At 47.7% G+C, this 249,890-nt stretch overlaps 4 protein-coding genes and 2 long non-coding RNA genes across 23 annotated transcripts in view; 3 read left to right on the forward strand and 3 right to left on the reverse strand.

The window, feature by feature from the left end:
* The window catches only part of AGAP1 (ArfGAP with GTPase domain, ankyrin repeat and PH domain 1), a 315,433-nt gene extending 235,243 nt beyond the window's left edge, over positions 1 to 80,190 (forward strand). For 10 of the 16 annotated variants that reach the window (XM_048310096.1, XM_048310097.1, XM_048310098.1 and 7 more), the window contains 6 exons: positions 23,741 to 23,818; positions 32,266 to 32,420; positions 34,338 to 34,428; positions 39,808 to 40,030; positions 71,563 to 71,818; positions 72,289 to 80,190. In XM_048310096.1, coding sequence (XP_048166053.1) covers positions 23,741 to 23,818; positions 32,266 to 32,420; positions 34,338 to 34,428; positions 39,808 to 40,030; positions 71,563 to 71,818; positions 72,289 to 72,492 — 1,007 coding nt within the window. In that variant the 3' untranslated portion in view covers positions 72,493 to 80,190. The remainder of the gene's footprint in view (positions 1 to 23,740; positions 23,819 to 32,265; positions 32,421 to 34,337; positions 34,429 to 39,807; positions 40,031 to 71,562; positions 71,819 to 72,288) is intronic. The other 6 variants (XM_048310099.1, XM_048310101.1, XM_048310102.1 and 3 more) reach the window with 1 other exon arrangement.
* Positions 80,191 to 92,872: 12,682 nt separating this feature from the next.
* Positions 92,873 to 94,456, reverse strand: GBX2 (gastrulation brain homeobox 2). Its single transcript, XM_048310336.1, has 2 exons — positions 93,899 to 94,456; positions 92,873 to 93,540 (listed from the first exon to the last, which is right to left on the reverse strand). The coding sequence occupies exons 1-2, from the start codon at positions 94,407 to 94,409 to the stop codon at positions 93,017 to 93,019; spliced, it is 1,035 nt and encodes a 344-aa protein (XP_048166293.1). The 5' UTR covers positions 94,410 to 94,456; the 3' UTR covers positions 92,873 to 93,016.
* A 7,879-nt stretch (positions 94,457 to 102,335) lies between these two features.
* On the reverse strand, positions 102,336 to 112,453 carry ASB18 (ankyrin repeat and SOCS box containing 18). The gene is made up of 5 exons (XM_048310207.1): positions 112,101 to 112,453; positions 110,957 to 111,224; positions 104,216 to 104,714; positions 103,528 to 103,641; positions 102,336 to 102,657 (listed from the first exon to the last, which is right to left on the reverse strand). The coding sequence occupies exons 1-5, from the start codon at positions 112,399 to 112,401 to the stop codon at positions 102,472 to 102,474; spliced, it is 1,368 nt and encodes a 455-aa protein (XP_048166164.1). The 5' UTR covers positions 112,402 to 112,453; the 3' UTR covers positions 102,336 to 102,471.
* Positions 112,454 to 117,716: 5,263 nt separating this feature from the next.
* On the forward strand, positions 117,717 to 184,633 carry LOC125328561. Its single transcript, XR_007204775.1, has 3 exons — positions 117,717 to 118,170; positions 168,769 to 168,848; positions 184,090 to 184,633. It is a non-coding gene; the product is annotated as an uncharacterized LOC125328561 (long non-coding RNA).
* On the reverse strand, positions 123,276 to 225,579 carry IQCA1 (IQ motif containing with AAA domain 1). Of its 3 annotated transcripts, XM_048309442.1 has the most exons (19): positions 225,078 to 225,483; positions 214,117 to 214,441; positions 209,784 to 209,897; positions 207,686 to 207,871; positions 206,922 to 206,993; positions 194,944 to 195,128; positions 172,880 to 172,964; positions 166,743 to 166,856; positions 162,931 to 163,006; positions 157,509 to 157,615; positions 157,199 to 157,294; positions 150,830 to 150,891; positions 147,808 to 147,890; positions 145,300 to 145,407; positions 142,183 to 142,382; positions 133,576 to 133,662; positions 131,117 to 131,294; positions 128,166 to 128,404; positions 123,276 to 123,993 (listed from the first exon to the last, which is right to left on the reverse strand). In XM_048309442.1, exons 1-19 carry the CDS (start codon positions 225,086 to 225,088, stop codon positions 123,892 to 123,894), a joined length of 2,430 nt encoding a protein of 809 aa, XP_048165399.1. In that variant the 5' UTR covers positions 225,089 to 225,483; the 3' UTR covers positions 123,276 to 123,891. The 3 variants fall into 3 exon arrangements, with proteins under 3 accessions (XP_048165399.1, XP_048165400.1, XP_048165398.1); XM_048309441.1 differs by lacking the exon at positions 209,784 to 209,897 and having other exon boundaries at positions 123,283 to 123,993; positions 225,078 to 225,578; XM_048309443.1 differs by lacking the exons at positions 128,166 to 128,404; positions 131,117 to 131,294 and having other exon boundaries at positions 123,281 to 123,993; positions 225,078 to 225,579.
* Positions 188,268 to 207,857, forward strand: LOC125328559. The gene is made up of 7 exons (XR_007204773.1): positions 188,268 to 189,231; positions 191,348 to 191,457; positions 193,876 to 195,385; positions 196,438 to 197,506; positions 205,524 to 205,627; positions 207,318 to 207,441; positions 207,767 to 207,857. It is a non-coding gene; the product is annotated as an uncharacterized LOC125328559 (long non-coding RNA).
* Positions 225,580 to 249,890: the final 24,311 nt, after the last annotated feature.

Raw genomic sequence — 249,890 nt, forward strand, 5'->3', positions numbered from 1 at the left:
CGTTTCAAGTGTCAGCTTTCAAACGGGAATTCTGGGTTCCTTCATTTCCGTCTGCACCAAAGCTGAGGTGTTCAATGAGGTTTAAATCTGGTCTTCAGCAAACTCGAGCATTTTCACTGCACTTTGCAGGGCTTTTTTTCCCTCCTTGAACGTGCCTGCTTTGATCATTGACCTCTGCCCAAGTACTCAGATATCACGATGATGGACACTGAGCTCAGGGTGATTCACCAATTCCAAGGACTGATGCTCATCCCTTTTATGCCCTTCCATAAAGGTCATGCTGATTCTTCTCTCTCCACACTATCTGCACATGCACAGCCCTCTCTTTCTGGGATGGGTCCTTTCATCTCCCTTGGTTGATCTTTCTGCAGCTTTTCTGAGACAATGCTCACGGCAACAAAAATACTAAAGCACCTGTGTTGCACTTGGACAGAAATTAAAATTCAATTCCTATTTCGGAAAATCAGATTCTTGTGAATTCTCTTTTTTTTTTTTTTCCCCAGAGCAGTGAAACCCAGGGAGAAGTTTTTTAGTTCTCTGTGCAGAACTTGTCACTGAAAAAAATCCCTCGGTGTTTTTGAGGGTAGCAGCAGGAATGCTTACATTAGGCAAGGTGCCAGCAACCAGCAGGTTTTTTTCCCACCATGCTGCCTGAAGTTGCTCGGAGCAGGATTAGACAGAGCTGTGTTTCAAAGAGGAATGGCTGCTTGGAGCCTCATCTGTTTGGGTCCCCTTGTGCTGCTGCACTTATAGGAACAGCCAGGGATGATAGGAAGGCTTTTCAGCTGCAAAACAAGCAGGAAAATTAAAAGGCTTTCTTGGAAATGCTCTTCACAGAAAGATCTTTCCCAGTGTTTATTTTTCTTACTCTTGTTGGTTTTAAAGCCTCATGGCTATGCCAGCTTGAGCCTGCCTCCCCTCCATCCATCACTGGGATTTTAGGAAAGCCCCAGGCTGCCTTTCAGCACTGGAATCATCCCAGCTCTCCAAGTTTTACATTTACAGGAGATCCAGCCAGTGGGGCCAGCACTGCTGTCTGCTATAGGGCCAGCCCAGCCACATCCCAGTGGGATGGGAAAATCCACTCCTTCCCTCAGGGAGACCACGGGATCATGGAATGGTTTGGGTTGGAAGGGACATTAAAGCCCATCCATTCCACCCCTGCCATGGGCAGGGGCACCTCCCACTGTCCCCAGGCTGCTCCAAGCCCCATCCAATCTGGCCTTGGACACTTGCAGGGATGCAGGGGCAGCCCCAGCTTCTCTGGGCACCCTGAGCCAGGGCCTGCCCACCCTCACAGGGAAGAGAATTTATCTCCCTTCTCAGCATCCTGGGGCAAAACCCCCCCAGCTCTGCATTCCGCTGGGAAATGGCGCTTGAGGAGCAGGAAATGTGAGCAGCAACTTGGTAGACTTTTCCAAACTCTCAGAAATCCATGTTCTTCTTCATCATTTGTTTCTAAAGAAGTTTTGAAGGACAAAGGAGGACCTTTTATGTTTCTTCTCAGAACTGCTTTCTTAACACAAAGGTATTTGTTCTCTGCCCCTTGTGCAGTAATTGCTTTTCCTGGTGCTTTGCTGCTCTGTGCAGTCTGGACCCAACTCCAGGTTTACACTTCCTGGCTTTTAGCTAAAGGAGAAACCCCAGTTTACTGAGAAATCCTATTTTTTTTTGGCTTTTCCTGGGGTAAACTGGTAAAGGTATTTAAAAGACTCTTGTTTTTTAAAGCACACGTGTTTTGTGTCACTGAGCGTTGAAAATGAGCCCTAGTTAAGTGGGAAATTAAAATAGATTTGTCGGTTTTCTGTGGATGGAAGAACAAGGTTTAGTGAGGCTTTTCAGTTGTTCTTTCAGCAATAAGCAAAACCATCACTGCTTTCATCTGGTTTCTCCCTGTTGTCCCTTTCAGCCACCCCACAACCAGGAGGACGACGTGAGCTAGGGAAATGCAAGTTCTCTGTAGAACACCTGAAATTTTGCTCTTTTAAATGAATAGCTCAGAAGCAATACGGAGGGTCACTGAAATGCATGGAAACACCTGTGTGCATTTTGCCTGCAGCCTCCCACCCTAAGCTTTCCTGAGCACACTGGTGGTGATCCATTTACCTGCTGGCATCATCCCCTGAAGTGATCTAAACATTCTTGGCTCCACATCGTGGTGTCCTCCACCCAATTTTAACATGCATTTCCTTGGGTGCAGAGTTTAGGAAACGTGGTGGCCACACCAAACTAATGAAATTCCATTTCTCTAAAATGTCATTTGGGATTTTTGGAAATTAGTGGAAACACCTCAAGGAGCAAAATCAGGAGCAGATTCTTCCTTTGACAGATGGACTTGATATTGTTAATGCTAATATTTATTTATAATACACTGGATTAAGCACCATGATGAAGGAGGGTGTTTTTACCTGCTGCTCTTAGAGATATATATATATATTTTTTTTTTTTTTTGGCTTTTTTTTTTTTTTTTTTTTTTTTGGCTTTTTATGGTCTGGAAGAAACCTTCTGACACTGTCAGAGGACAGCATGTTCACAAACCTTTCCAGCACAAAGAGCCACAGCGTTTTTGCTGCCTTTTCTCTGCAAGGAAGATGTGAAATGTAATATCTTGACCTGCAGCTGCAGCAAGGGCAGAACCACTCACCTACTAAAGAGTTTGTAACCTTTGGAATCGAATCCATTGGATGTCGAGGTCCTTGGATGGATTGTGTTGCTTGAAGTAATGACCAGACCTAAGCTGGCACCAAAACTTCTTCAAGTAAAAGCTGTTTGCAGTCCATTAGAGGATAATTAAGTGTACAGCAAACAGGTGTTGCCCATGTAGGAATCCCACAGAAGTTATTGCTGATGATCTTGCCATCCTAATTGTTTTAGCTGATCCCTTTAAATCAGCTCTCAATAATTCCAGCCTGCTGTGTAGTGGTATTGGGGTACAGCAGCAACACAAAGTGTGGAGATAAATCAGAAGGGGAAAACAGTAATTCCTTAATAATTTCCTACTCTTTTTTTTTTTCTTTTTTTTTCAGTTATACTCTCCTTACAATGATAAGGGATATCTTAAGCTTTTCCCCTCTAAAAAAATAAATACATAAATATAAAATTCAAAATCCCAAATGCAGACCCAAGTCATACAGAAGAGGAGTATGTTCCCATCCTGTCGGGTACTATTTCTGTGCCTCTTGTGATGGAGGGTTTAGTGAGAGCAGGTTTTGTTTCTATTTCTGGTCTCTTTTAAGTGCCTGAAGTTTTAGAAAGTTCATCGTTTTAAAAAATACTCAGTGCTTAAAGAGAGAGGGATACAAAAGTGGCATTTTGACTACAATGCTGAATGAAGAAACGAAGCATTTATTTGGAACTGGAGGGGTTGGCAGGATAAGCAGATTACTAGGAAGGTTGGGAGGTTTCAAATAGGTTTGTAATTCATTTAGGGCTGCTGCTGAATTCTCTTCGTCTCCAATTTGTTGGCCGTCGTGTCGTTTGTGTGGTCCTCCTGTACACGAAACATTTCAGGAATTGCAGCAAATACCATTTTGCTGAATTTCACTGGACACACGAAACCCAACTTCCTAAACCTGGAGTTTAATGAGTTTGCTTTCAGTGAGATTTTAGGAATGTGTTCAGTTAAGTATTTGCATCCTCATTTTGTAGCTTATCTCGGAAGAGTCGTGAGCCTTTCCTGATCCACTATTCTCTGCTCTAGCTGCCTTTTGGGAAACAATTTATTTAAATACCCCCCAAATAAAGCAGGTCTTAGGGTTTAGTAGGCATTAAAAATGAGCAGAATACATAGCTGTGTTCTTCCTGCCTGCAAGAGAACTTTAAAAAGAAAACCCAGCAGTGTGTGCCCATATTTGTTGTCCATAATGCCAGGTGCTTGTTTGAGCATCTGAGAGTTTATCCCCTATCCCTGTAAGAACACTCCCGGGCTCTAATTCCACTGCTTAGCTGTGACTTCATCCACAAGAAACTCAGTCCTGGCCAAGGGCTGTGCACCCAGGAAGCAGGAGGGCAGAAATTAATAAAACCAGCCCGAATCTTCAGAGCCTGACTTTCAACCGAGGCAGAAAGGTCACTTGTTGGGAATCCTCGAGCCTCGGCTGCCGCAGCCTCCCTGACATGAAAGGGTTGCTGCTGAAAGACACTTATGTTGATGCTGAGGAGTGAAAGACAAGGGAGGTGAAGCTCATCTATTGTTTTAACCTACTTCATTGCAGGCTAAACAAGTTGAAAGGTTCCTGCTTCCCTTCAGAAGCGCCGTCAGCCCGGGGTCGGGAGAGGCGGCCGGTTCCGCCTACCTGGTTGAAAGGAAAAGTGTCGCAGTGGTGGTCAGCAGGAAAAGGGGATTCTGGAAAGGTTGAGGCTTGGGATGAATTGGTGGTGGTTGCACACACTGGCATATCTGGAGAGTGAGAGAAAGACAGCACTTCTCTTTATTTTATTTTCTGCATTTCTCGAAAAATTAGTCCCACTTTGAGCGCTGCGACAGCAGAAGGGCTCGCTGTGTATCCAGTGCCACGCTGGGATTTGGCCTGATTTTTTGGGGGGAAGGAAGAAGTTTTAAGTAGCTTTCTAATTGAATGAAGACAAGTGGCACCTTAGCATTTCACTGGCTTTGGGTAATTAGTGTCCTCAGCAGTGTGCTGTGAGCTTGACACAGAGACCTCGGTTCTGAAAACAGCTCCTGATGTCCACGAGGTGATGGTTGCAAGGTAGCAAGAAGTGTTCATAAGCTGTTATTCCTGCTAGAGAAGTTGGTAGTTCTGGTCCTTAAATAAAAATGTCTATTCTACAAGTGCCTTCTAATTTTTCCAGAGTGTAGGGCAATTGCATTTCATTATGAACCTATATACCTAAATTAAAATATCATAAAATTAGGTGATTATGTATTATAAAGCTGCAGCCAGTGAAAAGGCTAAAATCAGGTAATTGTGCTCAGTATAACTTTGTCCTCCTGTTCACCACGTAACTGACCTCTTGAGGCAAAGTGTCACAAGTTCAATAACCAGGGTATTTTGGTGTAGAGGGAAGATCTGGTTTTTGAAGGATGCCTGTGCACTTGGACTCATCAATCAGCTTGTTGGAACTGAGCTACAGAACTGCAGTGGGAAGCAGCTTCCTTTAAAGAGTGGAAGTCCTAAGTAATTCCCTTCAGAAGCCCTGGTTGTGGAGGTTTGCCATGGATAGCTCAGGCCTGGAATTCAAGGGGGAATGTGTCAGGTGTGATCTACCCAGGGGTTATTAAATGTGATCTTGGCTGATGAGGACTCGTAATCAAGAGGTACACACAGAGCAGAATGTAGAAATAACAACTTGGTAATTCCTTTTTAGTTGTAAACCCCTACATTTTCGTCAATGATGGATTTAATAACAACCTGTAGATGAAGAAATACTTGTGCCCCTTATTGTTTTGATTCTTCGTCACGGTGTTTGTGACATCTTTTAAAAAACACGTCCAAAACTGAGGAGAGTGGAGATATACATGAGCAATATTACTAAATATATGGCTGAAAATGCATATATTGGCTGCAGACCGAAAGAGTGCGTTTAGGTCAGATGTTGGGATGGCATTCTTCCTTGTGAGGGTGGGCAGGCCCTGGCACAGGGTGCCCAGAGCAGCTGGGGCTGCCCCTGGATCCCTGGCAGTGCCCAAGGCCAGGCTGGACATTGGGGCTTGGAGCAGCCTGGGCCAGTGGGAGGTGTCCCTGCCCATGGCAGGGGGTGGCACTGGATGGGCTTTAAGTTCCCTTCCAACCCACGCCATTCTGGGATCCTGTGGAAATTGAGTCTTTTCATGCAATGATGATGTTCAAAGGGTGGGTTTGAGGAGGAGTCTCCCAGTGGAAGGTGTTTGAAAGGGAGCTAATCCGAGAGGATGGGGTTCTCCCTGGGGAAATCCAGGTGGGGAATGCTGTGGTACGGGGTTTAATCTGCTCTAGTGGAGGTTCTGGAGCTGATGGGAGGTGCTGGGCCTGGAGGAGGTGATGGAGGTGCTGTAGGTGGGAGTTGCTGGAGATGCGAGCAAGGTGGACTTCCCTTCCCCTTAAGCAGTTGTGCCACCACTGGAGCCTTCTCCAGCTGAAAACCACAACTGGAGCCATTCCAGGTCCCGTGCTCTGTGCTGTTGATGTCATCCCTGTGACAGTACTGCAGAGCCCTTTTTATTTCCAGCTCCTGGCCAGTCAGTCACTCCAAACCCATCTTGTTTTGTCAAGTTTTAAACCTTAAATCAGCCGAAGTCCCCGCTGCACATCCACGTGCCCTGTGTGAGGTTTCAGCGCTGAGCTTGCTGTTATGTTTATTTTATACCCTGTGCTTTAATCTCCTGTTTTCTGTCCCTCCACCTTTCTCTTTACAGACCAGTTACTTGTGATAGATGTTATGCATCGTATGTGGTGTGCAACTCCAGGAAGCAGTAGGTAAAAAGGGAAACTTGAACAGGCCTCATCATTGACGTTTTCCACCAATTCCCCCCCGACTCTGAAAAAGAGAAAAAAAAAAAAATTTAATAAAGGTTTCTTTTGTGAGCGTGAGCTGGAGAAAATTGGCCATTTGTCTGTGAGGTAATAGGCTTTGGGATAATATGAAAATCTATCAAATGATTAAATTCAATGACATTAAATCACAATTCATGAAAGGAGAACACTGCACAGTTTAATTCTATTTAATTTTTGAGGGGGGAAAAAAAAAAAGCCCTTTAAAAAAAAAAAAAATTTTTTTGTTTGAGTTTCTCTTAAGCTGATTTCTCTGTGCTCTTTCTTAAAAGTGCCTTTCTAGTTGCCACACAGTGATGTGATCATTATCTGTCACCTCGTCGCCTTGCTGCCTCAACACGCAGTAAAATACAAAAAAAAAAAAAAAAAAAAAAAAAGAGGGAGAGAGGGGGGGTGGGGGAAAAAAAAAAAAAAAAAAAAGAAGACCAGAGGAGCTTGTGAAGTATGACTTCCTATCCCAAGACTCATTGCCTGCGATTCGTAGCGCTTGACAGTAATGATCTTATTACAGTACTCTGGACCTTGAAGAGATTTCATGAGGAGAGCGGGAGGACGAGGCTCCGTGTAATCAAGTGGCGCTGAATATTCCACGCGGTTTTGATCACACACTGATTGGGCACAGTTTTAGCCCATCTTCCAGTCAATTATGCATGGCCCCTCGTGCTCCTGTGATAGTCAGAAACATTGATGGCTGTTGTCTGGGGGGTGGGGGGTGTGTGGGGGTAGGGGCTGGCAGCCAGCCAGGGGTTTGAAGTGCAGTCATTCCGGGAGAAGTGCTTTTTAGTTGGAATTGATTACCTTTCTTTAGGTTTTTGCTTAATGGCAAAACTGTATTGGAGAGGGCTTCAGGTGAAAAATGGCCGTATTAGCCATTTAGAGTAGCTGAACTCCTAGTCAATTTTTAGCTTTCCCCTGTTTCCATCTAATTTATATTTAATGATGTACCGTTTGATAATATTTAAGATATTTCATTTCCAGTTGCTGCTGAGCACACATGTTGAGCTCATGTTAAATGACAGCAGATCAGCATTCAGGTTTTAGGAATTAATCCAGTTTCACCTCCAGGCTGCCAGAGCATGTCTATTTTGGCACCTGTGCCAGGAAACATCGGATTTGTCTGCGAGAGGCACAAGGCTGACGTTCCCAAGCAGAGCCAGGGCTGTTTTTAGCCCGTAATGAGGATAAATCCATGTGCTTTAAAAGAGGCAAAGGGTTGGTAGCTGGGTCCTTCATTTAGATTGTCGTGTCTCAGAGGCTGATTAGGCTGCTGTTTATTTCTCCCCTATAAAAACGTCACATCTTCCTTCATCCAGACCCCTTCAAATGAAAATACAATCATTAAAGCCGTGCCTATCGAACTCCAGGCGCCAGAGAAGGAAATACTTAATTGTAGGTAATGCTTCTTGTTCAGTGCCACCACTCTGGTTTCTCACATTTGAATATCCTGCAATTCCTAATTTTGCAGTCCTGCAGGCTCCCAGGCTTTCCTGAAGGTGTTTCTGCCACTAAATGCCTCCCTCATGGTACTGCCCCTCTTCTACTGCTTCCTCTTCATTTGGATTGTGGGTGTTTTTTTCCCTAAAACTGAGCCCAAATTGACCAGTCCCACCCCTAAAAAAGCAGCTTTAAGGTTTTTTTTTTAATTTTTTGTCTTCTTTAAGTCAGTTCTCACCTTCCACATAGGAGCCAGACCAGAATTCAGAGCAAAAAAATGTCATCCTGGTGGGTTTTTGCTCTTCGAAACAGAGCTGTTGGGTTTTCTTCCAATGAATTGGGGTTCAGCTATTGTCTGACATTCCAGATCCTAGTTTTGGGGAGGTGTTGTATCTATTTTGTAGTAACATTATACTACTTCCAGGCAGCCCACAAGAGCTACGAGGATCTTTTTTCGCTTTCCTTTGGAAGAGAAACTCCTGTGGGTCTGTGTGTGCTGAGCTGTGTGTGCTCATCCCTGTGCCGGCAGCCAGGGTTGCTGGGTGCTCCTCAACCTTTGCCCACCCTGAGAGGGAAAGGTTTGAGTCTGGAGCCTCTTGGTGCATCTTTGGGAGCTTTTGAACCAAGCCTTTGGTGCCCAAGTCATAATAAACCTGAAGGGCAGCTCTAACTTTTCCATATTGGTCTCCATCAGGGAGGAAAGGTGAAGTTTTAAAGGGGAGAAATTCTCCCTCATTGGTTCTGTTGACTTTCTTCGAGTGTGGACTCTGTTGTTTGAGCCTGCTGCCTGTGGGAATACGTGCTTTTCCCAAAGGATTCCTCACCTGAGGGCTGGGAAGGGGCAGTCACGGAACAGATTCCGTAGTAACACCCCTGTTTAAAGCTCTGTGTGTGCGGGGACATCGCGAGCTCCGTGAGGCTCTGTGAATCACAGCAGAGCTCCCACTGGAGTGGGATGCCGGCATGTGGGAAACATCTGTGGGCTTTTTAAAAAACCAATGGTTTTTAGAGTCTGATTGTCACCTCTGGGGTCTGATTGTCTCCTGGGAGGCTGCAGGGTGCAGGGTTCATCCGAGGAGAGGTGCTGTGGCCTTGCTGGCCCCGCGTCCTCCTGGGGCCGTCCAGGCCGGCGCGGCATTGACGTGACTTTGGCTCCCGTCCCCGCTGCTCTCACTCCATCTCTGTAATGCAGGGAGGACGAGCTGCACTCTCTGGTGATGGATGACAAAGCGAGGCTGGAGTGTTTCTGCCTCTGCTTCATTTGACAAGGAATTGGCAGCTCCAAGACTGTTTCAGCTCCCTCTTATTTCTGCTTCCCCCGGCTCTTCCCTTTGGCACTTCGGTGGCTGCGTGCACAGTGTGCAGTGGTCCTGCAAGCTTTTTGAGGGAAAAATATCTTTTAAAAAAGGATATTTTACTATTTAAATTCCTCATTTGAAAATTGTTAGTGGTGGTGGCAGGTTTGTGACGATCATAAACACAGGGGCTTTGCAGCCAAGGCGATGCTTTTGTAGTGGCAAACAAAACACCAAAGGGATCCAGCCCTGTTTCCAGACAACTTGAAAGCTTTAACCAACATATTTATACATAAAAGGGCAGTTCATGGTTTACTTAACCTTAAAATTGGAAGCAATATTATTACTTTGGGCTCAGCATCAGCATTGTCACACACATAATCACTTTTTGGTTGGGTGGCCACCATTCAGAGCATGGCTTTGAATGGTCAGTCAGAAATCACTGCTTGCTTTTTTTTATTGTAAATAAACACAATTTTGTGGTGAGATCTGGTGTTTATCACACAGGAATGACCCAGCAATCTGAGCCTGCAAATGTGGATGTAGGGAAGGAAGTCTGGTAATACTTACCCAGTGACTAATGTACATTTTCATCCTAAAACTAAGCTCTCATCCATGGTAATAGTTCCCATTCGGAGATCTCTAAAGTATCACCGAGGATTCCTGAAAAATTATTTTCAGAAAGTCCCCACTTGCCAGGCAACATACCTGAGTTTCACAGAATACTTAAGAGGCCTCGGTGTTTAATTAAATTACAACAAACCTAATTGTAATAAATCATAGATTAATATGTGCTTAATGTTTTTAATAATAAGGTAAAATGTAAGTTAACGCTTGCCAGATTACCTAAGACTCTGGTGTGAGGATCCATAGTGATTATAAGGAGAATGTGAAAATTGATTAATTTTTAGTGATTTGTCAACTGCAATCTTTATCTCCCAGTCTCTCTGTGTACAATTAGACTCCAGTTTGTCCAGGCAAACTCATTAATAATTAGGTCACCGCTGCTTATGGTTAAACTTTGGATCCCAGGTGTGAAGTGAGAAGCTGAGCTTTGGTCTGTTAGTTCCCCATGGAGGAATGGGATGTACTGGAATGATGGGGAGGTTTTCCTGTGTGGAAGAGGAAATTGGACTTTGACTCATGGTGTGATCTTAGATTTTCTTTTTTCTTTTTTCTTTTCTTTTTTCTTTTCTCTTCTTTTCTTTTCTTTTCTTTTCTTTTCTTTTCTTTTCTTTTCTTTTCTTTTCTTTTCTTTTCTTTTTTCTTTTCTGTTTTAATGACGGACTAACAGAGCAGGTTTACGTAAAATCCCAGAGTCACAGAACATCAGGATCTGCTTCTACAAAATTCCATATACACAAGGTTTTAAGTGCAGTGATGTCATTTTTTACCAACTAAGGAGGACAAAATAAGCCCAGAGCTGTTATGATATGAAAAAATAACTGTGGAGGAGGCTGGAAATAGGTCTTTGCTTTTCTCTTGAGCATATTGATGATTACCTGCTGCCTTTAGTAATAAAAATATCAATAGAGCTCATCATTCTTTCTTTGAGTTGTGGATATTATTGAAAAGCTATTCCCAGGGGAACAGCTGACAGCACTTAGGAAATACTTGTAAATAATCCATTAATAATGAACTCCTGAATCGTGAATAACCTATCCATAATGAACCTTGCTGCTTCCCCACGTGCCTCTTTTCTTTTTTTTTTTTTTTTTTTTTTTTGGCCAGGAATATTTCTTTCAGTCTTTTTATTTCCTCCACAGCCTCTGAGTGGAGGAGATGTTCCTGTTACATATCATCAGGCCCCATAATTTGTCATAATGCTACTCAATGGCTCATCTAAAAAATGTGCAGGGACGCTGTCAGGGTTGTTAGGCACAAAGTTTAACCTGCAACACTTGTGAGAAAAAAAAAAGAAGAAAAGATTGACATAAACTGTCCCCCAGAGCCAGACTGAAACCCAAAATGGTTTTCTGAGCAGCAAAGGAGCCAGCACGTTGAATCTCTTTGAGTCTCTGCTTGTCAGAATTGTGCTGGGCTTTGGTCCTGCTTGGAGGAGGATGTTGAATATACAAGAAACATTCAGAGGATTCTTGTTCGTTCCAGTTATCCTTCTGGAGAGAAGTAGATCACGGAGACCCTGTGAAATACAAAGGGTTTTTGTCATTTCAAGGCAATGCCACATTCGTACATGTAGGAATTGTCACCTCCTAGCTCTTAGTCCCTACTGGGTGCTCATTTTTTTCTGGGTCTGTCCTAACACATCAACTCCAGTTTGATGGACTCCACAGTTTGATGGACAAATTCAAAATGAATTTTTTTTTTTATCATCTCCTTTTTTTTCCCTCCTAAAAAGCTTTGTGGAAAGAGGTGATGGAGATTTTTATCTGCAAGTAAAAGGTACTGCCAGACACCTCCATAATGGTAATTTTAGTCAGAAGTCCAGCCACTTTTGCAAGGGGGTGGGAGGGATGGACTAGGCTGAAATGAGAACTGTGAGAATGCTGAGAGATGAAGTAGAAGAAATTCCCTCCAAGTGCCTGTTTCTATCCCAGCTGTACATCTCTGGGGACAGGTTCCTTGATTTCCCCTCCATTTTTTGGGTGAATCTGCTTCCCTGTGCTGCACCAGTCAGTAAGGTGAGGTTCTCCTCTTTACCACTTACAGGAACCTGAGAGCATGACTCCATTACTCATCATTTCTTAGCACATTTTTTAGCTTATTCCCATTCCAAGCAGGAAAAGCTGACTGTATTTGGCACAGCATTTTTAAGGGGTTTGTATCCTCTCCGTGACATTACAGCTCACCTGAGGACAAAGTTCTGTTGCTCTGGGGGAGCCCAGGAGTGCAGTGTCTGGCTGGTAGCTCTGATTTTCTCACAAGCTTTTGATTGCACCTTGTTCTGCCTGTTTTTTCATGCTTAGTTTCTTTACCAAACCCGTTTGTTCTTGCCCACCAAGCAAGTCCAGGTACACCCATTAAAGGAGATAATCTGTACCAACCTTTTTTTTCATTTGATTGCACAGTGTTTTGGCAGTAGTTTTGTGTTGGTGTGTTGTGGGGGTTTTTTGCCATTTCTGTACCTGTGAGTTCGCTCCACGTGGAAAGGTCATATAATTTTGAAGGGATTTTGTAGCAGTGGGAATGTTGCAGAGAATTGGAAAAATCAAAAAAGGGTATTATGCTTGTAGCTGAAAAGAGGGAAGAGATCCTGAAGAATCTGTGTATTATTTACCATCATGTGGATCCAGTGTGAAATCCCAGGAAGGCTGATATGTGATATGGTTAGAAAGTGATTTCCATTGGCAAAGGAACAGAGTTGTCCAAGTCTCTCACAGGAGATTGTCAGGGGATAAAAAGCTGAGCAATTTTTAATGCCACATTATCACAAGTATCTTTCAAGAGCAAATACACTGAGTTAGACCTGAGACCACAAAAAGAAGTTGTGAGGGGGGATTTTTTTCCTTGCTTCCCGTGATATCAGTCATCTTCATACTCCATCTGCATTTCTCCTGCTACTGGGAGTGCAGCCTGTAGGATTTTTACCACTCCAAAGATCTTTTAGGCCTTCTGAAGAAAATTCTTCTTGCTGCTTCTGCTTTGTCAGGTCCTCCTATCCTCCTCTCCTCTGAATGTTCTCCTGTGTGCAAACTGAGCTCTTTCTGTGGCCAACCCAGAGATTCATCTGCTGGGGCTTTGTGTTCTCTATTCAGGTTTAGATCAGATATTGGGAAGGAATTGTTCCCTGGGAGGGTGGGCAGGCCCTGGCACAGGGTGCCCAGAGCAGCTGTGGCTGCCCCTGGATCCCTGGCAGTGCCCAAGGCCAGGCTGGACATTGGGGCTTGGAGCAACCTGGGCTAGTGGAAGGTGTCCCTGCCCATGGCAGGGGCTGGCATGATATTTACAGAAGTGAAAATGATTTTTTTGAATAAGAAAAATGGCAGATTTTGGGTGTAAAGCTGGAAGGTAACACAAGAGAATAATGCAGACTCGTGGAAGCTCAGCAGTCCGAGGGGTTTGCTGCTTTTAAAAGACTGGCTTGATAAAATGGGTTTGACTTCTGCAGGGAGCAGGATGCTGCTGGTACAACTAATGGGATAAAGCTGCTGTTGATGTGCTGCTTGTAAATTTAACACTCCGTTCATTTCTCAAGGGGGGGAAATCCTGGCTCATCCTGCCTCAGAAGCAGCCCTGTCCTTCTCTCCCAGCTGAGGGGAAGCTGGGATTTGCAGTGCACAGTGATATTACACTGCAACATAGCAGTCTGACAGCTGTGGATGATGCTGCAGTTCAGCTTTGGCCATCAGGAAAAATCCATAAAGGGTCTGGAGCTTTCTGAAATCATTGATGCCTCACGGGTACTGGTGATTTCATCTCCACGCTGGAGGAGCGGGGCCGGTCTCCCAAGCTGCGCCTTCCCACTTTTATCAGGATACTCCTCTTCCTAGCCATGCTCTCCCTGCCCCCCACCACCACCAAAAAATAAAATCCATGGGGCAAATTGATTTGGGGCTCAGCCTTGATGAAATGCCAGCATTCAGCCCCTCACACCGCTGTGGCTGCGTTGTTAGCGGGGCCTGATTATTTGGATGCTCCGGCAGGAGCTGCCACATCCGAGTTGGAGGTGTGTGGAGATTAACTGGTGCCTGTCCAACCATTTGTCATACAAATAACAGTGCCAGTAGAGTGAAATACTATAAATCATTTTTTTCCAGGATTGAAACCTTTTATCAGTTGTGTCACTTCCATTATTCAATAAGCGATTAGTAGCAGGCGTTGTGGTTGAGCCAGTTAGTAGTTAACAACTGGGAGCTGTGGCTTGTAAGGGAGCCTGTGACACCAGCAGCTGATGTAAATTCAGGATTTAGTATCTATCTTCACAGGCCAGATGCAGTTGTTACTCAGGCTTTTGCTGGAAGGTGAAAGGCAGCACGACTTTGGTGCGAGTCTCTTAATTCATGGCTTGGTCCCTCAGCCACGTGGTGTTTGTGTGGGCCCTGCCTAAAACACACCACGTTCAAAATATGCAAGTAGCAAATCTCTTTTGCAAATCCCATCCTCGTTTTCCTGCCTTCATTCCAGAGCTAACCACAGCAGCTCCCCAGGGATTTCCAGCAACCGCAGCTTTTGGAAAAAAAAAGTCAAATTACAAAAGTTGAATTACAGGGATGACAACCTTCGTGTAAGAGCAGCCACAACCCTGAGATGGTTGGATCTGTGCAAAGATCTGGCCAGATGTTGGGTAATAGCAAATCACAAGCATCTTCAACTTAATGATTTTTACATTTTTCACTGGTACTGTGCAAATTAACATCAAATCTGAGGAGCCCCACCCAACACAGCCATAGGTGATAGCAGCTTCCTGCGTGTGAAGCCCTTGGAAATGCAGTCTGCGGAGAGGAGACAAAATGTTGAATCTGAATTGGAAAGAATTTTTCTGTTCCCACTGGATGTCTTGGTACTTAATTTCTCCCAGGGAAGAGAGCTGGGATAAGAATCCCTCCCCAAAGAGATTGAGACCTGTGCAGTAACCACTGCTTGAGCAATGAGTTCGGGAAGATAAGTTGGCAAGTTTGTAAACTCCTTGTGAAAATTCCGTGCTGCTTTGTCCCATTGCTGGCTTTGAGGTGGCTGTTTAATTGTGCAGGCCCTGAGGAGTTCTAGAATGTAAATTAATAGATTTATCCTAAAATGGTTTGGCTTGGAAGGGACCTTAAAGCCCATCCAGTGCCACCCCTGCCATGGGCAGGGACACCTCCCACTGTCCCAGGCTGCTCCAAGCCCCAATGTCCAGCCTGGCCTTGGATACTTCCAGGGATCCAGGGGCAGCCCCAGCTGCTCTGGGCACCCTGAGCCAGGGCCTGCCCACCCTCCCAGGGAACAATTCCTTCCCAAAATCCCAGTTTCCGTCTGGCAGTTTCAAACCATTCCGTGTGTCCTGTGGTAGTTCCTGCTAGCACAGCTACATGCAGGTGTTGTGGGTGCACTCCTGGGTGGGAACTTCTACCAAACTCAGAGTTCCAGTGAATCCTCCATGCTCAGGTTGTCCTTGTCCTGTAGGACCCAACATCTGCAGGTCTGTGTTTTCCAGTTTAGCCAAGGGAAGGAACTGGCAGTCTCCTTCTCTGTCAGTGCAGGGTGATGCTGAAGCTCAGGCAAAAAGATGGTCATAAAGTTGTCTTTTCCAGCCTAAATAATTTTGTGGTGACCTTCCTGTCTTAGCATGAGCATTCAGGTTTGTAGGGAAATAATCATCACAGGTGGCTGAGTACTTTGTAGGGAAAGGCCTTGACACAATAAATCTCTCCAACCAGAATTTTTCCAGTGAGGAATCCCTACTCTTAACATGGGAAGTTGCACCACAAGCAGAGCAATATGCAGCACTACTAACACCTGACACTGGCAGGTTGGCTCCTGCTTATTTTCACAAGTGATGAAAATTCACAAAGAATTCATGTTTATGTACATATGTGTATATTTATATATACACACATATGGGGTTTGTATGTTGTTGTGTGCCTCAGTTTTTATTTACCTAGTGTGAACTTACCTTTTGCAGTAGGGTGGATGGTGTGGGTGAAATAGCTGAGCAAGATGGGAGATGATAAAGATGCCTTTTCCTGGTCTTAAAATCAGGAGTCAGACATGGTTAGAAGGGAGAAAAGGCTTTTACCTCTGTATTTATTATAAGGATCCTTAGCTGCACCACGCCCAGGTGGAATGGGCCAGAATGCGCCCCGCAATGCACACACACGATCGATCGAGTATAACATTATAGACCTTACTAATTAGCACATCTATCAAAGATTCCCCAATGAGAGGCTCAAGTGAGCCCCCTCCCCAAGGAACCTTCCCCCTGGATGGTCCTATCTTAGTTTACAAAATGTGTTCTGGAGAGGACCTTGGTGTCTGGGGTTTCTAAGATGTTTAGTCTCCTAGCTTAACAAAATAAGTCCAAGAATGTAGGCTAAAAACCACTAAGAATACAAAAAGCTATAAAAAGGTATATAAAAGGGGTATGAAAGAAAAGGCAAAAAATCATCATGGCATCAATAACATTAATTCTGATTTCTGTTTGGCAGTTTACATTTCAGAGTAAGCCAAAGCTGGAATATCAAAGTGACACTGATGCCTAACCTGGGCATTGGGAAAATGAAAATCTTCATCATCTGTATCTACAAGAAATCTCAAGGACATGGGAGCTTTAAGGATTACATAAATATTGATGCTCCCTGTGTCCTTGCTCGGTCTTGTTTCCTGTAAGATACCTTGGCAGAAACTCCCTGCATTCTTCCCCCAAATTCTCCTTCCTCTTCAGCCGCCCCACGCGATGCTTTTTTGCTGATCTCCTCCCCAAATGCAAGGAGTGGGGTTTAGTGGAGGTGCATTTTATGTTCTGTAATTGTTCTTGCAGGGAGGTTGGACGGGATGACCTCCAAAAGGCCCCTTCCAACCCGAGCTATTCCGTGACAACGGCAGCTTTGCCAGGAAGGTGGTTTTGATGTCCCATCAAGCAGGGTTTGTTGTCACAGGTGCCACTCCCACCAGGTGTAGTGTCCCTGGGTGTCCCCTTTGATCCTGGAGTCACCTTTGGCTGCAAGGTGCAGGGCTGGCAGGGGCAGCTCCCTCGCCGTGTCTGGTTTCCAGTGCTACCCCAGGTGCTGGTGTCACCTGAGCTCCCATGATCCTGATGACAAGCACGAGACTGATCCCAGCATCAAGATAATTGGATAGAAATGTGAATATCTTTGAAATTGCAGAGGGTCCAATGTCTTGGATCAGATGGAACAGGCTGCCCAGGGAAGTGGAGGAGTCACCGTCCCTGGAAGTGTTCAAAAAAGGAGTGTTTGTGGCACTTTGCTGTAGGGGCTTTGTGGCATTTGGTCAAATGTTGGACTTGATAATCTTGGGAGGTCTTTTCCAACCTTAATGGTTCTGTGATTCTGTGAAATCTAATTGTGTAGCCAAAAAAATACGGAATAAAAGGAATTCAGTACAACAGGAGAAGCATAATAGAAGTTCATATTTAGGGTTTGAGGCTCAGATGCAATGACACAAACTGCTCTGTTATAAACCAAAAATAAGCCAAGGTGTGCTGTACGCTCCTGGGTAGCTCTGGTAATTAATGCCTGATGATTCCAGGTTATTCCTGTCCTATTTCTGGTTGTAAAAGACATGAGAAAAGCCTTGGAATGGAGGTGGATGCTCTGCTTGCTCACTGCTTCACTCACCTGCAGTAAATGAATAAAGGTTTATTTTAACAGAAATATTAAAAGGCATTTAAAACAAATATGTAATTTTCAATGAGCACATTTTGGGGGAGGTGTTTCACATTTGGATTACTAGAGTGGGGCAGCTGGGGTTTACAGAAAACTGTCATGAAGCATTAAAAGTGAACAAAATCAATGATGGTCTTGACAAATCCCATTTTGTTTGGGAAATATTTTCGTTTCCTCTGCAGGAAAACCTCTTATGGTTATTTTGTGGGGTTTTTTTAGTCCAGATGTGGTACAAAAAGAGCGGTGGCAGGGTGGCAAACTGATTCCCTTAGTTCCATAATCGCTCAGATGGCCTGCTGAAGTCAACCAAAATTGGAGGAACTAACCTTAGGAATGGGTGGATGGAATGCTCCTGGCCAAGGGCTTGTTTTGCAGAGCTGGAGCTGGGGGTCTGCTGATCACAGCCGAGCCATTCCAGCCCCGTTAGATAGCAGGAGTCAGAGTCATTAAATAATTATACCTTTGATTAGCTGCTTTAACTGTTCGTTGCCTTTGAAATATGATAGTATAATTTAAAGCTTTTATTAAAAGACAATTTTTCTAGGTGGTTGAAAAGGATTTTGTGTGTGTGTGTGTGTGTGTGTGTGTGTAGAAAAGAGCCATAATTTTCTGCTTCAGATAATGAAAAACTGAGAAAAATGTTTCCAATTACCATTTCCTTTTTGTCGATTGGAATCTTGTACGTTTATCGCGTATTGGAAAGGCACTGAAATCGTTTAGTGGGTCCTTTCCCTGCTGCAGAAGTTCTGAGGGAGAAATATTGCAAGGGGAAAAGAAAAAAAAAAAAAGAACTAAAAACATTTTTAGCAATGTTTAATTAAAGTAACTTTTTTCGCCTGTCACGAGCAGAAGTATGAATGTGTTTTCATTTTTTCTCCCCTTCATCTGAAACGTTCAAAGCTGAAGAGAAGCCAAACGTAATTAACTATTAATATGATTTGACGTATTACTTTCAGAGTGTTTTGTGGGTTTAAAAGAGAGCATGGGAAAGGATTTCAGTGGCAGAGGAAAGGATTTTTGGTTGGGTTTGTTCTTTGTGCCAGAAATACAGTTTTAGTTGTGTTTGGGGAAATTTCTGTAACTCAGCACTTTTATTTAAATTTCCTTTACATCAGCTTGTTTTTTCTGAGTGTTCTGCAGTCCAAAAAGGGCATACTAAGGACTGTTTCCACATGAAATATCTTCTGTCTCCCATTTTTTTGGGATATGGATGTCCTGATAATCCCTCCTGCTCCAAACAGAACTGTTTGGAAACTTCAGAATCGCATTCAGGTGTTTAAAGATGGTTCATTGTGTGGTTTAATAAATAGAAAAGTAGTGGACATATTTATCATCCTTTCCTACGGCAGGGGTTGGAACCAGAAGGTCTTTAAGGTCCCTTCCGACCCAAACCATTTTATGAGTCTGTGTTTTGTAAAGATCCATGCACTTTGTGGTATTTTTTATTTTAAAATTTAGTGTTGGACAGATCTTGAAATACAATGTGTCCGGTTCATTTTACTTAGATAGATACAGATACAGATATAGATATTTTAGATATTCCTGGGGTTTGGTTTTTGGGTTTTTTAACCCTTTTGGAGGATTTTTTGTCATTGCTGCTTTCACATAGGGGTAAGACAACGTCAGGCCCCTTCACAGTGGCAGAGACAAATTTGCATGATCTGAGAATCTCCCGAGGTGCATCTTAATGAAATCTTTTCAATCTTCTGACCAAAGAGTGGGGTCTTGTTGGACAAGCTGCTGACCAGGAAAAAAGAAAACTTCCCCAGCCTGACCCCGATGTAACCACACGTGCTGCAGGAAAATTCAAGGCAGAGCAGGCGGAGGGTTGAAGTTTATCCTTAAATACTCAGCTTTGCCTTCCCTCCACATCTCATCAATGGTTTTCCTGGGTAGATGTCCCAGGTATTACCTGGAAAAGCTCCACTGTGCTGTGGGAGGAGGTTTTTCCTCAGCAGCTCCTCAGTGTTTAATTGCTGCACACCCAGAACAGAGCGGTGTTGCTGGGGTGCCCGGCCGCTGTTATTTATGTCACACGGGCGCTGGGAAGATGTTCTGGGAAGCACATGACACGCCAGCCCCAGCCCCCTTCCCCCAGCCTGGGTGCAGAGATCCTATTATTTCTGATAATTGATGCTGAGGGCTGTGGCGTGCCTCATTTAATCAGCGCTGCTCAGCACACTCCAGGGAGGTAATTCATGCACACTTCCACCTCCAACATGGCTGGCGAGGCTCGGACACACAACCGAGCGGCCACAGCATTTTTTAATCAGCTGTCTGAGCACTGTTTGTCTAATCAGCAAAGAACTCTGTCACAGCCAGACCAGAGGTGGCGTTAGCACATCTGGAATTTCTCGGTGCAGCGCTGGAGGGAGGTTTTCAGGGTGAGACTGTGGATGTGGACACTCTCCCAGGAATAAAAGCGTATTTCCGTTTATCACAACGTGAAAAGAACTGAATTGGAGCAGGTTGGAAAGGGTTAATGTGGTGGTTTGTTGAGCATAATATCCTGAGCATCCTTAGAGACCTTCCCAGGTACCAAACAGAGGTGTCCTCCGATCACACGTGGGTTTAAATCCTTTCCACAAACACCTCCTGCTTTTGGAAATGCTGGTACGTGATCATAGTGGTGGTGAACATATTTACTACAGAGCCTGACTAATCAGAACTAGGCAGGACAAGCAGATTCATTAAGAGAGAATAAATAGCAGCCCTGTTAAAGAAAGCAAACACAGAAATTCTGTCTGCGAGGGGCTGGTCACAGCTGTAAAGTTATTGCCTGAGCAAATACAAAGAGAGGTGGTAATTGGGAGTGATTAAGTTTAATTGATTCTCAGTTCCTCCAGATCTTAACAAAGGGCTGTCCTGGAGCCTCGCTTCCTCCTTGCTATACCAGCATACCTCTTCTCACTCTGAGATGTGCAGGTGTGAAAGCTTATTTTACACAAATGGGGATAGCTCAGCTGCCAGGGAGCCCTCAAAAGCACCAGCAAAGGGATGGTCTGTGTCCCCAGGTGCAGCTGCATGTCCTGCCAGGGCTGCAGCTGCTGCCAGCGCTCCCTTGTCGGGGACACAGACCCGACATGTCATCGTGGACACCAAAAAGCTGCAGATCAGGACCTTGGAAGCCGAAATCAGGGAGTGGAATTGCCTCTGGAAAAGCACAGTGAGCCCAGTCAGGGCTTACCAAGTCACAGGAAAGACCTTCATTCTTGACTCCCAGGCTCTGTGCTCTGCAGCAGCTGCTCTGCAGCATTTCTTCACCTCACCAGTGTCCTGTCCTGATTAATTTACGCAGTTGAAGGTTCTTCACAGGAGAAAAACCGCAGCTGTAAACACTTCTGAGCCTTGCAGATTTTGATGGCCTGTTTCAGGTTAGATGGCAGGGAAAATTTCTCCACTGAAGAGGTGGTCAGGCATCAGAACAGGCTGCCCAAGGCAGTGCTGGAGTCACCATTCCTGGAGCTGTTCGAAATCCGAGTAAATGTGGCACTTTCTGGTGTGGCTTAGTGGCCCTGGTGGTATTTTTTCAGGTGTTGGGCTTGATCTTGGTGGGGCAGCCACAGCTTCCCTGGATCCTCAATATATCCAGGACCAATCCTGTTTGCCCCTTCAGTAAAAGTTAAATTACATACTGGGAAACAGTTAACTTCATTCCAGATGTTTGAGAAGGTTTGTCTTATTTTTTTTCCTGGAATCCTTAGTTGGAGACACCTCTTGGTGGCATTTTTGGAAGAAAACACACTTGCAGAAATTGCTTCAAAATCAATCCGCCTTAAAGATCTTTGTTATTAGGGAGTTTTGCTGTTAGATAATGAAATATTTCTTACAGCATTTTATTGGGAACCAGTTGGGGTTGGTTTGATTAAGTGTATATATGATATGAAAAATAGATTAGATAATAGAGATATGGAGATATGGGTATAGTGATATAGATATAGATATCTCTGGAGCTGGTAACAAGAGCTTTTGTTGAGTTAACTTTGGGACCAGCAAGTGAAGCCAGCCCAGACAAACTGAATATCCTGGGAAATTAGTCAAAGACAAAGCAGGCAAATGATGACCTGCAGTGCCTGTTCCAGCCTGGTTGTAGGTAACAGCAGTGTGCAACTCCAGAGGCAGGCAGGGTGAGATGGCTCTGCTGGGCCCTGGCACATCAATCACCCTGCCAAGGCTTTGCTTGGCAGTGTCCAGACCCTTATTGAATCCTCAAAGGCAGGAGAGCACCTGGAGGAAGCTGGTGGGAGCCTAATGGATGCCAAAGGACACACGTGGATGTATCAGGACCTCGGCATCTCTGTGGAAAAAGTCCATTTGTTTAAAGGGAAGGGAGAGGCCTGACAGTTAACACATTAAAATGGATTATTTCATCAATAGGTTAATAGAAAAGCAGGCTGCAGGTTCACTCTTGCTCGCACAAACGTGCCATTAGGGTGTGAAAAATGGGAAAGGCACTGGGAAAGGGTCTCTGTGCACTGGAGACCATCTTCCCTTGCAGAGGGGTGCCAAACCTCGAGTTTGCCTATTTATATGTAAATGTTTCAGAGGAAAAACAAGTTTTCTGCCAGGCAATTGTGCCTCTCTAGTGCAGAGACTTCTTAACCAGGTCTTGAAATGAAAGGGTTTTTTTCAGCTTGAAGGATGCACCCAATGAAAATACTTTTAGATTTGATGATGTCACTCAGAATCCAGTCCTCCTTTTCAGCATGGAGCATTAAAGCCTGCAGATGGCTTTATTAAAATCATACCTAGCTTAACAGTCGGGGGGGGTTCAGGCAGGGCTCTTCCAGCTTTAATTCTTCGGCTGAAAATGGAGCTTTTTGTTAAAGCCTGCAGTGACTTCACGTCACTGTTCCTTTTGGCTGGAAGCAGCTGTTTGGTGTGAGTTCTGTGGGGCACTACAGAAGTTCCCTCATAAATATTGAAAGAAATCTTTGAAATTATTGTGTCCCGCTGCTGGCTGTGTTGTGGGGTGTTGATGTCGTCCTGAAGAGTGAGGGACGAGCTGTGATGGGAGGGAGAAGGCTCTGAGGTCCCTTAGAGGACTTCTAAGATTGACTCCAACCATCAACTCAGCACCACCACGTTCACCACTGAACCTTGTCCCACATCCACGTGCCATTTCCACGCTCCCAGACATGGTAATTCCCCCCGTTCCCTGTTGCTCCAGTCGCTGTCAGGTGTCCTGGTGTACTCGGATGTTTCATCAGCTGACAAAACCCAGCCTAAACAAAGTGTTTGAAAGATTCTAAAGAAGGTGAAGATGTGCTCTCCCCTAATGAGCCCGGGAACAGAGTGCTTTTGAGCCATATTTTCTGCTAATTGTGAAGCAGCACCTCAGAGGATCTCAAAGTTTGGGTCAGTTCTAACGAAATGAGGGTGTTGCTATTCTGTGTAAAGAACTGACTTTTTTTTTTCCCCCCCTTTCCAATAAACACTTTGATTTTGCAGTGGCGGGGGGGTGGAATTTTGGAGCAGCCTGGTCTGGTGGAAGGTGTCCTTGCCCATGGCAGGGGGTGGAGTAAGATGGGCTTTAAGGTCTCTTCCAACCCAAACCATTCTGGGATTTTACAATTCTACTTCCTCTGAGCTCAGTGCTACAAAGAACATCTGTTGGTACGAGGATTTAAGGTCGTTACATCATCACCTCAGTTTCTAAAGGTGGTGATGTAAAAAGGAAGTTTAAGGGTGAACTCCAGGCACCAAGTGTTCCCTGCAGGCTTCTGGAGGAAAAGAAGCTCTTGTCTGGCTGTCTTTTGTCATGAATTAAATCGCGTTTTACAGTAGCTGTTTCGTCCAGTCCTGTACCTTTTGCACAAATACTTCCTGCCTTTTTTTTTTTATTATTATTATTATATATGTATATTTTTTTTTTTACTTCTGCTGGTCTGTTTTCGTCTGTTCCAATAGCAGATCCATTTAATCTTGTCAAACCGTGTCATGTTGTGGTGACTGAAGGAAAAAAACCTCTGAACACGAGGTTTTCCACATCGGCCGTGGATTGCAGGGGCTCAGTGGTCCTGTGTGCATTTTCTGTGTGTAGCTCTTCACGTGTGAACAGGCTCGTGCTTGTATTTTACTTCACGTGCTTTTTGATGTTTCTTTTCTCCCCTTTTTCATTGAAAAAACAAAAAAACCAACAACCAATTTTTTTTTTTTCTTCCTCCCCCTTTCTTTTTTCTTTATTTTTATTCTCTTTTTTTTTTTTTTCTCTTCCCCTCCTGCTCTCTGGACGCAGCCAAACGCAAAGCTTGGAAACTAAACCGTGTTGGTAGCCTGCGAAATATTTACAGCAGCAGCAGCACCAACACCGAAGGTAACAAACCCACCCGTCCCAGATGAACACCTCCTCTCTCTCTCCCCCCCCTTTTTTTAACCCACTTCTCCAAAATTTCGCCCTCCTCGCCTCTCTCCCTTTCCCCCTGGAAATGAGATTTGCCCCAAGCATGCGTGTTTGTTTCCACCCCGTGTTTGCAGAGTCATTCCACTTGGTCTTTTCATCTTTCTGTTTGTGCCTTTTATTTTGCCATTCATGTTCCTTTCAGCTTACTTAAATTTTGACCTTTCCCTCTAGTCGTGGAGTGGTGATGTTTAAATTACTTCAGGAACCCATTTTCTCCTTTTATTTATTTTTTTTTTTTTTTTTAAGAGATACATATATATTTTCCCTTTCTCCATGTGGGCACTCAATGTAATATTTCCCAAGTTATTACGGTTTTTAAAAGTGTTAGTATCAGGTGTAATGATCTGTAGCCAAATACAATAGTGTGCCGTGACATTTAAGTAACAATCTTAATTTGTTTTGTGCAAGCCTTCTCCATAATGCTCTTTGCAGCTCTAATCCAGAGGCGAGACAGTGCCGGGTCATTTGCATGTGCTACTCTTGCTTGTAAATTCTGGATATTGTTGTATTTCTAAAGGTCACCTGGTGCCAAAGTTCACAAATTGACTTACATTGCCTTTTTTTCCCCCCCCCACCCACCCAAGACAGCCGTCATGCCTTTTGTATAACAGCACATGGAATTTTATGTATTTATTTCCCCCCCCCACCTCCCCTTTCCACCTTCATTTGAACAACACAATTATAAACTTTTTCTGTTGTTGTTTTTTAATATATATATATATATATATATTTTTATTATTATTGCTACAAATGTCAAAGGTCAGAATGACTCTGAAACCAAGCAAGGAGGAGGATGGGGGTGGGAAAAAAAGCCTCCACCACCTCCAGCAGCACGGAAGAGGGATGGTGTAAGGAATAGGGAATGCAAAATAGGTCACAACTCAGTAATCTCGCTACGAGGGAGGGGGATTTTTTTTTTTTTTTTCTCTTCACTTAAGTGCGAACCAAATGGGTCAAGTAATCGCGAGCGCATGCCCTAACACTAATTGACTTATTTTGGAATGATTATAACTGTAATATTTTTCTTAATGTCACTGTTTTCTGGGCTGTTGATTTTAGTGATTGCCAAGCAGTGGCATTAAATCTCTTGTAAATTTTAAATTGCATGCTATTTCTGTAAACAAGTCCCTCTGTTCACATCCTGATCATTAACCTTTGGTGATTTATATCACCGTCCTTTTTTTTGCACAATTACAGCCCAGGCTGCTGGCGGGGGCCTGGCTCTCCCTGCCAAACAAAGTGTGCACAGGAAACAAAAGTGGGGGTTTATTCCAGCTTGTTAATGCAGCTTTTTTTTTTTTTTTTGGAAGTGTAATTTTATTTCATTTCTCAGCCTCGGTGTAAAATTAATGCCTTTCAGAGCTGCTAAACCGGCTGGTTTGATCCTTTTGTTGTCTTTTCAAATATGAAGTGCAAAATACAAAATGACAGAGAGTGACTGTGAGATATTCATAAGTTTTGGGGTTGTCTTTTTTCCACAAAGACACTTTAGTAACTTTTTAATTTTCTATTTGCTGTTTATGCCTCCCAGCCCAATTTTTCCTCTGGTCAGGTATGTTTGTTGGTACAGGTTTAGTGCTCGAGAAGCTTGGGATTTTATACCTACGTGTTAAAAAATTGCAGCAGGGGAGCAAATATATGGAATTCCCTTGTGTTTCACAGATCAACATTTTTTCAGGGCATGTCAAATTTGAGGAATCTTTGATCTTTCTGCTCAAACTAAGTACTGAGGGCACCTTGGTATGGGAACACAGTCCTGCTGGCCGTGGCCCAAAAAGTTTTGAGACACAGCATCAAGATGAAATTCTAAAATCAGGCAAATATATTATTTTTTGGATGTTTTATCCCCCCCAAAGGTGGAAGGTTCAGTGCTCTCCATAGCTTTGAGCTGGTACCTTTGTGAGCCTTTGTGTGAGAGCTGCAGTGGTAAGGCACCCAAATGGGGAGTTAATGAGCATTGTAAGTATTAAAAACCACATGTTTAGATAATTATGCCTTCAAAAAAGAGAACGATGATGGGAAATGACGGTCCAGAATAACAAATGTGCTTTGGTCCTTGGCACGCGCTTGCTCAGTTGCGCTTACACCTCTTTACACACCACAAACATTTCCATCAGGTTCAGCCCCGCCTTGAAAAGCTCTCCAGTCATTTTTAACGCCCTCCCGTTGGTTTTAGGTGTTCTGTGCCTGCTCCCAGGCGGGCAGAGCTCAGCTGGAGCTGCAGGAAGGTGCAGCCCAGGTGCTGCAGTTGTGCTGTGGGTGGGTGATGGTCCCCAGGGTGGGGGGGACTCTGTGCTTGAGTGTCCCCATCAGAGGGGCTGCTCTGTCCTGGCTGTTTGACAGCAAAAATAATGTTATGGGTGGGATTTTCACCAGGTGTGGGATCCCAGCTGAAGGACTCAGCCTTCTGAGGGCTTTAGAGAATCACTGAGGTTGGAAAAACTCTCCCAGGCCATCGAGTCCAAGCTGTGACCGATGCCCACCTTGTCACACAGCCCAGAGCACCCAGTGCCACCTCCAGGCCTGCCTTGGACACCTCCAGGGATGGGGACTCCACTCCAATGCCTGAGCACCCTTTCCATGGAGAAATTCCTCCTGCTGTCCACCCTGAGCCTCCCCTGGGACAGCTTGAGGCCGTTTCCTTTTGTCCTGTCCCTGTTCCCTGGGAGCAGAGCCCGACCCCCACATTGCCACAAAATTGCAGAGTTGTCTCCTCCATCAGTTCTGTCTCATTACAAGAAACCTTGCTTTGATTCATTTTAGAGTTTGCCTAAACTCTTTCATTTTCGGATTTTGGGGGTTTTCCACAGGGAGCCACTGACAAATGAGGAAGTCCCACGTGCTCCCCCTATTGCAGGCAGCCAGGCTTTAAGCCATCCTTTGGTTCTTTAGGGGGAAAAATATGTAGTAGCAGTGAGATATGCTTAAAACAAACCCCACTCTGGTTTTAAGAGTCACTTGTACCTGTTGTCATAGCAGTGTTATTAAAACACACACTTCTTTCTCCTATACCAGCAGATTTAAGGCCTGGTCGGATGGGGCTTGGAGCAGCCTGGGATAGTGGAAGGTATCCCATGGCAGGGGGTGGGACTGGATGATCTTTAAGATCCCTTCCAACCCAAACCATTCTGTGATTCTATGATTTTGCAGCACAGCAGGATTATATTTAAGGAATTAAATGTCTGTGCTCTTCATGCTTAAAGATACTAAATCCTGATTTTTTTCCCCTCCTCATGGTTACACGTGAGATTTTAAACAGTGCTGGGCTGGATTTGCTGGGCACTGAGGGAAAACTTTATGGTTTGGATACTCAAGAAGCCCCAAGCTACCTCTGGTTTCAAGGTGATGCTGTTGCTGCCGTGGTGCTGTGCCCGTGCAGGAAGTTACACCCTGTCTGTCTAAACTGAATTTTTAAAAAATTTTTCAACTTGTGTTGTCTTGGCACCCAAATAAAACATCAAGTCCATGTGGCAGAGGGGTTCAGTGCCTTCAGCCTTCTACCACCACTCAGATAAATGGGATGTAAAACTTTTCCAGTGGAACACAGCCTTTACCAAGAGCTGTGGGCAAGCGATAGCAGAGCTCCGTTGTCCTGATAGGGTTGATTTTCAGAACTAATTAGATTTAGACACTGGGTTTGGAAAGGGGAGAGAAGTATTAGCATAGCCATGCCCAGTGGGACGTGGCACAAATATTTCCTTAATTGAGGCTGCTAATAAACATCCTCATCTGCCGAGTGACGGGGGTGGTTCACACCGAGCGGCGAAAGGTGACGAGACCTAACGTTGCGTGAGACGTAAATAACACGTTGTAAACAAATGGTGTGTTGTCAACATCTCCTGTCGCTTCCCAGGGCACCCCAGCAGCTCTCCCTTCTCCTCCTTTGGAAAGGATGAAGGGTTATGGTGCTTGAGCAGAAGAGATTTTCAGGAGAGGGAGGAGGAGGCGATGGAAAAGGAGCTTAAATAGGGCTCGGTGTTACTTGAGGCAGGCTTGGCTGGGATTCAGGCTGTAACCTCAGCTCTTGAAGGTGCTTCAGGAGTGTTTGAAACGTGCCCTCGAGGGTGTTTTTGGTACTGCACTTGACTTCTTGTTCCTGGGAAGTGTTTGCTGTGTGAGTGGCACCACCCACCAGGTGTGCATGATGAGTTACTGTTAATTAGCGGCAGCACCAGCATCCTCTGCTATCAGACAAATACAAATGCACAGCCTGGTTGTCTTGGGAGCCAGAAGATCCAGTCTTATTCCTGGTTCTGGTGAAATATTCATGAATGCCTGTGAGAAATGCCTTAATATTTATTTGTTTAAAAGCCATCTTTTAGGATGGGTGGGATTCCTGCATGGCAGGAAGGAGCCCTTGCCTCCCACTGACTTTCTGTGCTGAAAAGTTGGACCAGGTGATCCTTGAGGTCCCTTCCAACCTGATCTTTTAGGATTTTGTGACTTTGAACTGTGCCCATCACTGGTGCAAGGTGTCCCTGGTTATTTATGCAGTTCTTAATATTGGGAGTAAAATAGGTGAGGAGTGGAAATTGGGACCGAGCTGATTTGTGCACATTATTTCAAACCTCTCCTGAGGGATACCAGGGGGTGTGACTGCTTCTGGACATGTGCTTTCCCTACATTTCAGTGGACTGAACTGAGTTCTCTGGAACAAGTTATGGCCTAATTGTATCCTGTGGTAATTTTCGAGCTGGTTTTCTAAAGCTGGTCTCAGTCCCACATCACAAACACATTGGGTAGGGGAAGGCGGTGAGGCCATGCCTGAATGTTTGTTTTTTCTTCCCCAACCCATTGCTCCTCAGGGACACCTTCCACTGTCCCAGGTTGCTCCAAGCCCCAGTGTCCAGCCTGGCCTTGGACACTGCCAGGGATCCAGGGGCAGCCACAGCTGCCCTGGGCACCCTAAAATTCACTGATTCCATGCCCGCTTCCACTAAAAGAAAAAGTCTCTTGTGCTTTGCCTTCCATATCATCACAATCTCACAGTTTGGGCTCATTTCCCATCCCAGCCACCCCTTCCCTCTTCAAAAAAAAAAAAAAAGAAAAGAAAAAAGGCAAAACAACAACATTTTTAGACATCTCCTGTTGATAATAACTTCCAAATGGAAGTTGCTGGCAGCTGGTTCTTCACACTTTAACCCTTCCTCTGCTGCCTCTCCAGGAAATAATTGATGACTGATTGGCCCATTAACCTTTTTTTCTTAAAAAAAAAAAAGTTTGACAGCCTGGACTTGTGTAATGAGGAGGGATTCCTGGTGAAATCAGGCTGATGGCTGAGTTGCTTGCCCCTGAGGATGCAAAATTAGCCCCATGGGACCTCGTCTGCATAGAAACTGGACACAATTAGTGTAATATCCGGTGTTATTAATGTAGTTTGGAGTAATTGGGCAGGTTGATTTCGACAGGTTGATGGTGCTAAAATACTATTATAGTGGACCTTTCCATGAATAACTGTTAAACATGGAAAACTGTTTAATAAAATTTTGTGATTGGGCTCACAGGGATTTAAATAGCACAACCTATAATTTGACTGAAGAGTGAAAGTGAACAATTTCATCCTCCCTCCTGGATTTTCCTGTTCCCACTTGCTGTGCTTAAGGACGTTCAGGAATGGGTTTGTTCCTTGTCTTCTGAAGGAATTGCCCTGGGGGGTGACGTGGAGCAGGCACTGCTGCTTTGTTTCACAGCTGAGCTTGGGGCAAAAACAGTCTTGGTGTGTTTAAGCAGAAAAAATTAGGGAAGATGTCTTCAACCAGCACGGCTTTTTGGGGACTAAATCTGAAGCTTCAGTGGATATAGAATCATGGAATTATTGAAGTTGGAAAAGACCTCCAAGATCATCGAGCCCAGCAGTTAATCCAGCGCTGCCGCGTTCCCCACTAACCCACGTCCCCAAGTGCCACATCCACATGGCTTTGAATTCCCTCCAGGCATGGGCACTCCACCACTCCCTGGGCAGCCCCTTCCAAGGCCTGAGCACCCTTTCCATGAAGAAATTCCCCCTGGTATCCACCCTGTCCCTCCCCTGGCCCAGCCTGAGGCCGTTCCCTCTCCTCCTGTCCCTGTTCCCTGGCAGCAGAGCCCGATTTCCCCCCGGCTGCCCCCTCCTGTCAGGGACTTGTGCAGAGCCACAAGGTCCCCCCTGAGCCTCCTTTGCTCCAGGCTGAGCCCCTTTCCAGCTCCCTCAGCCACTCCTGGGGCTCCAGCCCCTTCCCCAGCTCCGTTTTCTTCTTTGGACCTCAAAATGTCCTTCCAGCCCAGCCTGAAAATGTGCTGCAGCTCTCCTGGGCTCATTTCTCCTGGCCAAACCAGCTCCGTGTGTGTGTGATCAGCATTATTAAAGAGGAGATCAGAGGGTTCAGTGGTGCTGCAGAGACCTCACCAGTGTTGTCCTACAGTGCACAGGGCTGAGTGTTACTTCATTTATTGTGGAGTAGTTCCTCTTAGATCTTCCTCATAAACCCCTGAAAGCTCTGCTTGATAAACGAGGCTTTTCCCATGATTTATTCATGGCATTTTGGGTAATGCCTCTACCTGTTTGTTTGGAACACAGTGTTGCTATAATGGAACAGTTGTAGCTGTGCAGTTGCATCATTCGTCTTTGACCCGAGGGAATGCCATGGAGCTGTGTCAGGGGAGTTTGGGTTGGGTATCAGGGAAAGGTTCTTCCCCCAGAGGCTGCTGGGCACTGCCCAGGCTCCCCAGGGAATGGGCACGGCCCCGAGGCTGCCAGAGCTCCAGGAGCGTTTGGGCAGCGCTGCCAGGGATGCCCAGGGTGGGATTGGTGGGGTGGCTGTGCAGGGCCAGGGGTTGGATCAGTGATTCCTGTGGGACCCCTTCCACCTCTGGATATTCCATGATTTCTTCTCCCACTTAGCCCATGCACTGTTTTTCAGTAAAACTGCTGCCTCAGCTGCCTTCCTGCACCTGAAAATAACCTTCAGCTCCGTGTTTATCCCCACCTCAAGGTGCCAAGTCACCTCCTGATATTTTTGAGGCATCCTTACAGCACTGGCCTTGCTGACATGGAGCTTCTCCAAGAAAACCCCTTGTTCCACAGCTTGGGAGCACAACTGCCAGTGGGCAGCAGTGCTGTCTTTAAATCTGGTGCTGGATTTATCCCTGGTCTCTGCATGTTTATGGATGATGAGGGAACACAGCAGTGTCATGGCTCTGAATATATAATAAGTCATTATGGGACAAAATGCTCTTTCTGAAGCTCATTATGGCTGATGTTCACCAGAATTTTGTGCTCTATTATTCTTTTTCTTTCATGCTCCGTGCCAGCCCTTCCCAATTGCACTTACTCTGTTTCAGCTTCCTTGATTTTTTTAATTTGGCATTGGTGTCCCATGTGTAGGTGGGCTGTGTGTCCATTTATTTCAGTTCTGCTGGTATTTCCATGTGCTGCTCCTCTGGCCTGAATACTTGTCCTTATCCTCCAGTAGCCCTCAGGATATTTCACTGACCCTCTCTCCTGGCTTCTCAGATCATTTTCTCATCTCCCATGTCGGACGTGGATGTTGAATAGGTTGAACTGATTTTAATCCTGTATTATAGCCCAGTAATTATTATTATTATTATTATTATCATTATCATCCCAGTATTCATGCTGCAGAGGAGAAAATGTACACATCTGCTTTAATATATCTGTGCTTGTAAAAACTGCTTGAAAGAAGAGGGTAAATTCTTACACTTTCTGTATTGTCAGCTCTTTATGGTCCATTCATCTTTTATTTTGTGGCACCCTTTGATTTTTACATTATGTAGCTTTTAGCTCCTCAGGTTTAAATCTAAATGATGCTTGCTGGCCATTTTATGTTTGATTAAGGTACAGACTCGATTCCAAACTCACAAACACAGGAACTGAGCATTTACCCAAACCAGTGCTTTGTCTGGATAGCATTTAGAGAGAAAAAGCAGTGGATCCTGGTTGTTTTCTGCTGCACTGTGCAGGGCAGGATCCAGCCTCAAACCTCATGTTCAGACCTGCATTTGCAGGATTTGCACAATCCCAGAATGGTTTGGGTTGGAAGGGACCTTCAAGATTGTCCAATTTCACCCCCTGCCATGGGCAGGAGCGCCTTCCACTGTCCCAGGTTGCTCCAAGCCCCGTCCAGCCTGGCCTTGGGCACTGCCAGGGATCCAGGGGCAGCCACAGCTTCTCTGGGCACCCTGTGCCAGGGCCTCAGCACCCTCACAGGGAAGAATTTTTCCCCAATATTTCATCTAAATCTGTCCTCCTTCAGCTTAAACCCATCATGTAGCAGAAGTTCTCATCAACCAAGGTTGTTTCAGCTACTTTTCACTATCTTTAATCTTTTCTTCCAATTGCTCTTTGTTTTTTTTCTTTCCAGAACAAGAAGAAAACTTCGAGTTTATCATTGTCTCTCTCACGGGCCAGACTTGGCACTTCGAAGCAACCACCTACGAAGAGAGGGACGCGTGGGTCCAAGCCATAGAGAGCCAGATCCTGGCCAGTTTACAGTCCTGTGAGAGCAGCAAGAACAAGGTATGGTGCACAGGGCAATACTGACAATTAGCCATGGGTTAGCTCATCATTAAGATGGCAGCAAATTCTGAATTTCAAGCCCGTACTCCTCGAGGTGTGTGTGTGTGTGTTACCCCCACAGCAGAGGAGGCTTGGAGCTTTCTGAGGGGAGCACATGGCCTAGGAGGAGCAGCTTTCCCCCCCTTGGAGTGCTTTCCTTTGATGACAGAAGGAATTTGCTCGCCCTTCCTATCAAAATAAGTGTTTAAAGTCTGAGATGCCTTCAGCCAATGCTTGTTTTTGGGAGAACTTCTGTGTCTTGAGTGCAGCTGTCTGTAAGCACTTCACAGGAGAGAGCAAGGTGCTCTGTGGTGCCTGAGGGAGAAGAACGGCCACTAGTTGTCCATAACTGTAGACCCCATAATATTACCCATCTAACAGTCGTCTTTCATGATTTTATATGGCAAGGAAGAGACTCCTAGTTTTAAATGAATGCCTGCTTTCGTTGCCCTGAGGTGCCAAGGTAGATCAAACACCACTAATTACCATCATCATACCACAATTTACTTCCCATTTGGTGTTAAAAAATGGGTTTATTTCCAAGATATATTCCTGAGGTGGAGGAAAATCCCAGTTTACATGTTTCTTGCTTTGCATGGGTTCACACATCCTGATGGGTGTGTGTTATCAGAGCACAGAAGGGGAAGTTTGTGCATGAGCACCCACATAAAAATATCAATGCAGAAGGATAAAGTGATGCCTTAAGAGGCCTCCTAGACACAGAGACTAGACAGGAGTAAGGGAATAAAAGTAGGTATTTATTTGAAAGGCCTTCAAAGGCACACCCTGGGGGCCAGAGGCTACTGCCGAGATGGACCCCAAGATGGACAACAGGTCACGAGTTCTTCACACTTTTGTAAGTTTGGTTCATTTGCATATCAGGGTTAATTCTCCAATTAAAGCTTCAGTTAATGATGTCATTTCCCCAAGCTTGCCCCCCCTTTAGAAGCTTTTGGTTTATACTTCTGGGCCTAGGACAGTCTGGGTGTCCTTGGAGAACAGGCCCAGGGAGGCTTTGTTATGTCTGCCTGGCTTGAGAGAGCAGAAATTACCAGGCTACAAGAAACTTCAGAGTCACACACCAGGCAGTGCAGGATTTGAAAAATAGAAAAGTTAAAACCGAAGGCATCATTTCCCCCCCTCTGACTCTTCCAGAGTGGCTGGGCAATGGCTCAGGGAGGTTTTTCACGCCAGGTTCCCAAAGCATGTTAGAAGAACTGGCTGGAACAGCAAAGGGCAGCTGGCTGGACAGGTGTCCCACGGAAGTTGCGTCTCCACGTGGATATCCACAAGTCCTGCTTAAATCCCTTCTCCATCCCTTGGTGCAGGCAACAGTTTGCTCCTCAGGGAACCCTCAAGGCAGTTTAGGGTAGAGCTGAAGTGCTGGTGCATCAGGAGAGTCTCCCCGAGCAGAGGTCATGGGCAGGTCACCATGGAGAGCATTTAAACGGGAGCCACCGGGTGAAACCTGACCTTTGCATGATAAAAAGGTTCCAGCCGCTTCTGCAAAGCGTCCCTTAGTCTTCATTAGCACAAGCACGCACGTCGATAAAAGAAACTGATCTTGCAAAATGATATTCTTATCTCATTTATCTCGAGAAGCAAACCTGCAGTGTGGCTGCTGCTTTTGGGGAGAGCAGGGCTCATCCTCAGGCTTGATTCCCCTCTGTTAGAATCCGGGCTGGAGACCCCACAAGTCTTGGAGATGCCAAAAGATCCCTGTTCCTTGAGAGGCAAATCAAGACTTGAGGTTCCTTGACCGTATTCATTTGACCTTGGTCTGAGCTTTGGGGTTTGCCGTTCATTCAGCTGCCAGTTGTGTCATTTAGGTTTTTTGGGTTCTTCCTCACTGCTCATTCGTGTCTTTAAATCCCCCAGTCCCGCCTGACGAGTCAGAACGAGGCCATGGCCCTGCAGTCCATCAGGAACATCAGAGGCAATTCCCACTGCGTGGACTGTGAGGCTCAGAGTAAGTACAGCCACCTGACTTCGGCTCTGACCTCTTCTCCTCGGCCAGGGCTTGGGGGAACACCCAGCTCTGGCCTCCCTGGTGTTACATCCCCTCTGTTGCTGGCACATTTCTGCTCCATTGAGGAGTTTGCTTAACCAAATCTTAATTTATGCTCAATATCTGCCACATCAATGCATCCTCATTTTTTCCCCTCGTTGTTTCACGTTGAATGTCAGCATTTCTGTGCTGAAGGAAAGAAGTTTGCTGTTTGACATCAGTTCCTTCCATTTCCCGCCTGTTTTGCGAGGTGAGGGCACACGTGCCATGGTAATGTTTTCAAAGAAGTAGAGCTTCATTGCTGGTTTTTCCTTTGGTGTTTTAGGCCTGCTTGGCAGAAGAAACCAAAGTCATTGCTCATTATATCTGGATGCTAGAAAACTGATTTTGGATTTTTTTTTTTCCTTCCCCTTTGTGTTTCTTTCCCTTTTTTTTTTTTATTTTTTTTTATATTTTTTAAAACATATACTTAGTGTTCAGAAGAGTGTTCTCGGGAATACTTTGAGCTGTGCTTCACCTCACTAACCCCGACTGAGGCCATTATTCTGGTGCTCTTTAGTTCCAGGGGTTTGCAACAAAGCCACAAAAAGGAAGTTCTCTTGCTCTAAAGCAATTAGTTGGAGGAGCTGAAGGACCGAGAACTTGTGCATTTTTATTTCTTTGATATTTGGAAGTCAGAACTTTCCTTGCGATTTTTGCACATGCTTAAAATGGAAAAAAATATTCACTTCTTTTTCTTCAGGTGTGATTTTTACTTTTGAAGATTGGCCGCTTAGGATTTTGACTCCTGGTCTAAGCCATTCTGACACCCTAGGGTAAAAAGAACATCTGTACACAAGTGCAGGTGTTTTTGCACCAACAGTTTGGTCTCTGTGTTCCTCTCCATGTCATTCAGCATGTGCTAAACACGGGAAGAGGTTGGTTTGGGTGGTATTTTAGCACCTGGAACCCAAAGCGAGTCTTATTTATTAGTGTGCTTTCATAGTGACCTGGCAGTCATTGAGATTTCCCCCAGAGCTTTGATGTGGCTCAGGAGAAAGGCAGGTGGGGTGGTGTGCTGTGTGTGAGGAGGAGGGGGTCTGGGAGTGACCTGCATGGATATTCAGCTCATTTGAAGTGCTCACTGCTGCCTCTGAGCAGCCCACGGTGGGAGTGGTGCCAAGTCCTGCTCCGCTCTGTCTGTGCAGCTGTGGGTGGCATTTTCCCAGCCTTGCTAACTAGATATATATATATATATTTATAAAATACACAAATATATATTATACTTTCATATATATGTATGTATTTATGGGAGGTTATATTCTATATCTATAAGGTGCAATCCCTTCAGTGCAGACCACTCCCACACCCACAGCATCCCTCTGATCCACCTCAGCTCTGCCCAGACTCCACGCTATCCCCAAGGCTCGTGTTTCTCTCCCCAGCCATGCATATATCCCAGGATTTATGCAGCCAGGCGAGATGTTTAATCAGGAAAACGGTTGTGCAAGAAAGCAGCACTTCTTTTTTGTTGGTTTTTTTGCTTTTTTGGGTTCCCCCCCCCCCCCCCCCCCCGATCTGGTTTTCAGCCAGATTGTTCATGGGTCAAGCTGGCCCCCCGTGCGTGGTGCCAGCAGCAGGGATGTGCCAGGAGCATGTTGCTGGGAGAGGGCAGAGTGGGACAGCCCACTTTGGCAACGCTCTGTCGCGTAGCTTTTGCAGGGGGATGATTTTGGAATTTCAGCTGGACTTGTTTGTGTTCTCCAGAGATGATTTATGCCCTCTCTGACTCCTCTCGCTGTTTGACCTTCCTGATTTTAAGGCCACCTTTGGATAAACCTGAGATATTTCCAAAGCAATGGATCTTAAAATGTAAACACACACACACGAGGCGAACCTCAGCCTGCTGCTTTTTCTGCAGGGCTTTGCTTTATTCCCTTGCCTCCCTTCCTGCCTTGCCTGGGCAGGTCCTTACCCCCAGAGCACTTAACATCACAAACCCCAGCACCTCGTAGAGCTCTCACGTCGTTTGCATCTCCAGAGAGGCAGATGTTTGGGAGCACAGGAGTACGAGATGTTGCCATCCCTCAGCTCTGTTCAAGGGCCATCAATCTTCCACTTCAGAAGTCTCGTTCTTCCTCTTTCTGGAGCTCTTTACCTTTTGAGCACTTGGTGCAGCACTTTGTTTCACGGGGGAATTCTGCCTTGTTGGATGTTAACCCAGCAGCTGTGGGCTGCCAGCATCCTGGCCTTTTGGCAGCCTCCAACTGAAGTTGTTCAGTATTCTCCTTTTAACATGCCCATCCCAGAGCAAGAGATGAGGCAAAGTGCTCCTTAGGAGCTGGAGTTTGTGCCCAAGATCTGATTTCATGTTTCAGAAGGAAACTGATGTTGCCTTTTCCCAAAGCAGCGGAGTCCCGGGGCTGATTTCGTCTGGAGAAGCCACCCAAGGTGATCCAATTGCGTAGGCAAACCCAGCTGAATTCCTGGATTTTGGCTCTACCAGAGGATAGATATGAGTCACCTCTTCCAAGATATCCAGAGACCATGGAAAAGCAGGTCTTTGCTGTTGCAGAAGAAAACAGGGAGGGTTTAAAAACATGGATTCTCATCATGAGTTTTCCAATCCAGGAGTCCGATCACTTAACCCTGGTGTATTTTGTATTTGAGAACCAAACACTGAGGTAATAATTTGGGCAGTCTTGTCCTACCCATCACAAAATTCAATTTTTCATGCAGAATAGAGTAAAAAACCTCTCAAAGAATAAGAGAGTTGCAAACTTTCCTCTCTCTTCTGCTGCAGCTTGAGATGCCTTCACCCCTGCCTCTTCTTTCCCTGGCTCTTCTGCTCCTCCTTCCAGCAGTTCCCTCTGCTCAGCCCAGGGATATCTTACACCTGCTGACCTCAGGAGGGTTTAGCCTTTCATCAGCCTCCTCAGATCCAAAGGGATGAAGGAGATAGTGGGGAGGGGTTATTCTCCTAAGAGAGTTCTCACCTCCAAATGGTGAAGCTGATTGAGGTGCAAGTCAGAGTGGAGAAGAGGTTTTCAGGGAAGGAGTGAGCCAGGCGTTTTTGAGAATATGGACAGCTGAAAAGTGTGATCTGGGTAGATTCAGTGGTGCTAAAAAAAGCTCATTTTTTGTTTGACCAGTTTTAAGTAAAGCACCTTTAGCTGCACTGAGTGGGCTTTTTCTTCCTTTTACCATCAAACCTTGATATCCATGCCTGCCACGTGCCTTGTGAGCGTCCTCCAATTCAGAATTACTCTCACCATCAGCAGGGAAAAGGGAGCTGGGTTTGTATCATCTCCTTAAAAGGAAAACAAAACCCAACCTTGAGTAGTTACAGCTTTCTAACCACATGTGGTATGAATTGGTGATAATAATTTTCATTTCTGTAACAAGTTCAGCCCTTGTCTTTCCTCATTTGCCACCTTCCCACTCAGCTGCGTGTTGTCAGATTGTTGAGATTGACAATAATACCTTGGTAAAAATTCCATGGAACTTCCTGGTTGCTGTTTTGGGGGACTCCTTCAGTGCTGGCAACTGGAAGGACCCTTCCAACCCAAACAATTCTGTGATGCTCTGAAGAGGGTGAATATTTAAAGAATTTATTCAGTGCCAGATGCACTACATGTAGACTTCAAGTAGAGAGGTGTTTGGGAGGGAGGTCATGTCTTTAACACCAGTTGTGTCAGAATAATTGGAATAATGTAAGTTGGTATTTCATTCTCTTGCTTCATTGTGAGTTCATGCCTCTTAGAACTCATTGCACTTTGGATTTTTGTGAGGATAACCCTGGCCTTTGCAGGTCAGGGGTTTCATTCCGAGACACAGTTTGCAAATTTCAAATTATTACTTGCTGTGTTTCAAGTTTATACCAACAAATTGCTGCTTGGGGGTGGGGGGGTTTAGTGTGTTTCAGATACACCACTGGCAAAACAACAGTGGAGGTTGTATAATAATAATAATAATAATAATCTGAAGAATTGTGGAATTAAAGGAGTTTGTTGTAGTTGTTGTACCAAAAGCTTGGAAAGCATGGCAGGAGTTTTGTCTCACCTTGTTTTTTGGAGGTCTGAAATGCTGTATATGTATAATGTAGGTGTTACATTAGTTGTGATATAAGAATATGTACGGACAGGAACTTCTAAACAACAGCTGTGGTTTTCTGCTCAAGTGGAATAAGATGGGGGATTTTTGTTCTGGGGGACATTTTTAGATTTCTAAGGATTGACTGAAAAATGTCAGTCAGTGCCTTCAGTGAAACGTGGGACTTCACCATTAATATTGTCAGCTTTCCTCTCCTATTTTTTGTCCAAACATGACATGGCAAAGAACTAGGAAATGTTTTGTTTCCACATATTTTGGCTGCCAAAAACAGCTTTTCAGCTGTGGGTTACGAGACGAGTCTTTGGATGAAATTTTCCGGAACAGAAGGAAACACTGGAAATTCATTTTCTGTCAACTCCAAATTTTATTTAGATAGGAGTAAGACTTGCCTGCCCTCTTAATTAATCCCCGTTTTCCTGCTTGGCATTTGGGGTAGTTCTTTGGGATGCACAGAGTAAGGCATGAAGAAAAGATCTGACAGCAGGGGGGGAGAAAAAAAGCCAACAACAATTCCTCTCATGTGTCTTCAGTTGCATTTGTTAAGGTGAATGTTTGTTGGAGAGAGGGCAGTCCATACAAATCGAGATTTAAATTACACAGGAAGAAGAGTTACACGTGGCAAAAGAGTTCTGAACCACGCTGGGAAATGGAATTTCCCATCTTGTGTCAGGTTTGCCCCAGTTCTTACCCGTTGTGGGGTTGTTTTGGGTGGGTGGAATCCTCCTGGCTTGTGCCCTGGAACTGGGGCTGTTCCAGGTGGGACAGTTCCATCTTGGTGTTTATCCCTCTGATTCTGGAGATGGAAGAAGAGTCAGATGTAAGAGCCACACGTAGCTGGTGGTGCAGGTGGCTGTTGAGGGAGTAGATGTAGTGAGCAGGAGATCATTGTTTCTGGTCTCTGTATTTTTTTCTCCCTTTCAAGCGGCTGCGAGCAGCTCTGGATTCCCAAGGAGGGGCCTTCTCCACTTCATCATCCTTTACCCATCTCTGTGGTTACATTTCCTTGGTTTCTCCTCTCCCCTCTGATTCATAGGGGTTTTTTGGCTGGAGGTGGGGTAATACACCTTCTGAGACACCACCTTTTATTTTTTTTTTACCCCTGAGGGTATCTCCACTGACCCCGGGAGACCTCCCAGCTGCGCTTTAGGACAAGACACCCCCGGAGCCAAAACCTTCAAGCACAATCACCAGCAGGAAAGTTCCCTTGGGTGTTGCCTTGTCCTAATTGCTGTGTCCCTTGTCCTGCAGACCCCGACTGGGCCAGCCTGAACCTGGGAGCCCTCATCTGCATCGAATGCTCAGGGATCCACCGCAACCTCGGCACGCACCTCTCCCGGGTGCGCTCGCTGGACCTGGACGATTGGCCCATAGAGCTCATCAAGGTGATGTCAGCCATCGGCAACGAGCTGGCCAACAGTGTGTGGGAGGAGAACAGCCAAGGCCACGTGAAGCCTTCCTCAGACTCCACCAGGTGCGTTTGCTCACTCTGTCTGTGACACTGCCGCTTTTAACTCCTCCCCCGCGCCGTGCCTTGTGGGAAAATCATTATTTATATCCTCCCTGCGTGCCCAGGAAGAACATGTGTCAAAGTGGGGGGTGGCAAAAGTTGAGTGACCTCGTTACGTTCTGGCTCTTGCGAAGGTTTCCTCCGCAGCTCTGCAGTTTTTCTGTTCAGTGGGAGATGGAAACCTCCCGCCTGCTTCTTCCTCCATCTAAATTATCCTGTCATGTGCTCCTTTGTCTCGGTGGGCCACAAAGTTCCTGCCTCTTGGACTAACAGTTTGTCATTAATAATGTTCCTTCAGAGGTTCAGGCTCGCTTGGGAATTGGTACCTGGCTGTCAGGTCTTTGGTTCTGCTCGGGGATGTTCAAAGTCCCGCTCGCCGTGGGCTTGATTACTTTTTGTGTGTGTGATTTATGTGAAACCATGAGCTGCTGGGGGGCGTGGGGGTGTTTCCTTTGAGAACAGCATTCTGCCTGCCTCTCATAGCTCCACACAGTGAAAATCTTCCTGTGATGTGCTGTCCTACCTAAAACTAAGGGGGTTTTTTATGCTTAATTAATCTGATCCGTGTTAAAGACAGACGTTTTGAGAATACTTTTTCCAGTTAGGGATCAGGTGGAAAGATCACTACACCTGGGCCACCTCCTGCAGTGGAGGGGTGGGTTTGTGCTGTTGTGTGTAATAAAGTCAACTGTTTCTCACTGCATTATTTCGTTAGCCCTGAAAAATGAATTTGTGGTGCCACCTTTGGTTCATCTTCGAGAATGAAGCCACGACATTAATCAGGCTACTTAGATGAATGGCTGTGCATTTAAAAGTGCTCAGGGAGACCCAAAGAGAGGTTTTTTTCAGGCAGAAATGGGATGTCTGCTCTGTGTGTTTGTATTATTAGACAGGCAGCACGATGATTTCATCAGGCAGATTGAAATGAACTCTCAGTCACCAGTATCGCTTTAATCCAAAGATTTTCTGTTCTTGCACCTCACAAATCTATGTTGCTGCTTACTGCTGAGGTGAGATGGAGCAATACCTCAGTCCTAAACACCTGAGAGGAAAAGGCTTGCACTCAATTGGAATTCTATTTTAAAAAAGAAAAATCACATTATTTTAGTAGTCAGATAATAAACACCATGAAAAATCTAAAATCCACATGACTGTGATGAAAAGAGCACCATCCATTTCAATTAAATCATTCATTTGGGATTGAATTTTTACTTCTAGAAAATCAACTTTGTTCTCTTAGTATTTCATGCTCAGGGCTTATTTTAATTCTCCCCCTTTGTTTCAGTGCATCTTCATGGTTATCTTCAGCTGATTCTGATTGTCACTGATACCACTGCACTTTCTTTCCTGCGCTGCAACATTTTTGGACAAAAGGATTCATTTTATAAATAGGATTTTCTAGCTCTGTGTCCAGGTTCACGCTTATGTGATCGAAGAGGTGCTAGAAAAAGTAGAATTAGGGTGATGTGAAAATTTTCCCACAAAGCAATTGCAATCTTGCTTTGCTGCTCCCATTCCTCTGCTGTTTGCAGCAGGGACTGAAATGTGATTTTTCACGTAAATACCAGAAAGTTCTGCTTTTCCAAAGTGAGTGGCTCCTTTTGTGCTTCACTTTGGTCTCTGCCAGCATCACAATCCTTCTGTCCAAGATGTGGTGAGAAAATAGATTCAAGTTCTTCAGGTAGAGGCTCTGCTTTCCACGTTCTCACTGCTGTTTGGAGTTTTGCATGAGGAATTCTATTGGATGAAGCTAAACTGGACCTGAAAGGAGGGTTAAACAAACCTCCCTTTTGTTGTTGTTGAGGGACTGAAGGGGGAAGAGGCAACTCCCAGAGAGCTGGAGAGGAGCTTTGGACAAGGGCATGGAGTGCCAGGACAAGGGGAATGGCTTCCCACTGCCAGAGGGCAGGGGTGGATGGGACATTGGGAAGGAATCCTTCCCTGGGAGGGTGGGGAGGCCCTGGCACAGGGTGCCCAGAGCAGCTGGGGCTGCCCCTGGATCTCTGGAAGTGTCCCAGGCCAGGTTGGATGGGGCTTGGAGCAGCCTGGGACAGTGGAAGGTGTCCCTGCTTGTGGTGGAACTGGATGGGCTTTAAGGTCTCTTCCAACCCAAACAATTCTGGGAATCTGATTCTGTGATGGGGCCGTAATAGACACTTTTAGAGGGGATCAGGTGGGTTTTACCTCTTCATGTTGTGTCTCTCTATTGGAGATGAAGCCATCAGTGGAGGCCCAGAGATTTCTAGGGACACAAAAAAAACCAGGCATGAGCTGCTCCACTAATACTGAATTGTTGGGCTGGGAGGCTCAAGGAGTGTTCACAGGCTGGGCTAAAAGGAACCTGAAAGTCTTGATGTGGCTTTCAAAGCAGTCCCTTCACCTTGGGACAGGTTGGCACTGATCACTGTGTGGTTGCAGGGGCATCCCGTGTGTTTCTGTGGAGTAGAGGGAAGGGTGGAGGGATCCATGGAGATGCTGTTTTGCAGGAGGAATTGCCAAAAGGCTGCTCTAGGTCATGGCATAATTAAGGAGTCTTACCCAGGAAAATGTCACCAGTATTTCTGAGAACAGAGCTGTGCCAGGCTGTGAGTACAACTTCCATTCAGTAATTCTGCACACTCAAAAACAAGTTATTACCAAATTCAAGACCTCATCGTGGCTTGCAGCTACCTCCTGAGGGACAGCTCCCATCTCTGCTCTCTGCGACAGGGACAGCACCCAGGGAACTGCTGGAGCTGTGCCAGGGCAGGGTTAGGTTGGATCTCGGGGAAAGGTTCTTCCCCCAGAGAGTGCTGGGCACTGCCCAGGCTCCCCAGGGAATGGGCACGGCCCCGAGGCTGCCAGAGCCCAAGGAACACTTGAACAAGGCTCTCAGGGATGCCCAGGGTGGGATTGGTGGGGTGTCTGTGCAGGGCCAGCTGCTGGACTCACTGATCCCTGTGGGATCCCTTCCAGCTCGGGATATTCTGTGATTAAACCACATTAAATACTTCTGTCCTTTTCTAGTCTGCTTAAATGCACTTCAAACTCTTCATCCAAGCAAATCACGGAGAAACATAAACCTGGACACTTATCTTGAAGGCCAGAAAGGTTCTGAGATCGGAGGGTGTGTAAAATTCAAAGCCTGGCAGCTTTTTAGCAAAGGGCATTGTCCTTCCTGCATTGATCAGGGATATGTTGCACAGGTATATCCTCTCATATTAACACATTCCAGGTCATGTCAAGCAACCTGGCCTAGTGGAAGATGTCCCATGGCATGGGGTGGAATGAGGATGGGCTTTAAGGCCCCTTCCAACCCAAACCATCCTGGGACGCTTCAGGCAGATCTCCAGGTCGTTCTGTGCCCCTGTAAATCAAAAGCAACACTCAGGACGGCCTCTGGCACTGAAGGTTTTGGGAAGCAGAGGTGTGGTGTGATCCCCAAGGAAGCAGTACAAGGCAAGGCTGAGGGTGTTGCTGTGATTTCGGGGAGGAAGGAGGAATAAACACCAGCTCCGGTGAGCACAAAAAGTTGGGGAAGCGGCAGAAAACCCAAGCACAGGCAAACACTTGAGTGGAAAGGGAGCAGGGACCAGCTGGCCCTGAGCTATGGTGTCCGTGGGTCCCTGATTAGGTCAGCTCTGGAAAGCTGGTAATTGGTTCCAGCAATTACCAGCAGCCCCGAGAACGCCGCTCAAACTTCGGGAGGCCTGTGACAAATTGAAGCTGACTGCTGGTGAAGGAGTATCGACTTCCCATTCCTAAACAGGGGGATCATTAGTCAAGAAAAGCATCTTTTAATTACTCGCAGGAAGGAAAAAAAAGAAGAAGAGGGAAAAAAGGAAAAAGATCTTTCGGTATGGATCCTGCAACAACCGCCAGGTTTTTGTTCCAAGTGTATTCAATATTAAATTTATTGTCCTGGAGGGGAGGGGGCGGGCAGGGGGAGCTTGCCTACGGTCCCTCCTTGGGTAATGCGGGTTTAATTTGGAGTGAGAAGTCAAATTAGAGTAAATCAATGTTGCAACAATTAACTGGGGCTGGGGATGGGATCAGGATTTTCCCTCTAATTGCTATTGATACTGTTTAAGCACGCTCTCACAACGCTGCTTTGGAGTGCTGCGGCACTGGAGGAGGAGCCCTGTGGGGCTGAGCTGCTCCATGGAGGAATGTTGGAGATGTGGGGAAGCCAGCTTGGGAATTCTTTGCCTTTTGCACTGGTTTGTCCATCCCCTACCAGACAATGAGCTTTTTTCTGCACACACCTCACACGTTTTGCTTTGTCCTCACGCCCGCGTGGCTTCTGGTTTGCAGACTTGTTTGCCACCGTCGACTTCCCAAGGTGGTGTTGGCCTTTTCCAAAGGAGACAAGCTGCCCCATCCCTCTGCCCACTCCAGGAGATGGTTATCTGCTCCCTCACCCACTTTTCCTGAGCTGCCAAGGTCTCCATCCCTGTCTCCCTGGGAGTGCTGGGATGGATGTGCCACCTCCACTGGCTGGACGTTGCAGGGCAAGCTGAGGGAAGGCACGGTCATATCCAGGCACCATCCTGGCCATGTTTCTTGTTCTGTGCAAATATCTGCATTAGCCACAGACAGACAGGGCTCCACCATTTCAGCATCCTTTTGAGAATATTCCTGGACACGTGGAATGTCCAGCTCCATTAAAACTGGTTTTGAAGTGAGGGATGAGTGGGTTGCAGAAGCTCAGGCACAGCTTTAAGCTCTTTAACTGGGGCTTGGAGCGTGAGCAGCAGTTGTGCTCAGGTCTGTTTGCTCAGCAGTCTCCCTGTTCATTCTGGCTACCAGAGGTTACAGGAAAATCCAACACTGGCTGAGCGGCCTCGAGCTGAGAGCCAGCAGTGGGAACTGACTCTCACCTTTCGAGGGAACACCCAGTTGGATCCTTGCTCGCTAATGAACTCAATTTAATGGTGTCAGGGACAACATGATGCAGCTCCACTGTAGTGAGCTGAGTTTTACAGTCCTGCACCAAAGCCTGGCTTGTGCTGCTCCGAGGAGAGCGGCCATGACGCCAAGCTGGTCACTGGGGAATGACTCGGATGAAAAATATTACACCATGCCTTCCATGAAAATACTCATCCATGCCTCCTTCTCTCTGTAAAAATAATTAATCCTTCATCACAGATAAAGGGCGAGCCCAGGGAAACGGAGTACTTCAGATCCCGCTCCCGCATGCTGGATCTGGTGGGGCTGCTGTGTTCCACGTCTCCCTCATCCCTTGCTCCTTTTGGCCATCAGTTTGCTGTTGTGGTGCTGCTGGTGCCGGATTCCTGGCACAAGGAGCAGCGTTAGGAATGGGGCCTGGGGGAGCGCGGGTACCTCTCTATCCACCATGATCAGCTCCGGTTCCGTAGCGGATCTTGGCCTGATGAGGTCAGTGTTTTGTGCCTTTTCAGTGCTCCTCCACGCCTGACACCTTTCCCATTCCAGGGCTGGGGGAAGGGGCTTTTGAAAAATAAATTTAAAAAAAAAAAAAAAGAAAGAAAGAAAGAAAAAAAAAAATTTTATTGTGAAGGGCTGACCAGAACCCATCTGCAGTTGGGTGGCATCTGCTCCCCACATGTCACTTCCCTCATTAACAAGCAATTGAATTAATTAAATGCTACTCAGAACACGCATAACAAGCTACCGGCAGTGTCCAAATTAGCACTGATAATCAAGGATGATTTCCTTTATTATCCTGCTAAGTGGTGTGCAGGCTCTGATCTCCCTGTCTGCCCTCATCTATTTACATACCCCCAGCTTCTGCCTTTAGAAGCTGAGGTTATCTTACCTAGTTAATTTGCCACGATCACCAAGCATGGCGGATTGATATTCCTGCCTCTGCTGAAGCAAACCCCCTCCTTTCTCCCCCTTTTCCTTCCTCCCCAAGCCTGGTCCTTTGTATCTCAAGCTCACTGATAAATTAAAAGCCACCCCTGTGGTCTCTCAAGTGAGTAATAGAGGCAGAAATTTCATTTTGCAACTGGCTGATTTAATGATCCAAAGGGTAATTAATGGCCTGATTATCTTAATGTTAAATATGTCCGGCAGCAATTACTGTGACCTCCCGCTTGTCAAGGTCCAGGCTATGCTCTTCTTTCAATTAAGTTCTCTGGGGCTTAATGGTATGAATAAACTCCTCTGATTCTATCATTCCGGACTCTGAGATTTAAGCGAGCTGGGGGCTCGTTTGGAGTTTTAATCAGCCCGTCTTCTACTTGAGCGATCAGAGTTAACAATTATAACAAGGACAGTTTAACTTTCTTTCTTTCTTCCCCCCCACCTCCCCTTTCCACTTCTTTATGTGTATTTTTTTTTATTATTATTATTATTTTATTTTTTTTTCTGAAGCGCTCGGAGGGCATTTTGTTGGCGGCAGCGGCGGCTTTGCCGGGCCAGTCTCTCCCGATATAAATTATCATGTGAATGCCGCTGTTTTTCCATTTGACAGGCTTAATTAATTGGCAGGAGCGGCCGACAATGACAGTGCCACTAATTGCAACTCCAAGCCCATCTCTGTCACGGCGGCACGCTTGTCAGCGGGCATGCCCCGCTCCTCGCCGCGGCCGGACTCTGTTGACGTTTCCCATTCCAGTTTTCACATCTCGTCGGGGAACGTGATGGGATGTGATAGCCCAAGATGTGCCTTTGGCTTCTGCAGGCAGGCAGTCCGTGTGCAAGAATGACATTTGCTGCCAATAAAGTTTAGACAGCTGGGCTGCTGCCGGCCCAGCAGCTGCTCGGGGACCGCAGGTTTGACTTTAGGTTTGGCTTAAGGTTTCCAGCTTGGACTTTGGGAAGGGATCAGTGGAGACTCGCTCCTGTTCTTCCTGGTGGCTGAAGTGCACCGAGCAGCACGGCTCCCAGCGAGCTGGAGTTCTATTAGCTCAGTTTTGGACAGCAGATATTTCATGAAGATAATGAGGAAAATGGATAAATTATTAGTTACGGCGGCATCGCGTTCTCAAACGCAGACATAAATAAAGAGACTGATTCGCTGCTGCCAGTAAACTCCAGGAGACAGCTGTAGGAGTGAACCCTTCGTGTGCCTCCACGTTGGGTTGGTTTGCAGTTAAATTCAAACAAAAAAATAAAATTGCCACTTGCCAGTAGCTTCCAGGAAGTGCATCTGACAGGAGCAGCTACCCGAGGCAAGTGGAACATCAGCTTGGGTGGCTGCTGGTCAGACTTCAGCCTTTTGGATTCCTTGGAAGCTCACTTGGAAGCTCAGATATACTCCAGAGATGAAAGGTAGCAGTAGTAGTAGCAGTAATACTGTGTTTCATTGTCCTTGCAGCTGCTTGGCAGCCCTTGTCACCCAGGAGCTGATCCGGTAAAACACCGGTGCCTGTACGGCAGCCCGGGAGATGCCTGCATGATTAAAAATCAAAACAAAACAACCACAACACCCTCGACCCCGCTTGTCCAAGTTAATGAGTGCTTTAGATGAAATGCTGCCCGGCTCAGCTGCACCTTTCTTGTGTGCAAAGCTGCCTCTGATAAAAGCTCAAACGCTCGGCAAACAGGAGCCTGGTTGGCAATAATTATTACAATTGTTATTTTCCTCGTCGGTGGTGAAAGAGAAACCTGCAAAGGAAGTGCTTCTGTCTCCTTCTGCAGATTATTGAAGTGTTTATTAAAATGCAGAGGTGTAAAAGCTGCAGTGCTGTTCTTCTTCTCAATCTAAACAGCATCAGTGCCACTTCACTGAATCCCTGGCAGTGCCCAAGGCCAGGCTGGACGGGGCTTGGAGCAACCTGGAATGGTGGAAGGTGTCCCTGGCCATGGCAGGGGATGGAATGGGATGGGCTTTAAGGTCACACACAAACCCAGAGCATTCCACGATTCTGTGATTCTCTCATGAGCAGTGGGCCAGAGGCAATGGCCAAGCTCTGAACACTGGAGCTGAGTAGAAGGGAAGGGCCTTGAAGGAGCTTTGCTTTCAAACAAGAGCAAGAGAAAGGCAACAGTCCCTATTTTAGCAGCCTTTTTGCCATTTTCTTACAAGTCCAGAGACGTTTGGTGGATTCCTTCTGTAACGTGCCATCCGCAGGAGCCGTGGAAAACACTGACCCCGTGGTTGTGAAGGAGTTTTCGATGTCAGTGAAACAAAATGAGAAACCCACTCTGAATTACCCCTCCAAGACTCCAAGGAAGACATCCTTGGGTGTGTCCAGCTCACAAATCAGAGCTGTGTGAGGACATCCTGCCCCTGGAGGGTTCTGCAGCAGGGCAGGTGATAGAGACTGAAATGTTTTACCTGGGAGGTACAGGCAGCTCCAGGTACCTTTATTCTGGTGAGATTCCTGACAAATTTGGGTTCTCCTTCTGTGGGTTTGGCTGAAAAGTACCAAATTAAAGCTGAAATTCCATAGAAAAGGAAGCTGATGAGCTGTCGAACTTGGAGAAATCTAGGATTTGAGCTCAGGACTCAAACAAGGAGGATTTTTGGGGGGAAAGAGTGTTCATAAATTGACAATCAGCAGCAGGAAAAGTGTTTGTTTGTTTGTTTGTTTGTTTTCTAGAATAAGAACCAGTCTAGTGAGTGAGTGTCTGTCCTGAAGGTCTCAAAACCATGTAGGATCTGGACTTCAAACTTAACTTTTGGTTTAGATATGGATTGATCATTTCTCTTTTTGAATTAGTTCCCTCCCAAGCACCTACCAGAGCTAGAGAGATTGGAAGACCAGTGTGTTTTCACACCTGCTTGGCCAAAAGCTCCTTGAAAAGGGCAACTCAGAGCTCACCAACAGAGAGAAAACCATCACTGTGTTTATTAGAAACTGCTTGGGCCAGTGTGCAACTTCAGCAGAGGAATGGAAGGGCTAATGAGAACAAAATTTTAATTTCAGGTGGGAAAAAATGGGATGGTGAATTTATAACTTGAGGGGAAACGTGGCTCACATCAGGCCAAAGGCCAGGATCACTGAAAAGGAGTGAGATGGAAACCACTGAGGGTCGGTTTTTCCTCAGAAAATTCCTTGGTATCATTACCACTGGCATTAAATTGCGTGCCACATGTGTGGATGCACATCTCTGCTACTCCACAGCACCTGAATAATAAATACGGAGAGTTTCATCTTAAGTATGGCAAGCTAAAAGCAACTGGGAAATGATGTTTGCTGTCTGTAAAGCCTTGGGCAGCCTTACCAAGGTGTTCTCTCACCAGTTATTCATCAAAGGAGAAGCCCTGGCCTCTTGTTTGTTCTTGAAAGTCAGCTGTTTGCAAGGCTGAAACTTATAATAATAATAATAATAATAATAATAATAATAGGCCAAAATAAAGCCATTGAGTTTAAAAATGCCCAGTGCCAAGCATCAGCTATTATGAGGTGCCCGGGTCAGATCCAAAGGCTCCTCTGTGAGTATTGTAGGAAGTGCTGTGAGTCAAGCACTTGGGAAAACACCCAGCAGATTGAAAGATACCTATCCTGTTAGAAAGAGATCTTATGCAAAATATTTTCTTGTTATTTGCAGCTTTTCTGTGTAGTTGATGTTTAACCTGTTCCTTTCATTCCTCCTGCCCTGAGGTCACATCTGCCTCTCTGCACGCCAGGTCTCCCCCAGGCAGTTGAAGCAAACGTAATTCAAATTGCTTTCTGGACGTGGCTGCAAAGCCAGCTCATTCCTGGTTTGTGCTAAATTTTGTTCTCATTAGCCCTTCCATTCCTCTGCTGAAGTTGCACACTGGCCCAAGCAGTTTCTAATAAACACAGTGATGGTTTTCTCTCTGTTGGTGAGCTCTGAGTTGCCCTTTTCAAGGAGCTTTTGGCCAAGCAGGTGTGAAAACACACTGGTCTTCCAATCTCTCTAGCTCTGGTAGGTGCTTGGGAGGGAACTAATTCAAAAAGAGAAATGATCAATCCATATCTAAACCAAAAGTTAAGTTAAGTTTGAAGTCCAGATCCTACACAGTTTTGAGACCTTCAGGACAGACACACCCACCAGACTGGTTCTTATTCCAGCAAACAAACAAACAAACACTTTTCCTGCTGCTGATTGTCAATTTATGAACACTCTTTTCCCCAAAAAATCCTCCTTGTTTGAGTCCTGAGCTCAAATCCTAGATTTCTCAGAGCTTTGTTGTACAAATTCCTTTTGCTGTTTCTGCCTTTTCTGCATAACCTGATTGTTGTTAAATACGAGGATGGGCTGAGAGGCTGGGAGGTGGTCCCCAGGATTCCCTTTTCCCTGGGTGGGATGTCACAGGAAGGTTGTGTCCATGGGCCACAAGCTCTTGGCGGTTGTCACCAGTGCTGGTGGTTGCGATCCCTCCTCCTCTCGTGGTTCTTTTTGCCCATTCCAGCTGTTTGGATGGATCTGTTTCAGCTCCTGGGACAGCAGAGCGTGGCTGAAGGCAGTGGTGGGGATGCTTTGAAGGCAGGCAGTGCCTCTCCGTGCTCCTGGTGGCTTTGCTGGCCGGTGACACGAGGCACAGAAGCAGCAGCATCCCCTCGCTTTGGTCCTGGCTACAGAACCCGCAGGGCTCCCTAACAGTAACTGTGACCAACTTTCTTTTGTGCTTTTTTCCCTTTTTTCCCCCCTTTGTTTAAGACTGAGCTTTGTTTCTGGCTCTGCAGGAAGCTGGTAGCCTATGGCAAGGGACTGGGGAGATAAGACTTCAGTAAGATAACTAAATGAAAAGGGCAGCAGTGAAAAGATGGTGCCGGCTTTTGACTGGACTGAAACTTGATCTACACAGCAGCCCAAATGCAGGTTCCCCACAGCTCTCAAATGTTCTCTTTTCGTCAGGGATAATGCTCTTCCAGCTGGATTTTTCCATGTGTGGGTGCTGGAGTGGGGGACAGCAGCAAACCCTGGCGGAAAGGAGCGACCGGAGGGAATCAGAGCAGCACTCGAGTAATTAAACAGCAGGTGAAAATGTGCTGAGGGGAGCACAGGTGAGGGGTGGGAGGCAGGAATTAGGGGGAGGTGAAATCCTTCCAGTGCCTATTAACTGGATTGTGCAGACAGAGCAAAGTCCTGTCGCTGAGGCATTTTCTGTGTGAGAATTTGGGGAACGAGAAGAAGCCGTGTCTTGGTAATTGGTGAGCCTCAGAAGGTGTGCATGGGCCGAGCTTCAAAAAGTCTTCTTGCTGAACAGATGGTTACGTCATGGCTTAGAAATCTTCCAGCTAACTTCGCCTTTCCTCCAAAAAATTTACGTTTCCCCAGTTTCATCCAGGTCAGAATTTCCAAAGGGATGTTTTTATTGCATTTTCACTTGTCTACAGCACCAGCCTGTCATCAGGCTTGGGAGTCTGAGGTGCACACACAGTTAAATCACCACCCCAGGGATGCTTGTGAGACTCCTCTGCAAGTGGGAAGAACAGGATTGTGTCACTGTGTGCTGAAACTGAAGGATTTCTTATGAAAAATTATGTCTAGAAGGTGACTTTTTTTTAACTTTTTCATCTCAAGAAGCCAAAATTTGCAGCTCTAATCCTTTGCTAGTGACGTGTGTGTGCTCATGTGAGCCTTTCCAGATCAGATCTGCTTTGGTCACTTGTCCTCCCACAGCTCAGACCAGTCCTAAATAGATGCTGAGTTTGCTTGGATTCACCTGTTGCATTCAGGCAAAAAGGAGGAAAAGGAAAAAACAGCTACAAAAATTAATTGGGATTACTTGTTCAGACTTCCAATCAAGGAGAGAAGTTAAAATATTCTTATTTAAAACAATATTCTTATTTAAAATAGTGTTTAAAATAGATGTTACTATTTGAAATACGGCTGCAATTGCAGTTTTGAGTGGTGGAACTCCAGTTTGGGTTGGTGTAGGCGCTCCCAGCTCTGATTTCAGCTGTGGACACGTTGGTGTCGGTCAGCATTTGCTTTGTGTGCCATCCCTTGGGAAAAGGCCAGGATTTCCTGTGGAATCTGCACCCTGCAGTGATCCACATCCACACAGGGATGGGGAATGTGGGAAAAGTTCAGCCCTCAGCCCGTGCACAGGTGCTGTGCAGGCACTACTTGCTTCCTACTCACAGGAGTTCACCAGCCTCGTTGCTGGGCTGCTTGAAGGGCAAGTTCACTAAAGCCAAGAGAGAATTTAAAATTGGGCAAGGGGAACATTTCTTCGTTGTTCTATGGGATTTCTAAGCCACATCCTTTCAAAGCCCAGGCTTTGTGGAGCCCCTTGCCTGTGGCACATCAGCCCCGAGACCAATCCAACAGCGTGGAGCTTGCACAAAATTCCTCCACAAAATTCATTTGGAGGCTGGATAAACTCAGCTGCCGAAGGACCCTTTGAAATGCAGAGTTTTGCTTGTGAAAAATCAGTCACAACTTTTTGGAGTGCCCTGAAAGCCTTCCCTGTAAGCTGGGTTGGCTCCTGCATGTCCCATTATGGCAGTGAGATGGTCTGGCTGTAAAAAATGCAAACCAAACTTCTCTCCCCCAGGATGTCAAATGCACTTTCCTCTTACAAAATAACCACATTTGATGAAGGGGTCTTGGGGTGTTTGGAAGGGAGGTGTGAAGGAGCGGGCAAGGTTTAGGGATGGGCAGGATGTGTGGTGGGAATGAGAGATGAGAATGGCTCTTCCAACAGAGTTTTGGGACTCCTGAAATTTAAATATGTCCAGAGCTGATTTTTAGCTGGTGTTTTTTGCCACATTTGCATTTTTGTGGAGTCAGGCAGCTCGTTGGGTACCAGTGTGAGTGGTTAAGATGTGGAATAAGAGGCAGAGGAGAACATGGGATGTCTCAGAAGCAGAAGGAAAATAGCCTCCAACATCAAATGTGGTTATTTTGTAAGAGGAAAGTGCATTTGACATCCTGGGGGAGAGAAGTTTGGTTTGCATTTTTTACAGCCAGACCATCTCACTGCCATAATGGGACATGCAGGAACCAACCCAGCTTACAGGGAAGGCTTTCAGGGCACTCCAAAAAGTTGTGTTGTCAGCCAGGAGTAATAAAGTAGCATAAAAAAGGGGCTGGTTCTGTGATTCCCCAGCTTTCCAGAAGGAAATGGCAAAGCAGAGCAGAACTTGTGTGTTCACAATCAATATTGTGCTGCTGGGTTTTTTTGTGGAATTGTAATTTTTTTTTGTAGTGGGGTGTCCTGGTGAGGAGGGTTTGATGGCCAAGGAGGTGCCAATACCCACAGGAGTGTTTTGGTCTGGAGCAGGAGAAGGCACAAATTTGGTTCGTGGGATGGTCGTGCTCCACACAAAGTGGATTCCCTTTGGAGAAACATTTTTATCAAGCAAATATAATATGGTCAGGCATATATTTTATCAAGCATATATATAATACCCTTGATAAATTCAAGATAATGTATGAAAATAGAAATAAAATACACAAAAGATGAAAAATTATTGCGTACGTGCACTTTCACTACTCAACACTCAGGAGAACTGGTTTCACTGCTCTAAAAACACAAGAATTAAATATTTGCTGGATTATGCAGTTTTTATCACAGAGTACACTGGATAGCAGTTTGAGAAGCATGGAAATAGACCTTGGCTCACTTGGGGATTTGAGGGGTTGCATTTCAGGCCACAGTTGAAATATCTGAGCTTTCTTTAAGCCAGACCTACACCAGCAGTGGAAGAGGGATAAAACTCACAGTAATCCAACATGATGCAGGATTGGGGTGGGTACATATCATGACCATAACTTGTCAAAATAGAGAATTTTGGAGAAGAATTATAAGAAATGTTTCGAGTCTTCAGTGAGTAGCAGGAGATGCTTAAGGGGGTTAATGAAATGATAATGGTTTAGTGGGGAATGGAGGGGTTTGCAGGCATTTGGAGGACATCTCCTTGGAAAAATGGGTTCTTGTAGTTGAAAAAAGTGCTCCTGGGAGTAGGAGTAGGGGATGGAGGATGGAGGAACAGGGAGGAGGTGTTTGGACTGGGTTTTTCTTCAGCTGTGCAGTGCTTTCCCAAGGAAAGCAGTGATTCCCACCGCTTAGGAGACACAGGCTGTGGAGCAAGGCGAGGGATGGAATGATCTCCGTGGCCTTTGCTTTCCAGATTCACCAAATCTCTGATAAGGAATCCCACAGCATTCAGGTTTTAAAATATTTCTTCCTGTTTCACATAGAATCCTCTTAGCACTGCAGAAAACTGCAGAAATCAGCTGAGATCAAGATCTAATTCCAGTGCTCTTTCCTCCCTGTCCCCTGCTCCCCTCTTGCATCCGCTGGATGTCCATTTCTGTAAGTTTTCCCTTCAGAACAAACCTATCATTTTTCACCACAGGATATTTACAGCTTCAATCAGTGCCAAATTCAATTGGCTTCTGATCTCATCGCTGGAAGTTATAGATGCAGATATTATTTGCACTGTGGTTAATTATGGAGCAATCAAACTTTGGCTTTTCCACTGTAATTTCCTCTGCCAGCTAATTTAATTAATCACCCCCAGCTCAGCTCTTCCAGCTGCGACTGGCAGGGTCATTAATTAGACATGTGGTGGTAGCTCATAGACCAGTTCCTGTTAAGGGGCTGCTGCCCACTTGATCTCTGAGGGAGCAGTAGCTTTTTTTCCAAGCATCCAGGCAGGATTGGAGGTGGCTGCCAGGTTATTGTATCCCTCAGAAGCCATTCCCAAAAGACAGACCAAAGCAAACAGCAGGATTGCTGGGAATGCTGGTGCTCAGCTCACAGGGACTGGGATCAGATGCCCACCAAGATGCAATCTGGGGTCTCACCCAGCAGTTCTCAGTGCTCCATCCATTCTGGTCTGAGCCAGGAGCTAAAAAAGAAATGCTCAGGAATTCGATAGAGCTCCTTCTGACGGTTGGTGGGAGCTGCTTGGTGTGTGTCAGCTGGAAAATATTTTCATTGCCAGATCACATCAATAACAGCAATTTCTTTTTTCACTATAAAAGCTGTGCAAGATACCCAGCTAAGTCTGTCACGTTGGCCAGATCTCAGAAGAATCGCTAATTCCTATTTCTTCAGGCTGGAAGAATATTTTACAGTAAACAAAATGGGTTGATACAGCTTAAGAGTCTCATCCTAAGCATTATCAGCAGAGGGCAAGTGGTTTGGGATATATGATAGCCCTGGAAAGTCCAAGCATTTTGCAGGGAAGGCAGCAGATCCTTGGTCTGTGCTCTTCCACAGTCTTTTTTGATAGCTGGGAATGCACACCCTGCCTTTGGGTTACGCTTTGCGTCTAAAATATCATGGATTCGTGGAATGGTTAAAGTTGGAAAAGCCCTCCAAGATCATTGAGTGCAACCCTTGACCCAGCACTTCCAGATCCCTAAATACCACATCAAAGAATCCTCCAAATCCATCATGTTCTCAGACTGAGAGTTTTAAGCATCCTTTGTTTTACTACCAGGATCTTCTTTATCCTCCTTGGAGTGCCACCAAAGCCACTGGTGTTGCCATGCTGGCTCTTGGAGTCGGAAAAGCTGAACATCTTCAGGATCCTTGTAGCTCCTGGGCTGCTTTTCCAAACACAGACAGACAGCCAGGCTAGTTCTGTTGCACTTTGATTTCAAACCTGTTGCAAAGCTGTCGTGTCTAATCAGTGCCTGCGTCTGCCGGCGGTGGATTGCTGATGGATTGGTTGGAGTCTCCCCCACTTCTTTTCACAATAGACAAACTCAGCTCAAGACAACTGTTTTAATCATCCTGGCTCACAAAGCCTCCTTTCATCTCCTTCTGTCCAAAACATCCATCAACCCCACCCAGAAATAGTAAACTGGAAATAAAAAAATCCGTTCTCTTCACCGCTTAACTGCAAGTGCCTTTTTTAACAGCGAAACAGCGCTGTGGGCTCAAGTGAGCTCCCTTCTCTGGAGGAGAAGGTGCTTCTGATGCAACCCTCCCTTCAAATGCATCATGCTCTTCGCTGGTGGCTTTTTTCCTCCCTTGCCTCTCCTCTCTCAGAAGGTTCCCTCAGTCTGAACTGTTTTGGAGGAGATGCTTTTAAGACGAAGTCCCGTCACACTCAGGGAGAGCTTTAGGGATTTTCACGCAGACACAGCTCAGCAACTGTTCCAGAGTGGAGGGGTCACATCTGTGTCTTGGGGTGACTTTATGATGTGTATCCCATATCGCTGCCCTATGCCCAGAAATTAACTTTGTGCCTTTCTATGCCTCTAAACTCTGGCAGCACAGGGAGATTGTTGATGTGTTATTGCCGTGGAAGCCCCGAACGAGAGAGATTTGTAATTGAGGAGAGAGCAGTTCATCCCTTCAGAGGAGCTCTCCCTACACCTTGCTGTGGAGCAAAATGCAGTGCCTGCACCATGCTAGGGATGCTCCTTTGGGAAATCCTCTCAGTCTCACAGCTGGGAAAGCTGCTGCTGGAAGGGAGTGGGGCCCAGGGGATGTGTGTTCATGGACAGAGAGAGAGAATCATAGGATCGTGAAGGTTGGGAAAGACCTCCAAGATTATCAAGTCCAACCTTATGTCTAATACATACATTATAGCTTTATGGGATAGATAGATAGACAGACAGACATACAGACATATAAAAATATATATATTATAGTTTTGTCTTTAAAAGGTACTGCTCATTTGCCACCCAAAAGTAGAACAACTGCCAGCATTAACTAGAAGAGACCACCATAAAGACCTGACTCTAGAACAATCCCATTCCTCACTGAAGAAAGCCAGCATCCAGAATTCCCAAAATAACCATCAGTGTTCCGTAGGCAAGCTGGAGAATTAGTTTGGTTTTTTGCTCTGGAAAAAAATGGGAATTGCACTTGGTCTTGATCAGCAGACTGTAATCACCCAGTGCTACCTCACCCACCCGTGTCACTTGGTTTTGTTTTATTTGAGCAATAAATACCTTAAATCTCCTCAGAGTTATTCCATGTCTTCTGTGGGGACTCATCACAGTCCTGCCAGGCATTCATCAAGGCTCCCAGCGAGCCACCACATGAAGTATTCCTCTGCTCCTTATCAATCAGTTTGCTCATAACTTTACTTTTTCCTCCTGAAGTAATCAAAACTTGATATTCCGCAGATTGCAGAAAATTGTCACTGCTGTATTCTGTGCTAATCCATCATGGCAAACAGGCATAATTTGGGCATCAGAAGAGCATTAAGTGTTTAAATAAGCAAGAGAGACCATTTACCACTCCAGATGACAGGGCAGAAAAATGTTTGGATCACAGGTACGCTGGGAATCGCAGCGCAGACCTTACGGAGCGGTGGGGCATCCACACTCTGCAGCAGGCACCAGCTTTGCTCTGTTCTTCCTGATACCACTCAAATAGTCAAAAAAAAAGCTGAAGCCCAGAGAGTGAATTGAATTTTTTAAGTTTAAGCTTCCTTGTGAAGCTCATTCAGCTCTTTGTGGAAGATATTCCACATGGTTAAAGTATTCATCCCTTTCTTGTAGTCTTGTTTTTCTCTGTACAGGCAAGTAACTTCTAGTAACGATGAGAGAGGAGAAAAAATGTCACTTTTGTGCTGTAGACTTGAGCAGAATGTGCACCTTTGCCATCTTCAGGTCTTGAAATAACTGCTCTGATAGTCAGTGGGATTAGCAGGCCCTGTGTGATGAAGCTGGACGTGTGTGTGAGATGTTCCACAAGGCTCTGAGCAACCTGGGACAGTGGAAGGACATCCCATGGCAGAGGGGTTGAAATGAGATGGTCTTGAAGGTCTCTCCCAACCCAAACCATTCTGTTACTTAAAATGCAGAGGGTGGCTGCTCTTGTTTCTTTATGAATCAGCAACTCCAGTGGATTGGGGAGAAAATTCTCCACAGAGAGGCAGTGGATGTGGGATTTCTTGTGCCTTTATTCTATAGCAAGGAGCCAATCCTGAAGTCTCCTTGGTGGGGGAATGATGGTTTTCTGGCAGGCTTCATGATCCTCTCATGGTTTGACAGAGCATCAGCAGAGCAGATGTTGAGTCAGGTTTGTGTACTGGATCATGGTTTGTGTACTCACAGCCCCCAGTTTTGTCCCCTCCTTTTTGAGTCAAGTTGTGTTTTAACCTGATTTCCCCCTCTGGTAGTAGTTCTGTGTGTCCCATTGCTCTTTGCATGGTGCCATAAAGCAATCTCTTGGTTTTCCAAGAGGAACAAATGCCACGTGTCATCCATGGAGCTGTGCTGTGCACCAACCCAGGGGCACATCTTCCCTTCCCAGGAACAAATTGTCATCAGAGCATCAGCCTTCCTTTGAAAGGGTGACTGGCGAGGGGAAATCACCAGGACTGGAGACAGTCATCATCAGCCAGCGCAAAGAGCAGATCAAGCTGTCCACACCAATATGCCAGGGGAAGGTGCCCCAGGAGCCAGCCCAGCTCCAGCCCTCAGAGCCACACAAGGTGCTGATTGTGGTTGTCAGTTTTTCTGCTGTTTTAAGCTCTCCTGCCACAAACACAGCCCAGCCACCCTCATCTTAAAAGGATCCTTAAACCTTCCTTTTCTCCTCTTCCACCGCTTCGAAAACACAGCAGCTGACAGTCCAAATGTTTGAAATAATTGGATTCTGCATTCTTATTCATCTGTAAAGTATTCGTTGATTAAATTAGCCTAATAGATATTATTTCTTACATGACTGCATAATTTCATCCTGATTGGATCACTATGGCACTAACGAGTCCCCCCATTTACTATGGACTCGAGAATCACAGAAGGCTGGAGATAACTATCATCTTGTTTCCTTTTTTTTTTCCCCCCCCCTTTCCCAGGCTAAAAGTTAAACTGATTTATACTAAAAAGACACACAGCCAATGCCCAGGTACATTTGTAGTTCAGTCTTTGAGACCGGTGTTGGAATAGGAAAAAATGTTGGTTTATATAATCTTGAGCCCTCTTATTTACTCAGTGGGTTGTTTCTGAAGCAGAAAGATTAACTGACCATTTAAATTCCTTTGCTGGGAGGGGGGGGCAGAAATGGAGATATTTTTAAATAAAATGCATTTTATTATCTCATCAAAACAGAGAGACTCATTGCAAATGAACCTCGTAAGGACTGCACACACTCGGGGAAATGAAAATTCTCCTCTCGAGATAATGTTCCAACCAAAGTGGTTTTAGCCTCTATTAGTAAGATTTTTTTCTTCAAGCTGCAATTTGAGTTGTAACCAAGAGAGAGGAAGAGGAAAACAAAATTGCCTTTAGTTTCATGCTAAATGAGAGCAGATCCTGCTTTCCTAAGGAAGAGGGAGCTACTGTGGAGTCGCGCTCCTCTGCCCCGGGGATGACGGGCTCCAGCTCTCCAGGGTTTTGTTGGGAAGGGGTTAACAGCAGGATTGGCTTCTCCCCCTGCCCCAGTGGCTGGAAACAGCTGGTGGGTTTTGTGTTGCGCCGGTGAACTGAGCAGCCCAAAGAAGTTTTTGGCAAACACTCGGCCTGGCCGGGACAAGGAGAGGTGGGTCAGCTCAGGAAGCCGTTTCCATGAGCCAACGGGGGGAACAATGCCCCGCTCAGCAGGGACAGAAGGGACACCCGCTCCCGCTGAATAGCTCCCCCAAAAAAGCCCGGCTCAAAAGGAGCAAGGCCCATTCGCTTCTGGGAATCCAATAAATTGTTTCAGGAAGTGAAAGTCTGTCCCGGCTAATGGAGCCGTGATTGACAGGAGGTTCTCATTACGGCGCCCATCAGGGGACAAAGTGAATTCCAATGTTATTTAAGAGGTTAAGTAGAAATAAGATGCAGGTGACAGCCCAAGGCTTGAGGCATCAGGCACTGCTCTTCCTAAGTTGTGTTTTTTTTGTGAAGAGACTCCATAAAATTTAAAAGCAGTGGGGGCAGGGGCAGTTTAGGAAGTAAAATTTGGTCCCATGGTGACTCGAAAGGAGCTTACCTGGCTGGGAAGCAGGGAAGTGAAGGTTGCTTTGGGAATTCTTGGCATTGAGAGGTCCCTGTTCCTTAAGTCCACCTAACATGGATGTTAGATTTGTAACCCCACCTAGGGTTGGGTCAGGTTGGGTTGGTCACGGCCCCAAGGCTGCCAGAGCTCAAGGAACGTTTGGACAACGCTCTCAGGGATGCACAGGGTGGGATTGTTGGGGTGTCTGTGCAGAGCCAGGGGTTGGACTGATGATCCCTGTGGGTCCCTTCCAGCTCAGGATGTTCTCTGACAGGTTTCTGGGTGTGCTTTTCCAAGGTCTGTACCTGGAAAATGCATCCCTGGTGGCTCAGGTTGCCCTGTGCTCCTGACCAGGAGGCATCTCCGTGCTGCCATAGGTGTTATTAAGGGCTGTTTCTGGCCTCGTTCAGCAAAAAATGAAGCAAAGAAGAGCATCCAAAATGCAATGTTGCTTGCACAGACTAAAAGCTGTGATTTAAGCTGTGACCAGAGGTTTAAAGCAGATGCTAAACCGTACAGAGTAGTTGTTGCTGTATTTTTCCCTTTTTCTGAATTCCCAAACGAGCGGCGTCGGGTGTCTTGGCACTTGTGGATGTCACAGGGTGGGAAGCTGAGGGAGCTGCTGACTCCTGGTATTGACAGAGCCTTGCATGGTGCATGGTCAGGTGCAAGGATGTAATTTAAGCACGGGGTTCACGGCTGGCTTGCGAGTGACGGCGAAACTCCCGCGTGTGACGCGTGTAATAAATCTGGTCCGATGCAGGATTAATGTGGTATTCAAAATGATTATTTACCATGTGAAGTCGAGACGTGGCTGTGCACGAGGAGGAGCAAATAGCTGTGCACAGGGCATCAGGGAAGGGTGCTTGGAGGGGAGAAGGAAAATACCTGCCTGCATTGTTTCACCAGTGCAGTCCCGGGCAACGCTAATGAAAATTGCACTTGAAATGCAAGATTGATTTGTGATGAGCTCAGCCCTAAAGAGTACATTTGTGGAATGATGACCTGATTGGTGGTGCTGCCTCTTGAAGGGCTGAGGGGGTCTAATTGGCATATAACGCACTATAAATTTATTAGCAGCCTCTGCTTCCCCATTGGTGGGCCTTCTCCTGCTAACCACCAGGAAATTACCAATTTTCAGGAGTTACTCACTCAAGTCGTGCTGCGTCTGGGTTTTACAAAGAAGTCTCCCTTGCTGCTCTCATAAATCCTGGCTTAGAGCTCGTACAGCTGGAAGGGGTCACTTGTGCCAGTGGGATACCTTGGACACCTTGTGTTTGCTGCTCACCTTGGGCCTCCTTGGCTCGTCCCTCCTCACCACAAACCCAAGTTGCACAAAGGCCATTAGGAGGCAACGAATCCCTTTGGCAACCCCTGGGCTGCAGCTGCCAGGGAGCAGAAATTACAGTTTTTTGGCAGCCCACGTCCAGGGCTTTGATGGTTCTTATTGATACATTCAGCCCCAGGGCATCTCAGGCAGGAGAGGACATACCCACTGTTCTTTTTTTTTTTTTTTTCAGGAGCACAATAGGAATATTCAGGAGGCAATGTAATTATTTCAGTGAGTTCGCTTTCAAGATTGAGTCACAAATTAGAAAATAATATTCACATGTTCCTTCTAATTGGTAACAGATTAGGGATATTTTATCTTTTTTAAATAATTTCCAAATGTGGCCTGAAGAGGGATTTGTAGGGAAGTAGCTGAGAGAGAGAGAGAGAGCACTTAGGCACCAAGAACACTTGGGCAGGGGGCTTTAATTCCTCAATTCTGGCTTTAATTCAGCTTTTAAATCCCTGCACAGCTCTCTCTCAGTTGCTCTGGAAGTGGAACTTGCTGTCACTTTTGGCAGGTGTCCCCAGTGTGGATTTTCTTTGCTGTCAGGTTTTCTGTGGGTTTCCCACTGACAAACATCCACCTTATGGCTTGTAAATCATAAAAGCTTAAAGCTTTGGAAGTGATTAACAGGCAGAGGTGCACCATTGGAAAAGCCTCAGCAGGACCTGAGCACTTCCATGTCTTCTGAAAGCCACATCCATCTCTAATCCCACCGTTTTGGGGCACATTTGGGCAACCCCAGTGTTGCACATCCCATTGTTGGAAACACACAAACCAAAAAAAAAAAAAAAATAGCTTTGAGATTTCAGTTTTTAGGCAAAGGAACCTCGTAGGTTTCTCTGGGTGTTAACTACTGAGGATTCTCAAGTCTTCATCTCTTTTTTACTCTAAGGAAATTCTTCATCCACTTTGCTTTTCCAGAAGCAGGTCTACCAATGGTCTTTTTTTAACTAATTATGATTTATGGTTTGAGAAGGGCATCAAACACCTGCAGCCCACTGAAACAGAGGTGGAGGGAAGTCCCATCGCTTGCTGAATGGAAGGAATACTTCGGGAGGTCTAACTTGCCAAAAAAAGACGTTGTTTTTCCTAAATAAAAAGAGCCATTAATAAATGAGGCTAATGGAAGAGTCCAGTGACATCAGCAATTCCTTCAGAGTCCTTGGCATCAGTGAGATGGTTCAGGTCAGATATTAGGGAAATTCCTTCACTGAAAGAGTGCTTAAGCATTGGAAGGGGCTGCCCAGGGAGGTGGAGGAGTCACCATCCCTGGAAGTGTTCGTGGAATGAGTGGGGCACGGTACTTAGTGCCTTGGGCACGATGGCGTTTGGTTGAAGGTTGGACTTGGTCTTGGAGGTCTTTTCCAAACTGAAGGATTCTGTGATACTTGAATTGCAAAGGAGGAGACATCAGAAGGCGAGGGGAGCAGAAGGGAGAGCTCCAAGTCACTTGGGAAGAGTTGGACAGCAGAGAGGTCCCTACAGCATCCTTAGAAGGTGGATCCCAGAGATGCTGCCCACGGGGATGGTCCGGCTGCTTCCCAGCCCTTGGACCTTGCCCTGCAAACTCGCCTGCCTCCCACTGCTGACTCGTGCAGAGCAAGCAGTTGGTTTTATTTTCTTGCTGCTCCAAATGTGTTTTTCTTCAGAGTCTGTGCTCAAATACAACGTTTATTACTTGTATTTTCTCTTTTATGTCTTACATAAATTCAGTGTAATGGTTGGAGGGTGCTTTTTCCCCAAATACTCCAAAGAGCATCATCTTCACTGCTTCTACTGGAATTAAGATACAATTAAAGCCCCCTGAAAGGACTTTTGTTTTTCCTTGCAAACCAAACTGTAGGAGCTACTGTTAATAAAGGATCAAGAAACATTTCTGAAGGTCTTTTTGGGGCGTTGCAATTAGACCGTCCTCTTCCAGTTTTTGATCCTCAGGTAAAGACTGGGCTCTCCTGGAGCCCACAACATGTTTTTTCCATTTTGCATCAGCTGCACTTGATGATCTCCGAGGTCTTTTCCCACCATATTGATTCTATGATGGAAGCCTCAAGCAAGCTCTCACTTGAGATCTCGTTCTACTCTGGAAGTTTGCCAGCCCCGTCGGAGGGGGTTGGTTCCCCCCCCCCCATTATTTATAAGGCACTCACAGTTGTGCTGCTCCTCCACTTTCCAGCAGGGCAAGCAGCAGGAAGGTTCCATTTCTCTCCCCTCGTGTGTTTGCAGTGGGATCTGTTCCACAGCAGCTCACATCAGCAACTGTTCCAGTATCCCTGATGGGCAGTTAGCCCTGCTCCACACCACATCCCTCAGGGATGGGCCACCTCACTCAGCCACCGAGCTTCTGGCACAGATTATTGAGATTTAGGCGTTGCAATATTTGTGCGTCGCTCCCCCTCCCCTCCGCCACCTTTGAGAAGGGAATTTTCATATTTCCCCCCCCTCCTTTTAAAGAAAAAACAAAGATTTCCTGAGCTCTACCTTGTGTTAACAAGTTGGGAATTACTGGGATCTTCTAAGCTGGGTGAGTGTATATCAAATGGCAAATTGAAATTTCCAGTCTGTGTTTAGGTCCTGGCACAACGATTTGTGCACTTAAAGACATTGGGTTAAGTATGGTTACACACAAGTATGAAATGCATTAGGTACATGTTTCCAATTACTGTTCCCTGCATATATATATATATTTATTCTTGAAAACAGGCAAGAAGCAAATATACTCCTTGGTTTTAGCATTTCCATGCAACTGTTGTATCTTCTGGCTTTTTTTAGGTAATATTTGTGGGGTGAGGTTGACCACCCAAGAATTGGAAGCAGTTCACTTGTGTGTCTAGAACCACGTAGCGATAACTCATTTATCAGCCTTTTCTTTCTGGTGCTCAGCACAGTGATATGTTTGGGGTTAAATTTTGCTTGGATGTTTACCTAGATACTGATGTGCCAGCACGTAAAAGGAATCAGATCCTGAACTCAGGAGCTTTCCTGTTGGTTAGCAGAGGGTGGGTGCAAGGGAGCTGTTTGTTGTTCATGGCTTTTGCATTCCAGACTCTCGTGAAGTCTCTCCTTACAAACCTTAGCAGAAAATCCATCTTCCTCCACTCTTCATGATGCTTTTTAAATTATTTTCACTGAGCTATGTGTTTAAAATCACAGAATCACAGAAGGGTTTGGAATGGAAGAGATCTTAAAGCTCATCCAGTCTCACCCCCTGCCATGGGCAGGGACACCTCCCACTATCCCAACGCTGTCCAGCCTGGCCTTGGACACTTCCAGGGATCCAGGGGCAGCCACAGCTTCTCGGCGCACCCTGTGCCAGAGCCTCACCCCCTCACAGGGAGGAATTTCTTCCCAGTATCCCATCTAACCCTGCCCTCTGGCAGTTTAAACCCACTCCCCCTTGTCCTGGCACTCCAGACCCTTGTAAATAGCTCTCCCCATTTTTTTTGTTGACTCCCTTCAGGTACTGAAAGGCCACAACTGGGTCTCTCCCCTAGGCCTTCTCTTCTCCAGGCTGAGCATTCCCAATCCTGTCGTACTTTCCTCATAGCAGAGGTGCTCCAGCCCTCTGATTGTCTTTGTGGTCTCCTCAGGGCAGTGGTGAGTTCTACATCCTTGGGGTTCCTTCTTCCCTCTGAAATATCTCTGACAATGCTGTTTCAAAAAATTCTGGGGCTTTTGGGGTTAGAGGAAAAGAGCAGCGTGTGGCATTCTTCAAGCTTTTTTGTTAAATCTCTAGGGACTGTTTCCATTTCACACAGTTGTACGGAACAAATTCAAAACCGGGATTTTTATTGAGAAAAGACTTAACCAGCTTGCAGGGCTTAGAGTTGTCACCCGTAGGATCTTTATTCTCAACTTAATAAGCCTTATCTTAGTACCCATGGTATCCCCTGCTGTTGTATGTCACACGGTTTTTGCTTAACTTTACGTGGAGTAAACCTCAGGTGTGCTATATTTTATCGAGTAAACCTTAAAAAATTATTAGATGGAGTGTCGTGCAATGAAAACAGAAGTTGGCTGCAATTTTCTGTGATAAATCAGAGCCCACAGTTGCAGGGTATTTATCTGAAAAGCCTGAAGTCACTAAACCTTGATGTCTCGGCCGGGCTGGTCGTTAATGTTGGGCAGTGATAAATCCTGCGGGTGTACTAATACTTAAAGGAGAGGTGCTGGTTGCTCCATGGAGGGGTAACCTCCAAATGCAGAAATAGCAGCTCTTTTGGAGCCCTGTGTAGGGGAATGCTGTCAGGAGAGAGGGAAAAAGGTGGAGAAGCTCCACCGAATCCGAATAACAATGGTACAGGTTGGTGTCATGCAAGACGTGATTAATTTGAGAAGCACATGGAGCTCTGCACAAATGAGTGATCTCTGTCCCTCACGCACAGCAGGGCTTTTTTTTTTTCCCCCTGAAACACACAGCTATGAAAGGAAAACTGGAACATGGAATAGGAGAGCTAATGGTGGAGACGGTCCAGAGCTGGGGGCTTCGGGAAACGAGTCCCTGGCAGTGCAAGGTGCTGCCGCTGGGAAACCGCCTTAATTTCACAGACTCCTGGAATGGTGTGGGTTGGAAAGGACCGTGAGGACCATCTCCTTCCAACCACCTGCCATGGGCAGGGACACCTTCCACTAGACCAGGTTGCTCAGAGCCTGGCCTCGAACACTTCCAGGAATTTGTGCCTTTTGGTTTGGTTTGGTTTGGTTTGGTTAAAAGGACTGAGAGTAGGAGAATAACCTGAATATTTGGCATGGTTTAGCAGCAGTGAATTGTCCGTATCCCGGGCAAGAGTTTGAAGAGTGGCTTGGACACAGCCCTCAGGCAGATAAGTTGCCCATCAGACAGTAACTAAATCATTTCCAGGCTGGGTTACCACACTGCTCACTGGAGACAGCCCTGGACCAGAGTCCAAGGCAAGATGCGGGCTGGCTGATCCGCGGCTTTCCTGTGGGGCTGCCCTTGGTCCGTCAGGGGTGTTTAACTTGTAAGAAGTAATAAGCTTAATAGGTTGACTTTATTTAATTATTAATGATCCCTTTCTGTCCTTACAGCTCATAAAACACCCTGTAGGTTGGCAAAACACTCATAATATTGATCAGGAGCCAGCGAGATATTTATTTCCTCTTTGCCCCGGCGCGCATAAATCGCGGTCCGTTCCCTCGGCAGGTGGGATTTACAGTGGGCCTGTTTCTTCAAAGCTTTCTGTAATTAAGGAATAAATACCCATCGGTCTTTGTTTGCTGTCTGGAGCCCTCTTGTTTGCCAGGGACCTGGCTATTCCCGGTGGGCTTGTGCCTTCCCCCTTAGCAACGCGGCCGGGCGGAGCAGGCATGCGGGCGCGGAGCCGCTCAGCTGCTCAGCGCTGCCTTTGCAATGCAGCAGAGGGGTCTTCTCCTGCAGAGAGAGAGGAAGCCCCTGTGTTTTCTCAGCATATTGTTCCCAGCTCCTCTTCCATGCCTCTCCTCCCAGTTCCTGCTTTGCTCAGGGCAGGAAGGCACTTTGGAAATTCCTTGCTGCTAGCCCCTTTCTTCTCGCCCTCTCTTCTTCTCTCCCCTTTTCGCTGTTGCAATTAAAAGCATCGTGAACCTTTCCCCAACGTTTTAATCCCCGCCCCCCCTTCCCAATGTTTTCCTTTTACTCATCCCAACACTGCATCACCAGCTCTATCCAAAGCAGTGCCATTTATTGGGATCATCACAGAGGGGGTTGTTTAATCGGGAAGCCCCAGCACATCCAGCTGCCCAGCACCGGTCATTAGGTGATGTGTGCTCCTTGCATGCTGGACCACTAAGCTAATGACACATCCTGGGGCTCTTCCAGGAGTTTGGGAGGTGCAGTGGGTTAGATTTACTTCATTTTCTTGGACGAGACACATTAACCTTGTCAGCTGGCCAACAGGAGAGGAAATTTGGCAGAGCTCTTGCTGAGCTGGCCAGGTTACCACGGCGTTAAAGGGTTGTACTTCAGTGAGCAACCAGAAATGGCAACACACGGGCACAGCACCTGCACAGCGACCATGGAGACACCACTGAGAGGCCTCCTCTCTTACAGAATTAGTTCCTTTAGCAAGAGAGAAGAAAAGATAAAAAAAGCTCAGGAGCTTTTCAGTGTTGTCAGAGGTGTGGAGAATAAAACTTCACTTCAAAATGCCTGTGAGAAGCCTGCTCGGTATTTCTGGTGGTGGGAAATCAGTGCTGTGCCATGGTAAATACCTGCTGTCCACTGTCTTTCTAATTCAACCTTCAGAATGTGGTCCAGCTTTTTAACAAGTGGTGAGTAACTCTGATAATGAGCGAGCGACACGACATTTTAGTCATCCTTTTAGTCATGCTTTGGTGAGAGCAAGGCTGCTCTTGCTCTGGAGCTGTGGAATTCTGATGGCGAGTTCCCAGGCTCTCCAGCCACGTGCTGTTGCCTACTCAGGCAGTTCTGGGTCACTGTATGAACACGACGTTTTTTCCCCTTCGTGCACATCCTCTTCGTGTTTGCCTCCTGATGTCACTCCCCCAAATATGTGTGAGGGACAAGTGGAGGTGAAGGCAGAGGTGAACGGGAGCAAGGAGGAGTCGGGATGGAGAGTGGATGCCAACAGGATGAGGCTTCTGATGGGATTTGTAGGGTGGAAAACCCAATGCAGCACACGATGGGGCTGAGCTGTGTAGGGTGTGGGCTCCTCAAGGAGCATCTCCAGTGCAAACCCACAGCTGGGGAACGCAGTGCGGCTCCTGGAGCGAGGCTGTGCTCGAAGCAAATCTGCTTTTTCTCTTCTCTGATGCTCCCTGCTTACCCTCCCCCCTTCCAGTGCCCAGTATTTATGTTTCCACATAATAATGATGTGATGTGGCTGGCAGAGTAATTTAAATAATTGGACATTATCTTGAGAAGCAAGCACCTAATTAGATCAAAATAAACCGAGAACTGAAATTTTCATCTGTTTCTAATAACCTTTTACCTATGTACAGTATTGCTGCTGCAGCAGGGATTTCCTTACACCACTGTGTGTTCTTGGGCTTCACCAGTGATGGAGACTCCTGCAAGAGCAGAGAGCTTGGTGGCAGTTTTTGGACAAGATCAGTGACTCATTCCTGGTTCTGCAGAGTGTTTTGCAGTGATCCTCTGCTGGATTTGCCCCTTGTGTAACCAGTGAGGTTGGGAGTCTGTACCAGCACATACAAATCAGGGTTTGAATGCAGATATTTAAGAGAGAAAAGGCTCAAAGAAAGTCTGACCTTAGAGCTCTGTTGTTCCTTTCTCTAAGTTTATTTAGGAGCTTGTAATCTATTGATTTTAGTGCATATGAGGAAGAGGCAGCTCAGACCTTCTCCAGTGTTTGGTGTCATTGGCACCATCTGAGCACAGGAAGGTCTTGCTTTAATTTGGTCTTGAGACTTCCACTGTTGAAAGTTCACTGAAAGAGTCTTGGTTTGGCTTTGACAGCTACAGCTGGAAGTGTCTGGTATGGAGAGGGTCATTTAGAATTGCCAGGATTACAATTAAGGGAGGAAAAGAGGGAAATATTTACCAGCCTTTATTTTAGGGACTGGTTCAGTGTCTTTCTCCTGATGAGTTGCTCTTCCTCACACTTCCTTGTACTCTTGTTCAGTTGATTTATTTAAAGGTATGTCAGTGCTGGCTGAAATGAAACACTGTGCCTCCTCTTCCTGCTTATTGCTGACCGCTCCAATAATTCATTTTTTAGCTCATTAACTAACAGGGGATGTGAGCAGTGGTCCTCCGGGGAACTGCAATGAGGTTAAGTGATCTACTGCTGACAACTCTGCTCTTGGACTGGCCTTCCTTGGGGGAAATGAAACCTCAACCAAGACAAGCTGTGGATCCCAGAAGTGAAACTGGGGCATCAGAGCAACAATTGCAGTATTTATGTCTTGTTGTCAGGGCCTCTGAGATGAATGCGAGCGGCGGAGCTGCAGCTGTCTCCCAGGAAAGTCCCCAGGACTTCCCGTCCAAATTAAATGGTTTGTGCCAGAGATGTAGGGAGGGTGTTTGTCGGCATTGGCTTTCTAGATGCTCATTGAAAGGCAGTCCCTGTGTGTTGTGGCTGTCCATGAGGTGTAGCCCAGTGTGCTTTTCCTCCTACCTCTGATGAGGTTCTGTTTTCTGCCCTAAAACCCAAATCTTTCTTTATGCCCAGTTTGTACTGTTGAAAAAGACCTAAATCTCGCTCAATACTGATGTCAGTGACATGCTGCCCCAAATGTCTGAGGCCTCTGAAACACTTTTAGTTTGATTTATAGTTTCACCACAACCCTCGATGTGACTCCAAAGGTGGAGGAACTGGACTTTAGTGAGTGAAGTCATTTGGTGCCCAGCACTGAGGCAGCACATTCCCCTTCCTGTGACATTGACGTTTAGAGAGTTTCCTGTTCTTCCCCCAGCCTGTTGAGGCAGTAGGATAAACCTGAGCAGGAGTGGGACATCCCCATCCCTCTTTCTTTCTTGCATCCTTCCAGGAGCATCAGGATTGCCCACGCGACACACGGCAAACGTGAAATTCGTGCTGGTGGATTTGTGAACCAGCAGCCTCAAGCTCTGAAAGCCTCTGCCTGAACTAAGCAGCTATTGTCTGTATTTAGCATTGCTGTTACAGTTTAGGCTGAATGGTGATTGGAAATGGGAAACTTGTGTCAAACAGCTTTTTTCCTAAATAGAAAGGGACTTCTTTGAGCCACAGGAATCACAGCAACCAGTGCTCTGATAGGAGGCAAAAGTTTCTCTCACTCAGAGGATGGTCTGGGGGAGAGGGGGATTCATTTGCAGGCCCTTGACTAAGGTAAAAAAAAAAAATTACTGACATATCTGAGGAATATTTTGCCTTTAGGATGTGCGGACATAAGGAAAACAAATCCCCAGAGCCCTGGTGTGTGCTACTGTGGGTGAGCAGCACAGGTTGAATCACTTCATTTTCCAGTCTGGCACGTTTTAAACGTGCGATGGATGTGTTGGTTATACTCTCAATACCTCGCTGTGTGTTTAAAAATCATGTGAGATCTTTGCTAAATATCCTTGAAGATAATCTAGATGGGTACTGGAAGTGGAACTATTGCAAGAATGCCCATTTTATTGTAGGTAATTGCGTGTTACTTTATCCCTTCCGTGGCACTGGTTCTAGTTTGGCTTTTTACCTTAAAAAGATATAATTAGAAAAACCATGAATTAAAGATTCTGATAACAGAACTCCTTTTCTTCCTCCTCTCCATCTGGAATACCTGCAGCGATACTCCCTTTATCAGATCCTGCCATCAAAGGTTAATTTGCAACTGCCCAGATGGGTTGTGGAGGGGTTTTTTGGTGTGCCTTTTAGCTTGCAGGAGTCATTCAGAGGTTTGGGGTACAAGAAGCACTCTCTGTGTTAATTTTCTGTTTGCACTTTTGCTCTGAAGAAAAGCCCTGGCCCTGTTTGTGGGGTAAACTGTGGCCGGGGCAGGGAAGCTGTGCCTGCTTTGGGAAGCTGTGCCTGAAAGCATCCAGGCAGGTCAAAGCAAGGTCACTCCACATGTCCCAGGAAATGATGCAAAACTAATCCAGATTTGCTGGTGGAAGGAGATGTTTACATAAGTATTTAAAAACAGATTAGGGCTAACCTGACACTAGATTACTGGGAGCAGTGTAAACACGGCTGAAAGGCGTAAACAGAGCTCGGCCTTTTGTACTCCGGAGGAGAGAATCTGTCACCTGCACCCAGTTGCCTGGCTCAGGTGATGTATGTGGCTTTCACAGGCTGAGCAGATTACCTGAGGGACCTCTAAATGGGACTTTGTCTGGGGCTAGTGCTCTCAGATCATGTAATTGTATGGTAATTTTTTAAATGGCGAGTGGAGGGCCTTGTTTGTAGTCCTTGTTCTGCTGTAACCTGATAGCACCAGAAAGCTTCTGACGGTTCTTTGATGCATCGGGAGGAAAAGGTGCTTCAAAGCATTGGTTTGCATTTTGGAAAAACAGAGGGACCATCCCTATGCCTTTGGGAACATTACCCAACGTGGAGGGGGACAAAGCACCCCTGTTTGGTTACTTCTGGTCTGGGATACAGAAATTGGGTGCATTTTTTTGCAGTGCATTTTCCAGCCTTAAGGTGGAACCTGGCTGCCTGGTGTGTCTTTGGTCTTTGTGGCAGTGAGGGCTCTTGCACTGACCTCTTGCTGGCCCGGGGTTTTTTAAGACCTCCTGGCTGTTGTGATCCTACAACCCCGTGGGCACAGCACGCACCAAGGAGGACCTCGAGCCTTGGCTCAGGAACAGCAAGGTGGGCAACACAAATACTTGCTAAAAATACAAGATTTGGGTGAACTGCTCCTAAGGTTTGGGTGAACTGTTCCTCTGAGGGCTTTCTTGACATAAATTTGGGAGAGGGGAAATAATCTCCTTGTTGGCTGCGACGCCAGGTGAGAGTGACCTGTCCCCTCTGGCTTCCCTAGGGAAGAAAAAGAGCTCTGGATACGCGCAAAGTACGAGCAGAAGCTCTTCCTCGCCCCGCTGCAGTGCCTGGAGCTCTCTCTGGGCCAGCATCTCCTGAGGGCCACAGCCGAGGAGGACTTGCGGACGGTGATCCTGCTCCTGGCCCACGGCACGCGGGAGGAGGTGAACGAGACCTGCGGGGACGGGGACGGGCGCACCGCCCTGCACCTGGCCTGCCGGAAAGGGAACGTGGTGCTGGTGCAGCTCCTCATCTGGGTAAGCACCTGGTGCCAGGAGAGGGCTTGGCTGGGGGGGCTGGGCTGTGTCCCTCAGCAGGACATCCCCGACCTGCTCCTGGAGGGCTTCACGAGGACGATGTCCTGAGGCTGGGTGTTCCTCAGTGCGCGCTCTCAAAAGGTGGCATCGTGGTAGAAAAGCATGTTTCTGCCTCTCTGCTTGATGGAAAGTGAAGGAGAGCGTAGGAAACGAGGAAGGAGACGTTCCCTTAGCTTGGACTACCACTGAGGCAGATTTTGTCCCACACGTGAGACTCCCTCCCTCGAGAAACATTTCTGCCGTACGTGGCTCAGCGCTGCCATGCTCGTGTTGTCAGGCTGGTCTCCTGCCCTCTCCTTCTTCTTCTCTCTGTCCCCATCCTCCCTTAAATCCAACCCCCTCCATCCCGAACCCACTGCCTCTATTTTAACACCCCGGCTTCCAACGGCGCCCTTCTTCTTCCCCCGCAGTACGGCGTGGACGTGATGGCGCGCGACGCCCACGGCAACACGGCGCTGGCCTACGCCCGCCAGGCTTCCAGCCAGGAATGCATCGACGTCCTGCTGCAGTACGGCTGCCCCGACGAGCGCTTCGCCCTCATGGCCACCCCCAACCTGTCCAGGAAGAACAACAACCGCAACAACAGCGGCGGGAGGATGCCCACCATCATCTGAGGGGAGCTCGCTCGCGTAGTCGCTGACCCGAGTCACATCCGCAGCCTCACATTCCTCCATCCCCATCACAGCTCCGCTCTGTGAGTCTGGTAACTCTCCTTCTCCCTTTTCCCTTCGGTACATCCCCGAGTCCCACCCGGAATCTGGAGAGCGCGAGGGGACGAGGAGGAGCGCGGGGGGCTGCCGAGCAGGCCGTTGTTTCAGTGCCCGCCGCCGGGCCGGGAGGGCGCGGCCGGACACGGAGGGGACACGCGGAGGGGACACGCGGCACCCCCGGAGCGCGGAGGGACGGGCAGGGGGAGAGGCGAGCCGCAGGAGAAGGAAGGAGAGCCGGTGACTTTCCCTAGCTGACAGTGAAGCACATCAGAACATTTCACCTCTACCGAACGCGGCGACGCCTGGATTTCCATTCTCTTCTCCTGAAGAGCTTGACGGCATAAATCAGAAGCAAGCACAGAGTTTGTCAGGTTTGAAGCTCCTATGATGGTATGTGTCAAATCAGTTGTAGCTAATCTGTCCGGGGAGAATACTGGCTTCATTACACTTGTATAGTTGAGTTCTTCCAGCATTACTGCTGTTTAATAGAACATGATTAGTCATCACGGAGAAAAAAGCATATTAGCTGAGGAGGTAGTTACATGGCACGCTTCGGTGATTGCTTGGATGTGATTGCAATATTCTTAGAAGCATCATATTATCTCAGACATGTTCTTTCGAGCCCTTGGAGCCCTCCTTTCTAAATTCACTGTCATAATTTAGTATCTGTTTAATTTTTCAGTCCAAAGAGAGGAAATGAGTTGCTGAGTGTTATTTGACTGCAGTCTCCTTGGTGTAAAAACAAAATGGAAAAAATAAATAAGAGTAAGCCTGAAACACAAAAAGGAATAATGAATACTGCTACGGAAAACAACATTTCAAGTACGTTTGGTGAAATTAATAAACGCATTAAAGGCTAATTTTTTTTTTTTTTTTATGTTGTTTTCAGCCAGCAGAAATAGGGTCTGTCATTTTGCCAAGGTAAATTGTGTTGAGTTTTTGGTCACTCCTGTGATGCATTGCCTAACTTATACAGATTTTTGTATTGTGTCTCTAGATTCTATGTATTTAAAATCTATTTGAATAAAAAAAAAGACCGTAAATATACATTGATTTTTTTTTTTTTTGTACAGAAAATGACATCTCTGTTAATTTATAAACTGTAATGGATGTGAACTGAATAATGTGCAACTAGTTAGGATCTGTGGGTTACAGATCATTGTACATTGATAATGTTCCCAGCAGTGAACTCTTCTTCCCAAAGCCTGGGTGGAACAACATATCAGAAGGAGATCAGGGCACAGGGAAGGGGAAAAAACAGTGCGTGAGATCTTTTAGAAAGGAGAAAAGAGGCTGTTTCTCAGCACTGTAAATATATTTTACTCCAGAAGTCAGGAAGCTTTCACAGGCCAAGACAAAAAGCCCCATTCTGGCTGGGAGAAGATCAGATTTGATTAAGTTCAGAATTGATAGCCTTCACCACGGCGGGCAGGGCACCGCTCCCAGCCCGGCTGCTTTCGGCAAGAAAAATGGCTTGTGCAAGGAGCCTGGACAGTTCATTTGAATTCCGAGTTTGAATACTTGATTGGATTGTTTTGGTCTTACCAGGCACATCCCAGCTTCTCCTGCTTCCCTCTAGCAGGATTCTGGCGTGGGGAAGCGAGGTTTTGGCAGGCAGAAAAGTGAGCTTTACCTTATTTACCTTTACACGGCATATGGCAGTGTGGGGATGGGGGGGAGGGTTTATCACAGAGAAAGTTGGAAACTCAACCAAATTCGATGGCAAAGGAGCAATTATGTGAAGGCAGCGAGGTGCACACAGCACAGTAATTTGCAAATCTACCTGCTGCTGGGTATTTCCCAAGCCTCTGCTCTTCCTTTGGGCTCTGGGTTTCATTCAGCACACAAATGGGAGGAGCAGTTGCTAAATAAACTCAATGGGGACAAAATGCAAAGGAAAAAATGTGCTGTGGTTATCCTAAGGAAAACCAAAAAAAAAGGAAAAATTACGGATTTGAGGTAAAATTGTGGCAGAAAAATGAGCCTCAAGGTGGAAGCACAGGAATATTGACCAGCTTTTCCTCTTTGGTGGTGGTGTCCTTTTGTACTTTGTTGTTATCTAGACCTTCTGAGTATTTGGGGGGAGGGAATCTTTCTCCAGCCAGCCTGGGCTGACTGCACCAGGCACAGCTGATTCCTTTCCTACTGGGATACTTCTAAATAGTTTTAATTTTTTTTTTTTTTTTAATTCAGAAGAGGTGTGTGTTTCAGCTGCCGTTTCTCCACCATTCCCACACAGCTCCCTGATCTTTGGTACTTCCAGGTGGTCCCTCAAGGACGGGACAGCCCAGCTTGATGTGCAGCTGCAGGGGGATGCTGTGAAACCCGCTGTGTGCTGGTGCTCACGAGCTTTGACACAGCAGGGGTTCAGGGATGGCAATCCCAGAGGTGCTAGAGCTGCCTGCTGTTCCCCCCCCAGGAGCATCCAGGGCGTTTGTATCCCAAAATCCAAGTCCAGTGTTTCAAACCCACGGCGGGCAGAGTTCTCAGAAGTGCACGTTCCGTTTCAGAGCTGGGGTTTTTTCCCCCCCAGTTGAGATTATTTTCTGTGCATCATTGAAGGCTCTCTTTGGGCCACCTTCCTCTCACAAGGCTGCGGGTGATGTTGGAGCAACAAGGGCAGCCAGGCAGATTTCAGGAGAGGAAATTCCAGCGTAATACAGGAATTTCAGGATCCGTCCCCTCCTTGCACGGTGGAGGAGAGGGGGGAAACCCCTCCCACCAAGGCAGGGATGGAGGAAGCTCTCCTTGGCTGGATCCTGGTGGGGCTTGGCTTTGAGAGCTCCCCGTGCCCGTCAGGGGATGTGTTTGCACTTTGCAGAGGCTGCTCTTGGAGCCATCCAGGTGCAGAATCCGGCAATGTCTCCTGGCAGGAATCGTCGTTCCCGTTGCTTTCGCTGCGTTCTCCCACCCCTCTCCCACTCCTTGTTTCACGTTTAGCCCCTCTCTGTTGCTTTTTTGGAACCCTCTCGCCAGGCCATTCACACCCTTTGGGCGTGCTGGCAACAAAACAATCCCTAACTGTGACCCAGTCCACAAGAAATCCCAGCAAAAGCTGTTTCCTCTGGAAACAGAATCTGTGGCAATGGTTGTCTTTGCACCCCCCTCTTAACCCTTCCCCTCATCCCAGATACCTTGAAATCCCCCTTCCTCTGCACTTTATCCATGACTCAAACACCAGAAGCGAGTCAGCCGTCGCTGTTTCCGTATTTCCTCCTGTCTTTGGCTAATTGCTGTGGAATTCAGTCGGATGTGTCACACCTGAACCTGGACTTTGCCGGGGAGGCTTCGCTTCTCCTTGCTCTTCATGGAGAAAAAAGACCCAAGCTTGGGAAAAGTCAGGGTCCTGCCAATGCAGAGATTTGGCCAAGGGCTCCCATTACCAGGTTTCCAACTTTGGTGGTAAAAAAGGAGCAGAAGAGGGAAAAAAAAAAAAAAAGAAAGCTCGGAGAACCTTGGTGCTGCTCGGAAAGCTGGGCCAGCTCCTGGAAGGTGGAGAGGATTTTGAAGCAATTGGGTGCAGTGTAAAATAACCATGTAAACATTGATATTGTTTTAATTCGCTGTCTTGTCCCCCTTCCCTTAAATTATGTGTGTTAGTGCAAAAATAAAAAGAAGCTTTAGCTGCACTTGGAGATTTCCCTGGGCCAGAGGAGGCCGAGTCATGTAGGGAGAGGAGTCGAGGTGGGAATGCAGGTCCGGGCTTGGAAGTGATCTCCCCGGCACTGTAATGTAGAATAATTAGATTATATTAGGGGTTGGAATAGCTTCAGCTTTTATATTTGTATGGAGACTGGGAGAAATGAAGTAATTTGTAGTTTCTAGAATAAAGTAGTGGTAGTGGAGACAAGCACAGATTTCACAAGGGGGTCCCCAAGGGGGTCCCCCTTCCCAAACGTCTCGGGGAGCCGCCTTTGCACCTTAACAGGGATGGTTTTTGGGGTTTATTGTTGATGAAATGGTCGTTTCGTGTTTGGCTAAGTGGTTGTTGCCCGCGGGGGGCACTCGAGGGAAGGGAGCAGAGCGTTGGGGACCAAACCTGGGGCAGCTTGGCTGGAGAGGAGACAACTTCCCCATCCTTGTCTCATCGCCAGGCATCTTCCTTCCCCCTCCAGAGGCTGCTACACCGATCCTTAGGGTGGGATCTCTGCCTGTTGGGCCTGGATCCTCAGTTGCACGCCTTCCATTCTTGATGGTTTGTGGGTAACATTTATGGCGTAGAAAACACGGTTTTGGACCTTCTTGTGTTTGCTGCATCACGGGAGAAAGATAAAAAACACTCTGGAGCAAAGTTCTTTTCAAGGTAGAACAGAAACACTGAACTACCCCAGATGAAGAGGTTCTGCGATGAGTTTTGAGTTCTAAGCTACCAAAAAAGAAGGTTGGCTGGAATGGTTTTATTGGAAGATAATCTCCTGTTTGAGAAAAAAAATAGCAGAGGTCATAGAGCAAAACATCCAAAGCTGTATAGATGGGTGATTTTGTTGGTTTAGGATATTTGTCGGTTTTGCTTTGTTGTTTAGCATGGGCCAGTTTTTAAAGTAAATATTGGGACAGTTCACCTTGATTTGACTGCATCTGTCCCACGTTTTAAAGGGAGGTTTGAGGGGGTTTGGCCAGGATCTTCAGGAGCTGTGAATAGTTCATGTTTTGAGAGGGGAATTGCATGATTCCTGAAAAGTAAAAGGTCGGTTTGGGGGGTTTTTTTAGGGCCATCTTCAGCCCCAAATCACCACGCATGTTTCTGGCCCCATGTTTTGTTTCAGGGTGACAGCAAGATGTGGGGGATGAACTCCCCATCGTTTGCTACCGTTCCCAGAACGTTCAGGGGGGAGAATTTCGCTTGTGGATGGATAAAATAAAGATGTCTTTGTGCATTTCAGCAGTTCTAAGCTCTTCATCTCCCCGTGCCTGCCTGTATCCCAAACCCCTGCGGCACATTTGGGCAGCAGCGCTCGGTTCTGTTGGATGCAGAGCCCCAGCTTTCCCTCAGCCATGGATTTTCTGGATGTGGGGGTTTTTTTTAGCTTCCAGTGCTAAGGACTGGCTGTTTTGCAGTGCTTCAGAGCTACTCATCTTCACCTGTGTGTTCTGTACAGAATGTGAAGGGGGGGTGGGTGGGGACGCTTCGGAGGTCTCATGGCATGCCTTGGGGACAGTGGCCACGTTGCTTGCTGGCAGTGAATGCACCCTCAGCGCCTTTGTGTGCACTCCTCGCTTTCCAGAACCGATCCATGTGGGTTTTTTGTTGTTCCTGAGAGCTTAAGTAGCTGAAAAACACTTCCTGGTCCCCAAGAATTGCAGGGTACGAGGAGGAGAACCCCTCACAGAGACGGCTCGCTCGCGTCTCCTCTGTGCTGGAGGCAAACCCCGAACTCCTGCAGGACCAAAGAAGGGTTTTGGTGCTGAGTGTGGGGTTATTTGGCATCTGCATCCCAAGCATAGGGGTTGAGCTGAGTTGAACCAGTGGATGAAGTGCAGTCAGGGTGTTCTGAGCCCTCAGGTGTCACCTGGAGGTCACTCTGCACTTGCTGTGTGTGTGCTGGTGCCTGCTCCTCACCCCGCTCCCAGTGGTTGTGGGAATCCCCTTAATGACTATCAGGAGCTGGAGCCAGGGTTTGGTTGGATGCTTCCAAAAGGGCGAGTTTCCCAGCTGGAGTCAGCCCAGCCCCTTCCAAGGAGGCAGGATGGGGGACACTGGCTTGAGGGATGGAGAGATGCAGGGAGATGACTTGATCCGGGCTTGGTGCAGCCTCAGAGGTTTTCCGAAAATCCGTCTCCTTCAGACAGCAACATTCAGCTTGAGAGAACCTTGAACTTGGCCTCCAGGACTGGGGAGGAGAAATCCCTCCCTTGCTGCAGAGGAGAAATCCCAGCTCGCCAGCCCTGGGGGTGGGAAGCGCCAGGGAAGGAGATTGTGAAGGTGGAAAGGACAGAGTCTTGCATTTCAGAGGCCCTTTTCCATATAAATCTGCTTGAAACCCACCTTCCTGGCTGAATCTGAGCGTGGGGACCAGTGAGCTGTAGGGGATTCGGCGACACTTTGGGTCCCGCTGCCTTTTGGGGCTGCTCAGGATAACGGGGAGATGTTCCTGAGTGAGGTGTTCCTAAGAGCTGTCTCCAGCTGGGTTCTTCCCCCAGGGCAGCTCCTCATCTCTCCCTCCACGTGTTCTTGGCCATGACCGGCTCCAAAATTTGGGAGCCCCAAACCTCAGCTGCAGTGGGCTCGGGTGCTGCAGGCTGGGACCACCTGACCCAGTGTTGTTCACACCATTTCTGCCCTGGCTTTGGTTCCTTGTCCTGCCAGGGACAATCCACAGGGAGAGGGCAGGGAGGAGCTGTGGTGAGGGGAACGTCTGGGCGTGCAGAAAGGATGGGAGGATCTTCCATTTCCCGCTCCTTCTCTCCTTTGGAAGTTTGTTGAAAACCCCTCCAGGCGTTTTTTCCTGAGGTAACCAGGGACTCAGCTGGATTCTCCATGGAATCTACTGAGGAGAAGAGGGTGTGCCCATCCTCTGGAAAGCACACAGCTCCGTGGAAGTCCCAAGTTTCCAGGGAACTGCGTGCGTTGGGTCCAGCTCCCTTTACTGTGTCACTGGCAGGAGCGCCTTTCACTTGTAGACTGCACGTGGGTGCACCAGCTGAGGGGGAATTTGGGAGAGCAGCATCTCCTAAAACACCAGGGACTTGTTCTGGGCTGGTTTGACTCAGCCTGGAATGGCCAGGAGCTTAGATCTGCAGCTCCTGCTGCCTCAGAACCCCTCAGCTTCGGCAGGATTTGAGCGCATCCCAAACGCTTTCCCACCCGAGCAGCTCCAAGGTGGCAGAGTCGGGCTGTGTCCCGACCTCTCTGAGGCCAGAGCTTGGCCCTGCTTCCTGCCAGCTTGTGGTTGGAGGTTCAATCCCAGCAGCACCATTCCTTTGGGAAGCGCTGTGGGGAAGCGGATGCGGGCGCTGTCCTTCTTCCCTCCAAAGGCTGCATTTTGTGTTCAGCCCCCTCCCCACGTCTTTCAGGTCTTCGTGGTGTTTGTCTTTCCAGTTGGGATGGGGAGGAAGGGAGCCCAGGTGAGTAGGGATACCTGCAGAGATACCTAGCACATGGCAGGCTTTACAGCAAGTTTTGGGGTTGTCGGGGTTTGGGTTTTTTGTTTTGTTTTCTGTTTCTGTACATAGTAATGTACAAATGATGACGAGACCGTGTGGAAATTCTAAAAAACAAAAAAGAAAAAAAAAAAAGGTCTTTTGTTGTTGTTTTTATATTACCTCATTCAGCAAGTTTGTTTTACAATGACTCGATGATGCTTTATTTATATTGTTTGTACTGTAATTAAACCGATTGACAAACATTTCACTTTGCTCGTTGGTTCCTATGATTTGGGTTTGATTAAGTATGCCAGTTTGTATTATGTTCCCCTTTCCTCTCTCTCTCTCTCTCTCCCTCCACGTCGAGATTTTTTGTGTCAGCTGTACAGTATTCTGAATAATGAAAAATAAAAATTAAAAATGAAAAAGGAACAAAAAAAGCTGTAAAGTACTGCAGAGAGAGGCTGCTATATTGGATAGGTCTCTTTCTAATAAAGACAACAAAACCTGTTGGGCGCAGCTTGTTCTTTGCTTGAGTCTTCGTGGTTTTATTAAGCCCCACCTGCTTCCTCCTCCTGTGACTGCTCAGATCCTGTCACCCCTTGCCAGCCGTAAAGATGAGGGATTATCCCAGACCTGGAACATCAGAAGAGCCAGTAAATGGTGCAAATTGATAAATGAAGAAGCAATAAGTCAGCCGGGCCGTAATGGGTGGGTATCCAAGAGTTCTGGAAGTGCCTGTGGAGTGAGTGACAGGTCTTCCAGCCAAAAATATGGGAGCTTTCATTAAAAACAGTTACTCTCCCCGAGGAAGGCAGCAGTAAATGTTGCACCTTGGCTTTAAGACTCTCTGGAGGTGATCCAAGGAATTAGGCCGCTAACGGTCACATCTGTATCTGCTAAATTGGTTGGAATGATCACTTAAAGTAAGAATAATAAAACATCTTTAAGGTCAGGATGTGGTATGGCCTAATCACTTCTTTGGAGGGAAAAGCCGTGGCTCTCCACAAGGCTTCTCTGAAGGAGCTGTTCCAAAGCCCTGAACGAGGGGCAGCTGACTGACTTTCATTTACAGTTTCTGAGGTCTCGTCCCGAGGAGAAGCCAGGAATCGGAGCAGGCTCAAGGAGAAGACAAACAGGAGGTGGTGGAGGGGTGGGATGGAGAGGGAAGCAGGAGGTGCTGGGTTTTCACCAGGGCAGACTGGGAACTCACTGGAAGGGTCCCTGCAGGAAGAAATAATGTAAGAAGGTTGGGAGATCTGTGTGGGTCCGTGGAGAAGAGCAGCTAAAATTCCGTAAATGTGCGATTGAAGGGGGAAAATGATGACTTAAACGTGATTTCAATAACCTGCCCTGGTGTGAAGAATGAAACGAGAGATTTAAGATCTGCAAGGCCACCATGGAGAGAGACAGCAGTGCTGTGGTTTGGCCGTCTCTGCTTGTCCCACCACAGAGAAGTTAGGGGTGCTCAGAGATGAGGAAAGGTGGGAAAAGTGGGGGATTTCCCTGGAGAAGAGGGAGAAGCAGCACACTGGGGTTGTCTCTTTCCCTGGGCTCACACCTGACACTGATGACCCCAAAGAGCAGCACAGGCAAAGCCACACAGGAGGGACGAGATGTCCCACAGGGCACCAGTGCAGATCTTGCTCCAGAGAAAACCAGGGCAGGGGTGGAACGGTGAAGCTGTATCCTCGTGGTCTGAGTGGGGCTGCCACAGCGTGGGATTTGGGGGGTTGGGATTTATCTCCTAGGCCTGCTGTGCCTTGGCCTGAATTTGTTCCTTCCTTGGGTTATTGCCCATCCAGTCTCCCACCTGTCCTGTCACACGGGGATTGGGGAAACTTTCCTGTTTCTTTCCCTGCTCTTCATTTCCAAGTGCTCCAGGGAGGCTCCAGCAGCACCGTGGGGGATGAAAAGCCACAGGACTGCTTGTGGGTTTTCTTTTTTCCCCCTTTTTCGGGGGTCACATGGCTGGTTTGTCACACAGCAGCTGCACCCCTTTGTTCCTGAAAGGTTTCCCCACCCCATCCAACCCCACCAGCACCAAGACAGGAGCTGGGGGCTTTGTGTTCTCCCCTTCTGGATTTGAAATGTGAACTTCCAGCGTGGGAGAACTTGGTTTGGATTCCCCCTGGGTGTAAAGCTGTAGTAGTGCTCCTTTTTTTAGGAACCATCTGTCCCTCCCCTCCTTTGCTCTCCTGAAGGGATGTGGGTTTTGATTCTGTGATGGGCACGGCTGGCTGCTCTCTCTCTCTAACAACCCTCCTAAGATCTGGCTTCCCCTGGAAGATCCTGGTGCTCAGGGATGGTGGAGCAGATTTGAGGATGCCTTTCATGCCCACATTCCTCACCTTACCCTAAGCCCACCCCTGTGTACCCCCGAAACGCTCCCAGCTGGTGGCATCCACTGATGCCTCGGGAAAAAAGAAACAATCCTACGGCAAAGCAACAGGGGTCAGGAAGGGGTTTGGGAGGAAAACTCTTGATTCCCGTAATGGGAGTGGGGGAAACATCCCCCTTTTTTTTTTTTTCCCCTTTTTTTTTTAAGAGGAAAAGTAATTCCTAAAAAGCCCAAAGTGCAGCTCTGCCGTGAGGCCTTGCTGTGCATTCCCAGCCCTGCCTCCAAAGGATTCGCTCTGAGGGATGCTGGGAGCACCAGCTCCAGAGCCCACAAGATTCTCACTCCATAGGTACCCCCCCGCTTTTAGCCCTCGTCCAGGACATTCCCTGGGCAGTTCTGCTGGTTTTTATTTGTTCTTTTAACACAAATGCAGACTGGTGTGAAGGGAGCGATGGGGAAAAGGACGGGAAGCTCCGAGGTGGTGGGATGGGGCTGACTCTTCCTGATAAACAGCTTTGTTTTCCAGAAGGGACCCAGATCCAACTGTTTTCTAAACAAAAGAAAACATTTTATGCTTCGTGGAGATCAGGTAAGAGTAACCTCAAAGAGCCAGGTCTTTATTTCCCCACCTGTGGCCAAAAGCCAGAGCTGGAGGTGTCTGAAATCTGATTTTATGGGGTTTTTGCCATGGATTTCCCCAGCCTGGAACGTGAAAATTCAGGGACTGCCGAGTCACCTGCTTTCAGTGAGTTTAGTGATCCTCAGTGGATTTCTCTTCCATCAATTTGGCCGATCCCCTGAATCCCTGGAAAGCTCTGAACACCCACGGCATCCCACACGGAATGGTTTGGGTTGGAAGGGACCTGGAAGCTCCTCCTGTTCCCACCTCCTGTCACGGGCACCCAACGCCTCCCACTGGAACTTGGTGTTACCCTGGCTGGGAAAAACCCCGCCGAAATTCGGGCACGTCCCACACCGAGCCCGGCCTTTGAGCTCATCCCTGTTCCCTTTTCCCTTCTGTTTCTGGGCTGGATCTCAGGCAGGTGACGCTCGCAGGAATTGTGATTTTTCCCTGGAGAAGCCTCGCAATTCCGGCCTGAGCAACGCCCAGAACGTGACTTGGGAGAACCATTCCGGCTGGGAAAGACCTTTCAGGTCATCAAACCCAACCACAAAGGGAGAGCGGAGCCTGCGGGAATGACCGGGAGGGAAAGGTGGCTATTCCTGGTGAAACCACTGGAAGCTCAGTGGGAAAACCACCATCCCAGGCAGGCTGGGAATCCCACCAGGCACTCCTTGATCTCTCCTAATGCCCAGTAAAGCCCTTAATTGCCCAATAAATGCGCTCGCGGTCGCCGTTTGACGCCCAGCGCCAGCAATTAGCACTTATTTATTTGCGTTCTGCCCTCTCCGCTCCCCGACTCCCAGACCTGTTTGTTTGGAAGCCGGGGAGACTTCCAAAGGGAGGATGAGGAGCGCTGAAGTGGTGGAGAGGAGAGGAGAGGTGATGCTGTGCCGAGGGCCAGGAGGGATGCGGAGCTTTCCCGGCGCTCAGGGATTGACCCGGGGCTTCCAGGGAAGACACAAAAATCTCTGGAGTTTGCTGCAGCCTTTCAGGAATTGCTGACACCGAGGGCTGCTCGTCGCTCGGTGGAAGAGACTCTCCTGATGGCTTCTTGCGGTAAAACAAATCGGCATTTTGGTGCAGGAGCAAACGATCCGCGCCATTTGGGAGGATTAGCGGGAATCAAAGGCCAGGAATTTCGGTCTAATGAAGCAAAGGCTGGGCTCTGAAGCAGCCTCAAGCTGCCAGAGCCAGAGAAGGATGAGATGGAGAGAAAAGCATCCAGCCCGATGCCCGCTGGCAGCAGGAGGGAGCAGGGGGGTTCCCAAATACCCCAACACCTCATCCTGCAACGCTGCCAGCACCGGATGGACCCTGGCATGGAAATCCCACCTCTGCTTTGGGCCAGACCGAGGATGTTGGATGACCCTTCCGGGAGAAATGAAATCCCTGTGCTGGGATGAAGATGTTCCTCGGCATCCTCGTGAGGGTCCGCAGGCGCTGCCTGCGAAGAGCTGGGAGCCACCGGGAGGAGTCAGAGCTGCAAATTGCCACGAGAGAAGGGCTGAGCAGCCTGTAGCAGCCAAAAAAAGGAGCTGCGCCCTCCCAGGCCTGCTTTCACCCTTCCGAGCTCGCTGTCTTTGGAAGAGTCTCTGAATCCTGCAGGTTTTGGGGAGCTGGTGGACTGGATAGGGATTGTGCTGCCGGGTGAGTGACACAGAGCGGGACAACCCCCCCGACAGGAGCGGGGGCTGTGGGGCATCCCCCCGGCTGGATGAACCTCTCGGACCGCTGCTGAGGAAAGGGGGTGCGGCACCACCTTCCTCCCCAGCCCCAGCTCGCTCCCCACCTCCTCCTCCTCCTCCTCCTCCTTCCCAGCAGAGGTGCAGCATTCCCAGCTCCCGCTCTGCAGATCCAACTGGTAATGGCCGGGCTGATTGACTGCAGATTTCCCCGTAACTGAGCTTAATTAGCAAGCTAATCAGGTCTGGAGATGGTTCCAATTTATTTATTGGCTGATGGCTGCCACTAATCGGCCCGGCCAGTTAATGCTGGCAGCGCCGAGCTTTGTGCCAGGTGAACAAATAATTCGGGATTTCATCCTCTCCAGCGCTCTCCGGAGCCGGCATCCAGAGCTGGGATGCTGCATCCCCTCCCTGCGAGCTGAGGGAAGGTCTGAGCGCCGTGGCCGGCTCAGAGCAGCTCTGGCTCACCAGGGGGACGGTGTTTGCGGGCAGCCAGAGGAAAGGAGCGAGTTCTTTGCACTCGGGCAGCGGAGCAGAGCTCAAACACCCAAAATAGTCCTTGGAGCAGGGACGAGGCATCCAAAGGCAGTGTCGTGCGTGGGTCACCTCTTCTGAAGGTGACCCAGAGCGAGGCTCTTACAACTTGTGCTTCTTAGTTCCCTCCAGCAGCGCGGAAGGGATTTGAAAGAGAAATTTATTTTGCTTTTTAAAAAAAGAAAAAAGAAAAAAATTAAGGTGAATTTTCCTGGATTTTTCTTTTCCCCTGGAATTACTGGAAAGGTGGCATTAGTGTTCCCTGGATGCTGGGGCATCTCTGAGCTGATGCAGGATGTTGTTTGAGTGGAGGCAAAGGAGAAGGGGCAGCACAGGTGATGTGCCAGAGAGGGTCTCTCTCCCAAGTGTTTGGGGAGCCAGGGAAGCAGGAATTAAAGCATGGGGGAAAATTCCCATCCTTGGCTCCTGGCCCTCCAGATGTCCCACCAACCTCTGGCTGTTGGGACAGAGATGTGGGATGACAACAAGGAAAGGAGGGAAGGGAATGGCATTTCCACACCTTCGTTCCCTGCTGTGGAGAGGAAGCAAAGGGAAGGGAGGCAGGATGAAAAGGGAGGAAAACAGCTGGAGCAGGCAAAAACCCACTCTTGGCTAAAGCATCAATTCCCTGAAGCAATCCAGTCTCCAGCTGAAGACCTGGAGAAGGAGAAGACACCCCCACACCTCGTTAGTTGGCTCTGATCTGTAATGGATCCATATTTTAAGCAAAAAAAAAAAAAAAAAAGTAAGGAAAAAAGGCCTTGCTTCTCCTTAGAGCCTGCCTGGCTCGAGCTGCCGGATCGATGCCCGAGCTGCCACCCTCCTGTTGATTCAAGGGCCCTTCAGTGGCGGTGTTTTCTCCTGTGAAGGCACTTCTGGGCAATAATTGAGTGGTTTCCCAGTCACCCCTCTCTCTGACAAGCCGGGAGGTGGGCGGGGGTTGGAGCACCGGGCGCTGTGACCTCTCTGGACCTGGCACCCTGGTGACAAGGGGTGACAGCGCCAGCGTGGCACTTCCCCACCCTTCTCTATCCACTGGGATGCCAAGCTGTTAACGCCCCTGGTTCCCTGGAAGTGTCCAAGGCCAGGCTGGACGGGGCCTGGAGCAACCTGGGCTAGTGGAAGGTGGTCCCTGCCCATGGCACAGGAGGTGGAATGAGATGAGCTCTGAGGTCCCTCCCAGCCCAACCCCTCCTGTGATTCCATGATCCTGCAGGGCCTGCTGGTGATGGAGCTGATCCACAGCAGGCAGGGAGGTGGGGGATTGTGAGCTGGATGGATCCAGAAAGCCCTGGAAGCAGGGGATGCTCCTGGCACCAGGGGAGCAGAGGATTCATGGCTGCGGCTCTGAAATCTCTTCTGGAGAGGGTTATTAGAGGGAGTAATTGGGATCACCTTACTTTACAAATGTTACTTTGCAGAACAAGGCAGGAAGACAGATCGATCTCAACTATTATTCATTAAGGAAAGTCCTTTATAAATCCCAAATTAACAATTTCTCTCGGAGAGAGCCTTCCCATTACCCTCCTTTCACGGGGACTTACTGCCGCTCTGGAAACGGGGAAATAGGAAAATAATTGGGGAGGGGGAAGAAATAGCAGCCATGGGCTTCGGAGCCCAGCATCTGGTTAAGAAAAAAAACACAGATGTGTGTCTTAAAAATGACCACAAGCCTGATTCAGGGGGACAATGTTTCTGACAGATCCTGTAAGCCCACAGCTGTGACGAGGCTCAGGAAAGCCCAAATGGCTTCTGAGCGATGGGGAGATTATTTGTGAATGTTCGGGGCTCAGTGGCACAGCTGCAGGTTAGCAGAAGGTCTCTGCTGTCATCCATCCCCTCCGTGCAGAGCGGGAATGGGGACAGGAAGCTGCCGGCGCTGGTTGGGCTGGGGAGCTCTGCCCTGGTCCTTGCCATTGGCACTGGGCAGAGATTAAATTATTTGGGGTGTGTTGCTGCAATCTGAGGGGCTGGCTTGGAGTTTGAGGTGGGGGAGAGAGAATTTCAACCCAAATCCTTTTGGTGTTTTGGGTGAAAAGCACTAAGACCAAAAATAATAATTTTTTTTTTTTTTTTTTTTCAAGCAGCGTGGAGGGAAACCAAGCTCCTTAAAAACTCCGAGGTGCCTTCCAAGTCTGGTGCAGGGCATGGAATTCAGGCAGGAGGGTGACCTGGTGGTTTTCATCTAGGAATTGCGGGGGAATTGTGTATCTGATAAGGTGTATTACCCCCAGCTGCCACATTTGGGGTGATGGGGCACGCCCCGAGGATGCCTCAGGGATGTGTGCAGGAGGATTTGGGGTCAAGAGATGTTGCTGGTGCCCAAAGAAGCCGACTGGGCTGCTTTGAGTCAAAGCTGCCAGCAAAAAAATAAGAAGAGCAATTCCTTCATTTGTATAACGATGCCCATGGCTTCTTTTGGCTGTTCTGGGAATGCCAGCAAGGGAGGCAGATACTTCTCAAAGGGGTTTTGGGGCCAAACCCACGTTTTCCCACAATCTCTCCGAGTCTGGATGCTTTCGCAGCAAAACTAGACATCTTGAAGAGGATCACAACAGGGAGGAAAACAGCAAAGATTTCTGTTTATACCCAGGAACTTGCAGTTTTTATCACTTCGGACAGTATCAAGACATGCTAACTTAAAAAAAAAATTAAATCACTGCTAATGGCCCTTTTGGGGAGGCCATTTTGGCACCTTTTGGAGAAGATTGGGAGCTCCAGGCACTTGGCACCACAGAGTCAGCTCCTCGCTGCTGGTAACACTCTCCCGGAAAATTATAAACGGGAGTCCCCGGTTTGTCTTTTGCTCCGTTAATTAATAGGATCTGAGCATTAAAAGCGCTCCTCCGGAGTCGGCGATGGGCCCTTTGCCACTCATTCCGGCCCCTCGCCGCTAATTCAGTCATCCTGGCAGGTCAGCGTAAACACCCCATATTTCACTGCCATTTTCAGACCATTCCCCTGCCTCGTAATTATTTTCCCGGGGGAGGACGGGTGCGGATTAATTCCAGGCCCCCGTTCCCCCGCAGATGCTGGCGCGGAGGAGGCGGCGCGGAGCCTCCGCGTCCCCGGCAGCATCGCCGCCGCTCCCAGCGCCCGCTGAGCAGGAAAACCTGGAGCTGCGGCCGCGCTCCTCTCGCTCCGCTCCTGTCGCAGAGAAAAGGGACGAGGGACTCGCTGCTGGCCGTGCCGGGGGCGCTCCGGGCGCAGAGCGGCCTCGGGGAGATGCTCAGGGCGCTGTCCCGGCTCCAGGCGCACCCCGCAGGCTCGGGGCTCTCCCTGCGGCACGGAGGGGTGCAGGGTGTTGATTCCCAGGGTTTTCCCTCACGTTGGGTTGGCTGTAAAAGGCGGAAGGCGGCCCGAGGTGCCCCGCGGCCGGCAGGGCTGCCCACAGCGGAGGGTTTTGCTCGTAGCTAAAATCTGTGCGAATTCTACAGAATTCTGTGGGCATTCCATTTTGCTTTTTTGCTAAACTACCCCCTTTCCGTCTGATTTTTATGGGTTCGACTCCATCTCCTGCCAGAGCTGGCAGTCACGCCGCCTTTTAATTTGGAGATGCTGGGAGATGAAGCAGAGGTTTAAAATCCACGTGGCTGCATTAAAAAAAAAAAAAAAAAAGGCAACAAACCAACAAACCAAAAGTAGCCTCCATCCCTCCATCCTTCCTTCCTTCTTCCATCGGGCCTGCTCGGAAAGGCGGCCTTTGGCTTCTCCCTCTTCCCAGGCTGAGCCCCGGGGAAAGTTGGGCGAGTAAGTTTGCGGAGCCGGAGGGAGGGCGGCACAGATCGATTGGCGAGTTTAATAGGATCAGGTCAGTGTAATCCTGTTTCAGCCATTGTCATTCAGGCAGCCAAGGAGACCTCAAACTATAGGGGAAGGGGCTTTTAAAACCTCAGCGGTCCTGCCACAAAGCCAGAGGCTGGGGCCGGGACAAAAGCGGCAGAGAGGATGAAGTGGCTTGAAATAAATAGATTAAGGCTCTCTATGGTCCAGGCGTAGCGGGAGGGAGAAAAGAGCAAGCAAGGGGCGGGCGAGCATCCCGCGGCGGCGGGAGGGGACGGAAGGGACCCGGCACCCTCGGGGGACACGGGGTGGCCGGGCACAGCGTCCCCTCCCGGTGCCGGGGGGGTGTTTCTGCCCCCTCCGCACCGCCCGCGTTTCCGAAGGGTTGGGATAGGCAATCAATTTTTACGATGCAATTTATAATTCATACAGGTTGTCTTGGTACATATGGTGTTGCTTTTGTGTGTCAGGGTGCCGGGTGCTTTATGACGGTGACGGCGGAGATTTGCATCGACGGCCGCTTCCCGGCCCCATCGCTCTCCCCAGCGCCGATGGAGATGGATACGGCCCCGTGGAAGCGCGACACAATCCTGTGGGACAGCGAGTCCTGAGGGGTGCGGGCCTCTTCCAAAGGGCAACTTCCACCCGTGGGGGAACGGGGAGGATGCTCAGTCCTTTGGCAGGGTATCCCCAAGGGAGTGCAGACCCCCTCGCCCCTCTCTCCAGGTATTGGGGTCAGCCCCGCTTCGGGGGATGCTCGCCGGGGATGACCCCACCTGCGGGGGGGTCCAGCACCCCCGGCCGGGCACAAAAGTGTCCTTGTCGCCGGGGCAGCCGCGTCCCCGGGGGCAGCAGGGGCAGGTAAAGAGGCACAAAGCCCCAGCCCGGCCGGTCCCAGCTGAAATAATTAAACCAATTAAGTCAATACAAACAGAACCAGGGCGGGAGGCAGCGCTGCCCTCTCCGAGGGAGCGCCGCGCTCCCAGGGCCGCCCCCCCGGGCCGAGCTGCGCTGAGTTTGCCGGGTCTCTGCGGCAGCCCTGGCATGCGGTGAGTTTGCCGGGTCACTGCGGCGAGAGGGTGACGGAGGGGGGGGGATTTAAAAGCGGTGATGTCTTATTTAGGAGCGAGGCAGCGCCATCCCGGCCCCGCCGCTCAGGGGTCGCCTCCTCCGGCCGCCGCATCCCGGTGCTGCCGAGCCGGCAGCGCCTTCAAAATAAGAATTTGTAGATAAATCTAAAGCGGGGGTTTTGCTGAGGCTGGCTGGAGGTGAGGAGCAGAGGAGCGGGCGGCTCTGCTTCCCCTCCGACTTTGGGTGTGCGGAGCTGCCGCGCTCCCCGAGCACCGCAATTATTTGATCTGCAGATGTAAGAGGAATTTATTGTAACAACAAATATAGTGATGTCAAAACCCAACCTTGGATTAAAGCCGGCAGCCAAAGGGGAAGTGTATTAATTTCAAACAGCATCAGAGGCCAGTGCCTATTAGGACGAGCTATTCTTCAGACCCCCCCATCAGAATTAATCATTGGGAGTTAATTTGAAGCTCAGACAAGTTGCTGTTAATTTAGTGCAGGGAGGACGGGATGGAATAAAAAGCTGAGGTGCTGGCCGGGCCTCCTGGGTCTCATTAATCAGCGAGCTGAGACGGCCTGGCTTGATTACAATTTGCAAAAAAATTCATTAGAGCCTGGGCGATTGACAATTTTTCTCTCTGCCTGTGATCTGACTCATTAGGCAGCCAAATGAAAGCCATGATGATGGTGATGATGACAGCTATCAACCCCCTCGCTTGTTTATCTCCTTCTCCTCCGGCCCCCGGCCCGGGGCTTCCCCCTCCAGCCCCGCTCCCCACTCCTGGGATAAAGGGGGGGCAACGGGGGACCCCAACCCGCCGAGTAAATAACTTCCCACTGCCTGGGGCTTGGAGAGGGAGGGATGCCCCGGGGGGGACGGGGCTGAGGAGCAGCTGCTCCTCCCTAAAATACAGCACTCACCCCCCCCCGGGAGGGGGCACGGCCAGCGGGGGGCTGCACCCCGTTTTGGGGGGGGGCACAGCCGCGCTGCCGCTCGACCGAGCCGGCTGCAGGGCGCTGTGCTGGCCGGGCAGCATCCTCCGCGCACCAGAAGCCACCCGAAATAAATTCAAGCAGTTCCAGAGATCATTTTTTGGTTTTTTTTTCAGAAGCGCTCCGAAGAGGAGCAGCGAGCGCCGGGGCAGCCGAGGCCAGGGGGTGGCACGGCTGCGTTTGTCCCACGCGTGTCCCGCGGCTCCCGGCCTCTCCCCGCGCACGAACGAAACCAAAAATTATTATTATTGTTATTAGGACGATGACGAATAATCCGCTTTTTTAAAGGAGCGGGCAGTGGCGGCGGCTGCGGAAAAAGCTGGAATTGCGCGTGTTTTCCCGCTGATCCCCGCGTGTCCGCGGCTGCCCGTGGGGCCGGCGGCGATGCTGACCGGGGGCGTGCATTTTTGGGGAGCGGCTGATGGGGACGGGGAACCCCTCCACCCCCGATGCACCCCCGGAGCCGCCGCCAACCCCCTCCGACCCCAGCAAAATAATACTAACAATATTAATTACTATCATTATAATAAATAAATGACGAAGCGCGAGGGCAGCAAGCGATGTGACCCGGCCAAGCCTGGGAGCCTGGCCCGGGACCGAATGATCCCCCCGGTTTAATTTTAATAACTCCCCCACCCCCCCCCGCACCGCACTCCGTTTTCCTCGGGAAAATTGCATTTTAAATTCCAAATCGCCGCCGCCGCCGCCAATGTCACGGTGGCACCGGCACGGATGGAGCTGGGATGCGGATAATGGGGAGAGGGGAAAAAAAAAAAAAAAAAAGGGATGAAAAGGATGCGGGAAGGGAAGGGGGGGGGACGCGGGACCCTTCAGCCCCGACCCCTCCCACCCCTCCGATCCGGTCCCGGCGCAACGAAAACGGGCGCGGGGCTGGGGGGGAGCGACCGGACCCCCAAACACGGGGCTGGGGGGTGGGAGAGGCGGCCCCCTCCCCCCCCCCCCGCGAAACACGGGGCTGGGAGGCAGCGGCTGGACCCCCTAAATGGGGAGCCGGGGACCCGCCGGCTGCTGGGGGAGGATGCGGGGGTGCTCCTGCCCCCCACCCCCGCGGCCATCCCCGTCTAGTCACACAAACAGCTTTTCCCCAGCTTTCTCATCCTTCAAAAAAAAAAAAAAGGGAAAAAAAGAAGAAAGTTTTCCACCCGGCTCCCCCTCCCAACCCGCTCCCCGGCAATAAATGTGGCTTCGCAAAAAGAAAAAAGAAAAAAAAAAAAGAAAAAAAAAAATTACAGGCGAGAGCAGCATCGCTCTGCTCCGGCAGCGCAGGAGGGGAGAAGAAAATCAGCTCCACGCCAAATCCTGGACAGAACAGCCGGGGGCTGCAGGGCTTTTTTTTTTAGTCTTTTTTTTTGTAAGTCTTTTTTGTTTCTTTGTCGGTTTTTATTCACAAGACTTAGTTTGCTTTTAAATTTCATAACTTATAAGGAAATAAGCTACATTGAAATAAATTAAACACAATAGTGAGGATCGTGCTGCTTTTTTTTTTTTTTCTTTTTTTGCCTTTCCCCCCTCCCTCCCTCTCTTTCTCTCCTTTAAACATGGCTTGGTAAGAATAGGCAAACCAAATCGACAGAAAGCCAGGCAAAAAAAAAAAAAAAAAGATTTAAAAACTCATCCCCCAGTGCCTGCCACTCAGCCATCGGCAATAAAACCAAACAATAAAAAAGGCATGAAATGAAACTCTGAGTTTTCTTTCAGGTTATTTTGTTTGTTTGTTCGCTTGTCTTTTTGTTTTTGTTGGTTTTTTTTTTACCTTTCGCCCCCGAATAAGAAAGAAAACCCCAAAGATGGCTAAAGGCGCCGCGGGTTTCGCTGGGGATGCTCCGGTGAGGGGGATCCAGCGCCGGCAGCGCTCCGCATCCGCCGTGCCCATCGCAGCCAAGGCAGCACAAGGGTGTCCAAAGCGGGGCAGCCGCGTAATAAATATCTCTGTGTGTGTGTGTGTTTGTGTGTCTCTTCCAGCGTGTGATATTCCCTGCTCCGAACCCAAACAGTTCCCAAGCCTCTTCCCCTCGCAGGCTCTCGGTGAGTGGAAAGTTTTGCTTTAAAGTTCGATTTGCCACGCGCTCGCGCAGGGTTTGGTTTGGGGGTTTTTTTGTGGTTTTTTAGTTTTTTTTTTCTGGTGGGTTTTTTGTTGTTGTTGTTGGTTTGGTGGTGTGGTTTTTTTGGGTTGTTTTTTTTTTTTTTTTCTTCTCTCGGCTTTGTTTTTATTCAGGCGGGTTGCTTTGAAACCCCAGGTTGGAAACTTTTCCCTTAAAAACTTGTGGCTCTGAGGGTAGGAGGGAGAGATCAGGGTCGGGCTTGCTCCAGCTGCTGGTGCTGACTCCTGATCGCAAACCTGCTGACGTGCACCGGGATGGGGACCACGATCTTAGGGTTTCGGGAAGGTTCCCCTGTCTTGGAGTTGGCGTTGCCCGCCTTGACCCGTTTCCATTTCGCCCGTCTGTTCTGGAACCAGATTTTCACCTGCACCTCGCTGAGTTTGAGGGCGTGGGCGATCTGGGACCTCTCCGTCAGGGACAGGTACTTTTTGCAGTGAAACTCCTTCTCCAGCTCCAGCAGCTGCTCGCTGGTGAAGGCTGTTCGCCTCCGCCGGTTTTTGCCCGTGGATGTGGTGTTGGTGGAATTGGGGGGGTTTTGGGGGTTTTCCTCGAGCGCGTTGCCAGAGTCCTCTTCCTTGTGAGCCGCCTGGCCGGGGATGTTGTCGTCCGAACTATAATCTAGATCGCTGTCCATGGAGAAACTTTCCTCCTTGCCTTTCGCGTCCTCTTCTGCTTTGGCGTCCTCCTTGCCCTGGCCCCGGAGAGCCCCGGCTGGGAACGAAGCAGAGGCCTCTCGTTAGCATCCCGCACCCTCCGTGCCGCGGCGCCCCCCGCCCTGCAGCTCCATCACCCCAAAATTGATGGTTTGGGGATTCTTCCCCCCCCCCCCCCCCCCCCCCCCGTTTTTTGCCGGCGCACCTTTCAGTCGGATTGATTTTATCGATAGTTTTCCGAGCGGCGGCGGGAGCTCAACCCTCCCTTCTCCTCGGCCCGGCGGCCCCCCGGGGCCGGCCCCGTCTCCTCCCGGGGGTTCCCCCCCGTCCCCCCGAGCATCCCTCGCAACCGGGGCAATGCGCGGAGCGGGCAGCGGCCCCCGGTCCCTCCCCCGGCGGCCCCGGCGCTCACTCACCGAGGGAAGCCTGGACGGCGTCGGCGGCGGGGAAAGGCAGGAGGGCTCCGTCCTTGCCCAGGAAGGCTTTGCCATCGTCGCCGCCGCCGTCCGGGGGTATCCCCTCGGCTTTCTCGAAGTTCCCCGGGGGCGCGAACTTCCTGGCGGCCTCCTGGTGCTGCGGAGAGGCGGGGAAGGTGCCGGGCAGCGTGGCCATGAGCGTGGAGGTGAGAGCCATGCCCTGGGCCAGGCTGGAGCAGAAGCCGGAGGGCAGGCTGGGCAGCTGGTGGTGGTGCGGGTGCGCGGGGGGCAGCGCGGGCTGCAGCGCGCCCTGCGGCAGCGCCGGCGGCGGCGGCGGCGGCGGCGGCAGCACCACGGGCCGGTACGGCATGAACATGGGGTACCCGGTGTACACGAAGGGCCCGGGGGCGGGCGGCGGGGGGCTGCCGATCAGCGAGTCGATGCTGAAGGCCGTGCTGCTTCCCAGCGGGCGCTGCATCATCATCAGCGAGGGCTGGAAAGCCGCGCTCATGCCGGAGCGGCGGCGGGAGCGAGCGAGCGACCACCTTCCTCCTCCTCCTCCTCCTCCTCCTCCTGATGCTGCTCGGCGGCGGCGGCGGCGGCGGCGGCGTCCTCGCTGCCCTCAGCGCGGCGCAGCGCCCACGCGCGGGGCAGAGCCGGGGCGGAGCGGGGCCGCGGCCCGACAGCTCGGCGGCCGCCCGCACATCGGGGCCGCCCCGCCCGCGCCCTGCGCCCCCGCGGAGCCGCCGCCGCCGCTCTGCCCGCCCGCGCTCCCCCGCGCCCATTCACATTTTGGCCGCCTGGGAACCCGGCCCGCCCCACGTGGCCGCCGCCGCGGCCGCCCATTGGCTGAGAGGGAGAGGGGGCGGGGCTTGGCGCCGAGGCCCCGCCCCGCGCCCCCGCCCCGCTCACGGCGCCCCGGACGGGGCGGCCCACGCGTGATGGGCCCGCGGGCACCTCCGCGGTCCCCAGGGCGGTGACATCGCCCCAGACACACCGATGCGCTGCCTCCACGCCACTGAAACACCCCTGCTTGTATTTTTTCCCCAACCTTTTTTTTTTTAATTTTTTAAAATTCTCTCTCTCCCCCCTCTTCCCCCCCCCTTTTTTTTTTCTTTTTTTTTCTTTTTTTTTTTTCTTTTTCCTTTTTTTTTTTTTTTAATCTGAAAAGCCCCCAAATAGGCTCCATGTGGTTCTGGGTAAAGTCAGCCCCTGGCTTGGCTTTGAAATTGCTTCTGCAATTATGTAAAAGAGCCATTCAGCAACACGGCGGAATTAAAAGCGATGGAGGGCTGCTCCCTTTTCTCCGGCGAGCTTCTCATGTTGGCCGGCTCAAAGCCTTTTCCAACACGATGTCTTTGGCGAGGACAAAAGCTGGAACAAAAAAAAAAAAAAAAAAAAAAAGGGGGGAAAAAGAGAAAAAAAAAAAGCCCCCAAACTTGTAAATTGAACGTCAAGGGAACTTTACACAATTTCAAAGGCCATAAATAATGATAAAGGGACCAGGCGAAGAGGCAAACCCAGGCAATTAATGGAGGTTCCCAAGCAAAGATCAAGTGGTTTGGAAAATAAAATTAAATGCAAAAAAAAAAAAAAAGAGGGAGGGGGGGGAAAAAAAGAGAAAGGAGGGGAGTTGGCTGGGGGTGGGATCCCTCCTGCCTTTGGGAAGTTGAAGTCTTCCCGGGACAATGGTGCTGGCTGTGCCCCTGGGCTTGGCTTTGGGGGGGGGGTTCTGCCGACAAACCCTGGCTCAAAGTGGCTTTTGGCTAGGGGGAGGGTCCCCCAAAACCTAAGGATCAGCAGGAGATCCCGCTCCTGCCTGGCCTGTCGGCTTGGGAAGCTCTTAATGACCCGCCGCTAATTGATGCCCGTGTTTTCCAGGAGAGGATGGCAGATGTCGTGCCGGGGGCCTGCACATCCCGGCAGGAAGGTGCCACCCCGGTGGCAGCTGGGCTGCTAGGTGCCAAGGGTGGGGACAACCATGCTCTGTCCCCCAAACCCTACCCCTCTCGGCCAGGCACCCTCCAGACCCCCTAAAACACATCCCAAAGCTGCACATCCCAAAGGAGCTCCCTCTCAAAGCTTTTGCCGCCCCAAAATGAGCCCTGCGGGATTTGGGTCCCAGCCCTCAGCGTCTGGCATCTGCAGTGCCCCCACCCCCCCCCCCCCCCCCCAAGAAAAATACCCTTTCTCTGCTAACTCCCGCCCCCAAATCTTGTTGTCTTCCCGAAGCACAGGGCTGGGAGCTGCCCCCCGCCCCGTGCCCGGATATCTGGGTCAGTTTATCCCTCAGCCACCATCTGAAAACGTTCTTTTCTCGGCAGAAACAATTAGGGGGGAGGTTTATTACTTTTGGGCCTCGGCTCAGTTTTTGCTGCCCAGTCCCGCATCTGGCTTCCCATCCCTGGCTGGATGCAGCTTTTGGGGTGCCGAGCCCTGCTGGTCGCCCACAGCACGGATTTTGGGATTTCCCTCTTCCCCGGTGCTGCCTTTCTGCCGGAGGAACAGCTTTTCCCGGAGGTGTGGGACAGGGTGGGCACGGCCATGGGAGCAGCTGCCGCTGGGGATGGGGAGGGGGGGGTTGTGTGATGTGTGTGCACAAACACTTTTGGGGCCCATCTCCGACTTCAAGGGACTGGGAAAAGTTTACTTATCCAGCTCATTTCCATATGTCCTGGCTCCGTCTTGCGGAGGCCACCATATGTGCAGCAGTGCGGCGCTCGGGATTTTTCCCAGCGCCGGAGAGGGTGGGATTTTCCCCGTGGATGCTTCGTGGCCGCTGTTCTTCTCCCATTTTTATCCCGTTCCCGTGTTTCACCCGGCGATTGCAGCCCTCTCCTGCCTCCCTCTCCTTCCACGCATCGCGGACGGAGCCGAGCTAAACCCCAAAACGCTCCAGCGTCCTTCCCAAAGCAAGCGGAGCGGGCTGGGAATCCTCGCGGAGCAGGGCAAAGCTTTCGTTTAAACAGCAAAGTGAGCGAAGAGGGGGGAAAAAATTCCCTCTCTTTTTCAGGAAAACCCCGCTGGATTGCGGGAAGGGCAGAGATAATTAGGCACGGTAATCCGGCGGGGCATGGAAATGTGTACCAACACCCAGCTCCTGCAGCTGTTTTTATTGTCAGCCCCCTTCAAAATTTGCCCACAAACAAGTGCCTTTGCAGGACGGGAGTATTATTTCGGGCAAGAATGGGCTTTTTGTTCGGCACATAATTAGCTGATTTTTTTTTCTCCCGGAGACAAAAAAAAAAAAAAGAAAAAAAAAAAAAAAAAATCAGGCAATCCCCTGATTGTGGCAGCAGCAAGCGGAGCGTGATTGTGCCTGGGAAGTGGAGCAGGCGTGAGGGGAGCCCCACGGAGGGACCCCCACAGGCGCTGGGACACCGCAAGAGCCGTTCCCAGGGGGGCTAAACCGAAAGATGTCGTGGAAATCCATGCTCCAAAGGGTCAGGCTTGGTTAGGGGAGCACCTTTCCCCCCCTGGCTGGGCCGTGGTGCGGGTACAGACCTGGTCCCACGTGGCGCCGGCTTGAAATGTGGCATCAAAATGCTGCTCCCGTGTCACCCGGAGTGGGGATTGGTGAGGAGCAGGTGGATTTCTGGCAGGTTTTGTCCCCAAAAACCTTGCGAGGGGAGGAGCAGCAGGGATGTGGAGGCATCTTTAAAGCGGGCAGGTTTTGTGGGGTGGGTGTGACTCCCTCCAGGGTGCGGAGTGTGGGCTCAACAATCCCCCAAATCCAGGCAGGGAGCGGACGCAGCTTTTTGGAGCGAGAAAGTGAAAGAAGGGAGCCGGGAAGGAAGGCTGGGATGTGCTCGAGCCCTTCCAGGTGGGAATCCACAGGGCAGAGCATCCCTCCAGCCGGGCCTGGGAGCTGCCGGCTGCTCCCAGCCCTTTGGGCACCTCCAGGCTGGATTTCCATGGGACACACGGGATTGGTGCCCATCCTCCCAGTGGGCACCACAGAGAGGGGACAGCTCTGTTTTCCAGCAGCTCATAAATCCCGTGCCTTTATCCAAAGCAAAAGTCGGGCTCGCAGAGGCTCTCTCGAGCTAATTCTTGCATTCGCCGGGGACATTTTAATTGCGTGGGAAACGTCACCCTACTGTGCTTTTAAAGTCTTTTTTTTTTCCTCTAGGAAAGGCAGGTGAGCAAGAGAAGAGGCCCTGAGCAGAACTACCCCCCAAAAATCAGTGACTTCTTAACGATGCAGGCATCAGGTGCGAGCCAAAATCAGGGATGCAGCCGCGGCTCCCACTCCTCCAACCCGCGGGGAAGGGGGAGGCAGTTCCGTGCGTGGCTCTGGGTTTATTGCAGCGTTTTGGGAGCTGAGAGGGCAGGATTTGCCCGCTGGCTGTGCACGGAGGGATGCGCCCCCCGCGCGCCCGCGGGGAACTCCCTCCCTCCTTCCCCCTCCCTTCACAGGGGGGAAAAAAGAGCAAAGCAAACCAAAAAAACATCCCCCAAACCCCTCATTCGCCGCCTAATCCCATTAACTCCTTCGCGTGTTCCCGTCTGAACCCCTTCCAGCCCCCCCCGCGGCTCAGGCTGCCCTCCCGAGGGGATCCCCCCAACTTCCACTCCTTATTATAACTCCCAACTTCTTATTTTTTTCTGGTTTTTTTCCCCCCCCCGCCGTCCCCTCTCCTTTCTTCCCCCTTTCCCCTCCTTTTCCCCCCCTCCTTCTCCCCCTTTTTTAACAAACTTGAAGGCGCTTGGGATTTTCGGGTAAAGGAAAAAAAGAGGCTAAAATGGTAAAAATAACACCGTGCAGGTTAAAAAACCAACCAAACAAAAAAAAAAAAAAAAAAAAAAAAAAAAAAAAAAAAGAGAAAGAAATTTGGCTTCCAGAATCCCGGCTCTTATCCCGAAATTCGTTCGGAGAAGGGGAAATGGGCTATTTTAGAAATGATTTTAAATGGGCACATATTTAAACCACCGGAGTCCGAGTATTTTAAGAGCCTTACAGGAGACCTTAATCAAACACGTCGCTACGGAGAGTTTAGTGGGGGGCAAACCCCACACACTCTCTCATCCCCGGCTTTTCGTGGAACCGAGTGGAGAAATCCGCCGGTTAAAAAAAAAAAAATTAAAAAAAAAAAAAAAAATCCCGACTAAAAGTCTAAAATATTCCCAGGTCAGAGGGGCACCGTCTCATTAAAACCAGCGCGGTCCTGAAACTGCACTGCAGACATTAAAGTGCAGTATTTTTCAATTAGAGCTGACGAATTCAATCAAAATTCCATAGATTAGGATGAAATGAGGCATGGGTCATTTACAGGGGAATTTAATTGCAGAGCCATTAGACAAATAGTATATTTGCCATTCTCACATTATCCATCATTTCAGACATCAATAGAAGGAGCAGCATCTTTACTAATACAGCAGCACTTCCCAATCTCTGCCTGTAAACACTCCCTTTCCCCATAGCTCCTGATTATATCTGATTTCATTTAAAGCCATGGGGGATTATAAATGTTCCTGCAATCAGGTTCATTAGGACTTCAAAAAAAAAAAAAAAAAAAAATCTCATTTCTGATTCGTATCGCTTTGCGGATCACCCAGCGCAGCCCGCGCTTTAAAATAAAAAAATAAAAAAGGGGGGAAAAGATTAAATAAATAAATAAATAAATAATAAAAATCAAACGCTCTTTCATTACCGGGGCCACTTCGGGGTTTGATTATCACCCTGACGAGCCCCTGTTCAGATTGTGAGAGGCAAACCCGGCTTCCCACTGGGATCGCCACCCCCCCATCCCCATCCCTGGGGGTGGGGCTCGATCCTTCTCCAGAGGGTCCCCGGGTAAGGAAAAAACACCAGACGGGACGGCAAAACCTTTTTATTTTTGCTGTGGAAGGGGTGCGCATCACTCCTTAATTGTCCCCAGCTCCTTGCAATCAGAGAGGTGTGTGCAGCAGGGCGGGGAATTCCCATTATTTGGAAATTGTTTTGCAGCTGGACCATCGGTGGTTTAATACCGCAGGGTGGGAAAACGAGCAGGAGCAGCCTAACCACACACACACACACAGAAAAAAAAAAAAAATCCTCGAGGAGAGAGAAGGTCTCTGACATTTTTTTCCTTAATAGCAGCTTAATATTAAACGTCTTTCATAAAACACGCACATCCAGATCTACTTAAAAAAAAAAAAAAAGAAAAAGAGGGCGAAAAAAGAGAAAAAACACAGAGAGCCTTCATTTCCCCCAAATGTATGACGGGCGCAGCGCTGTGTTAGCTGCCTCAGTAATTTAATTGGAATGAAACGTGAAAAATGTGTCATTTTTTGAAGAATTTATGCATCGCTTCCTGGAAATCTCATTGTCTTAACTAGCAGCCTACTGTGTTCTGTTTAGCAGGCATAATCGCATTTTTATGTGTCTCCGTATTAGAAGTTAATGTGACCTCCCGTCTTTAGCTGCTGGAAAATAATAATAATAACAACAACAACAAAAAAAATAATAAAAACGAGCCTTTCCCCAGAACATCTGCATCAAAACAAGGCGCCGCCAGGAAGGGGAAAAAAATCTATATTTGGGGTGTATATATAGATATATATTTAAATATATATAGCCAAACACATCTTTAACCGCCCGCCAAACTTATCAACCCCAGCCCGGAGCATCATCCCACTCGAAGCATCATCATCATCATCATCATCATCATCCCGCCCGGAGCATCATCAGCATCATCCCACACGGAGCATCATCAGCAGCAGCAGCACCATCACCACCATCCCGCCCGGAGCATCATCCCGCCGCCGCGCTCCCCCCGCCGCCGGCAGAACGGCGCAAACCGAGGGGAGAACAACTCCCCCACCCCACCCCCCCCCCCCCGAAACGGCTCGGAGTCGGATTTTTCGGGAACATTTTTTCCCTTGAAATCCCGTTTTTCGGGTGTTTTTGGGGCTCCCCAGTGGGGTCCCGGCTGCCCCCGACGGCCGAGCGCAGCGCGCCCCCTGCCGGCCGCGGGGCGCCGCGCACCCCCCCCATCCCCACCACCACCCCACGCGTGTTCCCCTCCCACGGACACCCCTTGTCCCCTCTGTCACCCCCCAGACCCACTTATTCTGCCCCCTCTGATGTGCATTCCCCGCCTCCACCCCCGGGGATTTGGGATTTTGGGATGAGGATGCGGTCAGCCGGTGCGACTCGCTCTCTGTGGATCCAGAGGTGAAACGCGACATTCTCGCCGCTCCGCAGGCCACACAAAAGATGAAAGGAGCGCCAAAATTTAGGCTGGGTTGCTTCAAACGAACGGGATGGCTCAGCCAGGTTGCGTTTTCCCAAAATCCCCTTCAATTCCCACCAAAACAAACCGTGGAGTCAAACAGCCATGAAAGGCACGAGGGGCCAGGTCTCAAGCGGCCACGGACATTTGGGATGGGGCATTCCCCTGAGAGGCACAAAAGATTGGGAACGTTGGGAAGGTTTGGTGATGCTCTTTCTCATCCATGTAGGGTGAGGGAAGTTGTGGAAGCAGCAGGTGGAAGATGGGAGAGGGGAAGAATTCTTTTTCCTCCCTGTTTCCATGCTCCACGGGCAGCAGCTCTGAGAGCCAGGGATGCTGTCTGCTTTCCAAGCGAAGTCCAGCCAAACATGAAAAATGAGTTTATATATATATATATATATATATACACAATAATATATCATATATATATGTATATATAAAAATATAATATATACAATTTTTTGGTGGATTTTTTTTAAAAGGAAACAACCAAAACTGAGTGTAATTCAGCACTGGAAGAATTTTGGGGAGCACTGTGGCATGAAGACAGCTGTTCTCCCAAGGGATACACGTGTGCACATCCTTTGGTTGAGGAGGAATTAATCTGGGGAACCTGAGAGAAACAAATCCTCACTCCTCCTGCTACCTTTGGCCAGGTCACTGTGGGAAATGAAAGCCCCAGCTCCACCACCATTTCGGGTTTTCCAGCCCCTTCATGCGCCAGCCTGGGAACTGTGCTAGGTACCAGGGATATGGGAGGTGCTGGTGCATCCCATGGACTGCAGGGAGCTGGAATATCATCCTCCTGTGTGGAATAACCACAACATTCTTAGCAGCTCCTAAAAAAAAAAAAAAAAAAAAAAAAAAAAAAGATTTAAAAGTTTATTTTAGGGTCTGCCACTGGACTTTGCATCCTGTTAAAGGCTTCTACACAGCACCCCTGCTTGTGCCACTCCCAGGTGAGATTTATCCCAGGGGATTTGATGCCCAGGTGGGCTGGTTTGGGTCACCTGGGCTGATTTGAGTCACCCACCCTGTCCTTCCCTTCTCACCCTGCTGCTTTGCAGGGATCCCCCGGAACGAGCACTATTCCCACCTGCAGCCGACTCCTTCCAGCCACCAATCATTTTATTCCTCTTTACAATCTATTTAAAGCACAATTAGAAGACAAAAAAAAATCAAACCAAAACAAGGAAATTATACAAATTCCAGCCAAAAGCACATCTTAGTTCTGTTGTGAATCCCTGGAAAACAGCCGTCCATCATGGAAAGCGGCACTCCTTGGCTCCCCCGGCACAAATGGATGCTGCTGTGCCCCATGGAAGGGCTGGATTTGGACCTGGATCTGCTCCTTCACAGCACGACTCCTTCGGGCTCCAGCAGCAGGAAGTCATGGAGAGCCTTGGGCACGGGCAGCAGAGGGATGAGGGAATGGCATTTGCTCCCAAAACTTGTCCGGATGGCGGAGCGGCACAAGTGCTGCAGGCACCGGGCCGTGCCCGCCAGCCCGAAAAGGGACTCGTAGAAAGGCTGGTGCTGCTGCAAAGAGAGGGCAACACCAGCATCACCCACCTGGGCTTGGTCTTTTCCTGACTCCCAAAGAAGCTGGGGGTGTTTTGGGATGAAGATCTAAGGGAAGGAGGGAAGGAGCCTATGTGTGACTGTGGGTTAGGGGTCTGTGCATCGACACGGCTCCACAGGCAAAGGGTGGCTGAGGAACTCTGGAATTCTCCTGGGGGAAACCAGCCTTGGGAAGGGTGCAGCAGCATCCCACAGAAAGCTGGCGTAGAAGAGACCCCGTTCCTGAGACAGGGAAGCAAAGCAGGATTGGGCTGTGCAGCCTCGGCCTTTCTTTAATTTGGGGAAAAAAAATCCTTTCTCCCATTCCCCAGAACAAGCTGAAGGCTTTGTTCGCATTCCAGAAGCCATTCCTCACCCTGTGGGGCCAGGAGCCATCCCAAACCATCCCAGAGAGGGCTGGCTGTACCTGTTGCACATCTGAGAAGGAGATTTTTCCAAGCCAAAATGAATGATGCGGGCTCCTGCTGGGAAGTGCTCTGGCTCCAGGGTCACTTCCAGAGGCTGAGTGGATTTTATGGCAGGTTGGGGCAGGGATATGGAGTCTGAGGATGGTGGAGCCGAAGGGATGCAAACTTGGAGGGATCAGATGTGTGGTGGTGCTCTAGGGAATATTCCTTTTGGTCTTTCTCTGTCCAAGTGAAGTCTGGGTAGGGGGAAAAAAACCCCACTCTGTGGGGAAAAGAAATCCCTGTTCTGTGGGGAGAATAAATCCCTGTTCTGCGGGGAAAATAAATCCCTGTTCTGTGGGGAAAATAAATCCCTGTTCTGTGGGGAAATCCCCCTCCTTGGGTCCCAGCCACCCCTGCCAAACCAGCAGCGCTGTCTCACCTGGAACACCTCCTCTGGCACGGCCTTGGCCCACTCCTGGGAGACCGGGATTTGTGAGTAGGAATTGAAGAGGACTTCGATGACCTCCGGCACGGCAGCGCAGGATTTCAGCACCTGTCCAGGGACAGTGTGAGGCTTCAGACAGAGACAGGCAGGGCCAGAGGGGGACAACATCCGCCTGCTGCAGCCAGGGTTTGTCCCACCCCAGCACGCTCCAGGCTGGGGATGGCTCCAGGCCGGGATCAGGCAGCTGTGGGGTTTCTCCTGGCACGTTTTGGAGCTCTTGCTCCATCTGTGGAGCAGTGGGAAGACCCCGCCCTGCTGAGGCACTTCATCCTCGGGATGCAGCCCTCACTTCTTGTTTACATTTTTGGCTTGTGCCTGACAAGGCAGGATAATATTTTCTTTATGGTTTGGTGTAAAATCAATGGAACGCAGAGCCGTGAGGCGGCTGCACCGGCTGCTCTTCTGCCAAGCCTGTCTCTGACATTCCCGAGGCAGGGGAAATCCCTCTAAGCCACGCTGGCTCAATCCTGCCCATCTGCTGGGCTTTCATTTCCATCACTCCCCAACGCCACCGTCCCCTCTCCCAAATTCTCCCACCCCGCCACCTTTACACTTCCCAAAGCTCCCAACCGCAAGGCCCCCGGTGTGAAGGGATCTCCGGGCGCCATTTTGGGGCCGGTACCTTGACGAAGGCAGGGGGCCATATCTTTTGGGAGCCGTGGTTGAGCAGCAGCTGGATGGTGAGGTGGGGACGCAGATCCCTGTGGGAGGCAGCGCCCTGCAGGGCCCAGCCCAGCGGGGACACGCCGTCGTAGTCGATGGCGTTGGTGTCGGCCCCGCGCCGCAGCAGGAGCCGCACCAGCTCGGCGTTGGCCGCCCCGCACGCCCGGTGCAAGGGGCTCCTCCAGCTCTCATCCCGGGCACCCACGTCGGCGCCGTGGGCAACCAGCAGCCGGAAAAGCCGCAGGGAATCCTCGCCCGTGCCCGAGGCCTGCCCGCAGAGGATGCCCAGGGCCGTCTCCTCCCGCGCGTTGCGGGCGTCGACGCGCGCCCGGCGCCGCAGGTAGAGGTGAGCGTGGTCGCAGAGGCCGTGCCTGGCGGCCACGTGCAGGGCTGTGTCCCCTGCGGCCTCGCTCGGCAGGTCCACGGCGGCCCCGTGTCTCAGCAGGAGCCTGGCACACCTGCAGGAAGGTGGGAAGGCTGGGGATGAAGCTCCAGGACAGGGTTTGAGGGGCGCGGTGGGCTGGAGCCATGAGGGATGATGGGGTGGGAGGTGGTGTGGGGGGAGGATGGAAGTCATGCTGGAGCTGGGGTTGTGGTGCTCAGTAGAGGCTGGGCAGGGTGGTGGCACTGTGACCTGGTGCCCTCCACTGTCAGGGAAATGGTGGTTTGGGCAATGACTCCCTCCTGCCCTTGACCAGTGCCATTCACGGATGGTCATCCTTGACTGTCCTTGACCATCTCAGCCATCCTTGAGTGTCTTCAACCATCCTTGACTGTTCCTGACCATCCTTGACCACCCCGACCATCCTTGACTGTCCTCAACCATCCTTGATCGTCCCTTGACTGCCCTGAGTGTCCTCAACAATCTGGACAACCTTGACTGTCCCTGACCATCCCTGACCATCCTTGACCATTCCTGAACACCTTGACCATCCTAGGCCCACTTGCTTGGACATAAAAATGGATTTTCCTTCTCCCTTTGAGGGACCCAAACATCTGTGTTGTGCTCTTGGTCCAGAGGACACTAAAGGATTGTGTTTTCCTAGAATCATGGAATATCCTGAGCTGGGAGGGACCCACGAGGATCATGGAGTCTAAGGGAGGAGCACCAATCTTTAACCCCCTCTGCCTCTTCAATCTTCCTCTAAAGGTGCTTTTCTCTCAGCTCAGGCATCACCAGAGCCCTGTGGGAGGGTCTGGGCTTACACAGAAGCACCACGACTGGGAGAGAAGTCCCAACCTGTTCCTTCCAGCAGCAGGGATGGGGAAGAAGAGGAGCCCCAAGGAGAAAGGACAGCACCAGGATATTGCTTGTTTTCCCTGGCCCAGGGGAAGGCTAACATATGTGGGGAAAACAACAATAATAAAATAAAGAAAGAATGAAAGAATGACAATAATAATAATAATAATGATAATGATAATGACAATGATAATAATAATAATAATAATATACTTGACTCTTCGTGGACCTGCCTCATCACCTCCCCCAGGATTTGATGGGAGGTGGGAAGATTTTCACTGTCCTTGGCAGTGCAGAATCTAAAAATTCCTCCCTGGGCTGCTTTTCCCATGGATTTCAAGCCTGAGTTTGCCAGGAAAAAAATCATGCAGGATCTTTTCCTGCAGCATGGGACGGTGTAATGCTCCCAGAGGTGCCAGCCCTCACCAGAGGCATCCACCACGGATGCTCTGCTTGGGGTGTGGTTGTGTGTGAGTGGCTTTAGGTGGGGTTGTGCCATTCCCAAAACTCTCAGATCCTTCCTTTCCAATTTGCTTTTTTTGGTCTAGGATGCTGAATCCCTTTCTCAAGGAATGTTTTATCTCCCTGAGGCTTTTCTTGGGGCTTGCTGGCTGCTGTTGGAGGGGATCACTCAGACACTCAGTCTCTTTCATTGGTCTTGTCCACCCTTGTCAGCAGGGAATCTGTAATTATTATTATAAAGATTACAAAGATTATAAAGATTCTCTTGGGACTTCTCCAGATTAACTTAGTCCTGATGTCACAAGCAGCTCTGGCACCCTAAAATAACATACTCAGGGCAAACCAAGGGATGGTTCTGCAGGGGAAAAAAACTGCTGACTTGGCTGCAAAAATGCAGCAGCCCAGCCTGTGAGAAAAATCCCCTTTTGTTCTGTTTTTCTTCCTTTTTTTTTCGGGGGTAGATCATGCTTAAAGCATTCCCAGGCAAGGAGGCAGCTGTGTCTGGAGACCTTGGGCACAAACATTGTCCTGGTTTGGGAGAGAGTGCCCAGGCTGAAGCTTTCCACCTACACAGGCAGCACAGAGGGAACATTCCCCTGCCCTTAATTTCCAGGTAAAGAATGGATCGTCCAGCCCAGCATCCTTTCTGTGCCGTGGGGATTTTTCCCTCACAGAGAATTCCTTACTGGGAGCTCAGCTCCTCTTGATCTCCTGCTAGATATCCCAAATATTCTCCTGTGGAAATGCCATCCTTCCCAGAGGCTGCATCACTGGAGGGTTATTCTTGCTGGCTGTCAGGTTCAAAGGCTTGCTTGTTGGAAGAAACCCAAGCTGGTTTACATTGAATTTTCCTCCTGGGTGCTCCTCCCTTGGCAAAGAGGGAATGTTGGCAAGGAGCTATGAATAAGGGGTGATCTCTTCCAGTGAATGCGAAAGGTGGGAGCCTGGGAGGAGCATTTGCCTCCTGTTTGGACGTCTGGGCATCAGCAGGTTCTGGGTAGATGCCCTTGTTAACCTTTAGAATCTCTCCTCGTGAATTCACGCACTCCAACACTTCACCAGCGTTTCTGGCTTCCTGCATTTTCATTCCCATCCTGCTTGTTGCCATCAGATTAGACTGAAATCCCATTAAACAAGGCCCAGTGCTGGCTTGCTGCTTTTTTAAGGGCTCCTCTCCAATTTTCTGGGAATACTGAAAGAGCACGCTGCGTTCAGTTTTCTGTTTAGCTCAGCAGCAATTTGGTGGCACAACAAACAGGTTGATTTTCCATCCATCCTGGTACCTAATTTTGACTAATTTAAACTCACTTCCAAGCCATTGCCAACTCATTTGCAGGTGATGGGTGATGTCTCCTTGTTTGGGCAAGTCACTTCTTAAGGTAAAGGAAATTTGGGGTGAGCGGTGTTAGTGCTCCACCCCTACCCTGCCCTGGGCTCGTGGATCCAATGAAATGGGAGAAAATTATTTTGGGTTGATTTTTTTATTATTATTGTTTCTTCACCCATCAGAGTGTCAGGGCAGGATGTGCCCGTTGCCCTCCTGGATGCCAGGATGGCTCCCACTGGCTGGGATGAAAAATCCCCAGGCTGGGAAAGTGGGATTTAGTTAGAAATGGGATGCGATGAACAACCAGCAGGAGGAGCAGGAGATTGGGGCAGCGGAGGCTGGAGGAAAATTCCCGTCCCGAAAACCCACTCAGGCCCCGGTTTCCTGAAGGAGAAAGCTCCTGTTTGTTTTTTCCTCCCGTCCCTGGGGTCGGAGCGAGGTTTATCAGTAAAAGCCCTCGTTTTGTCACATGTCAGAGAGCAGGGCCAGGCCTTGGGCTGTGCCCTGGGGCTGCTTTTGGCCTCTTTATTTCTCGCTCAGGACCCCTGAAGGAGCTGCTCTTCCCCAGCTTCCCAAACCGATGGCTCCAAACGCTCCGAGTGTTGCATTTAGCAAGGCTAAACAGAGCAGAGGATGAAGTTTAGCACTAGATGATGCTAAATGCTGGCTTTTCAATACCCTTTTCCCCCCTTTGCAGTGGTGCTTATTTCCCACAGCCACGAGGGCAGAGTGTCCAGGACGATGCTGGAATAGCTGGAGGGTGCCTGGGGCCGGGTCCACTGGGTCAGTACCCACGTCCCTGGCATTTGGGAGCCTTGTCTTGACCGCGGTGCCTTTTTAGGCACTGCCTTCCTGCCCAGCTCCCGTTTCCTGCTAATTCCTCCCACCCTGTCCCGGGCAGCTCTGGTGCTCGCTCCCCATCCCACTGCTCCTTGCATGCAGCCCCTTGGATGCTGCCTGAGCTCCTGCACTGACTCATCCCACCTTTCATCCCCCATCCCTCAGCTCTGGGGGCTCGGAGCAGGTGGTGCTTCCAGCTCCCAGGGTGGAGGGGAAGGCTCGGAGAAGGGAACTGCACAGCCGAGTTGCGTGGAAGTGGGGGTGACACCTCCTTGTCCCATCCCTTGGCTTCACAGAGCCCTCTTCCCTACGCGCAAGGCTGGAGAGGGGAAATTCCTCTCCAGGCAGGCTCTCCCCGGTCGCCTGGGATGTTCAGGGAGATCTGAAGGAGGACTCTACAGACGTTCAGCATCCCTTCCTCCGTGGGCACCGCGCTGGGAGGCGGGAGCCGTGTCCTGCATCCCTGCCAGGCGCCTTCCCGCCGCCCCACGCCCGCTCTCCCCTCCCCGCCGCCGCCGCCGAGACTCTTCCTCTCCCCCTCAATTATTTTTATTTTATTTTTTTTCGGGGTGCCAATAAAGGCAGGCTCCTTTAATCATCCCGGCTTTAAGAGGGAAAAGGGAGAGCGCCAGGGAGAGAGTGCAGTGAATTTAGAGACTCATCTTACCCCACCATGTTAATTATCTCGGCTGTAAAAAAGAGGTCAAGGAGAGGAACTCTACTAAATAGGCCGACGTTGGCATGAACAGCTCCTAAAGTGAAGAAGGTAAGACTGAACTTTACTGGAACTTTTTTTTTTCCATCTCTTCAAAAAGCCCCTAGATTAAAGCTCTGATATCCTTTTTGTTGAAATCTCATGGATTCTGAAGCTCAAATGGCTGGAAGGAAGCCCAGATAATTTTTTTTTATCCCAGTCACTGAGAGGCTCAAAGGTTTTAAGTCCTGCCCCCATGGTGAATTGCCGAGTATATGGGAATACAGAAGAACCTGGCACATAGGTGTTCTGGCCATTGTTATCGAGAGGGAGAAAAATAAAATAGCTCTCTATGTAGGTCAATGACCTGCTCTTTGTTGTCAGTAAAAAATTAAGGATGACCTAAAATCTACTACTCAACGAAAAAAATAATAAAATAAAAAAAAAGGAGGCGAGGTAAAGTAGTCTCCCCCTAATCAAAGAGGAAATGTTTGTGTTACCCAAAGCTTGACCTCCTCAGTCTCTAACTTTAGCAAAGTCTTTGCGATTGAAAAAGCAGTGGTCGAAACCTCAAACCCTGTCTGAAATGTCTATTAATTTTTGATCTTTCAAGGGAGTTGGCTTAGTTATTGTAGAAGCCCCCGTAGCGCCGGGCGCCGTAGTTAAGGGGCTCTCAGCATTTCCATTATAAAGCCCCAATATTCCAGGGCTTTACAACTCAGCTGTTCCCACGTTGGGGCTGTCTGATCCCCTTGGTGGCTGTGCTGCCATCCCCCTCCGCCTTCCAAGGGAATGGGACATGCAGATCGGTGAGAACAGCTCTGTTTTTACACATACATACGCATCTATAAAATCGTATTTTTTTCCAAGCTTGGAAGCAAAACCAGGGCACCTGGACCTCTGGGGTCCAGGAGATCCTCTGCACGCCCTGGGCTGGTTTGGTCACCCCATCTCTTCAGGGAATCAAGGAATCGCAGGGATTTTAGGATGGGGCTGGAGGCTGAAGCTTTAAGGTCAAAGGAGAGCTCAGGTGAAGGAATTAAAGCCAGCTCCTTGTCAATGGTAGGGCTGCTTGCAGCATCCTCCCTTTCCCCTCTTGCCCCTTCCAGCCCTCATGGCACCAAGGATGTGTTGGATTCATCCCTAGATTTTTGGCTGAACCAGAATGCCACTAATACTTGATTTTTGGACATCTTGCAGAGACTCATTTCTAAGCTGCGATCAAGTCTTTCCCTCTCTGGCTGCTTCCCTTCTCCAGAACACTCTCCTTGTGTCCATGATATGTTGGAACCTTGCTTTCACCACCTACTTCCAGTGAATCTTTCCTGCCTGGAGGGTGGAGGATGGAAGCCAGGCTGGCTTTTCATGCAAGCTGGCAGGTGATAGAATTCACTGTGACCCTAAGCAGTTTCATCAGGATATCAAGTGGCTGAGCTCTTTATTTAAAAAAAAAGGAAAATATCCTGATTCCGTGTGTCTGATGATCCAGGCACCTAAAGTGTTACAGAAACATATTTTTCCATATTTCTCCATATTTTTTATGCTCATCTGTGTGATGCTGATCCAGGGAGAGATGTGGATGCACATGGATGAGCCTCAGCCCTGACTATGAACCAAGGTGGATCTTGTGTGGGGTCAGGGGGTGGGAGGATTGCTCCACATCCCATAGACCCATCCTGACCATCTCCTGGGGGAAGTGAGCTGGATCTGGGATGCAGGACACACTGATTTTAGGAGAAGCAGTCAGGAAAGAGAAGGAAGGAAAAGCTGGGGCTGGGTTGCTCCTGTCCATGGGAAGAAGATTTAGGCTGTGCAATGTGCCTGGCTCCAAAATGTGCTTTTTTTTGTCTCTGCTGTGGCAGCTGGGAGATGTGGGAGCATGTGGGAAGCCTTGCCATGGATCATGGCATCTTTTTTTGCTTCCCACAGGCAAAACTCCTGGGCTCTGTGCACAGAGGATGGACAGTGAGGTTATCACGGAATCCCACGCTGCTCAAAGCTCATCCCATTCCACCCCCTGCCACGGGCAGGGACACCTCCCACTATCCCAGGTTGCTCCAAAGCCCATCCAACCCGGCCTTGAGCACTTCCAGGGACGGCCCCAGCAGTGGGATGCTGATGGGGCCCCCGTCCTTACCCCAGGGAGTCCGGGGTGGTGCAGAGGTGCAGCGGGGCCGTGCCCTCGTCGCTCTGCAGGTTGGGCTCGGCCCTGTACTCCAGCAGCAGCTCCACGCAGTCGCTGTGCCCAGCCCGGCAGGCCTCGTGCAGGGGTCCCTGTCCCCCCGGGGCCAGGTTGGGGTCGGCCCCGTGGCGCAGGAGGTGGCGCAGGCAGTCGGGGTGGCCGTGGCGGGCGGCGAGGCACAGCGGGGTGCTCAGCTCCCGCCTCTCCTCCAGCGCCCACAGCCCTGCGGGACACGGGAACGGGATGAGCCCCTGGATCACCATCCCCTGCCCACCGGCCTTGTGGCTGGACCAGCTCCAGACACCGCTTTTCCCGTTTTTCTCTGGCAGCTTTAGGTGTTCCAAAGGGGCTGGTTGCACTTGGTCGGCAAGAGGGGAAACAAAACTCCCTCAAAACTCCCTCGGTGTGTGCTCATCCAGGAGCAGGATTTCATGTGGGATGAGGTGGGCAAGCCAATGCCCTGCCTGCCATCAGGGCACGCAATCCTGTGGGCAAGAGGCTGGCAGGAGCTAAAAGGCAGCTCACGAATTCCCCAGGGAGGGAAAGGCTGTCTTTGCTGGGAATGAAGGCACCCAAGCCAAGTGGCAGCGTGTTGGGAGGGGGATGGAGGGCTGGGCATGGGATGTGCTGGGTTTGGGATCAGCCAGAGTGAGGAATTGCATTTCCCAACAGCTCCAGGACCTCCTGGACCATCTCCTGAGCATGATGCTCCATGAGCACCTGGGACCATGGGGAGCATCACCTCAAGAGGAGGCACCAGGTACCACTCTCCTGAGAGCCTCTTATCTCTCCCAGATAGGACCATGAGGAATTTGGGCTGTGAGCCCTCCTGCAAGCATTCCCAAACTACAGGGTGTCTAATCCCGACCTGAAAAAATCATGTGGATGCACGGATTTTACACTTCCACTGGGTTAGTACGTGCAGAAGAGAAGAAAATATGAAAAGTGATGAATATCTATGGCCAGACCTGTGGGCTAACCAGACACCATCCACCTTGGGAACACTTAAGGCACCTAAATGCACTGCACCTCTCCTGTTTAGGGTTAGTAAACACCCATTTATTTCATTTTCCTCGCCTGGCCCTTAAAGGAAAGGTACCTGAGAGTCCAATAGAGGCTTGGCTTTTCACCTGCCACTGCAGCTCGTTTTTACTGATCTCAAAGACCAGGTTGACATCTTGGTGGTATCGCTCAGTCAGCACCTGGAGGCTCCTCAGGTCTCCTGTGACCAGGGCTGTGTAAAACCTGGCGATGGGAGCACGAGCTGCTAAGGGATGCTCCGGATCCAATTTGGAGGAAATCCTCAGCTTTCCTGTCCCAGCTCCTGGTAACTCGCTCATTCCAGTGCTTCCCGGTGTGCACGTCCTGGCTGGGGGGACAGCCAAGCTTTTACAGTTCATTGTTTCCGTCCTCTTGGCTCATTGTCTAATTATAATCCAGTCCAGGCTCTGTTGTGGCGTATTTATAACTCCAGAGGGGATGGATCACGATGGACACGGGGTACAGTGAGGGTCAGGCGGTCATCAGGCCGTGCTGCAGCAGCACCTCTTGGATTAAACTGCTGGATTATTTGCAGTCTCCAATTTGGGACAGGGGTATTTAGGCTGGGAGGAAAACGGTGCCTAGTGTTTAGGAAAGTTAAAAAAAATAAAGAAATTTAGTCACCTGCTGTCTGTCCATCCCCAATAACCTTATTTGCGTCCTCTGAGCTCTGGGAGGTTTTTCTTCCCTCTACTTTCTTTTTTTTTTCATTGAGGTGCTCCTATGAGATTCCGGTCTTGTGGTTTGCTCTCTGGAAAATCTGGGCTACGTGTTACTGGCCCAGCCTGGAATGTTGGGATGTCCCTGCAGGGATGCAAAGGCCAGCGAGGTACAAATCCTCCTGGGGCTTTGGCAGGGGAAGCTGCTCTCCCTGACAGTGCCTTGTATAGGAGAGAGAAAGCACCCAGACTCTGCTGCCATCGGATGCCAGCACAGCTTTCCCTGTTCCCACTGCCTCGAGGCTCCTCTCCTCAAGGTCACCGGAGAAATCCGTGGTGGGGACAAGAATAGAGCCTGGCATCTCGTGACTTGGAGGCTCAGGGTGACAAACCCTCCCCTTCCCAGATTTCCCACCCACCTCTTTGGGGAATAAACCTGGTCAAAGCAGATTTTGGGATGTTAAACCAGAGCTGGAATGCTGCGTGGTTCCCTCTGTGTGGAGTCCATCTGAGCCTGGGAAAAAGGTTTGGGACCTTGCTGGGGATTCTGGGCATCCCTGGGCCAACCCCCCCATGCTGCCAGAGCCACCTGAGGTTCCTCTGAGTGTGTCCTCAGCCTGGCTGTGGTGACATCCATCTCTGGCCCTGGAGACTGTGGGAAGGGCATGGAGCCCCAAAACCTCCACACTGTGTCCATGCAGGATGGGGTTTGCTTGGCCAGGGGGTTCTTGGTGAAGGACCCCCCTTTTAAGGTCCCTAGTCATGGGAAGCAGCATTGGGAGCTAATTTGAGGCCATCCTAGGTGGTCTTCCCTGTTTTCTCCTCTTTTCCCCTTTATCTCGAGGCTGCCATTCCCACCTGGCTGTCCACAACCTCTTGGCTGGTTTGGAGCCTCCAAACCCCCTCATTTTTCTCTGCTTTTGCCACTTGTTGCTGTTCTGCTCCACCCAGCCCTTCTGTGCCCATTCCCCCCTCTGGTATGAACTGAACCACCTCCTCCAAGCACTGCTCTGGTATGAAAATCATCCTAGTTATCCCCCTGGGGTCCTTCAGCCAGCACAGGAGAAGGTCTGGAGATCCAGGGAGCGGCACAGACAGGGATCATTTACCTCAGGAACTTGTCCTGGGTCGCGTTTCCAGAGCCTGCCTTGCTTTTCCTCTCCTCACATTAGCAACCCTGTAATATTTTTGTGGTGACGTGGAGGAATCCTGCCTTCACATGTCCCTGCTCACGCCGAAGGGATCACCTTCCCCAGGCAGGGATTACCTCCCTGGGTAAATTTAGCAGTGAGTCCAGACCTTCTGGGTCAGACCTGGGCTAATTTCGTTAGGGGGGGTGTGTACGTGTGTGTCTGGCACTAAATTGCCCTTGAAATACCCCGTGACCCTTCCCAATCAGCATCTATTTGCATATAAACACTCGAGTCTTGGGCCAGGATTAACTCATGGCTGAGGGAGGGGGTTAAAACCAGCCTGGGACAGCAAGGGTAGAGAGAAAAGGTCCCCTTGGCACACAGAACCCCAGGGTCTGAGCTCCTGCCAGCCCAGTCAAGTGCTCCTTCCACCCGGGAGCGGAGAGTGATGTCGGGATGAAGTGATGTTGCTGTGGATTTAAGGGGAATGCGGCTGCACAGGCGGGTGGGATTTACTGCAGAGAGGAGCCAGGACAACTGTGGAACATCCTGGGGATGGCCAGGAGCCCCGGGGAGAACCTCCTGCTGGGGTTTAGAAGGAAAATGCAGGTGTTTCAACTGCTTGTAAAGCACTCGTTGCCTTCAGGCAGCGAGTTTGGGTGGTGGAGGAAACTCCAGGAGCCTCTCCTCTGCCACTGCTGTGCTGCAGGGCCTTGGGCACACCACCTGTCATCAGAGCTTTGAGATCCCTGAGGATCTGAGGGTCTGAGCCTGCAAAAAATCAGCCTGGGATCATCCTGCTGTGTCCTTACTTCAGCAAGGATGCCCCTGCACAGACCAGGGCCCCAAAAAGGGGTGAGGGTGAGCACTTGTAGCCTCGCGCTCATCAATTCCAACGCGGGGGGAGCATCTTCACCTTCTCCCCGCGCCCGACTGTTTGCAGAGCACACCTCATTGACCACAACATTAAGCATTTCCCTTCCTCAGATCAAGTCTATCTATTAATAATGGCATAAATTGCCTGCTCCAGCTTCTCATTACTGGGAAAACTCACTCCTGGCACAGGCAGCAGCACAACACACAGCAGCAAAAGGGTTTGGAGACAGCTCGTCCCCCAAGTTCAGCTGCCACGTAACTCAGTCCTCATTCCGGGGGGAATCTCAGCCCTTGACCTGCTGGCTCCAAAAGCCCCACAAGACTGCCTTAAAACATCCAGATGTGCAGGTGTGCAGAGCTCCTGGCATCACCACCTTGATTTACAGCTGCCCTCTGGCAGCAGGGAATGGCATTATTATCATTATCATCTTTCCAGGGAAATTTCCAGCGCGGTGCAGGAGCCCCAGGGCCGGCAGCCTGCAGCACTGCCTCCTCCAACATGGCTGATTTAAACCTTGTACCCCCTCCTAGCCCCCCCCAGATAACTCAGATGGGGTTCCTGTGATGGCAGTGTCCCCCCAGCACCCCAAGGGGTGAGCAGGCAGGATGGCAATGCCCCAACCTACCTTGGAGCAATGTGAGGGCAGCTCTCCTGAGTGATGGTCACTCATCCCCCCTGGATCACCATCCCTGTCCGGGCAGAGCGAGGTGTGAGGTTCAATAATTCCCTCTCTGGGACCCAGGTGTCACCTTGCTAAGAGCCACCCTGCCCCCGGCACGTCCCCACGTTTATATTTGCAGCTCTCCATGTGACAGCACTGCCCAAGTTATGTGGCTGGGTCAGACTGTGGGATGAGCCCCTGCCAACACACACGTCCTTGTCCCTGTGCCTGGGGAGGGGGTCATGCCTTGAACCCCCCCAAAAATACTTTAGCAGATGCTGCTACTGCTCAGCTCTTCTTTAAAAGCTGCTGCCCGGTGAAATATAAACTCATCCCGAGGCTGCATTGATTTTGCCCAGTTTTTATTGGAAATTAGATCATATTTAAGCATTTCCCTTTAACAGCTCTATATAATATGGAAAGGTCCTGTGCTGCAGTTAGTTTATAGTGGCCCATCTTTGACAGATGTAAATAATTCAATTAAAAAGCCCCCCCAAAATCTTTCCAGTTATAACTGCACTATTTTCCTTTTCCCCCCTCTTTCCCCATCAATTATAGGAATTCAAAAAAAAAAAAAAAAGCTCTTAGCTTAAGTAAAAATCCAAGGCTTCCCTCCTCCCCACCTCCCTGCTGAAGAGCTGCAGCTCTGTTAATTATCCCCTGAGAATTCAGTCCTGGGGCATATCCTCTTCTAAAGGTGAAGGGGAGCCCTCCCAGTTATTTAACCCCTGAGTTATGGGCTCATGGAATGTCAACCCGTGTGCCAGGCTGGAAAACCAGCTCGGACTGACCCTCCATCACGTGTCTCCTGCAGTGTCTCAGGATTAGAGGCTCCTTGTAGGCTCCGTAGTGCAGGATTCCCTCCTGGGATGGGACACACCAATCTGTGATTTGCCTCGTGTCACCATCACCACTCACAGACTGCCACCTAAAAAGGGTTTTATAAAGGATTATAGGGTGAGGACCCAGCACTGGGCACACCAGGAGTCAGATCCCAGTCCTTTTCCCCCCACTCTTGGAATCTGAAGCAGATTCACTCCATGCCCTAGCTGGAATTCCACCACTCTCTTCGCTATGGGAGGTGGAAACAGGGGAGCTCGATGGCACCACGAGCTCCAACAAGCCCTGGACTTGGTTTCATGTCATCCCGAGCTGTTTTGCTCCTGAGCACAATTAGTTTTCAACACCTGAAAGTGCCCGGCAGTTGTGGAAGTTATTTATGGATTGGAGGATGTGTTTCCCAAGCACACCCTAACCAGAAAGTTACGGAGATAATTGCCTGCCCTCTGGGAGGCAGAAGAACAAACCCAACTATCCCTTGTTGCCCACACCCCTTTCTGGGGGATTGATTTATCCCTTTCCACTGGACACATCAGAACTTGGCTTGTCAGCTTTAATTAGCGGGGCCTTGGCCCGGTTCATTACGGCTCCCACCTCTCCTTGGAGCAGCTGCACTTTCAGCAGGGAACCACCTGGTTTGCCTGCCCCCATCCCTGCCCCCTCTTCCCATCACCTGTGGGGTAGGGGCTGCAAATTACAGGTTGCTGTGGGGTGGGAAGAGCAGCCGGTTCTGGGATCATCCGTCACGGCAGGGCCCTGTCAGCACATTGCCCCCACTGCCACCCCCTGCCCTCCCCGAGCCGAGCCCCACTCGGGATGTGGAGGAGTGAAGGGGCGCCAGGACTTTGGGATGTCCCTGGCTTTGCTGACATCGGTGAAATGCGCTGTCACCAGCAGGCCAGGGACATCCCAGGAGACGGAGAGATTTGTGGGAGCAGGGATGGGTTTGTAAATAGAAAATGGAACGGTGGCTCAGGGCAGGACCCTGCTTTAGGGTTCTGGGTGGGTCAGAAAAGAGCCTGTGAGGATTGGGCAAGTTTTGGGACCATGTGTGACCACACCAGTGACCCTCCAACCCACCCTGATGGGAGGGGAAGGGGCTGCTCCCCACGGGGGTGGTGTGGGGGCTACCACCACACCAGCACAGGCTTCCATCGGGCTTGGAAACTACACCAAACCCCCAAATCTCAGGCGGGCATGGTGGATTTTAGAGTGTGTCCCTGCCCAGCACCCCCTCCCTCCCTGAGAGGCTTTTTGGGAGCTGAGTGGTGGCATTTGGGATGGAGCCGTGGGAGTAATTAGAGTAATTATGGGTGTAACTTCCCAAACTTCGTGCTAAGCGGTGCTAATGGCTCGTTTGCGTGATTCCCATCTCCTGCTGATCTCCCTGCCTATTCACTGCCCCAATTATTCCTAAGAGAGGACAGGATTGCACCCAGGCCTTAATTTCTGCTCCAGCTTTCACTGGGGATTAGAGCCCACCACGCCCTGTCCAGGCTGATGATTTTCTTCGCTCTCCAAATAGTCTTTCTTGGCATTTTTTCCCCCTCATTTCACCCCATTCACTTTTTCCCCTCTCTCTCTATTTTTTTGATTCCCAGAGCTCGATCTTGAGTTGTTTTTACTCAGAAAGCCAAAACCCCCCCATCCATTGGTGGGAAGGCACGGTGGCTTCTCCTTGCTACAGCACAGTCCCAGCGGCTGGGACAAACAATGGTGTGCCTGAGGTGGGAATGCCTGTCCTTGTCCCATCAGCCGAGGAGTTGGGGTTTCCCATTTGCATGTGATCCACTGGGCGGATAAAAGCCTTGGACCTAGAATTCCATGCTTTTTAGTAGCCGGCTGAAGGATTGAGGTGGCTTCTGGTGGCCGAAGCAGCCCTGGGAACCCTTTTCATTGCTGCTAAGCACACACCGGCTATATCCATGCAGAAGCTGTGGCCTTTCAGGGATAAGAAGGTGAGTTCCTTGAGTTTGTTTTTCCATGTTGCTGGGACCTGGCTCTCTTCTCCAGGCTCTCCTGGGTCCAGTTCCTTGGTTGCTGTTGCTTGTTTTGTGCCCTTGCCTGTGCCGTGGGTCCCTTCACCCATTCCCGTGTTTGCATTAATCCTGGCTGCCTTTTCCCGGTGGGAAAACTGAAGCAGGGTAAATCCTAAAGCAAAGAAGCTGGAAAAGGGCGTTAGGAAATGCTGGTTTGGAGCTGCCCTCCCGGGAAGGGAACAGCCTTATTCTGGGCTTCTCTCCCCCTTTGCTTCTGCGCGCATTTCGTGGCGTGGTTAATGATGGTTTTCTTGCTAAATTGAGCAACTTGAAGCATCAAAACTTGTCAGGAGGTGAGAACCCAACCTGTAGGAAACTGCGTGGTTTTGTTCGGAGACGTGCAGAGGAGTTTAGGGATGGGATAAGTTGTTTTCTAGAGAATTAGGAAAGTTGGGAAGGGTGCGGAGTTGGCATTTCCAGCCTTTGGCTTTAAGGCTGGGTGGGCAGGTGGGAGCAGAGCCTGGCAGTGCCCTGCCCCAAGGTGGCGCCGGGTTTGGGGGGTTTGGGGTGGGATGTGACCCTCTCCCTGCTCCATGCTGGCACATCCCTGCTGTGCCAAAAAACCCCAGGAATTCCAGCCAGGAGCTGTAACAGCCGAGGCTCGTTCGGTGCTTTTTGCAGGAGGCAGTGCCAGCCGAAAAGGGGCTGGTGCTGGTTTGCTCAGCAAAAGACTGGCTCCACTTCCACAGTGTCCTTTTGTCGTGGAGCTTGGGAATTATCCAGAGCCATGTGGGCACCATGCCTTTGGTTGTACCAAGGTTTGGTGGTGGTCCTTGAAAGCCATCACTGGCTGGGGACATCCCAGGAGGGACGGAGAAAGTCCCGTCTCCTTGTGGGGAACATCCCCACGGGCACTGCCCAAGCCCTAACAAGAGCCCCAAACGATTTGGGGATTTTATGTAGCTTGTTATCTTAGGTGTAGGGTATTTTTTAAAAATTTTTTTTTATTTGAAATCCCAGCACGAAATAATCCTCTTTTTCTGGTCGGAATAGAAATGGCTTGATGCCACGAGGCAAAAAAAAAAAAAAAAAAAATAAAAGGCAGCTCTACCCAGTGCTGCGCTGATTTGCAAGGCTAGTGAGAGACTACAGAAGGCGTTTTCAAATAGACTCCGATATTTTCAGTGCTTGAAGAGGGCCCGACTACATGACACCTTTTTTGAAGCCCTGATTTACAATGGCCCCAGGCTGAGTGCATTATAATTTGCTGCGAGAAGTTCCAAAGTCGCAGTACTTTCAATAATGAGGAGAGAAACCCTAATACGAGAAGACTTTTCCTTTTTTTTTTTCCCTTTTTTTTTTTTTTTTTTTTTTTTGGTATTGTGTTTAATGAAAAGCTAAAAATGTGCTAATTTGTAAGTCCTGTTGTGGTAGTGGCATCAGAGGCTTTTGAAATGCGTTACTGACTTGGGGAGTATTAAGGAAAAATGACATTTTGCTACTAGCAGAAAAGTCAATTATAATGTTTCCACACTTTAGAAAATTGCTGATGCAGGATGGGAGTTAATAGAACAGTCAGCTTCACTTTGTGTTACCGGATTTGGGGGGTTTTGCTGAGAAACGTCGGCTTGTTTTTTAATTCTGATGGCAACTTCACTAACGGGCTGCCGCAGGTGCTGTGTGGTTGGGACTCGTCTCGGTGAGGGTGTGATGTATTCCCTTGGGTTGTTCCCACCTGGAGCTGCTCCCTGTGCCAGCCTGGCGTGCTGCAGACTGCACAGGGGCAGGGAGAATCAGCATCGAGAAAGATTTAGCGTTTTGCTGTGGCTGTGATCCCTCCCTGGTGGTGCAGGAGCACTGAGCCTGCTGCAGTCTGTTCCCAGCGCCCTGCAGAAGAGCCCTGCTCAGTTATTTAAAAACATCTAAAGCAAGAAACAGGAGGAAAGGGCTGTCCTTCCCCACTGTGCTCTCGATGGAGTTTTCCCCCCCATCTCTTGGAGAAGAAAACAGCAGAAAACTTTTCCTAAGCTCTGGGGGAAAAGAGGGTGGGAGTTCTCACTGTGGTTGCCAGAGAGTTTTAGTGCTGCTGCTGAAAACCCCGGTGCTGGAGCTCTCAGGCAGGCAGGGGCAGTCCCAGGAATCCCATCTCGGGGGGTACAGGTGAGGAGGTTGAACAGCTCATGCTCATCTATTTCCACCCCCTGCCATGGGCAGGGACACCTCCCACTGTCCCAGGCTGCTCCAAGCCCCAATGTCGAACCTGGCCTTGGGCACTTCAGGGATCCAGGGGCAGCCCCAGCTGCTCTGGGCACCCTGTGCCAGGGCCTGCCCACCCTCCCAGGGAACAATTCCTTCCCACTATCCCATCTAACCCTGCCCTTGGGCAGTGGGAAGCCATTCCCTGTGTCCTGTCCTGCTCCATGCGTGGGTTGTATTTAAAGCACGTTAAAATCCCCCGGGAGGGAAATGCCAGGGCTTTATTTCTTCTGCTCCCTCTCCCAGGTGTTCCAAAGAGGGGTTCCTGCTTGGTGTGGCTAAAAGTGGAGGATGGGGGAGTGAGCATGAAGACTTTTGTAAAAGTCATGTCATATGTATTTCTCCTGGGTTTGCAGGAAGCAATTAAGCCAATTAATTTATTGGTAAATTATCTGATGATGAAGTACAAAATAACTGCAATGAAACGCTGACATTCACATTAATACCGAATTAGTTACTGTATTATGACTGTTCTTACAATGAATGCCCAGTAATTTAATAGTAATGGGACATTTAAATAATTTAGCTGATAATTCTCTGGATCACTTACATATATAAATGAGCATGACAGCTTCTTCTCTCAACTTTGCTGCTGCTGGATTGCTCCCACCTCCACACCAGGAGGCAAAGCAGCCTGGCCTCCCTCTTTGCTGTCCCTCAGAGCTCACCTTTGGCTGGGTGGAGGAGGCAGGATTTTCCCCCTCCATCAGATTGTGGGAACGCTGTGGCTGGAGAGCAGAGTGCAGTTGTGCCGGGCTTAGCAAAGCCACAACCTTTTTATCTCTTTCCGTGAAAGATCTCTGGGCGGAGATGTTGGAGGAGCGTCCCTAGAGGGGTTCCTCTGAGAGCCAGTGGGAAGGGTGTTGGAGATCCAGCCAGGGCCACTTCATTGAGTAATTCAGACACTGAGATTACTCCATGTGTTGGCTCTGCTTGATACAACTGCTTCATTCATTTTTCAAGTAGCTGCACTCTCTGTAATAATAATTACAAACAGCATTAAAATTGCTCCTCGTTCTTCCCTCCCCATGAGGAGCCTCTCCTGAGGAGAGCAAGGGCTTGGCAGCCACACAGGGCAGAGCTTTTCTGCTTTATGGGATGGTTTGGGTTGGAAGGACCTTAAAGGTCATCCCATTCCACCCCTGCCATGGGCAGGGACACCTTCCACTGTCCCAGCCTGTTCCAAGCCCTGTCCAACCTGCCTTGAACGCTTCACCACCTCTTTGTCACCTCCTGCACCCACAGAGCTGTTTGTAGTTAAACTGGCTGTGGCTTCTAAATCCCCACAGAAAGAAAGAAATGCGAGCAGCCACCAGTGCAAGCTACACCTAAAGGAAAAATTCCCCAGTGTTTTTTTCCCCCATGAACTGGTGGATAGTGGGGAAAACCTGCAAGTTTTCCCCCTGGTGAAAGGTTCTGCATCCTCCCTGCACGGGGTCGGCGTTGTGCCCTGGAGATGGATGTTGCCAGTCAGCTGCTTTTACTTTGCTATTGAGATTGCACTGAAGCTGCTGAAATATGAGTTAATGGGCTTGCTTACATCCTCCCGAAATGTGGTCCTTTCATCACATCACGCTGTGCTGTCAAACCTGTTGTGGAGAGGAGGGTTCCACTGTCGGCAAGATTGAGGGCAGAATTATCCAAATTAGTTTCCCTGCGGATGAGAGCAGAGATGAGGGGTTTTAAACACAAACCCTGTCACCTCTGTGGAGAGCCTGCCTTTTCTCCCCAGGAATGAAGTTAAGAGCACCTTGTTTGATAAAACTGGGGTGTGCTGCCAAATTTGGGGAGCCAGCAGCCTGCTCCAAAGAATAAGGGAAGGAAAGCCAACGTTTGTAGCTGCACTGTTGCAATGGATTGAACCCAGGGGCTGGCAGCTCCTGGGGTCTCTTGTGTGGGTCATGTTGAGATTCCAGCAGCTGGATTACTGCTGGGAGAGCTGGGGGAAGGACTGGTGTCCCTCAGAAATGTCCTGAGGGGTCGCACAGGGGAGATGAAACAACAATTTCCTCTCTTACTGCTTGGCTCTCCTTGGCAGGGCTGGAGGTGCAGCCTCGAGGTTGGAAGGGTGAAACCATGAGGAGCCTTGTACCAGACAGCAAAATACACCCAGAAAGGACCACAAAAATCCCAAACTGGGGTAGCTCTGTCCTGTGTGCTGCAATAAGCCCAGAGGGAGAAAATTCAGATTATTAACCAGATCCATCCAGTTCTCTCCACTGTGCACAACGATACGACTGGTTGAATAATTTTCTGTGCAGTTAGTTATGTGCAGGAATCCTCCCAGACCTTTTTTCTCAGGCATTCCTCTTCTCAGGAGTGTCTTTTTCCATTTGGGTTCCTCTTAGGAGCAGGAGGGGCTCAATACTGTCCCCTTCCCAGCAGGGCTTCCTACAGCAGTGCTGCCCAACGTGTACCTCCCAGCGTGTTGATAGAGACACAGAGTGGTCCCTCAGCTCCCTGGGGATGGTGGGCCTTGTGTTTCCAGGTATTTCCAGTTACCTGTTGGCAAGGCCACACAGGAATTCTGTGATCAGAAGGAAGAGCGGGTGTTTGTGGCTCTTATTTATAGAAGACCATGGTGAATGGGATCCTGTGCCTTACATGAAGGTGGTGCTGGCTCCATCAGTGTCCTGTAGGATGTCCCAAAGCTTTAGGGTATTCTGAGCACTCCTTGTAAATACTTTGCCCTCAAAATTGCTGATTCGTGAGCAAAGTGCATTAAGCAACAAATGATTTGCTATTTGTGCAAATAGGTTAATTAGTTATTATTTTCTATGGCAAAATAGATTAAAACCAGATTTTGGTGTTCATCTGCCCAAATTAGCACCTGGCTGCTTTGCTTTTCTCTGCTGACACCCACAGATATGAATGTGTTCATGCTAAGGCCTCAAAAGGTGCAAGTGCTGTTCCTCGTGCAGCTGGGTAAATATTCAGCTTGTGGTGGATTGCACAAAGTGCCTCTTGACCCATCCCAATTAAAAAGCAGTCTTTATGGCTGTAATCGTTTTATTGAGGACTGTAACGCTTTAGACCCACAGATACATAAAGCAGTTAGTTTTATAAAGCATATAGGATATTAAAGTAATGAAAGGCATGAAAGTGACATCAATTTTTAAGGAGAGTTACTTGCCGAAATAAATGAGTATGGCCTAAAAGTTGATGGCATGTTACAGGCCTGAGTAATGAACCCTTCTGCCCCCTAAAATCTCCTGGAATAAATAATGCTTGAGCAAGTCAGTGGTCATTAACTCTTTATCCTCTGAGAGCTACATGTTACATCTCATCTGATGGGGTTTTTTTTTTTTTTAACTTGTAAAAATCCATTCAGAGAGGAAATCTCTTCCCTGGAATACCTATAACTTGAGGAGCATTAATCTGCCATGCCTTTGCAGTGAAGTAGAGCCGTGACTGCTATGGCCAGGTGAAAAATCCTTGAGGAAGTTACTTTTTCCCTTTTCCTTTCTTTCCTTTTTCTTTTTCTGCTTCCTTTGCTGCCAGTGCTGCGCTCCACGCTTTCCCCAAAGGGGTCTTGGCATACCAGGCCTGGAGAATCAAAAAGCATTTGTATGCTTTAATAAAATTTAAAAAAACATTTAAAAAGGCAAGACAGACCACTTAAACATTTTACTGCTATAATGGAGCATTCCTTAAAAAACCCAAACCTCTTAAAACCCAAGCTGGCTGGTGCAGAAGCCAAAATGAAACCCTCAGATCTCTTGAGAACATTATTACACCAAGAAGTGCAGCAATTGATCGAGCTGAGTCTCATTAACAGCAATACTTAGCTGGGCCATTTGTGTTGCTATAGTTATGGAAATGTTAAATTCCATGATCAACCCTATTTCCAGAGAATATAGCTCTTGTCAGAGCTCCCTCTGCTCCAGACTTGGCAGCAGACAAATCATCCCCTTCTCGTGCCTCTGCAAATCGATCCAGACAGTTTTGATTTCAATGAGGGGGCTCAGGAAGCAAAACAAACCCTGAACATTAAGAACCTGTTTATTGCTTTCAGATGCCTGTTCACAGGCCTGTGACTTGTAAATGATTTTGGTGGAGTTGCTCTGCAGACTCGCCCAGCTCCTGGGCTGTGGTGTCAGGGAGGCAGCTCTAGGCTGTGTGAGAATAATGTGAAGTGAAGGAGAAGGGAAGGCTTTAAAGTCAGCACTGGCTAGGAATCACTCCTTCTCTGTATGTACAAGAACCTTTCTCAACAAAGTCCTGCCTAAACCAGAGATTAAAATGCCACCAGGCATTGCCTGTGGTTGATAAAATGCCTTCCTTCTTGACCACTGGCTGCTATTTAACACCACAGCTCTGCCTCCTCTGCCCGTGTCATCTTCAGCCTCCCTCCCAGTGTGGCATCCTGCAAAGGCTTTTCCATCTGATCCATCCCAAATGCTGCCTCCAGCTTGAGCCTGGTCAGGCATCTTCTAGGAAATTGCCTTGTCCAGTTGCCCAGTGTGTGTTAGAGGAAGAGAAGTTGGGAGAAGAGGGATGGGAAGGGTATAGGGAAGAAAAACTCAACATGTTCCTCTCCTGGTGCCAGATGCTCCTGCTTGGTGTCAGCTTTTCAAGAGCTCTTTCTGGGGTCTGGGAAGGGCTGATGATGACAGGCACCCTGCAGATAAATATTCTCAGCAGGTGGTTGACAGGGGTCAAGCATCCATCTGGCTGCTGGACACTGCAATTCTGCTCTAATTACCCAAATTAGCTGAGCACCTCTCCTCCAAAAACCCTGTCCTCACTGATAAAAACATCCTCCAGCCTCCTGTGTGCCCACATCTAGGCAGGACATGGGTGGTGGTGGTGGGGAGGAACCCTGGGCTCTGAGTGCAGCTGAATTTTGCTGCCTTAGTCCCAGACCAAACTATTCCTGGTTTTGGGAGAACAGCAGAGCTGGGTCAGGGTGTGTTGCTGTTTGTGGCCCTTCCCATGAGTGGGATGAGAGGGGCGAGGTGGTGATGGTGGGTTTGGGCTCCAGCAGGAATTGCCTTTCCCCAGCAGCAGCTGTGGGAAGCCACGAGAACCCGGTGATGTGTCTGGCCCTGGGTGAGACTCCACGAGGCCACAGCGATTTTATTTCCCCTCCAGTTTTGTGTCCTGGGTGTAACACCCTCCAGACCTTAAGTGGGAGGTGGAGAGAGTAGGAAAATCTTGCCCAGAGCTTTCTGGGAGCTTGGTGGGGTCGAAAGAGCTGTTTGGTGGGCTGATCATCTTCCTCTCAGCTCTGGGTCACTGGCAAAGGACTCCGAAGCATTTGGCAGGAGAAGCCAAGAGACTTGGGATGTGTTCTCTTGTTCTTTTCCCAGTTCTTTGTGCAAATATTTCAGCGCACAACAGTAACTTTTTGCCTCTTTAACTGGTGTAACTGTTCCATGAGATGAGTGAAGTCAGCTCCTCAGACATGCCTAAAATAAAAGTCCCTTTATCACCAGCATCTGAACTGGGGGTGTGAGTTACTGGCAGCAGTGACTGATCAGAGTTAAAATGTTTGGTTTTTGGAGGAATGATGCCCATAGGCTTTGGAATGGGTTTTCCTATGTATTTCTGTAGCTGTCCCATCCCTGGAAGTGTCCAGCTTGGATGGGGCTTGGAGCAACCTGGGCTAGTGGAAGGTGTCTCTGCCCATAGAATGGGGTGGAACAAGATGAGATTTAAGGTCCTTTCCAAGCGAAACCATTCCATGATTTTGGTCCAGTCACTACCAGGCAGAAGTGGTGTGGTTAGCTGGCTTTGCCTCTCTAGAAATCCTTTCTGTGTAAGGATTTGTACCAACCACCCTGGTGCACTAATTTATAATTTCAAAAAATGTGGATGTGTAATTGGGGCAGAAATTTGAGTGAATGGAATGGAGAAATCACATTGTCACAAATTTTGCATTATTTATATTCATTTTGGAACACTGGCAGAATATAAATGTCAGACTGGGAGATTCATGCTTTCAGGGAAGAAAAATCAAAGATTCATCACAGGGCTAATCTTCACTTTGAGTGCAGTGTTCTAGCTGCCCCACTTCCACAAGGGACAAAGCAAAGCAAGGGGAAAGGCCCAGAAATGGCAATGATTAGAAGCTTGGGAAGAGGGGCTTCTGTGTGAGGAGAGGTGGGGATTACTGGAGTTAATTAATGCACGAGGCCGTTTTGACAATCCTCTTCCCCTGTGCCGTATTACAGGTGCTGCAGCAAGGCTCCATGACATTTAAGGGAAACAAAATTCCAACAGATAAAAGGAAATACTTTCTTAAGGGCTGTAATTAATGCAAGGAGAGATGACTGCCGTGGGATGCTGAGGATGGGATCATTTGAGCCGTGTTCCAGATGAAGCGCTGCTCAGGCACTTGGTGCTGTACAAAACAGGCATGTTTAGAGTGACTGGGATAATATTTTCAAGTTAAACTCGGACTAAATACTTGCTCTCATGTTGCAGGGTACAAATGGATTACTACTTGGAGCTGGGAATGATGGAGTATTTTTTTTTTCCTTTGCTCTAACACTGAACCATTAGCCTTTCCCTGAGGAGAGATATTGGTTTAGTGAGGAAGCATGGTGGGGGGAAAGAGTAATTTGCCAAATATCACAAATGCTGCCTGTGTTGAGCGAGCCAAATGGCTCTAAATGGAAATTGGGAAGTACTCAGCAGGGCTGGGAGAAATATGCACTATCATTAGGTCAGCAGTGGAAGAAGCCTCGGAGGAAGCTGTGAGAATCTGCATCCTGTCTGTGATGGGAGGTGCTGGGGGATTCAAGGAGCAGGACGACAAGGAAACCTTTCAGCCAGGAAAAGTGGAGGGTTCATAAGCAGTAGAAAACTCTTTTGGGGTCTCCTGGAGCAGTACAGAGGTCTTAACTCATTTGGAGCCCCTGGTGTGGGCTGCCTGCAGCTCCTTGGGGCACAGCAGGGCGCTCTGCCCTGTGGCCAAGGATTTTGTAGCATTTATTAGGCTTGAAGGTGATCCATGGATATTTGAGGCACACGTAGAATCACAGAACCACAGTCTGGTTTGGGTTGGAAGGGACCTTAAAGCTCATCCCATTCCACCCCCTGCCATGGGCAGGGACACCTTCCTGTATCCCAGGCTGCTCCAAACTCCATCCTTGGACACTTCCAGGGATCCAGGGGCAGCCACAGCTGCTCTGGGCACACTGAGTGAATGAAATACCCCTCAAATGCTCTCAGTTTTGCCCTCAGGATTTTATAGCCCCGAGGGCAGGGATAGAAGAGCGATGGAGCTTGAGGCAGAAGCTCATTTATTTTAAAGCCTGAAATGAAAATTTTAAGGGAAATTCTTGTTTGAAATGATTTAAGAGAAGGTCTCAGATCTTGATCCCTGTGTGGACATTGAATGCCCAGGTTTTTTGCCTTCTCAAGGTGACATATCCAGGCTTGCTGAACAGCTCTGGAAGGAAAAGAACAAATGCATGGAATTAATGGCCCGTGTGTGTTTTATCCGTGCACGTGGAGGCCACTCTGCCCATGTGAGCTGGGTGCCAGCAGCTGGTTCACCAAAGCACTCTGCCAGCCGTGTCGCCAAAATAACGACTGGCTTGGCACATCCCCAGATGGGAGAGATGGGTTTTGGTGCTGTTGAGCCCTAAATCATCATTCAAATAGTGAGGTGCCAACCCACCAGCACAGTGAGCAGGTTCCTACATCAAGTGTGGCTGGACAGGGCAGGAGGGATAATAAAAGACAGGCAACAGAGCTCTGGAAGTCACCTGGAATGTTTCTTCCTCCTCTTTGTACACCGGGTCGTGTCTGGCCAGAGAAGTGACAAACTCAGCAGTCCTCAGTGGCTTCCTGGGCATCTGCAGCAGCCTCAGCTCGTTCAGGACAGTCTGCACTGTGTCCACGATGTGTCCCTGGGTGAAGCCATCTGACACGTGGGCCAGGCAGTTCATGTTCACCAGCTTGGTGAGGGCCCCGCCGCTCTGCAGGATGTAGTGCTTCCACAGTGCTGAGCATCAGGACATGGCAAAGACAGGAGTTCAAGGAAAGCAGGAAAGATACCTTATTATTATTATTATTAATTTTGAAACTGGAACAAGAAAATAAGGACTGTTGATCAGGAAAGCCAAGATTCAGATTTTTTTTGGTTTGCTTTCTTTTATCTTCAGATTTGCAGCATAGGGGCCTAAATAGGCGCATGTGGTTTTAAACTCTTACTGATCATTTTTTGGCTACCAGTCAGCACTTTTCAGCAAGTCATTAAGGGCACATTAAGTGGGGTGGACATGTGTGTGAAAAAGGAAAGAAACTCTGTGTGTGTACACAGAACGTGTCCAGCGTTCCCATTTGGATGTGCAGAGTTAAGTACCTTTACCAACAGCCTGTTTTTATTTCTGTGACCCTCACCACAGCTTATTCCTGCTGAACTCAGGGCTGCTGTGAGGACTCCACGTCCCAAAGGCTTTCAGCCATGCAGGAACGTGTTGCAAGGTGCAAATTTTCTGGATTGGGGTTTTGCTTGTTACTTGAAAAGTAAATCTGGTTGTATCTTTTAGCTGTGAACCTCTGTGACGTGATTGTTTTCTTTGGGGTTGTGAAGTGGCTGAGATTTTGCTTTCAAAAAAAATAGGAATAATACCAATCTTTTGGTTTATGTTAAATAAGGAGCTGTTTCAGAGAAATTTAGGAAAACTTTGATCCTGTCTCCTCAGGCTTGGCTTTAAGGCATTATATAGAAATATTTGGAAAAGAAATAGAAGGATTAGGGATAAGAGGTTAAAAAGTTTCTTGAATGAGACATATTTGAGTCTGGTGTGCTTGAATGCTCAGATTTGGCATGAAGATGTTGGGGAGAGGCTGATGCTGCTGGCAAAGCTGCCTCGTTCTTCCTTGGGTTGCGACGTCGATACTGCGGGCTCGAGCCCGTAACTATTGACAGCTCTGCACTGCATTTCTCACTCGAGCAAATTGTGGTCTCCCACTTGAATTGCACTTGTGCTCAATAAATATTGGCTGAATCACCAGTTCATAAAAGAGGAATTGATGCACACAAGAGCAAGCACAGTAATATATTGTGTGCTGCAGCTCCTGGTGCAGGTGTGTAACACAAGGCACTGCCTCGCTGGGTGATTAATGGCAAGAAGTCAGTATGGGATTGTGAATCTTCCAGTTTAATGATTTCCATTGTATATTTACTGTTCCCACTGAGCCCAGATTGGAATACTCTGGTCTGTAACCAGAGGGAGGGCTGCAGCAGACAGGTAGTTGTGCACTGTGGCTTGCAAGAATTTGTTATGTCATTATTTTTCTGTCAAAACAAGTTTGTTTCTTTCTCAAATGGGGTGTCAGGCACTGAAAATTGACAGGATTGGGAGGTGAAGATCCTGTTTCCTTAGAACTTCAGGGAAGGTTGAAGCTGAAGAACAAGCCAGGCACTGTCTCAAATGGGGGCAACGTCAAAGAATTAAAGCTACAAGTTTAATCTGCTTTAAAATGCCATGAGTTAACTTTTTGGGGTGTTCTTAAGTGTGCAGTTGAAATCCCTTGAGCTGGCCCTTTTTTTTTGGACTCCAAGTTAGTGGTGAGACTCCCAGAATGTGGCAGTTCAACCCCCAGAAGTGAGCACAGCTAAATTCAGCTGCTATCACCTCCTTTCTCTAGGTTTTACTCACGTCCCCTTATCTCTCAGCAATTTATCAGAGCTGTAACCTAACATGAAACACATGTTCCCTTGCTTGGTGACCATTTCCCATCCACACCAGGAAAGTTACAGAACGTGGGAGAGATTTACAACGTGCTAGGCAGCCAAAATCTGTCTTGGGCTCGCCCAAATGTGCATCACCTCGGTGCCTTGGCTGCCTCTGAGGGATGCAGGATGGAACTGGACTGCACAGTGTGTTTGTAAGAGTTTTGTAACAAGGTGACAGTGTGGACAGAGCAAAGAGAACCTGTGTGGCAAGGTCCCTGAGCTAAATGTGTTTTCTTTTCTTGCTGTTTGTTGCAGACTTCAGGGTGCTTAAAATCGCAACACATTGGAAGTTTGTCTTATTAGACCAATTTACATGGCTAGAAGAAAAAGCCACTGATTTCCTTACAAGCTTTGAGTCTCAGTACATGGAATATTCCATGGTCTTTTTTCAGAATTTGGGAGCTGTCTATCACTGTAAACATTTGACAGACCAGACGTGCAAATTCTTGGCTGCCTCTACAATTTCTCTCGCAATCTGTAAGCGCAAAATGTGGAATTTGGCAGTGAGAACATTTAGTCCTCCAGACATGGTTTGGTTTTGGAGAGGCCTGGAAGTTGTGTTGTTTAGAGTTTGGAGACTGGAAATTCAGAATTGCAAGCTGGAACCAGAAATTCAGAATCACTGTGTTTAAAAAAAAAAAAAAAAAATAAAAGCTTCAAATAGAAAATGTGTGCTGAAGTAGGATCTTGTGCTTCAGACGGAGGGGAAAACCAGCTCAGTCGGAGCTCGGTGCACACTAAACTCATGGAAAAACGGGAATCGCTGCTGAAGAGTATTTTAAACTCTTCTCCCAACTTCCACTTCTATTATTTGATCTTTGGGATAGCCTGTATTGATTTAACCTAAATTTTCAGGACTTGAGGTGCACCAGGGGCATGACTTGAGTTGAAGGTCAGTTCTGAGGGTAACTAGACAATAAACATGGACTTTAAACAGTAGGAATAACCACGGGGACTACGTGAAATACTTGCCACATCTTGTCAGGTAGTCGGGCTTAGGAACGAGAATGATTTTCTGGAAGACTTTGCAGAAAGGTCCCAGGTTGGCATCGAAGGGCCTGGCAGTGGTCCCCACGAGCAGCACCCTGTCCTTGGGTTTCAGAGCCCTCAGGAACGGGGGCAGCATCCTTGCCAGGCGTTTGGCGTTCATCTGCAGCACGTGGAAATGCGAGGAGGAAAAGAGTTGTTAACGATGCTGACAGCTCTGAGTTAATGAGCTGGAGCTGTACCTGCTGCCTGCAACAGGATTTTGGGAGGGTTTTTAGTGGCCTGCTTGTATGTGGTATGAGCAGAGGAGATACCAGCACAAGGAGGAAGATTCTGCCTCCTCAAAATCGGGTTAAACACTTGATTTCTGCTTCTGTTTTTGTGGGTTTGTGCCGGTGCCTTTCACTATTGAGTTTGCTGCTCAAGTTATTCAAAGATGGAAGGAAACAACTCACTTAAAGAAGGAAATCCTTATTTCCAGCTCAAGGAGAAATACTGCAGGGACCTGCAAACCTGATGAACCTCAGCAGGTAGAAGATTGTAACCTCGTTTGGAATCCTCCCAGCTCTTGGAGATTACGATTTTCTGACTTCTAAGTGTGAAAAATACACTTCCTGTTTTTTGCTGTGGTTTCTAACTTGCTGAGGTTCTGAGAACAAAGGTTTTGGGAGCTCAGGGTTCATGTCTTTGCAATAATTTACTACTTGACTTTGTAACACATATTTAACTACTTACAGAACAGATGAGTATTGAGCAAAACCTGTTATTGGAGAGTTATGTTTGATAATGTTCAAATGAATATTGGCTGGAGAAGCCTAATCAGATTGCTGTGCTGTCACTACTGTTAATCAATAAGCTTTCCCATAAGTTTTGAGGGGTAGAGTAGCATTTTTTCCCCCTAAATATGCTTGTCTTAACACTATATATCTGGTGGATCATTCCTTTTCTTCTCATAGTCATGCTGTGCGTTTTTCCAGGTGTGCCAATTACTTCATCAAGATAATGAGTTGAGGGTGTCTTAGCCCCAGGGCTGGGCATGGGCCTGCTGCTGGCAGGGGTGACACTGCCAGCTCATAGTTTTGCTCCTGGGTGAAGTATCCCTCTGTCCTGGTGGCAGGAATGTCATCCTGGGGTGAGATTCAGAAGCTTTGGCTTCTCAAGGCTGAGCTTAAGCTCATCTTGGAGCAGCCTGGTCTAGTGGAAGCTGTCCCTGGCCATGGGGTTGGAACAAGGTGACTTTTAAGGTCCCTTCCAGCCCAAACCACTCCACGACTCTCCAGAATTCCAGCACTCCTAAGGAAGGTTCCTCAGACTGCCACTGACCTCTGTCTGTCCCTCCAGTTTCATGCTGTCCCCTCCAAATGCTGCATGTCCTGTGAACAACTTGGGATGTGTGGGATTCCAAACCTGGAGCCAATAGACTCCCACCCAGGGAAGAGACCTTCTGTTAAATGCCTGCAGGTCTTGGGATGAGTAAAAGGGGCAGAGGTGATACCTTGGATTCCGAAGTGGGCAGGACAAGAAATCCATCCCCACTGATGGCTAAACAGAGTAGGATCATGAGTAATCCAGGCCATTTTTGGTCCCTAATCTTAATTTTAATCCCCATCTGCACTTCCTGCCAAGATTTGAGCCCAAGAGAGAGGTTCCCCCTCGCTGTGGGGACCACTGAGGGCATTGATCACTGCACACCCATCTCCTCATGCAGCCCTTGCAGAAGGAACAGCCCCATCCAAGGTTGGGTTGCCTCATGTTGCCTTTCCAAAATGCAGGCTTGTGACCATCCCACAGACAACCTAAGAATAAAGCTCTAAAAGCAAAATATGTTGCAGGGAGCAGGAATTGGGGTGAATTGCCCTCTGCTGTGGTTTTGTTGCTGTGACTGTTGGGCAGTGTTTTAAAAATTTTTTTTTCCAGTGGAGAAGCTCCACAGAAGAGGGAAGAATGGAAGCAGTGGCATTAGGACTCCTGGGAACCCAAAGAAAATAATCTGTAATTGTAACTATTTAACACAGGCTCTTTGTTTTTGCAGTGGAAATTTATCCTTGTTACTTTATTGTTCACTTTGGCTCCATCCAATTTCACAAATTAATAGAGCTGAACAATTTAAGCTCATCTCAACTCGGAGCTTCTTGCCTCATATTTTGAAATTCTCCATTATTCCCTTTTACTTTCCAGTGCACTGATGAGCAGTGACTGGACTATTTTTAAATAAAGCAAGGATAGGTGGGAGAGAGAAATGTGACCTCTTGGGGGCTCTTAAGAAGTCACAAGACTCTCTTAAAAGCTAAAAAAAAAGAAATGTTAGTGAGACAAGCTATTATCAAGCAAGCTTTGGCAGGTCTGGTCATAGTGGTATGAGCTCAGCTGAGGAATACACTTGTTCCTTTGTGTGGGATGTCATGCAACAGGAGGAATTACCTGCACTGAAATGAAGAACTCACCTCTTCCTCTCCCTTTGGTGTCCCTTTGGAATATAATCTCTCTGTGCCTCCAATCCACACGACCGAAGGCTGCAATTCCTTGCCCACCTGTGAGAAAACGGGGGAGAAAAGGCCAGGAGTTGATTAAAACAGCTGCAGTTTCATACCTGGGAGCCTGGCACTGTGCTTTTGAATCCAGATTTCAGCAGCTCAATTAGCCTGGCTTATTTTTTATGCTCAGGAATGTTCAGCACTCATGGATGGCACTGCTCAGCAGCCTTGGCAAATCCAACTCTTTCCAGTTCAGAATTGAGCATTAAGAGCCCATCCCAGACTGGAGCATTTTGTCTGCTTAGCTTTAATTCCTCAGCACAGATTCAGCTGCGTTCCTGCAAAAGGAAGCCCGGATTTGGTATTCAGTGGAAAATTATAGTCCAAGGGCAGCTTTAGGTTGAGGCTGGGATCCCACCCTGGTTTTCTGGATGGGGAGACAGGCAGGACATGGCTGTTGCATGAGAGGGGAGGGCACTATCTTTAAGCAAAATAGTTTGTCAGTCTTCTGGTTGAAACCTCAGCATTGAATTTGCAGTGAGCCCAAGAATTAAATTTGAAGGGAGTGGGGGAGTGAGTCCAAAAATGGGTTTTCCTGCTCCAAAGTCGGAGGCACGATACCTCTGGTTCACAGCAGGATGGCAGCAATGCTACAGGCTTTTTCCACATCCTGCACTCTTCCCCATTGCTATAGAAACGCCAGAGGTTGAGCCATTCCAGAGGTTTAGACATTCTGCTGCCAAATTTTAATCACTTTCCAGTGGCTCTCAGAGTTTGCTCAGCAACAAAAGTGATGGCTCGAGGAGTCAGCGGTAACGAGACAGAGAGAGAGAGAGAGAGAGGCACAGCATCCTTCTATCCTGCCTTTTTTTTTCCCCCCTTTAATTCCCCCTAGTTGAAACTGCTGCTTTCAGGAAGGCAGCTTACAAAATCCATGGGCTGTGTACATCACAAGCTCCTGTCTGATTGACAGCCAGGCAGGAAGAATGAAGTTGTGAGCATCATTGCTCGCAGCACCGCAGTTGATTTTTGTGGCTGTGTTTCAAAGAGGGAGCGTGGCTGTAGAGGAGGGATGGGGAAGGGGACAGGAAATGAGGGCTGTTCATTTTGTTTGCTGTGCTGGTGGTGGGCTGAAGTGGGAGCAGTGCCACCTTGAGCATGTGACACTTTTGTTGATGGCAGCTGGTCAGTCCTGGAATATGTCAAGTGATACCTCCAAATCCAGAACAGCTGGATTGTAGAATCATGGAATGGTTTGGGTTGGGAGGGACCTTAAAGCCCATCCCATTCTACCCCCTGCCGTGGGCAGGGACACCTTCCACTGTCCCAGGCTGCTCCAAGCCCCAGTGTCCAACCTGGCCTTGGACACTGCCAGGGATCCAGGGGCAGCCCCAGCTGCTCTGGGCACCCTGTGCCAGGGCCTGCCCACCCTCCCAGGGAACAATTCCTTCCCAATATCCCATCCAGCCCTGCCCTCTGGCAGTGGGAAGCCATTCCCTGTGTCCTGTCCCTCTGGGCCCTTATAAAGAGTCTCTCTGCATCTTTCTTGCAGCTCTTTCAGGCACCGGAAGGGGCTTTAAGGTCACCCCAAAGCCTTCTCTTTTCTAGGCCAAACAAGCCCAATTCTCTCAGCCTTTCCTTGTAGGAGAGGTGGTCCATCCCTCTAATCAACTTGGTAGCCTCCTCTGGACTCACTCCAACAGGTCCACATCCTTCCTGAGCTTCTTCTTTGTTGGAAGGCAGGAACTCAAATATTCAGTGTTAATAGTGAAGATTTAAAAAAATGAAAACAACACATCAGAAGAGATAATACCAAAATCTTGCAGGAACTGCTGTGTGGGCTCGGCAGTTACGGGGATCTTTTCCTGCATGTACAGCTTGAGGGGTACCACTGATTCCAGGAGTGTGGAGCACAAGCTGGAATGCAGTGACAGATGAAAACTGTACAGCAACAATCCCTGCCTTTCAAGGCTGGGTGCTGTCCCATCTATCCCCTATCTATCCATTTCCAGAGGTACGTTTCGCACATTCCGAAACCTCCACACATCCCCCTGCACCTGCAGAGCACAAGGGACATTTGAGACGGTGACTTGTGGCTTTCCTTGAGTTGTGCAGCAGCCTGACACTCTGGGAATTTCTGCTGGATATCCTGCTGGCCAAGGGCTGGGACACCTGTGGGAAATGCAGGCCAGTCCTACAGATTTGCACTTGCATTTGTACATCTCTAAAAAACCTGTTCAGTGCCTGATGCTGCAGTGGGGTGTGAGAGGGAAATAAGGGTGGGGGGAAGGTGACAGAGGCTACAAAAGCCATTGGCAAAGGTTGGACTCTGCTTGTGTCCTTGTTGCCCTTTCGGTGGGGTCACCACAGGCTGGGAGGTGCAGATATTCCTTGTTTGGCTTGGAGATGTTTTCTGGCATGAGCAGCACCCCTCAAATGCAGCCTGAAGTCTGAAATTGGGTTATACCTTCATTTTAACTTTTACAGAAGAACTGCTCGCTGTTGTGACACCTTCCATCTTCTTTGCCCCCTTTATTTCCGTGCTAAGTGGAAATATAATGAATAACCTCAATTTTGGCGCTTCGAGAGAGAATTCTGTGTTTTCTGTTTTGAGGCAAAGAGCTGAATGTAGAAAATGGCCTGCATGTATTTGTTGCCCAGAAAAGCTGTGGATGTTCCATCCTGGGAAGTGTTTAAGGCCAGGCTGGATGGTGTTTGGACCAACCTGGGATAGTGGAAGGTGTCCCTGCCCATGGCAGGGGGGAAACTGGATGAGCTTTAAGGTCCCTTACAACCCAAACTGTTCCATCATTCCATGATTTTTCGGGTGTTAACAGACATTAATACAACCTAATTCAACACACTCTGTTTGGGCCTGGCTGTTTCTTCTTGTAAATCCAGCTCAGACACCCAGAATCCATTGGCATCTAATTTAAATGGTTGGCAGATCTGTAGCAGACTGTATATCCCCCCGTGCAAGGGCTCCATTTGAATTATCCACGGACAGTTTGAATCCATGGATAATTAAATGCACTGTACATAATTAATTTGTAATTGAAATTTTATTAGCTTTGCTGCAATCCCACAATTTGTTGGAGCTGCCAGCAGATGGCCCCTTAACCCTTCTAATACCACACTGAGATTTGCTCTTCAGAAAAATCATTATGGAAAAAATAAAAACCCCTCTCTCATCCCGTTCTCAGCAGTCATCAAAGATCAAACAGCACTTTTGAGAGCCCTGGGTTCAACTTTTCAAACCTGAGAGCCAGAGCTTAACAGTTAAATTGTTACACTTGAAAATGCAGAAATTTGATTCTTGCCCAGTGCATGTGCACAAGGCTCCTTCAAACTTAAATGATTTGATGGAATTTTTTATTAAAAGGCCCAAGATTTTCTGGAAGCTCAAGCTATTGCTGAAAACTGCTCAGGGCTCTGTAGTTTATACACCCCGAAATGCTGCACTGAAACCTGTGATTAGACCTTATCAGTGGGAGCATCACCAGGTAAATATTCCAGGGCTCCAGTGATGATGCCACTGTATTCTGGTTTGTGAGGCAGCAAATGACTTGGAACAGGATAAATTTAATTTTTAACATTAGGATAACACAAGTTAAAGCTGCTTTCTCACAGAAATAACTGCAGATTTGAGCACTGGTGATAAATTTAACACTTCAAGGTTCTAAGGATTCCAGCTGACCGCGCTGCACCGAGAAAAGAATTATTTTGGATGTTGGAAGAAAGACTCACTGTACTGTTCCAAAATTTTAGCTGTAGTGGAAGAGTCTGGTGTGGCATGGAAATGCTAAACACACAAAGAATTCTGCCAGTGTACCAGGACAAGCTGTACCTGGCTCTTCAGCCTGCCTGAAGGGACCATATAGCAGTGGTCATGAACAAATGAACATTGAAGCAGTGGGAAAAAAAATAAATTAACGACAGAATTCAAAATTCTGTTGCCTCTAAATGCTGGGGTTGTATCATTTAATCTTAAATAAACTCCATCACATCCCTTTTTTTTTTGGTGTAACGCTTGTACAGTCAGCTCTGACTTGCTCAAGAGCAGACCCAAAGAGCCTGATAAGAGTCCCCCAGCACTGATGGTGTTGAAATATTTCTGGAGCTCGCTGCGCTGCAAAACTCCTGCACAGCACACGCACACAACTTCCCTGCTGGTGTTGCCTCCTGGCCACCTCTCTCCCAACCTTTTTCAGCCTGGTCAGTGTTGCACTAATAAGGTTTCCCCCACGTGTGGCTTTGGGCACAATGTGCTCTCTGTGTGCTGCTGTGGCCCTGGCAGAGGGGATGAAGCCCCTGAGAGGGGCCGCGTCCCTCTGGTAGTGATTAACCCCCCGGCTGCCTCGTTTTGCTTGTCGTTTTTATTGCCCTGCAGTTAAACCTCATGAACTACCTGCATTTTTGTGTCATTGAGTTGTGCATTCTCCCCTCTCTCCTCGATCCTTTCTGGATCTGATTTTGTTTCCGTGCATCCTTCGCTGCCCTTCCTCGCGTCTTTTCTGTGAACTGTTGTGCCTCGGTGGTGTTTTGCGGGGACATAGGAGAGCCAAACGACTGCTTGGCACAAGCTGGTAGCCCAGGCTGGGAAATGGGGCTTAATTGAAATATTCCAGCATGTTCTGGTTCATGCTTGAAAGGGTGAGTTTTGTTTTGGGGGGGATTTCTGGGAAGTGCTTCTCTATTGGAGACAGATTCTCCCCTTTTGCTCCGAAGCAGAGCTGACCTGGCAGGATTTGCCATGGCTTTACGGAGAACACAAGTGCTCAGGCTTGGTGTTTGCAGCCTCTTTCAATAGTTTTCCTATTCAATATCAATCCCCCTTACATCTCCTCTGAATAGGCAGATTGAAATGTTGGTGTTTCCCTGCTCTGGTATGAGAAGTCATTTCCTCCGTGTGACATTAAAATGCCTGCCTGGACTAACACTCCAGCCTCTCTGGGATCAGGGCTGCTGTGTCTCCTGCAAGTCTCCTCCCTGAAAAAAGGGAGGGCAGGGGGGGAAAAAAGAATATGGCTTTTGCATCTGAAACAAATTAAAGTTTCATTTTTTCCCCAATCCTATTCACTTGTTTAGGGCGTCTCCCACGGAACAACTGCCAGCAGCCAACACTCAGTCATGGAAGGGAAGTTTCCGAACGGTCATTTTATGCTCTCCAGAGTTTCCTTTCATTACAGAAACCCTTTTGTTTGCACATAGGATAGGTAATCAAAAGTGTGAGGTGACTTCACCTTTATCACGGAGCACCATTAATCCTTATTTACTAAATCCTGGTGTTTAACAGTGGTTGTGTGGATCCTAAGATAAGAGGGAAAGAACTGTCATGTTTCCTGTCATTCACTCACAGCTTGGAGTGGAAGGTCTGTATTTTGCTTGACTAATTCTCCACAAAGGCACTTCTGGGAAGCTGGAGTACAAAGCTCATTTGACAACAGTTGCTGTTTCCAAAAAAAACTGCCCAGAAGTGTCTGATTATGGAGATGGGGGGAATTTGCAGTGATCTCTGCACACAGGGCCCTCTAACGAGGGGTACTGTGGTGGGTCAGACAAGACTTGAGAGCTGGGAATATTAATTACGAAATGTCAGCTGCAAGATCCCAGCTTCCATGTGACTTCCATGGTTTGTCTGCCACATGTGCCACTGTCCAGTGTAGTCTTACAATAATCCAAAAAACCCCCAGATTTTTCCCACTGTTTGGCTTTCTCTTGTCAAGGAATTTGTTTTGAATGTGTGTTGCCCCTGTGCTTTCTTCAGCTTGGGTAACAGAAAAATCCTGCAAATCAGGATATAGGAGATTCCTTGTCCTTTGATTCCTTGTAGAACTTTTTCCTTAATACTTAAACTATTTTCCTTGCTGCTACTTGTGCCCATCTCTTTTTGTCCCATCGCTGTGCACCTCTGGGCAGAGTCTGACTCTCTTCTCTGTATTATCCCATGAAGCCCCTGAAGACAGCAGTTAAACTCCCTCTCACTCCAGCTTTGTTTTAGCCTGAAACAACTGGATCTGTCCAGATGTGTCTCACACCCCCCTTATCTTTGTGGCTCTCCTCTGGACCTGCTTGTCAAGGCCTGTGTCTAACAGGGCAGGCCAACACTGGACACAGGGTCCAGCTGTGGTCTCATAAATGCCCAATAACAGGGAATAATTAATTATTTTAAAGTGTTTGCTATATTCTTGCTGATACAGGCCAGTATTTGGCTGAGTTAGTGCTGCATGGACTTGAGGAGCAGAGAGAGGGGAAATATGAGGTACATGTGTCATTGTCAGGAATAAAAGAGGTGGATTGTAACTGCACAGGTGAGAGCCTGTGTTGGGTGCAGGATTGCTTCCAGCCTGGCTCTGAGAACCTGCAGGGTCTGAGCTGAAATCCTCAGCAGATGGGGATGTATTGGTGACTCAGCCACGGGGACAGAACGTGGCGGGAGAGGTGAAACAACCTCTGGGAAAGGAACTGGGAATGAAAATTGAACACAGTGGGTTTGAATGGTGCTAGGGTTGTGTCATGGGGTCATAGACTGGTTTGGCTGGGAAGGGACCTTAAAGCCCATCCAGTTCCATCCCCTGCCATGGGCAGGGACACCTCCCACTATCCCAGGGTGCTCCAAGCCCCATCCAACCTGGCCTTGGACACTGCCAGGGATCCAGGGGCAGCCACAGCTTCTCTGGGCAACCTGTGCCAGGGCCTGCCCACTCTCACAGGGAAGGATTGAACATCCAGGAAAGAAAAACTCTGTGCTCTGCCATTGGCTCTGCTGTTAAAGCAGCACAATTTGAAGCAGTGCTGCTGTTGCAGTTGGAATGAGTCACCTTTTGATAAGCAAGTGCCTGGACAGCCCCGATTCCATGGGATTGTGAGCGACTCCATCCCTGTAACTCACAGAGGTTCACTGAAATGTCACTGTCTTTTGCAAGAGCTTAAGTAGAGAAATAATCTTGGACTGCTCCCCATGATTTTGAGGAAGGGTTTGGAGAGTGTTTCCATTTGTTTTTAAGTCATGTGGGGAAAAGTAAGGGTTTGTATGTACCTGTAGGCACACATATATATACACACGGTGTGTGTGTATACTTACTTATCATGTGTATAAATACACATTTTATGCATGCTCCTCCTCTTATTGTACATATTATTTTCGAGTATGTAAAAAAAACCCCTTGCTATCTTCAGCTGGAACCTTGTCCAGGAGTAAAAAGTCTTCCCTCATTTCTCCTATGCTCAAAGTCCTTGTGCTCTAGCAGGGACTCTGTGAGGGCAAGGATGGCGTGTGCTGTGCCTGCAGCCAGACCTGAGCTCTGCCCACCGATGAGGGCAGAGAAATGAAGTGGAGAAAGGTGAAATATGCAGAGGAGAGGGACTGCTAGCTCAGGATAATGGCTCTAAATTGTGTCAGGGAGTGCTAGGCCCAGTGTCAGTGCCACAGCATCAAAGGTGTGTGTGATCACAGAGCTGTCACCCTTCCCTTGGCTTTGCTCTAGACTGTGAAACGTGGCTTTTCTGGGCATGGAGGCACCTGTCCCAAAACCTTCGGTAAGACTGGATTCCATAAACTACAGCTGATAAATCTCTAGCAAAGCCAATTCTAGTAGACCACTGGCATTGGAAAACTATTACTGTTTGGCTTTTTCCTACTATTTTTTGGTCTGGAAATGTTTACCAGCTCCCATCCAGAGCAGAAATGCTGAGGACTTAGAATGTGGAAGAAATCCTGCCAGGATAGTGTCTTTTTAAATTAATTTTTTTTTTTTTTTTTTTTTTTTTTTTTTTTTTTTTTTTTTTTTGAGAAGGCGGAGGCTTTGGGCTATGTCCTTCACAGTTCATATGCCTGCTTTCATTTCCAGACTTCTCATACATTTCTGTTCCTGTAATCCTGAACCTGGATTCCTCCTTTTGAAGAGCTTGCTGATAGGTAAACAGAGAGCAATATGGGGGAGAGAGCTCTTGTCTAGCAGCAGTCCCAGAGAGGAAATTTCTGACCACCCCCAGCCTAGTATTTGATTAAATGCTGCATGGCAAGCATTCCTGGCTGATGTGCACATAAACAGAGAACAGAATTTTCTTTATCTGTGCTGCTTTTCATATTCAAGGTAACACAAAGCTCCCATAAATCCTAATGTGAAAAATATGGTTGCTTCCAATGATTTCTCCAGGGGCATTAAATCCTCTGCAGAGCTGCACACACTGGCTGTCAACAAGTGGTTTCACAGAGTCACAGAACCATTTTGGTTGGAAAAGACCTCTAAGATCAAGTCCAACCTTCGGCTTATCACCACCTTTCAACCAGAGCAGAGCACTGAGTGCCATGTCCAGTTGTTCCTGGACACCTCCAGCCATGATGGGGACTCCACCACTCCCTGGGCAGCTCCTTCCAAAGGCTGACAGCCCTTTCCATGAAGAAATTCCTCCTGATGTTTTGAATGCTTGAAGGCAGGGAAGGAATTTCAGTTGGGTTGAACAGCTTTGTCCAAGGTGTGGATGTTCCTTGTTACGGAGAAACTACAATTCCCTGGTTGTCCCACAAAAGAACCGGGCCGCCTTTGTAAGAGAATTCCCCAAGACACACCATACCTTGAGGATCATGTGAAGCATCATCAGCAGGCCATCCCTGCCTGGATATTTCCCAACAATGTTGGAGGGTGTGAGGTTGAAGAGGTTGGCTCCTGTTTCTGTGCAGATGGCATGGACCAACATTTTCTTTCCAACACCAGCGGGTCCCGCCAGCAGCAGGGATTTCACCAAAGGAGCATTCTCATGGACGGTTTGGGAACCTGTAAAAAGTCATAAGGCACTATTATTGCTTTCATTTAAATCTGCCATAAAGGTAATGGAATGATTCCTCCTTTTTTATTCACCATAAATAATTGATAACGTGAATTAATTCTTTCCTTGCTATGGCATGAGTGCTCTTGAGCTCAGTTCTGTATAACCAGAGCTGTGAGCGCAGCAGATTTAACATCCCTGTTTGGAGCAAGGCTCATCCACTCTTATTTGTACTTTCTGATGGGAAAACTTCAGCTTTAAACTGATGTGAGCTAAAAAAATGATTGGGAGACCAGAGCAAATGCAAGTGCCAGGGTTGCTGCGCTTCCCTTGTGTGCCTGCAGCAATCACTGCTCAGCATTTCCAGCTCTGTTTCCGTGGCTGCTCCAGGTGAATTCATCCTGGGCTGTGACAAATATGATCCATCACCTGGGAAAGCCTAGCATTGGGAAAACACAAGCACAGACAGATTTAGGTGGTTGATGAGGATGGAACTTGTCTTCCCTGCAGCTGTCACCACATGAACTGGGGATGGGTGAATCTCCAGAGGTGGAAGTAGCAGGAAATGTCAGATGCTTTATCTGTGCCCACTGGGAGTCCAAGCTCACTTTGCTTGGACGCCTGAAGATGTCCTGTGTCAATAGTGGTGGTGCTTACACGTATTTGAAAATCTGTGTGAGCATCCACTGCATCTGGAGGTCTCTCAGACTGGTGTCCATCAGATTGTGAGGGGGAAACTGGCCCCAAACGTGATGGGCTGCAGAGGGAGCCTTTGCCTTAGCCTGGAGAAGCCCTCTGGGTTAATGGGGACTGCTGGCATTTAGAACAAATCCAATCAGGGTGGTTATCTGTGTCCTGATGGTTTAACATCCCAAATAAATGACAGTGAACCGAGCACAGAGACGAATGCCATTATTCCAGCACGGTGCAGGGTGTAGGAAGTTGTCAGCCACCCAGGCTTTATTAATATTTGGTCATTCCATACCAATCCATTACTATTCCACAAAGATTTATTGGGAGGGGAGCAGCAGACTCCTCTGTGTTAAGGATGAAGTATAGCTTCTACTGTTCTTTCTCCTTTCAGCTGCTTATAATTTTCTTAATGCCATTTAAGCTGGGGCTTTCCTTGCCATCAGGTGGCTATTTTGAGAAAAACCTCCACTTCTATGATACACAATTATCTCATGATGAACTAGTTTGGAGACCAATTAAGTGAAATGTCATCCATAACGTATCACCCCAAAGGTGAAACCATTCCTGTGCCCTTTTTTTTGGCTCATGTAATATCTATTGTTACTCAAAGGCATTTTTCAAACTGCTCTTGCAAATACCTTTTGTTTGTTTAACTAGTCCAGGGTCTCCTCTCCCTAGAATTTTTGGGTTCTCTTGATTACAGGGTGTCTCAGGGCTTGATTTCCCTAGATTAGATGGTGTTAAAACACAGCTTTGGAGGAGTTTTGGGATATGTGAAATACATTGTGCAGACAGGGATAACTGCTGACCCCTCTCAGCTGATTGCAGTCAGACCTTCAGTCAGCCCTTGAGGGCTCACCCCAAACCAGCTGAGGGTGTTCCAGGTGGGAAGAGCCCCATCCAGGTGATGCCTGAAGAGGCCACCTAAAAACAGAGGCTAGACAAGAATAAGGGAATAAAAGAGGTATTTATTTGAAGGGCCTTCAGAGGTACATCCTGGGGGCCAGAGGCTACTGCCGAGAGGGACCCCAAGATAGACGACAGGTCACAAGTTCTTCACACTTTTGTAAGTTTGGTTCATTTGCATATCAGGGTTAATTCTCCAATTAAAGCTTCAGTTAATGATGTCATTTCCCCAAGCTTGCCCCCCCTTTAGAAGCTTTTGGTTTATACTTTTGGGCCTAGGACAGTCTGGGTGTCCTTGGAGAGCAGGCCTGGAGAGGCTTTGTTATGTCTGCCTGGCATGAGAGAGCAGAAGTGAACAGGCTACAAGGAACTTCAGAGTTACACACCAGGCAGTGCAGGATTTGAAAAATAGAAAAGTTAAAACCTAAGGCATCACAGGTTGAAGAGAGAATAACCTGAGCACTGGCCTTTGGAAGGAGGGCAAAGCAGAAGTTCTGTGTCAGCTTTGCTCTGTTTTCCAGGATGGGAGGTGTTGGTGATTTTGCCCTCTAAAGGGGATGAGCAGACACTGACACAGGCTGGGGGAGGACATGCCTAGTTAAAATCTCCCCGAGATCCAGTCAGGAATGAAAAAGGATGCAAGTGAAGTATTGAGGCTGAAAAACCCAATCAGAAGTGGAAAGGGACACAAACGAGGTTTTGAGTGAAGGCCCCTGAGACAGGCACTTCTTGCAATCACTGGAGTTTGGCATAATGCCATTCCCAAGTAAAATATGGGATAGATTTTCCATTAAAAGCAAACAACCTGACCCAGCAGAGCCTTGCTAGATATTGGCTAAGCCTGGCATTAAAACTGCAAGGGCATTTCCAAGTGTTCTCTGTGAGGTACAAAATGTATCCAGACAAATTCCTTAAACGATTGCGTTGTGCTGCGCTGAGGAACATCAGCCAGCTTGTAAAAGGTAAATTGCAACCTTAGCCCTTCCCTTAACTTGATTAATTCTGATCACTGGAGCTTGTTTCAGCTATTATCTTTCCCCAGTGGTTCCCTTGCTGTGCTGCCAGTCACAAGCTGTTGCCATGCAAACGGAGATGGGCTGGCGAGGCGAGACCTGCCCGTGGCATCATCTTTCCTGCGCTCTTAAAATGATCCAGCCTTCACTCCGAAGGCTTCATTGACAAACAACTAGACTGCAAAATGCTTCGGATTACGACTAATCAGGCCCTGTCAAAGCCAGGAAAATGCATGTTTCTGACAGCAGGCAAAGCCCCCCCCCCCCAGCCCCGATGTGTTTTGCCCTTTGGGAATTGCTGGTGTGCTCTTACCCAAGGGCAGTATTCCATAGAGTGCCACGAGCTGTCTCACTTCTGGGATCGAGGGCATGGGCTGGGCACCTGCCTGGCGAGGGATGTTCCTCAGACAGTCGTAGTAGCCTGTGAGGAGGAAGCAGGAGCTCAATAAATGTGACACTGCTGTTGTAAAGAGCGCAAGTCAGAGAATGAGGAGCTGCCACAGAACAGGGATGTAACACATAACCCAGCAAAGCCAGGCTCAGGGACTCAAGCTGGGCAATATTCTGGTGGAATGTGGCCCTGAGAAAGGTGAACTGCAAAGGAAAATTTAAACTGAACAGGCTGTGGAAGTTGTTCAGCAGAGAGCAGTCGGTTTCAAGTAACCTTTTAAAGAAACTTTGTGGAGAAGAATCATTAGCAGCACCATAAATCACGCTGTTGGCAAAGGATTCCTGGATTTGGGATTTTGCAGGGCTAGAATCCCAGTGAACCATGCGCTCTCAGAAGGATTTCAAAAAGGGGGAAAAGCTATTTTAACAAGCTTTTCCCTGGCTGGGTCCTATCTCAGCTCCTTGCTGGCTGTGTTAGACGTGTAAGCGTGTCACCTCATTTGGTGGGGCTCTCTGCTTTGCAGTTCACCTCTTTTTTTCCTCTCTTTTGTTCAAAAAAACCTCCACAAAACAACCCAAGAAAACTAAAAAAAATCTCTGATGTGAACTGAAACGATTTAATCTTGCCTTGGCTCTGGTTACAGAGCTGTAATCACATTGCTTGCCCTGTCAAAGTCCATATCCAAGACATGCTGGAGAACAAAGATCCAGGAGGATGGGCCACAAGCAGGAAAACCAGTTGTGATGTAGTCAGGGATTATTTTTAGCATAAATTACACGTCATTGTGGTGATTATTATTGAAAAATAATAATATATTATGTTTTACTGGAGATAAAAAGGCAGAGGGCAAGAGGCCTCTGGAGCAGAGGTAAATTAGCAGTGGTTAAGAAAGTGGAGGTGTAATTTGGGGGCAAAAAGGCAGACAAGCCCTGGTGCAACTGCCCCCTCCTCTCTCAAGAATAAAATTCATTTCAGGTTTTATCTTTTATTTAAGGAGAAATCAAAAGAACGGGATAGGAATTAATCTTCACAGATTTAATTAGAAGGCATCAAAGGGTTTAATTGCAACTGCACATAAATCACAGTGGATATTCTCTGACTAATTTAGATAAGGTCACCAAGAAAATTAGTTCAGTGATGTCAGTTTGTCATAGAGGGGGGACATTTCAGTGCCTTTACTGGCTGTGTAGCACAGTTCCACTCTTTGTCCTTTCCCCAGGAACTGGAATTGACCTTCCTTAGGCTTCAGCCCTGGAAGGCTGAGCAGATGGGGACTTCTTTCTCTGCAGGCTTTGGACCCTTCAAGAGAGGCTTTTCTGGCTTTAAAAAAATGGTTGGAGATGTGCTGTTTTAAAAGCATTTTTGGTGGGGGAATGTTTGTTGGACAAAAGTGACCTTGATGGGCTGGGAGAACAAAGGAAGAATGGAAATCTTCCTTTACTTCATGGTCTTTAATGAGCATGAAATGGATGGGATACTTGTTTATTCAGGGAATTAACAACTCTTCAGAGGAATGGGCAGAGGCTCTGGAGGCTGAACTGGTACTTCTAAGAGTTGATATAAATATGGCATTTGGAGGTGGTAGAAGAGAATCTGGCTTTTCTGTCATGGACTTGTACTATCAGCCTGTGGCACTGCTGCTTCTGGATGGCTGCAAATTCAAACCATGGCCTTTGAAACTACTGAATCTTGGGGTTTTTTTGGCTGTTAAGCTGCTGTGATTTCACTGTGTGCCACCAAATATTCCTGGAGATGGTGTCAGACCCCTCTGCAGTCTGAAAATGTGGGGTTTGGGGTTTTTTACCCTTTTTTCTGTGTAGAGCATAGATAAGCAGGTCTGGCTGCAGTTGCTGGTAACGGAAACCAGACAAGAGGAGTGTGAAATGCAGAACTAGGCAGAGACACATCTTACCCAAATGAAGGGCCAGATATGCCTCAAAGCACTGCTCAGAGTTCATGGGCAGTCAGGGAGGTGTAGGGGAGGGGTTGAGCCCCTTCTCTGCTCAAGGAACAAAAGGTGGAGGCACAATTTTTGCTGTTCTCTGGGAAATGTTCTGCATGGATTATGACCCCTGCTCTGTTAGACTTGCACTGTCTTGCCACTGCCTGGCAAGGGCTCCTTAAAGGATGTTCTGGTTCCACCTCAGAGTGCTTGTGACACCCAGAACCATTCAAGGCTTCCAGGTGTTGGTGCCTGGAGTTAAACACCAGCTCTGCATACAGGTCCTGGTTCAGGAGCAGAAGTGAAAGGCCCTGAGCACCCTGCAGAAACAGACTTGATTTGCATACCTGGCTTTAGATATTCAAATTCCTGAAAGTGCAGCGACTCTTGAACTCAGTCTTGACTGGAAACAGGGGTCAATGAAGGTGGAATGGCTGCAGGTTTGGTTAAATTAAATCACCACATTAGCTGTAAAAGGGGTACTTTACCAATGTAGTCAGAGAGATTCACATTCTTGACTTTGATGAGCAATCCTGCTTCTGCAAGTTCCTGGTACAGGGAATCAATGGTCCTGCAGGCAAGAGACATCACTCAGAAATTTGTCAGGAAAAGCTCAGTCCTCTCAGAAGTGAGCCAGCCTGAGAGTTATTTATGTTTGCCCAGCTTTATAAATGCACTTTGTGGCTCGGAGGTAGCGGTGATTAGTGCCATCAGTGTGAAATCAATAAGCCCAGTTTTCTGTGTTGTAGTGAGGAATCTCTTTCACTCCCTCCCACGCTGTGTCCCCCTCTCCTGCTGACTCCATTTACCCATTTCCAGGTGATGCCAGATCAGTTATGACTTCTGTAATGGACTCGTTCATTAATATCAATTACTGGGAAATTATTTTTAAATTACACAATAATGGCAATCCTAACACTACTATACCTATTCACTTAGCTCTCCAATTAGTACTAATTCATTAATTCTTCTTGGAATTTATTGTGTTGGCAGTAGACAGCCTCATCTCCCTGGGAACACACTGGGAATGCCTTGCTCAGATCCACCACCTGCAGTGTTGTGGTCACGCTGGCCAAAGTGGGGTTGGGGCAAAAACATTCTGTGGAAGTGTTGTCCCATCCCTGGCAGTGCCCAAGGCCAGGCTGGGCATTGGGGCTTGGAGCAGCCTGGGATAGTGGAAGGTGTCCCTGTCCAGGGCAGGGGGTGGCACTGGATGAGCTTTAAGGGTGTCTCTTCCAACCCAAACCATTCTGGGATTCCATGAAATGGGCAAAACTTCCCCAGAGGAAGTTTCTCCCTGTCTCCATTAGTGGCTGGAAGTAGCTCCCAATAATGAAGGAGTTAAAATGCTTAAATTTGTGTGTACTTTTCCATCGGTGTGGATCTTCTCCACTCTCTCTTTTGGAGTTCTAAGTATTAATTTCAGTGACACTTTTGGCACTTGGTTCTATACATTGACACTGCTTCAAGGATGACATAAACAGAATAAACCTTTCGGAATTTCTTGGTGTACTGACAGCATAAACAATATTGATTTTTAATCTTTTTCGATCTCTCAGTGGTTTTGTACATTTCTCACATTCTTTCCCCTCAATTATTCTTTCTCACCTGTCTTAATTAGGATGTCCTGGTCTGGCTACAATAAACCTGCAGGTATAATTTGAGGTCTGCAGCCTTTTTTCCATTTCAGCTGAGGAGTTTTATGTTTATGCAGTCTTAGTGGCACAATTAATGTAGGAGTAGCAATAAGCAAATCCAAAATTTAATGCACCTTCAACAAGGTTGATTTTGCTGCTCTGACTCTTGCTTTCATCCTCAGTGGTTTTATGTTGAGAATGCATCATTAGACAGGCAGAAGATGGAATGGGACTAACCTGGCAGCTCTGCTGGGAGCAGGACTTCTACTTTTCCTGGTTTATTATTTTTACTGTGCCAGTTAAATGATGCATGTCCTGAGCCTCCTCCAAGGGAGTGTGATGTGACCGGTCTTTGTTGACTGGAGCTCCCTGTGCCCCCTCCACTGGGCCAAAATGGAGATGAAATCTGAGTTATTCATCCCTTCTCTGGGTTATTCCTGAAATGCTCAGCGGGGAAGAGCAAAGCATGGAGCCAAAGTGCCAGATAAAAAGTCAGCTACTAAAAAGCTCGTGTTTTCAGCTGGCTGCATGTAAAGTTTATATATAAAGAAGCAGGTATGTATAAGAGTAGTTTTAAAAGCAGGGAAATATGTGCATCCTTATTAGACTTTGGCACTGTTCTTTAGGAGATGTTATGCTCTGTTATAATCCATGAGACATGGATTTTAAATATTTGCTTGGAGGGGGGAGGAGGTTTTTTTATATTTTAAAGCAGGGAAGGAGATCTTTGGCTGATCGTGTGGTGCCAGTGATGCCTTAGGTTTTAACTTTTCTATTTTTCAAATCCTGCACTGCCTGGTGTGTAACTCTGAAGTTTCTTGTAGCCTGTTAACTTCTGCTCTCTCATGCCAGGCAGACATAACAAAGCCTCTCCAGGCCTGCTCTCCAAGGACACTCAGACTGTCCTAGGCCCAAAAGTATAAACCAAAAGCTTCTAAAGGGGGGGCAAGCTTGGGGAAATGACATCATTAACTGAAGCTTTAATTGGAGAATTAACCCTGATATGCAAATGAACCAAACCTATAAAAGTGTGAAGAACTCATGACCTGTTGTCCATCTTGGGGTCCCTCTTGGCAGTAGCCCCTGGCCCCCAGGGGGTACCTTTGAAGGCCTTTCAAATAAATACCTCTTTTATTCCCTTACTCCTGTCTAGTCTCTGTGTCTAGGAGGCCTCTTAAGGCATCACCAGCACCCAAATGATGGAGTCCAGGTCTTGCTGTTCTTGCACAAAAGGGTTTTTGGTGTGAATCCCACTGGTGGTGTTTGTGGTTGTGCTGTTCTCCAGCCCTGCTCCTGGATCAGCTGGTCCCTGTGGTGACATCTCTGTGTAGGTGTCTGTGTTGTGTGCACAGGTGAAAAATGGCCAGATTATCAGGGAACACATCACTCCCATTGAAAATGGCAGCTCAGGAGGAGAAATCCTCTCTGATCCTCCAAATAAAATAAGGGTGCTTCAAAGAGCAAGGGTCTGCCAGAAATGGCCAGGTCTGCCAGGACTCTTACTGGTCCATCAGACTGATTTATGACATGTACACCACAGCTCAGCCATGAAGGGGGATTTATAGAGTGCAGGGGCCTGTCTGCAGCATCCCTCATCAGGCTCCAGCTGGGATGGAAAATCTGACAGTAAACAAACCAGCCAGGTGCTTCTGCACCTGCAGAGAAGGGGGAAAGAGGTGCATGGGGCCAATATCCTGCTGAAATGCTGCATGTGCTTAGCTCTGCAAACTGGAATTAACCTGCCTGGAGGTGATGGGGCTGGTCCTGGTGGTGTGTGGTAGCAGAACGGGGATTTTAATTTGTGTTTGTTGGTGAAGATGAGGAGAACCGAGGTTGATGCTGGAGATCTGATGCAGAGAGGTTCTCTCTTTACCTGTCAGGAGTATGATCTCTCTCCAGCTCGGGTATCCTTCTCTTCCCGGGTGCCTTGTTTCCCTGAGGACCACAAAACCAGGCAGTAATTAGTGACTTTAGCACAGATAAATATTTTTGAATGTACTGAAGCAAAGTGAGGGCTGGAACAGCCAATGTTTCAGTGTTTGAAAGTAGCCCAAAGGGAAAAACCAGATTCTTAACCAGCAGTGCCCCTGCTTCCAGTGAGGCTACGTAGGAAAGCATCCCAGGGCCATTTGGCTCCAAGGGAAAAAGCTCCTCTCCTTCCTTTTGGTTGCATATTAGACAATTATTTTTTACTGGCACAAGCTTCCCTGGGCAGTGGTGAGTCCCCAACCCTGGAGGGATTTAAAAGCTGTGTGGCTGTGGCACTTGGGGACACGGTTTAGTGGTGGCCTTGGCAGTGCAGGTTTAAGGGTTGGACTCAATGACCTCAGAGACCTTTTCCAATTGTATGATTCTTATTCTCTGACTTTTCTGGAGCACAATTCTGTGGGTGAGGGGGGATATGGCCCTTGCCCAAGAAGGAAGCAGGAAGGAAAAGGGTGTGGGGTCCAAGTAGCTGCTCCAGAGACTGTTCATGCTTTTTTATTTTTAATATCTATATATTGAAGTAAAATATATAAGCAGCTTCCCTGAGGGGAAAAGCTCCTGAGACTGGCTATTCTCCTAACCACTGGACATCCTTCTCCTTCCTAATGCATCAAGGAAGAAGCTGGGAGAGGTCAGAAAAACACAACCTGCTCTTTTCATATTTTCACCACACTTTCACCACGGAAAGATTTCGACTCGTGCGCCTCATTTCTTTACGTATTGCAAAAAAACTCATGGCAAACATAAATAAGGAAGATGTGACTCGGGCTTGTCAAGCCCCTCCATTAATTACAGCTCAGGAGCCATAAATATGGTCAGGGATAATTAGTAGTGTGGAGAGGGTATCATTAATCCACGTTAGTGCCCACCACTGGTGTCTGAGCTCCCGTCCTGCAAAGCATTTCAGGATTGCTTCAGCGGAACTGTTTACTCAGAAACCTTGGTGCACCAGGGGATTTCTCCAACAGCTTAAATTTAAGCACGTGCTTAAATGCTTAGTTGAACAAGACAGCTTATTCTTTCCAAAAGTTTATGTTCGCTTTCCTGGGAATACAGTCATTTACTTTGCTTTTTTTACAATAGTGAATACTTCTGCAGAGCTCTGGAAGCTGCGTTGTTGAGTTAAAAAATCCTATCCAGTTATCTGGAAAATGCTGGGCTTTTTCACAGAAATAGATCAGCAGCCTTCAGGAATACATCAATTTTAGGTTTTCAAGGACAGGCACAACATAAATAACCTGTGGTGCAATCACCTGTTACTGTTTATGATGCCACAAAGATAATCCAGATGAAAATGCAGCCTAAACTCAGCACTGTATGGATCAGCTAAGTGGGAAAAGGGGATGTTCTTAAGTCTTGGGTTAGGATAATACAAACAACGCTGTATCTGCAGAGCTACACTTCGGGTTTTGTTACGTAAATAAGTTTGGCAGCAAATATTCATCAGAATGTGCCAGTGGGATTTTGTTTTGAAGAAAAGGAATGGGAAGAAGAAAGCATCTACCATGCTGTTTTAACAACTGAGGAAATATTGAGGCTGTCACTGGTTTATTTTTGCTGTTCCTCCTGTTTTGTCTTTTTAACGTCTCTTCCAACAAGCCAGAAATTACATATATTGGGGTCCAACTGGGAAGAAAAGCTTGTTTCAACCTATGTAAAGACACTAAGCATATGTTGAATTTATTGGCCAACTGGTAGTGTCCTCAAGGCAGCTTCACCAATAAAGTAACTCCAGAGCAAAACAAAAATGAACTGTGCGGAGGAAAAGTGTGTTTTCCTAATTAACAACAGCATTTGTGGGGAATTTGGCACAGGCTGAGATGCGATAAGGGCAAATACGAATTGTAGACAATGGCTTGCCTCCAAAATGTCTTACTGGGAACAGCTTTTATTTAGCAAATGATAATGTTTAATGAATGTGAACACGCTCGGCATTTATAATGGAAATCTCCTTGCTCCTCTCTGAGATCTCAGTCGAGCTTCTGTGTAGCCATCCTTTGGTGATTTTGTGCTTTGAGAACTCCCAAGGAGTGAGCTGGGACACAGGGCTGTCTCCTGTGCCCAGCAGGGTGCCTTCTCTTGCTGTGTGGGCTCAGCAAAATGGTTTGGGTAGCTCAGAGGTTGGAGCAGACCAAGAACCTGATTTCAGACCAAATCCCAGAGCACTGTGTGCTGCTGGAATGGCACCAGGAGGGAGAGGGTATCCAAATGTCTCACTGAGGGAAATTGTTGAAACTGGAGGATCTGTGTCACCCTTTGGCTATGATCTCACAAGTCCTGGCTGCAGTTGCAGCCACCAAGGGTTATGGAATCATGGAATGGCCAGTTTGGAAGTTTATCCAGTTCCAGCTCCTTGCCATGGGCAGGGACACCTTCCACTATCCCAGGCTCTGCTCCAAGCCCCATCCAGCCTGGCCTTGGACACTTGCAGGGATGGGGCAGCCACAGCTTCTCTTGGAAATCCACTCCAGGCCCTCCCCACCCTCACAGGGAGCAATTCCTTCCCAAATCCCATCCAAACCTCCTCTCAGTTGGAAGCTGTTCCCCCTTGTCCCTGCATTCTGTTGTAACAAGTCCTTCTCTGTGATTCTTGTTGGCTCCCCGGGGGAAAATCAACAAGAGGAAAGTGCTCCCATGGTTTAAGGGAAACCAGCAGCGGCTGATGCAGTTTTTTACTGGATTCCTTGGATCATGTGAGATGCTGAAGATGGGAGGCTGAGCAAGGGCAGATTTGGGCATGGCTTGAGGAGTCTTTTCTGGCAGTGCTGAGATAAAACAAGCAGCTTCTGACACTTGTACTGAAAAAGTCCTTAGACGAAGATGTTCCCAGTGATGAATAAACTCTTGGTGAGTGAGGGGCTCTGATCTGCAATCCCTGTTGGATTTAGGCACAGCATCCAAAGAGGTTACAGCTCCCACAGCTGGCTCAGAGCCTGCAGCAGGTACAGGAAATCCAACAGGGCCTGGCAATCACAGCCCTCAAACCCAGCCTCTCCTCTGTTCTCACCCAGCTTCTCTTCTGGTCTCGTTCTCGAGGGCTTTGTGCTTTTCAGTAGTTTTGTCAGAGCCATTTGTGGTTTTTCTTTGCTTCTGCCCGGCTTCACCAAAAAGGCATCTCCAAAGCTTTGTTGGGGCCTATTCCAGATGCAGGTTTTACACACCTAGGTTCTCATGTCCCCCTTTCCTGGGTTTTCTGTGTCTCTCTCTTTTTTTTTTTTTTCCCCCTGAATTCTGGCCATGCCTTTGTGTCTGTGTGGGTGTGTTCATTCCCAAAGCATTGCTTTACCTGCAGTGAGCATCAGAAAGAAACCCTTGGGGGAGCCGAGCAGGAAAAGCAGCACAATGGGCTTCACAGACAGCACCCTGATAAGCTCTTAAATGTAACTTCCAGGTCAGTGACTGCCACGTTCCTCACTCAGAGGCCATCTTCTTTCCAGCCTGTCCTTTCACAGTGCTCCCAGTCCCAGCTTGGTGATCCCTGGCTGAGCAGGGGATGAGCTGCCACTGTGCAAAGAGAAGGGAAATGCACTTTGCAGCAGAGCTGACCCCCATTCCTCTGTTTCTGTCGTATCCTCATCCCCTCTCCTGTGACAGTCACCAGACCAGGAGCTATCTGGGGGAATGGGAGATTCCAGGAATCCAGCAAAGTGTGCTTCTTAAACAGGACACTCTGCTCTATCCCCTGTCAGTGCTGGGCCATAAAGGTGGGGCAGTCTGTGGGTGTGGGAAGCTTCCAGCTTGGAAAGAGGCACAGGATCTGTGACTCCAGTAAGAGCAGTGTGGTTTGTTGAGTATTAGGTGCAATCTAATTAGTTTGGGTATTTCCAGACCAGTCTGCTGCTCTGGAGACCCACTTGGCATGAGAAGAACAGTTTTTTCACCCAGGTTCATTCTTCCACAAAGCTGGCAAATGGGATTCTTATCTTCAGGAGTTCTAAGAGCAGCTCTTGGTAGGGTTAAGTGTCAGCTTTTAGCAGTAAGTGGTATTTGAAGGTTTGGGAATCAGTGATAAAGTCTTTATGGAAGTAAAGGAGTGGCTCTGGGTATGCCTGGAGCTGTTACATATTGGGTTTTTTTTAATCTAAGAGCTGAGATGTCTGGAACACTGACTGGAAGGGAAAAATTTCCCTTTAGAGTTCAATTCCAAAATGTCCTCGCTGTATCCCCACAAAAGGGACTTTCAAACTCAGATTGGTTCCTGTGGGTCAGGCAGATTTTGGGTTTTAATATGGATTTGACAGAAACTTCCTGAGTTGTGAACTACTCATCTTAAGGCTTGGAAAGGCACAGAACACCCACCTCTGGTAGGGACTATACCCTGACAAAGAGAGCAGAAGAAACCCCTCCTTAAAACAGAGGGAGTGGCCAAACGTGGCATCAGGAATTTGGGATGACAGTCCCTGGACACAAAATTCCACCTGTAACACTTCTCTTAAAGAAATTACTACCCTTTCAGTGCCCGCTGCCAGAGTGCAGGAAAAGGTGTGATTTCTCTGAAGAATGCTGAATATGCCAATTTTTTTTTTGGCAGGGGGATGTTTCACATGGTACTCCAGCCATGCTCCTGGCTACAACAGGGACCTGAAACAACCACCTGTTATTTCATGCTGCACAGCTGAGGGGCAGACATATGGGACTTAGGATGTGGCTTGAAAAATGAGAGGTTTTTTTGCCGAATAAATAAATTAACGAGCTATTTCCAAACCTTTCCAGCTCACATTATTCTTATTATCTAGAGCAGGTTATCCTAAAGCAGATCTGCAGTCTGTGTGCACAGGTATGTGCTGGCTTGGTTTATGACTGAGATATTTATGCAAATACTAATTGGAAAAGGCTTTTGCCAATGCTGAATGGACAATTTAAGTGGCTTTGCACAGGGAGGATGTGTTTTGGCTAACACCGCATCTTTCCTTCCATTCCCCACTCCTCAGATAGAACTGTTTTGGCTTGGGTGGGGTGTTTTGAGATGAAATCTGTAAGGAATTTGTTTTATCTAATTAGTTCTTCTTTCCCTGCCTCATTCTCTCAGGCTACTGGCACAACTTGGGAAAATAAAAGTTAAATAACCTCCTTCCACCCTAAGCTATTCCAACCCTACACTGAAGGGAAAAAACCCAAGCCAGCCCCTAACATAAAGCTCTGTAATTCCAGTGGGACATTTTGGAGCAGGGCACTGTCCAGCTGATCTAAATGTGTCTGCCCATGAAAACTTGGGGAAGATTGTTGCAATATTTTGTCTGTATATCTTAAGCCCCCCCTATTTTTGAAACAGATTTAGGAATCCATTTGGGATCAGCTTTCAGAGCTGCCCCAGTCTTTTCTTATTTGAGTGTCCCTGCACGTTTGTCAGGTGAAAGAGCATTTTTAAAGATAATTTGAGTAGAAGTAGAGCAACAGCAAGTATTTGCTTGCTAAAAAGGTATTACAGAAATGAAATACAGCATGAGATTAGGGTTGGCTATTTGCCCTGAGGGTTTTAAGTGGATCTGCTGATTGAGTGGTGGGGTGTAAGCTTTGAGTTATTTTGCACTGACATGATCTCTAATTTAAATGCTTGGGCAAGGAGTTTAGAGAACCACAAGCTGTGGAATTCTTCATACGATAATGCTGTAAAACGAGATGTGAACATGACGTGCTGTGTTGGGGGGGGAGTTAAACCTATTCTTTATGCCTAAATAAACTTGGCTTAATTGCAAATTCCCAAAGCCTTCAATAGGATGTAGTAACCTAATCAGTACCTGGCTGTGTGTGATCTATGTGGTGTTACAGACAAATGAAAGGTTACATCAAAACCTTCCAAGGGAATTTTTTTTGGTGTACAGTCTTGAAACATAATAACCAGCCTTTATTTGGGAGGGGAACAGTCAGCAGCTGGAAAACTTAGTGGCCTCCAGATCCCTGTTTTCCTTGGAAAACTATTAATCTGAACTGGTCACCTTAAAGAGAGGGATTGCTTCCATTTTGCTGTTTGACTGCATCCAGGGATTTCAGGAGGGTGAAAATCTGAAATACTTCATAGTGATTTATCTCTGGAATAGCTCAACTTGTCCTAAGCAATATTTATAAAAAGTTAAAGGGAGTTAAGGGAGAAGGCCCTGAAAATAGCCACAGGTGAAGAGATTTTTCAGATGTTTCTGACTTGAGATTCAGGAAATGTTTAGGGTTGATATTTGTACTTGAAGTTTGCACTGACCGCCACTGTCCCTGGGCAGGGAATTGAGACTGCCCCTCCCTTCTGCCACCTTGCTGCTCTTACCTTTTCACCTTTCCCAGCTTTACTCTGTCTGGCACCTGTCTCTCCATCCACAGCCTGTTTGAGTTTCAGCAGTTTCTCTTGCATCACTTCATCGACCTGCTCAAGACAAACACAGCTGAATCTTCCTCAGTTTTCTCTTCTGTCGCTTCACCCCAGACAATTGTTCAGCTGAACGAGTGTGAAAGCAAAGAACAGGTAGTAGGGACTCTGGAAGGAGGGAAGGTCTGTGCCAGGGCCAGTTCTTACAGCTGGAGAAAAATATACACAGGTAATGCACATGATTAGTGTCCTCTTGCTATTGTATGCACACCTGCACTCTGATCTCGTCCTCCACTTCTTCCCGTTCCCCTTCTTTGATCAGCTCCGGGTCGTGATCCTGGAGAAAATCCGATCTGTTATCTCTGTTCTCCCAAAAGACTGTTATCCAAAAGAAAGAAAAAAGGGGAAAAAGTTACAGAAGCCATTGTTTTCTCCAACTGCTTCTGGAGGCAAAAGAAAGGGTAGTTGTAGGCAGGCTTTATTAAATTATGAGCTGTATGAAAGTAGCAGGCTCTGGGGACCCTTACCACGTTCAGAGCCCTGTTGCATTAGGATCTGTAGATCTTGAGGTTAGGGGATTTCTTCTTTTGCCTCGGGTTGCAAAAGGGTATCAGAATTCAGGAGGATAATGGGATAGTGAGGTTGTCATTTGGAGGCTGTAAAGCTGAAAGCCTGGAGTGTTCTCAATCTCCAAGAGCCCTGTCCCGTGCCCGATGCTGGCATCATTTTATTCTGTTCAACAGCACAGTGCTTAAATCTTTTCCATGAAGAAGGCACAGGGATGGCTCCTGCCCTGAAGGATGTGCTCTCCATGAGTGTCACTTGGCTGGCATGACACAGGCTTGGGGACCAAAGGAAGGGGGTTAATTCACACCACAAAGTTCCCTGCTCTCCCCGTGACTCACTTAAAGCTCCTGCACTCTGGGGAGTTGGCCTTGGTCGTCATTCCCAGGAGGCTGAAATACGGGGAATAGGGGCACTGGAATAGGAATAAAACCAGCACTGAGCTGGGGAAGTGGGAGAGAGGGAGGGGACAGCGGGTGTGACACAGCAATAGCCTGCAGCTGGCCCACAAGGGATGCACGGCCACGCAGAGGCTTCCCTTTAGGGCATTTTAAGCTCGATGCAGAAATTTGAAGGCAGTTAAGCCCAAAAGAGACAAGACCCACCTGATCCAGCCCCTCTGTTTCAAAGTACTGTGCAAAGGAGAAGTAATAAAAAGACCTAACACCCAGCCACAGCAAATTTGTGAAACTGGTGATGAAAAAAAAGCTCTTTATGATAAAGTACCTAATGATCCTGAGGCGCAGCTCGTTATTTTTGTTGAGGCAAAGTGCAATTTGCTCTTTAGAAAGAAAACTAAATGAAGTCTGACGAGCTTGGTGCATATCTGAGCTCTCTGCTATTAGCAAAGTGCCTCATTTTAATGGAAACACCTCCTTTTTTCCTACACTTCTCGAGCTAATTTGAAGGAAGACAATTCGTATCTCGCATTTCAAGCCCCGATAGTATCTTCCAAAATGACAGCTAATCTCCAGCTGGATGTGCTAATTCAATTTCCAGATGATGTGAAATGACAGTTTTCCACTTTAAGATGTTGGCTCTTCTATGAAGCTGTTTTGTACCAGATATTCTCCCCTGTACCTCTGGCCTGCTGAAGGCACCGTACAAATTCAGAAAGGTTTTAGCATCTAAGTTTTTGCTTATCCAAGACTGGCTGCTCTTTCAATCCACAACAATTTTTCAGGGCTCAGTTCCATGCAGAGGATTTGTAGTTTTACACAAGAGGGAATAGTTCTTGCAGGTGAGTGGTCATAATTTCACCACTGAAAATGGTGGGGACGGAGGAGGATGGGGATGTTTTGGTAATGGAAGAAACTCCAAAGTCCAGACATTTAATTTCTTTAAATTACTTGTGGGTCATCAGAGGCCATGACAGATGTCATGTAATATTTCAGGAGGAGAAACTGATTTGCCCAAGGTAGCTCCTCCAGCCTGGAATTCCAGCCTTGGGGAAAGGGGACGTTGCATAGGAGTTATGTGAATTTTTAAACACTTTCCTGACTGGGTCAACAGGTTGCAAGTGCTGTGTTTTCACAGGAGTACAAGGCTTTAGATATTTATTTTTCATAGAGGGATCCATAGACTTTTCTGTTCTGTTTTGTTCATAATTGTTTGTTGTCATTGTGTAGATTGATTAGTGGTTAATACCCACTGCAGGCAAACCAGGGAGAGTCCCCCCAGACTCTGATGTTACCTGGCAGTGAGTTATCTGAGTGTTATATTAACCACTGGGTTAGAGGTGCCTCATTTTAGTGGAGAGATCAATAACTCATAGGTGTTAGATGCTCTGTTATTCTTTTATAGATCAACAAAATGTTTCAAAGTTAATTTTAAAGGGGGGTCAGGAGGCTAAGGATGTTATGTTTTCACTGGCTGGTCAGGGGAGCCTGGTATTTCGTTACAGGCAGGGTCAGCCAGCTCCAGGAGCTATTTCTGTGCCTGTGTGTATGCAGTGAAATTCATGTCACCTTTTCTAAAATAGTGCATGCTTATTTTGGGATTATTTTATATGCACAGCTAGCTCAGGGCTCAAAGGCAGCCCAGAGCACTCCTGAATCAGCATCCCAGCTCTGCAGGCTGTAGGGAACGCCAGTATCCCTGAAATTCAGAGAACAGCTTGTGACTAATAATTGCAATATATTTATTTGAAGCATGAAGCTTCTCTTGAAATGGCCACTTTGAACCTCCTGGCACAAGGATTTGAATCTTTTGAAGGTTGGTTAAAAATATGCAATATCACCACACCCTAAAAGGAGTATTTGGACACACCACGGAGCGTTTGAACACAAATATCCTCTGTGACACTGAGCAAGTCATAAATATCAACTGGTCCTCTGTGGAATGGGGGAAACAGCACATTGCTGCCTCACACTGCAAAAATACACCCCAGGAAGGGGGAGGTAATGCTCAGCCTTACATCTGCCCCACATAAACTCTGGCTATTCCAGTGTGAGAGGAGATGTCACACAGAGTGGCTGCTTCCAACCACATCATTTAAAAGAAGTGTTTTGGAGCTCAGCAAGTGTGGTTTAGCAACTAGAAAAACTGTCAGGTACGGTTCTGGGAGGAGAAAAGGCTTCATGAATTCCAGTGAAGTTTAGGCAGCCAGCTCTAGCTTGGTAGAGGAGTTAAAACCACAAAGTGAAAAGTTTGTGACTGAAATGTTTAGGTTTTTGTCCAAATGGATCTGTATTTTAAAAAAATATTTAAGTAAAACTAGGAGTAAAGCACCAGTTTCAGGGGATGGGATCACTTTCTTAGCATTAAGCGTTGGGGGGTGTGACAAAACAAAGATGTTTGTGTTTTTGGGCAGCTGTCATTTAGGTAAACTTTGGACACAGTTATAAGGGGCTTTGAATTCCTCCTGATACAAACATTTCTGAATCAAGCTCTGTTATTTCAGTCATCTTTTCAAGATTTCTGCACTAATCAATCTGAACTTCTGTGCAAATGCTGATAGCAAGTGACCTATTTCTACCTAACAATAGGAAAAAAGTTCTCAGTGTGGAAAGAGCAAACTCAAACCTATTTCTTCCTGCATAATTCTGCTACTGAGATGAAAGCAGCCTAAAATTAAAAATACGAGAGACTGCTTGCATTGTTCTGGTCAGATGTTGTTGTGGATTTGATTCTGATGGCCAAATGGTTAGACTAAAAATAAAATAATTTTGGACAACCCCCGGGTAGTTTTGTGTTAGTGCCCTGCAGTACAAAGCCCAAAGTGCTTGTGAACGAGGCAGGGGATTGTGCTGCAAGGAGGAATTAACAGCTGTTTGTTAAAAATAAGTGTGGTGTCAAACAGACCTGGTTCACCAGGAAAAAAAACCCCACCTGAAGTTTAACTGCACAGCTCTAGACTCTTGCTGTGCCTAAGACAGAACTCCAGGTATTCTTTGAAGCCTGCAAGAGAGCTTTTCCACTCCCAGGGTTTCTGGTTGTGCTCTGTGCAGCAAAGGGCTCCTTCTCATGTTCCTTCAGAGCTGGGGAGTAGCTGTCAGCTCTGGCAGGATGGGCTGGAGATGTGTGGGTGTTTAAGTGGGAAATGGGAATCCCAGAGGCACTCATGCTGTGTGAATAAGCCCCAAAAGTTCTGTATTTGCAGGGCTCAGGGCAGGGATCCTGCTGGGAACGGCGGTGCTGGTGTTCAGGTACAGTTTGGGTGACAAATCCCCCATCCCCTCGTAAACCCCCTGCCTTATTACACGAGGTGGTTGTGAAATTTGGGAGTCTCCATGCCTATCAAAGGAACCTGTTGACCCCTGTGGTGTTTTTACTCCTCACTCTGGTATCCACTGCTGTGCTGAGGTTACAGCCAAGCACGTTTGCTCCAAGGCAAACCCCTCCTGCCTCCCTTTTGCTGCTTCCACGCTGCTCCTTCCCAGCTCTGGGGACTTGCTGGGTGGGAACCCCACTCTTGCCATGGCTGGTTTTGAGTTCCAGGTGCCATTTCATCCTTGGCCAGCTATGGAAAGAAGTATGGATGGATTTGATCCTTATCTAAAGCTCCTGCTGCCTTCAGCGGGGTTCTGACGTGGTATTTGACACTAGATGGGATGAAAAGCTCCTTTTCTAGCCAGAAAGCTGCTCTATGATTTATAATGTGTAAGAAAATCCTAATTGTTACAAGTCAGAGGTCAGGCCAAACTACTGATGCACATTTAGCAAGTTGTTCACTTCTTTCTCTCCAGCCAGCTCAAATCAGGCAGAAAACTTGACGCCAGTAATTTGTCAGCAGGAGGGAATAATGGAGACTTTTCATACGAGGAATTTCAGCAAGGCACTCATTCTGAAGAGTGGAGAGCAGAAAAGATATTTTTCCACATTGTATCAGAACAGAATCTGCAGAGATCCAGCAAAAATAACCCCCTTTCCACTTCAGACAAGGGCATGACTTTCATGCCAGCTTCCAGGTGATTACTAAGTCACTTGTGAATCAGGCTGAGCACTGAACACAAGTGTTGAAGAGATAAACAGAAGTATCAAGAGCAGAGGAGAGGATAGAGGAGATCTGGAAAAGAACAAAATGTCCCTTCATGGTTTTTATTAAGAAATCCCTGCTTTTGGGGATTTTTGCTGCCTCTAGGTGGAAAACCAGCCAGGCCCCTTGCTGAAAGTCCCAGTTATGTTTTAATTTCACACACTTGGCATGAAGCAAGTACATTCAAACATATAATCAAAAATAATTTGAGTGGCTGTGGACGCTGTGAAGGAATCCATGGACTCTTTCCACGAGTTCTCCCTCTTGGAGGAGACAGGACAGGGGAAACGTTAGTGCTGAAACTCGATGTACAGTATCGTGCCTTTGAATTATTGGCTATTCTGATGTTGTTTTTGTTGCCCTCAGAAAATCAAAAAATGCCTTTTTTATATGTATTGAAGCACTTTACTTTGTGTTTGTTCACTTTCACCCACAGAAATGTCCCTTCCTGCATGATTAGCTCAATGGTTTTGACAGATTCCTAGGAATCTGAGAGGCTCCCTTCCTAAATACCATTTTTTAATCTAACATCCTCATTTTTATAATGTTCCACACTTTGGGCAGCTGCCCACTTGACCTTACAGGAATGACATTCAGATTAAGCTGATCTGGGAGAACATTCCAGCTGGAATTGTTATCTTTTTCTACTGACCTTTGTACTGAGAGCTTCCTTCCTCCAGTATCGAAAGGAAATTGCTTGGACCCATTTTCCAGCTTTCATCCACTATCTAGAATGGGGGGGAAGTGAAAAGAGTAATTGTTGACAGCATTGTTTCACAGAATTACGGAATGGGTTGGAAAAGGCCCGAAAGATCTAATTCCACCTCCTGCCATGGGCAGGGCCACCTTCCACTAGCCCAGGTTGCTCCATGAGCGAAGGGGTGGCATTTTATCAACTGAAGTCACAAAACTGAACAAGAATTAAACCTCAGCTTGTTTGAAAATGTAATTTAGGGAGGAGAGTTGCAATATTTAAATGGAATCCCCTTTTCAGTGATTTGTCAGGGATTTTTCCATTCCATTCCATTTCACTGCCATTTCCTCAGTTCCTTTTGCTGCTATTGCCATGTTCCTGAAACAGTTTCATTTCATTGAACGGTATTTCTGAGGGAAGAACTTCCCAGAAAATGATCAAAGTTTCTTCATCTCGTATCAGTCATAAATCTCAAAATGTGGGTAAGGTAATAGTTGATAAAGGGAGATGAGATCACTGGTTTGGGGAGGAGGTGAATGTGGATTTACATGAGACAGCACAAGGTGGATCAGGATTTTGCTGAATAACCTGCAAACCACTTGTTATCAGCGAGATATAAAGCGCAGCTCCTGGGATAATTAAAACTAAACACCCCCCTAAATAAGCCCTGTAATTAGGGGCATATCTGCTACCTGCAGGTATAGTTGCAACCCCATTATGTGAGTTATCAAATATCTTTTTAATTAAAGTATTATTACAGTAATTACAGTTGGGGCCCAGAAGGAGAGGCAAAATCTAAATACATTTATCACTTCCACGCTATAGATGCATTTGAAAGACACTCAGGAGTTTCTTGACTGAACATCAAGAACTGTTTTGGTAAAGTATAAGGAAAAGTTTGAGGATTTGAGCTCGAATGCCCAGTTACTCAAATGTATTTGCAGTTTTACAGGGTGTGGCACTTTGAGGTTCATCTTTGGCTCATTTGCAGTAGGCAGAATCCTTCTTTTATCATTTTTCCAAGGTGTTTTATAGAAAATGATTAAACCATGATGTTCTGAGAGGAAATGTGTCAACTATTAAAAAACCCAACAAACAAATTGCCCCCAAACCAGCCTAAAAATGGTTTCTTCATTTTTAGCCTCTTAATGGAACAGGACACATCAACATTTTATTGTTATAAATAAGCCAATGAATCATTTTAGTTATTTGCTTCAGTGATTTTATACACTGACATAAATAATACTGTTGTGTTAATTCAGTTGTTTTTAATCAAACCCACTCTCTTGTGTCTAAGGGACAGTTGCAGGATGCTGTTCTGTTTTCCCTCTTGGCTCAATTTAACAGCCTAAGAGTAAATATAATAAAAAGAACTTTTCCTTCTAAGCCAGTTCATGTATTTTTTGATTTTCAGTTGATTGGTTCCATGCTTGTTCTGTCTGAAATGTGTTAAGGCACCTTGAACCAGCAATATATGTTTGAATTTAAGCAGAAACGTGGGAGTAAGAGTTTCAATCTGTTCCTGAGGCTTTCCAAAGCCAGCTCTGCACCAGGTGATTCCCATTCGACAGCAGGGGAAACTGAATGCACTCCACTGTGCACATTTCCTAGGGACATTTTCCTGACAGGTTTCACTGAGGACAGGAATGTGCCTCCCTGTCAGACCTTTCTGGGTGAAATTCAGGGATGCACAGCCGTGCTCACGTTCAGTGAGACAAGCTCCAGCAGGTTACTGGGTGAGGCGGTCCAGACTGGTTCTGCTTTTGGAAAGAGGGATTATGTGGGGGTGAAGCCGTGGTTGTTTTTTTTCCTTAGGTGCCTAATGGGAAATCAAATCAGCACCTTGCAGAGAAAAGAAAGGGGAGTTGCTTTGATATCAAATACTCTTTGTAAAGATTGCTATCAGGCTTTTCAGAAATACTTAGATTTCCTTCTGGGATCAAACTTTTGTTTTCTTTAAGAGCTGAAATTGGGAGCACAGCTTTTTTCTGCCTGCATCCCTATGACTTATAGCCTATACTTATTTTAATAAGAGTCCTGCTGTTAGAACTTCTCCAAATACTTCTCAACTGGTTTAAGATACTCCTTTTTTTCCCCCTGTCAGTGCTATAACCTTGGAGAGAATGTTCCCTTTGTTCTTTCTCAATGAACCATAGAGAACCTGATATAATGGCTCAGAATTTTACTTGACAGGACTTGTGTGATGGCTGAGGAGATGGGAATGACATGAAGTTATAAAACCCCAGAGCTCTCTGCTGTTATTTCACCCCATTTCAAAACAGCCTTGCAGAGGCTGCGAGGGGATCGAGACACATTTTTGCTGTTGTTGGTTCTAACCTACTAAAATGTGCAAAACCAAGAAGGAATCAAATTTTACCCTGGGAAAGTCAGGTTTTTGAGCAGATGGGGGAGGTGCCATCCAGTTTCAGGAGCTTCACCAGTGCTGACAGTGTCACCCAACAAACTGGTCAAAGTGACTGACTGGAGTGTGCCCAGAGCTTGAAAACATCTCCTGTTTGCACAGGAGCAGCCACAACCCTTCCTAGTTAGCAAATTTAGGCAGTCCGGCTTAAAGAGTTTGAAAAACATTTATGTATTTGCTCCTTCAGCCTGCTGTGTATTTTCATGTACAAAGGGGGAAAAAAACCCCACTCCAAACCCCCAAATAGTGTTTTCAAGGTGCTCATTTACAAGTTAACATTTAGGTATCTACCTTGTGATTAAATTGACTGATGTTTCCTAAATTCATGTAATTTAGGTTCCTGGCTAGATGTTCTGAGAGCTTTGGCCAGATTAATGGATGTTGTCCAAGAAAAGCATCTTTTTTTTTTTTTTGATATATATTTGTTCTAGGGTTAGGCCTTCAAATTAATTCGTGTAAAACTTGCAGTGAAGAGTAAGCGTTGCCCTAGAAAACTCCCCCTTCTCCTCCACATATTTAGTGAGAGATTAATGACCCTTATTAAAAATATATATATTGTTTCAACTTTTGTTTATTCTACAGAGTAAATGAGAAACAAAAGCTGCTGCTTCAGCAAAAGCCTACAATTTTTGTTGCACAGCTTGTTTTTGAAGATGCCCTTTTTGGTCACTGTTCTGTTTCACAGGTGTTCTGCTCTGTGAAGTTGCTCCTGAAATAATTTGGAAGCATGTCTTCTGTGAAAGCAGCCCTTTTTCTCCAAGATTTCAGGGGGTATATTGTACATTAAGTGGTGGCTACTGACATTTGAAACAGAAATAGTTCCTACCCTGAGAATGTGGGCTGAAAATGCATGGCTTATTTACAGGTTTATGAAATGCTGGTTAATGTGGTTTAAAAATCAGTTTGAAATCCACACAAGCTCTGAGGTGGGATCTGGGTGAGACTAAGGCTTTAATTCCTAATTCTGCAAGGGGTGGCAGTAATGAACTTCTCTGTACCCACATTACAAGTGGGAATGCTTGGTTACCTCTTGGTTACCTCTCTGACTGTCCTGGCAATGATCTCAAAGCCCTAAAGTGTATTTTGCCCTCATTTATGTCCCTGACAGTCTGCACCTCCATCAGCTCTTCCCACTGAGCTCAGTCGTGGCCATTCCTAAAATATGAGAGGTAAAAAGTTCCCCAGAATCATGGAGGTCATGGAAAGGCTGAGAGAGACCAACCTCAGCCAGTTTTTTGTCCCCTGAACCCAAGCCTGGAGCTTTGGTGACCAGTTCAATGTCACTGAACAGCCTCTGCCCACACCTGAGCTTTGTCTCTGGCTTCACAACCTGCTTTTATTGCCTTACTTGCTTTCCAACTTTTGGTGGCTTTTTTACTGCTGGCCTTTCCTTTTCTTCTTTTCCATTCTTCTCCTTTTCTTTTTTCTCTGCCTCCCTTTTGGCAGCCAGTTCTTCAGCCACCTGAAAGACACAGGGAGGAATGTGATTGGGAAAACACAATATCCAAGAGGCTGCACTCTCTGAATTCCAGACCATTAAAAGAAGCCTTTTTGTGCTTAGGGCACCTGCAAACTCCAGCAGAGGTGCTGACTATCCCAATATATCATCAGGAAAGGGCTGATTCCTCTGTCCCAAACCATGAGGGCTTTTATGGAGCAGGACCAGTTCCTGAAGCCATCCAGAAGCAGAATATTCTCATGACACACGACTCAAAGTTCCCTCTGGACTCAGAGCCAGATTATGAATTTGTCCTGGTGTTTGTAAGGCAGATTGATTTTTATAGGGATGGATTTTGAGAGACTGCCCCGAGGTGTGTCTAATTTCAATATGTGGCTAAAGACTGAATTGTTCTAGTGGGTGAGAGAGGTTGGGTAGAGAGATTGTGACAAACTCTGACAGATCCACATGGATAGCTCAGCATCTTTATCCCTGCAAGCAAGCAGCAGCTGATAACTGGGTACAGCTCCATCAATTCCCTTCTCTTTAGTTCCTGGCCATTTATACTTTATTATCTGAAAAAGGCAGAGGGTGAAAATTTGCTGCTTCTACCATTCTCTTGTTTCTAGGCATCTTTCTTGTCCCTGAGAGGAATTCTAAGATCATTTACTAATGAGTCTAAATCAGAAAATCCATTGAAGTTTATTAATGGACCACTAATATTGGCAGTACCATGAAAGAGTAGCAAAGTAAACATTTCCAACTGTAAGGTGTGTTTCCTGAAACAGTGAAAATACCTGTTTTCTCAGGTTATACCTTTGAATGTACTGGGTGCTGGAAGGGGACAACGACAAGGGCTGTGCTTTGCAGCCAGGGCAGTTCCATTAGTGGCTCTCCCCAAGCATTTCAGTGTCTTACATTTAATTAAATATGGTAATTCAAACCCCAAGCAGCGCTCCGTCACATCTCGCTGTGACAAGCAGCGAAGCGTTTCATTCCTTGGGATAGATTAACAGATTGACTGGAGTTCAAAACAGGTTTTTAGTGTCCCAGTGGGCCTGGTGCATCCAAAACCAACAGAGCTACTCTGTGGACACAAAAATGCTGCTGCTACCAAGGATCTTCTTGCTATTTTCTAAGCCCGTGAGAGACTTTTCTCTCTCACAGAAGAGGTAGCAGAGTTATGTAAACAACCAAACACCTGCAGCCTTGAAAAGTCTTGTTTATAGTCCAGTAGAAAAATATTTTGACAATGGATGTTTTAGGATTTTAGCCAATCACCCCAAGGGGTGGCTGATCCTTTGTCCAATTAGACTATGAAGAAAAAAGTCTAGAAAAGAGTTCGTAAAAAATTAAATAAATCAATCTTGCTGCACAGTTCCTGCCTGCTGGATCTTCTCTCCTCCTCTCTACGGCTGCGGGACACGGTGATGTACCCTAGGACTGCAGTAATACTACTCCAAGTGTATCCTTTCCTGTAGTATTCCTACCCAGCCAGAAATCCAACCTTGTCACCTCCACCTCTGCTCTGCTCTGCCTGCAGAGGGTAACCAGAACCACTCCCAGCATCTCAGAGGTGGCTTTATCCAGCAGGGTACCTGTAAACACACACGTGATTGACAAAAGGTTTCAATTTGCAGCAGTGCCTCTGCGTTCTACGGGCAGCATCTTAAGTGCAGCCAGACTCCAAATGGAAGGATCTGCTGTCATGGTTTTGCACAGATGAACGATACTGGAAGGGGTTAGACAGAGTTTCTGTTCTCATGAACCTGCTGTGGTGGCACTGAAGTGTCCTCGTCCTTCTGCCTGGCCTTGCTGCAGCTTCTCCAGCTCTGCTCCCACTTGTGCTCCAAGCAGCTCCAGGATTGCAGCGGGCTGGGAGCTGGGGGAAGTATGGGTGTATCTAACCTTGAGTGCCTTCTGCTCTGTCCTACAGAACCACTTCCCCTCCAGCTGCAAGGAGCTGCCTGAACAATCTGACAGAAGAGGAGGAAAGAAAGGCAATGGCAAGCAAAGGTGAGTGTGAGATGAGTACGCAATTCACCCACATTTGAGTATGGGGGTTTTTTCCTTCATAGTGGAAAGAGAAGCAGATGTCTTCCTAAATTGTTTTGGACTCCCCTTTTCTTTGCTAGGTTGCCTATTTTTGAAATGATGCAGAAAGCAGTTAGCAAACTCTTAATATAAATGAGGAAGACACTGTCATTCAGTGGGAGCAGATGAATTTTAGCCTCTTACTATTTTTTCCCAGTCTTTCCTAGGACTTCTACTGTGCCAGTGATGATTCTTCTCCAGTAACATTTTCTTCAGAGACTGAAAAGACATTTTCCTTTAAGCTGATACCCCATAAAAGTTGAATTGACTTTTCTACATCAGTTCAACCATATTTTCTAAAATCTTGCATTGCAAATCTCCTTTTTTTTTTTTTTTTGGAAAGAGCTGGGCACTAAACCAGAGTGCAGCCTATGAATGAAAAGTCTGATGCTGCTTTATATGAGCCAAGTATAAGAAAACTTCCAGCTGCCAGCAGGACTCACTTGTTCTGCTGTCCTCAGCCACAGGAAGTTTGGTGTTGGCTCAGGTGAGGTAATATTCGAAGTAAATGTTCTTCTTCAGGAAGAAATCCTTCCCTTATTCCTTGAAAGAAGACCTTACTTGAACTTCTTGCCTTATAGAGTTGTGGGTATAAAAGAAAAGCAGGGGTAGAGAGTGAGTTTGGGAATGCTGGATCTCCAGCTGTGTAGTGAGAGTGATGCCTTGAGAGGCCACCTAAAAACAGAGGCTAGACCAGAATAAGGGAATAAAGGTAGGTATTTATTTGAAAGGTCTTCAAAGGTACACCCTGGGGAGCCAGAGGCTACTGCCAAGGTGGACCCTGGGTCACCAGTTCTTCACCATCTTCATAAGTTTGGTTTATTTGCATATTAGGGTTAATTCTCCAATTATAGCCTCAGTTAATGATGTAATTACCCCAAGCTTGCCCCTCCTCTTTAAAGGCTTTTAGTTTACACATTTTGGGGCCTGGTGTCCTTGAAGAGCAAACCTAGAGAAGTTTGTTATGTCTAACCAGCATGAGAGAACAGCAGCTGACAGGCCACAGGGAACGTCAGGGTTACACACTGGGCAGTGCAGATTTGAAAAATAGAAAAGTTAAAAGCTAAGGCATCAAGAGCAGCCCCAGAGCCTGGCTCTAACACCAGCTTGAACACAAACACTTTCCAGGGGCACAGCCCAGTGTTCCTGGAGGGAAAAGTTCCTCTCTTGGGGTATTAACTCTACAGAAAGAAGTTTGTTGGAACCTAGGAAACGTTGCTTCTTTATGGAGGAGTTTTGGTGTGGGTTTTTAGGCAAGGTGGATTGCTGTCTGTAGGTGATATTTTAAGTGTTGCGCAGTTTAACAGAGGCCAAGTACAGTCTCCCTCCTCCTGCGTGGTTAACTTGAAATAATCACAGTATTTAAAGGCTTTGAGTCCTTCTCTGACACCTTTCTCTCTTTTTTTTTTTGGAATGTTATTTAATACTAGAAATGAGGGGGAGCTGGGAGAGGGGGAAGTGCCTGCTAAATGGCAACTCTCTTGGCTTATTTTCATGGTGATGAGACTTAACGAACTACAGGAAAAGATCATAATTTTGTTGGCAGCAGGATAAGGGCAAAGCTAAAAATTGTCACATCTGATGATTATCTATGGAGCAAAACATAAAAAACCATTAGGGATAGAAATCTGGAACAGATGCAGGGAGATTACACCGATGTCCTGGAATGTTGAATTTCTCTAGAAGAGTAAGTAAAGCAGAGAAAAGCTTCTTTTCAGTCAAGGGACAGCACTTCCTTTGCTGACTGAAGCACCAAGTACTCAGCTTCAGGATGTCTTTGGCAACATCTTTTGGAAAGGTATTTGGAAAATGTCATGGAAAAGCAGTTTGTGCAGAAGGCCAGCTACATTCCAAAGTCAAGTAAGGTCAGGGTTGTCAAAGGATCAAGAAATATAGAATGTATAATAATGCAGCAATGGTTCGTGAAGTGATTAATTTGTATTTTATTTTCCCCAAAGTGTCTTTACCTAAGTCTTATAAAATGCTCACTTTTTAAATACAGTTCAGTCTGGATTTTTCATGGAGTTTGACTTGGGACTAACCAACCCCTGCACAGGAGCTAAAACAGACAAGAGATGAACTCCTGTCCCCCCTGGAGTCAAGGACAAAACTCCCATCAGCTTCAGTGGGGCCAGGATTTCCCTTCCTATGCTGCCCAGTAGACCAGTGTGGAACAAACCCAGGGATTTTTAATATGCAGCTGACTGCAGGCCATTAAAACATTTAAAAAAAAAAATGTTTTACTTGTCTGACATTCAGGTAAAATCATGATTGCACTGAACTTTCTCTGGCCAGCTGCACTGTGGAGATCTTTTAAGGCTGTGACACACATTCTGCTGGCTAAAAAGGAAGAGAAAAGAGGCTCCAAAACTGGTGAAAATCAGATAATCAGTGAAAATTTGTTAGAAAAATAGAGGAAGGGTTTTTTTTCCCAGGGTGCAGGGAAAACAAGCACTGAAAGAACCTCTCCAGACTTCTGGCTTTCATTTTTTCAGGCAAAGCAGATGCTCAGGCAAGGCAACAAAACAGCTGAAGGTGGGAATTGAAAGCTGGGAGCAGGACAGGAAGGTTAAATCCATTTCTCCAGAATCCACCTCCATATCCAGTGTTGCTCGGAACAATTTCTTGTAGTATTTTCTTCCCTAGTTGTGTTTATCCTTGGTGGTAGCAGGTCTCATTAGCATCACACTCCCCAAACCCCTCTCCAGCATTAAGCCCCACTTGCTGGGTGGCTCCTGGCTGCTCCCAGCAGCCAGTGAAGCCTTCTTGACTCTGGCACGTGTTTCTGCTTTAGGGGCTGAATTGAGGATCTCCTTCCCTGACTGGAGACCTCGACCTCAGCAGCCCCTGAACTTGGCTAAAACCAGGAGTATGCCCCAAACTCCGTTTAAGTGAGGCACAAGGAGCTGTTTGCAGCAATTTCCCTGCATTTTTAGCACAGTAGCTGATGGTTAGGGCTGTGCTCTGTGCTGTGCCTGTCTTTACACCCTCCCCAAACCACACAGAGACTGCTGGGTGCCCCAGGCTCTCCTCCCTGTGATCCCAGGGAGGGCTGAATCCAAAATTCCCTATCTGTGGAAGCATTCCAGGCTGGATGGGGCTCTGAGTAACCTGGGCTAGTGAAAGGTGTCAGGGTGGTTGCAAAGAGATGATTTTTTAGGTCCCTTCCAACCCAAACCATTCTGAGATTCTATAAAAATCCTCTTTTACCACACTTGTGTTAGAGAACCAGTTGCAGAAAAATCATGCAACAGTCCTAGAAGTCTTAGAAGTGGAGCTTTCAGGACCACAGAATTCAGGTTTTGACCTCTTAGTTTTCCTAGCCCAGCACACCAGTTCACTCAAGGGCCAAATCCTGCTTCCTGTTTTCCCCCAACAGACTCATTGTCCTGCTTGGCTCATCGGGATGGGTGGAAATGGCTCCAAGTGCCGACTACTGCCTTCAGCTGGGCTTAATCACTTTCCCTGCATGACACCCAGATGATCAGAGGAAGAGATTATCAGCCACTTCCATTAGCCAGAGAGATCAGGAGAGGGATTTACCAGGAAAAACAACCGAGATCACTACAACACACAAGATAAACTAAGATACTTCCTTCACTGGGATGTTAAATTTGCTTAATGAGCCTTGGCAGTAAATCAAGGCTGAGGCCTGCCTGCATAAGAAACTCTTCTCTGCTGTTGTTCTCTACTTCTTGTCCATCACCTGAGCACCTTCAGTCGTGATAAGGTGGCTGCACAGCCTGAAAGGGAACAGATTTTGGTACCTGATTGGAAACACCCTGAAGAAAAAACCCCCGTCCTTTCACTTGCAACAAAAGGCTTTGATCCATAAGATTCTTGGAGAACTAGAGCCACAGTTAGGAAAAACTGCTGCTTAAATAAACACACATGTTTTGTGGCAGTTCCTTCTCCAACCTCATGAAATTTTTTCATGAAAAGAGGGGCAGTACCTGCTCTGGATGCTTTTCGATAAAAATAGCCTTGGAACCACCTGTGTTCTCAGGGGGATAGTCAGGAAACCTGCCCGTGATATGCCTGTGGGAGAAACAAAAGTGGAAAGGGAATTAAAATCCATCATTTTTCACCTGGTTGACAAAGATTTTAAATAGTGGGGAAGCTTCTTATGGTAGTGGCTTTTTGTCCTGTAAATGAATTAAAACAGTCATCAATCCATGTCTGTTATCCCATGGTCCATCAAAACCTGCAGATCCTTAGGGCTGCACATTACTTCCTGGCTGACAGATGCAGATTGAAGTGTTTATACCTGGAAGTGTCCATGGCCAGGTTGGACAGGGCTTGGAGCAGCCTGGGATAGTGGAAGGTGTCCCTGCCCATGGCAGGGGTGGCACTGGATGAGCTTTAAGGTCCCTCCCAACCCAAACCATTCTGGGATTCCATTATTTTATGTTCATAGCCCAACTCTCTTTGCTTTCAACATCCAGCTTTTTTTTTTTTAGGGAAGAGTTATTTTGCTTAAATCAGGTTTTAATCTGCAAGTTCCAGATTGTATTTCCATGTGAGGATTACCACTCCTAAATTTCCGATGGACTTGCACAACTGGATGGTGATGGAAGCTGTGAAGGGGCAATGAGTGACTTTGTGGGAAGGGTTCATGGATAACACAGGGAGCTTCCAGGCCTTTCAGAAAGAGATTAAACGATACAGATAATCATTTCAGCCCCAAAGGCCATTTACACTGATAAGACCCTTTAACTTCCTTCCCTTTTGCTGCTTGTTGGAACATATCTGTAAGATTTTCTGTTTCTTTGGTAACATCAGGAAGGTTTTTCTGTTCCAAAGAAAATCCTGACAGTGCAGAAAGCCCCTCGTGCTACTTTCAAACAGCACGGTAATGTTTCCTCTAAATGAAATTAAATTTCCCTGGAGAAGAAAAGAGCTCAGAAAGGTCAACACGATTCCTAAAAATTGCTTTCATTTTTTTTTAAAAAACAACTGGTACCTTAAGGGACTTTCCTAGGCTGCTGTTAAGCTGCAGGCTCAGTTTTAAGCTGAGATCCTTGGAACAGAGCATCTGTTCTGTTTCTGCAGCACCACGTGTAGGGTTGGGATCTCTTGCTGCTATTAATGCAGCACCAGTTAGGGCAGAATCAACAAACATTCATCCGTGCTTGGGAGCTCTGACTTGTTCAACAATTACAAGTTCTGTATGCAAACAGATGCAAATCCTTGGCCACTGCATTCCCAGAAACCAGCCTGCATCAACAAAGGGCTGTCATTGTTAGTGTGCTTTAAAAAAAATCCATTAAGAACGGGAATTTGGCCTCAAAACCCTGCATGATCTATTATTTAACGTTAGCTCGTGTTCCATTTTTTACAAACAGCCAGAAAATAGCTCAGTTCTCTGTTAAATGCAGCCTTAAACACTGCTACAAGTCTGGTTTACAGTAAAAAACTTCCCCAAATCTGTTATTGAGGCTGTTGCTACTTCAGTGCCAGCTGGGAGGAAGGAAAGGCAAATGCACTGTGGGTGAAAAATCAGCTGGGAGCTCACTGAAAATGATATCAGGGCCAGCTTTCAATATTTATTGATGTTACATTTGGTATTTGTACTCCCTTTTCCACCTTTAAATCATTTACAGCTCTTGGAGATGGCGGGGATTGGAATTAGGTATTTTAAGGTTCCCTCCAACCCAGACCATTCTGTGACATTTACCTTTGGGTATGTATGATGAGTACATCTGAGTGCTGTAGAAATTCTACCATATCCTGAATTTTGGGAAGGGGATTCTGGTTTATAATCTGTATTTTCTGTGTGATTCTTCTCCTCCCAGCTGGTGCAGCTGTTTGTGGTGATGTGGCTCCTCTCACCTTTTTATTTTTGTAGCAGCTACAGCAGGTGCTTGTGTGAAAAAATGAGGTGAGGAGAAGACAATGCCCATCTTTTCGTGGAAAGAGGGTCAGGCATTTATTAACCAGTCAGGGATCAGTGGGGTTTTTGGTTGAGGGCAATGCAGGATGTGCTTTTCCATGGTCATCAGTGACCTGAGAGCAGGCAGTACCAAATATTTTGGTGTTCTACTTCTTCCAGGGCATCTGCTTTTTTCTTGTGCATATCCACTGCTGTCTGATGGCCTGGAAGCAGAGCTCTTAAATCGTATTTCCCTACCCACCCTCTTGTGGGTTTTCCTCTTTCTCTTCTAGGTTGAAATGACCACAGCTTCAATCTTGTGATGCCTGGGAATTCCCATGCGTGACCCCGATAGGCAAATTCCTCCCTTTATGAAACCCTCCGAGTTCAGAGGTTAAACCAGGGATTCGTTTGGCCTGTAAATCTGCCCAGAAAAATGCAGCCATTCATCTTCCTGGTCAAAAGTCCACTTTAAACGTAATGAATCTCAATTTTCATTCCCCCTTCACTTTCTGGCAGCGTTCTGCTCAGAGCCATCACAATGGGTTGTCTCATGCCTTTGCCTTACGATGTAAATTTGGACTCAACTGGACCTAAGTTCTTTGGTTTGCAGTTGGAAAAACACCAGGATAAAATGAGCAGCCAGAGAAGCTGTGGCTGCCCCATCCCTGCAAGTGTCCAAGGCCAGGCTGGATGGGGCTTGGAGCAACCTGGGACAATGGAAGGTGTGGGGTGGGACTAAATGATCTTCAAAGTCCCTTCTAACCCAAACCACTCTATAATTTTAAATTCCTGTATCTTTGTGCCATCAGATAAGCTACACATCACCTGTGGCTCAAGGGGGTCCCACCAGACATTTCCCATGAACAGCTCTTGGATTAGGAGGAGGTCCCAGACATTGTGGAGTGATTCTGAGCTTTCCTCACAATAATATTTATCCAAATAATTTTTAACCACCTTCCCCTTTTGAAACTTCCTATAAACACTGAAATATTCATGGGTAGAGGCAATAATAGGGTAAGAAACTGAACCCAGATGATGCAAGAAGTTGCAAGAAGAAGCCCCAGCAGGCTGCTTTGTTTTGTGGGAAGTGTGGAGGGGAGCTGTGCGATGGGAATCCTGCCTGGTTCCACTGTTGATGGGGAGAGGAGAACATAAAAAGCTTAAGCTCTTGATAACAGGAGCATTAGAGTGTGTAATATATTTGAAAGACATGGTGCATGTCAGAGACACCTAGATCCGAGTCAGAACTCTGTGAATCTGGTACTTATTACTGTCTCAGTGTTTGCAGAGGGGAAAAAAAATATCCAATTGTACTTTTCCAGTGTCTCATAAAAACGTGTAAATGCCAGAACTGGAAGAAGCAACTCTTATTTTCAGTGTGATTGCTTCAGTGGGAGTGCTGACAGCGCGTTAAGCGCTGCAAGCGAAAGCAGAAGCAAATTGTCCTGGATTTCTGAGGGAGGATGCAGTTCTAGTAAAACCAATTGCCTGAAGGAACAAATGAAGTTTAAAAAATCACGTGGCGGGACTGGACTCAGGGGCTGAACAGAAGTAAATAAGGTGAGGAGGAAGGACAGGGCTAAGAAGAAACCTCCTCTGTGTGAGCCAAAGCGCAGCAGCAGCCTGGGAAGGCCCTTACAGCCTCAGGAGCCCAAAGCCTGCAGGCAGGGAGCTGAGGATGGCTCCTGGGGGTGACCTGCTCCCTGCTGTGTGTTCCCAGGCACTGAACAGCAGGCTGCGTTTGGGAGCTGTGCTCTGCTTGCTTGTGCCGGAGTTCAGAGCAGGCAAAAAGATCCTTCTCTGGGTCAGAGCCACTATTTAGCAGCACTGCTAAAGTTTCTGTGCTGAGGAAGATGCTGTAGAAGAAGGGACCTTTGGAAGCTGGTGTGTGAGAAATCCATTACTTTTCTGGAAAGCAGTGAAATCCTGTCAACGGAAGCAGAGCAGGGGCTTGGAAAACAGCTTTACAGAAAAGCCTTCTAACTGGGATGAATGGGGGCCCTAAATCTGAATCAGAGCAGCTCAAGTGGAAGAGTAAAGGGATGGACAAGGATGGAGGGGTGAAAAGATGTGATCTTGCACTCCCAGCTGAAAAAGAAAAGGATGTGATGAGGTTTCTGTGCTGTTTCTCAAATTACATTATGTTCTCTGGTTCACTGTTACTGCTCCAAACCTATTCCTCTTACAATAACTCAGTCCTGTCAAGTGTAATTGAAAAAGAATGATCTTTTATGGTCTGCAGTGCAAATCCTTTAGTCTCTGATCTGTAGCAAAGAGTTCTGGCTCTTCTGGGCTCAGTATTTGTTACAGCACAAAACCCCACATAAATGTCCAAGTTTTAACTAGGTTCAAATGGTTCTCTCATGTCTCCAAATCACCACCAGACTGGGACAAGTCAGTGTGATTGGCAAGCTCTGAATGCTGTGGCACCTCCACTCTCACCTGTAAAATAAATTCTCTGCCTGGGAGATGACCCTACATTGTGCTTGTCTCATCTGCTGCTTCCTCCCTTCCTCGTTTCAGGAGCTTCAAAAATTTTTTTAAGTGTTTTCTCTCAATTCCACATTGCTCAGGGATGGTTATAGTTAGGGCTAAATCTGGCTTTTGATTTATGAGAACACACCATTGATTTAAACATTTTGTCTGGTAATAGACTCAACAAGTTCCTACCTACTCTGTTCTCTGGCGTGGTTTTACATGTGTTATTCTTTCTTTTTGGCTATGGCTTCTCCAGTTAATTGCATAAAAGGCCTTGTCAGGAAAAATAAATTGTTCTTTGGAGGAACAAGAGTGCTTAACTCTTCTCAGGGGAAGAAAGGATGTGGGCTGTGTGCAGAAGAGGAGGCATGAATGATGGTGTATGCGCTGAGTGGAGGGACAGAGGGGTGTTCCATGCAGAAAAGGGACACAGACAAAGAGGGGGGAGCTCTTTAAAGAAATAAAACCCTCATCAGTTTTGTAGTTCTTGCCTGTTTCTGTAACCCCACCTGATATGGATTATCTCAGGCTGCTTAAATAGCAGTGATGGTTTATTTTAGGTGTCTTTGCTGCGTTGTTTTTGGTTTTTTTTTTTTTCCCTTTTTGTGTGTGTGCTTTCTTTAGCTCTTTGAAAACCACTTCCAGGAAAAATAACCTGGGCAAGTACAATATTACTTATAAAGCAAGATTGATTTCCACAGGCTTCTTATCATCTTTAATGAGTTTGGACACAGACACATTACAACTGATGTTTTATCTCAGGTCCTGATCCTCCCAGTGTTTGCTTGTACGCGTGGTTGTTATACATGGAAGCGTTTCAGTGGAGGGTAATTGGAGGATCAGAAACTTTATTGTTCTGGATAAATATTCAGCTTTGAAAATCAGAGATCGAGTGTTGTGAGGCCAACAATGTGCAAGGAAAAGCATTCCCATGGAGGAACGAGGACGCTTTTTGGGTTTTTTGTGGGGAAAGGTGATATCCTTTATTAGAGTAACTATCGTAATTAGAATGGTCTTTGGGGTCCCCGGTGCCTGCCTTAGATCTGAAATGGGAGAAGGCAACTTCAAAGCCAAGTAATAGCTGGGAACAGTTGTTGGAGGGGACAGACCTAAATGAGGAATGTGGTAATTCTCCCTGATAGTTTTATTCCATGTGGTGTTACTGGCCAGGAGAGGTAGACCTTTGGCTGACCCAGTGCGGTTGTTCATAAGCTGCTTGAGTTCTTACAGCGAAAGAGTCTGTTCTGCTTTGTCATAAAGTTATTACCTTTCCAAGGATCCTTCTGGTCTTTTAGGGATAGCAATAGGTAATTAGCAGAATGGAAAAATGGGAATCTCTGTTCCCCTTCAGGTAGGCTGGGGTATGAGCTTTCTCTGCCAGGACTCCTGGTTATCCCAATTCCTGCTGTAAAAACCACGAGGGAAAAGGATTGTTAAAAATTTTCTTCCCTTCGAAATTCTGACAAATCATTCCTGGTTTGAAATAACAAGAGATTTTTCTCCTTGAGATAATTGGAGACATGGATGGTAGCACTGCAAATTCCTCCTGGATTTCTGAATGGAAATTAAAGGCAGCTTGGGCATGAATAATGCCAAGGAAAACCAACAAGACTTATTCTTCCAATATCAGCTTAAGTTAAAAGAAAATCTGCAACAATCAGAAGAAATATTTTGTAATATTGACACTCATGAAACATTCTGGTGCTCTGATTTTGCATGTCCCTCCCTCCACACACTCAAAAAATGTTGCCCAAAGTTTTCTCAGAGCTCAAATTTGAATTCACTGAGGATTGGGAGAAATCACGTCCTGACTGATACAACTGACTTGCTTTGCAAGAGCTGATACCAACTAAGCTGTGCTGAAGGCTCAGACAAACCTAGAGGACATTAAATACACCCACCACAGCATGGAAATGGGAAGAAGATTAAAGGGACTGGAAAGCAGATCCCTGGAAGGTTATTTAGGGTTTTTGGCTTGACTCCTGCAGCGCAGAACAGCCTTGGGCAGAGCTGCTGGTAAACCTGGTGTGAGGTAACACTGAAAGATCCTGACGGATCTAAGGACACCTGGATGTCCCATCCCTGCCCCTGGAGGGAAAACTGACATCCAGCACTGCGCGCGTGCTTGGTTTGAAGATCCTTGAGTGTGTTTCCTTCTCGTTGGGAGTCGCTGATCGTGCTGTGTTTACCAGAGCTGTATTCCTTGAGGGACTGTCTCCAAGGATGGAGGGCTGCTCCCCCTCTTTCCCAGTCAGGCTGTTCCCAGGCTGGTTTCCAGTGCCAGCTTCCTGTTGCCTGTCTCCAGCCTTTGGAGGAATGCCCTCCTGTCGAGCCAGCAGCGAGGAGAGGAGAAGTGGGGTGCGCAGCCCTTCGTGAGGAGGCCCTCAGGGACTGCTCCAGGGCTCTGGGGGCCTTGGCTGATGGAATGACGAGCACACTGAAGCACACAGCTCCCATTAAACTCTCATCTGGTTTGATTTTGTCCCATCTTTCCATTCTCTTCAGAGCAAGGTCAGAAATACAGAAGCTGGCTCAAAGAAACACCGGGTCAGATTCCCCCTGCGTTTACTGAATTCCTTACCTTTGGTCAGCTTCTCCTGCCAGCGTAGAACGCCCGGTCCTGACTCAAATTGGGCAGAATTTCCAGTGCTCAGCATTAAACTTAAGAGACTGAAACAATTATGGGCAGTTTTAAGCCAGATTACTTTAACCCAGACTAGAAGCTTTGTGAGAATAGTTTTCCTGCAGAGTCAGCCAGAGGGAATCAACAGTACTTTATTAACACAATATGAATCCTGTAAAGAGGAAAATAAAGCATGCCATTTTTTCTGGCAAGGCCAGCCAAAAGAAATAACTTGCCCTCCAACATCACAGGTTTCTTTGGGATTTGGAGTGAAATGGAGAATAAGAGAGCATTTTGTTTTATGGGATTTGTTTATGAGAAATTCGAGCAATTGTTTTTGCTTCTTAGAAGTCAAGGTGGACCAGAATGCATCTCTACAGGAGGGCAAGAAGGCTCTAACCTGGCTGCTTTACACTCCTTCACCATGGCCCATCACTTAAAACTGAAGATAATGCTTCTGGAGAGGGTTCAGAAATGGTGGCCTGGACAGGTCACCTACCTAGAAAAGCATCCCCGGCTCTGTGTGGGCTCTCGCAGGACTTTGCCCTCCTCCTTGTTCCAAAATGGTTTTACATCTGCTGCATTTCTTCTGCCACACCTGCCTGTGAAAGGTGGCTGAGGTATTTCAAGGGTATTGGCTGATTAAAAACGCCCTGGAAGGTCTGTGCTCTCCCTCTTGCTCACGTGCTGGATGGCGAGTTGTGTGCATGGATAATCAATTCAGTGCTCTTGGGGCATGTCAGCCTCCCTGCGTGTGCTGTGCAGCAGGGACAGCCTTTATATCTGCCTGGAAAACTGGGAATGAGGGCCTGGAATGAGCAGAGAAGCTCTGTGCTTTGACCCACCCCTTTTTTCAATGCTGGAATAGACAGTAGAGCATAGAAGTGCAATATGGTGATTAAACAGCCCTGGTTGTGGGTAAATGATGAGATTTTCATTGGGATTTTCAGTGATGTAATTTCTTCAGTGTGATGAAGACAGATGGATCCAAGGTGGCATCAAAGGTGGCATCAGACACGTTTCAGTAGCTCTGTCTCTGCCTTACACCTGTGCTATCAGTGCAGAAATACAGCCCAGGCTGGCATAACTCATTTTTTGCCTCCCTGAGTTAAAATGCTCTTCAGCCACTATGTCATGGCTGTCCCGCCCATGGATCACTGTGCCCCTGACCTGCTGCCTGCCCATGATTTAACTTGAGGAGTTTCTAAAGGACAGTGTGTGACCAGCTTCATCAGGCATTGCATCACTGCTTGGGAGAGTGGCTTGATAATCCATTTAAAACTGGAATCGCTATTTGCAGCTAAGACTGAACTGCCTTGAAGAGCACTTTTGATAAAGCAGGAAGATGTCAGTGGGGAAGGAGAAGCTGAAAATGGTGCATTGCAAAGTTTTTAGGAATGTAACCAGACACTGCTTTCCCTTTCACTGCTCAGAATCCCAGAATGGGTCAGGTTGGAAGGAACCACGGTGAGGTCATCTGGTCCCACCTCCCTGCCCCAGCAGGGTCATCCCAGGGCACAGGGCACAGGATTGTGTCTGGACAGCTCTGGAATATCCCCAGAGAGGGAGACTCCACACCCTCTCTGGACACTGTTCGGTCACTGCACAGGGAAGAAGTTCTGCCTTCTGTCCAGGTGGAACCATCAGTTTCTGCCTGTTCTTGTGTCCCATTGCTGAGCCCCGTGGAGCAGAGCCTGGTCCGTGCTCTGGCACCCCCACTTTGGATAATTACACACATTACAGAGGTTCCCTGTCAGCTGTGTCTCCTCTTGAGGAGCCCCAGCTCCCTCAGCCTTTCCTCATCAGAGGTGCTCCAGTCCCTTCATCACCTCTGTAGGCTCCACTGGACCCTCTCCAGGAGCTTCTTGTCCTGAGGAGCTCAGAGCTGGACACAGCCCTCCAGATGTGCCTCTCAGGGCTGAGGAGAGGGGCAGGATCACCCCCTGACCTGCTGGGAATGGTCTTCTTGATGCACCCCAGGATCCCACTGGCCTTCTTGTCCCCCAGGGAACACTCATGGCTCAAAGACAGCTTCTTGTCCACCAGGACCCCCAGGGCCTTGTCCACTTCAGGAGATCTGCGGGTCTATAAACTCACTCTGTGGTTTATGTGAAAGCATAAATGACCTATTTAATGATAAATCGGAGGCAGTTTCATACAGATGAAAGCAGTCACAGTGCTTGATTTTTCCATGTTCATCCCAGTTGGCTTGTGCAGCCTCATTGGAATAAATCCCCATCAGGTGTACAGAGAGTGTTAAAACCAGGGAAAAAGTGAGAATGTCACAGAATCCATCTGTTAAATTAGAGATGTTTGCACTCCTGGCCAATGCTAATAACCAAAGAGCTCACTAGAAAGAAAAATAATTCAGAACCTCTACTTTGGCATTTAAAAAGCGTAGGAAAGGACAAGGAGAAACATGCCAAATGAGCGCTCAGCTCTAAGCCAGGCATGGTATTAGGAGCAGCCATTTACCAGGAGTTCTAGCTCAAAACCCCAGTCATGTCTGCAGTCCAGGAAACACAGTGTAATGCCTGGAGATGCCAAGTTCCTTAGCTCCCACCTTTTTAGTTTTGGGAGAGAAAAATTGGAGTGGTCTAGTCCTGTAACTGGTGTGGCTCTGGTGCATGACCTGTAGTCTCCCGAAATTGGCTGGAGTTGTGCAGACTGACAGAGTTGGATACTTTTTGCAGGACTCTGGCATTGCCTCTCCAAATGACTGAATCCTTCTGCATGTTACTCAGCGGGATACACTCAGATTTAATCAAAAATAAGCACAAAGTGCAGCTTTTTTATTATTGCTAATTTAAACGATGGCTTCATAATGTGCTTTTAATAATTCCTTTGGTAGACAGGGTCGGTGCTGCAGAGAACTGCTGGCAAAGGGGCTGGAGAGCCGGGGATATAAGGGATATTCTGAGGGAATTTGGAGCTGGAACCTGCTCTTGGAAGAAGCAGAGAGCTCAAGCACAGGTAATTTCCCCACAGTGGTGGAACAGGCACGGTGGGGCGGGAAGTGCAGTTTGGAGACAAGCCCTGCAGGGCAGCTTTGCTCAATCCTAGGGTTCTTTTGTGTTGTTTTCCAGGCCTGGAGATGTGGCTGTGTTGCTTCACAGGCCTCTCCAGAGGATCAGTTGTCTGGAACAGCCTTATTGCAGGATAGCAGAGCTCCCTGAGGCAAAGAATGGGAAGGTGAGGCTTGGGCAGGAAGGGAATGCAGCACACGCGTGGGAGAGGCCCCCGTCAGCCGCTCCCACCTTTGCTCCCGCTCGTTCCCAGGCTTCCCAAACTGCCAACCTTGCAACACACAGGAACAAACCCACGTGTTAGGTGTGATTTCCCTGGAGAGCATGAAGGTGGAAGGATACTCTGGGCACAGAGTTACCAGCTCTGACAGCTGAGGCCGTGATGGGAAGCACATGTAAGCATGTGGCACAATTCCGGCTCTGGAATTCGCTCCCTTGGAGCAATTGTGTTTTGACTTGGAATACTTGGAGGACTCCTGGAGCTACACAGACTGCAGCCTTTAACTCACAGCCCTGCTTTAAACCTGCATCTTCAGAATTGGTTGCTGGATTGGAGATGCTTTCCAGAAAAAAAAACCCCAAAAAAATCTGGGAAGAGTTGTTTTCCCTGTGTGACGGGGAAGACAAAGCAAGAGAGTGAACTTCCTTTCCAAGCCACCAAAGGATTACTGAGTCAGTAAGGGGCTCTGGAACTGATTTCGGGGCCAGGCAGTTTCCTGCTATTCCATAAATGTCTCAGTAAATACTGAACCAGCTCTTTTATGGTTCTACACCCTTTGCTCAAGTCATGGAATCATGGGATGGTTTGGGTTAGGGGGACCTTAAATTTCATCTCATTCCATGCCCTGGGCAGGGGACACCTTCCATTAGACCAGGCTGCCCCAAGCCCTGGCATTGAACACTTCCAGGGGTGGAGAAATGAAAACAAGTTTGTATTTGGCACAAGATCTTACTGGTATAGTTCTAATTATTGTTGATAAAGTTATTTTGTACAAGTAGGGCCTAAGAAGACCCACTAAACTCCCTTATATGCCATTAAATGTCTTTTATTCAGCCTAGGATGATCCTAAGTCTGCCTGACACAGCACATAAACTATAATAGCTGGGTGTTTTTAGAGTAAATTACTGTAAATAATTAGACTTTCTGTTGTCTCTGCACAGGACTGAAATGCAGCATGACTTAAAAGCCCTGGACTCTGACCTGGATAATAAAAACAACCTGCTTGATGGAGTCTGACTCATCTCCCCCACGCTGAAATTCCCAGTAAAACTGAAACACATTGGCTCTGGAAGGAATGGATGTGACTCAGGTTTCAGGCAAGTTCTTGCTCTGCCCACAGAAATACCATCTCCCAACCTTTTCAGCCATGAGCTGAGATTTCAGTCTGAGTGTAGGACGTATAGGATTTGGATAGAGCAGCTTTAATGTGAATTTTGCCCTGGGGAGAGCTTCCCTAGGTACTCACCAACCCCACGCTGCCCACCTAACAAAGGAGCGAGGGAAATAATTAAATCAAATTAAAAAAAGAAAAGCTTTGTCTCATGTGCCCTTGCCATATTTCCCAGCCCTGGGATTGCAGTCAGTGTTCTGCTGTCACCTAGAGCCTGTTCCAGCTATTTCACCACGGAGATCTTGAGGTTTTTGGGATAACCTGCTCCTGTTGCCTGTGTCCTTCTCCCCTCTCAGCTCCTCCTCATTCCATTTGCAGTGTAAGACTGGAATTTTCTCTGCTAGACGATGCAAGCCTCCTGAGTGTGGAATCCACTTGGAATTCAGCACTTCAGGAACTTGTCAGCAGCCTGTTAAATTATCCTGTTGGCACACTGGAGCCATAGTGCCCCGAGTCAGCCTTATATTCCATCAGACATTCCACTGCTGTCCTCCCCAGGGTCGGGAAAACCCACTGCCAGTGGAAACAGGGAAACAACTGGACTGTGGAATTAAACATATCCCTCTTCTCTTGGGAGAAAGTATAACAGCTTACCACATTCCCAGCCACAACATGAATCCTTCATCTTCTCCATAGTCAAATCTGGCCCCTTGGCAATTGAGTCTTATTTTTTATATATTCACCTGAACTTGCTGCCACAGACATGTGGGAACTGCTCTTTTGTCTTTGCCTTGGAAACACTTCATATTTTCTGTCAGTCTTTGGTCCTAACTGTGCCTATTTATCAAAATGGTAACTCATAGGGGTTTTTTTCCCTCAGTTTTATGCCTCTTTCATCCCTCCTCTTCTGATTCTGCCTCTCCAGATCCTGCCTCTCCAGATCCTCATGACTGTTTCTGCTATCCCTTTGCTCTGCTTGCGTCAGTGCATGCCACGGTTCTTTTTTACCCCACTTGCCTCCTTTCTTCTTTGCATTCTACAGAGCCAAGGCTGAAAATGCCTTTTGCACCTCCTCTGCTTGCTTCTCCAAAGAGATCCATCTGTGGAGCAAGGGCTGTAGCTTGGGAGCCACTGCTCTGTGCTTCGTGCTCATTTTTATTCCTCTTAGTTCTGAGCTTTTCCTTAGTCTTTCTCTTCCTAGAATATCCATTAAACACCTCTCTTCTGCCAGCCACTGGCTCTTCAGTGCTTCTACCAGGCACCAGTGGGACTCCTGGCTCTTTTTTCTTTGCCTGTTTCTTGTTCCTGTATCCCAGCAGATCTTTGCTTGTTGGAAATGGGGAAGTGGGGAAAATTGGTTCTTCCTCCTGCTCTGTATTAACTTGCTGGAGAAGACACCTCTCGCTGTCACAGTGGAGTGAAATAATAGCTGGGCTGGGCCTCTTCCCCTTTCTCTTGGGATTCATTCCCTTCTTTCTTTCTCCTTGATTAGGACCACGGTCTGCCAGTTAAGCCAAGGATAGATCAGATGGCAGAGCAGGCTCCCCTGGGCCAAGCCTAGTAGGTATCTAGCTGGATTCCTGAAAGAGGAACCAGCTCCAAGGTGAACATCAGGCCCCAGTTAGCAGTTTTAAACACCCCACTGCTCTGTTCCTGCCTTCAGAAATGCAGTCTGCTGTGTCAGGACTCTGCTTGAGAAAGGAACAGAGGAGGACAGCAACTTAACGCACCCACTGAACGGGCACAGCCCGCAGGATTTTCCAGGGAAAAAAGCCCAATCCTGCCTTTCAAACATGTGGAGCTGTATTATAACAAGCTGCTGGCTAGTGGGAGTCCCTGGGTGCCACTGATGTTTGTGTCTGTGTGGGTATCTATGACAACAAATAAACCTAATGTTTGGGAAGTGTCCTTGGGAATCTCAGTGGGGGGTGGGGTGGGGGGGTTTGCTGCATTAGGTCGGGAACACTTTGCATTTTCAGACTTTTAATTCCTAAGTATTATGGAGATGGGTATGAAGTGCTTTAAGAAAATGAACTAATTAGTTACCAGATTTTATTTTTCTTGTGTGCAAATAGGCCAGCTCAGACTAATGCTGTTTACTTTAGCTGATTCCAGACTTTTAGATGTATAAAGGAGTGAATATTTTTAGGAGCTTTAATTCTAAGCAGGAGGCTTAGCCTCAAGGTCAGTGGACTGTGGGTATCTGTGGGTCACTTGCAGCCATTTGAAGAAGGTAGAAAATGGAATCTAACCTCAGTTTGTTGTAATGGTCAGTTTTACTCCTATAGTGCTACAAATCAAAAATTGGGAAGCCCGGAGTCATCCTACAGAGCAGTGATCAGGATGGGCAGATCAGGATGTAAGAACAGATCAATGTAGTTAAAGACATAATAATTATGCTAAATAAATGGAGATGTCTAATTGCACCCATCTTTCTGCTCACAGGATTTAGAACAAGGACTTTTATCTTTCTCGTTGGTCCTCGTGCCTTTTGGAACAGAAATGTCTCTGCTATCCCTGTAAAAATCCACAGGCTGAGGACAATCTTGCCTTTGGTCTACAGTCACCAGAGTGTTTGGAGCTTTGCAGGTGAAAACTACAGAGACAGAAACTGGGGCAGGAATGGGATGGGGAAAAGGTTAAGCCTTTTTGGGCAGAGTGATTTGGGAGCAAGCAGGTTGAGGAGAAAAGTGGAGGAAGAGAGCCTGGTCTGTAGAAGAACCGTGCTTGTTGTGGCTTTGCTGATGTGTGGCTGTTGAGATCCAAATGAGCTTTTGATGTTGCTATTGCTTAATTTATGTGCAAGCATGGCAAGAGGTGTGCAGTGCAAATCCTGCCTGATGGAGAGGTGGAAATGAGCTCAGAAATGCTTGAAGCTCTGAGCATTCCTGCAAAAGAGGCTGAGGAAAAAAACCCATCATAGGCAGAAAGCCCAAAATGCCACGACACTGAAATCCTTTTCCTTGATTTTGCATTGGTGAACTGCTTGGAAAACAAGACTCTGTGATTCTACCTGGCTGTAACACCCTTGAAAAGGGCTCAAAACCAACAATGTCATTCTTTGAATCCCCTTGGAAGTCAGTGGGAGTCTGCTTAGAGTGAGGGTGACTAAACAACGTCAGGATCTGACCCTCTTCTCGGTGTAAGCAAAACATCTCAGGGAAGGGAGAGATCAGCCACGGAAGATCGCTAAGAACTTTGTGATTTGAGATACCTGAGTGTCTACCTGGAAGGGAATCACAGTGTTTGGAAAGCTCAAGATGTGCTTACGTGCAGCATTGGTGCACTCGGTGATTAAATAAGAGTTCATGAGGACAACTTGTGATGTTGAAAACCCCTTGGGGAGCTTGATTTGCACCTGTGACGTTTTAAGAGAATCTTCATTCCTTAGAAATTTGGATACTTGAATGAGCAAAATCCAGGGTTGCAAAGAGCCCTTTGCATGCGCTTTCAATCATTGCACGGAGGTGGCAATCATAAATGGAAGTGTCAAACCGCAAAGACGACGTATTTCGGAGTTCGTGGTGATTTAGAAAGCAGAACCAGCGATCTTATCAATGCCTCTCTGGAGGTGTGACACCAGGGTTCAAGTGGTCTTGCTGCTTCAGATCCCTGCCACCAAGATTTATCTGTGTATGGGAAATAGATGAATCCAGGGGCTTCCGGCTGGTCCCCCCCAAAGCCACCGAGCTGCCTCCATTAATGTCAGCACGCTCGTAAATTCTGAGCTTGCACTGAAGGAGGCAACTTCTGCCGCTGCACAGAAGCTTCCACAGGTGTCCCCTGCCTCCTGTAAATCCATGGACACCCAGTAAAGTAGATTAACTGCAGATGGACTTTGTAACAGCTGTCCCTCCTTTGGAATTAGAGGGTTCACACTTTTTTTTAAAAGACAACAGTGCGGTGCTCCTATAAACCAGAAGGGCCCAAAGGGTTCTTTTGGTCGTCGTTTTGTTTTAAATGGCTTTCAGGTTAGGTAGTTGATTCCAGTCGATGGGAAAACAGGTTGCAGAGCTGTTGGCTCCACTCTCCCCCGTCATAAACAAACAATCCTCTTGTTTCTGATAAGTTATTTTCCCTCTATTAAAGGAACCCGGTGGGTTATTTGCTTTGGTTCGCTCCTCCCGTGAGCCAGTGGTGCATTTGCATTCCATTCTCTTGCTCCCTCCAGCCCTAAAGATGCCTGCCAAAATTAGTCAACAGATAACTACTCAGAGGAAGCTTTTAAGAACGTGTTAGGAAAGGCTTGAACATTACCCATTAATGTTTACAGCTCCTAATTACGTTAATTAATCAGTCTCCGAGGTTGTCTCAGCCAGGAGCCCAAAGGCAGGATTTCAGTTCCCACAGATGTAGTTTAAGTCTCTGCCACAGCTGCTTGCAGTGAGGAGCTCAGCACGCTCTGCCTGCCAGGATATTTATGCTGGGTCCTGAACAGGTTTTTCTGGGTTTTTCCTGCTGGATTTTGAAACTCCCAGCATCTGGGAGCAGGCTGAGCCGTGTTCAGGGAGAGGGATGTTAAGTGGAAGCTGTCCCTGCAGAAGGGCCTTTTGGCAGGGGAGAAAGGCACTCAGAGAGCACTCTGCACCAGCACTGATGGTTGAGATACAGAGATTACTGCCTTGGCAAAACCTGTAATTGCTGGCTCTGTCAGAAAACAGAGGTGAAACTACTGATAGAAAAGCCCCCAGACATTGCCTCTTCTCATAATGTTTCTTTACTTTTGCAGGAAGACCAAGTGTTTGGGCAGAGGACACCCACAGTTGTGCCATCCTCTGTCAGAGCTTCATTTCCATAATTCAGAGCTTGTCTTTATTCTCTTGAGGAAAACCAGAAGATTTGGATAAGAGACGCAACCCTGCAGAGGGATTCAGAAGGAGAACCTCCTTGTTTTGTGCTATTCCCCGAAGAATTTGGTTTGTGTAAACAGCACAAAGTACAAGAGGGCAGGAGAAGATACATTCATCTCCAGGTGAGGACAGGAGAAAATATGGTGCAGACACAGATCTCTTTCAAATTTAGTCCAGTTCATCCTCATCTGGTGGAATTAGCAGGCAACCACTCATTTATCCCCATATCCTGATTTTTACGACGAGCTCACAGCTGCTCCTGGCTGGTAACTTCTGCCTCTGAGTGGAGTGTCACAGGCAAGTGGTTTGTGAGCATGTGACAATCCTGTAATGGTGACAGGGAAAACAAGTAACGACAACTTTCAGTAGGTGAAAAGAGAATGGTTCTTCATCCATCTACAAATGGCTCTTGTGGGCAGCAACTCCTCTCTGTGCTGAATACCAAGTGCCAGATGCCAAAGAGGCATTTTTTTGGGTAGGTTCCTACAGCAGGAATGCCCCTGCAAGAGTGGCAGAGAAGAAGGGAATGGTTTTTCAGACTAACAGGGTATGGAAAGAGGCCTGTGCTCAAGGGGCTGGGGATGCCTTTGGTTGTGTTCCAAGGATCTTCAGGCTGGAGCTTGCTCTTGGACAACTGTCTGCTGGAGTGGCTCACGGCACCAAACCTGGTTTTTAAGCAATTTTCCCATCAGCTGTTCCATGAGTGGCTGCCATATTGCGTGGAGGCTGCAATCCATGCTCCTGGCTCCTTGGAAAGCACTGCTGGCAGGTCGAGGTGAGCCAGATGGGACTGGAAAGCAACGCGCGCCTCGATGGGTTCGGAGCCGCGATTCCTCGGAAGCAGAGCGGAGGGGGTGCTGCTGTTGGCACTGCTGAGGTGCCATCCCTCTCTGTCCTGTTGGCTGGGCTTCACTGCTGATGGATTGCCTGGCACCTTTGCCACTGACTCCATAAAAAGCAGAGCGGACGGAGTGGGAAATGCGATACGGGCAGTGCCTGACACGAATGAACACTTTGCCTGTTCTGTGGAGTTCCAGTGCAGAAACCTGTCTCTCCATTCATCTCCCTCCTGCCTCCCCCTTCCCCACCCCCTGCTGCCCAGGGAGCCCTGGGAACAGGAGTTTTGGCAGTAAACTTAGCTCCACAAAACAGGCTGGGGAAAAAAGGGAAATACAACACCATCACTTCCTATTTCTTTCTCTTTCCCTCTGCATCAAAGCCCAGGCTGGCTGTCAGGAATGTTCAAAATGAATAAATAAAGCACAGGAACCCCCCTGCTTCGGGAGGAGTCTCATTCACTCACCATGAAGCTTGGCCAATTCCTTTTCTGACAGTACTCGAGTCAGCAGGCAGAGCAAGAAGATCATTCAAAGCTAATCAGTAAAGTGTAAACCTATTATGAAAGCACATTTACCCCTCGCCGCCTCCTCCCTCCCAAAAACCAATCCCCAAATCTGTGGGAATAACACATAGCCTCCATAAAAGTTGCTATTACTTAGATCCCCTGTTATTAGGTCAGCGATGCCACTGATGAAATGCTCCCCAGAGCTCCGAGCAGTGGCGGATAAATCCTCCAAGAAACTCATGGAGTAATTTGTTACAGCTCGAGGGCATGAGGCACATCACAGCAGAGCCCTGTGCATGAGGCTCTCCCCTGTGATTCTGGAGGCCATCTCTGGTAATAAAAACCTCATCTTGATTTCTCATCCTTTGTATTGATTTCTGTCAGGAAAGACTTGTCTTAGACAAAGGTACTGCTGTATTTCTCTGGATAATAAAGGGATCCTTCTCCCCTTTTGCGCCCAGCCGTTTTTGAAATTCAGTTTAGGGATGACTCTAAGAAGACTTGTAATTTGGGAACTGGTTTATGCACAGTGGGTAAAGAGTTGAGAAGATGATGACTGGCTTTGCATATTCAGTGCACAACCCTAAATGTGAAATTACAGAAAAAATGGGTTTGGTTTGGAACTGTACAGGAAATTGAAGCTAAAACCCCAGCTCTGCTATATCTTAATATGAAACTCTGTTATTAATTGAATGGATGGAATGTGTGGGAATCAAGTGATTACCATCCAGACTCAGATGTATATAATCATAGCAGCTGCTGATTTTGGATCATGTGTACTCCTGCACTATGAGCCGTACCTTGAAGAAAAAAAAAAAGAAAGGCAGGTCTGTAGGTAAACTGCATGATGCTTCCTCAAAAAGCTTTCAAAACCAATTTTCTTTCTTTTCTAGTGTGGCTGGACAAGGCCACGTGGAAATCTGGAAAGCTTTATGTGAATAATTTGCAAGCCAAAAAAGAGCAGCTCCACAGAAGTCAACCCGGGTAAACAGAAGCACGGATGGTAAGGCTGGAAAATGCAGTGTTACATCAAAATTATTTTGTCTCCTCTGCAGTAGGATTGTTATAAGCAACTGGAACAATTTCATTTAGTCTAATCCTTTGGGTTTTGCTTTCCTTGGCTTTTTTTATAACCTCTCTTCATAAGAAGCTGGTTCGGGTCTTGAAATGACTGAAGCTGTTCCCTTGTGCAATGAAAGCGATAAATATTTACAGCAGTTCTTACAAGCTGAGAAATTTAGTATGTGCTCATTACTTTTGTAATCTAAGAGTAACTGTGCTGAAAGACAATACCTGCTAATTGTATTTTCTATCACAGTCTTTTCAGAGTGAAGGATAAAATGCGGAAGTTTGGGTTTATTTTCTACTCCACACAGCAACATTTATTCAAAAGAATCTTTGTTCCCCTTTATCTGTTTATTTACTAGACTATGGAAAATGGTAAACTCGGTCAAAAAGCCTAGGTGAAGAATAATTTATAAGCTGCTTAGCTGTTGATCTCTCAGACTGGCTTAGGGGAGAGCCAAAACATATCCTGGCAGGTAATAATTAATGCAAACCTTGACACTTCAGGCCTGGCCCTCTGCTGAGCAGGACACAGCTCCCAGTTCTGCAGCGTCTCTGGCAGGAAAGCCTGGCTCTGCAGGATACACACACTCCCCTTGTGGAGAAATCTGCTGATTTTTTTTTGGTTGTTTTTAAAGCTATTTTGGATGCCAGCGAATGTGTCTGTGGGGAAAGCGATTCTGGTCACTTAGACAGAGGCCTGCTGTGAAGAGCAGGACTGTAGGCAGCTCGCTCTGATTCCTCTCAGCTCTGTAAATCACCGCCTCACTCAGCCAGATTCAAATGAACTCCAGTGTTGGGTGGTGTCCAGCCTGTGCTGAAGCTGATGGCAGCTCTCCCACTGCCTTCACTGGGGGCACAATTTCATCTGCCACGCTGCTAAATCACCAGAAGAGCTTTTATCAATGAGAGCTGGCTGGTCTTGGCTGAACCGTGCACTACTGATTTTCAGGGATCACAACAGACAGTGAATCTGAGAGAAAAGAGTAACAGAGAGTGTGATGGGGCTTGGAGCACCCTGGGATAGTGGAAGGTGTCCCTGCCCATGACAGGGTGGAATGAGATGAGCTTTAAGGTCCCTTCCAACCCAAACCATTCTGGGCTTCTCTGATCAAACACTGACTGCAACAAGTGTGTCGATGCCCCTCTGCCACCAGCGGTTCTATTTTGATAGAAAATGGTTAATTTAAAAAATAGGCTGTTGTTTCAGATGGGTGGGTTATTGTACAAGGTTGGAAGGGAGCTGTTTTCTCACTCTGTCTTGGCTGCAGCAGAACAAGCCTGACTCGAGGCTTACCTCCAAGCACCCTGTGTGTGGGTGTATCTTAGTCCCATCTAATATAATCCCTTGCTCGGGATTATCCATAAAGCTGTCCGAGATCAGTTAATGTGGAGCTTATCTGCAACATCTGCTTTAATCTCTGTTAGTTTTCAAATCTAGGTGAGATTCAAGACTACTGAATCTGACTAGCCAGGCCAGAAAAGGGAAGCTAAGGAAACTTTACAGCTTGTTTAATCAGGTATTCATATACTAGGCTACTGATTGTGTGCCTCTAGCCTTGAATCTCACCTAAAGATGAGATACAAGTGTAGCAAGGAAGTCCCATTCCGCTTTAAGGGCTACAGAAAGAAAGCTCAGCATTTTACATTCCACCCTAGACAGGTACATGAGACTGAGGGCCCTCCTGCAGCAGGCAGCAGGAGTTTTGATGAACTGCCCTCTCAGCCATCCCTCTCCACCTCCCTCCACTGAACCATGGCTTCAGCTTCCTCAAATGGTCCTCTGGATGGCTTAGGCTGCTGGTTGGCTCTGGTCTTAAGTGTCTCTGTGGAACAGATTTAACTTTTAATAGTGTCTCATAATACCTTTGAAGAGGTTTATGGCTCAGCCTGCTTCTCTGGGAGATTGCCTGTTCCCTGCTAATCTGCTACAGAAACACTGCCATTGGTTCCTGCAGTATTTCAGGGAGTTCTCCCCCAGCTCCAGAGCCAAGTTAATTGGACACCATTGACCTGTGGTAGAGAATGACTATTAGGTGAGGAATATTAAGCAAAGGGAATAAGATCTTTCTGTACCTCAGAACATGCTGGGAGCTGTGGGGAATGGCAGGAAATGGCAGCTCAAGGAGTGTGCAGAGCAGGCCCTGGGAGAGGGTTGATTTAGGGAATGGGAAAGTACTTTGCAATAACTGAGGTTTGTAAAACCAGCAGCACTTTCTAAAGGAGAGTAAAAATACGCTGGAGTCTTGAGAGTCTGTAAGAGGCAAAGGTGCAAGAAAGAAGAGAAATAGGCTGTGGCAGACCTGTGAGAGTGCTGCTTTTGATCATTCTTCCTTTTTTAACAAACACTTCACAGTAGCACAGCTGCCCAAACCTGATTGAAGGAGTCAAGGAACAAACAGAGCAGGGTTTCATCAGAATGCATTTGTGTTTCCAACTGGAAACTGCATGCTGAAGGCAAGTCCAGTACCCTGAGCAAACACTGGATGATTAATGGACATGACACTGGTCCACAAGATAAATACAAGCCCTGTAACATCACGGAGCAGCTCAAGATACAAAACCAGTTTGCAGAGCAGCTTTATGCAGAGCAAATGAAACCTTGCTGCTAAATCCCAGAAGTTTTGGGTGCTACTTCCCAATTTACCAACCCACTGGATGGGGTAAATCCCAGAAAATGATAAAACCAGCCTGTATTCCTTAGGACAAGGGCTTCCAGTGTCAGAATTGCCAGTCTCAAAACTTCTTTGGCTGAAGTAAACTTCGTGGGAGACGCAGAGGTGTCAGAACCTGGTTTAAGACTGCGTAAGTATGTGCTTAACTCTACTGAGACGTGAAGTTTCCCTGAGATCAGCAGCACTGCTCGAGGAAAGCTACATTTGGAGGAGTGGCTCCAAGGTCAGGCCTCAAGTACAAAAGTGCTTCAGATTCATGTGGGCTGCTGGATAATACCAGCAGCAGGCACCTAGATGGCAGTCCCAGTGACGTGATGTGATTTGCTATGGCAAATAATGGAGCTTCCATCTCATGGAAGAGTGAGTTCCCTCTCTTAAACCTGATGTGTTCAGACAGGGAGAAAAGTCACTGTTCCTGAAGTTTAGAGTGTGCTGCCTGTAATTCCAAAGACTGAGCCCAAGGTAATGTGCAAAGTGAAGGTGTCCCACTCTAATGTTTGTGGACCTGATCCACAGCCAGTGACTGAAGGAGCACTTCTGACCCCTGCCAGCAGCGATGCCTGCTCTGGTCTCCCCAGTCAGGAATCCTCCAGCTCAGGATTTTGGCTTTGCAGCTGGTGCAGAACTAACTCCTCCTCTGGGACTGGCATCACTACCTTAAAGATGGATTCTGCAGTTTGTAGGAACTCAAAATCAGGCTCTTTGGGGAAAATGGACTTTTTAAGGGGTAAGTGTTTCTCTTTGCTCACCGGCACTCGATGAAGCACTGGCTGATCTGGTCCTGGAGGGTTTCCTTGATGTGGGACCCCTCTGTTTGTCTCAGCTCTTGCCTGAAGGATGGCTCCTCTCTCTCCTGGACTTCACCTTGAAGGACATTTGCCTTCCCAGCACCTATCTGCAAACTGCTCATTGCCTCCAAGTCAGGAGGCAGGCTCTGAAAACAAGAGGAGAAAATAAAAGGTATGAATGAAAAGAAACTTAATACTTACTGGAATGCCAGGGTGACAGTGAATCCGAGCTTAAGCCTTCATTTACTTGCAGGAAGCCAGGAAAAAAAAACAACCCTGTGCTCATAAAAAGTGCCTGGATGCACACAATGGTCTATTGTTGGTATTTCAGCATTAATTAACAACATTGCAATGTACAAAAACAACCTTTGCAGCGTGGGATCCCGGCATCTCAATGAGACAGGTGAGAAAGCTGCTGTTCTGCAAATGCCAGCTTTATCCATGTCAGAAGGGTGCCAGAGAAATTTTTAATTGAATTTTCAAATGTCTGGACTTCCCATTGGTGCTTTTTAATTAGCCAGTATTGTTTTTAATTTGTGCACTGAAATTTTTATATGCACTGCTTGCTCAGTGGTTTCCTGGTATTTTGTTGCAGCTGGTCAGACTCCTGTAGGAAATCAACTTCCCTTGAGAAACAACAACAACAAAAGAGGAATAAACAACCCCCCCAAACACTATAATAAAAATCACAGCTCCCCAAGTTTCCCATGATTTGATAACCTTGGCAAGAAGGGCTTCTCAGCCAGTTTCAAGTCTTAGAATGATTTCTGCTCGGTGATTGATTTTGCACGTGTAGTTTGAGGGAGAAAAATGAAAGTCTTTCTGGTATTCAAATACAGAAGCATGAAAAAACCCATCTGTGTGGGTGGGCTGAAACTTTGCATTTTTCAGCTTGCAATCATTGATAAAGTTAAGATGTTCCCAGTGTTTTGTGAGCTACTGCTACCTTGCAAGTGTAGAGAAAAATCTGATTTTAAAAATTAACCTGTGAACTAGATTTGTGGTTTTAGGCTTGGGTTTTTTTTAATTCTAGAACAATTGGTTTTTTCACATACTTGGAAATTATTAATCACATTGTCTGATGGCATATGGCAAATTTAAGAAGGGAAAAGAAAACATGTCAATCTGGTTTTGTAGTATGATTTTATTACTTTTCAAAGTTAGTGACTGACATATAGGTGGCAGCATATGTGAACAGAAGCTGTTGGTTGGCATGGAAAAAAACCAACATAATTTTGCTCTGGCCTTTCAACTTCAGAGCATACAGAAATTGTCCTTAATTGGCCCATCTCAGACTAATTCAGTAATGCATTCTTTTTGCTCTGGTGATGTATTTTCTACTGTACTCCAAGTCCCAGTTCCAGAGGCCTCCCACAAAGACAAAAAGCTCTGTCAAAGCTTTGGCCAGCTCATATTTAAGATCTGTTATTCCCTGTTTTTCCGTGCTTCCACCAGGTTCCAAAAATCACTGACAAGTGCCAAGCAAATTTGGTTTCAGTGAGCACCCAGAGGGATCCCACAGTGTCCAGAGCAAGCACAGAAGCCCCGTTCAGGAAAGCAATTTACTGCCTCCCCTGCATCTGGGATGTGTGACTTGCACTGTGCTACAGGAATCGGTCAAGGCCACCAGGGAGAAAATATTCAGGAGGAAATAAGAGCAGCAGTGTGGTTTTGAAAGGTGCCTGCACATGTTCCCTTCCTGAATGTGTGACCCAAGTGCTGCCTCTTACCCTGAGATGTTACCTTTGCTCAATTCCCAGTTTCCAGGGGAGTCAAGTGTTTCCAATCTTCCCCCTCACCAGCACCTATTTGTAAGTACAACACAGCTACTATTATCAGTGTTCATTTGTATTTCACCATTGTCTGCCTTGCTGATGTTAAATGAAGCCCAGGACAGAGCCAGATGTGATGCTGCTCTCTTGGGGGCTGGTTTGGAAAGTGGAGGTCCAGAAACAACGCCTCTCTTTGTCTCCCTACAGCAGTCCTCAGGGGACTGCTTTCCTGAGAAATTCCCATCAGATGGGCATGGGGATACCTGCAGCTTTAGGGAGGCTGGTCTGGGGCTGATGGAGAGAGGCTGAACATTTAAAGGTGAAATGTCCCCAGGTGAGCAGTTTATTGGGGCTGGGAAGGGTCAGCTCCCGCTCCACCTGAACTGCTGGATGCATGATCCCTCCCTTCTCCTACTCAGCCTCTGGCACTCAGCTGACCCTGCAGTGAACCAGTTCAGCTCCCTAAAAAGCAGAAAATAATCCCTTTTGTCTTTTCCTCTCCTCCCCCCTCTTCACGTTACTCATTTCTCACTGTAACAAGGTGAATCAGCCAGCCCAGGAGCAGCTGAGGGCCAGTGCCGCAGCAAGGGAAGTGCTGGACAATGGGACCAGACCACAGGCAGCAGAGCTCCTCCTTGCCATCCCAGAACCTTTCCAGCTCCTCTGAGTTGCTCTCCACTGCGTCTTGAGGGAGCCTTGGATGACCAGCTTCTCTCACTGCCTCCCTTTCACCAGTCCCAAAGCCAGATGAGGTAAGAGCTGTTTGAACTGGCAAGAAGGTGCCAGTGTGAGTTCAGCAATAGGAAATTCGTGCCTCAAAAAGTGACCTGCTACAGCCCATATCTACACTTGAGCCCAGAGTCATGGAGCTGCTGTGGACTCAGTCCAGGGAGCTCTGAACCAGCTGGCTCAGATGCTGATAACAACAAGGCCATGGGACATGTTCTGGCTGGCAAAACCCAGCCGAGCCCTGAGTAAATATTTGTGCAGCTCCCTGTCTGAGCACCATTCAGTTATCAATACATCTGCTGATAGGAGTTTATGAGCTGTACTCAGCACTGAGGCTGAAGTACAGACAGAAACCTGCAGAAGAGCTTATGAGAAGAAGCTCTGTTGTATTTACCCCTTGGTTTTTTGGTTTTTTTTAAAATTTCCAGAGTCTGTTTTACTACAAGAAAAACGAGAATTAATTCTAGAACAAGACTTCAGCCATTCACCTTCAGTATTTCTCCAAAGAAAAGCATGAAAGAGAACAGGGCAAGTTGCTAAGGCTGTATATTCTCCACTTTCCCCCCAATCCTCCTGGTTTCTTGTTTGGCAGTAACACACTCCAGCTGCGATGGGCGAGGGGAGCATGAAATGGAGAGCACAGCTGGCTGTGATAAATGAGGCCTGAAGGACTCAGGGCTGGCTAATGTGGAACATACACAGCGTGCCCTGTTTATGAGGGGAGAGCAGGAGGCCAGCACGTGTCAGGAACGTAAGGCTGGCTCCTGTTCTGGGAGAGGAGGAGGAGGAGGAGAAAAGCACTGACTGGCAGCGAGGGCATCGTGCCACAGTCATTTGATTTTTAAATAAAACAGCACAGGTGAATGTACAGCTGGCTTGACTTTCCATTCTGTGACTTTGAAATCAATGCAGTTATATCAACAAAAAATGAGTGGACTTGAGAAAAACAAGGATGAGGAGACATCAGAAGAACTTAGGTGTGCTTGGGCTAAAAGGTGAAATGGGGACTGTCTTAAAAGCAGCTTCCTTGGACTATAAGAACTGATCCAAGTGTGTGGATGCTCAAGGAAGTGAATCAATTGATAAAGTAGGGAGGGAATAAGAAGATGAACTAGACAAAACTAACTATGGAAGGGAATTTAGCAATATAACCTCAAAATAGACACTGGGGCAGTGGGAGCTGCTGAAGGAGATGTATAAAGATGTCCAGAGGATGGAATTGTACCACTGTTTTAGCTGTCAGCTCTCTACCATTTGTCAAGGATTTTCATAGAAAATGCCTGTCTTTTGTCGAGTAAATGATGATATAAAATGTTCTAGACTATTAAAACACTTGAAAAAAAGAAAGTAAGCGATGAATAGCATGGGTGATACCTTCCTGCTTTGCAGCTGAAGAAAGCCACTCTGTTAAACTTATTTTGTCCACAGTGTTCTTGACCTAATTGCAGAAGTATGTGTCCCCCTAAACCTCACCAGCTTCCGAGTTTAACACATTCCTGACCTGGTCTCAGGAATGAGGAGCCAACTGCACAACCTGGGGCCTTGTGTTCACCTTCAGGTGCTCTTGGGCCTTCAGAAGGAGACAGAATCTCTCCAACAGCCCTGCTAGAGGTTCTGTTCTCTTGTCAACGAGCAGAACTCAGAAGAAAATAGGTCTAAAAAAGCTTTGGCCATCTGAAGATGCAAGAGGGAATAGGAAGTGAAATGGCAGGAGAGTGCTAAGAGAGAGGATGAATTCCAACAGCTCCAGCAGGAATGCTTCCCTGCTGGCCAGTCTTGGACCTGTGCCTCCTTGCAGTATCATGGGAGAGCTTTCCATGTGTCCACATGGCTGTTGTGGAGCTCTGAAGTTGTCCTGGGTGTGCTTCCATAGCCCTCTAATGTGCATGTAAGGAAGACAAAAGCCAATTTATTTCTAACATCCCTTCTCTCGGTGCCTCTAATGTTCCTGCTTCTGAATCAAAGGGAGGCATTCTCCAGGAAGATGCTAATAAATAGCTTTTCCTTGGGGGAAGAAGCATTTTCCCATCTTTAAGAAATTTCTCTGTCCATGTGAAATTCAAATTTGTTAACTCGCCCTACAAACAGCAACTCATTTAGAAACAAATTACAAATATTAGATGGAGACCGTGAACTTGATAATGCAGTGCTGCCACATCAGTTGTAGAATAATGCATCTTAATGAAGGCTTCCCATGTGAATAAACCATTATATTTACAAGCTTTTCACAGTTAATGACCCAGAACTGGATAACGAAACTCACATTTTTAGTGTGGTCCTCTGTCAGCAAAAGTATACATATTAATAATTGATGTTGCTGTAAAAATAGGACATAATATGAAGATTCCTGAGTTTGTGGGAAAATAGGACTACATGGTCCATTAACTTAAAAGGCTTATCTAATGTTTGATGGGCTTTGTCTTTAAAATCCTTGTTTAAATTAATAAGGCAAAATGGACATTTGTCTAAAAGAGAATTTTATTCCAACTCATCAGTCATGAGCATGCTGATGAGATTCTTCTGCTCTTCTCTTGTTCCCCAAAAGAATTCAGGTTTTAGGGAAGGGGAAGATGTGCCAGTAGAAGGGAGAAGACATTCCCTACACCTCCCAGGTAAGTCAGTGGGATGAGGGACCGTGTGGGTGATAAGGGGACTGGAGACAGCGTGAGGGAGTTGGGGATGTTCAGCCTGGAGAAGAGAAGGTTGTGTGGAAACCTCAGAGCCCCTTCCAGTGTCTGAAGGGAATACAAGCAAGCTGGAGAGGGCCTGGAGTGACAGGACAAGGGGGAATGGCTTCAAACTGAAAGAAGGGAAATTTAGTTTAGATACCAGGAAGGAATTCTTCCCTGTGAGGGTGGGGAGGCCCTGGCACAGGGTGCCCAGAGCAGCTGTGGCTGCTCCTGGATCCCTGGCAGTGTCCCCAGGCCAGGCTGGACAGAGCTTGGAGCAACCTGGGCTAGTGGAAGGTGTCCCTGCCCATGGCAGGGGTGGAATTGGATGAGCTGGAAATGGATGAGCTTTAAGCCTGTTTAAACCCAAAGCACTCCATGATTCCACAAAACTGTGTCCGTTTTCCCTTCCCAGCCTGGGACTTTGATTGCTCAGATCCCTTTCCTGGCTGGAAAGCCCTGCCTTGGTGCTGAGTCAGCTCCCCAGCCTTTGTTGTTCATTATGAAGCACTTGGAGGTGTGCAGGCTGGCTGAGCACGCTCAGGGCTGCTCTTCCTCACAGAGGAGGAGGAGGAGGAGGAGGCCCTGCTGTGGAACTAACTGCTCCTCAATTGTTCCATTACAGCTGCGCTTACGAGGGAAAGAGCCTTCGTGGCAGTGAAATAAATACATTTCATTTCACTCCACGTCGCAAGGCTAACGTCCCTATTATGCCTGAGAGGTAGATTTACTGCAGCTTTTATTACTGGGTACTTAATTTAGGACAGCTTCTTGTCGTAGGCCTGGAACAGCAGAGCTGAAGCACATGCTCCGTGGTTTTATGGGGCTCCAGGAAATGTTCTGCCACAGCCAGGATTGCCCATAATTATAGGATTTCAAAAGATGGACCGGTTATGTGGCATTTTTTTCAGTAGGTTTGCAGTTTGCTTCTCTGGAGGAGAAGCTTTCTTTCTAAATATTTTTAAAGTAAATAGTTGTACTAGTCACTTATTTTCGCCAGTGGTGAAAATGAAATGTTTTTTTTATACATTTGGATTACACAGGCATGTAGACGAAAAGAATTTACTGTCAGAGCAACTGGGGTCCTGTTCTTTACTTACAACTACTATTCTTCACGTGGAAGGTCCCTGCCCATGGCAAGGGGTGGAATGAGATCATCTTTAACGTCTCTTCCAACCCAAATAATTCCGTGATTTTATGATACAATTCTATTGAATTTTAAACCATGATCCAGACTACATATAAAAGTTTGCTGTAGGATTGAGCTGCAGCCTTGCTTTATTTCCTCAGTATAATTTGTCAGGCTGAGGGAAGAACAGATTTTAAAGAGGTCTCTTATCTTGTGAATCATAAAGTCATGGAATGGTTTGGGTTGGAAGCACCTTAAATCCCATCCAGTTCCAACCCCCCAAATGAAAATTGTATTAATAGAGGTTCCACCATTAAATGGTGATAGCCACATCAATTATATGGCTGAATTCCTAAATTAGGCACCAAAAAAAAAAAAAGGAACAAGTAAGCAAAATATATTGCATTCATTAAAGCTTCCCTACTCTCTGACTCACTCCAATGGCTTTGCCAATTAAAATAATTGTCATATGCATTCCAACAAAGCATTTGTAGCAGGAGGCCTTGTTCAAGAAATACTGAAAATGGTTGGTTTAGAGATTTATATCTTTAGAAATACGTTTACATGCAACACCTTTTAGGAAGATAAAAGAAACTTTGAAGTGGACAAAAGGTTTACATTCAGGGCCAGATGAGTTGATGTAATTTTGGTTATGTTTATTTCTGATACGATACCTGGGCCCGCTGTTAAACTTGTACTAAACACGGCAAGCATGTTTTGGGCTCTGAAAGGCAGTGATTTCATTGTTAGTATGACTGCAGCCAACGAAAACCACGTTATTTAGCATGCTTCTTGCTTCCCAGAGTCCTTCTGTTTCAAAAATAAGCAGGCTTAAAATTTCTGTTGAAAACAGGACAGATTAGTTATCGCTGCTGAGATGTGAAATAACAGAGAACTCTGTGCTGACATCCAGGCAAGCAAAAGTCATTTTAATCTTAAGCTTGGCAAGACCAGGCCTGATCTGCGGCACTGCTATAGCTGCCCACTTTCAAGAGCTGATGAAATATTTTAAATTTCACTTGATGGAGTTTGTAGTTTGTTAAACCCTGTATAATATTTATTTAGCCATAGTCCATAATGTTTACACAGAAAGCTATTCTGGGTAATGCTGATTTTTATTTTTTTTTTTCTGACTGGGTGAAATGAATTCTATTTATCAGGAATTCAGAGAAGGAGGAATGTTTGGCAGGCTGTTTTCCCAGATATAAATAAAGCATTAACTGAGACAACATGCCTAAATTAGGCTGTGTTTAAAAGAGGTAAAAAGGAGAGAACAGCTTTTTATTTAACACCACACAGATCCTTTAATGTGAAAAGGATCGTGGAACCAAGGAATTGTTTGGGTTGGAAGTGTCCATAAAGCTCATCTCACTCCTGCCAGGGAGTGGAATCTTCCACTATGCCAGGTTGCTCCAAACCCCATCCAAGGTGGCCTTGGATATAGAGGAAGGAAGGATGGTGGAAATAGAGTCATAGAACAGCAGGTATTGCACCACTAACTCTTAGGGAAGGGCTGGAATTTCAGGATAGAGCTGTGTACGTGTAAATCCATAGCTGTACCTGTGAGACCCTAAACTTGTTCTTGCAATATCTTGGAAGTCTGATATTCTGGGAGATGTGTTTTTCTGAGCACCTTTAGGAGAAGCTGAATCTGGTGTGGTGATGTGTGAGGAGGAGAAGCTGATGCTCCAGTGGGAACCACAGTGGCTCCATAGGGCTCATGCATCCTGCTGAACTGTATCCGTTTGGAAAAAAAGACATAAAAGAACCATGAGGCTTTGTCCTACTAAAAGGAGAATTCCTTAAGCTATGGAATGTTTACTTTTCTGAAAAGATGGGTTTCTGGATGTAGAACTGCTGGAATTGCAGTTCTTCTGGTGAAAATTGGAAGGAGGGGCTTTTCTGAGTCAGCCCAGCCCGGGGAGAGGAGGCTTGGGGAAAAATGTATCAGAGCAGTGCAGGTGGAGAGAGGGACTTGCCTTTCTGTATTCTTTTTTCCTGGACCCCTCTAATTCCTGCTCAGCAGGTTTAGGGAAGGTGGTTTGATTTACTCTGGGTGGTGCAGAAACAACAAAATCCTCGGGAGGTTCAGTAACAACTTTTCCTTGCCAACTTTGGAACGTTCTGACAAAATAAGGCACTTGGCAAACTTGAACTTCTCCAGACACAACAGAGCACTTAGCAAGGCATTGACTGGAATTTCTTGGTCTAGCTTCCAGAATATTTTGAGAAGAAGAAGGTCGAACTGGACACAGCACTTGGTGCAGCCTCACCAGTGCCCAGCACAGGGGAGAAATCCCCTCTCTGATCCTGCTGGCCACACTATCCCTGTGACAGGCCAGGTGCCCTTGGCCTGGGGCTTCATGTTCTTCCCACCTAGATGCTTTAATCCAACTGTTCCTCCAGTCCCCTACATCCTCCTACTCTGATGAATCAGTCTGATGGCAAACTGTTTATCCTAATGTTTCGTGTTAAACGCAGCCTTTCCTCTTTCCAGTAGCCTGTGCTCTGAGATTGTAAGTACAGCTTCCTGCAGGAGAGTCTGTAAGGGAGAGTGCTGAGGGTGGATCCAGGACCAGGCTCGGGCTGTTCCGCGCTCCCCTGAGACAAAGCAGTTGCCAAAAGCCAGGTCACACACCCAGCTACACCGAGCTCTGCAGCAAAACTCAACATCAGAACCTCCAAGTGGGGTTTTTAGTGACAGGGAATCTATAAATGCCAGAAGAACAGAGCAGTTTACAAAGCTGGTGTGTTAAATGGAGCTGAGGTGGTAAAACAGAGCAGGAAATGCAGGTTGGCTCAGACACATCAGGTGTGTGTTTAACTCGGTGTATTTTCTTGCCATATCAGTGTGGTTTGAACACAAGCCTGTGCCTGGAGCAGTGGTTCTGGCGGTCGTGCTGGAGCTGGCAGCAAACAGCCCCGTGGCAGGGGTGTGAGGAAGATCAGGAAGCAGCTCAGGATACAGTTATCAAGATATATGTGCTCTTAGGAGGATTGCTTCTCTTCACAAATTAAACTGAGACTGCAAAGTGTGATTTATCGGGGCTTTGGAGAACATGTGCTGAGGGAATCATGCTGCTTCTGCAATTAGGCTTTAATAAATAATAATAAAATAAATAATAACAAAAAAATAATAATAGTAATAATGAGGCTTTACTTTTGAGTCAAGAAAAATCTCTGGAACACAGGCTTGTTCTCCATCATCAAGCAAAAGATGAAATAGAATTGAATTCCAGAAAAGATACACAAATTTTTTCTGAAGTAAGTGGAGAGTAAAGAAAATAATGCTGAATTAAGCAAAAGACTGGACAATTCCTGGGTTTGACACCTATTTTCCTATTTTTTAGGCCAACACAATTGAATTTTTCCAGAAATCTTCTACACAGAACTTTGAATGGATGAGCTCTTTGTGCAAAGCAGTCTTTGTCTGAAAGTAACACAGACATTTTTTTAAAAAAAAGCCCTGATTATAAGAGAAATTATATTTATTGCAACAAAAGTCGAGTCTCCTTTGGGATGGACTTGGAGTAATGGATGGTTGGGTCTTCTAATTTATCTAAGTCGTGCAGCATTAGAAAAGCAAATTCAACATATTTACACATGAAGATCTGTGGTCATTTTTTAGAGGGCTGACGTGATCATACATCAAAGGGACTTGACCTTTGGAGCTCCCTGCCTATCTATCAGTGGGAACCAATGTCTGCTTCCTTTGGAGACCAGGGAAGGGAATGCAGCATGGAAAGGGAAAGGGAATATAAAAACCCTGGAAAGATGAACAGATTTTTAAAAATTTTATTTAGAGTTACCAATTTTTTTCCCCACGTGCTTTGATTATAAACTTGATGAAGAGCAGTGAGTCAGAGTGCAGAGGAGCAAACATCAATTCTCTTGCTTTTAAATGGAGGTCAGGAACTGAATGCACTCGATGTGTTTGGTTTTAATTCCCTTCATCACTCTGATCACATAGATTACATTATGCTCCCCATAAACCAGGATGTTCACATCCTAGTTCCCAGTTCCTCCCACACTGGGCCACCATGAAATGAGGGCTTGGCTGTGAACCCTCAAATAACTGACGCCAGATTTGGATTTCCTTCCTGAGGACTCGACAGAAACGTCATGGGATTTGACAGGAAACAATCCCTTGTTTTGCAAAAGGTGGCATTTCTAACTCATTTTCAGTACCTCCCAAGTATTTAAGTCTGCACTAGTTAAAACTGGGAATTCTGTCTTAAACAGGGGCAGAACTGGCACCCAAGGCTCTGTTCAGCTGTTACAGACCAGCAGATACTAAAGGCAGTAATCCATAAGGTGTTACCTGGATTTAACAAGGCAAAGCTTAGGTAAATGTAAATTTTCCTTCCTAAAAGTAAAGTATGAATGCTATTTTTAACTAATGTGAGATGTATTCTTTAGGCACAATCAGTTTTCAGAACCCTATAAAATAGCAAAGGGCAATTCCATTGCTGGGCAAGAAAATCACCCAAACTTCCTGGGAAAAGCAGAAAGCCTCCTTTAAATCAAAATTAAATTATTAGTTTATAAATTAATCACTTCAGAACTGTAGAACATGGAAGCAGAAATAAACTTAACAGAGGCAGAGCAGTGCTGAATGTTTCTGTGATGTGCTGCTGCTGTACCAGAACTTTACTAGGGCTTGGTACAAGGGCTGTGCTGCTGGAGCTGGGTGAGGCTTGACACCTGTTAGTGCCTCCAAAGACTTGGAGGAGGGCAAAAAAAAATGTCAACAGTAAAGAAGTTACTATTTTTTGGGTATTTGCTGCGAGGAAGGGGGTGGGAAGAACAGATTCCTTCTGGAAGGGATGCTTTAGTTTCTTCCTTTCACCCCCGTGCAATTTAACTGACCATGGGCAGCTGTTCACTTCCCTGTGCCTCTGCAGTAGGGGGTGAGGAAGATTTTGATTATTTTTAGATGGACTTAGGGAAATATTGATGGATTATTATGCCAGTTCTTAGGTTTCTCTTCCCTGCTCTTGACATGCACAGGCAGTAGTTTGCAAAGGGGTGGGAGAAGAGGATTTTGCTTCTTTAATTGAATTGAATATTAGGAAAAATGACTTATTTTAGCCCACTGGAAGGGCTGTCAAGCATTCAGCCAGGCTACCCAGGGAAGTGGTGGACTCACCATCCCTGGAAGCTTACAAAAAATGTGTGGATGTGGCACTAGGGGACATGGGTTAGGGGTGGGCTTGACATTGCTGCATTGATGGTTGGACTTGGTGATTTTAGAGGGCTTTTCCAACCTCCATGAATTCTACTCCAGACACAAGGCAGCTCCCCAGTCTCGAAATCATGACTGAAAAGCTGATTAATAAAACTTGCTGATCACGCCTAGGTCAAATTCCCTGGGACCCAGGGCAAATCCTCCACAGCCAGTTTCCACATCTGCCACACACATTGGAAAGTGTACAGACAGCACAAACCCATTCAGCAGAAGACAAATTGTGCTACTCCCGGGCCATTTATCATTTCAGCTGAGTTCTGTGTTCCTTGGAGACTCCTTTTAAGATAGGAGGAATCGTAGAAATTATTTTCTCCTCTTGGGTTGAATTCTAAAAGTCTGAAGAACAAACAAGAGTGTGGCATTTTGTGTTCTCTAGGCACAGCCCCACTTACCATGCCCAGAAACACCATTTCCTCCTCTCTCAGTTTCTCTGTTTCCTTGCGCTGGCGGTACCCACGCCAAACCTGGATTGTAAACAAAACTCTAATGAGATAAATGGGCCCTGGTACAGCTTCCTTTTCTGGGGCAGACACAGGAAAAAACAAATAGAGGAAGGAAAGGCACAATATACCATTGAAACTATTGCTTTTTAACAGCTTGCCATCTGCTTTTTAAAAATTTTTTTTTTGTTTTTAAACAAATTCTGAGGTTTTTTATCCCCTCACACTGCTCTGGGTGGCTTCTAAAAACTGTCACTGCTTCATGAAGTTTAGACATATGATTTAGGAATTATTCATATGTAAGGACTTCTTGTGGAATTTAGCACTGACCTCTGTCCTTTTTTCTAGATACGGAATGAACTCTTCCCCTGGAGATCACAGAAAAAGGCATGAATTCAGAGATGCACTGAATTCCAAGGGGATGCCAGAAAGAGCAACTGAGGTCGTAAAAACCAGAATGGGAAAACAACATGTAAGTTTTAAAGTCATCCTGCATTGCCAGTGCAGGACTGGTTTCATTGATCTCACATCTAGGGTCCTGTCTCATTTTTAAAGTGGTTTAAATGATGTATTTCACCTTGCTGGACACCCTAAAAAGGATATATCATTTCAGAATGCTTCCTATCCTGTGAGCCGTCTTTCTGTCTGCAGCTGCTCTCCTGACCAAAACATTGTCATTTGGCTTTGCCAGAATTGTTGCCACATCAGAAACTCACCTTTTGAATGCAAGTGGCAGCATCATCTGGATTTTTACCCATCTCTTGAGCCTCTTTTTGACTTTGTCTTTTCTCTTCAAGGTAAATTCTCTTCATGAATGCTGCTCGAGCACGGCCTTGGCGAGCCCGTTCTGCCACCTGGACCACTTTAATGCCTTCTTCAAGTGTCATGGCCGTGACAGGTTCCTTCAACAGCACAGCCAAAAAAAAAAGGGATGAACAAAGGAAAGTTGATGTTTGGTTAACTGCCTGCCTCAGTTAGAAAATGAAACAATGAATCAACTCGTAGAAAGGTCCTAAGATGAAAATATTGTAGGAAACAAACAGCAGAGACTCCTGTTGATGTGTGATGAGGAAAACCTGCCTTGCTGGCAAGTCACAGTGGCTCACAGAGTCCTGCTGAACTTGATCCATTTGAGCAAAAAGACACAACCATGAGGCTTTGTCCTACTAAAAGGAGAATTTCTTAGGCTGTGGAATGTTTTCCTTTCCTTTTCTGAAGGGAGGGTTTCTGGATGTGCTGCTGGGATCGCAGTTCTTTGGATGAAAATGGAAGGAGGGGCTGTTCTGAGTCAGAGGGGGAAAATGGATCAGAACAGTGCAAGTGGAGGAAGGGACTCCCCCATCTCACTCCTGAGAACCCTCATGCTCCCCTTGGAAAAGCTGAATTAGTGTCCTTTCTTGATGTTCACCTCCCAACTGGAGGCAGCTCATATTTAATTATTATATTTATATTGTGTGGCACTTAACTTCAGCAGGGCTTTCTAGGACAGAATAACATAGATTTCCTGAACCGAATTACACAAATGATGTGCAGAGCAGATTCCTGACATAAACTCCACTGGTTTTGATTTATGTTGGACTGCTCCTAACAGCACTGCCACGGACACTGGAGAATTCCAGTTGGTTACACAGCAGCCAGGATTTCCTGAGAGGACAAGGTGCAGAAGTGCTGACAACCCTGCAGCAATCCCAGGGGTGAGTGAGCTGGAAGTGCAGCACAGGACATTGGATTTACACTGGGTGAGGTGATTTTATTGCTATTTATTGAATCTCTGGCTCCCTGTGGCGGCCTGGCTCTGGCTGAGCTGGCTGCTCACTAGACAACCTCATGGATGCCATGCTGGAAAGCAGCAAGAGCAGACCTCTGGGAAGCAAAAAGACTCCAGGACAAACTGTGCTGAAACAGGATCTCCCCAGAGCAAGGTCAGGCGAGTAGAAGAGCAGAGAACTCACCCGGAGCTGTCCTGTGGAGGAGCAGGGAGGACTGCAGCTGCCCAACAAAGCATCTAGCAGTGCTCTGTCTCTGCACTCTGCCTGGGGCTGTTTCCATCCCTGGGGACTTTCCCTCTGTTCTTTCGTGGGATCAACAGGCACAATCACTGCTGGAGAATTCAGGGCAGCACTGTGGGCCATCAGGACTGTCTCTTATGGCTACAACATCTATGAATCCAAGTTACCCAGACATGTAGGCACAGTTGTTTACTTCCAGGGGTCAGCAGTGCCTGCTTGGAGGCAACATGCCACTCCCAAAAGGTCAGAAGTATATCAAATCCAGAGCAGCCTTCACTGGGGCTCTCGTGTACTTGTCTGTAATGACTTTTGCTCTGCCAAAACTCAGTTTCTGCTCCTCCCAGCAGCTGCAGCTCTGTAGCTGCACGAGAGAAACTGCACTCATTGTTCAGAGGTTATAAACAAGTGAATGCCAACAGTGCTGCTGACCTGAACTCTTGAGTTCTGGCTGCTCCAGTGAGGAATCCTGGGCCAGGAGAGCTTGGTTTCAGTAGGACTAATTACATGGTGAGGGTTAGTTAGACAAATAAAGCATTAACTTGGCCACAGTGCTGCTCTTTCTGACACTCTGACACACAGAAAGCAGAGTAGAATCATTTCAGTGTTACCCAGACTCGAGATGTGACTGGATATTGTTTGACAGGGAAATCTAAGGTTACTTTCTGCCTGTGCCTTATCTGTAAGCACACTTCTACTTCCTCGCTGCTGTAGAAGTGCTTCTCACTTCAGTGGCTCATGTGTTCAGACACGTGGGGCAGTAAACTGAACGAATCAAACATGACACGTAGGTGTGGGGTACATTTACCTGTTCTAGCAAACCAGCATTCAGCAAAATCTCATCCAGGAATTTCTCCCTGTCCTGCAGGATGCTCAGGTTTTCTTTAATGAAATACTTTGGGATGGGTATGTCTATGTCTTCCTAGAGGAAGAAAGGCATGAGATGCTTTTTAGGATTGCATTTAAGTCACATTACTGATTAACTGAATACCTTTACAAAGCAACAAAATAAGGACAGAGGTTGTTGAAAAATTTTTGAGTATTGGGGAATTTGACCTTTGTAACAGCTGCTGTTACTTTTCAATTACTTTAGGCCTAATTCAACAAAAACAAATAAATCAACCCAGTTTGTGAACCATGTGAGCCCAGAAATCTTTCTTCCTATAATGGCTCAATTATATTATCAAATTGCTAAAATATTTGGCAGGGTTGCCAGAAATTTAAACATGATTTCCACTGAGCTGAATACCTTTGGTTGTGTGATCATCCCACTTCTTGTTTTAATCAACATGAAAAATAGATCTGTTCTCTTGCCATTTTTTAACCATTATAAGGAACCAAAACACAGTTCTAAGGTTTTTAATAGGTATTTTGAGCTGTAGACAAACTGCCTGCCTTTGACTGTGGCATTTCAGACACTTCTTAAAATCAGGCATGACTGGAAGTGCCTGTCTTTACTCATTTCTGTAATTAAAAAGATGTAACTGATTTACATTTCTCCCAGTTATTCCCCTACAGGATTTCAGTCCACAACAAAAAAAGACACAGAGAGGAAGGCAAAAAAACCCTCCCCAAAAGTTAAGATGCTGTAAGGGATGACACAACCTGTTCCTTGTACTGAAGACTGCAGGTAACTCTTCAAGAATAATTACTGGCAATTTGAGTGTGTGCGTGTGGGGAATGTGTCTTCTGGTCCAAGTTCCCTAAAATCCTGTTTTCACTACTCCCTGATCTATCTGCTGTGGAAATTGCTGTGCTTTCACCTGCTCAGGGAGATCTTCTGATCCTTGAGCCTCAGTGCCAGCTCTGGAGTGGACAGGGAGGAGAACAGCACTGGCTGGAAGGAACAAGCTCCATTTCTGCCCTGCCTCAGGCACACGGTAAATGTGCTGCTCGGGACCTTCCAGTTCCTGGAGCAAGAATCTGCAGGGCTGTGGCCAAGGAGAACAGCCCCTGTGAACTGCCAGCTCACTGATTTCATTCCCCATTCCCTCAGCTGCATGCTGAGGGACATCCCTACCATGGCAGCATCAGAAAGCTTCCACGTTGGGCTGTGTTCACCCCTGATGATTTTATCAGTGCAGAGGTCTGGTCTGATAAAAGTTTCTGAGTATTTGTCATGCTAAACTCCCTGTTTGCACCTTCCAGCACCCTTGGTAGTTGATGGAAATGATTCTGTGCTGTACTCTTGAGTGCAAATCACTCTGGGTGAATTAAAATCTTGAATTATAAAAAAGGGTTTGTCTGGATACCCTCCTGTAGGATGAGAGGATTTTTAGGCTGCCAGGGAGCAAAATGAGTCAGTGTGGGAGTATCTCTGATGTCTCATCTGGCCTTTAATTCCACGTGATTCTGGATTCTGATTTTTACTGACTGGAAAAAAGAGATCAAAGCCCCAGTGCCAGGGCTGGAAGGGGTGAGGAGCCTGCTTCTCTTCCTAATCTCTTTTTGGGGCCCAGCATTGGAAAGTCAGGCTTGGGATATTTAACCTTGAGTCAAATTTGCAGCTTTTTAGCCACTCCCAGCTCCCCATGGGATGTATGGATCCAAATAACCTTCACAATTACCCCAGGAAATGCAGTGGCTGGATGTTGGAAGGCAGCTGCACAAAACCACGAGGTACAGAACTGGAGAAAAAGGAAAGCTTGGCCTTGCAGTGACATAGTACAAAATAGGCAATATCATCACATAAGATACAAAATGTTGTGTCCTCTGCCTTCAGTCCTGCAGGATTTTAGCCCCTGATAATACAGAGAAAGGAATGACTGGAGATATCCTTTCAGGGCAGATTCTTTGAGAAAGGGGAGTTATTTGTCCGCTAATTCTGTTCCGTTACCAAGAATATGTAAATATTTTATTTAAAAGAACACCCCATAAATCTGTATTCTTATCTAGTATGGAAAATGTTTTCTTCGAAAAAACCTGAAATCTCTTCAGTGATTGATTTCTTTTGTGGTAGGTAGGTATGTAATGCCTTCTTAGAATCAAGGTGTGGTGCAGGAATTTGAATTTATGCTTGTTTTTGAGGAGGTGTCAGGCATGGCTTCTCAGACTTGCCAACTTTTTGCTGCAGATGGATTTACTGCTGAGTCATGAAAACGGCAGTGCTAAGGATTTCAAGATAGGATTTGAAGGATTACTTTCCCCGGAGATGTGTTTATACTCTCTCAGTTTAAAATAGTTTAAAATAGTGCTTAATGTTGAAGGTAAAGGGCTGGTGAAGATTCCTGGCAATTCCTATCCGAAATTTGTAGATGTGCAGTGGCAGACAGAAACACAGTTTGCAAATCTCACAATAATGCTACAATGATATCAGGCAATTTATCTCGGAGCTGGGATCCTGGAAAAAATCAGGAATTTCAGCTGGTTTTAGCAAAGCAGCGGTTACCTGAATGTGACAATAGATGGAGCTGTCTGCGAGAGAAGTAACCAGCTTTGCCAGCTCATTTTTCCTTCGGCTTTTAAAGCACAGCTTCCACGCTTGGCCTCATTGTCATCTTCACGGTGCTGATTTCACCGTGCCACGGAGGGCAGCCTGCAGTGGTCAGTACTTCACGTATCAGCGGCCCATTTTCTGTCTCACCCCACACTAAAATCTGGCAGAGTCAAGCTCCTGACACTTAACAGCAAAGCTGTCTGAGTTACTACTGACAGAGAGTAGGTTTAGATTGGATATTGGGAAGAAATTCCTGCCTGTGAGGGTGAGCAGGCCCTGGCACAGGGTGCCCAGTGAAGCTGTGGCTGCCCCTGGATCCCTGGAAGTGTCCCAGGCCAGGGCTTGGAGCAACCTGGGATAGTGGAAGGGGGTCCCTGCCCGTGGCAGGGGGTGGGACTGGATGGGCTTTAAGGTCCTTTCCACCCCAAACCATCCTGGGATTCTATGAATACAAATTCATGTTGTAATACAGAATCATGGAATGGGTCAGGTTGGAAGGGACCACAGTGAGGTCATCTGGTCCCACCTCCCTGCCCCAGCAGGGTCATCCCAGGGCACAGGATTGTGTCTGGACAGCTCTGGAATATTCCCAGAGAGGGAGACTCCACATCCTCTCTGGACACTGTTCGGTCACTGCACAGGGAAGAAGTTCTGCCTTCTGTCCAGGTGGAACCATCAGTTTCTGCCTGTTCTTGTGTCCCACTGCTGAGCCCCGTGGAGCAGAGCCTGGTCCATGCCCTGGCACCCCCACTTTGCATAATTACACACGTTACAGAGGTTCCCTGTCAGCTGTGTCTCCTCTTGAGGAGCCCCAGCTCCCTCAGCCTTTCCTCATCAGAGGTGCTCCAGTCCCTTCATCACCTCTGCAGCCTCCACTGGACCCTCTCCAGGAGCTTCTTGTCCTGAGGAGCTCAGAGCTGGACACAGCCCTCCAGATGTGCCTCTCAGGGCTGAGGAGAGGGGCAGAATCACCCCCTGACCTGTCCCTTTTGCTACAAGGGCGTATCTCTGATGTTTTCCTGTTGCTTTCTGTTATCTCAGGAGCCCCTGGCTTATCTCTGTAAGACTGCAGGTGTGCTCCAGTGTGGCTGAGTCAGAGACACCTGTACAGAGCCCTCACAAGTATCCTGTCGCTCTCATTTTTCCTACTATCCCACAGCTTGCCAAGGGCAAGCATGATACCGTTCCCCTCCCCATCGTATCTAGTTTAAAGCCCTGCCAGTGAACCCCACTAATTCCCAGGCAAAGACTCCCTTCCCTGGCTGAGAAAGGTGAATGCCATCTGATGCCAGCACTCCTGGCACTCCACAGGCCATTCCATTTTCAAAACCCCAAATTTATGGTGGTGACACCAGCTGGGGAGCCATCTGTTTCTTTCAGTATTGCTGCTTTCAACTGGAAATGTCAGGAGAAAACAACTTGTAGCCCAGAATCCCTTACTAAATGCCCCAAAGCCCTGAAATCTTTTGTGATCACCCTCAGACTACGTGTTACCCTTTCCTTGTCCGCTGCATGGAAGATCACGTCCGTGGCCTGTGAAAAATTTGGATGTTTCCTGGTGACATCTTTGAGCCAGACCCCAGAGAGGCACCAGACTCTCCCTAAGGGCTGGGTTTGTTTGGCATGTCAGGCTTACAAATAAAACACCTACAAATAAAACCCTATGAATTTCCTATGAATTAACTCATCATCGAGGCCGCCCTACCGGGACACGCTGTAGATCCATCAGGATGTCATCCATGTGGTGACACTCTGACTTCTCCAGGGCCACCATCTCTTTCTTGATCTCCAGGATGCGGCCAATGACCCCATCCAGAACTTGCCGAACCGCCGCCCGCTTCTGCTGGTGGATGAGGTGGTCGTGGGCCTCCTCCAGCTTACGGAAGATTTCCAGGTATTGGATGTAGGCAGTGGCCAACATCATCATCACCTTCTCACGGTCCTCCACTGGCTGGAAGAACTCCTCTCTTTCTCTCTGGAGCATGATGTCCAGCTCCCTCTGTGTGTCTGCCCACAGCTTGACGTAAGTGCTGGTTGGAAAGAGGAGACTGTGTCAACCTGACATGAAAGCAAGAGTTAGCACACGGCGACGCCAGGGCTCTGTGGGTGTGGATTTCTCACACAGCAAGTGTGAGCCATTACATTTATAAGGAGATTCTTAACTACAAAGTATTCTGAAAACCATTAGCAGAAGGTTCTGGGTTTGTTTTAAAAATAGGAATCTTCAAATGCTGTTTTATTAAAACAAGCTTAAAAGCTTTTCAGCTCCATTCTAAAACGCTTGAAGCATCCTTCAAATGTTTGAAGTTACAACCCCCAACAGTGCCAGGAGTTTTATTCAGTTGTTGCTAATTGAGAAGATGGTTTAATAGGAAAGGTGCCTCCCCCCAATGCCCTTCATTGGAGGAAGGACTCCCCCAGTTTTTGAGGCTCTGCATGTTTGGGATAAGGACCAATTCGTGTTTCTAAAGCTGGTGGTGCTGTTCTGCCTTTCTGAAGTGGTTGCTTGGAGTTAACTGCAGGTTAAGGGGGAGGCTGGTGCCCATGCTGGAGTGAAGCTGTGGGCTCTATTTCAAATGTGAAGTGAGGAAAATAATTTATTTCTATGGTAGCACCTGTTGCACTCCAAGCAATTGCTAAATATCTGGTCTGGTGGCTATGGGATTATGTGGCATGGAACATGTCACATGTCACCTCAGGCCACCTTCATTTCCAGGATAATCCTGCTCACTTGATAGTTTTGGTAGGAATAGGTGGAGTTCTGATAGGAGCATGGACTGGCTGTCAGTGGCTTTTCATGGGAAAAGCAGATCAGAATATCCTGGGAAATCAACCTAAAGGAGCACGAAACGAGCAATGAGGTTTTTATTCAGAGAAGGGCTCAAACAGCAGGTTTGTCATGGGAAGGTGTTAATAACACCTGTGGCAGTGAAGACACTTCTAGGTCCTGTTCTCCTTTGCCAGATGGAACCTCTTGGCAGTGATAAGCGTTAAAAATCTTTGAAAATGCCTCTCTAGGAACAGAGCTAAGAAATTCCTTCTGCACTGAGACTCGGCTGAGTTGGGAGAAAACCAGTTCATTCATGTTGTCATGCTGAGGGGAAAACAGTGGCTATGGGAACAGGGACAGCTGACTTGTTCCTTAATCCTAGGTATAAAGGCCATTGGCCTCAATGGTGCAATGTAGACCCATCCATGTGCTTCACCAAGTTGCTGTTCCTAGAGCTTGCCAAAGAGGGATGAGAACAGCAAAAGGCCCTGCCTGGTGTTAGATGAGCTTTCAGAGCAGACCTCACGTTGAGGGAGTGCTGGCTTATTTATCCTGACCAGAAAGCTGGACAGATGTTAGCATTGTTTGTGCATGATAATAAATGTTGGAGCTCTGTGAGCTGATCTTATCGTTCCCGGTCCTGGAGGACAGAGTGATCCAAGGCTTGTGCTGCAAGAGGGATGAGTGGGGTGGGACAGGACAAACTCCAGCCCACAAGTGCCCCGAGTGTGGGGTGTCCTGTATGTCCTGGATGGTGACAGGGCTGTGGGCCTCCCCCCTGCAGCCAGCAAAACCACCACCAACCCAAACCCTGCTATTGAATTTGCACCATTAACGTTTTAAAGGGCGTATTACACTCCTCAGCTGACCTGGCTTGCTGCAGGATGCAGCTGGCCTTGCTTTTCCTAATGCTTCTGCAGCCCACCCAGGTCTTTCCCTTTCCTTTTTTTTTTTTCCTACTGCATTTACATCCCGTTGCACCACCCCTATCAGTCAATTGCAGCAATTAACCCAGGTGCAGGAGATAAACAGAACAAACCCGGCAGAGGGGAGGAGATGGGGACAACCAAGGCCAGCATTAGCTGGAGCCAGGACATGGAAGGATGTGAGGCACGCGGGTTTTCCAGCGCAGGAGGAAACGGCGCGGTGCTGTACGTACTTTGTGTGATTTCTCACAGACAGTGGGGAGGTTGTCAACCTCTGAGGAAGCCCAGCCCTGTGGGGTGTCCCCGCAGCCATCCAGCTGATTTATGAGCCGTGGGGATGCTCGGGCTGGAGTTCTCCCGTGCAGGTTACTGCTGGAGACACCGGATTGCGCCGCACTGAGAAGCGGCCGTCAGCTCCAATTGACAATAATCTCCCTCTCTGCCTCCTCTGACTGAGGAATGTCAAGTGGTTCCTCCTGCTGAGCCAGCTAATATCTAGTTTCTTTTTATATTGTGAGTGGCTTGTGGAGGGAGGAGGGGGCTGGAGCGCTGCAGCCCTTCGGAGGACATTACCACGAGGCATTGCAGATAGGACGTAATTGCTTCCATAAAGCATTAGTTTATCAGATAAGCACCGAGATGATTGCAAGCACAGTTGCTGTGGGTCAGATGTTAAGACTAAGGATATTATGGGATGATTGTAGCTTTTGCAACAGCGGTGTTTCAGGTAAATGAGGGCAAAAGAAAGGACAGGCCCGCTGGAAAATGAAGTGTTGAAGGAAAAGGTTGATGTGAAAGTGATAAAATTTTAGCTGATAGCCCTATGTACCTGCTGTGTTCAGGGTGACTGACACCTTGAGGGGACCTGATCCCAAGTTTGTTAGGTGTGGCATGGGGACATCAGATACTGGGTAACAGGACAGGGCGAGCAGAAATCTGATTTGAGTGTTGCATCGCTTCACCCTGATTAAAAACTAGAGGATACATCCCCAGAACAGGATTAAAATAGTTATTTCAGGTTTTACTGGTGCCCAAATGGGAGCCCTTGTGGACTAGTCTGAAGGATGAGATGTGCTTGGTGTTTATAGCTTCTTTTGGAGGACTTGGCAGAGCTGCTGTGAACCAGAGGAGCCCTTCAGCTTTAGAGACAAACGTGTTCAGGAGGAGTAACTTCAAGGTTATGCCTTAAAAGCAGAGGAGAGCACTGCCTCTCCTTGCCTGTGAATCAGACAGCGAGTGATCCCTGAGTCCCTATTGGAATTTTTGCCTGTTTGCTCAGTGTCCCTCTACATGAAGTTGTGAACTCCCTCAAAATTGCTTCCACACACTGAAGGGGGAGGACAATGTAGCCTTGAATGCATTGGGGTTTTATTTACTCTTACTGGTCCATCTTGTAGGCTCATTTCTGTTGTGTACTGAGCTGTGTCTGTGCCTAAGGATATTACATCAGATTTAGGTTGGGTTAGAGCCTCTAATTCACCTGTTAGTGCAGGTAACCGGCGGGACTGAGCCTAACTTTCCTATTCAAGGTTTAAGATTATCAAATCCTGGAAAAGAAAGCTGCCTCTTGATCTCTCTGTGCATATAGCACTGTAAGTAATGCTACAAATTGTCATAGCAACTCCCAAGTAGGGGTGTTATGGGGAAAATAAGCAATGCTGTAATGGGGATAAGGAAGAAACACATCAAGTGACTAAATTCCAGAGTCCCCAGAGGGACTTCTGGCAGCTCACAGCTTGGAGGGAAGGTCAGAGCTTTAACTCCTCACTGATGTCCCTTCTCTTCACTCCCACAAAGTAGAAACACAGTCTAAAACATGGGCTTAAGAAGTTCCTTTTGCCCATAGCCTGATTGCCAGTTCAAATCTCACTTTTATTGCTCAAAAGAAAGCCTGCTCTCCTTACTTAGAGTGAAGCTTAGCAATATGGTTTTTTTTTCCTGCTCAAGTTATAAAGAGATGTTTAAAATCCTGCCAAATTGTACATGCCTTGTTTTAGTGTTGTAGGGCCCTCTAACTCTGCATGTTTGCTTGACCCATCTCTCCTGACACTTGGAAAAGCTCACTGGTTTTGAGTCCAGCTGAGGTGAGCCTGCTTACTGGAGCTGGACTGGTTTTAAGGCTTATGCATGCCCTTCCTGGAAGGGTTTGTGCTGAGCATGCAAACTGTCCCTCAGGCCACTCTTGAGCCAGGAGAAGAATCTGGCATCAGTGGGGCTACCTTTGTGTGGCTTTTCTTTCTCCCCCCAGAGCATCTCTGTGTTTTACTCACTGCCAAAGGGAACACTGTCCCTGTTATTGCAGGACATGGCACAGTTTGTCTCTGGGTTTGTGCATGGGCTGAATCCCTGCTTCTTTGATGCCTGGTTTTTCTGGGCTGCCCTCAGGAATATCTCGTGCTTTTCCATGCTGAAGCTGCACTAGTGCAGTGCTGTGTAGGTCTCACTGGTTTATCCTGATGGATGGAAGGAGGTGGAGGGGAAAACGTTTGACTCTGACTCCAGCTTTCCTCACCTCATTTGGAAACTCCTGTGTGATTAAATGAGCTAAATCATGTGTGTTAAAGCATCACTGAAGGAACCTATGCTGCCACTGCAAACCCACCTTGTATTTCTTTCTCAGAAATGAGACTGGGCCGTGCTGGGGCCTGGAGAAAGTGCCACAGGGTTAGTGTGAGAGCAAGGGGATGTGGAGCAGGGCTCAAGGAGTCTGGCACCTCTTCACCATGGCCCAGAACACAAGGGCAGTGGTCACAGAGCAGAGGGGACCGCGATGTGGGGCTGGTGACAAGGAAGTGCAGGCAGGGGCCACTCCTCAGGGTCCCCTCGCCACACTCGGAGCCTGACAGGTCAGGCATTGTGCTAAGCCCTGGGCAAACACGGGGGAGGGAAACCCTGCCCTGCAGCCTCTGGAAAATAAAGAAACAAGAGACAAAGGTTGGGAGGGGAAAGTGAGGCCCTAAGAGGAAAAAGGGTTTTTAATGCTGCTGCTTTTTCTTTTTTTTTCTTCTCTCTTTCTAAAAATCACCAGGCTTAGGATGACTGCTGGCTGATTCAGGTCAGCAGTTACCTGTACCTTGTAGGAGTAGCCCCCTCTTTTCTCTTTTGTCTTATTACAGACAAACACTTTTCAGGTTGGAGAGGTGCAGGCAGAATCAGCGATCAGTGTGGCCTTATGACACGACCTGTCTGAGTTCAAGAAGTGTTTGGACAATGCTCTCAGGCACAGGGTGGGGTTCTCGGGGTGTCCTGTGCAGGGCCAGGAGTCGGATCCCTTCCAACTCAGCATTGATTCTATGAGCCAAATTGACTGAAATGTTGTTGGAATTAATTCCTGATTTCAAAGCCTTTAGCCTGCAGTCTGGAGCAGTTCAGGCTCATGAGCCTGTTTAAGCCTGCCTTGCTCCTAAAATAAGATTAGTCTCACAATTATGCCAAACTTCTCAGCTGGTGGTGAATGTGACTCTGCCAGATGACTTTTTAAGCATGCTTGCTCCAGCCACGATGTTTTACAGAGTTGGAGGCATTTGGGGGAAAATAAAGGATAAACCTCAGTAGGCTTTGGTTGTGACAAGAGAAGAAAACACACAGCCTGCTGGCATTGTTAACGTGAACAGCTCTGTGCTTCTGTCATCTCCAATTTCAGTCCTGGGTACTATGACAGAAAGTGAAGGGGGGATAAAAGATTTGTGTGGCAGAAATGTAATGGGAAACCGCAGGGAAGGCGAGGAAGCAGCTTCATGGAGCAGCAGCAGCAGCAACACACCTCAGCAGGTCTCAAGCACCTGCTGCAGCCAAACTCACAAGGCTGGCAGGAAAAAGAACTGTTTTCTTACAGTTTTCTAACAAAGCCCCCATGTATCCTACATGGCAAAGCAATTAAAGTGTGGGAGGTGCTGTTTTGGGCTGTCCAACGCTCCAAAGGCTGCCCTCCTGTCCCTCAGGCTGCAGCTCCTGCCTGGGCTGGAGACTGCCCTTCCCTCTGGGGTCAGCAGGAGAATCGTGCCCTGGGCTGATCCCACAGTGTGGGCAGCAGGGGGAGGGGGAATTCTGTCCCTCTGCCCCTGTGCTCAGGTGAGACCCCACCTGCAGAGCTGCCTCAGCCCTGGGGCCCAGCACAGGAAGGACCTGGAGCTGCTGGAGAGAGTCCAGAGGAGGCACCAGAATGATCAGAGGGATGGAGCAGCTCCATGGGGAAAGGCTGAGAGAACTGGGAATGTTCAGCCTGGAGAAGATGTGGGGTCACCTAATTGTGGCCTTCCAGTACCTGAAGGGAGCTACAAGAAAGATGGAGAGACTATTTACAAGGGATTGGAGTGACAGGACACAGGGAATGGCTTCCCACTGCCAGAGGGCAGGGTTAGATGGGATATTGGGAAGAAATTTGTCTCTATGAGGGTGGGCAGGCCCTGGCACAGGGTGCCCAGAGCAGCTGGGGCTGCCCCTGGATCCCTGGCAGTGCCCAAGGCCAGGCTGGACACTGGGGCTTGGAGCAGCCTGGGATAGTGGAAGGTGTCCCTGCCCATGGCAGAGGGGTGGAAAGGGATGAGCTTTAAGAACCTTTCCAACCCAAAGCATTCTGTGCCATATGAACAGCAGCCTCCTCTCCTCTGCAAGCAGAATTCTTCCTTCCAAGCAGTATTTGCCTGTAACACACTCTACTGCTTGTGGCAACAAAGTTTATTTCAGCTTTAACCATCCTATGTGTGCCGTTTTTTTCTTTTTTACCCCTCTCTTCCTTAGAAAAGGAAGGGGCAGTTACCCATCCAGCTGCCTCCCAATTCCATGCACAGAGGGCTGTGTCTAGGTGCTGCTATACTCCTGCCAGGAGCAGGAGGCTTTAAGCTCAAAGCTTAAAGACACAATCTACTCAGTTTCTTGAAAACTGGGGCCTTTTCTTTCCCTGTTTTCTAGCACAAGTGCTGCTGGGAGACACTGAATGAGTAGTACACAGGATCTTTCCCTACCTGCTCATTAAGGATGAAGGGAGGCACAGGAGGGAGTTGCAGCTTTGAGTCTTAGCTGTGATCAATTCGATCCTGTCTCTGATTTCCTGCTTTAACATAAGCAAGATGATGTGCTAATGCTCACCAGGGGTGGAAAGAGAGGCAAAGATGAATCTGTGACTGCTTGGGAGATGTATGAGAGAGAACATGCAAGGAATGCCCAGGAGGAAGCTAATAATTGTGGCGTTTGGATGGAATTTGAAGAATATGGCCTGGGGCCAGACGCTGAATGAGGGGATAAAAAGAAATATTCAACAACAGCCCAATGGCTGAATGAGGCTGGGGCCCCGTGGGAAGAAAATAGGATGTGATCACAACATCAGAAACTGCATCATAACGTGGGGGAGAGGAGAGGGGATTAGAAGTTGCACCGACATTTTTTCACATTTGGGTTTTGCAACCTTAATTTTCTTCAGCTGAGCCTCGGGGATGTGATATAAAACAGAGAGCTCTGCTTTGGTTGTTGCTGTTGGAAGCAGGAGGGGAGATGCTCAGGATCTTGTCTTAGATCAATATTTAAGCAGTGAATTAATATAAATTCTATTTGTGACACGAGATTAAATTTTAAAGCGCTTTGATTGTTTAAAGCTCCTTGGTGGCAGTGGCAAATGTCTTGTAGCTGATTAAAACCTGGCAGGAGTGGTAGCAGTGCCAAGACTCGGCTTTGGACGTGTCTGGACTAGGGCTGTCAGGGGCGAGGTAAGAAATCACTGGTCAGGATCCCACGGGTCACGGAGATGGTAAACAAATCCATAAAAGAGGAGGAAACACAGCAGGAAAACATGAATGCAGCAGCATCTCTGTGAATCTCCAGTGCCTGGAACGGAAGGTACGTCTGCATGCAAATGCTGGGGCTGAGTGCTTTGGGAAGTGAGATACTCCAGCACTTTTTAATCACCCTCCTCTTAATGGCTCTGCTCCCTCCAGAGTGCTGGGACTGTCCCTAGAAAATGCCAGGCATGTCTGGACATGCTGACTTCTCCCTTGGCTGCCTGCTGGACTTACTGACCCTGAGAGAACATTGCTGCTTTCTGAGCATCCTTTCTGCCCTGACACACAGCTTCCTGAGGCAGTGGGATTACATTTTGTGCTTTAGCCCCACACCTCTTAGAATCACAGGGCCTTGAGGAGGGCAAACATGCCTCAGAGCTCAAGGTTTACCTCAAGCTCAAGGAAAGCTGTGTAGCATTTCCATTTCTGAAGAACCAAAGTTCTTTCTCGTAACCCCCTTTCATCGTTAGCTCTTTGCTTCCCTGCCTTCAGGTAAGGCAAGTTGTTGTAAGACATTTTTGTCATGTGGCATTTAAAATACATTGGGAACGGCCTCAAGTTGCACCAGGGAAGGCTTATGGAATCATGGAATGGTTTGGGTTGGAAAGGACCAGACAGCTCATCCCATTCCACCCCTGCCATGGGCAGGGACACCTTCCACTGTCCCAGGTTGCTCCAAGCCCCATCCAACCTGGCCTTGGACACTGCCAGGGATCCAGGGGCAGCCACAGCTTCTCTGGGCAACCTGTGCCAGGGCCTCAGCACCCTCACAGGGAAGGATTTCTTCCCCAGATCCAATCCAAACCCATCCTCCTGCTGAAAGCCATTCCTTCTTGTCCTATCACTTCATACCTGTGTGAAAAGTCCCTCTCCAGCCTTCCTGTAAGCCCCCTTTAGCTACTTGAAGGCTATAGGATAGATTGGATGTTAGCAAAAATTTCTTCATGGAAAGGGTGGTCCAGCCCTGGCACAGCTGCCCAGAGCAGTGGTGGAGTCCCCATCCCTGGATAGATTTAAAATCCATTTGGATGTGACACTTTGGGACATGGGTTAATGGTGGCCTTGGTAGTGCTGGGTTAAGGCTTGGACTTGATGATCTTAAGAGGGCTTTTCCAACCTAAACAACTCTGATTTATGGTACACAGCCAGCATAACCTCCCTACAACCAACCACATTAACAGTAGCCTCGGTACCTTAACTGAGATCCAACTCTGACTGGTGTTTAGGAAGGGCTGGATTAGCCCAGCCATAAATCCCATGCTCTGCACAGCTACAATGTCATTGCAGCAACCTGAACCAAGGAGTTTCAACACCAAACTGGAGTTCCTCACCAGCACCTTGTTCAGAACCAGGACTGGATATGTGTTTTTGTCATGTGGGGTGCACATATGATCATGTTTATATGGACTTGCTGTTCAGTGCTGGCAGTGCCATAGGAAGTGCTAAAAAGCCCCGTCTCTATTAAAATCAAACTCAGCTCAAAGCAGTTGAAGCACAAGCATTTTTCCAGCTCTGCTCAGCTTAATTCCTTTGGAGTTAATCTGGCTCAAGTAACAGCAGCCATGATTCAGAGACTGGGTAGCAGTGAGATTCCGAGATAACTCTGAGGAAGAGGTCAGACACTACTTTTGTGGGGTTTTTTTCCCTTCATCTCTTTTTTTTTTTTTCTTTTAAAGAGTACAATTCAGATAACTCCCCACTGCACTGTGATCTTCCCTTATGTGATTCCATGAGAGTGTTAGGCATGATTTATACAAGCCCTGCATTGGCTCCACCAGGGATCTAACCAAGCTTTCCTCAAACTTATGCCCACTGGAGGCTGTGCTGGATCTGTCCTCGGGCACAGCCCCAGACAGTCTCTGCCCTGCCCTTGGGGATGTTGTTCTTTATTCCTCTCACCCCACCTTTCTCTCCTGAAGCAAGGAGCTGCCTGGCTGGAAAGCAGTGGAGTTTTCAGTGGTATATGGCTGGGGCTGCCACTGTGTGGAGGCAGGAGGGGAGAAAAGAAGGCTGGAGAAAACAATCTCAGGGGAAACCTGACTGCTCTGTGCAGCTGCCTGAAAGGAGGCCGTGGTGAGCTGGGGCTCAGCCTCTTTTCCCAGGCAACTGGTGCTAGGATAAGAGGAAACAGCCTTAAGTTAAGCCAGGAAAGGTTTAGATTGGATAATAGGAAAAATTTCTTCACTGAAAGAATGGTTAAGCATTGGAACAGGCTGCCCAGGGAAATGGTGGAGTCACCATCCCTGGAAGTAGATGTGGCACTTAATGATATGTTTTGGTGGTGTTTGGTTGAGGCTTGGACTTGGAAATCTTGCAGGTCTTGTCCAACCTTAATAGTTCTATGAAACCCAAGCTGTTGGTGACGAGGAGAGCTGCTCTGGTTATGAACTTGGAAGGATGTTTTAGAATCTGAGGGGGTTTTACCTGACAAAAAGCTGGGAGTTCGGAAAGAGGATACTGAGCAAAAGAAACAGGAGGCTTTGAGGTTGGTAGCACTGAGGCCAGAGGAAGGAGACCATGGCAAAGATGCCAGGAGAGGCTTTGCTCACAACCTGCTGGGGCAGCAGTTTGGATATGGTCAGATTTGAGTGTGAAGGAGAGGAGCAGAAGGAGGTAGCAAATACCCAGGAGGTGTTTAATTTTTTTTTTCTCTAATGTACTATTATTTATTGAACTTGAACAAGCCATATCCAGCTCAGAACTGGGAAAAAGAGCCTCCCCAAACTGGGCTGTGCTGCCGGTGCTGGAAGCAGCAAACAGCAGAACACTGATGGATAACATCATGATAGATGCTCACAGTTCAGCTCCCAGCACTGTAGCACAGCACCAATAATAATCGTAATACTTGCTTAATATGTGTGGGCTTGGAGTGATGTTTCTGGAGGAACGAGCACAGCTCTTCGCAGGCACTTTGATCCAATGCCGTCATTGCTGTCTGGTTATTGCAGACGAACTCGTAAAGCTTTGCGCTGCGCTGAAATTACTGGGGGGAAACAAGACATGACGCGCGAACTGTGGGCTGCAAGAGAGGAACTTCCTGCAAAAAAAGGGCCTGAGTGGATAATATTAATATTTGCCTGGTTTTCCTGAGATGACGCCGTCGCTTTGTGGGGGTGAACCGCCTCCCCCCCGGGCTGTGTTTTACCCTCTCTGAGGGGATTTTCCCCCCTCAGCCCCCGCGCCCCGAGGTACTCACGCCTGGGACATGCTGAGGGCTGGGTCGGCACCGAGAGGGAGCCCACGACGAGGGGCACCGGCACCGGCAGGGCCCCGGAGCGAGGGGCACCGAGCCCGAATCCCGCTGGGCCGGCACCGGCACCGGCAGGGCCCCGGAGCGAGGGGCACCGAGCCCGAGTCCCGCTGGGCTGGCACCGGCACCGGCAGGGCCCCGGAGCGAGGGGCACCGAGCCCGAGTCCCGCTGGGCCGGCACCGGCACCGGCAGGGCCCCGGAGCGAGGGGCACCGAGCCCGAGTCCCGCTGGGCCGGCACCGGCACCGGCAGGGCCCCGGAGCGAGGGGCACCGAGCCCGAGTCCCGCTGGGCCGGCACCGACACGGCCCCGAGCCCGGCCCGAGCCGCCCGCGGCCGTCTGAGGAAGCGGCGGTCGCGGCGTTACCGTGGACACGGCCCGGGGGGGCCGAGCTCTGCCCGCGGCTTCTCCTCGGAGAAAAGGGAGCTTCAAGCTTTGACCCCCTTTTTTTCCCACCTTTTCTTCCCCCCCCCAGAATCACGGGATGGTTCGGGTTGGAAGGGACTTTAAAGCTCATCCCATTCCACCCCCTGCCATGGGCAGGGACACCTTCCACTGTCCCAGGTTGCTCCCAGCCCCAATGTCCAGCCTGGCCTTGGGCACTGCCAGGAATCCAGGGGCAGCCCCAGCTGCTCTGGGCACCCTGTGCCAGGGCCTGCCCACCCTCCCAGGGAAGGATTTCTTCCGTGTACCTAATCTAAGTATTTTCTTGGTTTTTAGTTTAAAAGCGTCCATGGTCATCCTCAGTGTCGTGTCCCTCCCCCCCCTCCATTTCACTGTGCCCCATGAGTTTCATTTTTTCCCCGTTACTTTCATCCCTCTCCCGTTAGTTTCCCTCCCCCCCCCCTTATTTCCCTCCCTTTATTTTCCTTTTCCCCCCCTTTCCTGTATTTTCCTTTCCCCCCCTTTTCTCCCCTTTCCTATATTTTACTCTCCCCCCCCCTTTTCTTCCCTTTTCCCATAATTTCTTTTTTTCTCCTTATTTTTCTTCCCCCCTCCCTGTTATTTTACCCCCCAAGGGCTTCCTTTCCTTTCCTTTCCTTTCCTTTCCTTTCCTTTCCTTTCCTTTCCTTTCCTTTCCTTTCCTTTCCTTTCCTTTCCTTCCCTTCCCTTCCCTTCCCTTCCCTTCCCTTCCCTTCCCTTCCCTTCCCTTCCCTTCCCTTCCCTTCCCTTCCCTTCCCTTCCCTTCCCTTCCCTTCCCTTCCCTTCCCTTCCCTTCCCTTTCCTTTCCTTTCCTTCATCTTCCCTTTCCTTTCCTTTCCTTTCCTTCATCTTCCCTTTCCTTTCCTTTCCTTTCCTTCATCTTCCCTTCCCTTCCCTTCCCTTTCCTTTCCTTCATCTTCCCTTTCCTTTCCTTTCCTTTCCTTCATCTTCCCTTTCTTTTCCCTTTATCTTTCCCCACACACCTATCAAGGCAACTTTCTAGTGGTCTTCCATTCCCTTACCACTTAAAAACCACTTCAGAGGACAGGATCACAGCACAGGTTTTTGGGGAAAAATGCACTCCTCCACAGAGCCAGCGAGAAGGGAAAAAGCAAGAAGTTTGGGAGAATGAGTGTTTTGCCAGTGATCATATATTTTGCCACATATCTCTGTGTGTCTGCATTCCTTTTATTTTTCCCCCCCTTGAAGCCCCAGTTCACATGATTAGGTGAGACTCTTGGCTATCAAGTTTTTGAAATAAAGTTCGTAGCCCCCCCCTGGTTTTGGAGGAAAAGCTTGAAAACATGAATCTTGAAGACGATAATAAAAGCAACTAAGGATATTATTTTTCAAGTCACATGATGACTGTGCCCAGCATATAATTTCTTTAAGTGTATTGGATCAGTGGGGTTTTTTTAGGAGAACCTGTTGCATTTTCTTCGTGCTGAGGCTGAAAAATGCTGTAAAATCCTGTAATTTGCTGTGTTGATATCAAAGTGGTTCTTCACGCTGAAATTTCACATGAGAAATTTGTCTGTTTCCTTCTAGTGCTTGATCCTCATCCATGTGTGGGTCAGGAGGGTCTCACATGCAGTAAGTACCTTGTGTTTTGTTCTATTTTAATAACATATTCCAGTCTTTGCTGCCCAGATAGGAACCTTACATATTTATTTCCATGAATGCTGGCATTCATACCCCACTTTTTATGCCAAACTGTGTTTTTTCAGCCAGAAGTTTTACCTGCAGAGTCCCAGCAGTGCTGTCTCCATCAGCGTGTGTGGTTTTAAGGACTGACTGACCTATTGCATGTGTGTGCAGTAAAAAAGTAGGAACATTCCCGAAGCAACTGAAATGAGAGCACCGAGATGGCCTGATAAGGCGTGGATGTTAATTATTAATTTGAATTTATTGCCCTCTGTTAGCACCTCGTTGTCACAGTGCACAAGATCGTCTTTATTGTGCTGGAAGCTGTATTAATGATGAAATAATGCTCGTTGCTCACTTCCCCACCTGCCTTCTCCATTCCCCCCCCCCAAAAAAGCTGGAGGAAAGCAAATGTCTTCCTTTTAAAAATGGGAAATTAAGCTACAAAGAAGTGATGTACATGAGAGCGTGCAGGGAGGCTGGGGGGATTTTCATTTTCATCAGTTTGTAGAGAACTTGGGAAAAAAAATGAGTTGTGTTGCTGGGAAAAGTCATGCAGTAAAATTAATTATGAAATGAGTAGAGTTGATTTTTTTTTTTTTTTCCATGGGAAAGGAACCTGTTTTTGAGCTGAAATGGGAGCTATGTATGACTGAGAATAAGTAATTGGTTTAGCCTCAGAAAATAGACGTTTATAAATGGAGAAAGCAGGGAGTTGGAGATGTTCTGGTTTGCTGTTGGTTTCCAGTTGAGTCCTTGAGCTTTTCAGTAATTTGAAGTGAGAGGACACAGGTCTGCCTGGGCTGTGCTGTCCTCAAAGCTCATCCTGGAGAACAGGAGGCTCAGGGGGGACCTTGTGGCTCTGCACAACTCCCTGACAGGAGGGGGCAGCCAGGGGGGAAGTGAGGCTCCAGTCCCAGGAAACTGTGACAGGATGAAGGGAAACAGCATCAAGCTGTGCCAGGAGAGGGTCAGGTTGGACATCAGGAGGAATTTCTTCATGGAAAGGGTGGTCAGGCATTGGAAGGGGCTGCCCAGGGAGGTGGTGGAGTGCCCATGCCTGGAGGTGTCCAAGGATGTCCTGGACATGGCACTCAGTGCTCTGGGCTGGGTGACAAGGCGGGTGTTGGTCACAGGTTGGATTTGATGATCTTGGAGGTCTTTTCTGACCAAAATGATTCTGGCATTGTGTGGTCACTGCAGGCTGAATTGCAGCTGAGGTCCAGCAGACCACTGATGGTCAGTGAACACCATGAAGCATCTCCCTCTTTCCATTCAGGAATCACACGTCTCCGATAATCCCTGCAGGCACCAACCAGTCTGAGATGTCGAGGTAAGCCCAGAGATTAAAGGGATTTGTAGTTGTTATCCCACTCGTTGTACATTTTTTGTACAGCATCACTGGCCACTTCCTCGTTCCGCTCGTGTTGCATTAAAAACTCCGACTGTGTTATTTGATCTGTCCAGCAGGAATAGGGGACGGGTTTTATACAGCCTGTGCCTTTTGGCATCTCTCATTCCTTAGGCTATTGCAAACACAGGCTTAAAAGTCCTGCTGCCTTGGAAACTGGGCGCCATCATTTTTCAAAAAAGGCTTTTATTACGAGCTTAAGAGGTGACTGGTGAGCTTACAAAGGGGGTAAAATGTGAAACTGGAGGGTCTTGTTCCTCTCAACGTGGGTCCCTGGCAAGGAGCTTAGTGCACCTGTCTGTTACTGAGCAGGGCTTAAGGAAAGCAAGCAACGTAATGGGAATAACGTCCTGCCTTTGCAACTTGTATTTGAAAGCACTTCCAGAGGTCTGGACTGCCCCTCGAGGCACAGGGTGGAAGGTGGGGTGGGTTTTTCGTGAGTGTTGCAGGCCCAGAGAGATGCAAAGGGAGAGGCTGTGGGTCAGGGCTTCCTCTGTCCATGGTGAGCTGAGGCTTTGGGCCACCTCTTGGGAGTCCAGGATTGTGTTTGCTGTGTGGGGACAGAATGGGTGTGAGAGCCTGGGATGTAGGGTGGGATGTGCTCTGTGAGGCCGGGCAATCACCAGCTGTGTGAAGCTTAACAAAGTGCTGCATTCTGCAGCTGGGATGGGGCAGCCTTGGGTGCATGGGCACAGTGGGGAATGAGAGGCTGGAGAGCAGCAGGGACATGGGGATCCTGGTCAGTGGCCAGTTGGATCTGAGTCAGCAGTGCCCTGGAGCCAGGAGGGACATCCCTGTCCCGGGGGATCAGGCCCAGCATGGCCAGCCAGGCCCGGGAGGGCATTGTCCTGCTCTGCTCTGGGCTGGGCTGGCCTCACCTGAAGTGCTGGGGCAGTTTTAGATAAGAAAGATCTAAAGCTGTCAGAGAGCATCCAAAGGAGGGACAGAAGATGGTGAAGGGGCTGTACAAGGAGCAGCTGAGGGTACTTGGCTTGTTCAGCCTGGAGGACACTGAGGTCAGACCTCACCGGGGTCTGCAGCTTCCTCTGAAGGGGCTCTGGGGCACAGGGTGGGATTGTTGGGGTGTCCTGTGCAGGGCCAGGAGCTGGGCCTGATGATCCTTGTGGGTTCCTCTCATCCTGAAGGGCTCAACAGAGGAGCTCTCCCACAAGGGCCCGTGGCTGTGACAGCACTTACAGCAGGAGAGCTGTCCCCAAATGGGGACCTGGTTGACACTGAGTTGCACAGCAAACCTCTGAGTCTGGAAAGTGAGAAGCAGGACCTTGTGGTGGACAAGACTGGGGATTTGTTGCTCAGGGCTTTACAGAATCCCATAATGGTTTGGGTTGGAAGGGAGCTTAAAGATCATCCCATTCCACCCACTATCCCAGGTTGCTCCAAGCTTCATCCAACCTGATCTTGGACACTTCCAGGGATGGGGCAGCCACAGCTTTTCTGAGCACCCTATGCCGGGGGACTCCCCACCCTAATTCCTTCCCAATATCCCATCTAACCCTGCCCTCTTTCGGTTTAAAACCATTCCCCCTTGTCCTGGCACTCCAGGCCCTTGTCCAAAGTCCCTCTCTAGATCTCTTGGAGCCTCTTTAGGGCTCTGAGGTCTCCCTGGAACTTTCTCTTCTCCAGATAAACACCCCCAGCTCTTGCAGCACACATTAGCAGGAGAGGTGCTCCCTCCCTCTGACCATGACTTCCTTGCAGATGGGTCTTTGGTTTTCCTTCAGGCTTGGATAGAAGTGAGTAAAGGAGCTCTGGGTGGCTCTTTGCAAACCTCGGGGACTTGGGTCAGCCATGTGGCCTCTGTGCTGGCTTCCAGCTCACGGTGACACCCAGGAGGGGTGCACTGACCACTTCATTTAGCCTTGTGACCAGTGGTGGGGCTATTTTTTCCAGTTAACACTGACTCCTGGATCTCCAGGAGGTTTGCTGCTGACTTCCAGGCTAAGTGAAGGGGATTTGTCAGCACTCAGGTCTGTTAGGCTTTGATATAACAGCGTGTTCATCAGGCCCGAGCGTGGTACATGGCGGAGGAGGATTGCAGCAGAATTAGAAGGTATAAAGTTCAAATCTAATTTGAAGAATTTTCCCTCTATCACTTAAATGTGGGAAATGTTCCTGTGGCTTTAGGGATAAAATGTCACACTTCATAAGGAGCATGCGTTTTAAATCTCAGCCAGATATTAAGTGCCGTGTGCCGCACTCCACTTCCCTCTTTGTTAAAAAGCAAAACCCCAAATCATCTCTCCTGAAAGAGTGTTGTTTGATAAAATTAAAGCTTTCCAAAGAAGCTGGTTCAAATAGTGCCAGCTCTGTATCATTATGGCACAACAGGGAGCATATTGATTTTATTCTGCATTGACAACAGTTCGTCAGTGCTCAGCTATTTAATTCTAGAGGATGCTGTTCCTAGAGATGCCTACAGCACCAAGGGAGCAGTCAATACAGACTGGCAACACTCGCCAGATGTTTTTTGGGTGAGAAAGAAACAGAAAAAGGCATCAGACTCGGGATTCTGGCAATTATCCAAGTAATTTGTAAGCAGACTTTGGTTGGCTTGAATGTTTGGCTTCAGCTCAGGAGTTTTTAATAAATTCACACAAACCCTCTGTCAAGCTTTAGTCACTTACAGGGGCAAAGTTCGCTTCTATATCATCCTGCAACCCAAATATTGGAAATAAGTAGCATTTCTCGTGAAGATATATTCAGTATGGCCTGTGGAATGGCACTTCTAGACAGACTCTTTTCAGTTCTGCTAAGATACACAGATCCTCTGACCACTTCCTCACTTTACAGGCTCACCATCAGCAATCTGAAGTGTTTTATGTGCTTTTCTCATGATTTTGATGGCAAAATGACAAAGTTTGGCTGTTAATACCGGTTCTGTGTGCACATGAATCACTGAAAGCTTCAAGAAATTCTCATGCAAACACTACACAGCCTCAGCTGCTGTCTGCTCCCTCCAGCTGCAGTGGGATTTTAGCTGACCCAAGTCCCCTTGTCTCATGCTGTGGCCAATAGGAGCTTTGGTGGGACCAGCTGGAGAGCCCCGGGTTGATGAGAAATCAGACCAGCGACTCATAACTTGCCTTCCATGGCCCAAAGGGGAGGAAGATGCCAGTCTCTGTTTATTCCTGTGCTGTCTGATGGTCTTTCTGCTGATGAAAAAAGAGCTGTGAGGTGTTACCATGAATTTACAGGGCAGCAGTCCGGGCTTCAGCCATCCTACTCAATGCACAAGGCACGGAGGCTGCTGGAAAGTCCTTTGCACTCCAACTGGTGTCTCTGAGCATGACCAGGGTGCAGAAGACCACGAGTCAGGGGCAGTGGAAGCAGCTCAACCCTTCAGAAGTTCAAGTCTGCATCAGGAAGATCCCCTTCAAGACCTGACCGAAGGGAAGCATTTGAGCTCTGGGACTTGAAGTGTTTAAAGCCAGAACTGAGAGTGACTCAGGGCTGGAGGAGAAGGGGATGTTTGCCATCTGCTTTAGCAGTTCATTCCCCAGAAAAGGAGGAGGAATTCATCTGCCATTCGTGCACGTAGGCAGTTGTTTCATTGTGTTTTGTTCTGTTTTCCCTCCCACTCTCCAGTAAAACACCTGTTGAGTTAATCCTCTTTGACTCAGCTCAAAAGCAAGGAAGTCAAACTCCATGAGAGGCTGGGCAGCTCACTCAGCTCTCATTTCCCCAGCTTTCTGAGAGGGGGGCTCTAACTGGGGTGTTCTGAAGGCTTCCAGAAGTGAAACTATTAAAGCAGGGAAGAGAGGACATGAGGTGAGGGAATACTTAATTTTCCTGGACATAAAGATGACTTGAGTCACAAAATGTTCATCTGGAAGGCAGAGATACCTTGGAGCTTCCCGAGTTGCTCTTAAGGATGGTGAGAAACATTTTGGAGGTTTCATTGTGGTGCATCTTCAATGAATTTGAATGAATTTGATTAAAAAATAAAAAAAAAAATCTTGTTACTAAATGGGATGTGTCCTGCTTTGTTTAAAACTTAAAAGTTGAAAGCAAGCAGAGCGAAATGTCATGAGAAAGAAACCTCAAAATTCTGTAGGGGGCCACAAGCCATCAGCAGCTGAAATTTGGTGGCAACCTTTGGTTTCTGCAGATGTGTTTGGGGCACTGTGCAAAGGAAGAAGCTCCTTCAGAGGGGCTCCTCTATGTCTTCTCCAAGTTCTAGAAGAGCCTCTTGCTCTGCTGGCTCTCAGGATCCAACCTAAAGTGCTGAGGATGAGGAATTTCCCTGATCCCCCCCCCCCATAATCTCTGTGAGTTTAGGTTCTGGGAACATTATTTCCAGCGTGTGGTGACTCAGTTTCCCTCTGGGGTGTCCCAGAATGAGTCAGGTTTAACTGACACGGTGGCATCGATGAAGCAAACCCAGCAGGCAGTGCCCTGATCATTAATTAACTGCAGGCAGAGCCGAGAGGTTAATGAGATCCCACCCAGAGCTGAAGGGACAATACGAGCACAGCGCCTGCCACGTTGCACGTGCGTCACTCCTGCGTGGAAATGAGTGAGAAACCTCTCACTTCTTTTTTCCTCCTCCCGGTTCAACTTCTCGTGCTATAAATAAACAGCCCAGTGTGAGAAAAAAAAAAAAAGAATGACAAGGGGCTGCAGCTTTTTAGGTGCCTGTGGCAGGATGTTTTCCTGCTTATCCTGTTTCTTGTAAACACAGCGATGACTTTTGTGGCCCAGATGTAGAGGCAGCCCTGCTTCATTGTTCGAACACCTGCCAGCTTTTCAAATGGACTCAGCGCAGCCCATTGATAAAAATTCAGATTCAGAAACCTGCAGCACCAGGCTGAACTCCTGTAGATAGCTCCCAAAAAAAAAAATCCTTGAGGATCCAACATCCGCCCTGTTGAGGTTTTTTTTTTTTTCCTCTATTATATTTGATTGGGAGGGGAAGGGAAGCTTAAGATTATTTTTTTCCCTTGCTCTTGTTCTCACAATAGCAATAAAAACAATACTCCTTGGGTTGGAGGTGGTAAACTGTGAGAAATAACAACAATAGCTCACTTTGTGGTCGTGCAGCCAAATTTATGAATGGAACTGGTGGGTGCAATTTAATTTCCAGGCCTGGCTCTGCTTTTGGTGTGATGGAATGAAATAAAAAGGCCAGAGAAGGAACAGCTCATAACTGCTGCGGGGTTGTCACTGGGAATGAGCACAGGGAAAGGTTTGGTCTGAGTTGGAGAAGGGCTTTTTTCTGCTTCCTGCATCGCAAAGTATGAAACAGGTGAATTTGCTCAGTTAAACAGTGGCTTTGCAGCGTTTTCTTTATTTGACACCAGTGTGTGGTGGTGGGACACCTTTGAGGCAGCAGTTCCAGCTCTCCCCAGGTTGGCTACGTGGGGTAAGTGAAGCAGGTGGGCCCTTGCTGGGATAGGCCTGCTTCGTGAGGTGCACAACAATGCCACCAGGTCTGGGAGGAGGAAGGGGGTAAAGTTTAGAGAAGAAAAAGCACCGAGGACACTTGGTTTTGCTGATAAAGCACAGATCTTTGCCTGAGTGTTTCTTTGGATGGGACTTGAGGGCTAAAACCTGCTTTTTGGGGAGGGCTCTTTGTGCCTGGAGAGGGAGGTTAGAGTGGAGGTGTTTGGGCAGGACTACTTGTGTTTTAGCAGCCTCTTCTCACCCAGGAGATTTGTTCTGCGCAGTGCTCAGAGCAGGATTTTTCTTGTGTTGAGGTCTCTTGCATCCTTCCCCGCTCCTCACGTGTCCCGCACCTGTGCCTTTGGCTGCACAAGCAGAGGGGACGTGCTGGGTTTGTTTCCTGCTGCTTGGAGCAGGGATTTGGAGCAGATGGGCCTGTGAGGATCCCTTCCAGCCTAAATGACTGTACACTCATCCTGCCAAGAGAGGCGGATGCCAACAGTGAGTCCTCCCAAAGGCCCGCGACGGGTCAAAGGCTTTCTCCCCCTCCCACCTCTGAAAATGAGATGTGGGACTCTGAAGGAAGCAGTCCAGCCCCAAAATAATCCTTCTGCCTGAGACAGGTGAAACCAGGTGGCCAGGCCTGTGTGTGCTGTGGCCAGATGTGGCCAGCCCCAGATGCTGTGCAGAGAGGAGGGCAGGGTTTGAAGGATTCCTTGCTCGGAGTGTCCCTGGGGTGTCCCAGGAGAGGGATGAAGCCGTGGAGAGACCCCTCAGCAGCCCATTCTCTGGCTCTCCCTCCTTGGTGGGGACCTGTGGAGGGAAGCACCTAAGGATAAACATTCCTACAAACTCCCTCTGCATCTGCCTTTCATTAAGGCCCCCCCAAAGCTGCAGAGCAGCGCGTGGATGTCGGCGTGCGAGCGGAGCGCATCCCGGGGCTGCGGAGCTGCCGTGTGCCGGGATCTGGCTGCCACCCCATAGGCACTGTGGGCACGAGCCAGCTCCTGCTGGATCATGGGACACAGGAGAGCCTCCCAGCAGCCAGCGCCCGGGAGAAATTTGGCTCTTAAATCCAATTATATTTGCAGACTGAGCTCTTTTGTCCTCCCTGCTGTCAATGCGTGTGCAGCCTTTGCTTTTTACCCCCGTTTTTTTGGTCGCTTTGGACTTGTTAATGGCCGTGTTTAAAAGCAGGAGAGCAAGGAGTTGGAAGGTGCTTCACGTCCTCAGCCATGCTCTTTGCGAGGGGAATGCCTGCTTGCTGATGTCATCTCGTGTGGCTCAATGTCAGAACTCTGCTAGAAAAGCTGTGCTAACCACACGAAATGCTCACATGAATTTTTCTAGCGTGCACGGGGAGGTGTCCTTGATGACCTTTCACGGTAATTACAGCAGTTAGGAGATGTTTGCCCCAGGCAAACTTGTCTCTAAGGTCCTCAGCGTTGTGCTCTTAGTTGTTTTGGATTTCCCCTTCCACGTTCTTCTGGAAAATAGCAGCGTGGCCTCTAATGTCTTACTTTTCCCCTACAATCTCTCAGTCGCTGTTGGGAGGCAGTGAAAGCTGCTGGGGATTTTCACAAACAACCCGAATATGGGTGTAAGGAAGCATTTCAATTTCCTATTTATGGTGTGCTTTTAAACTCCGACTTCCAGAAACCCTTCTTTTCCCAAGAAAAACCCAGACAATCAGACTAATGTTTCTTTTAAAACGCGTGAAAGATGAAGGATGAGGCGTCGAGTTTCCTTTCAAGCAACTCTGAGCGAAACCGAAGCCTTTTTGAAGTGGTTTACTGCAATTGTAGTTTGCTTTGCTTCCTGCTCCTGCTTTGGGCACACCTCCCGGCTCGTTGTGTGTGGCTACAGGCGCTGGGGGGAAGTTGGAAGGCCAACAAAAGGCAAGGGGGCTCTAAAATCTTATTTCTTTTTCTTTTTAGAGTGCTGCCAACGAGACGTTGCGTTTTATTCCTTCCTACCATGGAGGCACAATATCTCCCCCAGCATCGGCACCGATGGAAGCAGGGAGGGGTAGGGATGGAATGGGAATAGATTTCATGCTGGATGAGTCTCCAGTTAGGAGTCCAGACTGTGGGCAGGGTAAAAAAAGCTTTGTTTAGTCTGCAGTCAGTAGTTTTAACAGGAGCCCCGGGCCCAGAGCTGGGAAGTTGGGTGTCCTCTGCTCAGGCTGATGTGATTTACAGTGTTGGGATCTGACTATGGGATTGACAGAGCCAAAGCAGAGGGAGAAGTGTGCTGGAGAGCTTGTCTCAGTGCCAAAGGGTGGGAAGCAAGGGTAGAGTTGCTCCTTCCCTGCGCCAGGTCCATCTTTCCTGCCGCCGTCTGCAATATCTGGACTGTTTGCCACCCCAGAATTGTGCTGGCAGAGCTGTCTGAGGGACCTTGGGATGCACTGGGTGAGGATGAAGGAAGATTAAGATGGCTTTGATGCTGCTGGATGGTCGGGATGCCGTGAGCGATGAAGGTTAAGGACATTCCTGCCCAGGTCCGGCTGCCTCCACGAGAGTGGGAAGCACCTCCTGAGCCCCTCCTGGCCTAATTCCTTCAGTAAATAGGATGTTGTCAGAGCAGGACTCCACCAGCTTGGTGAAAAGCTGGGACTTGCAGCCAGGCTGTGGCTTTGTACCACCACGGTCTTGCCAGTTCCTCCAGCAGTGTAAAAACCATTGCTTTTGGTGCCTGCTGTACTCCATCAATTTACACCACTGGAGGAGCTGAATGCCTGAATTTTCTTGGCGCTGTTTCAGAGCAATATCTGTTCTCCTTGCTTGATCAACATACCTGTTAATTACATTAAGGTAATCTGAGCCCAGGCTCTTGCAAAAACCTCCTCCTGCCGCTGAAGGTGGTGGAAACCCTCCCTGAAGTGAGCGACGAAGCAGCACATGTGGGATCAGAGGGTGGCTGGGGGATCTGGGCACATCCAAGCCCTGGAAAACACCCTGGATGGTGAAGATGTGTCAGCTCTCTGATATCCTGGTGGTTTTGGTGTCACATTGGCCTCACATCCCTGTGCAGCTCCAAATCCAGAGGTTGGCAAAGAGCATGCAGTCTCTAGGAGATGCAGCTGGCATTGCTGAAAAAGCCTGGAAAACTGGATAGCAGCCTTTCCCTTTTACTCGTGCCTGGCCCGGGGACGAGCAGGATGTAAGCGTGTACTTAAATTTCAGCATATGCTTAAGTGTTGTCCTGAACGGGGACCCTCTTGAGCTTTAGCTGAAGTGCTGTTCTGAACCAGGGCCAGCACACTGTGGCAGTCACCTCTTGTTGCCTCTAGCCCACTGTGTTTGTGCTCAGTGCAGCTCTCTGGCTGTTTACTACAAGGAGAAAATCACTTTATTTACTTGCAGCTCGCTCAGTAACTGAGAGCAGGCAGGTTGGGAGAGTCTCACATCAGCTGGGAGCGAGACATCTGACCTTGTCTCTTGTCTGTCTTGTTTCTATGATCCTAATTCTGCTCTAAATTAATTCTTTTGTTTAGCTGCTGGGGGGTTTTTTTCCTCCTTTTTGTTTTCGCATGAATGCTTGTCTCTATATTTAGGTCTGCCGGGGCGGGATGTTATGAATAATTGTTGATTGATATTATTAAACACTAACACGCTTGGCTGTGTTGCACTAATGATGGGGCTTTGGGGATATGCAAATCAATTAATTGCAGTAATTGCTGTAATAGCTGTTTTGGAGGAGGCTGTTGAAGAGCCCTTGGGAGAGCGGACAAAGACGGAGACGTTTGGAAGCACAGAGGAGAAGGGGTGCTCGAGTGTCATTGGACAGGGCTCCTTCGAGTTGCCAACTTGGGAAGTTGGGTTTGTTTTGCTCTCCAAAACCCACTCACACCAAATCCTCTCTTGCTTAGTTTCAGAGTTACCCCTGTGTGGCTTCTTCTGGACTTCTCTGCTGCTGCTGAAGCTCATGAATGAGACAGAGCCTTTCCCAGGTAATCTCTTGCCTTAGAAATTTAGGAGACCTCCCTGGAAAACACCCGAGGGGGGAAAAAAACATCATCAAGGCTAAGCCTCCGTGTCACCTCGCACTCAACAGCTTTGGTTTGTCAGCTGATTCTCGTTCACGTCAAAGCTCTTTCTCCCCTTCTGTGGCAGCATCACGGGGCCTCACAGTGAGCGCAAAGGGACGTGAGGTGCCTCAGGAGCCACGGTGGGAAGGCTGTGAAGGGAATGGGATTTCGGGTATTGTGAGGATGGGGAGGAAAAAGTCTCTTCTGGCTTCTTCCCCATGCTATATGTGCTCTGCCTGCCTTTGTGTATTATTGTATATTCTTTTGTCTGGCTTTCCGTATGCAACGTGCCTCAGTCTCCGTGCTCCGGGGCGGGCGTTCAATGTGGTGCACAGATGGTGCTCCCAGAAATCCCGTTATTTGCTAATGGGATTTTGTGCTAAGCATTTCCACTGTTCTTTTCAAAAGTCTGCGTGTTTGTGTCAATATGCCCAGACCCCCATCTTGCCGAGACCTCCTCTCCCATGCAGCTGAGAACACGACTTCATTTTTTTATTTGCCTGGCTTTTTAATCCCTGGGAAGGATGTCAGGACAGCTTCTGTGGGAGGCAATGGTTGCAGGACCCAGGCAGCTCTGACATCACCTTGCACAGTGAAGGAGGATAATTGGGGTTGGAAGGGACCTCTGGTGATCCTCCAGTCCAACCCCCCTGGGTCACCTGGAGCAGGTGACACAGGAACGCATCCAGGTGTGTCTGGATGTCTCCAGAGAACTCCACCACCACCCTGGGCAGCTCTGCCACATGTCACAACCCTGCCAGGTGGCCTGGCCAGGCCCATTGGGGCACTCCAACGTGCCCTGGTCACCTTGCTGGTGGCCCTGCCCTCACATTTTGCACTGAGAGGTACTTACCTATTCAGCAGCTTCCCCTGGGGTCCTGCAACATTTCAGTAATGCAGTGTTCAGCTATTATGCAGCCGTTCCCAGCTATTATGCAGCAATTCCCCTCTGTGCCCTCCATTCTCCAAGCAGTGCTCGAAATCAGGATATAAATAGCAAAAGCCTGGAATATGTTGCTTTTATTACCAGAGGCCTTTCAGAATAGGTTAGATGCGTGCCTGACGGGGATAATACAGTGCTGACTCTTCCAACGGGGCACAGAGCTGGACTAGGTGACCTCCTGAGGTCTCTTCCAACCCTCATTTTTCCATCCCTGCGTGACATTCCCTGCTAGTGGGTAAGTGGAGCTTTGTTTTGCGTCACGCTGGCTGGAGCGGGGTCAAGGGTGTGTGTCAGGAAGTTCCCTGTCTGTCTGCATGCCCATGCACGCGTCATCCTGCGAAATGCTCTTCTCCTGGATGCTTCTCAGGCTCCTCTGCCACGGGAAGGTGAGTCAGAGCAAGGCAGAGGTTCTCCTGGAGCTGGCCAAGGGCTCCAGGTGGTTCCTCTGAAGCCTCATCACAGGCATGGTTCCCAAAGTCCGGGCAGCCCAAGGCAGGAAAACTGCCAAGGACTGTTCCTGTTGTGGTACAGGGCCACGGAGATGGTGAATTGGGGATCAGGAGCTGACAATGGCTCGCTGACCAGGCAGAGAGAACCAGCTGTGGGATATTGCTATGTGCAGACAGAGGATTGACCCTTAGAGCCCCACTGTGCTTCTCTAAAAGGGGGTCTGAGACTCAGGAAACCCTCCTCTTCAGCTCTGTGTCTGTGCCAGATTCCAGCTCTGGGCTGGGGAGCCGTGCTGACAAAGTAACACTTGTGGTCACCTCCACAGCACCTGGATCTGTCTCCGAGTTCTGTTTGGACCATCGCTGCACCTCTTGAGCATCTGGCTGGCATGGTGTCAGTCCATCTGCAGTGATTGTGACTGCTTTGTCCCAAATTTACGAGCTGTGGGGGATTGTGGAATACCGCCCTCTGTGTCTCAGAGCCCTCCTCAGCAGCAGAGGTCGGGAAATAACATTCCTTAGGTCTGCAAAAGATGGCAGAGAACCCGCACAGACACTTCTCTTCAGCAGTGCCCCGCTGTGATCCCATGTCTCTGCAGGGAAAACAGCTCTTCCGAGGTGTTGGCTTTCCGTGCCCATCAAGAAATACCTCTTTGCCTCTCAGCTGTTTTTGCAGCCTCTCAGCTTTGCTGATTTTATCACCCTTCTGATAAGGGCGATTAGATCTGATTTGTTTGAATTGCAGCCCGGCTGCTTTCAGCTTTCACAGACACAACACGGTGCTGCGCTGGGTTGGAGCAGGGAAGTGAGGAGGGAGAGCCTTTCTCCCCCTCTGATAATAGTTAGCAGATGTGATACCATTAGCAGGTCAAGGATCTGAAATCGCCCAGCAGCAGGAAAAACGCTGTGCTCGGCTGGCACTCGAAAGCTGTGCAGGGAAGGATGTGACAAAGGCTGAATCATCCCGTGCTCAGCAGCAGCTCAGAGCGCTGCTCTGCAAGGTTTCACAAGCCGTGGCGTATTTAAGCAGTCCTGGTTTGGTGGTTTGGCCCCAGGAGCTGTTCTTTAGGTTTGGAATCCACAATTGGTGATGTCTTACTAAAAATTAAGGCTGCCCATGGCTCGTTTACTGCCTGGAAGCCGTGTGCAGTCAGTTTGTCAGTGTGTCTTGTTTTTCTGGTGGTGTGATGTCCCATTTTTTCCCCTTTTTAGAGGCTCCTGGGCTACAAGAAAGACTTTTTCCCCCTGAACCAGGTTTTGTGCCCTGCTGTGAGCCACACCATGATGCACACAATATTAAAACCTGGCTTTCTGTGTTATCAGGAGCATTTTTTTTTCCCCCCTAAAGCCCTTGCAGTAGCTTTCCAGGGTAGTTCAAAAAATCTGGGACAGGTCAGACAGATGACTGTGCCCTTGTGGCTTTGTCCTTTGATGTAGGGGCTGAAAATCTGAAAGAAGGCACGATTCAGCTGTGGGTTTGGTGCTGCTTTGGGCTCTGGGAGGAGCCTGAGTTCTGCCCGCAGGTGCATCTTTTCTGCAGAGCTCAGCCAGGAGCATCCTGGGTCTTGCCCTCCTCACCCCTCTGCCCTCCAATCTCCTCTCCCCAGTGATTTAAATCATAGTAGCAGATTCTTGTAGGATTGCTCTTTAGAAAAAGGCTGTGCCTTAACTTTGGTGGGTGGTCTCAGTGAGAGCAATATGTTTTAAAAGCCATTCCTGGACTCCAAACAGCCCTTGGAAAAGGAGTGTCCCAGGTTTCTGACTGAAGTTGGTCATCAGATAGTAAATGGTCACTTCTAGCATGAGGGCAGAGAGCTGCAGGAGTTGTAAGGAGAGGAATAGGTGTGCTTACAGCATGCCAACAAAACCCAAAATATCTGGAAATACTGGGATGAGTCTTGAGGAGTTGCTCTGGGAGAAAGGTGAGTGAGTTGCATCTCTAAAGGTTTCCATGGGGAGGATGTGGCAGCTTCAGCTTAACGTGGAAGTGCGTGTTGGGAAGGAAAAGCTCAGCCTGGGCTTTGCTGCAGTGGGTGGTGGTTATGTGATCCCCTGGTGGCCTCATGGCAAAAATCCTGTCCATTTCTCTTTCCTCTGCTTTTTTATTCCTTTTCCCTCTTCCCCTCACCTCCAGCAAGGTGTCCTCTAGGTTAGGTTTAGGGTGAGAGAAGGGAAGTCCATGTATTCAACTTAATGAGTGGTTTCAGTGCATGCAGTGTGAATGCAAAGCAGGGGGGGGACACGAGTGTGCATAGGTGTGTCTGGAGAGACTATAAATAAATACCATATATTGCACTCTAGTTTGCTTTTCTCTTATGCTGGTCACGCACTTTCTAGCCCCACAGGTGGCAAACCCTTCCAGGTGATATTTGCCCATGTTGAGAGCACCTGTGAACTCTTCTGCCACTGTTCTTTGCTGCCCAATGGCCATGGGAAGAAAACCGCAACGCTCGCAGTGCGCCTGCTCTCTCCCACCTCCCTCCTACATCTCCTTCCCCAGCTGATTTGACCAGGTCACTCCCCAGCTTTGATTCTTTCCTCTTATTGAAAGACCTCCTGTGGCTGCATTGTCTGGAGAGCTCTGGTGGAGGCTTCAGAGCTGTACTTCCACCTCAGTAGAGAACAGGCTCTCATTAACAACCCTCGGCGAGGGTGAATATTGCTGCTGCCTTCAAAGGAGGCACGGAGGTGCCGGGCCAGCTCCTGGCCCCCAGTTGGATGGAGCTCTGCCGAAGGCATCAGCAAGATCAAAGCATCAGCTGGGGAGAACAGAAGGGATGCAGGTATTGCTCCACGAGGCAGGAGCTGCCGTGGCTGTGTGGTTCCTGGAGACACGAGGTGTGAGGGGTGATGGTACTGATGCAAGTGCAGCAGGCCCGACTCTTGGGAGGGTTTCCATGCACATGCTGCTGTCAGCACTGACTGCTGGTTATCCTGAAGTTCTCCTAGGACTGCCCATGCCAGTGGCAGCTGCACCATCTGCACAAGGAATGCACCCTCAGTTGCTGCCAAGTGAAACCACGCTGAGGCTCAGGAGTCAAAGCCTTCGTCCCCCTCCCGATCTCTTCCTCTCTGAACACCTCTGCCAGGCCCTCTGTCTCTTCCCTCAGAGTTGCACCTCGGTGGATGAGCTCCAGATGGTTGGGTGGAACCTTGCCAAGCACAGGGGGCTATCAGCCGTGCTAGCGATGACTGTAGGCTTCCTGCTGGGAAGTGTGTAGAGATCTGCTGGCTTCTTATTTTAGGCCCCTAAAAAAGCACTCTCCGAACTACTTTTGGCTTTTCCTTTAGCCTAATGAGTTCCTCTCCCTTTTCCAAAAAGTCTGAGGCCAGTCAATCTTAAACTCTCCACAGCATCTCTTCGTCTGATTCCCCTTGTCTGGAAGTGTATCCAAGGAGTGCGGTGGCGTGGAGGTAGGTTGGACCTGGGCCATCCTTTGGCTCTTGCCACGAGTGCATAAACTTTTATCTTTTCAATGTTACCATTAAGGAAAGTTCAAAAAAAAAAAAAAAGGAAAGGAAACTAAACCACAAACAACTGCATTAAAATAATAATCAGAGCCTCATGGAAGCTCACAAAACCCCAGCAAACCCTCTGTGCTTTGAAACTTGAATCTTATCTCCCCCTGTCAAGGTTAATTGTCTCTGGGTTCAAACCATGGACAAGCTTTCATTAAGGCTGGAGATGGGAGCCATGGCTGGGCCGGGTGCGTTGGAGCAGAGTTGAATTTGGTCCAGTGTGTTAAGGAGGGAGTCACATCTGTAGCTACACATTTTCCTTAAAGTCATCGGGTTTAAATCTGCTCTTTAGTGTTTCTGGAATGTCTTCTCCCAGGATTATAACCTGTGGAGCTGTTTTAAAGGTGGTCACTTAATTTCTTTCCGTATAACTTTATTTCTTTCCATATCATCTGGAAGACTGGACTATTGCAGTGTGATCAGATCTGGAGAGCTCAGGAAGAACTGATAAAAGTTCCCCTATATAAAGACCCTTCTGGTTTATGTGGTGGGGAGCAAATAATCTGTCCTGGGAAGCAAATCCTCCTCATTTCTCAGTTAATCAACCTACCAAGAGCCAAACACTGCTGGTTCTCTCTTTTTTTGGACTGCTGCAGAGTTGCTGTTGCAGCCCAACCTGCATGTTCAAGATCCCAGCTCTTCTAAGTTGTGGTTTTTGCTCCTGCAGCTCATGTTTTTCTAAAGGGATGCTTGGCGGAGGTGGGCATCAAGAGCATTAACAATGAAAAAAACACATCACAGCACTAAAAATACATCAATGAAAAAGAGCGAGTACTGGAAATAGTTTTGTACCTCATTGAACTAGAAAATATAAATATACACCTATTAAAGGACAGTCTCCCCCTACCCCCCACAGAGTCATGGCTAGATTAATTTGGGAGACAGACTTTCAAATGCAAATATGTTGGGATTATGGTTCTGCTTGGGTAAATCACAGAAACTGTTCAATGCCTCAATCTGCTCAACCTTGAGAGGATTGTCTTCACCTCTGTTTCCTGGGATGCTGAAGCAAAGAAGAGGCTGAGGAGATATTGGATGAAAAGAAAATGAAGTTAGTTTCTCACTTTCAGCCATTTTTATGAGGTGGGTGAGAGAGTTGCTTGTGCCAGTGCTGGGATCTTTCCCGGTGTTTGTGTTTGAACAAGCAATAGGGAAAACAAGCTTGTTTCGGAAATAACAGTGGTGGTTTGTTGTTGTTAGGGCTTTTTTTCTCAATTTTCATGACTTTTATCAGAACTTTTCAAATTTCTAATACCAAGCAAAACTCATTGATTCCTCTCCAAACTCCTTTCTCTCAACTTTGTAAAGCATCTCTGAAAGTGGTGATTTTGTAGGGCTAAGCCTCGGGTGGTTTCTGGGTTCTCTTGGTACAAAGCAGGGGAGCTGTGGAGCTCTGGGAAGTGCAGCCACTGACTGCTAATGCCTTGAAGGAGCCTGTGTCCCAGAAAAAGAGTCCAAGTGCTGCAGGATTGGCTGGGCAGGATTCCTCCTTGGCTGTTTTGACACAAGGACCCCTCAGACACGGCTAACGGGATGTGGCCAGCCGTGACTTGACATGATTGCTTAGCATTCCATCCCCACCTTTCCCCCAGCCCGCTTCTTTCCTGTGGCTTGTTTTCATTTCCTTGCTAATTCAAGCATGTCTGATGTTAGCAGGAGGAATTTTTGTGTGGTGCATAGGTCAGGGAGAGCTGACTGGGACTGGATTTTACAGGTGACGTTCATGTGTAAGAGGTGGGGGAGCAGGACAACAGAAAGGTCACGGAGATGGGAGCCATGAGAATTGCTGCTGTGCTTGGTGGGGAAGCCTGAGAAGGGCAGTGCAGTGGTGGAAATGAGGTTAAAACCCTTGTAAATGGGTTCAGTCCGTGGGGATTTGTGCTGCTTTCTGCTGTTGGAGACACAGGAGCACCTGCTCCCTCTCTGTGGTCACCAGCCCCTGGCCAGCACAGAAATGCTGGTGATAAGCAGATGTCCCTTGCTGGCATGTGGAAAGAAGAGTCTGCTTTCCTTGGGAATGCTTTCCCCAAAAACTGCTGCAGCCCTTTAGTGGGGCTCAGCCCATTCCCTGTTTGCTGTGGCTGACAGAAACCAGACCCCTCACTTTTGTGTGGACTTTATCCACCAGCAACCAGCTGGTGCTGGTATTCGATATCAGCTGGGAAAGCCATCAGGAAGCTTTGATTGTTCTTTTTTCCTTTCTTTTTTTTAAAAATTTCCATCACCTTCTCAGGCTCACTCCCCACTCTCTGCTTGGTCTGTGGTGTTCACCCACTTCCACGTGCCCCAGCAGGGACCCACACGGTGCCAAGCTGTAGGAACATGCCTGATGTTCCTCACCTTGGGCAATCTGAACTTGGCAGCATTTCTATCAAACTGAAGAAAAAAGCTCTGGAATAGGCATTTTTTTCCCCATTCTAATGCATTTCCATGCCTGAAAGTGGCTACATGTACAGTTTATTAAAAGCAATCCTTAGAAAGCTACAAGCTGTAGCTTTTAAATTTCTTGTGTGTTTGTTTTCATGAAAAAGGAAAAACAAATCCCATGTTTTCTTCATTAATGGATGGCATTTACTTTAAGTACAGCAGAAATCTGATTTTGAGCTTCAAACTAAGTACATCTCCATTTATTAAAACCCTAAGTGCCTCCATTTCCAGGTTTTTTCACGGTACATTTAGGCTCCGTGTCGGGGACTCAAGGCTGAGCAGCCTGAGCTCTGATCCAGCAGGAAGGGATCTAACAGTGGGTCTGACTTTGGGGCTACATTAAAGGCTGGTGCCATGGAGGGGTGTAAAAAGCCTTTCATGTGGCCACAGGAGGACTCTTCAGAGGCCAGCCTGTGTGGAGGAAAATCTGGGAGCGAGGCAAAGACAGGGATCCAGCCTGTTAGAGGCACCAGATGAGGTTTCACTTCTGGGGGCTGGTTCCTGTGCTCTAAAGCAAACAAAGCCTCGGGTTTGACTTTGCTCGTTTGGTTTTACCTTTTCTGGAAATGTGTTGCTTTATCAAGCAGTGCTGGGAGCCTCCAAAATCTTGCTTTGCAAGGGGACACTTGAGCAAGTTCTGAGAGATTTCTGTGTCAAATGCAGTCAGCTGAGGAAGGACGCTCTTACCACCAGTGTCTCCAGTTTACTACCGGTCTGAGTGATGGAGTTTGAAGGAGAGGTGGCACTTACCACCAGTTGTGCTTCCTAAGCTTTGTATCCAGCTCAGTGTGACCATGAGCCTCGCAGGCACCATCACTAGCAGATATCTGTCCCCTCCTGGAATCAGGTGGAGCCTTTGGACTTGCCTTTGATTTTGTCAAGTGAGTACTGAAAAGCTTTCCCTCCTCTCCAGAGGTGTTTAATTCCCAAGGATCTCACGCTGAGGTGGGTTAATAGCAACCGTGAAAATAATAGCAACTGTGAAAATCTGTGCCCTTAGCACCTGGTGCTGGATTAAGGTGGGTGCCCCATTTTTAGAAGAGAGGAAAGCAATTGCAAAAGCTGGCGCAGGCTCTGTCACACCCTTTTGCAGTATTCTAGTGCTGGTCTCATATTAACTAGAACTGGAAATAAGAGAGCCAAGAGTTAGTCCAGCAAGGGATGAAACCACCCCAGCCAAAAGCTCCAGAAGGCACTGACATCTTCCTGCCATTCCCAGTGTTCAAAATGTCCACAAAACTTCTGTGGGCTTTGGAAAAGCATGTTAGGAAACGAGGGGACACTGCAGGTGATGGTCCTGAGGAGCTCTGCCCTCAGCTTTCCTCCCTGCAGCCATCTTTCCCTCCTGGAATAATGAGGCCTGTTCCTAAATAAATCACATTCAATTCCATACCTTCTTCCCAGGCAAAACCACCCCGGAGTGATAGGCATTAGCATAAGCAAAGCTAATTCCCTAACTTATCTCCAGCGTGCCGTATAATTGATTTCATCAAATAAAATCTGCCTAATAAAGCTCTGGAAGTGAAGGGAAAGCTACAACTTAATTGTAGTTCAGCCACGAATCAATTCCTCATCTTCTATCTTGTTTTCTGACCATTCCTGTGTGTTGGTGAGGGCCAGAAAAAAATGGAAAATTTACAAATATTTCTATCCTCTGGATCACTGATGTTTCATATCCAGACTGAAAATGAAAGGAAGGTTTGCAGATTGGATCAGCCACAGTCAGGAAATGTCTGGGTCAAAATGTCCAGCAGTGAAGAGCTTTACCCTTCCAAAAAGCAAAATATGAATTTTATGTGTAAATTTGTGCTTTAGTTCATCCTGTTGCTTCCCCTGAACACAGAGTTAGGAAGAAAGGGATTAAGGCTAACTTATTTTGTAGTATCTTCATGTCAGAGACACAATAAAAATGTAAAGCACAGTAAGAAGTTACAATCTCAGTCCTTGTTTGCTGAGTGAAGGTGTTTAGGAAATATTTTGGGTAAAACCTCTGCAGTGAAATCCTGCAGTGATTCACGCTGAAAGATATTCAGCTTTTCTTTGTTTTCAGTTTGGAATAAGTGTCATATCCAGGAGGGAAAAAAGGAAGGATTGGACCACATTTATCCCACATTTCCTGGGATGCCTGTGTAGCTGGAGGAGTGGTGGATGATCCGGGTGAGCAGGTGCTGCAAATGCATAAATTGCCTGTGAAAATAAATGTTGTAGGAGTCCAGCCCAGCCAAAATGCAAGATGTAGGGTTTGTTTTTTTTCCCTCAAGATGGAACTGTTTCTCTTTTGGGTGCTCATTTTAGGAATGGCTTGGATCTCTCCAGTGAGAATGTCAGCTGCAACTTTTGAAAGCTTCCGTTCTTCACCTTGTCTCAATTTGCTGCTGCTTTTCATAAGCTGAGAAAACACAGGAGATGTTTTGGCCGTGTAAGAAGCCTTAAGCTCTTCAGAGGAAGATGCTGAGGGGAGTGGTGAAGTGACAACTCCTGTCTCCTCTCCTTAATCTTGTCAGCCTTGGGATTTCAACATGGGCTGCTGGAATGGGAGCATCATCTTGATTTAGAGTTCTTATCCAGGTGGGTTGAATGTGCCAGAGGCAGCAGCCTGGCTTCAGCAGGGATTATTTAAAGCAGTCATAACATGGCAGGCTTTTTATTTTGAAGAGGCCCCATGTTTGTCTTCCAGCTGAGAGGCTGCAGAGATCAGGGAGGGTCAGGAATGGATGGAGGAGGAAAAAGGAGCGTGCTATCCAGAGCCTTGCATTTCCCTCGTCCACCATCCATGCAGAGCTGGGCTTCACCAGAGATACCTCTCCTTGCTTTCTGTGTTTGCACAGCTGGGTTTGAAGCACGCTCTTGTAGCACATACATTCAGAACAAATATAATCCCTCTCCATCCTCCCCCTGGTATTCCTTGTGTGCAGGATCAGCTTGCAGCCCGTGCCTCGAATCCTGTGAGACGCTGGAGCCACCCTGAGAAACACTGCCTTGAAACACACCCTTCCCCAGGCCAGCCACCAGGACACTGGGAATGGCGACTGGAAGGTACCTTCAGCCAGGCTGTGGATCCTGAGAGAGGTTTCAGTCTGTGGGGAGGAACAGCAAGGTGTGACAGGGCTGGCTTTGTGCAGCTCATTACGCTCCCGTCGCCGATTTCTAAAGGGAGTCCTGGCGCTGAGACAGAGCAGGTTTGCTTTTACTAAAAACAGAGGGGTGGGGTTTTTATTTTTCTTGTACCAAAGTATGTAACTTTAGATGGCCATCTCTGTGCCTGGTCACCTCTGAGATTATTTTTTTTTTCCCCCCACTGACATTCACCTTGATAAGCTACAAAGAGGCAAAAACTGCAGTGGCTTGCTGTGTCTTGACTAGTATCTTGCTTTGATAGAAATCCTCAGGGTAAAAAAAACCCACCTTGTGCAGCGAAAGCAAAGGCTGAAGTGGCTTTCATGAGGCAGGCTTAGTTCCCCTGGAGGACTGACATCCCCATTTTTGAGGCCTAATTGCATGAAGTCTCCTGTGATAATTTCTTAGACAGCGATGAAAAGCAGCTGGAGCCAGCCTCTGGCATTGAGGGGTACGAGCCCAGCGGGTCAGAGCAGTGTCTTGATAGGGCAACAAAGAGATCCAAAGCCTTGGACAACAGTGATCCTGTCGGATGTGGTTAAAGCCTTTGTTCATCCATTGCTAACACAGATCCCTGGGGGGGATCAATATTAAAATGCTTCCCTGGAAGGTGTGCTTCCTGTGCAACTTGGGACAATATTGTGATGATAAAGGAGTGCTTTTGTATGAAGCGATTGTTGGTTTGGAGCAGAGGCAGTGTTTGTAAGAGTCCTCAGTCTGACACGGGGCTGGTGACAGCAGCCTGGCCACACAGGGCGATGGCAAGGACCCATCAGCAGCACCTGCCTTCGTGTGGAGGGACCACAAACCAGGCTCCCTGCAGCAGCAGCCTGAGGGTTTTGTGTTCCTGGCTCCCCTTTTTCACTCTATATTGCAGGATCAGGCGAGGCTGTGCTTGCTCCCTGCGTGTTATCCCACTTCCAGCATTCCCCTTCCTTGCTTTCCCAGCCATACAATGTCCCAGCCCCCGGGCTCAGCTCGTAGCATGTGTGGGGTATTGATTTCTGTTCCACTGAACGATAGCCTTCAAAGGATGGCTGGCCATAATGAGCTGGGCAGCTGCCAATAGCTCCGTGTCACCAGCAGCTTGTGACTCTCCGTGTGTCAAAGCTCTGCTGCCCCTCAGTACTTCAGATGGCTTTTGTGTCTGTAAGAGCAGACACAATGTCTCAGCTTCTTGGGGTGCGCCTACATCTTCTGAACCCTTTTTGAAGCTATTTCTGCATTTGATTTGGCAGCCTAAAGCCCACAGAAGGAAAGAACATAGGTTTGGAGGCATGCAACCCCTACGTTTAACTTGGACATCACAGCCCCCTCATAAACCCTAAGGAACAAGCCCTTTTGAAAGCCCTCTGCAGTATTGATTTATCATTTTCTGCAGCATCAGCAT

This window comes from Corvus hawaiiensis, chromosome 7, assembly GCF_020740725.1.
Source record: "Corvus hawaiiensis isolate bCorHaw1 chromosome 7, bCorHaw1.pri.cur, whole genome shotgun sequence".
Classification (NCBI taxonomy): domain Eukaryota; kingdom Metazoa; phylum Chordata; class Aves; order Passeriformes; family Corvidae; genus Corvus; species Corvus hawaiiensis.

Excerpts from the sequence above, each read along its gene's own strand:
- IQCA1 (XM_048309442.1), bottom strand. Across the intron at positions 150,892-157,198 it reads AAGCTGGGAAAGGTGAAAAG|GGAAACAAGGCACCCGGGAA; the intron begins GTAAGAGCAGCA and ends TGTGGTCCTCAG. Across the intron at positions 147,891-150,829 it reads AGAGATCATACTCCTGACAG|GACCATTGATTCCCTGTACC; the intron begins GTAAAGAGAGAA and ends TCTTGCCTGCAG.
- ASB18 (XM_048310207.1), bottom strand. The coding sequence starts at position 112,401 with ATGAACTGTAAAAGCTTGGCTGTCCCCCCAGCCAGGACGTGCACACCG. Across the intron at positions 111,225-112,100 it reads AGCCTCTATTGGACTCTCAG|GGCTGTGGGCGCTGGAGGAG; the intron begins GTACCTTTCCTT and ends CGTGTCCCGCAG. Across the intron at positions 103,642-104,215 it reads GGCCCCCTGCCTTCGTCAAG|GTGCTGAAATCCTGCGCTGC; the intron begins GTACCGGCCCCA and ends GTCCCTGGACAG.
- GBX2 (XM_048310336.1), bottom strand. The coding sequence starts at position 94,409 with ATGAGCGCGGCTTTCCAGCCCTCGCTGATGATGATGCAGCGCCCGCTG. Across the intron at positions 93,541-93,898 it reads CGCCGTCCAGGCTTCCCTCG|CCGGGGCTCTCCGGGGCCAG; the intron begins GTGAGTGAGCGC and ends CTTCGTTCCCAG.